The sequence below is a fragment of the Hoplias malabaricus genome, chromosome 12 (assembly GCF_029633855.1).
Source record: "Hoplias malabaricus isolate fHopMal1 chromosome 12, fHopMal1.hap1, whole genome shotgun sequence".
NCBI lineage: Eukaryota > Metazoa > Chordata > Actinopteri > Characiformes > Erythrinidae > Hoplias > Hoplias malabaricus.
In genome coordinates, this window is record NC_089811.1 from 27,813,764 (window position 1) to 28,102,121 (window position 288,358).

General features: G+C 38.5%; 14 protein-coding genes and 1 long non-coding RNA gene across 21 annotated transcripts; 5 read left to right on the plus strand and 10 right to left on the minus strand.

Moving 5' to 3' along the window:
* Positions 1 to 10,653: 10,653 nt before the first annotated feature.
* Positions 10,654 to 14,506, minus strand: tmem182a (transmembrane protein 182a). The gene is made up of 5 exons (XM_066685844.1): positions 14,369 to 14,506; positions 13,179 to 13,275; positions 11,831 to 11,929; positions 11,574 to 11,711; positions 10,654 to 10,877 (listed from the first exon to the last, which is right to left on the minus strand). The coding sequence occupies exons 1-5, from the start codon at positions 14,504 to 14,506 to the stop codon at positions 10,654 to 10,656; spliced, it is 696 nt and encodes a 231-aa protein (XP_066541941.1).
* Positions 14,507 to 19,236: 4,730 nt separating this feature from the next.
* mfsd9 (major facilitator superfamily domain containing 9) lies at positions 19,237 to 25,936 on the plus strand. Its single transcript, XM_066640938.1, has 6 exons — positions 19,237 to 19,374; positions 20,798 to 20,885; positions 21,869 to 21,912; positions 23,060 to 23,189; positions 23,368 to 23,577; positions 23,765 to 25,936. The coding sequence occupies exons 1-6, from the start codon at positions 19,294 to 19,296 to the stop codon at positions 24,592 to 24,594; spliced, it is 1,383 nt and encodes a 460-aa protein (XP_066497035.1). The 5' UTR covers positions 19,237 to 19,293; the 3' UTR covers positions 24,595 to 25,936.
* Positions 25,937 to 26,271: 335 nt separating this feature from the next.
* Positions 26,272 to 33,821, minus strand: slc9a2 (solute carrier family 9 member 2). The gene is made up of 12 exons (XM_066686559.1): positions 33,548 to 33,821; positions 32,154 to 32,617; positions 30,636 to 30,886; positions 30,252 to 30,469; positions 29,853 to 30,052; positions 29,499 to 29,588; positions 29,278 to 29,348; positions 28,686 to 28,853; positions 28,474 to 28,588; positions 27,935 to 28,051; positions 27,751 to 27,838; positions 26,272 to 27,168 (listed from the first exon to the last, which is right to left on the minus strand). Exons 1-12 carry the CDS (start codon positions 33,819 to 33,821, stop codon positions 26,783 to 26,785), a joined length of 2,442 nt encoding a protein of 813 aa, XP_066542656.1. The 3' UTR covers positions 26,272 to 26,782.
* A 2,142-nt stretch (positions 33,822 to 35,963) lies between these two features.
* Positions 35,964 to 61,818, plus strand: inpp4aa (inositol polyphosphate-4-phosphatase type I Aa). Of its 2 annotated transcripts, XM_066686078.1 has the most exons (24): positions 35,964 to 36,094; positions 44,400 to 44,638; positions 44,960 to 45,004; positions 45,367 to 45,485; positions 46,824 to 46,940; positions 47,394 to 47,473; positions 47,754 to 47,862; positions 48,183 to 48,273; positions 51,211 to 51,358; positions 51,465 to 51,595; positions 52,339 to 52,443; positions 52,846 to 52,954; positions 53,327 to 53,344; positions 53,695 to 53,881; positions 54,977 to 55,195; positions 55,576 to 55,717; positions 56,132 to 56,164; positions 56,271 to 56,443; positions 56,913 to 57,036; positions 57,845 to 58,112; positions 58,269 to 58,366; positions 58,489 to 58,601; positions 58,736 to 58,890; positions 59,858 to 61,818. In XM_066686078.1, exons 2-24 carry the CDS (start codon positions 44,539 to 44,541, stop codon positions 59,988 to 59,990), a joined length of 2,817 nt encoding a protein of 938 aa, XP_066542175.1. In that variant the 5' UTR covers positions 35,964 to 36,094; positions 44,400 to 44,538; the 3' UTR covers positions 59,991 to 61,818. The 2 variants fall into 2 exon arrangements, with proteins under 2 accessions (XP_066542175.1, XP_066542176.1); XM_066686079.1 differs by lacking the exon at positions 53,327 to 53,344.
* Positions 61,819 to 68,380: 6,562 nt separating this feature from the next.
* Positions 68,381 to 72,482, plus strand: si:dkey-4e7.3 (uncharacterized protein LOC402865 homolog). Of its 2 annotated transcripts, none has more exons than XM_066641375.1 (7): positions 68,381 to 68,716; positions 68,844 to 68,929; positions 69,879 to 70,066; positions 70,301 to 70,480; positions 70,646 to 70,757; positions 70,931 to 71,067; positions 71,859 to 72,482. In XM_066641375.1, the coding sequence occupies exons 3-7, from the start codon at positions 69,887 to 69,889 to the stop codon at positions 72,204 to 72,206; spliced, it is 957 nt and encodes a 318-aa protein (XP_066497472.1). In that variant the 5' UTR covers positions 68,381 to 68,716; positions 68,844 to 68,929; positions 69,879 to 69,886; the 3' UTR covers positions 72,207 to 72,482. The 2 variants fall into 2 exon arrangements, with proteins under 2 accessions (XP_066497472.1, XP_066497473.1); XM_066641376.1 differs by having other exon boundaries at positions 68,381 to 68,583.
* A 28-nt stretch (positions 72,483 to 72,510) lies between these two features.
* On the minus strand, positions 72,511 to 79,558 carry coa5 (cytochrome C oxidase assembly factor 5). Its single transcript, XM_066641377.1, has 3 exons — positions 79,282 to 79,558; positions 73,538 to 73,621; positions 72,511 to 73,371 (listed from the first exon to the last, which is right to left on the minus strand). Exons 1-3 carry the CDS (start codon positions 79,381 to 79,383, stop codon positions 73,330 to 73,332), a joined length of 228 nt encoding a protein of 75 aa, XP_066497474.1. The 5' UTR covers positions 79,384 to 79,558; the 3' UTR covers positions 72,511 to 73,329.
* Positions 79,559 to 81,582: 2,024 nt separating this feature from the next.
* Positions 81,583 to 130,745, minus strand: mgat4a (alpha-1,3-mannosyl-glycoprotein 4-beta-N-acetylglucosaminyltransferase A). 2 transcript variants are annotated; one of them, XM_066686996.1, is made up of 16 exons: positions 130,619 to 130,745; positions 129,096 to 129,495; positions 110,099 to 110,266; positions 107,680 to 107,820; positions 100,852 to 100,985; positions 100,144 to 100,190; positions 99,394 to 99,507; positions 95,993 to 96,068; positions 95,366 to 95,480; positions 92,937 to 93,067; positions 90,340 to 90,447; positions 86,845 to 87,038; positions 85,980 to 86,058; positions 85,542 to 85,602; positions 85,145 to 85,257; positions 81,583 to 84,995 (listed from the first exon to the last, which is right to left on the minus strand). In XM_066686996.1, exons 2-16 carry the CDS (start codon positions 129,187 to 129,189, stop codon positions 84,969 to 84,971), a joined length of 1,602 nt encoding a protein of 533 aa, XP_066543093.1. In that variant the 5' UTR covers positions 129,190 to 129,495; positions 130,619 to 130,745; the 3' UTR covers positions 81,583 to 84,968. The 2 variants fall into 2 exon arrangements, with proteins under 2 accessions (XP_066543093.1, XP_066543094.1); XM_066686997.1 differs by having other exon boundaries at positions 129,096 to 129,500; positions 130,619 to 130,738.
* A 2,582-nt stretch (positions 130,746 to 133,327) lies between these two features.
* cracdla (cracd like a) lies at positions 133,328 to 142,431 on the minus strand. Its single transcript, XM_066685921.1, has 10 exons — positions 142,383 to 142,431; positions 141,438 to 141,573; positions 140,832 to 140,961; positions 140,592 to 140,744; positions 140,286 to 140,354; positions 139,730 to 139,942; positions 138,098 to 139,553; positions 136,337 to 137,391; positions 134,103 to 134,193; positions 133,328 to 133,989 (listed from the first exon to the last, which is right to left on the minus strand). Exons 1-10 carry the CDS (start codon positions 142,429 to 142,431, stop codon positions 133,799 to 133,801), a joined length of 3,543 nt encoding a protein of 1,180 aa, XP_066542018.1. The 3' UTR covers positions 133,328 to 133,798.
* Positions 142,432 to 142,435: 4 nt separating this feature from the next.
* Positions 142,436 to 146,648, minus strand: LOC136710816 (uncharacterized). Its single transcript, XR_010804666.1, has 3 exons — positions 146,502 to 146,648; positions 145,322 to 145,478; positions 142,436 to 144,171 (listed from the first exon to the last, which is right to left on the minus strand). It is a non-coding gene; the product is annotated as an uncharacterized lncRNA (long non-coding RNA).
* A 1,147-nt stretch (positions 146,649 to 147,795) lies between these two features.
* On the minus strand, positions 147,796 to 151,647 carry mitd1 (MIT, microtubule interacting and transport, domain containing 1). 3 transcript variants are annotated; one of them, XM_066687010.1, is made up of 9 exons: positions 151,416 to 151,647; positions 151,207 to 151,250; positions 150,690 to 150,848; positions 150,270 to 150,368; positions 150,054 to 150,190; positions 149,823 to 149,909; positions 149,556 to 149,665; positions 148,385 to 148,445; positions 147,796 to 148,283 (listed from the first exon to the last, which is right to left on the minus strand). In XM_066687010.1, the coding sequence occupies exons 1-9, from the start codon at positions 151,487 to 151,489 to the stop codon at positions 148,188 to 148,190; spliced, it is 867 nt and encodes a 288-aa protein (XP_066543107.1). In that variant the 5' UTR covers positions 151,490 to 151,647; the 3' UTR covers positions 147,796 to 148,187. The 3 variants fall into 3 exon arrangements, with proteins under 3 accessions (XP_066543107.1, XP_066543106.1, XP_066543108.1); XM_066687009.1 differs by having other exon boundaries at positions 150,270 to 150,371; XM_066687011.1 differs by lacking the exons at positions 151,207 to 151,250; positions 151,416 to 151,647 and adding an exon at positions 151,103 to 151,120 and having other exon boundaries at positions 150,270 to 150,371.
* Positions 151,648 to 151,679: 32 nt separating this feature from the next.
* Positions 151,680 to 155,237, plus strand: mrpl30 (mitochondrial ribosomal protein L30). Its single transcript, XM_066687014.1, has 5 exons — positions 151,680 to 151,940; positions 152,133 to 152,213; positions 153,722 to 153,868; positions 154,049 to 154,122; positions 155,047 to 155,237. Exons 1-5 carry the CDS (start codon positions 151,890 to 151,892, stop codon positions 155,177 to 155,179), a joined length of 486 nt encoding a protein of 161 aa, XP_066543111.1. The 5' UTR covers positions 151,680 to 151,889; the 3' UTR covers positions 155,180 to 155,237.
* A 120-nt stretch (positions 155,238 to 155,357) lies between these two features.
* Positions 155,358 to 160,799, minus strand: txndc9 (thioredoxin domain containing 9). Of its 2 annotated transcripts, none has more exons than XM_066687012.1 (5): positions 160,665 to 160,799; positions 157,847 to 158,041; positions 157,140 to 157,258; positions 156,713 to 156,967; positions 155,358 to 156,622 (listed from the first exon to the last, which is right to left on the minus strand). In XM_066687012.1, the coding sequence occupies exons 2-5, from the start codon at positions 158,030 to 158,032 to the stop codon at positions 156,502 to 156,504; spliced, it is 681 nt and encodes a 226-aa protein (XP_066543109.1). In that variant the 5' UTR covers positions 158,033 to 158,041; positions 160,665 to 160,799; the 3' UTR covers positions 155,358 to 156,501. The 2 variants fall into 2 exon arrangements, with proteins under 2 accessions (XP_066543109.1, XP_066543110.1); XM_066687013.1 differs by lacking the exon at positions 160,665 to 160,799 and adding an exon at positions 159,812 to 159,833.
* Positions 160,800 to 163,068: 2,269 nt separating this feature from the next.
* Positions 163,069 to 187,588, minus strand: rev1 (REV1 DNA directed polymerase). Its single transcript, XM_066686668.1, has 22 exons — positions 187,133 to 187,588; positions 179,727 to 179,793; positions 178,660 to 178,792; positions 177,806 to 177,974; positions 173,599 to 173,853; positions 172,781 to 173,505; positions 172,377 to 172,484; positions 171,313 to 171,429; positions 170,319 to 170,445; positions 169,778 to 169,906; positions 169,515 to 169,669; positions 168,198 to 168,317; positions 167,862 to 168,082; positions 167,529 to 167,701; positions 166,879 to 167,111; positions 166,525 to 166,685; positions 166,163 to 166,396; positions 165,928 to 166,027; positions 165,625 to 165,830; positions 165,126 to 165,276; positions 164,895 to 164,997; positions 163,069 to 164,809 (listed from the first exon to the last, which is right to left on the minus strand). The coding sequence occupies exons 2-22, from the start codon at positions 179,781 to 179,783 to the stop codon at positions 164,698 to 164,700; spliced, it is 3,789 nt and encodes a 1,262-aa protein (XP_066542765.1). The 5' UTR covers positions 179,784 to 179,793; positions 187,133 to 187,588; the 3' UTR covers positions 163,069 to 164,697.
* Positions 187,589 to 232,828: 45,240 nt separating this feature from the next.
* Positions 232,829 to 234,280, minus strand: sox1a (SRY-box transcription factor 1a). The gene has a single exon (XM_066686320.1). It carries the CDS (start codon positions 233,950 to 233,952, stop codon positions 232,912 to 232,914), a length of 1,041 nt encoding a protein of 346 aa, XP_066542417.1. The 5' UTR covers positions 233,953 to 234,280; the 3' UTR covers positions 232,829 to 232,911.
* A 20,183-nt stretch (positions 234,281 to 254,463) lies between these two features.
* On the plus strand, positions 254,464 to 254,934 carry LOC136710424 (octapeptide-repeat protein T2-like). Its single transcript, XM_066685922.1, has one exon. The coding sequence runs from the start codon at positions 254,464 to 254,466 to the stop codon at positions 254,932 to 254,934; it is 471 nt and encodes a 156-aa protein (XP_066542019.1).
* Positions 254,935 to 288,358: the final 33,424 nt, after the last annotated feature.

The following is a 288,358-nucleotide window of genomic DNA, read 5'->3' on the forward strand; positions in this document are numbered from 1 at the left end:
AGGACCACCACAGAACAGGTACCATTTTGGTGGTGGATCATTCTTAGCGCTGCAGTGACACTTATGTGGTGGCAATGTGTTAATGTGTGTTGTGCTGGTGAGTGGATCAGACACAGCAGTGCTGCTGGAGTTCTCAAACACAGGTGTCCACACCCTAAACACTCTGTTAGACACACTTACCTTGTTGGTCCATCTTCTATATCAGAGACATCATCCTCTAGTCCATCATCATTGGACCCAGGACACTATTGGCTGGATATTCTTGGTTGGTGCGCTATTCCTAGGGCAACAGCGACACTGGGAGTTTTCAAAACTGCAGAAGCACTGCTGTGTCTAATCCACTCATACCAGCACCACACATACTAAAACGCTACTACGTCAGGGTCACTAAAGTGCTGAGAATGATCCACCAACAAATTCATACCTACTCTGTAGTGGCCCTGTGGGGGTACTCTGAAGACCATTGAAGACCAGGGTGAAGGGGGTCAAACAAAGGATACAGAGAAACAGAAGGACAACAGTCTGGAACTATAGAACTACAAAGAACTATATGGACAAAGGAGCTGAGAGAAACAGAAATAGACAGAGTGTAGAAACAAGGTGTTCATAATTTTATGTTTGATAAATGTATTTTTATCTCAGGACTTAACTGACCATTTGCAAATAATGCCTCTCAAGCAATTACTCTCTCTCTCAGAACTACTTCCTCAAAATAAAATTAGGTCCATACATTTTCCAGAGTTTTTCTTTCACACATTTTCTGTGCCAGACACATTCTCACAGCTGGCAATGTTCTTTATGTGCTTTAGGAATGGGGTGGCGCCTACGTAAGGGATTCTCCAGATCACCACCAGGTCTATTCACACATGCACTCATTCAGACATTATTAGACAAGTATATACTCATGGTAATATCCCATAAAAATGATACTGACATTTGTGCTCACACTTACCACTCCTCTGCAAACAAGTAAACAGAATCAGCCAGACATGAGAGGCCAACAGCAGGTGAGCAGCCAGGAAAGAGAAACTGCAGAAATTCAAACAGAGTTACAGTGGAGGTACGTTGTTGTGCACTAAAAGGTAGTTGTAGATTCAATGTACCTTTAAAAGTTCAACAAAGGTTAAAAGTCCAATTGTGTTCCATAAACGTACATAAAGTTTTCATTAAAGATCTGTGTACAAGAAAAGAACTTAAGCTCTGGAGATGATATGGGTATATGAAATCAACATAACTAAATTAAATCCTTATCTAAAGGTACTCAATATGTACCTTTGAGGGTAACACCACAGTGACAACAAAAGTTACCACCGCAGTGACAATGTTTCTGACAGTGTATGATGGCAGAGGAAAATCACCAAGATTCACCTGGGATTTTTGTTGGTGTAGGTATGATTGGGAGCAATCAAAGCTCAGGCTGCTGCTCCGGCACTAAGCACCTGACACTACAGATCATGGCCAAAGGGACAAACTAGCCTCACACATACAGTACAAACACAACCTGTAATTTCACTTGGCGCAGCTGAAAAGGACTGTTTACGGTAACCTTGTAATCAACCTGCCTGGCAGCTCCGCCATTAACCACTATAACAAGCCCAGCACAATCTGGGAGTGAAAGAGGGAGGCCCGCCTCGCAGGCTCTCTGATGGAGCACGACGCTGGCCCTGCCATCTTCCTCTCATCATTTGTTTTCAAGAAGCGCAATTTCCATTTCAGTCGGATTACACCTTTTAATGTATCACAAGCGTTAAGTGGAGGGGAGAAGGAGGGGGGAGAGAGAGGAGGAGAGAGAGATGGAAAAAAAAAATCAGCGTCTCACACGCTAGATTTCAAACGGGGCATTTGAGCCTTTGAGTGAAGAGGAGTAGATGAGTGCCACCGCAATTAAAATCAAAAGCCTGGCACAGCAGAGCAACAGTCCACAATAACCCTTTGTGTGCCACTGAACAGATGGGATGACACGGACAGCTGAAACTGGCTCACATGATGAGACATTACCTACATTCTTACTGCAGAGCCCAACAGCACGAGTAGGCCATCACTTCACCACGAGGAGATCCCTCTCTAATTGCAGCGTACAGGCACATTAACAAAATATGAAAAGACCCTGTAATCTTATTAAACCATGGCTGGTGATTAAATAAAAATGGTTCAATAATGAGGTGCCATCATATGTTTGAAGAGTCAGAGCACCACATAAACCTTTCTCTTTTTCTTCCCTTTTAATCACATTAAAGTGCTGCTTATTTTCCCTTAAATCTCGATGGCAAAGTGCACTGAGCCACATAACACGTCCTCACGGTTGTAGGCATCAAATCCAAACAGCACTGGTTCAGAAAGCATGCAGGTTTGGGCCTACTGTTTGTTCTCCATGAGCACACCTCTACCAGCTCACTTCATCTGGAATTACGAGGCTTAATTATACGCTCGTGCTCTGCATTAATGCACCTATTTACATAACCCATTGTTTATTCATTATTTCGGAGCCGTTTCTGAAATTATGTTAAACCATTTCTAAACAAAACCCAGTCTTTAATAAGACTTGCCACTTTTTTGTTCATGCAATTCAAATACTAGCAACTTTCCGAGGGGCAAGCCTAACAAAATCAAAATCAAACGTCAAACGAGATTACAAGTGGGTTTTTTTTTAATAGAAATAAGGCCTTAGGAAGAGAAATGAATAAGTTTCTCTCTTTTCTCAGGCTTAAGCTGCAGGCCTAAAGCTAGCCTCAAGTTGCCTATTAACCTACTTTCCCAAAAGTTACAAATTAAACTTTTACAAAGTGACCAAATCACAGTCCACTTGAGCCAAGTGCCTTCAGTCACACAGACATATGTGTCATTTCCAGTGTGAGTTGGGCATATAATTGTATTATTATTTTTACTGATAACAAATAACACAATAGGCAGCTGTATTGGTATTTATTTTTTTTTTACAGACACCATTATAAATACTGGTTTAAATTATGTTTGCCCCCTCACCCTTATATACTTTCCTATACAGCATCAGAGTAGTTTCTGTATCTGTTTTATCCACCACTAAAAATGGAGCATTCTGGGCTCTGAACGTATGATGGGATTAGATTGTTATATATCTGGAGTCTTTCAAAAGTTATCCGATAGCTTTTACCATTCTCTTCCTGAGCCCTTGGCCCTCTACTCAACATCCTGTTCAATCCCTCTGACATTCAACCCAAAGTTATGCCATATCGGTTTAAAAAAAATAACCCTGCCTGTACGTAGTAAGTGCAAGAGGAAAATTAAGAGCACACACATGCAGATACAGACAATAATTAAACACATCATTTGATTTAGGCTTTGGTGTAGTCATGGTTTTACTTTTAAATTCATTCTCTAAGGCAGATTGCTAATAGCCACCCCATTTAGCCTATAAGTACCCTTTCTCTTTTTATATTTACTCCACAGTTAGTGCCCTCAGAACAGGCTGCTCCATATAATAGAGTTATCCGTTTACACTGAATTAAGCATTTGATAATAATTTCTACATCATTTTTTACATTCATTTATTATATTACACAGTGCACACAGTATCATTTTATTCACCTTTTAGCAATAACTATTTAAATCTGCCAAAGATGGTAGCAAGCCCGGCTGAAAAAGAAGGAGGGTTGGGCGTGGGGTTAGCTACCCCATCCCGTGAAACAAATGTAGCTACAGAAATGCCAAGAGGAGCTCAGGATAATGTTAAAATAGAAAAAGAAAGAGAGACAGAGAGTTTTTTTTTTATTACTAATATTATTTAACCCAGTTATCCAGTTATTAAACTGGGTTACTATGGGATTATTTATTTATTTTTTTACTGTATAAATCAGGGGTCACCGATCTTAACTTGTTAGAGTTAACTCTAACTAGTTGATTAAACAAGTAGAAGCAGGTGTGCTCTGCTTAACTGGAATGAAAACCTGCAGCCACACTGGCCCTTTGTGAATAAGATTGGTGACCCAGGGTATACATTTTTATATTGAGAAAAAAAATATGAAGAAATTAAACACCTGTTTATAAATATGTTGACAGTGATGTAACTGATGGCAAATGGAGCTGCCACCTTGTTATTTGCTGTTGAAGTATTTTTTTCTAGGAATATATATATATATCTTTTTAAAAGCTTTTTTTGGGGTAATTCAGTACATTGTTTAACCTCTACTTAACTACATATTCCAAAACTGGAACCTGTGTATCAATGCTATTAACCTCCATTTAATCTGTGTCTACTGTTATTTATAATATGCATTTTCTCAGTTTCTTTTTCTTCTCTATTCATGTGACATTTAGGGAAAAAAATCCAAAAATGCAAAACAAAATAAAAAATACAGTCTAGGACATTAATATAATATTTCTATTTAGAAGAAATCTATTTTTTCAACTGTTTCATCAAAACAATCAAAATGTGTCACAAATAATTTACATTTCAAATTACACTAATAACTTTTATGGTTTAAAGCAAATAACGTTTCCTTCTGGTAAAATGGCTCCCTCTAGTGTTTCATGTTTCATTTTTTTGACAGTATTTTAGATGTTTAGATATTAGGCTTGTTATTCTGTTGACTGTTATCAGAATTACTATTTTGTACCTACACCATCATAACTGGTATATATTTGCTTAAATAGAACATCAAGTAAAAACTGTGTTCTCTGCAGGCAAAGATGTATTTGAATGTACATTTGTTTTCAAAAGTAAAGCACCAAAATTTAATATTAACTACTCCTATAACTATTTTTGTTCATCAGTAATTTTTAAGCAATGTTCACATGAAATATGGCAAGCTTTTGTGAGAATATAAGATTTTAACATCAGCTTTCCAATAAGTACCATTCTGGAAAGCAATTTCATTGTAAATGCAATCTCAGTGTTATAAAGCTTCTCTTCTAATTTTAAATATCTACAGCTAATGCCAAACAGTTAAACTTAAAAAAAAAGGGGGGGGGGGTGAATTGTAGCTTGGCAAATGCCAATATAACAAGATGATCTGTGTTATTCACTTGACCTGGCAGCTAATAAACCATTCATTTAACATTTAATGTTGTTTTCTTGCATGTAATCCAACTGAACAGGTGTAAGTTTCTGAGGAATTTAAACCAGGGCCAAACTGTGATTGATGGTCATAATGTTTAGGTGAGAGCTTCTCTAAAATGGCATGTCTTGTGTGATTTTCCCTGGTATGTGGTGGCTAGTACCTACCAAAAATTGTCTACCAGTGAACAGGTGACAGGTCGACCTGCAGTTCTGGAAATGTTCTGACCAAAATATTATGACCATCACAGTTTAGCCATTGTCAAAGTTGGTCAGATCCTAACATTTGACTGTTTTTCCTGTTTCCAATGCATCGACTTCCCAAACTGACTCACTGCCTAATATATCCGACACCTTAAAAACGTGCCATTCTAATGAGAAAATCAATATTATTCACTTGTCAGTGGTTTTAATCTTGTGGCTTATCTGTTTATGGTTGTGTCCAAAATAACCTGAAACTGCACAGCTGCAACGTGTTGTGAATCTGTAGAGACGCTGGGTTGTTCTACACTAAAGGGTCAGGTCATGGTCTCTGAGCTCCACCTCTTCTAATCAGAGTCTTTACCCTCCAGCTCTGCCGCCACCTTAATCTGAGCCTTTAGCCTCCAGCTCTGCCCTCATGGAGTCTATGGGAAGCTCGCCATGGAAGAAATGTATTCCTCCAGGCCCTGTGAACACTGCTGCTATCAACACACAATTATCTGACTTAATCGTGTGGAACTGCGCAACAATCACCTGAGACTCAGCAACTAATGACATTCTCACCAAGACCAGCACCTGCAACAGCACACACATACATAGCAGAGGCATATACTCCACAGCAAGAGAATATCTGTTTTTTCCCTCTTTCAATCATCATTCTTTTTTTATTTCATCTTTATTTCCTTTTTCCTTTCTCTATTTTTCTTCTTTATTTCACTCTCGCCTTTGTTTTTTTTTTCTTTTGACTTACATTTTGCTTTCTCACTCTCACTTTTTACTTTTTCATTTTTATCTTTCTTTCATTCTCTCTTCATTTCTCTCTTTATCTTTTTCCACCACACTCTTTCATTTTTTCCTGGCTTCCTACTTTTTTCTTTCTCTCTCAACTTGTCTTGTATTTTGTCTGTTCTTTCTCTTTTAATCGTTCCTTCCTTATTTCCTTCTTTCACTTCATTTTTCTCACTTTCTTTTCCTGTACATCATTCTGTCTCTTTTCCACCTTCCCATTTTCTTCTATTTATTTCATTTTGCTGTCTCTACACACAAACACCCAAATTCTGGCATGATCAGTATATTTCTCTGCAATCAATTAATGTGCAGTATTTTCCATGGCTGCTTTTCCATCTGCACATTCCCACAGACGAATGTAAACAATGATACAAAAAAGTAATTACGGATGTGCGTGTGCTACTGAGATTACTCGCCACAACTTCTGATAAGCCCTCCATAAGCCACCTGCAGAAAATGATCATGTTGTTCCGCAAAGACTGAATAGACTGAAAGTTAATTCACACCTCCAGATCACATACACAACGACCTGATCCAAATAACCTTTCCAAACACTGCACATATTACCGCCTTCACATTATTTCACAGCTATCCACAGAGTGAGAATGGCCTTGTGCAGACCAGAGTCGAGGCCTACGATAGGAAGAGTGAAAAAACAGGGAGTACACCACACAACTTAACTTCGACGGCATCGCTTGTACTTTTTGTGGTTATATGTTGTACACAATGCATTTTTATACAACATTAATGCGTTAGTTTATTGCCAATATCGGGAGCACACTAGGCAGAAAATAAAAAAACAAAAACCGAAAGCCTCACATACGTTTACAGAAACAAGCACGACCCCACAGACCTACCGTCTCTGGACTCACTATATTCGTGGACAGGTTAGTCCTGTTTACATAGCCAAGTTAGAAAGAAGCTGCTTCAAATTATTTAACATTTCAGTGCATGTTTTACACCTCCAACGCAGCGTACATTTATTCATTCATGCATTTCATTCATTCATTCATTGCAAAGTTTTTGAATAATAACTCATGACTTTGTAAAACGCTTATAGTTTTATAGCGCAACACTGCCCTCTGGCGGCTGTTATACCCTGGCTTTGAGCCATAGTTCTCTAGTGTACTGCTGCTTCTGAAACTGTGGCCGTGTAGCAATTTGCGGTTGTGTTCACACCGAGTTCAGAGGTCAGCTCTCTCTGGCTCGGTGTTACGGATACTATGCTTTTGTCCAGATCTTTAAATAGGCATTACCAGCATTACCCAGTGACTGAAGAAAACCAAAATGTCATGTAATACACAAACACATATACTTAAATGTTCGAGAACCCTGTAGAATGTTCCTCATAAAAAAGGTGAAATTAGGGTCAGGTGTTTTAAATCATCACACAGGATACCGATGGGTTATGCATGAGCACCCAGTTGTATAAAGAACAAAAATCTAACAGAGTCTGCTCTTTATGACACATTTGTCAATATGTATCATTAAAAAAAAAAAAAAAAGATGTCCAAGAAGTTACCAATGATTTCCAGTCTGGAACAGATTACAAAACCATCTCTACACTGATGGAATTCCAGCTGTCCAGTGTCAGACATATTGTGTAAAAATGGGTGTAATTCAAGGCCATTTTTACCCTCCCCAGAAGTAGTCAACCAACAAAAATCAAATTGTGCAATAATTCACAAGGTTATATAAACAAACAAACAAACAAATATAGAAATAAATTCATTCATTATCTGTAACCACTTATCCAGTTCAGGGTCGCGGTGGGTCCAGAGCCTACCTGGAATCATTGGGCGCAAGGCAGGAATACACCCTGGAGGGTGCGCCAGTCCTTCACAGGGCAACACAGACACACACACCTATGGACACTTTTGAGTCGCCAACGTGTGTTTTTGGACTGTGGGAGGAAACCGGAGCACCCGGAGGAAACCCACGCGGACACGGGGAGAACACACCAACTCCTCACAGACAGTCACCCCGAGTGGGAATTGAACTCACAACCTCCAGGCCCCTGGAGCTGTGTGACTGCGACACTACCTGCTGCGCCACAGTGCCGTCTGCCTAAATAAATAAATAAATAAACAGTAAATTAGGAACAAATAAAGGCCCCTCTCACTTTGGCTATGGTAAATGTTCAAGAGTCTACCATCAGGAGAACACTAAACAACAATGGTTGCAAGGCAGTGTTGCAAGCAGAGATCAGTGTGATCATCCAGATTCTTTAATAAAATTTAAATAATGAAAAAAATATATACTTTAATTAAAAAATTAGGATTTCTTTATTCAAGTAAATGTTGTGATTTGACAATTCTTCTTAAAATACATATCCATCAATATTCCACTTAATTACATGTATTTGAGTACATTTATGTACCACCCACCACTGCAAACACATTTAATGACAAACCTGGAAGTTTTCTATCTTTTTTCTTTTACGGATTTCAGTATTGAAAATGTAATCTCACAAACTCATTCTCACTCAGAGACATGCACTTGTGCACATTCACACAGAACAGCTGTCACCCGCCATGTGCTTGAGTCATATTTCTTAAAGCTACAGTATTAAATGGAATCACCTGCCAGTGTCTCGTCTCTTGACAATGTATCTCTGACAGCAGATCTAAATTCATCATGAGCCCTGTGCAAACACTGCTCACACATATAGCCTCCCCCCTTTCCTCTGGGCACAAGGAGCTAAAATTATTACTGCATAATGTTTTAAATGGGTTTTTTAGAAAGGCATGGAATATAAGCAGGAACATGAATCAGCCATAACAGTAACACTAATATAACACTATATAACACTTGTTACAGACAAGAGTCCATGTCTTATTCTGCATACTTTCTTTGCTTTCACTGTGCCCTTCAGTGCACAGGACCACCACAGCAGATATTATTTGGGTTGTGAATCATTCTAAGTGCAGCAGTGACACTGATATAGTGGTGCATTTTAGTGTGAGCTGCACTGGTACAGCACCTAGAACCAGAACTATGCAGCTAATAGTGTCTTGTGAGGAGCATCCTGTGACAACTGATGAAGGAGTAAAGGATGACAAGCACAAAATGTGTAGCAACAGATGAGGAACATCTACAAGGTTGACCAACACAGCAGGTGTCTACTGTGAACAGTTAATGGGCACAGAGTTTAAAGACTCTTGTCTCTCTCTCTCTCTCTCTCTCTCTCTCTCTCTCTCTCTCTCTATATATATATATATATATATATATATATATATATATGCACTCCTTTTGAATATGGCCAATATGCTCAACCTGGCTCTCATCAGATCAAAACACCACAACAAATATTTCCACATTCTTTTGATGTAGGACTCTGCTTGTACATTTTCTGTGTAATAATAGTCTTCCATCCTGCCACTCTACCCAACAGCTCAGATATATAAATATATATATAAGTATATATATAAGTATATAAGAGATTGATGTTGCATGTGTGTGTGTGTGTGTGTGTGTGTGTGTGTGTGTGTGTGTGGTCTCTGCCATGAATGGGTTAAATGCAAATGAAATATTTAATTGTACATTGTAAAATGACAAATGAACACATGTTGTTTTATTAATGCCTTTACTCCTACTAAAGCATATTTGCAAGTAGTTATACTTTTCATATGTCACATTTTTGTTATGAGTGTAGGATATTACACTCATAACATGTTAGGAGTGTAAGATGATGATGATGATATTATATGCCTCTGGTTGTTGCTCTGTAATGCTCCTCCTGGATTTAAAGCTTAAGAGCACATATGATCTTTTGCACTAAAAATGTTGTTAGTATTCAGTGTTGTGCTGTTGAGAACTGACACTGATGTGTGTTTTGAGAAAGAATTAGAAGAAATGGAATTCTAATTTAAAAGTTTATTAATTACAATTTTCCACAGCATTTTTTTAAAGCAAGATTACATATTATTTACAAAGTCAAAACTAATTTTTTGCAAGTTTTTGCATATAATGAAAAGGTTACACTCATTTGGGCACAGGAACACTTGCTAAATATAGAAAAATAAGATGTAAATGTTATATAATATTAATAAATGTCATATTATAACCCTTTAAAACAGATATAAAAATAACCCTTTGTTGCAGAGAAACATGCAAGAAAACAAATGATTCACGATAAACTTCCAAAACCGGTTTTGTAAACCTATGTCACACATCAGTTTGCCATATTCAGGCATAATTACTGTGAAGTAAATGTACATGAATGTGACTCAAGCAAATTTCTTGCTTTTTATGTATACCATATAAAATAATTAATCACACTGATCAAAATAACATATATATAATAAAAATTAAAACATGGGCACTCACACTCATACACACTCACACACACACACACACACACACACACACAAACACATACACACACACTTGTGACCCAAACCATCCTTCGTCCAGCCACACAGTTTCACAATGTAATAAAATACCAGTTGGTAGCACAAACACCTTTAACTGCTTTCTTCACAAACTCATTATTTTCACTCTCTTTCCTTTATCCCTCAGCTAAAATAAAATAAAAATAGCCATCTACCAAAATATTAGAATGAGCGTTCCTTATTTCTCAACATCAAGTCATAAACATTGACATTAGCCATATATTTCCTTTAAGGTTTTTAGTGGCAATGCAGTTGCACTGTCCGACCAATTAGGAGGAAGAGCAGACCGGCCAGCAGGCAGAAGAACACGCCCACTGGGGCAAACATGAAGGACAGGCCATAGGTTATACTCATCTGAAAGCCTGAACACTGAGTGTTTTTGTAAATCTCATACAAATCCACCACATTCATCACCTCCAACCAGATCACAAACATCACTGTGGCAGCAAGGAGGAAGAAACCTAAAGAGATGGAAGGGGAGTGAGAAGATGAATCAGAGAGGGTTGCTGGAAGGAACAGATACAGAAGCCAGAATAAATGAAAAGAGAAGTTGTCAAACAAACTTATCTAAAAAGGGTTAGCGTGTTTCACATTTTAAGTGGAGCAATTTCAACAGAACTTCTGAATGTAACTGAGGAAATATTTATTGAAAATACTGAAAATACTATAGTCAACAAACAAATAAAATTCACTTTCAGCAGTTACAAACTGTGTGGATATGTTGTGCCACCAAACACACCTATTCAAACATTTTTCAAACACAGTATTTCTATCAGTAGCCTATTGAAGATTGGGAGCAGGCTATACAATCTTCCAACACTTTCTGCAAGGGTACTTAAAAGTTTAGTACATTTAGCTTTGCATACAGTTTCAGAAGACAAAAACGTAATTAATCTATCCTTGCACTATACCCTTTATGCATTATTTTAATTAAAACTGAGGTTGGCCCATACTGTGTGGTTTCTACAGAAAATTACACTCCCACAATCCCTTTACATTTCATGCTCATGCCCATCCATATAACAGTGCAGTAAATTTCTGAAAATTAAGTTAAGTTAAGTAAAATAAATAAGTTATGAATTAAAGTTTGTTTTTGAGCATATTAAACATACTTTTCATACAGAAATATATGAACAAAATATTATGTTGCAGCTCACCAGATACGAGAAAGAGTCCACCACCTGCCTTATAGAGGCAGTGACTTGCAAATGGAGCAGCGCAGATGATGATAAAACCAGCCAGAATGACTGCAGTTACACCCAGTAACACAAAGACACTCCAAAAGCCCCTGTAAACTACACAATAAAACCAAATATGATTCATAAATATTAAACTCTGGTGCAGAATTTAAGGATTTGTTTGACAGGTGATAATGAGCAGACATGCGTAAAGGTGCATAAGGGAATTTTCTTACTGATGGCAGAATCGTAGACAGTTGCATTGTGTGTTTGATCAGATACGGGGAATGGGAATAGATAAGCAGGAACACACTCCTTTAAATATGGTTGATTTGCTGTTGGAGCAAAAAGAGTTGCTATTAGTCTAAATCAAGGATGAAATTAAATTTTAACAAACAGTAATATGCTAAGTTCTCCCTTCCACCTCTAGGTGCTCCGGTTTCCTCCCACGGTCCAAAACCCACATTGGTCAGTGGATTGGCAACTCAAAAAATGTCCATAGATGTGAGTGTGTGATTGAATGTGTGTATGTTTGTGTGTGTGTGTGTGTGTGTGTGTGTGTGTGTGTGGGGCTGGCGCCCCCTTCGGGGTGTGTTCCTGCCTTGCGCCCAGTGGTTCCGGGTAGGCTCCGGACCCGCCACAGCCCTGAACTGGATAGGCAATATACAATGTCTAATAGATAGACAATGAATGAATGAAGAATACTGGAGCATATTTACAATACAAGCCTCATCACTGAACTATGAGGGTCAAAAATACAATAAAAAATAATCGTTCATTAATCGTTATCATGGTAAAATGTACAATTAATTGTGATATTGATTTACACTCATATCGACCAGCACTAGCTTGAGGGGTATAAAACATTGAACATCAGTGGCACTGCATTCCTTGGAACCACTGAAGATTTGGGATGAGCCGAAGTGTCATGGGATGAGTGATTCAGAGCCATAAAGCATCAGAACCTTAACTAACTAAAGCTTTTATAGCTAAATGCAATCACTTCCTCACACCAATGGTCCAGCATCTAATATTAAATATGATATGGAGCACTGAGCATATGACATACCGTATAATGTAGGTCAGAATATCAGAATGACATGAATATAACAGTACTGACACTATAACAGAATTGGTAGGTGGATTGGCTACTCAAAAAGTGTCCATAGGTGTGAGTGATTGTGTGTGTGTTGCCCTGTGAAAGACTGGCGCCCCTTCCAGGGTATGTTCCTGCCCTGCACCCAATGGCTCCGGACCCACTGTAACCCAGAACTGGATAAGCACTTACAGACAATAAATGAATGGATGAGTAATATGCTAATACTTCTGTGTAATTAAATTATTACCTGCATACTGCAAACTACATTATATGGCCAAAAGTGTGTTGACTCTCCTCCTTATAAATGCTAACAGTATATATAAACAAACACAGAGCCACACAATGCTCATAAACAAAAGCTGGCAGTAGATTGTGTTATACTGAAGATTTAAGTAACTATAAAACCTGGAAAATTCATTACAACTGGCATAACAAACTGTCTGTGTCTATAAATCTATTACATTCAACCAAAACATTTTTCTTACTGATCCAGAACTTCCAAATGCTGTCTTCCCCGTCTCCACCTCCAAAAGAGCAGCGCCAGAAAAAGCCCTCATGATAAAATATGGAACTGTTCCCTGGCTGTGGAAGAGGAGAGAGGTCAAAAGGCATCTGGGTCATAGGTGGACATGATGGGACACTTTTTAAAGATGGATATTAGATGCCTTAAAAACCTCCTTTGAGAGTCAATTTTTGAAACTTAATAGCATGTCAGCATGGTGTTGTTAATACCCTGGAACATGTATCATGAGCAAAATAAGCAATTGGTACCAAGGCTGCACATTTCTGATTTGAAACTGCACTATTCCATAGACAATCTCAAAAGGCCGGATTTAAACAGCCAGTGTTTCTACCATCACAATCCTAAAGAACAAATCATTTCAGCTTGTGGGAATTAAAAATAAAATAAATATTTCAACAACAAATAATAATAATAATAATTTTCTGATTTTTATGAGTAGAGATGAATGTTTAGAGCTTTAACAAATGACTGGAAGAGGACCAAAAGTCCAATATTTAGACGTAAAAATAAGTATTAATAATAAAGAGCAAACTCACAAAATAATATCCACAGGGCATTATTAAAATTCACAATGTTGTTACCAGAATTAAAGAAACAAGAGCCATACTCTTTCCTGATCTCAGTAGATATGGGTTGTGATTTGGAGGCACTTCCGCTAACACATTTACAGAGGCAAAGGTTGGCCCCATGGAAATTACTGCAATGTGTGTGACAGCCGCAAATAGATCTGGCACACTACTGCAGACATTGCACTAAGATTCCAGTTTCATTGCTGACTATTAAGTGGGGTATCATGCTCTAGCATGTGACATTTTGGTGTCTGAGCTTCACTTGGACTGTAAAAAGTGATGTCTGATAAAGGTCTCAATCACAACCTGATCCAACCACAAACATATAAATTTATGCAATCCTGGACCCAGAACTACATTTAGAAAAAGCTATTGAATTCCATGTGTTTGGAATATTTCATTTTAATGTTAAGATTCTTCTTTTATGACCCAGACAGGTTGTGTAATGTGTGTAATTCGGATCTGTATAGCATAATGATATTCTGATATCTCTGAATTTAGCCCTGTTTATATAGATAAGTGAAATGTCCTTGCCTGTTGCTCTATCATAAAAACATTAATCAAAAAAAGCTCTGCCACTTACAGTTTTATTATCAGGAGTATCCATTTGGCAGGACTCTGAGGCCAAAAGCCAATAATCCGTACCAAAAGACACGAGGATGAACACTGCAGCCAAGGCTCCAAAAAGTCCGGCAAAAAACAATGCCACACTCAACTTCATGGCTGGAAATCTGCTCTTCTTTCCTATGCAAGAACAAACTACTAACACAGTGTCAGTGCTCAGTATATGTAGGTTAAAATCCTTGGCTTGATTCTTTAGTTATGACTCAGCCTCAACTCCACTTTTGGGCAGTGCTGGTGTCTTCACAGCCTTCTTCACTTTGTTTTTGTGGACTCAGAGTCCTCTCCCTTTCCCAGAGTGTTAGTGTGAGAATGAAACTGGGTTGGGGATGGGAGATGGGACAGGGCTCCAAAAACACTTTCTAGTTTAGAGCCATCCCCCTTGTGTTATTTTGGACCACTGATTGAAGGTGCCTGCTGGCTCTCCAAGAGGTGTGGCCTGGGAATGGGAAATTATTGAGGGCGGGGAGATGGTATAGACCAAAATATCCTGTGCCAACTGAAGACCACCCCTTGGGACTAGATAGTTGGCAAAGGGAGGAGAAAAAATACGCCAGTGCTGGCATTCCTCACACTGACTCACACCCGGACAACTTATGAGAACAGTGTACAACTCAGCAGGAGATTACAAATCTAAGGATACTATTGTGTGCCACCATTTTGGATCCATGATTGTCAGTAAGTCACTATTGCCTGAGAAGCTTGAGGTGGATATAAGCATTTAAAAAATGAACTTCTATAAACTTCTAATATAACTCTTCTTACTTGACATGGAAAAGCAATAGTCATTGCCTTAAAAAGTTGAATAACCAACATTCTATTTTTCTACTTTCTACTTCTAGTTCCAAAAGGTGTAACAGCAATTTAAAATAAAAGTTCATTATCTGCTGAGTGGGACATTAAGCTGAGAGCAGAGAAAGTCACTGTCAATTAGCACTGTGCTGGGAGATCACAGGAGACCAAATGTCCAATTGTCTTCATATACATTTCCCTATAGTTTACTACTGCCTCTGCTGTGAGCTTCAGGAGAGTGTAGTTTTGTTGGTATGCTTGTAGGAAACAAATGAATTAAGCAAGTATACATGTCAAACATGCTGATGTAGATAAGGCCTCTCTGGACAAGTTGTACCTCTATCATGACAGTCATTAGTAGTTGTCAGAGGCCGTTTTTTCCAGTACTGGTGATCTGGTGGGTCAGATATACTGCTGTGTTGTTTTCTATGCAGTAGTTAGGTTTCAATTCTCTGTCTGGGTAGCCAAACAAAAAAGAGTCCCTGGGCAATCTAAATCTACATCAGACCTTTGATGAGCCATCAGTGTTCAAGATTACGTGCCCCAAAACACCAAATGTAACTCACAGGCTAATTATATAGCTATAAATCTCATGGACCAGATGAGGTCATTTAGGGACAAAGAATAGTGAAAAAAGGACATGAGGCCCCCTGCACCAATGCCTAGTATAGCATTATCAATCAATCAATCAAACAGTTGCAAGGAAAAGGGCTAGAGGAAGAAACATTGGGAGGAACCAAGACGCACAAGGTGGACCCATCCTCCTCTGATCAAAACAAACAGTATAACCAGTTAAGTCTGTTGTTATGCTACAGTGTAGTTAGTGGAGTATTGATGTAAGAATGATGGATGTAATGTGGATTAAGGCAGTAGTGATAATAAAAATAATATTATTATTATTAATTATTGATTGATCTGACTGGGTCATGTGATGCTGCTGAGGCGTTATTTTTGTTTGTTATTTTTTAGTCACTACAAATGAAGAGAATAGGCCTGGAGTGGACTGCGGTGTTATGTGTGTTTATGAATGAGTCATGTGATACTGCTGTTTTTTTTTTTTTTTTTTTTTTTTTTTGACTCACCATGAATGAAGAGACTACATATCTGACGTTCTATATAAGATACAGAATGCAGATAATCACCACAGGTCTTCCTTTGGGTTACAGTACATAGTAGATTTACACAAAGCACAAGTGGTTTATTTTTTTGTTTGTTTTGTTTTTTTTTGTCACTATGAGTGAAGAGGCTAGAAATCTGATATTGTATTTGGTTCCCAGAGGTTGCCCACCAGTCTGGAGTGGGTGGTATGTTTATGGGTTATGGGTGTGTCTGAATAAGTCATGTGATATTGTAGAGTTGTATTGAGAGAGAGAAAAAAAGAGAAACTAATGTCCATTGAACTTAATAAAAGTAAGTTCCCTACATTCTATCATGTCCAGTGCTATGTTTGCAGGGTAATTATAAAAAAGAATCCACAATGAAAGTTCTTCATATTCAGGATATTAATAGTCTTATATATTGTTCCTTCAGTGAGCCTTTCATATTTTTGAGACACTTTGAAAATTTTGAGATAATGCCCAAGGAATTAAGCCAAATAAGCAATTTCCCTACACTCTATTACATCTAATTCTATATATACAGGGCCATTACAAAATAATTCCACAGTAAAATTTCTTCATCTTCAGGATATTTATAGTCTGCGATAGTGTATCTTCAGTGAGCCTTTTGATTTTTGAGACACTTTGCAAATAAAGACATAATGTCCAATGAATTAAACCAAATGTGCAATTTCCCCATTCGATTATGTCTAATGCTATGTTCACAGGACATTTACAAAAAAAAAATCCACAGTAGAATTTCTTCAGCTTCAGGATATCAGTAGTCTTCAGTGAGCCTTTCAGGTTTCTGAGACACTTTGAAAATAAAGTGATATCCACGGAATTAAGCTAAAAGTGTAATTTTTCTACGGGGTGGAAGTTGTGTTCGTATTTCGCCATCTAGCGGCAACAGAATACAACTACAGTACTGCACCATTTAAGGTGGAGCAGAAAATCCAAATGAATCGATAGCTTATCCTTTGTTTCCTGGATGTGTAATCTGAATTTTTTAACTCGTATTTTGGCATTTGAATTTGGTCTATTGAATTTGAGCAACTTTATATTGTTTGATTTTTTTCAGCTTATTTTTTTTTTATCTGAATGTATTAAACTTGAATAATAACAGTGAAAACGTGTTCTTGAAAATTCACGAGTTCAATTTGTCACGCCCTGGTTCTGTCCTGTCTGTTTTCTCTGTCATGTACTCTTGCACATGGTTCTGTTTAGCTTTGACTTCATTCTGTCTGTATTACCCGTGTTTATTTTGATTCTGTCTTTGTTAATAAAATTCCTTGGGTGAATAAGAATAAGAAACCTATTAAGCAACCAATTTCAGCGTCGTTGGATATTAGGCATTTTGGATGACAGACTGGTCATCAATGATTAGAACAGGCAATTCATTCTGAACAGGTATTTCCACACATTCAACAGCCTCCTGGAGTTATTGTGGCCAGTGTGTTTCTATGCTGTGATCTGCTGGAGGAACAATGTTGCTCAGAAAGCCAGCTTTTTCACAGGACTGATATTAGAAGTAGCAGTAAAACTAAAATTGACAGATTACAATGCAGAGAACCTATTAATCAATTCTCTTCACTAGATGGAGCTTTCTGAGGAGCTTTCTGCAGCTGTCAACTTGCCTCTTCCCATTTTGTTATCCTATGCACGTTATCTCACACAGAATGTTGACATACAGTTCATATATTATTATTATTATTATTATAACTTAAAGTACTCTGTTTCCGTCACATGCTTACATTACTGATATTAACCCTAATAACCTTGCATCCACACTGTATAACTGATTGAACACATTTTTGGGACATTAGGAAGACACATATGTCACCAATATGCAGCATCCAAATTAATTATGCAATGTCAGGCCACTTGAGAAAGCCACATTAGCTATTAAAGAGAAAGAGTCATTTTTGAAGATCAGGATTATTTGGAGGCCAGAACTAGCCACAGCAGCAGATTTAGCCCAGACATTAGTGCACACAGGCAGTGGGGATCCACACTGACCACCGGAATTGCCTCCTCTGTTGGTCCCAGCAGCGCCACCCGCGAACATCCAAGCTTAAGTGGTCTCCTACCCAGACTGACCAGCCTAAACTTGCTTCAGGGGATTTTGCATGTTCTGATGTTTGGGGGCTATGACTGTTGGAAATGTAAATATTTCACTTAATAGTGTGTCTCTCTGTGTCAGTGGTTCTCAATCCTGGTCCTGGTGGGCCTCTTCCCTGCACATTTTAGGGATTCCTCTATCAGCATACCAGTGAATCTGTCTGTACATTTGGTATGAAACAATGTATGTACTGTGTTTGGACGAATATGTCTGTCACATATGAATGAACTATATGCCCCTGTATGTTTTCTGTGTGGTATATTAAATGGAAAAACCTGTATCAGTATAACTGCTTTACTTAAAGTACTTTGATTCTTTTTAACGTTTAGAATTTTTATTAGAGAGTGACGTCAATGAAGATCAAATGAACTGTAAACCTTGTCCTCAGACGTATGGAGCTATATTAGGGTCAAAAGTTTTGTTCATTTGAAAAAAAAATGCTGAAGATTGGAACTTTCAATTTCAGATTTTTTTTTCAAATGAACAAAACTTTTGACCCTAATGTAGCTCCATACTGAAGCCGTTTAAATATAGCGCGTGTAAACTCATAAAATGACGCATATTTCCGGCGAAACCATAAGAGGAGGTGGGGGGTACTTAATTATCATTGTTGGATGGAGGGTAACATATATACATGTTTTATATCTTTTGTAATATGTACTTTTGTTAAATGCTTGCACACGTGTATTTTAAGGAGACTCATGTCTAGTGTAGTGTAGGTTCGGCTCATTCTGAGACACTAATCCCCGCCCCCCCTCCCCCTGTTCCGCATTGGTCTTGGCCGGTGATGACGCGGGGCTGTTTAGTGACCGTGTGTGCGGAGGATTAGAGCAGTGCGGCGGATCTTCCGCGTAGGTATCATTGTGGTAAGGGAGAATGAACGCAAAATGTAGTATTCCGCAGAAAGCGCACAGAAACAGCAGTATCATACGATGTATTTACGTGGTCGGGTTCATGGTGAGTTTGCCTTTTATCTGTATTTTCCACTAAACAAATCGTCGGAGCCTGTGTTCGCTAATGATTCTTCTGTTGTAACTTTGAATAAGAGTCGATATTGTGGATTCAGAATATTCTCTTTCAGAGGCTGCCTTCAGTGCATTCATTGTAGTTAACAGTCGTGGCCTCTTTCTGTCGGTAAACCGTGTTCCGGACAATTCAGAAGGAAGTTCTTCACTGTCACCTGCTTTCACCAACCGCAACCTCTTCCCAAAACATAACACGCCCTTCAGAAACACAATGGAAACGTGATTACATTCGTATCAATGAAATACAGTTTCAATGAAAATCAGTGCTAGTGTGAACACTGCAAATGCCCTCCAAAGCCTAAAAAATGCATGCTATTGTGTTAATATAATGTTTTATTTTTTTATTCAGTGCAGTAATGAGAGGATTACTAATTAATTTTATACTGCTTGCTAGCTTTTACATTTATTTATTTTGAATAATAATTTGAGAAACCTTATCTTTGTTTTTTATCAATACAGTCTCCTGCATCAGAAATACCCTTTTTTTACTTCAGTGTTCATTCTCTCTCTCTCTCTCTCTCTCTCTCTCTCTCTCTCTCTCTCTCTCTCTCTCTCTCTCTCTCTTCATTCATTCATTCACACAGTATTTCTTAGTCTGAAGCAGTTAGTGTAATAGAAAGTGCCGTGACACTGAAGAAGTATGGTGTGACTTCAATCATGTCCTTGGCTGGTTTAACCACCAAACCTTTTGCTTGAGTTCTTTAGAGAATGCTGCTAAACAGGCTCTGGGGGTTCATTGTAAGCTCATAAGCAGGGTTTTTATGAAACTAAGTGCACGGCTTCACAACTGAGAAGTTTGGGTTCACACACTTCAATACATAATAATACATAATTTCCCAAATTTTCTGCTATTATATATTTTGGTTCTATAAGTACAGAACAATTCAAAACAGTGAATAGTCTTAAGGTAATAACTGAATAATAAGGGTTTAATCTATGAAGAATATTTAGCTGCATGTTACATGTGTGAGTTGGGTATTAATTAATTCATTCATTCATTCATAGGTTCATCCATAATCCGTAACCACTTCGCTCTTATCTGGATAGTTGCTTGTGTAAGCAGTGGGTGCAAGGAAGAAGCACACTCCGGACAAAGCACCAATCCATGGCCATGTTTTACCCACTCACCCAATCACACAGGAAAGATATTAACAAATTTAGCATAGCCAATCCACCTACCAAGTGTTTTTGAGTTGTGGGTGGAAACTGGAACACTAAGAGGAAACCCATTCAGATGACTGACCTTACTCACTGAATTGTTTCACTAGCTGTTCTGCCTCTTTATGCTTATAAGTCAGTGTTCATAATATAGTATTGCATTGATTCTGTCATTCACTGGTGTTTGGTTTGTATAGGACCTGTTTGGGGTCAGTATGATCATCCCTCTGCTCAGTCATCACGTAAAGGCATTAGGAGCAAGTCCTACAGTAGCTGGAATAGTGGGTAAGACTGTTTAACTATACAAAGGTCACAAAGCAATACATTTAACAGTTAATAATACAGTTAACACACTAAATAAACAAGTATTATTATTTGTTAGAGAAGATGCTGTTCTCTCTGGTTAGTTTACTTTCAGAAGTGCTGTGCCTTTTAAGGTGGAATGGCATGTTTGAGAAAGGAAGTCACTGTTGTTTGTATGTGTCTGAAGTTCAAATTGTTTACGTTTTTACTTACTGTTTGAACTAACACAGAAAATAATTTCTAAATCAAGTTGTTTAGTATTGTAACACTATGGGTCTGTTTACTTTCATGAAGTTAGTGCTCTCCTATATTTTTAGTCAGTTCCACCTTAAGTAATACAAAAGAACAAAAATAAGTCAATATTACCCACCTATGAAGCAGGGATCTTCTCGGTTCATGCTTTTCAATATTTGGAGTTCTCTCCATTGTCTAAATCACCCCAGATGCCATTTCTGTGCTGTGACCAGAGAGATGGAAAGCCTAGCATACAAAACTGAGACACTTTTTTTCTTTTACCCATTTACAAACACACTAGACTGGTTTAGAGCACACAAACAAATTGGAGAGCAGCAGATGGTAAAGAAACATACTCACAATTTTATAAAATGTGTTTTTTGATTAAAATCATGGACATTGCCTTTAACATAACACAGATTTTAAATCTTTGAACAAAAACATTCTGTTTAGACTTGATAGTTTTTTAATAGCAAATCTCAGAATGTTGCTTTTTAAGTGAACTAGTATATATCCATTCATCGAGATTCCAAGGGAGTATTCCAATAATGTATGTTTTAATTTTTGTTTCTTAAAATGTATAGTAACTCTCTAGCTTGCTATGATCAGGTCTGCTATAGCTCAGCCAATCACACATTCCAAAACATGCTAGGCTGGTGACCATCTGAATAACACAGAAATCTCAGAGGTTTATAAATGATTTATACTTCTCTCTTATTTTGACATTGCAGGTTCCACCTATGGGGTTTTGCAACTTTTCTCCAGCACTATAGTTGTAAGTAATGTGTTATTACTGTCTAAGAATTTGCTATGTATATATTACAAGTGCTGTTAAAGCCATTGTGTTTACAGTGATGCAAATGATCAGTTTTGGAATGCTGCTTATGGGCGATTTTATACTGTAAGACAGTTATTCACCATCGGAGCAGATGAGTCCACTTGCCTTTAGAAACCTCGTCCCCACTTTAAATTGATTTAAAACTGCAGGGTCATGAGGCAAATTAATAAGAGAAGGAAGCATTTGTTTTCCGTTGGATGCTAAGCATGGACATGGAGGACAGGAACAGCCATGGCTGTGTGATACGCCTAAAGACGACAGGCAGAACATAGCAAATTCAATTGGGGCCTGATTGCATAATGTCAGCATGTTTTGTGTGTGTGTGTGTGTGTGTGTGTGTGTGTGTGTCCCTATCTAATATAGTATAGTGTGTGCATGTGTATAATATCTTACACTAATGATAGCTGGTATGAAGGTGCATTCATGCACACAGATAACACACTGGGCTCCAGTTAAAACCAATTTAAGTAACCAAATCAAACCCCTTTTACATGATACACAACATTTTTCATTATCTTCCACTATGCTGTATTAAGTAAATGCACTTTTTCCTCAATGCCACATTTTACTAACAACAGACAGCCTTTGGATGTCTCATATATTCTGTAATCCTGTGTTAAAAATATGAATCTATTGGGTCTGGTGTAAATTGAGACTAAAATGTTAGATGATTGGGTCTGGCGTAAATTGTCAAACTGAGTAAAAATTATTCCAGATTCTAGGCCTCATCATTTAATGTTTTATTGAGAAGCAAGAAATGCAACAAACTTCCAAGACTGAAATTTGGAGGCAGGGAAAGACATCACTTAAGTTTCCTCGAAAATAGTGAAAAGATCTATAAAATTTAAGGGTGAATACACTAAACTCTATACATTTGATTTAGAGTTAGTGTTTGAGGCTTTTATTTAAGCCTGAGTATAAACTGTTTATGAAGTATATATTAGTTTACCTAATTATTGCCTATGGTAGCAAACCAATGATTTGTACTTAATGGACTTTCTGAACAGATAATAGTGTGGTTTCTGATATTTGCAGAGTAGTGTATATTGATTTTGCCCTGTCCCTCTGAACCTTGTTATTGTAGGGCAGCTGGAGTGATGTAGTGGGAAGACGCTATTCGTTGCTGACATGTCTACTACTCAGTGCCTTTGGATATGGCCTTTTGGGGCTGTCCACTAGTATTACCTTGTTTGTACTCGCTCGAATACCAGTGGGTAAGTTATTTCATGTTTTACCTATATTATCTCTCAGATAAAAATATTAATTTTATTTTAATTTTGGACATTCTGTATACATGCACCAGTTATTGTGAATCGTGCCGTTTCACTAGCAAGATGTTTAGATTGCATTATAAATTTTATTAAAAATAAACTATTACTTTCCTTTCCACAGGATTATTTAAACATTCCCTGTCCATCTGTCGAGCTCTCCTGTCAGATCTTGTGACAGAGACAGAGCGCCCTCTAGTGATGGGTTACTTTAATGCAGCCTCCAGTGTAGGATTCATTCTGGGTCCTGTGGTAGGAGGTTACCTCACTGAACATGAAGGAGGGTTCTACTTGTCCTCGTTTGTTTGTGCATCCATCTTCATCCTTAATGCAGGTAATAGAGAGAAAATACAGGTTTGTTATAGAAAGCATAGACATCCAAAATATTTACATGTATAATATGTTCAGAGGTTTCCTTTGTTGCCAAAAAGACATTACTACCTTAATATGAAACAGACAGGTGTGACGAGAAAGTGATCTATTCTGTGGATTGACTCATCTCATTTTGTGCATTTCTTCAGGTTTGGTCTGGATGTTGCCATGGAATGAGACACTAAGTCACAGTATAGATGCTAACAGTAATACTAATAGCAGCAAAGCCTATGACAGGCTAAAGAACGGTGCTGCTGGGAACCACCATGACCCCTCCTCTTCCAGCAAATCTCATGGTTCTGCTGGAGCTTCCTGCTGGGACCGGAGGGATACGAATCTTCTCCAGTCTGCCTGGAGACAGCTGAGCTCAGTGTGGGTGCGTATCCACATTGTGGCCTCCTCAGACATGTGGGATGTCTTCCTAGTGCGCCTGTTAATGGCTGTGGCTATAATGCTGTACTACAGTAACTTCTCACTGGCTATGGAAGAGCGCTTTGACCTCAAGCCCAAAGTGACTGGCTACTTGATCAGCTACAGCAGCATGCTGGGAGCCCTTGCTGGCTGCCTAGTGGGACCTGTCACTCATCTCTATGGTAATAACATGTCTGCTCTCCTTCTGCACTCAACTATGCTCACAAGCTCATTGATTTTCCTGTATGCCATGGCACCCAACGTGTGGCACGTGCTTCTTAGCTCTACCTTCTTTGCCATCTCTACCACCATTGGCCGCACATGCATCACTGACCTGGAGCTGCAGCGAGGTGGGGTACAAGCCAGTGGAACCTTAATAGGGGCTGGGCAATCAGTAACAGCAGTGGGACGAGTTCTGGCCCCACTGCTGTCTGGTCTGGCCCAAGAGTTCAGTCCCTGTGGTCCACCCAGCCTTGGAGCAGTGCTGGGCCTTGTAGCTGTAGGTGTGCTGCTGTTTAGGACTCCAAATTGGGAGAGTAATGTCAAAGTGAAAGACAAGACCCACTAACTGTGACAGCCACACACACAAAAGAATGGGACAATGTGGTGAGCTGAAGATGGCAGTGACTTTCTGATCTGTCTGAATGAAGGTTGAAATTAGAGCTCTCACTGATCTGGTTGGTTTGGTCTTGGAGCAGTCACGACCGTGAGTGTCAGCAGAGGAGGACCTGCCACAGAGGTGAAATTTTAACAGCACTGCCTTTATACCAAGGCAAAAAACTTCCTGTGCCACATACTTTCATATTTTAAGACAAACAGTAGAAAGCGGATATTAATTAGGTGAACACCTATAATCAGTATCATCAACCAGTCACCAGCTTAGGTGGTTTAAGAGATGTAGTCATCTATGTATTACAGGGAAACACCACTTTCTGTACTGTTTGGTTTTGTTTTTTGTTACCTCAGTGAGGCATTAATGGGACAAAAACACTACATTTCTTGCACTTCATTATATGCACTTCCTCTTTTGTGTTTTTAAATATATAATGTACACAAAAATACACTTGGTCCAAAGCAAATAATATTATGCCCCTACAGTCCATATCAGCTGTGAAAGTCTGTACATTCCTCTTCTTTTTCTAAGAACAATCTTAGAAAATCTAATCTAATTTAATAATTAAATAAAAATCTTTTAGTGCATAATTTACGTTAATCTGTTTAGTTTTACATATGGATTGTTTTTCAGATAATGTTCTTGTGTGTGTGTGTACACGTCCATGCAGAACATATCCTCTCATTTGACCAGGGGTGTCCATTCATTCATTCATTATCTGTAACTGCTTATCCAATTCAGGGTTGCGGTGTGTCTGGAGCCTACCCAGAATCACTGGGTGCAAGGCAGGAACACACCCTGGAGGGGGCACCAGTTTTTCACAAGGCGACACACACTCACACATTCACTCACACCTCTAGACACCAATCCACCTAACAGTGTGTGTTTTTGGACCCTGGGAGGGAACCTAAGCACTCGGAGGAAACCCACGCGGATACAGGGAGAACTCCTCACAGACAGTCACCCGGAGCGGGACTTGATTCCACAACCTTCAGGTCCCTGCAGCTGTGTGACTGCGACACTACTGTGCTGCGGGATTTCCATACTTTTCCCAATAGTTTATTTTGTTTGTTACATCAAGCATTATTGCAAAGTGAGAATGGGCAGGTAGTCCAGTTTAACTTATCAGTTCAAAACTGATATGTGTGACAATATTTATTGCATTCATTTTTATTCTTGTATGTTTTATTCTTGTATGTAATTATATGAAATGAAAATGTAACAATTTTCTTGTTCTGCTTTCAAAAATGAGGAATAATTCTCATGGTCCCTGGCTGTAATTACAGATTAATTTTAAAAATGCTCCTTTAAAAATAAAATAAATACACAACCTCAATAAAATCTGTGTTTAAACAACATATGACATAAATATAGTAGCAAATACTACAGATACATCAAGTGCATGCACCTCACTGGGTAATGAGGCACTCTTCCATTGCAGTGACAAAAGAAGGTTGGATTTATGTGAAAACGTAATCATCAACTGGAAAGCTTAAGTTGTAACAAAAAGCATATGTGAAATCACAGCTGTGACATTCTCTTTTTCAAGCACAACACAACTTAAAATGAAAAAAGTAGCAGCTAAAATTCAATGTATATCTCAGTTTTTTTTTATTATATTTGGGAGTACAACAAAACACAAGACACACAAATCAACTTCCTGTGGTTCATGTGGTCTATTGCAAATATTTTATAGCAATATCAGTTTCCAGCAGAATATAAAAAACAAACCAAAACAAACAGAAGCAAACAAGATGAGCAATTTTATTTTAAATTATTGTATTCAAAATTAATGCAGATCAACAGTTAACAAGGAAAATCAAACTAGCTGTAAAATGTTGTCTTCCAAAACATTTTAACCCAGCTTCTTCTAGGTCCTGGATACTAAGAATTTGTAATAAGAGTAATTTCTGATGTCTGATTACTTTTATTTATTTATTTTTAAATTATTTATTTATTTATTTTTAACTTTAATGATTGATGGGTAGAATTTATAAAGGATCTCACTGATTTGTAAACAGCAAAAAACAAACAGATGCATGCAAATGTATAAACCCTTGGTCAGAGTGAGGCATATTAACCCTGGAGTGTATCATTTTCCTTATTTACCTTTTATCAAATCATGCAGTCTGCAGTGTAGAATTTACTGGTCCTGCGATTTGCAATGAGCCCTTGGTAAGAGAGGCTTCCGTGGCCCACCACTACTGCGGTCAGGGGGCTCTGGAGTCCATAATGTTGGGGGAGAGACAGGCTGCTCTTCACCTTCTAGTTCACTGTCCACGATACTGGGCTTCCCAGATGAACTGCTATGCTGCTGTGGAGCTCGTCGTCTATAGTCAATGGAGCTGGAGCTCTGGTGAGTCTCTGCATGTCCTCTCTGCTCCTTAGGCACCTCATCATCCATATTCACCACAGAGTGCAGCTCCCTGAGAGGGTCTAGCCTAAGCGCCCTGGACGAGTAGGGCCGAGGCTGTTTAGACCTGGGCCGGGCTGACCGGGTGCTGAGTTCTAATGCAGTATCAGCATCACCTGAAAAATACAGTATCTAAGTCAGTGTTTCCCAATCCTACTCATGGATTAACCTTGACTTGCATTTTATAGTGTACCCCTGCTGTAAGACACCCACATTAACAAAGGCTACTTATTTTTTTAAACTTGATCATATAAATATTGGGCCCACATGCCGATTTAATAATGTGCATATTACCAGTAAAGTCCAGAGAGTTAAAAGTCATTTTGATTGTGCCATCCAGCTAGAACACAAGTAGCTTATGAATTTTCAACAACAAGAGAGACTTGTGAAGTTATCAGAAATAATCTAAAATCTGTGATTAGGTAGACAAACAATGGAAAATGGAAGAATTAAAAAATAATAATGTGTGAAGACTTAATTTGAAAATATAAACCCAGGTGACACTGTCTGTACAGGAAGTATCACTGTAGTAAAGGACATTTGGAGATATCCTTGGAGGATAAAGAGTAAGTTAGTCCTGAACCCTAGAGCACTTCTCCAAAGCTCCATATCCTCTACCATACCATTTAACATTTGAGATTCAAAAAGACAAATAAAGAGTACAAAGTATGGTTTATAGCAGTAGATGTGTGCCCCACCATTGTGATTGGGTCTTTCTGTAGCTAATCTATAGTCCAGACTCTGACCCACGGGCAGAGAAAAGTACTTCTGTGATCTGGTTGCTTCCTGAAAAGTGCAAAGTGAAAAAAAGAGCTTAGATCTTACTCAGAAAAATATGGTATTATATTGCTCTGAGAGACTGCTGCAATTAATATTTCATACTGAGCGCTGGAAGCTTCTAGCCCTGAGGCTGCGTCGAATGCTGGTGTGACGCCTTATCAGGATCTCTCTCGCTTTGCTGTCATTGGGCAATGCATGCTTATTGGTGTAGGACACCGTCTGAGAGTAAAAGATCAAATCAAAATGTCACAAAATTCACCTAATACTTCAGACTTAAACGGTGGTGAAATCTAGACAGGTTAAAATATAGCATACACACAGCATTTTTAGTTTTACTAACAATCCTTCAAAAGTAAACAATGAAAAATCATTATGATCCAGTATACATTCAAATCATGAAGGGTTCCATATGTAGACTATTCAGAGCATGCTAGATATTTCTATTTCTGTGCTACTGGTAGTGCTGTTATTGCTTTGATAAAGTTTTCTTATTTATTGTGCTGTGTGTGTTTCAGGAACAAAAAGGAACTTAATGTAATTAATATCTAAGCTCAAAATGAATACAGTTCTATCAAGATTTGACACATTGAATAACAACTACAAATAAACTAATGTTAACTTTGACAACGTGACAAACTCACCCTCTCTCTGATCTTGTACATGTTCTTTGACAGGATTTCATGCATTGCCACCAGATCAGATGCCAAGAATGTTTTCTTAGGTTTATAAGAACTCTTATCAGAAGTCTTCTCCTCACTGAAAAACAAACAATACATGGGAACACCAGCCCTTTGTAGCCTTTGCTACAATTAAGTCTTTATTAAAGTTGTGATTTGTAGAGAAGTAGACATACTGCAGTGAGATGAGTGAGGGTGCTGCACTAATGTCACCAGATATGGTGTCCAGGACCTCCATGGCATTCTGCAGCTCCAGCTTCTTGTACAGCGCCACAATGCTTGATTCAGGCCGGTCATCACGAATCAGAATCTTACGGATGAAACGGTTATTAAACCGCATAAACCTAACAACAAACAAGATACAGACAACTAGAAAGTTATTAGAACATTTAAGAGTGTATATACAGTGTCATATTTATTAATACTACATTTGTACACCAATATGCAAAAGGTCTGCTCAGGGTACATTGGTAAATAACCTTCCTAATAGTTTTAATTTAGTTAATTAAAAGTGTCCTCTTTGTGGACACTGAAGTTCATCAGGTGTACACACCTGTGTACCCTTTCTAAAAAGCATAAATTTAAGCATAAGGTTTAAATGATTTGAACATCATTACATTCTGCATTCATTTACATTTTGAAGAGCACTTTTCTGGAAATGGGCCTTGAAAATTTTTAAAATTTATTGTGAATAATAAGTCGGTGTTTCATCATTATGTGTTTCTGTTACTTCAATCTCCTCTTCTTTGTCAGGGACCTAATACTTACTTATCCTTCAAGGAGTGATGACTCCATTGTCCACATAGATCCTCTACACCCGCAATGATATGTTCCATCAACTGAAAGTCAGGGCAACTTGATTATCACGAGTGCAAGATTTCTTTTTATATTGTAGAATAATTTATATTTCTTTTTTTAAACCTCTATACTCAAATCTCAGCCACCATTTACTTAAATAATACAGACCATGCCCATCACCAGTTACCTACCCTTTTGTGAATCTCAACATTGATGGTGTCAAGATTTCGGTTGGTTTTACGTACGTTCATCAGCTCAATAATTGGCCTTATACTGATACCCTACAAATAAAAGTGATAATGTTTATTTGTTCTTCTTACTGCATGATTGTATTTAAATTCTGTCAGAGAAATAATTAGAGGGAAACATTTAAAGGTTTTTAACTGCATGGCCTAATACTTTCATTTCTGTAAATATTATAAACATGCCTATTAGGCCTGAAGTGACAGAAGAATCACTGATCATTTATTAAGATTGAGTGGACAAAATCAGATCAAAGGTGTTGTTCTAAGATGAGATTATTTGACTTTAAATGGAAGAAATACCTGGATGAAAACTGTGAAGAGGATGATGACAATTGTGGCTGTTACAAAGAGATTTTTACGAATGATAGTATTTGGAAGTGTGTAGACCAAGGCAAATGATATGGCCCCTCTAAGGCCACCATACGCAAGACCAAACTGGTCCTTAAAGTTGAATGGAATAGTGCGGAAGGGGTTAATGATCTGCGTTAGAACCAGGATACCTGAAAGACAACAGCAGTTAATGAGGTTTCATTGGTAATTATTTTGGAGCTGGTCTGATCTCGACAGACCTTGAAATTGATGTATTAATACATTTCAAATAAATACTGCTTGGAATGAAATACATTTCCATTCTATATTAATCTTCTATAGAACCATACTATGCCATCAATAGTTATACTCATACATTTGGGTCATTACCTAGGCTTCTCCAGATCTGGGTGAAGAGCAGAGTGAAGAGGATGTAACCCCAGTTCCACTCATGATCGGTTGTTATGGTAACAACCCCCAGGAAGAAGAATATGAGTGTCTCTGACACAGCACCAAGCATTTTTATGACATGACGAATAGTGGTGCATGAACGCTGGGACACATTCTCCTCCACATAATACTTCATGGTCAAGGCACAGGTCACAATGCTGATGATATTAAAAAATAAACTTCAGTGATGACATGAAGATGCATAATCTATATGTTCTGTGTTCATTGTTGTTCATTGAATTTAAAGGCTTTTTCTGACCAAGTACCAAGGATCAATGTGTGAGTGTATGTGTGTGTGTGTGTATGTTGCATTACTTCACTCACGCCATGATGCTGGAGATGGATAAAAGCTCAGCTAGCAGATAGGCCAGGTAGCTGTACATGAAGATGAAGAGAGGCTCTATCTCTCTCACTTTCCTTGTGAAACGAGTGGTAAAGGCTGCCACAAAACCAAACACAAAGCCAAAGAGCATTCCACCTATGCCCACCAGAAAAAAGCGCACCACACCCAAAAACACATCTGCAGCGTCCACCACAGGCAACTCTGCCACATGATTGAAGAGATTATACAAAACCTGTGCAAAACAAGGGATAAAAAAATAATAAATTAATCAGGCAGGTCAAACATAAGTCAGCATATCTGTATTACGAAACACAAACAGCTTCACATATTGCCATTCAAGTGCTGCAAAACTAGAATTAATATGGGTAAGGTTAATTACTAAAACACTCATGGGAGAGATTTATCAACAAGGTGTAAGAGCTAACATTCGAGTAATGTGCTAAACCAGCAATCTACCTCTAGATGTGGTATTACTAAGTACTATGCAAGTATTTCCTTGTGGTCCTGATTGTGAGGACAGATACTGGGAAAGGTAAACAATGTTCAAACAACATGAAAAACTAAATAATTCACAAATTAGTCATAGTTTGCCTTATAAGCTTTTTAAACATTTCTAAAGTAAATATGTCTGTATCTTCAGGCATTGTCCTGGCATGACTAAAGGCCTTTTCTTGTCAATATGACACCGAAACTCTGTTTCTAGGTGGCAACCACGCCTGCTCCTGCATGGTCAAATGTTTGCCCTTGTACACAGTTACAGGGCACAAAACAAAAGCCTTGCTCACAAAGCCAAGTAAAGATATGCTTCCAAGGTCCATAATCAAAGGCACAGGCAAAGACTTTAAGACAGACATGGTTCACACAAAAATACTCCCTCATTTCTTGCTTCAAAGTTTTGAAAAACAAAAAATATGTGAGGGTGAAAAATATATGACACCCATTTATGTCGATTTAAAACCAAGCTTATGACATAAAGCCGATAGTGATGAGTGACGTATGACTTGAAATCCAAATAATATGTGCACAGAAGACCTGTTAAACACATAACATTATTAGTAACTGAAAAAATGGAAAGTTTCCAATCACTCTTATAGTGCAAGACACTTTTAAAATTTTTAAAAATATTCATTAGAAAATGAATGTACTTTCACAGTTCTCTGAATTTTTGGGCAGATGATTTTAACATTATCATCACATGCGCTCAAATCAGACAATGTAAAGTAAAGTGTCATCCACTGGAATAAGAGCTAAAAGAGATTCTACTGCTACATCATTCAAAAGAATCAGGCACCTTGATATTTAAAAGTGTTGGGGAGCAGCAACTCAAGAGACCAAAGAAACTCAAGAAATTAGACATCAGAAATTAATAAGTTAATCAGAAAATAAATAAATAAATAAATGCATAAATAAATAAGATTATCAATAACTCTCTAACTTTACATCTGGGTAGATTTTACCTGCTCATGTGCTTGAAAATCAATCTCAATAAATTTACTCACCACAGTAACTGCGTCATTAAACATGGACTCGCCAAACACCACGATGTAAAGCTGCTCATTGATGTTCACATCCTCAAACACAGTGAGCACAGCCACTGGGTCCACAGCTGATATGATGGAGGCGAAGAGCAGGTTCTCCTGAAGGTTAATGTCCTCAACACCAAAGGCCTGGATCTGACATACACCATAAAGAGAGATACCAACACCAATGGAGTTCCACAAAGTGCCCACAATGGAAAACCACAGCACTGTGCCAACGTTCTCAAAAAAGGGCCGAGTGGGCATGAAGTAGGCTGAATCCAGGACGATAGGAGGCAGCATGTACAGGAAGAAGACACTGGAGGTCAGGACGGCTGGGGGCTGCTCATGAACTGCGTGCATAATTGCTCCCACTATAAGACCAATTGCAATCAACAAGCAGGTCTCTGGAACCCAAATTGTGATCTTATGGTACACATGGAAACCTGATTATAGAAGTAAAAGAAATGGTCACATCTGCAGTCCAAAAACTATACATGCTAAAAATGTTAAGAAACATATAATATTTCTCATTTTTTATTTATTTTAAGAATATTAGTAGTTTGTTATTAAGATTGTTATTTTTACACAGTTTTATATGCTTCATGTTATTAATGTAGCAAAAATTCTATACATCTCTGGCAGATAATAACATTCCCTTAAATATACAAAATGTAAAATTTAGAAATCACTAAAATAAGCATAAGCTTTTTAAAACAATAACAGAAAGATAAATATCAGATAAATAGACTAGATTTAAGAGGCTGTATTTTATTTATGTGCCATTTATTCTTTTCATTGTGCTATATTTACTAGAGATATGAGACATGGCAAAATATCTTTCCTCTCCAAATAAGTCCTTCTACAGTCATCAATTAAACTCATAAAAACATATTAAGAAGTTGTTTTCAAGACTGAGTTACCTAATAACTTAAAAGCAGCTTTGAACTTTCATTCAGCATGTGCAGATCTGTGAATATGCAATTAGTCCCCACATCCATCTCCCTCTCTCCAAATGAACAGGACTGGTTCCCTAGACTTATGACCTAAGAAACCCTGTTTGTCTGTGTTTGCTGTTTGGGACTGTCATAGTTAAATTGTGGTTTGAACGCAGAAATGCTCACCCATGTTTTTGAAAACTTTTCTCTCATGATACATATTAATGTATGTTTGCTCATGATACCAGTATATAACACAACACCAATGTGTTTACAAAACACAACAAAAAGTCAAAACATGATTTTCGATAAAGATATTTTTGATGTTTTATGAGACGGATAATGTGTAAGTTATAAAATCTGTAAAGAAAACAAGAATGTTCACTGAGAGCTTGTGACTGAAACTACTTATCAGTTTATGGCAGTGTGTTTGCTTACCTATTTTTGCAAATGAAGCCAGTAACACCCATAGTGTAATCTCAAAGGGAATCTGAACTCGTGGGTAGTTGACGGTGAAGAGGGGGAGATAGCTTTTCTCTGCTTCAGGAAACACCTGAGGAGATTTATCTGCTGCCCCATGTTCTGTGGTTTTAACCAGTGGTGTAGCAGTTGTGGATTGTGTTGAAACCTCCTCGCTGGCTCCAAAGAAGACCAATCCTGGCACAGCCAAGGAAATGACAATGATAAAAACAGGCCTTTTTAAAAAGGCCATTTTCTCCTCCAAGGTGTAAGCTCTTGAGGAAAGTCTTAAAGAAAAACTGCTGTTCTCCTGCCACAGCCAAGTACTACAAGCAATTCAAAAGACGATTCAAGAAGAAAAACATGCTGTAAAAAAATTAAACCAAGAAATGAACTCAACTGTTGCTCCATTCTTATCCATAACTTGTCCCACTAAGTGTTTTTAAACTGTAAAATCCTCTCTTCAGCTCCCTTCGTACTGCGTTCACCTGCTTTTCTTCTACCTGAGAGAGTCTGTGGTGGGTGTGGCCTCGTGCACACACCTCATAGGAGTACATGCTCCCTTTGTGCTCTAGATCAGACTGAAGCAGTACATCACCTCCAGAAGAATTCATCAGCCTGGGATCAGACTCAGTTAAATGGTACTGATACTCTGCCAAATAATAAAACACAATTTACCAAAGCCTATGTCTGAGCAAGAGAAGTCCAAACAAATCCCCATTTCACTGATTTCTCTATAACACTGTTTCTCAATCCTAGGCATGGAGACTCCTGCACTGCACATTTGTGCTTTCCCAGTTCTAACATGTTCACTTCAGCTAAAGCATTTGGACTTTTTTTTAGCTGGAGCATGAAACACTATGGGGGCGACACAGGGGCGCAGCGGGTAGTGTCGCAGTCACTCTGCTCCAGGGACATGGAGGTTGTGGGTTCAAGTCCAGCTCTGGGTGACTGTCTGTGAGGAGTTTGGTGGGTTTCCTCTGGGTGCTCCGGTTTCCTCTCATGGTCCAAAAACACGTTGGTAGGTGGATTGGCGACTCAGAAGTGTCCGTAAGTGTGAGTGTGTGTTTGTGTGTGTTGTCCTATTAAGGACTGGCGCCCTCTCCAGGGTGTATTCCAGCCTTGCGCCCAATGATTCCGGGTAGGCTCCAGACCTACCGTGACCCTGAACTGGAAAAGTGGTTACATATAATGAATGAATGAATGAATGAAACACTATGGCTGAAAAATCAAAGGGCTCCTTATGCCCGGTATAGTGCACCACAGGTCATCATGTCTCCTGTACACAAAACATTGCACTGTCAACTGGAGGCCAGTATGTCTACATATTTTGTGTAGAACCTCTTATTGCATGACTTAGTGTACTACACCAGGAGTAGAGAGCAATTTGAACACATGTTTACATGGAAACTGGATATTTTTAGGTAGTATTCTGTTTTCTGGGAAGTGAGAGATGCACAAATATAGACATGCAGGTGTTGCTCCCTAGAATGCAAAATAGGAACTAAATGACAGACAAAACGAAAATGATCAATTCCTTTTGAAACTGGAAGTGGCATGTATCTTCTAAAATACTTAGAATGGTAAAAATACTTTACAAGTTGTACTTAAATGTGCACTAGTCACTTACATTAGAGGCCCTGTCTGTGTTGTTGCAGTTCACTCTCCTAATCACAATATCCCAACCAATCCCAACCAATGCACTAGTGCATTTGTCAAGGCACATTTGTGCAGTTGCCAAGCAAGTGAACTCAGCAACAAAGACAGCCATTTAAGGCAGGTGTACCATTTTTCAAACAGGTTTTCTCAGGAACAGAATGCGCTTGTGCTAATGACATTGCTAAAATAACTATTATTTAACATGTTTTTAATATTTAACACTTAACATGTAGTAGTCAGAAACCAACTAAAGTGGACTAGTGCACATTTTACTGCACTTTTTAATACTTTTTAAATTACACACCATTTTGAGTGCCTGCAGCGCTGAATGCTGACCACTAGCAAGCACTGCTACCGCACCTCTACACTTTTTCTATACGGCCAGTAATAGTGGATGATGATGATGATGATGATGATGAGGATGATGATGATAATGATGATGATGTGTAAAATACAGCATGTATTTATGCTCGTGTGGCTGAATGCCATTCAGTTCAATGTAATGATCCAAGATCTCGTGAAAAGCTTTCCCAGATGATTGACTGGTTCATGCAAGGAAGAATGCAGATTCTTTCAGAAAATCATTGACCGAGAAAGTATTTTCAAATATTTGGACGTATGTCGTTCATTCATTCATTTCCTGGCATCGCGTTTTGAGCTGGACCTGCTCCGACGCAGTAATGTCTTTGAAGTCGTGCCTGACGGAGGCGGGGCGAAGTCTGACGACATCGAGCTGGATGACGGTAACAGGGCGAGTCTAGGGCTCTATACATTACACAGCAAGTGGAGGAGAGCGCTGCAGATAGGCGGTCAAGCCCCAAAAAAGGTCTATATCGTGAGAAAATGCGACTTAAACGTGACTGAAGCGTAAGTCTATTTTTCTGCATTTTCATCACAGCCGCTCAGTTTTCCGTTGATGTATGTCTGAATGGGATCACCAGTGGAAAAAAGCAGTAAATAACCACGCCAGCTGTGTCAGCCATGTAATACAGGGTGATGTAAATGGAGTCTTTTCTCGGTGGGTTTGTAATGTTATGGTTATGGAGGTGGTTATTTTATTAGTGGAACTGGGCAGAAGAGGAGTTCTGACTAGCGGTACATAAAAAAGCCAATTCCTGGCCGACAGCCGCTGACGTTGTTTTAAATGACTTAGCGAGAGTAAAGGTGATAAAAATATCGAGATGCTGTAGTGGCTCACAGGGGCTTACAATTGTTAAATGAATTTAGTTCTCACAGGCTGTCTACTGTTGTGTGAATAGTCACTAAACGGGAGCTGCATCTCACATTTCCTCTTTCACAGAGCGTTATTTGCTTTGGATTCTGTTTGCTGCAGGCGAGCTGCATATTTTTATTCAAACGGGCAAGGCCCCTTTTTCTTTTCCTGTTTGTTTTCGAAGGAACTGCTCCTTTAGGTCTCAGCTCATTGCTGTAGCCTAGTGCATCTTCAGTATCATTAACACAACCCAGGCAGGTCCATTATCAGAGGCACAGGCCAACTCTGTGAAAAGTGTGTTGTTATTGTTGTTGTTGTTGTGAACACTAGCTCTTACTCTTTTAGAATTTCATTCATATATATATATATATATATATATACACACATACACACACACATTTTTTTAGCTTATTTTTGTGTGAAACTGTCTTTTTGTTGTGAGCCATGCCTTAAAATAACCACCACTTTTGGTCCCTAAAACCATGTTTGAAATTTGAGTGTTTCCAAATATTTAACAACTTAAACAACCTTTACATAGCCTACATATATTCTTTTTCAATTTAAGGGTTCTTTGTACAATGTTTAGTTACGTGATACCAAAGGTCTGAAAACCTTAAAATGTTTTTCTTCTTTATTCTTCACACATGTCATTTACAAAGTGTGTTCTCTGCAGATCCATTCATTAAAATGTTCTTCAAGGAGGAACCAAAAGTGGTTCGGCAAACAACCCTGACACTTTAATTTTCACTTTAACTTTTTAAAACAGGTTTGTTAATGGTTCTTTAGTAAAGATATTGTTCTATTTAGAACTAATTGTTCTACATAACCATCTGCATGGTGAAATGGGACTTACCAAACAAGTGCACCTCACAAAAAAACTGGACTTATATGTGAGTTTATTCAATTTTAAAAATTGAACCTAATTATGTCCAGAATTGAAAATCTTAGCAGTCTCAAAGATATGTCCATCTATACACCCCTAATATAACACTGTTATATTCCTCAGTTCCTCAGTGGGGGAGGAATGCTCTCTCTGTCTCACAGCTGTGGGTGCAAAGGGTGAAGTGGACGCCATGTAGTGCCACAGCAGGCCTGACAGTTCCATCTATACAGCATCCATCCCCATAGTGAAAGCACTGTCACAACCGGCTGCACTGCGGCTCCTCATGCTGTTTCAGGCTTTTGCTTATTGAGCTTTTTTTTTCTCCTTTCTTCTTTCAATCCTCTTGAATGTTTCTCTCAGTCAGTTCTCATATCTCAAAGTCTCAATAATACACATTCTCTGTCACCCTCACTTTCATGACATATACTCCCTAAACACCTTTATGAAGTTGGCAAAGCTTCTCTTTTGAGATCACAACCTAAAATCATACCCCAAAACTGATTTTCATCACAGAACATAAATCTTACTTAATAAAACATAGTGAGAGGCATAACTTGTTAGGTTGTTGATTAAAATATTAAAGGTGAGAATTCTTTCACACAGCATATTCTACTTGTAAAATGCTCTTATTCCATGTTTTCCTCTTTGATACTAAATTTTCTTAAATTAGAATGTGAGAACCACTTATTTGAATACAGAAGCTTTCATTTGCCTGATCCCACATGGAGAGGTCAGTGTGCAGCCTATAACACTGGGCAATGACCTAGAAGTCAGTTTGCTTACATTCCTGTGCATGAGTTGGACTGTGTGATTCACTGTGTTTTTCCTATCTCTATTTAAAAAGATTTCTCTGGTGTGTATAATAAATTCGTATTCAACTCTCATACTCAGGGCCATAAACTGACTATGTTTAAGGGGCTTTTAAAAAGTGGACCAAAGATACTGAGAGATGCTCAGAGCAAGAGCAGCAAATATATTGCATTAATGAGTTATAACATTAGACATTGCAGAAAAGTTATTATTACACATGTGGTGTGACTATTAGTAACAGAATCTGAGTTCTGTGATGTTTTCAATGATTCAAGGTATTCATTTAGTTTACTAAAAAGAAATATATTTTCTTCATAATAATCTAGAATCCGGTTAGTCCCCATTACTCAATAGAACTGGGCATTCTGTGTTCAGTGTGTTGACCTGTTCACTGATGTTATGTTAATGTCAGTTCAAAAAATAAGCATTGGATGGCCGCACATGTCTCAGGGGAAATTTGTGTTCACCTGCACTGATGGTAGCACTGTGATTGAATGAGTCCTAAGTAACTGGTCGAACTGGCAATGACCAACTTGCAGTGCATTTTATTATATGTTATATATATTGCAAAATCAGATTTACAGCCAAATTACTTTTTTTTTAGATTTTAAAACACATATTTACATATTCTCCCTTGCATTCAACCTCCCAGTGCCATACTTTTTTGGTTCCCATGTTGTCTTTGTTATATTCCCTGTTATATTTTCTGTCTGTTGCAACATTACCTGTTGTGTGTAAGTGTCTTTGGGTTCTTGAAATGTGCTTTTTAAATGTGATGTATTATTATTATTATTATTATTATTATTATTATTATTATTATTATTATTATTATCCATCCATCCATTATCTGTAACCGCTTATCCAATTTAGGGTCGCGGGGGGTCCAGAGCCTACCTGGAATCATTGGGCGCAAGGCGGGAATACACCCTGGAGGGGACTATTATTATTATTATTATTATTATTATTATTATTATTATTATTATTATCATTTTGCAGCACATTCCCAGAGAATATTAGTGGTCATTGCAACTAATTGGCAGTAACCAGGATTGTTTTTAACATTAAACCTTTTTTTCATCTACATTGATTAAATACTGGTAAACAATGCATGGGAGGCACAGTGGCAGTCGCAGTCACACAGCTCCAGGGACCTGGACGTTGTGGGTTGAAGTCCTGCTCCGGGTGACTGTCTGTGACTCTGTGTGCTCCGGTTTCCTTCCATGGTCCAAAAACACACATTGGTAGGTGGATTGGCAACTCAAAAGTGTCTGTAAGTGTGAGTGTGTGAGTGAATGTGTGTGTGTGTATCGCCCTGTAAAGGACCCCCTCCAGGGTGTGTTCCTGCCTTGCGCCCAGTGCTTCCGGGTAGGCTCCGGACCCACTGTGGCCCTGAACTGGATAAGCGGTTACAAACAATGAATGAATGAATGAATGAATTAACCATGCATGAACTACAAACATGCTCACAGGGCAAACCCCATAATTTCTAAAGTTAAACTGCCAGTCTCTACTTAAATAGCAGATCATAATCTGTTTTATTCTTAATAAAATATCATTAATATTCATATCTCAACAAGTGCTGGTTCACAATGGACACACTTGCAGACGTACTGAGAAGGCTGTGAACAGGATTCTGCTGAGGGAAGATTTTCATTCATGTTGTATAAAATAATGGCAAACACAAGATGAAAGGAAAGCATAGAGAATCATGTTCTTACACACAATGAATCATCTGTAAGTGTAGCTGGCTGTGTTTTATGGATATGGCTAAATATGTTTTGATATGAATCCGGCAAAAAAGGGATTTGAGGCATTTCTTTGGTTTGTGATTCAAGCACATTAGTGTGCTATATATATATTTTTTTTTTCATTAATGCATCCCCTCACATATTTTACAAGCTTTTTGTAGTGAGATATTGAGATTTTGTAGTAGATATTCACACGTTAGATACACACTGCATATAATTAAATGAATGAAAAAGAGGAATACAATCTCTTTGTAGAATATCTCTGCCAAAAATAAGGCCAAAAATACTTCTTCACTATTTTTAACATGCTTTTGCCAACTTTGCCTCAACCCACTTTACATATGACCATTTACAGCACTGGAGGAGGAGAATAAGGCAAATAAAGAGTGGTGAAATAAGTCAGACTGCATACTTGCAATAAATCCAGAAAACGTTTGAACATTTGAGCTATGCAAAGGCAAAGTCAACAGAGGTCATTAAGTCATAAACCGTTTGGAGTGAACAGAAATAACAGGGAGTAAGCAAATACAGTAACTAGGTGAGCCAGGACCATAACCATTAATACTAAATCCAAAATGGGCGAATACAAATGCAGAAAACAGACACATGCAAACAAGGGCATACACAGAAAGAAGATGGTAATGGAAAAAAACGGAGTATGCTCTGACACAACTGTGGAAAAGGGAAAGATAAACATACAAGCTTAAATACATGTATGTAGATTTTTAATACTTGGGTGATGAAGATCTCAAAAAGCAAACGGAATTGGTTGGATGAACCGAGAGTTTGACAGGTGCATTTTGGGGATTGGTGTTCAGAGTCCAAATGCATGATGGGTAAAAGGCTTTTTGAGCCAATAAGTAATAGACTGGCCCTTACAATTGAGCCTGTAATTCCCCTGAGGGGAAATGATGAGGCCAAATGAACAAGAGCATGTTAAGGGTTTGATACGGGCACAATGTCACACGCACTGACATTTTAGCTGTTTACAGTGTCCATATGACCCATGGGGTGAATACTCCATCCAGGTAGTCAACCCAGACAAGATTGTAAGGAAGGCTGTGTAGGATCTTCGTGTCAAAAGCATATTTGTTTTTGCAAGGCTCTTGTGTCAGAGAGTGATTGTGAAAGGAAAGTAAAGTTTCACTTCAACAAACATTAGAAGCTACTTTTCATTAGATATTGCTTGGATTTTAGAAACAGCTGCAAAGTGCAATCCACTGTTTAAACCATTCAATATGTTCACCTAATATTTACAGTATGTTAAAGCCATTGACTGTTAAGTTTAGTGTAGTATAGTGATTAACACTGTGTATTGATTATAAACAAGAAGCTTCACCAATTCAGTGCACACATCAGTTGCTTAATAACATAGCTCACACACCAGCTACATCACCATACAGTGCAACAGAAATAAAAATGAAATTCAGTCATGTTTTTGCTTGTTTCATATTACATGTTTCATGTTTCATACATACATATCCGTAAACCCTCTGATTTGAATGAATAGTAGTCACTGCTGACGATAACTAAATGGTACAGATCATTTTGTTTATTCATAATGGCTCTAATAACTAAAACAAGTGATTACCTACAGTCTCCAATATGCACAGCTGTTAAAATAAATAAAAAGTCTGCCTTTCTTATTACTTGGTTTTAGGCAGAGAAACTTGAGCTTTGTTTGTTTTAGCGCTCCAAATTTATATCCACCTGGTAACCGAGTCGCACGGAGAGCTGTGAGGAGCTAGGAGATTTGTTCAGACATGTTACAGTTTTACCCACACATAAACATTCATAATGTAGTGGAGTAAAAAGTAAGATATTTGACTCTGAAATGTAGTGGAGTTAAAGTACAAATTCACCTAAAATGGACATACTTACGTAAAGTACAGATACATGGAAGAACTTAAAAGTACAGTAATTAATTACATTTACTTCATGTCCACCACTGCTGACAAGAGTAAGAAATTGAGTCACATTTCAGTACAGAGCACTGCAGGTCATGTTTTAACTAAAGTGTTTCAGAATGTGAAAATTGCTCTAACTGAACTACAGCAGTTCTACTCATGGTTAGAATTTGCTACTCTTCTTTACTGTTTTATTTTTTTTTTGTTTGTTTTGGGTTTTTTTTTTTATATATAGTTTTGTCCATTGTAGTCTTTGAAGCAATGATCAGTATGTGTTTAACTGCATCTGTAATGAATCCTTATTTAATTTAATTTCATTTCATTGAAGGGGAATCTGGTTAATGGTTAAGAATAATTATTACACCTTGCATTTATTATTGCTCATAAACATAATGTAATTATAAACAGTACCTTTCAGAGTACAAGCTCCATCACTGAGGGTAAATGTTCAGTACATTAAAGTAAGGAAAGAAATTGTATCTCATTTCTGTTGTAGTGTGTAACCTCTGGGGTACCTGCTCTTGAAATCTCCCATGTAGGATTCACTGAATTCCAATTCCTGCTTTGATCTACCCACTCACTACCAACATAACCTGCACTTAACCCCACATTTATTTAACCACAAAATTACATGCAAACTCACAAATATATTCACATTTAGATACATACATTAGATTTGCCGCAGGAAACTGCATCTGCACCCTGCCTTGCAGTACATTTTTAGGTTGAATTTACTCCAGTGTTTTAACATTTTTTTTCTGCCTGAAAAAGTAAATTTACAAAAGATTTAACTATGCATCTTTCTGAGGTCTTTGAGATGAATGAGTTAGACTGAGTACAGTAAATGCAAATGAACAGCCAGTGGGTTGTTGGGTGATTATTATCCTGTGGGTTGCAGTAAAGCCAGCCAAATCACTCAGTACTAGTTCACAGCCCACTACCTGCTGCTCTACGCTTTCTCCTAATGCCAAGCTCAGATCTCTTCAATAACATGCATAAGCATGTATATATATAAAGGTACTGTCAAGTTCTTTTGGCTTGTTTTCCTTTTTTTGTGCAGTTTCACTAGATTTGATGACATTCATCTGAAGTAAAACATTGTTATAAATAGACTGGTTTGTATAAAGGTTTATTTACTTTAAGTTTACAGTTCACAGCTTTGGATATTTCTATTTTTGTTAAGCCTTTGGCATTTGATGAACCAGGCACTATATTCTGATACTGATATCTTCATTACATTCATATTGATGCCATGATAAACACAAAATTCTTTTCTTTTATAAGTCTCTAATCACATGTACTGTCAAACACCTTGATTGGTTGATTCATTACATTTTGTTGATTTTAGAGCACAATATATGTTTTTACTTTACTGAGTATAAAATATCATATTTTATGTATGTAAAATTATGCCAAACATCTGCTTTAAGCACTGCAGAAGTTTAATGTGTATTATTTTTACTTAGGAAACAAGAAACCAACAAAAGATTTTTTTTTGACCAGGGGCATCCGGGGCAATGTCAGATGTTATGTTCAGCATGTATTGTTGCTATAGCATTTAAAGATATAGCCTGCAAGATTTAAAAAATAATATATGAATTGTGTGAAAAACATGGCCATAAATCCTGACCCAGATTCATCACAGTGTGTTGCCCTGTATGATAAAAAAACTGAGGGGTTCCTTCAAGGGGGGACGTTGCATCCTGAGATCCTGTGATCCTAGCATGGTGTGAGACTGCATGCTAGTCAGAGTAAATAATCCTGTAGCTGTATTATCACCTCAAGCAGTAGGAGTGAGATGTTGTTGCAGTGTTCAGAGGAACTCCTAGTCCACTACACTAGCAAAAATTCATTCATAAAAGTCACCTCAGCTATTGGTTTAGATTAGATTTCCCCCAAGAAATTTAAATTTGTGCTGACTATAGACATAGAAACCCATTTTCAAAGTCCATTACTAGGAGTGTGACAGTGCACTGTAAAATTGTGATATTGTAATATAAAACAATGAATCTTGAAATATTGATTTTCTATTTATTATGTTATTATCAAATTTATCTTCATGGTTTCAATACCAAAAATTAGCTTCACATCTAACATCACTCTCCTCCAATTGCTCTTATCATTAGTAAACAGTGCAGCAACCTAAGTTGAGTCATAATTTTGCTTCAATCATATGCTAAAAATAATGTGAACGCACAATCAAATTCAGTTAGTGGATGACTGTATTGTTATAGACCTACCTACATCTGTGGACTCATAAATGGGATCTGATAGCAAAATAACTGAGTGGGCTATTCTAAAAGGAGTTGACATTTGTTATGGATAAAACACTTCCTCATCTTCATGAATTATCAAATCTTGCAGACAGGAAAATAAGCTAAGGCTCCTCTCTTTTTCAGTCCCTTGTTTCAGTGTCATCCGGTTTTTAATATTAATGGCTTCCTTTGAACTTCAATTAATAATGAACTGGTTTGTTTAGCAGCATAAAATATATTCTGCTGTCTCACACTGAAGCCGATCCTTAAGATTTCATGCTCAGTTTGCCTCACAGCTGGTCTTAAACATGTGGCATTTGTTTTTAATTCCTTACCCTCTCTTTCTGTCTCACTAGTTTCCTAGATAAGAAGCCAGTTTATGGAGTAGCAGGCCTGGATTTTAAAGGATCTTACTACCAATACAGCAGTGCAAGGGGTTTGGCTACGGCTCTGCTGTTCTGATTCCCAGAGGTCTTTAGCGTAATTGGAGGCAAGATGGCGGGGAGAGAGCGCAGCCCTCGCCACAGGCCCTGGTCTGTGTATCGCGCAAATACATTTGACCTGTCCTCGGAAATGATGGGCCTCACACTCACAGGTGAGAGATATCTTGATTGTTGATATTTTTACCACATTGCAAATGTTAAAGTATTTTTAATCTAGTCAATTTCTCTTATTTGTTTCAAGCTATTACATATTTATAGTATTTATACTGTTTAATTCAGGTCAAAGTAAAATATTCAGAATGTGAAAATCATTTCACATGAAATAATGCTAGATTAAATATTGTTTTTGATTATTTCTACTGGCAAAATATTTAGTTATTGTCAACAATGCATGCAACTTGTTAGGTTTATATGTTTGCATATAATATGAGTGAAAATACTGAATATTTTACCTGTGCTTTGATGATATTTAGGAAACAGTCAGGATCCTGATGAGCCTGTCTTGGAGTTCAGTTTGGGTGAGTAGAAGATAGATTCTATTTGATCTGAAGATCTAAGCTTGGCAGAGGAACAACCAGTGCAGTCAGAACTGATATACACATCCTTTGTATCTATGCAGTTTCTGGCATTATAAAATCTCTTGTATTCATTCAGGTACCGGTTAAATTCAGAGTCTGTAGTCTTTACCTTTTATTTGATGCTGATGATAGGACGCAGTCATAATCTGGCAGTGACATCACTCTTGCTCAGTCAAAGTGTTTAAGTTTCTCAAACACTGACAATATGATAGTGAGCTTGTGTGTGTCCTATCTACCCTTTCAAATCTTTCATCTGAAGACGTTTGTGCTTAGCTAACTTTTTCTTGTTTTTTCTCTCTCAGCTTGCAGTGAACTAGTGACTCCATCGTTGGAGCGAAAGCCCAGTAGCTTTGTAGCAGTGAGCTGTACAACCCCTCCTCAAGCTTTCTGGACAAAACATGCTCAAACTGAGATTATAGAGGTGAGCATGGACCTCCCCCGCCCCCATAATGATATAATGTTATACCATGTTCATTTGACGCCGTTGACTATCGGTCTGTATACAGAAACACGCAGCTCTCTCTGAGCCAGAGCGAGGGGGGAATTCTCCACGGCTCCTAAAGAGAGAATGCGCTTTAAATTGGTCACCTTTATTTAGCCAATCAGCAGCCAGAGTTATCTGTCTATCACTCAGTTCTGCAGCCAATGAAGTCACAGTCCCTCCTAAAGGGGGTTGTTTTGCAGCAGCGCTGAGCGCAGCAGGTCAGTGCTGAAAAAATGGGAACTCTGCTCTGCTTTCAAATAGAACTCATGTTGGCGCTGTGTCTTCATCCTCTCTCAATGCATCACAGATATATTTTTGTATCAAAGTCATTTTTTATACGCATTCAATAATTTTAAACAGATGGACAATAATTTTAACAAACAATTATTAGAGTGTAAGACAAGTATGAGTCCTAAATAAGCAATTAATTATATGACATTTTGACTGGAAATCTGATAATGTAATGAAGATGAGACTGTCTTTTAGACTCTTAGACCCATAAGATTCTTTCACTTCAGATCTTAATGTAATTAATGAATAATTTCAAATAATACAGTTACATAAATATGGTATTACAGTATTTGCAAAATACATGGACAGATCCTGCTTTGCCATTTACAATTGCATACTTGTCCCCCGGACAACTGCATTCCTTATTTTGATTTCCGAAAGATGGCAACCCTATGCACATGGTGTATGTGGGTAGAAGGTGTAGGGAGTTTCCAGACGGCAAATGTCATTTCAAGACAAAGATAAAGAGAAAAAATTAAATGCCTGTTACAATCTTTAATTAACCAAATTGAAAAGCCACTGATGCACTAGTTCAAATGTCATTATGCTAGAGGAAACCTGATTATTGATTAACATAAAATAAGCCTGCTGAAAAAGCCAGTCAAAATGTTCATGCATTAAACACTGCAGTATTTAGACCAAACTGAATTGATGTATATTGATGTTAATTCCTTGCTTAATCTGTACCTCGTCAAAGAAATTTGCTGCTTTGAAGCAATTACAGCAGACCTCCCTGGTTAAAGCTTAGCCCCTCCTAATTATTCATCTAATGACGGCCCTGGAAAAGGGGGTGTGCGTGGACATACAACTGAGATTCTATGATCTGTTATATGTAACTATGCTTAGACAGACATATATTTGTCTCAATATGAAAAAAAGCTTTTAAGTACTAAGACTAAAAACTCAAACTCTGTTATAAACTGAATTATGTGATTTTGATAATGATTAAATGCATTCTGGAAAGGATTTTATTTCTCTTCTCAGGGCACCAGTAACCCAATATTCCTCCGAAGCATTGCTTTCTTTCAAGAATCCCTGATCACCCAGCAGACTCAAGTCAAACTTTCTGTGTATGATGTCAAAGATCGTTCACAGGGAACAGTAAGAGGCCTCAGATTTTGTATATAAATCATAATTGCAACACTTGAAATTACATTTACAGCATTTTGGTGATTAGATTAGATTAGATTAGATTAGATTCAACTTTATTTTCATTGTGCAGAGTACAAGTACAGGGCCAATGAAATGTAGTTAGCATCTAACCAGAAGTGCAATATATAACATTATTAACATAAAGTGCAGTTGTGTATGACATATATACATAGTATAAACACATTGAAGTGAAATACGAAATTTACAGGATATATATATATATAAAGATTATCTAGGATTATATAGATATAAGATTATATATAGAATGTATATATATTGAATATGTTATATAAACATTAGAATCTACATATATATAAGTGAGATTACCATTTCAACATATTTTATCTAGTATGTTTTTTTTAATCAAGGAATGATATTTTTATCTTTTTTTGTTTGCAACAGATGTATCTGCTTGGTTCTGCAATGTTCACAGTCAAGGAACTGCTGCAGGACAAATATCATAGGTTACATCTCACACTGCGGTAAGTAAAAACAATTCTGTACAAGTCACAAAGAACCTTTATATTGTCACTGTACAAAGAAAAACTTAGAACTACATTATTACCAGTTTTACATTTTCTTCATCATTTAAACATACAACCTGCTTTATATACTGTGTGGAAATGATAAACTCTTTTGGTGTTTTTTGGACATTGACAACATATAAGCCCTTACAAACTATAAAATCCACTCCAATTAATCAGTCTGGGAACTGTTTGGAGCATAACTGATTAGATTTGTTTATTTTTTTAAATATCTCAGATCAGCTGAGAATGAGAGGATAGGCAACATCACCATTATTGCCTGGCAAATGGAGGAGAAGAAAGATCAGAGAGCTCCGCTGACTCGGACAGACACAGTAAATGGCAGAGTGAGTCCCTGTCCATTTAAAACGAATTATTTAAAAAAGATCAATTGTAAACAGTGATGTGTTAATAGAGTTTCTGTTTAGTCCAGTCACAATCATCATGTTAAAATACACTGTGCACCAATACGGGATTCATAAGTCGATGTAGGTACATGATATTTTTCACCAACATCCATAATGCACAAAAGTTTGTCGACACCCCTAATAAGGAGTGAGTTCAGGATAAATCCACTCTGGACCCACGTGTTCAACAGCTAACTAATCATGCAATTTTAGCATCAGCAAGCATCAGTTGTGGCTGAATATGCTTCTGTGCATCACAGATGGTGCTACCTGTTGATGAGAGCCTGACAGAATCCATGGGGATAAGAGCAAAATCTGCTTCTCTAATCAAAGACCCACTATTAAAAGCAGGTTAGTATCATAAGATTGTAACCATTTTCTTGAATATCTACTGGTTTTTGGGCTGTGAGATGCTGCTCTAACATTTTCAGCTGCCTCAAAACTTTGGCACATAAACTTGAAACAGCTGTTATTTTAAGTTCTTCAATGGGTAAAAAAGCCATTACGCATACGGCCCCTTATTTGTAACTTAATGAGGCATAGTGGGGTGGGTGAGGCTGTATGAGTTGCACATCCCCAAATACTCTACAGTTTCATGCTTTGGAAAATCAGAACTGCAATCATCAAGGCACAAGAGCAGGAATTGTTAGAAATAGTAAGCATTCTAAGTAATTATTTTTTAAGAATTAAAATTTACTAGTGCTATTTTAAAAAAAATACCTTCAATTATATTTATTAACACACAACATCTTTGTTGCAAAGCACTGAATAACACCCCCCTTGTGGAGCAGTTCCTAAAGGTAAGTGAGAAAGTAATGTACAAGTTCCTTGAGGAGCTTCACAACCAAAAACGAAAAAAAAAGATGCCATTCTATGGAAGCAAATCTGTCTCATCAGACTTTAAAATATTACCACCTTTGAATTTGTAGCACTGAATTTTTTTGCACTGAAATTATGCATCTGAATTTTGTTGCTTTTAAATTTAAGTCTTCAGCTTTCACCTCTGATTAGTTTGCTTTGCAATTATGCATCTGAATATAATTGCTCTTAAATTGTGTCACAGCTGGGAAGGACACACAAGGGAGGCGGACGTACACGCAAGGAATTTTATTAACAAAGACAGAATGAAAATAAACACGGGTAATGCAGACAGAATGAAGTCAAGTCTAAACAGAACCATGTGCAAGAGTACATGGCGGAGAAAACAGACAGGACAGAACCAGGGCGTGAAACTGAACTCGTGAATTTTCAAGAACGTTTTCACTGTTATTATTCAAGGTTAATAAATTCAGAAAAAAAAATCAAGCTTAAAAAAATTCAAACAATATATTTCGAAGTTGCTCAAATTCGATAGACCAAATTCAAATGTCAAAATACGAGTTAAAAAATTCAGATTACACATCCGGGAAACAAAGGATAAGCAATCGATTCATTTGGATTTTCTCTTTCACCTTAAATGCTGCACTAGTTGCATTCTGTCGCAGCTAGATGGCGAAATACGAACACAACATCCACACCGTGGAAAAACTACACGTTTAGCTTCCTTCCGCGGATATTATCTCTTTATTTTCAAAGTGTCTCATAAATCTGAATGGCTCACTTAAGACACAATATAATAGACTAATGATATCCTGAAGATGAAGAAATTTTACTGTGGAATTTTTATATAATTGCCCTATAAACATAGTGTTAGACATGATAGAATGTATGGGGAAATTGTGCATTTGGCTAAATTCATTGGGCATTTTCTCTTTATTTTCAAAGTGTCTCAAAAATCTGAAAGGCTCACTGAAAACACAATATAACAGACTATTGATATCCTGAATATGAAGAAATGTCATTGTCGAATTTTTATCATGGCCCTGTGAATATAGCAAGTGACATGATGAATATGTGGAAACATGAACATTGGAGTATATGTCCTATGGCAGTTTTATTTTTTAATTGTCAGATTAAAAGAATCTGAAAATTGATATTACAGAAGGTGTAGTACACATATAATATCCCAAAGTGCAGAGTTTAATTGATAAAGTTGTGTTTGTTTAAACACTGAATGTCGGTGTGTATATTCACAATGTCTGGTTATTTCTAATATTATTATAAATATTTATATAGAAATTTGTGTGTTTGTAGATTATTTATTTGTTGTAACAATGCTTCTTGGCAATAAATTTTATACCAGTAAAAAGCCTGTTAATTTCCCTTTTCAATGGTGCCACATTTGTAAGGAACATGCTTTTGTGGGATGAGCAGTAGAGCTGAGTATGTGGGTTGCACCCATGAAAAATTTGCCAGATCGTCTCTGCCAAAGCCAATTACATTGTACAACCAATGTTTATAAGTAATTTCTTCAGTTTTATTTGTATAAGCTCCATTTCTTACGGCTGTTCAAATGAAAATAAAATGTACATATGTTTAAATATGTTTAAAAAGACAAAGGGTGTTCTAATTTTCACACCACTGTATCTTCACAGTTCATGTTTCCACATTCTGTCATATCACATCCTATGTTCACAGGGCCATTACAAAAAATTGTAAAATTTCTTCATCTTCAGGATATCAATAGTCTGTTATATTGTGTCTTCAGTGAGTCTTTCAGATTTTTGAGACACTTTGAAAATAAAGAGATAATGCCCAATTAATTTAGCCAAATGCACAATTTCCCCACACATATCCTTTGTATCCCGGATGTGTACTCTGGATTTTTAACTCGTATTTTGGCATCAGAATTTTTTTTAAGCTTGGTTTTTTTTTATCTGAATGTATTAACCTTGAATAATAACAGTGAAAACGTGTTCTTGAAAATTCATGAGTTCAATTTAAGAGCAATTATATTCAGATGCACAGTTGCGAAGCAAAATAATCAGAGGTGGAAATCTGAAGTCTTAAATTCAAAAGAAACAAAATTCAGATGCATAATTTCAGTGCAAAACAATTCAGTGCTACCAATTCAAAGGTGGTAATATTTCAAAGTCTGATGAGACAGATTTGCTTCCATACCATATTTGCTTCATATATGATATGATTATTCATTAGCTGATATGAAGATTGACCTGACTGATGTATTTTTCTAATATTTGATTATTATTATTATTATTATTATTATTTTAATTATTATTATTATTAGTAATGATGTTGTTGTTAATTCAGTCTAGCCAGGGACAGCAGTTAATTAGCCATTTGTCTAGGTATGATAGGTTGACATTATGGAATAATAATGTTGATTAATATATACTTCGTGGGTAAATAAACAGATACAAAAAGTGATTCAGTTCTGACATTCTGCAGTATTTGGAGGAACAATATCACGAATGTACCGCCTCCCCACGACTGATGGCAACCACCTCCGTGTTCTGGAGCAGATGGCAGAGAGCGTGCTGTCGCTCCACATTCCCAGACAGTTTGTAAAACTGCTACTGGAGGAGGATGCTGCCAGGTATGTTAATAATGTGCCAGAGTGTCAGTACAAGTGTTCAAATATGCAATTCTGTTTTTAAGGAAATGATGAATTTTCACATTTAAACCTGTGTGTCTTTGTAAAGGGTTTGTGAGCTGGAGGAGCTGGGGGAGTTATCTCCATGTTGGGAGAATCTGAGGAGGCAGATAATCACTCAGTACCAGACCATCATACTGACCTACCAGGAAACACTCAGTGACCTTCATGAGTACAAGGGTAAGAGGTGTTTACTTTTACTTGATGTACATACATTTCTGTTGCGCAATACGGGGAGTATATTAGCTCAACGGTACCCTGGCTTACAGTTGTGCAATTTGCTGTGAGCTAGGTGTGTGCAGAAATAGTAGTGTAACACATCTGAAACACCCCTGTCCAGCAGAAACAGAAAGTTTATTAATCCATGCTCATGGAGGTTTTTGCTTCTGTGGCAACATTAGATGCTGGAACATTGCTGTGTGGATTTAATTGTCATCCACAACAGCCATAGAGGGGTTATTAGTTCTGGATAAAAAACATCACTCCAACTCATCTAGGCAATGCACCTCCACTGCTCCACAGCCCAGTGTAAAAATGTCAAGATATTTTGCTGCATACAGTGTATTTGTTTTTTCAAACACTCAAACAAGCCAATCAGATTATTAACCCTTTAATAATCTATATAAAATATGTTTTTTCTCTTTAAACAACACCTATACTGACAAAGGACTGATGGGATATTCTGCTAGTACAAGGAATATTTAAAAAAAATTGTAAGAACTTCCAACAAGGCATTAGGTTAAGATAATGTTACCAAGCTAGTCCTTGTTGTGGTGTGGTTGGTGTGTAAGAGCAGGGAATTCATCTGTATACAGAGGGTTGGTGATAGCGTTAGATGATAAATTCAAAGCTGACATTTTCCAGTTATAACATTATGTGCTTTTAAAACAGATATTCTGTCCTCTGTTTTCCCCTCTGATCAGGTCCCTCTTTCAAATCCAGTACTTTGAAAGCAGACAAAAAATTAGAATTTGTGCCCACCAACCTCCACATTCAGAGAATGAGAGTCCAGGGCGAGTCAGGCTATGGTAAGATTTGCTGAATCTTTACTGATTACTGATACTTATATAACTGATACTTATATTTGGCTATCTCATGTCATAAGAGGTGGGTCTGAATAAGTCAGTAACAGAAAGCTCTAATTATCTTATTTTCATTTGATATTGGTATAAGAAAAATCTGTAAATATTCTCAAATAACTCACATATTTATAATATAAATGCTGGCTAATAACACACTATTCAATCTGAGTTTTGCCAGGATCACTAACAATTCTGTGTTTATTTATTCATTTATTTATTTACTTATTTTATTTATTTATTTTTTAACCCTAGTGAAGGCAAGGGAATACAGAAACTGCCATAACCCTGTCTTTAACTTTAAGTTCCTATTTGCATGAAGTGTTGGTTGAAGCAATTTATTTCCTACAGACAGAACCTATGATGTGGTCACTATTGGAGCCCCAGCAGCACACCATCAAGGTTTTAAAGGCAGTGGCTTGAGGAAACTAATTCAGAAGTTTGAAGAGACCAAGAAACAGTAAGCTATAAACCTGCCTATAATGTTTCTTCATACACTATTTCAGCCCATATTATTAAAAAAAATCCTGCAAGGGACAGCTTGAAAAGCGTTAGAGGAAGAAAGATCTAAATTTTAAATGCTGGATATAGAAATTTCTAGCATTCAAATTATAGATTGCTGCGTGCCAAGGTCAGTGGTATGTGATTATAGAGCTTGTGTAAATAAAAAAAGTGAAAGTCTGGATAGTTCACGGTCATTATTGCTTTCTCTGGAAAATTTTGCTGCTTTTTGCATCTGTTTCTCTAACAATTTGTAATATAAATTAATGCTTTTAATTTTTCTGACTAATCTATTTGCAATCATTTGCTTTTATGCTTGCTTTCTAATCAGTGCATTTGAAGATGAAGGGTGAGTCTTGGGGATGCAGAATTTCAAATGTTACATTCATTGACGCCAGTGCTCCATCTTGTTTTATCTTTGGCCATAGTTTCTCCACTTTAATTTCATGCCTATAAATCACTTGCCTTAGACTTCTATCTAAGTTTCTGCAAGTATTTATGTTCAGGGAATGTCTTTCAGAATCATTGTACCTTGCCCCTGTGTGCAGTTCTCACTTGTCCACAGTGTATTTTTACATATATGTGTTTATATCTCACTGAGTGAATGTTTCAGTCACACAATATTACCATCTACAATGAAAGAGACAGGGTTCAAACAAAAAAGAGTTTATCTCCTATCTTGTCTCTCTGTTCTTCTAGTGCTGGAGAGTCACGCCCACATTCCATGGTGTATCAGCCACGGGATGTGGTACGAGCAAAAGAGATAATCTCCCATATTAACACGCTGAAGACACAGGTCAGCTACTACACTGAGCGTTTGTCCCGTGCTGCTAAAGAGCGGTCACCTAATGCACTGGAGAGGACACTTGCTATCCTCACAGACAAGGTCAGACTTTTCCCTTTTTTTGGCTTCTTCTTATGTATAAATAGTATTATGGTTACAAAATACTCATTCCAATTACACAGTCACAAACAATATATTTAATATTAATACAGTACATATATTAATACAGTGGAACTTCTATTTATGAACGCCTATACTAACGAACTTTCCAAGATACGAACCGGGCATTTGAATATTTTTTGCCTCCACCAACGAACCATAACTCTAGAAACGAACCCGAGCCTCCGTCGAGCCGGTGGCTGGAAATGGCCACTGACTCCAATCGGCGAGTCTCCCAGCGCGCCCAGACTTGAGTGAGCTTTTAAGATTAGCAAATTGTAGTTTTAGCATTTTAGCATTAGTGTAAATAGCAGACATCGAAATTCGTGCTAAGTTAAGTCGTATCTACGCTTCATCTCCCCACATTCACCCGCCTACTCTCCGTTATTCAACCCACCCCCACCTCCCGTCATACAGCCTAGTGCCTGTGTTACTCCTCCAGCCAGTCGTCACGTCTTCAAGGAAGCGATGTGTAACCACTTCAAACTTTATTTCTTTTTTATTATTGTTACCACTGTATTTCTTTTTTATTTTTAGTAATGCTACATGTATTTTTTTTTTACTAATTAGTGCAAAAACTAAAAAGTGCAAAAAGGGTGCTTTCAGGCTTTTCCATTATTTTAAATGGGGAAAATTGACTCGAGAAACGAACTTTTCCATTTACGATCCGAAGTTCCTAGGTAGAGGTTCCACTGTATATGTAATTAGCAACTATGAAAAGCAAGTTAATCCCAACCTGCTCTCAGTCTCAAGCTTTGTACTCTGGAAGCATTTTATTATACTTTTTAAATTCATGGTCATCCTCTTGAGTCTTTGATAAACAATGCTTATTTGTATGCCTATGACCATATTGTTCCTCTTTATATTTTGCTTTGTCCATAAATATGCACCTTTCTAAACCGTTGTGCTATAAATAAAATGGTATGTTTCCGTGTCAGTTTTACTTAATTTATAACATCATGTCGTGAAATATCTCTCCGTATTGCTTTTTTTTGTCATACACACTGCTGTTGTAAGGAAAGACTCTATTCCTTTCAGACAAGGCAACTGGTAACAGTGTGTGACAATAAACTGCTGGCCTCAGCCATCCAGGCTCTGAATGCAGCACGACCAGAGTTTATCGCCTCCAAAGCCTCTCCTTCTGCCCTGGATAATGAGCGTGTGGTCCTCCGCAATGACCAAGGCTCTCCACAGGCCAAATGGAGTGGGAAAGGGAACAGAACATCCCTGAACACGGACTGGTATGAAGAAGAGTGGGTAAGCACTCCAAACACAGCACAAATTATATATATATATATATATATATATATATATATATATATATATATATATATAGAGAGAGAGAGAGAGAGAGAGAGAGAGAGAGATATTTTGGTGTACTAAATAAACATTGTCCAAGCTTGTAACACGTCTTGCAAAATTCAAAGAGTTTCTGGATGATTAAATGAGTTTTGTTTCTGGCTGTTGGAAAGCGATTAAAATAAATCTCGAAAGAAGAGATGTTGGAAACTGGAACAATGAATTACTGTTCTGAAACATTGTATGAGGACTTTAGACAAAAATGAAAACATGTTCCAACAAGTGTCTAAAACTATCATCTCCTCCTTCTGGTCCCCTTTCTCCCCTCCCTGTTGCAGGAGAAGGTGTGGTTAAATGTGGATAAGAGTCTGGAGTGTGTGATCTGCTGTGTGGACAGGCTGCTGACGAGAGAGAGGCTACAAAGTGACAGCAGCGAGGATGTTTTCCTCTCAGACCAGCAGCCCAACACCAGCAAAAGAGGTAGCCATGGCGAAGCATTCTGGATCAACCCAGACTTCCAGTTCTCCTCATCCTCTCTCTCCAACCCCTTTAATTCAACACTTCCCCACTCTGAATCATCTTTAATGTTAGCATCCTCCTCCTCCCTGACCTCTGCATGTGCCCTGGGTTTTCACAGGTCCTCCTGTAGGTCTAGACACTTTTTTGTCTTTATTCAGAAAAACTGCTTTTTCTACTGCTTTCAGTTCTTCATGCCTTCCTACTCTGTGCACAATCTTAAAATTTCATGATTTATAAATGGTGTTGACTTTCCCTTCACTTGATTTTCTTTACTGTACTGCTAATTATGACCATACGTTAAATATATATTCATCTTCTAACAATGAGAAAACAATTCTGTAATTTTTTTCTAACACAAACTACACCCCCCTACAGATGGAAGCCCCAGTGTAGAAGGCAGTTCGCTAGGTAAGAGTGATTTGGTGGATTTTTGTTAGAATAGAGCACTTCCCTTCCATTTCATTTCGTTGACTTCATGCACAGTGTCAGTACTGTTACTTGTGTGATTCTGCAGGTGAATGGAGTGATGCTCTGTATCCACTCTTGACTACACTTAATGAGTGTGTTTCCATGATGAGCGATAAGGCAAAGAAGTCCATGGTGTTTGTCCTGATGCAGGACTGTGCTCCCACCATCGCCATGAGCCTGACACTACAGTACCGCAGGGATGTGGTCTTTTGCCAAACAGTAAGTACACACAAAAACACAAGAAATATAGCTTCAAACTGAAAAGATATCAGTATGAGTAAGAAGTCAACAACAGACAATTATAGATAAATAGAACAATTCACAGTGAACAAAATGCATTAATGTACTTGATTCAAATGGTTTCCATATAATTATTACTGATACATTTTGTGTAGTTTAATTGTTAAGACATTGAATATTAAAGCTGTTAGAACAAAACTTTTTATCTCTTTGTAATAAACATAAACAAAAATAAAATGCACATAATGTACACAAGCTAATAAATTAATTAAAAACATACATTGCAAATTATTTAAAAAATAATAATAATAATACTGGTCTCTGTTGGTTCTGATTCTGCATCACTATATACATATACTGTACCTAACCTTTAAATATTTATTAATATATTATACAATTTATTTGTAATAATAAACCTTATTTGTGATGTATGTGTCTCTCTCCTCAGCTGACTGCTGTGATCTGTGGGTTTGTAGCAAAGCTGAGGAACTGTCTGTGTGAGAATGGCTTTCTTCGACAGCTCCACACTATTGGCTTACTGGTCCAGTTTGAGGGTCTGCTGAGTACTTATGGTAAATTATATTGTCTTTATGTTTTTGCGTATTTGCTTACTTGCTGCATTTAGCAGATGATCAACTAGAGCGGCTATAAATAATATGCAAAGAAAAGAATTCACACAAAGTACAAATAGTCTTGGGATTGTTATGCTTTACCATGGCTTGGTCTAGTTAAAAAACAAAGACAGTCTATACTGTGATAACAATCCTTTAGATTCTCTAATCCTTTATAAAAGTGTCATATTTGTTGTTTTACCACATTACAATAATATTGAAAGCTTCCAGGTAATTTGGGTCAAGTCTATCGCACTTTTGGCACTTACAGATCTTTTAGGCCACTGACAACTCTTATGTGTGCCAGACGTTTGCCTAGATTAGATTGCCTAGACCTGTAACACACCTAGACATCTGATAATATGGTCCATATAAAGTGGACCTGTGGCTGAATTGAGGCATCTACATTCACCTTGAGTCAACACACTTCATTCAAGGCCAAATGTGGGTCATAAGAGAGCTGCATTTGGAACACATTTGGGCCAAACCTTTATTGTTATCTGGATAGTCTGCAATATTAAGTAAACACCAGTGTGCATATTCTAAATCTCATGTATTTTGTCAGTTCTTTTATATGTTGTTTTTATATACCTTCTTTTTCCTATTTCTAAATGCAATTTCACAAATAAGAGCCTATAAAATAAATATTTGCATATAAAGCCCTCGAGAGTAGACTTTGAGGAAAAGATGCTACAAGTTGTTCTTTTTTGGATAGATATTTCTATAATAAATAATGTTAATAAAACTCAAATCTGTTGTTGCTTTTAAGGGGAGGAACTGGCAATGCTGGAAGATATGAGCACTGGTATCATGGACCTTAGGAACGTCACCTTTAAGGTCACCCAGGCGACCTCCAGCTTTGGTCCTGATATGCTCCCCGTTATCACAGGGAACAGAGATGGGTTTAATGTGCGTGTCCCACTGCCTGGGAACATGTTTGATGTGTTACCAAGGGAGATCCAAAACGGGATGCTACTGCGTGTTCAACCAGTGCTGTTCAACATTGGAATCAATGAACAACAGACACTTGCAGAAAAGTAAGCAGAGCATATTTTTTAAAAATTCACATTTTAATGATGTTTACTCTCACTAACCATTTGCAAACCAAACTAATCAAAATGTCCATATTGTGACACTATATAATAATACATGGTAATCTTTCTCTCATTGCTGTATTTATTATTAAACCTAAGGTTTGGTGACACATCGCTACAAGATATAGTTAATATGGAGAGTTTGACCAGGCTCAACTCTTACTATGACCAGTTCAAGGAAGTGCTTCCAGAGGACTGTAAGTAAACAAGTTCATACATTTACTATTTTCATCTGATTTACAACTTCAGACATAGATGTTTAATTTATCTTTTGATTAATATTTTATTTTTGTGTTCACTGCTTTGTATCCTCCCACAGGTCTTCCTCGATCTCGCAGTCAGAACTGTGTACCAGAGTTACTGAAATATCTCAGTCAGAATATAAACACCAGAAAAAGCAAGAATGTGGACATCCTGTGGCAGGCAGCAGAGGTATTGTAATTTAAAATTAGTTAAGAAATTGGAAAGTCTGATGACTGTGTCCTTGTCACTAAAGGAAGCTTCTGTTGGCAACTTAAATACCTGAATGTCTGTTTCCATCCTCTGTTTAACTGTTTTACTGCCAGGTGTGTCGCCGTTTGAATGGTGTGCGGGTGACCAGCTGTAAAAGTGCAAAGGATCGCACAGCCATGTCAGTCACTCTGGAGCAGTGTCTGATCCTTCAGCAGGAGCACGGCATGGCCCCACAGGTTTTCACTCAGGCCCTGGACTGCATGCGGAGGTGAGACTATCCTGCCAATGCCAGAGAAACAAAGATCAGTGACAGAAAGTGGTACGCAGTGCTTAGGCTCTCTCAGGCAGGTGATATAACATGTTGGAGAGTAACAATATTATGGCTGTGGAGCAAATTAAATCTTCCCTTTTTTGCATTAAAATAAGTATTTCAATGGCACTATGTCAAATGAAATTATGAATTTTATTAATTGTTGCACATTCGTGGTACAGTGGGTGCGTGTCTGAGCTAGCCCAGTTATTATGAGGTAATATTACTTAGTTTAGGAGTGGCACGGTGGTGCAGCATGTAGTGTCGCAGTCACACAGCTCCAGGGACCTGGAGGTTGTGGGTTTGATTCCCGCTCCGGGTGACTGTCTGTGAGGAGTTGGTGTGTTCTCCCTGTGTCTGCGTGGGTTTCCTCCAGGTGCTCCGGTTTCCTCCCACAGTCCAAAAACACACATTAGTAGGTGGATTGGCAACTCAAAAGTGTCCATAGGTGTGTGTGTGTGTGTTGCCCTGTGAAGGACTGGTGCCCCCTCCAGGGTGTATTCCTGCCTTGCGCCCAATGATTCCAGGTAGGCTCTGGACCCACCGCGGCCCTGAATTGGATTAGCGGTTACAGATAATGAATTAATTAATTATTTGGTTTATTCTCTATATTTATTTGCCAACTGCATATATGAAAATAAAATAGATTTGTGAATTGTATCAGCGGACATCATAAACACAAGCAACATTTATGACACCTGAAACATGAACCATGCATGACACTTGCCATGAAAAATAAAGTGTAACCAATGTTTTGGAGACAGGCAAATAAATTAAGTTTTGATGGAAGATTAAGTTATCTAAAACATTTGCCTTTTAAATACAATTAATTTGACCAAAGCTATGAAAAACAAGAATTTCAGGTTACTAATTCTTGCCTACTATGCCTCACTGAGTCTTGCCTTTCAATCCTCTTTATCAACAGTGAGGGCTGCAGGAGAGAGAACACCATGAAAAATGTGGGCAGCAGAAAATACGCGTTCAATTCTCTCCAGCTGAAAGCTTTCCCTAAACAGTACAGACCACCAGAAGGCACTTTCGGGAAAGTTGAGACTTGATGTGAAAATGTCACCTATAATTCCTGTGCTTCACCAGGCTGTTCCCCATCCGTTTTACTTTGTCAAAACTTGTCTGAATTGAATTCTGCTGTGAGTCATGCAAAAAGCCACTGTTGTTTTCTGATATATTGTTAGTGGTTACTTGAACAAATTTGATGAATGAAGTGACTACCCAGATAGCAGTAAATATTTGGCCCAAATGTGGTCCAAATGCAGCACATCTGCAGTTTTCTTGTGGCCCACGTTTGGCTTTGAATGGCAGTGTGGATGATTTTGACTGTCTCAACTCAACCACTGGTCCACTTAATATGGGCCAGATGTCAAGTGTGTTGTGGAAGAAATCCGGGCCAAATCTCAGTGACTGGCCCACACAACACCTGATGTAACACATTCAAGTCCTGTTCATGACATTTGGCCCATGTCAGGCCCACACAACAGTTAGCAGTGCTGTAAGTGCCAAAATAGAGACAAATTTAGCCAAATGCATCTGCTATCTGGGTAATGGTAGTTGGGCAGACTTTTTCTGAGCTGTACTAAAGGCTAATAGCATCTCTGTGAATGACTGAAATAATGTATTGAAATTCCCCACCTTTAAGGACGCAGTTAGTTAAACGTGTATCTGATCAACATGGAACTTTATTTTTACACGCCTAATTACTGTAGAATGACTAAGCTAAGCTACTCTTCCTGAGCATCAGGCTTATTTTGTGAAATGTAAAAATATATCTGCACTACAACAGCTTTTTTCTTTCTGCATCCCTTATGTTATTATTTGCGCATGTTCTTAAATAATTAAAAAATGTGTTTAAGCCTGTAATTTCAGTTTGATAATTAACTACTAAATATGTGAAGCTACTGAATCCTTAAACCACCTAACAACACATAACATACAGCTTTGTACTGTAGCTGCCTTAAGAGTGTCTACTGCTGTCTTCTATCACCTTTACTTAAACAGTTACAAACATATTCACTATTCCAAACACCACACCTGTTAGTGATGTGGCAGAGTGTGTCCTTTCAAGTACGTCCATATCACAAGGGTTTATATACAATGTTTTAAATGATCCCATTATCTTATTAAAAGCATCTATAACTTATAGCCTTTTACGGGTTGTAAATTCTTATAGAAAAGGCCTTTCTCATATTGTTAAGAACAGGTGATGTTGTACAGCAAAATAAATTGTTGTGAATAAACAATTCCATTGTTTTAGCAGAGTTATACAAGAGAATTACTAATCTGCAGGTTGTTAGTTTATGTTTGTATATTGTGGGGGGTTGGTGGTGGTGGGGTGATATTACAGTGTGGTACCAGAGACCATTAGTCTTGCTAACAGAGAAGCTGCATACTTCAGTCATTTACATATGGACAGACACACACACACATACAACTGAGCCAGTATATGTGACAGTAACTGATTTGGCAAGAACACCTTAATGTTTATAGCTGTAAAACACAGGACAAGTAGAAGCACCTTGCACATGTCTCCGTGCAGCAAAACCTGATAAACAACTAGATGATGCACATTTAATAAAAATATATATTTTATTTTATTTTACTTTTTAGTTTTTTCACAATACATAACACTGTAATGTGACTGTTTTATATATATATATATATTTTTATGTCTTCTGTTTATGATTTTATTTAACGGTTTAATGTCACAAGTTTATTTTTAATGTCCTGCTGATGAATATGCTTATTGGTGCCCCTGTTACCTGTTTTTACTTTATTAAATATTTAATTCATTTGACTTTTGTTTCTTACATCACTCTGTATGCAGACACCTGCACTTAAGCTGTACATAATGCAAAGCTAAAAATTCATCCAGAGATCAAATTAAAAGCTGACAAACTTATGAGTGCTGAGTTTTCTTTGCTACAAAAAATATATATATATATTTATGTAAAAGTGATTTATATATATATAATCACTTTTACATAAAGCATTTTTAATTTTTAAATTGGTTAAAAAAGTTTCAAAAGACTATGAAATCCAGTTGAGATGAGAATTTGAGAACAATTAGTGACAATATTATATAATTAAATGAATAAAGAAAAAATTGAAAAAGATAATTAGATAATGTTTCATTTTATTAAATATTTTAAAATAACAAATAATTTTATGTGATTTAATCATTATTTAAATGTGCATTATAAATATTTTATTAATTGTATTATTTAAATAATGTAATTAATAATTTAACTATATATTTATTTCATGTGCCTTGCAGCTTTGCGCTATGTAATAAATAAACCTGTCAACGTCATCCATCATCCGTCAGTGGGCGGGCCTAACTCTGATCCAGTCAGATTGATTGGCTAAATTGCACAGTAAGTTACTACTAAAAATTACTACTACTAATTAAAACTACTAATGGTTTTACGATAATGATAAAACTACCAATTATAGTTTTAAAATTATAGAAAAGCTGCCTTTATCTCTTAAGGTAGGCTGCAAATTTAATTGAAAAGGCAATAAGAAACACCCCTGCTGCTCCGTTATCTTCCACTCCATCAGGTTCTACCTCAGCGCACGACAGACTGTACAATATAAGTAAGTTAGCGCTAACTAGGTAGAAAAAGATCCTAGTGTTAGCCAACAGCAGGCTATCAATCTAACTGGATTGGAGTTAGGCCTGCCCACTGACAGATGATGATGGTAGACATTCTTACTCATTTTACCACCAAAATCTCTATATCCACAGCTCTTCAGTACTATTTGTTTAGGTTGTGCAACAACCTAGAATTTCCCTCACAAACCAGATATGGGGCTGCCGGTAACATCTTGTGGAAACACGTCAGAGACCTTTTGTGCATAGAGCCAATTTAAGGCAAGCTGCAATACAGATAATGTGCATTTTTAATATTCTTGCAAATGCCACCATATTAGGAGCGGCATCCGTCAAAAGACATCTCCACCTTTTTCTGAATGCCCCATTCTACCATCAAAGCTGTCTTTACTTCAGTTCTCTGCAGAAGACGACTTTGGAAAAATGTCCCCAATCCCAACAGAACCGTCTACTCATTCTTCTCATATATAAAGTGGCAAGTGACATTTAAATATGTATCCATATCCATATGTATAGATGTCCACATGTCAGACGTAAAAGCGCTCTCTTTCTCTCTCTCTCTCTCTAGAGATACTGGTGCTGCTGAAAGCCTAAGAATAAAGAGTAAAGAATAAAAATTATTTTGAAAATTTAGCTTGAAGATAGAGGCCATAGAACGAGGGTGGTTTCTAATGTTTAATCAGATGGATGTACCGACATCCTATTTCTTCGGACTACAGAAAAAGACTGGGGAGAAAAGGGTTCTCAACTGCTTATGGCTTCCTGATGGTAGGAAGGCACTGGACAATCAGGAAATTATGAGACACTCACAGCAGTTTTACCAAGGCCTGTACAGTGCAGAGCCCTGTTATCAGATAGCAGTGGAATGTGGCTGCTGTGTGACCTGCCTCACCTGTCTGAGCAACAAAGGGCAGACTTAGACAGACTACTGACTTTCGAGGAGCTCAAGGCTGCTGCGCATGGGCAGTCAGTCAGAGGGCAGGGCCCCCCCGGGGTTAGATGGCCTGACAGCAGAGTTCTATAAGACGTTCTGACCTCTTATTGGGCCAGGCGTGCATGATATTTTTCTAGACTGTATAGACCAGGGACTAATGCTGCTCAGCTACAGAAGGGCAGTGGTGACCCTGCTGCCAAAAAAGGTGACCTCTGCTTTTTGAAGAATTGGTGTCCGGTTTCACTTCATTAAATTGACTATAAGATACTGTCCAAAGCCTTAACCAATCACTTGAAGAGATGCATAGCATCCGTCACTGAAGACAGATGTAGTTATCAGTACTTTTGTGTTCCAAACCTCTCTATTTTTGATAATCTGTTTTCATTCAGAGATCTGCTCACTCACACTGAGCTAGAAGGGCTGGACATGTGGCTCATTTCTCTGGATCAGGAGAAGGCGTTTTAAAGTGTCAATCATCTCTACTTCCTAAAGACTCTTGAGGCATTTGGGTTTGGTCCTAAGTTCCTTTCATATATCATGAAGTATACTGAAGTGTTTAGTTTATTGAAGATAAATGGATGTCTTTCGAGACCTTTTCCTGAGACCAGAGGAATATGACAGGGCTGTGGGTTCTCAGGGCTGCTGTACACACTGGTGGTTGAGCACATGAGGAAATGGCTATGTGGAATTTCAGCCCAGGGACCCAGTACCAGAAAGGTGAAACTGACTGCGTATGCAGATGACATCGCAGAACTTGTGAAATGACATTGCTTGGGTGGATGAGTGCCTTGCTAAATGTCAAAAGGCCACTTCAGGACGAGTTAACTGGAGTAAAAGTTCAGCACTGTTAGTGGGCTAGTGTATGGGTAGGGCCCCACCTTGGCTTTCCCAGCTATGTTCCTGGACCTTGGAAGGGTTAAAAATACTTGGTGTTTTCTTTGGGATAAGTTTTTATATGCGAAGGTACTGAGATGGATTGGAAGACCAGATCCATGGCTGACTTCAGCACTGGAAGTGGGTCAATGGGAATCGGGAGTCCAGCCCTGTCTGCATTGGTCAAGGTTTTTCTCTGGACTTTTAGAATAAGTTTGCAAAATTCTTCATGCAGGACTTCATTGGGATGCTTGTCGCTTCTAGTGTAGTCAAGATGACTGAGTGGACCCCAGACTTCACTACCGTAGAACGCAATGGGCAGGATTACACTGTCAAAGATCTTTAACCAGATTTGAATTGGGATGTAAGTTTCGTGGAACTGTTTCTTGATTGAATAGACGGATCTGCAGGCCTTTTCCTTCAGTGCATCCACCGTCAGGCTCAGGGCTCCTGAGGCACTGATTTTGAGCCCCAGGTAATTATAGGAATGGATGTGATCTAGGGCAGTGTCTCCTAGATTGAAAACATATCTGCCATCCTGAAATCGGACTTTCTTTTGGAAGATCATGACTTTAGATTTATCAGGGTTTACTGTAAGGGCCCAGATCTGAACCCCTCCAGTAGGTCCAGGTGCTGCTGGAGACCTGTTTCAGTGGACGACAGCAGCACCAGATCATCTGCGTAGAAAAGGAACTTAACTTTTGTTAAGTTTAGTGTCAGGCCGGGGGATGCAGAATGCTCTAGTAACATGCTAACTCATTGATATATATGTTAAAGAAAGTAAGGAGACAAGTTGCAGCCCTGTCTGACACCACATCCCTGAGAGAGTGAAGACCAATCTTTACTCCACACTTATTACTGACATACATTGATTTAATGATGTCATAGACTTTACCCCCCTACACCATTCTTGAGAGTTTTATAATATAAACGTTCATGCGAAATAGAATTGAACGTTTTTTTAAAGTCTATAAAACATGCAAAAACTTTTGTTTTGTTTTGTTGGTGGACATGCTGGTGGATGTGTGTAGGGTGTGAATATGGTCAGTCGTGCAATGATTTGGAAGAAAGCCAATCTGTCCTTTACTCAGGACACTGTGCTCAGTAAGGAAGGCCTGTATCCGAGCGCTAATGATACAGCAGAATACCTTCGCCAGGTTACTGCTCACACACACGCCCCTTTAGTTGTTTGGGTTGATTTTGTCTCCACTTTTATAAATCGGGGGAAATAAGCCCATGGCACCAGATCTCAGGAAAGCAGCCAGTCTGAAGAACAATTTTGAACAACCTGAGCAGAACCTGCTGCAGCTGAGGACTGCTGCACTTTAGCATCTCAGTCCTGATGCTGTCAGGTCCACAGCCTTTTCTCAATTTAAGATTCTTAATTTGGGTATTTAATTCTTCTTGAACAATTTGGTAATCCAGTGGGATTTGAAAGTGTTTGATTATAGCTTCTAGGGTTACCAGCTTAACAGTATGTAAACTTCCCTAAATAGTCCCCTTGGATCCTACAGACCTGAGAATCGACAGAGGTGCATTAGTTCTCGCCCGTTCCTATTCAGGACATGGTCAAGACAATTTCTTTGAGAAGTGAAAGTGTTGAGGGGAATAGAGGTTTGGTTGAAAATATATTTGTTATCAGCAGAATTGACAATATCATTGTCTTGTCCTGTCCTGGCATTTAAATCTCCGATCAGAATGACATTACCCTGGGCCTGGAAATGTCTCACTTCATAATGAAGATTCTTAAAGAAATGCTCTTTGTAGTATTGTGATTCTAGCGGAGGGGCATATGCTGCACATATGTACAGTTCTTTTTCACATTCAATAATAATTTTCTTTAATGTAAGCCAAATGTGTGTGGATTCTCTTAATTTCTGATAAACAGGATGATAAATCTCCCAGGTATCATATCGTAACCCCTCCTGAATGTCTGCTGTGTTTGATGTTTTTGTGTTTTAGAAAGGGTAACGGAATTTCTTTTTAATTTGGGAGACAGTGAGTGTTACTACCATTTTTACACCATGTTTCTAAAAGTATTATTATGTATTATTATTATGACCTGAAATACTGGCTAAAATGTCTAGTTTTTTTTGTTTTTAAAACCAAATGTTGAGCTCTGGCTCTCTCTGTGGAAGGTCGGAGGGGCAGTATTTCGTAGTCACATTTCGGAGCTGCTCTGTCTAGAGGTGGGCAATACTAGGAATTTTGGTATCGATCCGATACCAAGTAAATACAGGTCCAGTATTGCCGATATCGATACCGCTAGTCTTCGCCACGTGCCGGTGCAGAAGCAAAAGACGATTTTTACACAAGTATTGATCAATACCAATACCAACGCTGGTATTGATATTATCGATATTTGGATCGATCCGCAAACCTCTAGATCTGGTTTAAGTTCTTCTTGTATTCTTGACAGATCGGCTTTCAGAGTCTGTTCTTCTTTCCAGAGTGTGTTAATTTTTTCTTCAATTTGTCCAATTTGAAACTGTGTTTCTTCTCTGTGTTCTGTTAGTTCAGTTTTTAGTTGTTGTAACATGCGATTCTCAAAAACATTATTTTATTTTATCTCCATTAATTAGCTCTACCTCCAGCAGGGGCAAGGCAGTCCTGAATGCATTTCACTGTTGAAGGAGTTCTGGGTGTCATAGGGCTGATGGAGGGGTATGGATTTATTTTTTTCCACAAGTGACTTTAGTCTTGTTCAAAATGTTCCAGTTTTGTTTGAGATCCCTGAATCATGATGGTTCCATTGTTATAAACATTTATATGAAAGTTGGAGGTGGTGTAGGGGTAGAGTTGTCTCATAGCTTTGTTTCCACACATTTTAAAAAGCTGATTATCAGAAAGAAGAGTCGAGTGACAGATGTCTGGGTGATCTGTATAGAATAGTAGATCAGATTTAATACTTCTTCTGTGTGTAAGTGTAAAGTCTGCCTTTAGTGTTTCTGGGTGTTTTCTTAATATATCTGCCTTATATTTTTTATTTTTGTTATCACTGGAGACTTATTCATGATAGCTGATGGCTAGGGCACTCAGGCCCCTCCCACTGTGCTGCATTAGGAGTGTGTGGGTTAGTAACTGACAGGGGTTCTGTTTGAACATGCAGTCTTCTATCAGAGCTCAATATGGTGTAACAGCACTAAAACTGTTACACAGAGATGAGCTTACCCCCTTCTAGGTTTAGTCCAGTCAGTCTGCCTTGTTCTTTTCTTCCACCTGTACCCTTCCTTTCTGATGTTGTTCACCTCTCCTGTGCTCTCCTCACTGCTCAGCTTCTGTTGGCTGTTGTTTAGATTTGATTTTGCTGTATAGGCTATAGGGCTCAGAAGACACCTTAATCTACTATGTTTTTTACCTCTTTAATTTGCTGAAAGGTCTTTTAAAATTAATCTGAATATTCCTGACACATTTAAGTACAATTTGGATTACAATCTGCTGCTGTACATATCCAAAAAATCAACACGAAAGGTTTAGATGTTAGGAGCTCATATTCTTTGCTGCTGTTCAGTTAAATTAGAATTCATAGCACGATCTCTCTCTCGCCCTAGGCTTTTCTGCTTTTGAATCTATTCCCGAAGCAGTCACGTGGTTGTGCCGAAATAATGCTTCGGACGTCATTGGTCACACGATCGTTGTAGACCGAATCAAGCACCGACACAGTGATTCGAGGCAACGGGTGTCATTTTTTTGACACACGCCTCGAAGCTTCAGATTCAAGGGTGCCATCACTACGAGTAAATTAGTGATGGGATGTTCGGCTCTTTCGGCTCCAAAACAGCTCTTTGCTTGTTATAATTTGTAACCTCGTATTATAGCCTAAATAAGCAAAAATTAATGTGCTGAGAAGCACATTTGCCTTCAGTCTTTTTAACTGCTAAACTTTATAATTGCTTTATTTGGTGCATTTGTCCTGTTAGAAAAAAAACCATTCTTACTTTTTTTATCATTCAAGAAAATAAGATGACTGGACTACGGGCCATGGGATTATACTGTTGCGTTAAAGCAGAGTGGGAATAGATTTATGTCCCCCTCTCCTTTAGCTCAATGGTATAATCCCATGGCTGCATGGGGTACCTGTTAGTTCTGCCCGTCCTCAGGTTTGTGAGCAGAGCTAATGAGAAATAGGGGAGTCGGCTCTTCTGATTCACTACCAAGCATCGGCTCTTTTGCGAACGACACATCACCAGAGGTGTTCAGAACTCTGCTAGCTGAGGTGTGCTAGGACTTCTGCAAACATCAGGGAATACCTTATTCATCGAGTTCTTACATTTACAGTTCTCTGCTTATACCCGAGGACACTTTTTAACCTTCATTACTGTCGCAGGAGTGTTCTCAGAGCTCATACAGTAAAGAGATATGCTTTAAATCAAACCATATTCTCCAGCATGTGTGGCAAGTTTTGTTGTTTGTACTAAATTATTTTTTTTCATTTGTGTATTTTCTGGCTCCTTCCCACTGAAACCCTGGCTTCAGGAGGAGAGCGGCTAACCCTCAGCACTGCCACTGACAGCAAGAGGAGAGACTTGCGAACTTCTGCAGATATCAGAACTTCATCACAGGTCAGTAGGAAACGATGTGGACGATGTTAGACCTGTTTAGGGCGCCCCCTTCCCTCAAAAAAGGCGGTTTTCCATCCACCGAGTTTTTGCGAACTATGAAAAAACCTGTATGGCCAAAATTGACCAAAATATAAAACACCCAAATATCACAACAAGAGTTTTACGCTGGGAGGGGGTGGAAATGTTAAAATATCGCTAAAACGCAAATGCGCACAATGGCGATGAAAAAGGGTTTTTCGAATAAATAGTGCCGTTTCAGCTAGTTTATAAATACCGCGCATGCGACGCAGCGCGCGCCGGAGCCCCGGACTGATCCCGTGACCATGGGATTTTAATGGACTCCCCCACTCTCCTTCCTCTTCTGTCTTCGAATATTACCACTGTTTTCACACCAGCACCCGAGCTTCTTATTTTAGTGCATGTGTGGAATACAGTAGACACACAGCAGCACTGAGCAAAAGTCAGAGACTACACAACATTTTACTTTCCGCTCAAAATTTCAAGACCATCTCTATAACACAGAAATGAAACAAAAAATATAAAATCAAGCTTTTTATTATAACGTTTGTTTTTGATATAATCGACTCACTCGGATCTCTCACACACTCTTTTCGATGCCGCCCCTGATCGCGGGGTCCTGGTCATCTGAACATCGCAAAAGTTCATTACACAAAACATATGCGAACGTTTTGGATGGAAACCCACCTACAGTGGTATCCAGAAAACAGGTTTTTTTATGTTAAATTGGCTTGAGGGAATTAGTGAATTTAAAGCCACTCAAGTAAACTAATTTTATTAAACTTTTTGTTTCTTTTTATTGAATTGCATAATTGTTGACTGATCCATTTTCTGTGTATTGTTATAAGTCACTAAACACTTGTAAACCAGAGGGTTTATTTTTTCTCATTTCAACGTTTGGATGCCTCTGAATGGCCTCATCACCTATCAGCGACCACCATGGTGAAGAAATTAATCGTTGATGTGGACTGTGGAGTGGACGATGCCCAGGCCATCATGATGGCTTTGGCTGTGCCTGATGTCCAGATCCTGGGCATCACCTGTGTTTATGGCAACACCAGTGTAGAAAATGTGTGCAAAAATGTCTTACGTGTCCTGAAAGTATGTGGCCGACTGGAGGTACATCTCATTTCAGTAATGTGCTGTTTTAATCTAAAATGTTTTCACACAAATATGAGGTTCGTTTTGTTCATGTGCTATTAACTTGCATGCAATCTTCCCAGAATTAAGACATTTGATTCGTATAATGATTTTTATCAAAATGCTTGTGAACTTTAGTAATTGTCTCAAAAGCCTTGGATTCATGTCAGACATTGTTTCTCTGATCATCACATGTTTGGATGTATGCTCCAGATTCCTGTGTTCAAAGGAGTCTCAAAATCAATTCTGGGGAATGTACTAAGTGCTGGTCACTTTCATGGAATAGATGGGCTTGGTGATGCTCCAGACCCTGATGCTCCTGGCCTGGAGCTATTGCAAAAGGAGGGAGCAGTTTCAGCCATTATCCGATTAGCCAGCGAGAATCCTGGTGAGGTATGTAGGTTTTGTAGTAAGGGAACAAGTTCTTGCAGGTGCTTCCTAAAAGTATCTGTATGCTTTTACCCTTTGCTGTAAGGTTTTCTCCAGTAAGCAGTTGTGTGGTATATTTGTATGAACAACTCCTGAATATTAGTTAAGGAATGTTTTTGGTTCTTTCAGGTGTCTGTAGTGTCTACAGCTCCACTGACAAACTTGGCAGTGGCAGTAAAATTGGATCCTACCTTACCGCAGAAACTGAAAAATCTGTACATCATGGGGGGCAACACAGACGGTAGGTACATTTTATCTGTTTTGTTGATTGAACAGGGTTACCTTTTGTACTTATTTTTGATATATAACCTGTTTCTACCAGTTTATCAAATTTCATTCTTGTCTATTTTATAGAGAATTATTACTGGCTTGTTATTGAATTTTAAAAATGACTATATACATCTCTATCTTCAGCTAGAGGAAACACTACTATATGTGGAGAGTTCAACTTTGCAGCTGACCCTGAAGCAGCGTACATTGTGCTGAATGAATGTGTGTGCCCCACTTACCTTGCCTGCTGGGAGTTCACATGTCACAGTAAATTATCCTGGGTAAAGTTCACCTTTTCTAACTACATGGTACATTTTATCTTTAATGTTATCAGCAGACGTTCATGAAATGTTCAGTTACAGACCTTCATGGAAATCCTAAAAAGCATGTAATGTTGGAACAAGTCCTTGGAAAGTTAACATGTGTTTCTGGAACCAACATTTTAAAGCAGTGGTTTTCGGAGTTCTGAAAGAAACAAAAATGAGGCGATTTCAAAGTGATAGGTGCTTTAGGTGAAAACAGCACGGTGCTTAGAGCATGTGCCCACAGTGGTTCTCGGAGCTTGTGTAATAGGTTAAGGATGTGTGTCATTTCTACTGTTAAACAGTATTTCAGGGCTCTAACGGTATGAAGATTGACCACATTTTCCTTCAGCCAACTTATTTATTTATTGCCTGTGGATGTTGCCCTTTTCGGTTCAGGAGTATTTGGGGGAAAAAATGTGGGGGCATAGCCCCATTTTCTTACAGATATTGAACTGTGTGTTTATGCATAGCTCATTTTGTATTTTTTTTTTAACACAAATTTTATTAAAGCCTAATTATGAATAATAATTAGCATTATGTAATGTACACATGAACAGTTAGATTCTTCTGTTTGATCCAAAGTTCTGAAACGTGGACTCATCTATCCATAACACAGTTTAGATTTTCAATCAAGTAGTAAGTAAATTTTTTGAGGTCATACCACGTGCTGCTTCTGTTACGATGCTCAAAGACTAAAGTAGATCTTCATTCATTAAAATATCATGGAGCTGTAGGAAAATATTTAAGTTATACATTGCCTTTTATAGGAGTTTTGTGATGACTGGCTGGCTCAGGACACACATAAAGCTCGATTCATGAAGAAGATATTCAAACATAGTATGGACGCCTGCTACAGCGAGAGGATGGAAAAGGAATTGGTGGCAGGACAGGGATTCATCTCCTGTGATTCTTATGCTATGGCAGCTGCCATTGATGACACATTCATCCTTGAGAGTGACTATAAGGCTGTCAGTGTGGAGCTCACAGGTACATACTCCAGAGGAATGATGATTGTAGATCACCTTGAGATTCTACAGAAAAATCACAAAGCTTGCATTATGAAGAAGGTGGACTTAGAGAAGTTTAAGGAATTAATGATGAATTCTTTGAAGTAAATATTTTCACAGAAACATGATTCCTGCTACTGTGAATATGATTGTGTCCTGGGAACAAATCAAGTCTATTTTTAAAAGAAGGGAAAATACCTTCAACATAATCATGCTTTGTATTACTAATTTGGAATGTGTTGATGGTTTTGTGTTTATTTCATTTTTAAAAACTTTTTTTAAATAAAAAATAAAGCTACAGTGCAAAGCTAATGTAAAGATTTTTTTTTAATTATTTATGTTTCATAAAATGAAAAAGAACAATGATCCTGATTTGTAGGGAATTTCATGATGAATGTTTACATGCACTTAATATCCTAGGAGAACAAGTTAATTTTGTTGTTATGGCGATCTGAAACATACTACCACCTTATTTTGAAGGTCGGTGCTTTTTGCACTTTCTTTTGACTTTCTGGATAAAGTTGTGGAAACCTACCAGTACTGCAGTTTTAATTTCCTGCTTATTCCACTAAAAACCCTGAAAAACATGCACAGTTCAGGTCTGCAAGACTGGATAACCATAAAATGAGCCAGTAAATTATTTACACAGCCTCCAAACCACCCTGCAACTGTGAAGTTCATGATTGTAATAAAAACACCTTGTTATAAAATCCAGATGTTTCTCTAATCCTTGTCCATCGGTGGAGTCAGAAATATTGAGATATTTTTACTGTTTTGGATCACTTACGGTGGAAATGTTTCCAAATTCACTGCATTACTGAAAGTGCTACAAAACATAACAAATGAGTTTGTGGTCATTCAAACAGTGAATAAAAACTTAGACACGTTAAAACTTCAGCCACATACAAAAAAACACATTATTTTCCCTCAAACATACTGTTCCATCTTAAAAGATGCAGAGCTTAGAACTTTGTTTCGCCACAAATCGAAGACGTTCCCTTTAACAAATCCTTTTTCTTCACAGTACAAAGAGCCCATTTCCAATCCTAATCTATTTAATAACTGATGTCTTGTAAAGCACTGTTCATATACAGTGTGCACATCTACCATCCCATATTTAATGTATAATACAAATATTCAGATGACATCCATGGCTTATTGATCAAAGTTAATATACAAGTTCAAATTGATGTCCTTTTCCTTGGCCCAACAACGATATGCCAAAATTTAGTCAGTAGCCTTTTCTGCCCCTGAATCGAGATCGTGTGTCCAGCTGTAAGAAAGAAAAAGACAGCTTATATATTATAACAACATAAAGTCACATTTTACACATCTATTTACCTGAATCCACTGCATTTTAAGTACAAACAACCTCCAGATGCTGGCATTATACAGTGCTTGTGAATGAAAATATTACAAATTAAGATTAGACTACTCACCAATGACCTTTTGCATTCGAAGAAAGTCAACTGCAAGTGTTTGCAATAGCCCTCCTTTAAACACTCACTCGGCTTCTTTCCTTCCTGAAATCATAAAAGACGATTTCATTGCAGAGTATCAAAAGCTAACCGACATAAGCTCTTCATAAATGAAATTAGAAGGACATTGAGCAGGGAAATTACTTTCTTCTTTCACGACTGGAACTGAGTGTAAAGCAGTGTACACATGATGCCAGATTACCGCGGTAAAGTTGGCTCAGCGTTCGATATTCGCCAGACATTCACCCACGAATATCCTGGTTATTAAAAAAAACAAAATGTACACGCCAAATGACTATTTCAGTGAAATTACTACATATTGTGAACTAATTCACACACACTGGCGTTCAATGTTTTTACTGCTGTAAGATGTGAAAATATCATTATGTGATTTACAGATGAGTTCTTTCTGGCGGAGAAGCGCTTTAGCGACGCAACTTCTTTTCAAAATAAAAGTCTTGGATATGAGCCATTTAAATATGTAAACCCTGTAACACACTTTTGAAAGCTGATTGAACATCAGCTTCCCTATGTGTTGTATGTAAACCTTGTAACAACTTTGTGAAAACAGATTCTATGTCAGATTTTCTATATTTTCTGTTTCTGAACTAGGAAAAATGGGTTTCACAATTAAACGACATGACCCACGGACCCAATTTCAGTCCTATGATGTAGTACACCCAAGGACCAATACATTTCATGCTCATTTGGACATGTGAACCTTTTAAAAAATTTGTGAAATCAAATTCTATGTCAGATTTCCTATATTTTCTATGGGTTGATGGGTGTCACAATTCAATGACATGACCCACGGACCCAATTTCAGTCCTGTGATGAAGTACACCCAAGGACCAATAAATTTCATACTCATTTGGACTTGTGAACCTTGTAACAAATTTGTGAAAACACAATCTATCCGAGATTTCCTATATTTTCTGTTTCTGGACTAGGAAAGACGGGTTTCACAAATAAATGACATGACTCACAGCCCAAATTTCGGGCCTATGATGAAGTACACCCAAGGACCAATAAATTTCATACTCATTTGGACATGTGAACCTTGTAACAAATTTGTGAAATCAGATTTTATATGAGATTTTCTATATTTTCTGTTTTCGGACTAGGAAAGATGGGTTTCACAATTAAATGACATGACTCACAGCCCAAATTTCAGGCCTATGATGAAGTACACCCAAGGACCAATAAATTTCATACTCATTTGGACATGTGAACCTTGTAACAAATTTGTGAAAACAAATTCTATGTCAGATTTTCTATATTTTCTGTTTCTGAACTAGGAAAAATGGGTTTCACAATTTAACGACATGACCCACGGATCCAATTTCAGTCCTATGATGTAGTACACCCAAGGACCAATACATTTCATGCTCATTTGGACATGTGAACCTTTTAAAAAATTTGTGAAATCAAATTCTATGTCAGATTTCCTATATTTTCTCTGGGTTGATGGGTGTCACAATTCAATGACATGACCCACGGACCCAATTTCAGTCCTGTGATGAAGTACACCCAAGGACCAATAAATTTCATACTCATTTGGACTTGTGAACCTTGTAACAAATTTGTGAAAACAGATACAATATGAGATTTCCTATATTTTCTGTTTCTGAACTAGGAAAGATGGGTTTCACAATTAAATGACATGACCCACAGACCCAATTTCGGGCCTATGATGTAGTACACCCAAGGACCAATAAATTTCATACTCATTTGGACTTGTGAACCTTGTAACAAATTTGTGAAAACACAATCTATCCGAGATTTCCTATATTTTCTGTTTCTGGACTAGGAAAGACGGGTTTCACAATTAAATGACATGACCCACAGACCCAATTTCGGGCCTATGATGTAGTACACCCAAGGACCAATAAATTTCATACTCATTTGGACTTGTGAACCTTGTAACAAACTTGTGAAAACAGATTTTATATGAGATTTTCTATATTTTCTGTTTTCGGACTAGGAAAGATAGGTTTCACAATTAAATGACATGACCCACAGACCCAATTTCGGGCCTATGATGTAGTACACCCAAGGACCAATAAATTTCATACTCATTTGGACTTGTGAACCTTGTAACAAATTTGTGAAAACACAATCTATCCGAGATTTCCTATATTTTCTGTTTCTGGACTAGGAAAGACGGGTTTCACAATTAAATGACATGACTCACAGCCCAAATTTCGGGCCTATGATGTAGTACACCCAAGGACCAATACATTTCATACTCATTTGGACATGTGAACCTTGTAACAAATTTGTGAAAACACATTTTATATGAGATTTTCTATATTTTCTGTTTTCGGACTAGGAAAGATGGGGATCACAATTAAGTCTTCGAACTGCACATTTTATTTAGGTTGGTTGTAGATGCTCTAAAATATATATTTTTGAACATAAAATTATGCACTATCCTGCTGAACTACAGGAACTGTTATTTAACTATTTACATCAACACACACAGGGACATATTACACATCAGTGCAGTGTGGACAGTGCAGGTCCTGTCCAGTTTGAGAGAATGTCTCCCATTCTTCTGGTGTCATTGCCAGATGCCAATTTGTGTTGGAACCAGAAATTGCACACATTACACTGTATCAGCAGAGTAAATATAAAAAAAAAAAAAAAGAGAGAAAAAGAAACATGTAATTGACTGTTATTTAGAGACTGACAAACCTTGATCTATTACAACAAACTGGAATACTGACCCACTGTGTATAACAGGGATAATACCTCCGTGCGCACATGTGGCATAATTCATCCAGATTATCTGAAATAGGTAATTTTGGAGAGAAATCAATTAATATGACATTTTAACTGATTTCTATATCTTTATCCTGAGTTTTTATTTTAATATATATTATAAATTGCTGTTCACTCCCAGTGTTTTTGATTATTTGTAGGATTCAAGCAAATTATTTTGTACATTTGCAAACATCACACTAACCTTGGGTTTCCCAAATTGTATATTTATTTTTAAATCAAATATTTCAAATAACATTTTTTATAACATGAAGAACTTTGCAAGTAAGTACCTTTCCTCCTATTCCTAATGTAACACATTGTGCAGCAATGAATGTAAGTTATTGGAACCTCTACTTGCAAAGTTCATCACAAACTGAAGCAGCTGTATTACAACAGGATCATTAGAGTTGGGAATTTATGGAAACTATTCATCAAGAGAAAAATGTTATTTGAAATATTTGATTTAAAAATAAATATACAGTTTGGGAAACCCAAGGTTAGTGTGATGTTTGCAAATGTACAAAATAATTTGCTTGAATCCTACAAATAATCAAAAACACTGGGAGTGAACAGCAATTTATAATATTAATTAAAATAAAAACTCAGGATAAAGATATAGAAATCAGTTAAAATGTCATATTAATTGATTTCTCTCCAAAATTACCTATTTCAGATAATCTGGATGAATTATGCCACATGTGCGCACGGAGGTATTATCCCTGTTATACACAGTGGGTCAGTATTCCAGTTTGTTGTAATAGATCAAGGTTTGTCAGTCTCTAAATAACAGTCAATTACATGTTTCTTTTTCTCTCTTTTTTTTTTTTATATTTACTCTGCTGATACAGTGTAATGTGTGCAATTTCTGGTTCCAACACAAATTGGCATCTGGCAATGACACCAGAAGAATGGGAGACATTCTCTCAAACTGGACAGGACCTGCACTGTCCACACTGCACTGATGTGTAATATGTCCCTGTGTGTGTTGATGTAAATAGTTAAATAACAGTTCCTGTAGTTCAGCAGGATAGTGCATAATTTTATGTTCAAAAATATATATTTTAGAGCATCTACAACCAACCTAAATAAAATGTGCAGTTCGAAGACTTAATTGTGATCCCCATCTTTCCTAGTCCGAAAACAGAAAATATAGAAAATCTCATATAAAATGTGTTTTCACAAATTTGTTACAAGGTTCACATGTCCAAATGAGTATGAAATGTATTGGTCCTTGGGTGTACTACATCATAGGCCCGAAATTTGGGCTGTGAGTCATGTCATTTAATTGTGAAACCCGTCTTTCCTAGTTCAGAAACAGAAAATATAGAAAATCTGACATAGAATTTGTTTTCACAAATTTGTTACAAGGTTCACATGTCCAAATGAGTATGAAATTTATTGGTCCTTGGGTGTACTTCATCATAGGCCCGAAATTTGGGCTGTGAGTCATGTCATTTATTTGTGAAACCCGTCTTTCCTAGTCCAGAAACAGAAAATATAGGAAATCTCGGATAGATTGTGTTTTCACAAATTTGTTACAAGGTTCACATGTCCAAATGAGTATGAAATTTATTGGTCCTTGGGTGTACTTCATCATAGGCCTGAAATTTGGGCTGTGAGTCATGTCATTTAATTGTGAAACCCATCTTTCCTAGTCCGAAAACAGAAAATATAGAAAATCTCATATAAAATCTGATTTCACAAATTTGTTACAAGGTTCACATGTCCAAATGAGTATGAAATTTATTGGTCCTTGGGTGTACTTCATCATAGGCCCGAAATTTGGGCTGTGAGTCATGTCATTTATTTGTGAAACCCGTCTTTCCTAGTCCAGAAACAGAAAATATAGGAAATCTCGGATAGATTGTGTTTTCACAAATTTGTTACAAGGTTCACAAGTCCAAATGAGTATGAAATTTATTGGTCCTTGGGTGTACTTCATCACAGGACTGAAATTGGGTCCGTGGGTCATGTCATTGAATTGTGACACCCATCAACCCATAGAAAATATAGGAAATCTGACATAGAATTTGATTTCACAAATTTTTTAAAAGGTTCACATGTCCAAATGAGCATGAAATGTATTGGTCCTTGGGTGTACTACATCATAGGACTGAAATTGGGTCCGTGGGTCATGTCGTTTAATTGTGAAACCCATTTTTCCTAGTTCAGAAACAGAAAATATAGAAAATCTGACATAGAATCTGTTTTCACAAAGTTGTTACAAGGTTTACATACAACACATAGGGAAGCTGATGTTCAATCAGCTTTCAAAAGTGTGTTACAGGGTTTACATATTTAAATGGCTCATATCCAAGACTTTTATTTTGAAAAGAAGTTGCGTCGCTAAAGCGCTTCTCCGCCAGAAAGAACTCATCTGTAAATCACATAATGATATTTTCACATCTTACAGCAGTAAAAACATTGAACGCCAGTGTGTGTGAATAAGTTCACAATATGTAGTAATTGCACTGAAATAGTCATTTGGCGTGTACATTTTGTTTTTTTTAATAACCAGGATATTCGTGGGTGAATGTCTGGCGAATATCGAACGCTGAGCCAACTTTACCGCGGTTGCCAGATTTTGGGTACGAATCAAACGGCACTGCATATTAAACTGATCCTACACCCAGTAGAGTAAATGTCAGACAGTGAGTCGTGCAATTTTACAGAGGGTTTTTAAGGGTTTTTATTAGACATAATACGTGTGTGGAGACGCCTTTATTTCATGACTTACAAAGTGCACTACATTTGGGATTTGGCCTCTGAAAGGTTTGGTTTTTCTGAAAGTCATAAGAGCAGTGCTCCACGACTGGACAACAGATTTAAGATTTTGCAATGAATAACTGATTAAATAAATGTTTACTTTACAAAAACAAAAATGAACCAGAGGAAGACGGACTGTAGTCAGTTTAAATATGCTATGATAGTTACTCTACCTTCACAACGCAATCGTGTTGGAGCAGACATGCTTTAAAATCCTCTCTGACTCCAGCACAAGCACCGCCTTCTTCCTCTTTATCCTCGTAGTATTTTGGCATTGTTTTCAGTTTGCATTAATTTATAAGACGCTGCTGTGAGGATAAAACTAAAGCCATAACACAGGCTAAAGCACATTAAAAAGGGCTACGAAGACGGCCATGATTTCTGCGCGGTGCTTTCTGGGAGTGTTGCACCGAATTCTGTGACCGCCGAGTTGTGTGACCTTAGAGGGCGCTACTTCATAGCCATGGCATACGGGGTTACAGTTTCTGACAGCTGCCTTGAGAATATGTGACCTCTAGAGTTACAGAACTCGACCGTTACAGAATTCTCACGGCAGCTGTTCTGTTCTGACGGGTTGTTCTGCCTTGGGGGCATATCTTCTGCTTGTACTTCTGTAGGCAGCATTTTCTGATACAATACCTTTAGCTTATCAGTCTCTTACTGTTTTATTTAAGCAACTCTACGTATAAAAGTACTCTATGGCAGCACATTGTACCGAGGTCTATCAGGCTGTAGCCGAATATTAAAATTCTGATGTTTTTTTAAGAGACCGAATGGTTTTATTGTTTTGTAATTTCATAATTTTAACAAGCACGATTTTTATTTTACAGAGATGTAAATGGTATCATTCAGAGTCAGACTGAATTTCCACTCTCGACCACAAGAGTGCGCCATCTCCGCACAATTATCCTACTGTAAAACTCGATCTGATACAAGATGATCCAATGGTTAATACATTCACCGACTCACAATAAAAGAGATTTAATTCACACATTAAGGCTCAAAAGTTTAGGGTCACTGTGAAATGTTCTTGTTTGCAGTCAGAATTTTAGCTGACAATTTTTGGCTGAATATTTTTAAAGATATTTTGGAGGTGTGTTTTGGGTCATTATCCTGTTGTACGATAATATTGGCCCCAATCAAGCGTTGTTTGGTAGCCTTCCTTCTTCAAGGTTCATTTAACTCTATATAGACCTCCTGTTTTACCACTTCCAACGCATCCCCATTGATAAATGGCATTAATTGGTCTTGCATCTTTTCATTGTTTCTGCACCTCACAGATTCTTCTGTTTGATCCAAAGTTCTGAAACGTAGACTCATCTATCCATAACACATTCTTCCAGTGTCCAGTGCCTTTTCTCTTTGGCCCATCATGGCCTTTCCTTTTTATAGGGCAGTCTGAGGCATGGCTTTTTCTTGACTATTTTGCCATGAAGTCCAGCATCCTGAAGTCGCCTCTTCACTGACAGTTACTGACACTGGTGTTTGATGGGTAGCATTTCTAAAATTGCACACACTAAGATATTTATCTTCTTGCAAAGTTGTGGATCGGGGCCTCCCACTCCTTTTTCTGTCCTTGTTAGAGCCAGCCTGTGCTAATCTCTGAAGGGAGTAGTTAAGAGCATGGTAAGATATTTTCAGTTCCTTTGCAATATCTCCCATTGAGTAGCCCTCCTTTCTTAACACAACACATGACTAATGGATCTCTAAAGAAAGTTGTTCCTTTTAGGCAATTTTGAGTCAGTAAGCAAACCAACAATGGCTGATGCTGCAGATACTAAACTAACCTAGAATATTGTGCTCCCTTATTAGTATACGTTTTTTCAGCTGTGCAACAAAATTGACAATGGACTATCAAACAGAAACTCCAGGAATTATTGATCCACCACCTAACCTTTAATGCATGTTGTGCAGTAACTTACATGTGTCTTTGTATGGTGTTCATAGCAGTCTCCCCACGTCATCAGATCTCATTTAAAATAGTTTTTCTAATCAATTGCAACAAAAGATCTGCAGGATAACGGTAGCTTTTTAAAAACCTTAATATCTTAAATCTCAAGAGAATCTAACTCAATCCAGGGGCTAGCTTTTCTGTCTTTAAGTGAAAACACTCAGGATAGCCCTCATTGCCCTCTAATTTAAAAGTATGAAAGAGCAGGGTTAATCTGATGTAGGCTCAATAGGTGAATATTAATTGGTAGAATATTAAAGTTCAAACAACTGATTTTAGATGCGAGCAGCAAATTGAGCTGCCTTGTGACTTACGTTTACCAAGATGCTCCACAGGGGGCCCTATTATTATTATTGTTTTGCATCACTGACAGGGTCTTAGTTGAATATTAAACAAAATTGATATTTTTTTGCAAAGTTTTACAATGGTAGTCTCAAAACGTGTCTGAAATGTCTGTGACGATGGACAAAACAAAATGATTCATGTACAGACAGAAAAACTGAAAAAGACAAAAAATGACATGTCAAGTTTGATTTATTTCTGTACTCTCTCCATTCAAAAAATGTCAGTTGAAATCAGATGCACAGATGAAGGCACATTAAAGACTGGGATGCACCAGACAAGGGGAATCTTATTATGATAATGTGGACCAAAAATGTATTATTTTAAATATAAAAAAAAAAATACAAATAAAAAAATAAATAAAAATAAAAATAAAAGGGGGCGGGTGCTCAGATGTTTCAGACCAGGTATAATGAGCCTTCTGAAGATTTAATTTGTTCTCACTCATCTAATCATACTGCACAATTGTTCAAGGATCAGGGAAGATAAATTAATAATGACCCCTAACCTGGGCTAGTTGTAGATAAACTTCATACTACAGGGCCTTCCCTAATCCAGTTTATTCAAAACAAAACTTTGTTCAAAAGGAAACAAGATTAGACATTACACAGCACATTGTCTGAGTACAGTTACAGGCGCTCTTTTGCGCATTTGCTTGTCTTAAAATCCAGAAAAATAATGCTTCAAATTTGTAAACATACATATTTTGACTTCTACACAACAGCATGTTTAAAGACTTCCCCTGATCAAATTCATCCCCACACAAATGATATGTACTTGAAAGTGATACACATTAAAAAGCTAAATGTGCGTACAGTAAATGGTCATATAATGGCATGAATTTGCAAGGTCAACTCACATTTCTAGGACAGCTCTAAAAGATATTTACAATCAAATGAGATGAGAGCACTTGGGGAATTTGTACAGTAGATACCCAAACTCCTCCTCAGCCAGTTGCATTGACAGTGCTGAAATTCAAAAACCACAGAATTCAACTGAACTATTTCTGCAGATAATGTCAATAAAACGTAACAACTGTTGTACTACAGTTCTCAGTTAAAATTTGTCAGTCAGTTCTCATAAACATTAGAGCTTGTCTTTAATTGTGAAGTAACGATTTATCAGCTACATTAATGATCTATCAATTATAATTCTAAGAATTTAGTTTTTTTTTTCTGATCATATCTATTATAACGGTCTACATCTGAAAGCGAGTCACACCTAGAGCCAGCTATTGTACAGCACTGAACATGGTAAGGAGACATCAAGTAGCAATGATTCAAGGGTATTTGACAGACAACATGACAGTAGACCCCTTGAAATGAAAAATGTATAGTAAAAATATGTCTATATATGTCAACAGACAACTTCTGGAGTAAAAGGACGTATGTAATCATTTGATGCGTTTGGCCTTGGACATATTAAATGGGAATTCTAAGGAATTTTACAGAAAAATTGCTAAATGAAATAGTTAAGATATTTAAAAAGATAATTCAGGCTGGTTTGATGTGAAACTTTCTGCTTTAGAAATACAAACAGCTAGAAATGTTGACATCTTTAATGACAGGAAGCACTTATGAAATGTATAAATGCCTGTACTACAATAATTAGTTACCAATATACTGCTTGTTGCCTGAGAAATTGTCTTTCAACAGTTTGGAAAGAATCTTTTGGCCTTGAACATATTTTTAATCCATTAACAGAGAATTTTACGCAGTGTGTTGCCAAGCAAAATATAACCCAATGAACTTAAAAAAGGTCTTACTATTATCAACATTACATATAAAAACGTGGGAAAATACACAAAAATCTTACTGTTTTTAGGAAAAAAATGGCTGTATTTTTGCTATTACATAGCAAACACTGTAAATTAATGAGCATCATTTCACATCATACCGCGCTGAATAATTCACTATGAAATGCCAACATCCCAACAACTACATTTTTGTATATATTTTAATAAAACAGGCCATGTTCTGAATAGGAATTTGTGGAAAAAAAATTGTCAATTTTAGCGTCTAATTCCAGTCTGTGCGTGTTACTGATCTACAAACTTAGTTATTACTCCAATACACTTATTTCATCTTCTTTCAGATTGAATAAGCTTGTGTTTTTGTCAGGAACAGCTGAGGTACATCTAGATAAAGTTCTAAATTCACCTTTTCTGGGACTGAGAACTACTGTGTCTAACTCATATCTGAGTCTTTGGGAACCCTCAGCTCCTTTATATCTTTATTCTTTTCAAATCATAATAAACCTGGGACCAATGTTCAGCTTTTCTACAACCTTTTTACCTGGTTGAGTTATAATGGAGGGAAAAAATACAAACAAAGCATGGACTAGCAGTGAATCTTCAAAGACTGGCCTGGAAATCTTATCTTTAAACAGTCCTGTGTCACACCAGGACTAGGACATGTGGAGGCAGTCCCTTTCCAGTCGTCTAGGGGACACTGGACGTTAAGGCACAAATGTGGGGGACCTGTACCCATTGGAACTACACAGAAAGAAAAGGGGAAAAAAAGAAAGAAAAAAAACAAAAAAAAAAAAACAAACAAACAACACAAATATGAACCAGAATCTTCACTTGAAGCCACAATTAATAAAATGCAAATATTTACTCCAAATATTTACCAAATCAAATATTTACTTCTGCACATTTCTAGGATTCACAGCATAAAAAATAAAAATTTTCCTCTTGTACAAATTAAAGATTTATTTCAAATAAGTTAAAGTCACCTTCATAGATCGTCTAAATAATAATATTAATATATATCCCTTCTGCTGAAAGGCCATAGTTGATTGGTTTACGTCAAAGGACACTGAGGGGTAGAAAGGCCTTTCCTGTTACACAGGTAGGGGTTCTGAAATCAGTTTTTTTTTTTGTTCTGTAGAAATTTGTTTCAAGAAATATTTTGGCAAAGTAGTCATTACAACAAATTTCATGGTCATAAATATGTTTAAACATTGTATCAGGCTCTGACAATTAAATGTGAGAGGTGAAACCAACAAAAAACATCTCTTTAACACAAAATATCGCAATTGATTTCTCTTCTCACAAATTTTTGTTAAGTATAAAGCACTTATTTGACACACGGTCAAAGTCATATGGTCCATGGTAATACAGTACTGAAAACATTCTCCTTCGGTATGGGCAGTCACTATCTTCAACCTATCGTCAAACCTTCATGATAGCACTGATCGCAAACCTTCAAGGCATAACTTCAGTCTCTGGTAACATGCCTTCAGAAAGCATCCTTTTTATACAGTAGTATTCACACTGGCAAACACAAAAGAAGAAAAATGACTTGACAACATGAGATCCTCCAAGAGAAAAGTAAACAGTAGAAATCAACAAAGGAAAACTTGCAAGCAAGAAACAAAGGGGGACGGAAAGAAAAATAGAAAGACAAAGGGATAAAGAGTTTGTAAAAGTCAGCAATCCTTGAAGTGACATCATGATTGGTAGCGTCCATGTGCTCTGTTGATGTCACTGTATTTTGGAACGCTGAAGAGCTTGTACAGCAGAGCTGGGCCCTGTGGGGACCACCAGTGGAGACCTACAAACAGTTATCCAGCAACTCTCTTTATGTGGATCTGAGTGGAGAAATAATAGCAGAATACAAAGGCATCACTAGAACATTCTGCATCATTCCTTACATTAATCAAAATATTTCCACAGAATTGGAATCAAGGAATCCATTTTTCTTTATATCTACTGAATGGAAAATGCACAACAGGCTTACCTCACTAATAATAGCCCACACAGCAGAGTCCTTCAAGACAGTTAAACGTACAGCAGCCACTGGGTTAAAGACAGGTTCAACTGTGCTTTCAGCCACTCCTTTCTCAAACTCAGCTGCAGATGTAAAGAGAGAAAAAGCAAAAGAGAGAGAAAGAGAGAAGAAAACAGTAGCATTTATTCTGTAAACACACATCTTAAACTAAAACATCTGTATTCCTGGGTTGCAGTCACAATTTATCATTAATTTTTTTGTTTTTTTTTTTGTTTTTTTTTATGGGCACCATATTGGGGACCGAGTGTCTGGTTTCAAAGCACAGCACATTGTGTTTTAGTAATGTGTATGGTGAATACCACAGTAGTGCAGTGACATCACCTGCAACACATGAAAAGCAACTTACCAATTCTGTAGAAATGGTCATCTGTACGTTTATATTTCTCTTTGGTCTTCAGTGTTTTGTCCTGCAACCAATCAGTCAGAAAAGCAACAACATAATTAACTTAGAATTCTGCTAATGCAATAAAATAGATGAAATATCTCAACATCCACAAGCTTTGTTATGCACTAATAAAACTAACATTAAGCTTCACCTACGGCAGTCCTTTGACAGTATCAAAGGCTCTAATGGATTCACTAAGCTCTTTTTACACAGCAGGGCTGTGGGCTGCAACCTCATTACCAGAGCAGCACAACCTACTGTTGGCTAAAATTAGATGCAGTGATAACATTCAGTAGAGCACAGAAAAATATGAAACTTGTAACAGAACCCAAACTGCTGTCAACATATAAGTCAACAAGCTATATCATAAAAACATATGTGTTTTATTTTTTGACTCACCGAGAAGGGCAAAATCTCAACTGTAGTGTTTTCAATTTTGTCTCCTGGGTGCTCCTGGTTACCACTGCGGAACAGGAACCTGCCAATTAAACTAACTGTTAACAATAACACATTAGTTCACTAATGTATCTACAGTACATAAACACACAGCACAAGTTAATATAAAGGTTCACCAAACAGATCCCAACATGAGTTACTAATTAGGCATTGTCACACATTAATAAACTGAGATCTCCTCTTATTAGTGAGAGGGAGAGGGAGTGAGAGAGAGAGAGAATATGAAAACAGAACAAATGTGAAGGATACAAAGATGAGTGAAAATAAAAATGAATAATGGCCCTTTTCACAATCTCTAAGCCAGTAATTCTGTCTGCCTCTCTTTCAACCTGCTGTGTCTTACTGCTAGAGCCAAAATAATTCATTTTAATTTACCTTTCAATGTAAAGTATTGCAATTCTTCAATCAACTTGCTCACATTTGCTGTCTTTCTCTTTTCCACTGTGCTGAACACGTGGGAGGCACAGGTTCTTATTTTTAGCAAATTCTGATTAGCTGGGCCTATTTCCCAATGAGGGCACAGAAGCATGGTAGATAATTCTGTGCATGCCTCTGTGTATTTGCACATGTGCAGCATTCACAATGTGAGAAAGAAGGAAAATACAGAACGTATGGAATGAACAATGAAAAAGAAAAGAGAAACTAAATTAGGGAATATAAAAAGAAAGAAAAGAAATGCAAACAAAGGAAGAGCAAGAGAAGAAAGGTGAAGCAAGACAGAGAAAAGAAAGACGGAATGAAACAGAGCTAAGAAAGTTAGGGAGACAAAGAAGAGAAAGGAAGAGATAGAGAGAAAGAGAGAACAAACTTCTCAATGTTGACTGGTCGGTCAAATTTGAAGAGCACATAATCTCCTGCCATGGGGGTAATGGCCCAGAAGAAATCTTCTCCCATGTAAGTTTTCTCCAGTGTGTGACCCTGGTAGACCTTAAGGGACGTAGACACCTCTGCAGGTGGGTTCACATGGATTTTATGCAGTAGTGGCTTCAGGAAGTCCTTATCCTGACAAAGAAAACAGAGCTTCCAGTAAAAATAAGGTCACAATATCACACTGTGTAAATGAAAAGTCACAGTTAATGGAAATCTGTGGCTCTGAAAAAAAGTGACATAACTATATACTGTCTTACAGGAAGGGAACAAGAAAACTCTGGCATGTAAAAAAAAAAAAAAAAAAAAAAAAAAAAAAAAAAAAAAAAAAAATCTCTGGATCTCTGGATTAAGGCATTACACTGACTGAACAATCTAGACTGGAAAAGATCCTTAGGTGTTGTTTCCAACAAATGCTCTCTGATTTTCCAACAGTGTCAGTAATGTGGGCATCTGTTACCTTAATATAATTACATTAGACATTGTAGGGAGTTTAACAGTTCACTGATATGAACGCTTATGTATAATTAATGTGCTTGACAACCACTGTGTTTTTGTTCGTAATAGTACTTTTTATATCTTGTTATTTTCTGACAAGACACTCCCATAGGAATGCACAGAAATATGCTTGTAAACAAAGATCACATGGTCAGACCTAGGCAACACTGAGACCCATCACAGTCTGAGATAGTCCCTTCATAACCTTTAATCCCACATTTTTGTCCTTCTTTAATTTCTATGAGAGGCTCCAGAGTGGGTGATGTCATCACCATTCTGGCTGTTGGACTGCCTGAACTGACATTTTCAGCAAAATAATTTGTCCTTAATAAAAGTCCTTATACTTTCAACTAGAAACTTAATTTAAACTTTAAATCAAACAGAATATTCCCTTCCTAACTACAGCTGTATACTTTACACTTTCACTGTTGTTCCAAGTAATTGTGTGTACATTTTTCATACAGTATTTTACTGAAATATACTGAAAAATGAGTGGCTGAATGGCTGAATATTTGATTTAATTCAAATTAAGTGACACAAATGTGTTTTCACAAAGAGTTACAGACATGTAGGCCTGGCACAGCCAATTTTTCTGGTCAATATATATGGCACTGATCTAATGATAATGAACTTTTAGCAAAAACCTAATTATTAAGAATATTCATTGGAATTGGAATATACTTTTTTTAATGTCCTAAATAAATTATACATAAATAAAAAACAACTGATTTCAACAAATTAACGTAACGGAGCCAGAATAGAGAGAGTAGGTGACGAGAAATGAGTGTTAGTGAGTGACAACACCATTAAGCAAGAGGAACCACTAACCAAACATCACCATGAAAACCAAGAAGAGCTTCAAAACGTTGTTGACAAATCTAAGTCAGGGTTGGGTTTTTAAAAAATATCCAAATCTCTGATGATCACTCAGAGCACCATCAAATGGAAAGAATGAAGTACCACAACAAACCAGCCAAGACAGGGCCGAAGGTAATCCTGAAGGAGCTGCAGAGTTCCCAAGCAGAGGCCGGAATATCTGTCCATATGACCACAAAACGCCATAAGTTTGCCAAAAGTTATACTCCACAAATGTATGGAGGAAGATGCTCTGGTAAGATGAGATCAAAATGGCCACCACTGGCATGGCCTAGTCAAAGCTCAGACCTTAATCCTATTGAGAAGGTACTGACTTTAGGGGTGTGACTTATTATGAACACTCAAGTTTTCTGTTATTTTGTCCTATTCATTGCTTGCTTCTCAATAAAAAATAAAATCAAATGTTCAAAGTTGTAGGTATTTTCTGTAAATGAAATGATGCAAACACTTAAATAATTCAATTAATTCCAAGTTGTGAAGTAGCAAAATACAAAAAAATGCCAAGGGGATGAACACTTTCACAAGGCACTGTATTGTACAATAAGTTGAGATAAAGTAATTATTGTGACACACACATGCAGATTTACTATCATAATTAGAAACACCCTTGGAAAAAGCAAGTACTCCTACAGCATTAAAGCTGGAACCACCCAATTTTGCAGACTAGTAGACACTAAGTCTGAATGGCATGGTTCTGCTTCTCTTTGTCTGTGTATCCACAAAAATCTGTGCTACAGGTTTGCAGGTGCAATAGGCCACTCAGTCTCTCAGACATATATCTACACAAATCAAGTTTAGAACTATCAGGAGCATGAATATGGTATCAGCGCAAATTTAGATGAAATCTATGATTTCAGAATTAAAATAGCTAGTCTTTTGAAAATATCTAAAATTCAGGTAGTATTGATGTGAAAAGTAGCACCAGTAGCGTTAAGGCCCAGTCACATTGGGTTTTTGCATTTCACTTAGGGTTTGGGTTTTGCATTTCATTTCACTTTCACTTCTCAATGTTTTAAATTCAAACTGCCATACTTGGTTGTACAAACTTTGCGAGTTCGACGGCAACATACTTGATGAGTAACTGTCTCCATGGCGGGGAAAACTCATCACGCTGAGGTTGGTGTGAAATGCATTTTGAGATAAGTGACTCTCTCAAGTCTAAATAAGTCTTGTCCCAGTGCTTCATCAATAATATGGGCAGAGGAAGAACACATCCAGGTATTGTAATTGTACTTGGCTAGATGTGGACCTTTAAACAGAACAGGACTTGGGCTGCAAATGTTGATTGTTTCCCCAAGAACATGAGAAAGTAAGAACACACAAGAATGCATACTGAGAAACAGCTTTAGCCTGGTGAAATGGGTGTGGCTACGTGTAAGGCCAGCAATCAGCGCTGTAAACCCTTCTGCATTTTCACATCTGATGAGTGCTGGTGTTCTAACAGTAGCTGCAAAAAAAATTAAGAATTTCATGTGCAAAAATTCAAGGACACAAACCCAACGTGACTGTGGCTGTGTTAGCGGTGGGCCAAAGGTTTAGCTCGAGGGTGGTATTACTTAGGCCTGTGGGCCATCTATTGGGGAACCCTGCCTTAGACACTGCTTTGTAATAAACATGGCATTATTTTTTTATTTTTTTTTTTTTAAACCTAAAGTGTGCAGTGTAAAGAATTACCTGTAAGGTGTTTTAAACAAAATTACTCCCAAAAAAAATCCCTTTGCAGATTTGCCACTACTTAAATAATTATACAATTCGATATAGTGATATAACAATTCCGTGACCCTGAACTAGATACACAGTTACAGACAACGAATGAATGAATGATATAACTATTTTCAGTCCTGGTCACAACTATCATAAGATTCTCTACAATGTATCATTTAGCATAATCCCATTCTAAATGGATTTGTTTACACCTCAAATGCATTGCTTTAAAGAGGAATAGAACTAACAAAAATAAATAAATAAATAATAATAAAAAAAAAAACATTATTTACATATTTTGTCTTATCTCAAGCTTAGATTTGTTGTTTATATATGTATCAGTGTGTGGAAATATTACCGTCAGTTTCTGGATTTTTCCTGCCAGGGATGAATGTAGGCCCACGTGCTGAAATAAAGAGGGTCTGAAGCGGATCCGAAGACTGGACTTTTGTCTCTCACAGTGTTTCTACAGGAAAAAAAGGAACAACAAATGAACACAAAAGAGGGACCTTTAATATAAGTATCTGCTGCTTTTCAACCTACTGGTAACAATCCACAGGGATATTTGTCCACACTTCCAAAGTCCAGCCTTTGTTCTTAGTTAAGCATTTGTTTCTCACAATCAAAGTAATCAAAAACACATATTACTGCTGAGGCCTGGGCCCTCAGGTAAACAGTCCTTTATTCTGAGAACACTGTAATTAGAGGAATTTGCAAACACAATTTTGTCCAATCAGTATTATAATAACAGTTTCTTGATAATAATGTATTCTTTTAGAAGCCCAGTGTAGCATTGTATTCTCACTGCAGAATCACAGGTTTAGTTCAGCTTAATATTTTCTCCCAACTTCTCCCTGGATCACCACCTTAACGTGGTGGAGGGGTTTGCGTGCCTGCATGAGCTATGTTGTCGGGGGCAATGTCCCTGGTAGGGTTTATCAAGGCAAATTGGTCCTAGGTGATGGGCCATAAAGGTGAGTGATCCATAAAGTTAAAGACCCAGATGAAAAGAAGAACAACAGAGACACAGCTTCCCCTGCCTGGAGTAAGGTTACTGGGGCCCCACCCTGGAGCCAGGCCTGGGGGAGGGGCTCCTCGGTGAGTGCCTGGTGGTCGGACTTTTATTCGTGAGGTCCGGCCGGGCTCAGCCCGAAGGAGCAACATGTGTCCACTCTCCTATGGGCCCACCACTTGTGGGAGAGGTAGTAAACTGGGTCTGGTGCATTGTGGATTGGGTGGCAGCTGAGGGCGGGGACCCTGGCGTTCTGATCCTCGGTTACTGAAATTGGCTCTTGGAATGTAACCTCTCTGGTGGGAAAAGAGCCTGAGCTGGTGCACGAGGTTGAGAGATACCGGCTAAATATAGTTGGGCTCACCTCGACACACAGTATGGGCTCTGGGACCAATCTCCTTGAGAGGGGCTGGATGCTCTTTCACTCTGGAGTTGCCCAGGGTGAGAGGCGTAAGGCAGATGGGGCTTACTCATAGCCCCCCGGCTTAGCGCTTGTACGTTGTGGTGCACCCCAGTGGAAGAGAGGGTAATTTCCCTGTACCTTCCGGTTGGGGAAAGGGTTCTGACGGTTGTTTGTGCTTATGCACGGAACAGCAGTTCAGAGTACCTGGCCTTCTTGGGGACCCTAGAGGGGGTGCTGAAGAGTACTCATTCTGGGGACTCCATTGTTCTGCTGGGGGACTTCAACGGTCACGTGGGTAATGACAGTGAGGAGGGGCATGATTAGGAGGAACAACCCCGCTGAGCTGAACCTGAGTGGTGTTCTATGTCTGTCACAGTTTATTTATTACAAACACTATGTTCAAGCATAAGGGTGTCCACAAGTACACCTGGCATCAGGATACCCTACGCCGCATTTTGATGATTGACTTTATACTTGTATCATCGGACCTGCGGCCACATGTTCTGGACACTCAGGTGAAGAGAGGTGCTGAGCTGTCAACTGATCACCACCTAGTGGTGAGTTGGATCAGATGGCGGGGGGAGGATGCCGGACAGACCTGGCAGGCCCAAACGTGTGTTGAGGGTTTGCTGGGAACGTTTGGCAGAGGAACATGTCAGAAATATCTTCAGCTCCCACATCCAGCAGAGCCTCGACTGCATCCCAGGGGAGACCGCTGACATTGAGCCCGAATGGGCCATATTCCCGACCTCCATTATTGAGGCGGCTAAACGGAGCTGTGGCTGCAAGGTTGTCCACAATGCCCGAACTCATGGAGGACACCCCGGGTAAGCTGAAGAAAGAGAAAGAGCATGGTTGGCTCAAGGGACTCTGGAGGCAGCTGACAGGTACCAAAGAGCCAAGCAGAGCTTGCGGCTCTGGCTGTCGCTGAGGCAGAAGATATGCAGCCTCTATTGTACACTTGAACAAGTGAGTGCACATTTACTCTGCTGTAGTAAAAAAATTAGAAGCCTGGCAACAAGGAGAGCAGATAAATCAGTAGTGAAAAAGAATGAAGTGCCAAGGTCAGTAAGGTGACAGTTTCACCTTACAAAATATTCCATAATTACTGACGGGTGGCCTGGATGTTCTGACCTTAATTTAAATCACAGTACTACTCAGTACTATTGCAGCAGGCCTTGGAGCCCCTAACCATGACCTTTGTGTTGTATCCATGATGAAGCCTTGAACATGGGGCTATATACATTGACCTTTTTTTCAGCAAACCATTCAGCCATAAACTCAAGTAGATAGGCATAGAAGAGCATGCATTACAGGAAGGATTGGTTGTGGGGAGAGGCTTGCTGAGCCTGAGTGCAGGGATAGTAGGAAGGTAAAGGTCAGAACAGTCTCTCAATCTGTCATTCTTTGAGGTGTGAAAAGCTTCTGCTGAATTGCCCTTAGGAGCTCAGAACACTTAACAGCACAGAAAAGGGATTTGGGAGGTGTGGGGCAAACAGAAGTCACAAAAGACAGATTAGACCTTTATATAAAAACTTACAGCATCTTTCTCTGGATTGCAAACTTTCACCCACAGAATGTGGTCCAACAACCAGTCTATAGGCTTCTCCTTGTAGAACATAAATATGAACTCCACTATCAGATTCAGATCAGGAGCCTGGAACATCTTACCTAAGAGAGAAAGAGAAATAAAAGAGAGAAAGGGAGACAGACAGAGACAAGTTAATCAACAATTTTTAGACTTGGCCTACTTTATTGTCATTACAGTAAGTAGTGATATTCTGTGTGTAAATGGAGTTTAAGCCAATTCAAATCTCTCCTTGTGGAATTATTTGAGGTTATCATCAAAGACCTTTTTACAGGTTGATAAATACTGCATTATGATAAATGAAGTATGCCATTGGTTTAATAAATCCATTGGATTAAGGAGAAAATTTGGAAACAAACACTGTTTATATATATATATATATATATATATATATATATATATATATATATATATATATATATATATATATATATATATATATATATAGTCACAAACCACGCGCACACAAACCACGCGCACACACACACATATATATAGAATATACATTATTTTAAATAATAATATCATGTGCCTAAGACTTGGCTATGATATGGTCTGCACATTCATTGCTGTTTGTATCTCAGCTAAAGCATTTAAACATTTCCACGGTCATCTCTATGATCTATCATAGAGGGATTCATCCCAGTGGATTTACTCCTGCTTTGTAAGAGCTCCTTCAACTGTTTTTGTTTTGTATAAAGCAAGTTGAAACATCAGAGGTTCACAAAAACACACAGCAACAAAGTGTGGTGCAAATACACAAGGCACAGCGATTGCCTCATTTTGGCGTGCAAATCCTTGCGCCAGTTGCAGTGTGTGACCTGTAACATAGTTTAAATTGCTGGGATGATGCTTGGATGATTGAAGGCTTAGAAATTCCTGTCTGTTACGTTCCATTGTTCAAGGCTTAGCACCTGCACAGGTTCGGGAACTGCACTGGAACTGTTGGGGTCCCTTTAATAAGCTGGCTTTGAGATGTTGAACAAATACAAAACAATAGATCTAGATAGTGAATGGCAGCTAGCCAGTCAGACATCACATTTAGCTAATAAATTTGCATCATCTCTACAGATGCTAAAGTTCTCTCTGAAGGTCTGTTAAATCCGTCAACAGGGCAAAGTCAGCTATTTACACAGGTGGATATTACAGACCCCAAAGTCTTTTATATTGAAATGAAGTAAGCAATAGACCACATAATTAACAAAATAATTTAGCAGATTATTGTCATTTATCTACTTTAGGAAGACAACTGTTTGCTTGCTGAGTGAAATTTTGTTTGGATTTTTAAATGACTGATTATTTCATTGTTTAGTACATACATTTTAAATAAATTTTCATTTTTACAGAAAAATTATTTATGCAAAATTTTTGTACCAATTATTTCTGCTCAGGTTTCATGGCCCATTGTCTCTTGTAGTAAATATACAGAGACATGTGGACAATTACATTCTATTGTCAACACTACAGAGATAGAGTGAGTTATAGTTGTAATTTTATAGCAACATATGTGACAACTCGGCTGAAGCAAAAGGCAGGACTCCAAGTTTATCGTGCCTTATAATTTTACACTTCATTTAAATTATTTTTTTCATAGTAATTTTTACTAAGTAATTTTTTTACTAGTAATTTTTTATTAAATTAAGTGAAGTAATTGTCTCAGCTTAGAAATATAGGACACCTGGTACCCTACACACCCCTGACAAAAGGAATTTGTGATTTAAAAAATAAAGGTCTCTGCTAAAAAGCTGAAGACGATTTCATCTTTTAGCCTGACGATGACCCAAATCATACCTCCACAGCAACAAAATAATGGCTTCACCAGAAGACCACCCACGATTTGGAAATTTGGAAGGGCCCAGACAAAGCACAGACTAGAATCCAATTTAAAATATGCTGGGTGACCTGGAGAGGGCTGTGCACAGGAAATGCCCTTGTAATCTGACAGATTTGGAGCACTTCTGCAAGGAACAATGAGCAAAGATTGCCATGGAAAGATGTACTGATAAACTCCTATATAAAAATACTGAAGGATGTCATAAAATCAAACAGGTGCTTCAATAAAGTATTACAGTAAATTATGCATATTTATGCAACCATGACATTTTAGGTTTTATATTTTAAACACTAAAAGGTTTTTGTTTTGTTTTCAATTGAGTTGTACAGATTTTATGTTACATTAAAGGTAAATATTATTCTGAAATGATTCATCTTGTTCTCTTTTTTTTTCCATTACAAAGCCATGGCATTTGAAAAAGGGATGTTTTTAATCCACTGTACATGGGCAATATGTATGCCATTCTAACTGCACTTTCCTGTCAAAGAAACATTACACTGAAAGACATTATCCACTGGGCTCTATGAGGAAATTTATAGGGTCGTACCAATGAATCCTAGTTGGGAAAATTCCAGGATCATCCAGTCTTCAGAGGCAAGCTGTAGGGCAAAGTTCTTCATAGTAGCAAAGTAGTTGGGCTTTGCCACAATATCATCCTCCAACTATGAGATAAACAGAAATGTGAAACGTCCTAACTTTTGCAACTCTCTCTCTCACCACACACACACACACACACCTAGTACTTACTATGCTAGTGCCTAAAATGACCTTGTATTACATGAAAATGATACCTTTCCCCTCTCCTAAGTGATCATGGCATGGAAGAAAAATGGAACAGAAAAGGAAAAGCTATACAAATTTACTGATACACAAATAAGAAAAATATGAAAAACTATGTGACTGAAAACAAAATCATATTTTACAGATCGAAAGTTGATTGCCTGGATGCTATTTCTAGAGAAGTGAAGGGATGAGAATGTGAAGGGTGTTGAAATGATTGAGAAGAAGCTTTTGTTCAGATTCAGGGCTGAACATGAGTTAGTAAATTTGGGCAACAGTGCCCTTTAAAAACAACTGTGGATAAAAATTATTTCATCCCCGGTGCAACCCTGTGTTCCACTGACAATGAAAAATTAAGAGAATGTGTTCATAATACTCAAAATACTGTCCTCACCTGCACATAATAAACCCCTTTAGCGACTGCATACATCATGAGAAAGGAATAATCCAAGTTCTGCTTTGTTCGCCACCTGTAAAATCACAAATAATTGTCAAATATACACACACAAACACATATATATATATATGTGAAACAAACAAGTACCCATCTCTTTCCCCTCTGTCTGAGCCAAGGGATATTCACATTGGTCACAACTGGCTCTTGTGCTTTTAGTAATAAATACACTTGGGGCACTGTGGCGATAAACACACTCACACTTATTACCAGAATCTATAATCAACTCTAAAAAGTGAGCTAATCCGGCTAAACCAGTTAGCCAGTGCTAGCACGCAACCTAGTTCTTCAGTAACTCTCAAAAACCTCATTCTAACAATGCTCTCAACAAAGCCTGGGTTCCACCGACACAAAATATAACCAGTATAACCACATAACTGCACTTATAACCAAAATTAATGTCTAACACTAAAAAGTGAGCTAATCCAGCAAGCATCCACAAACCCTGGCACACTGCTCAGTAACTCTCAAAAACCTGGTTATAACACTTTTAATCAACAAAACTTATCACTACCACAGCAACACATCAAGAAAGCGCAACGATATAGTATTACTAACTAATTAAACACAGAAGAAAGTATTTTCAAATCTTTACAAAATCATCACAGAAGAGCAGTGAGAGTGGTGTTTTCTTTTCCTATTACAAGTTGGAGGAGCATCACAATCATTTTGAATGTGTCATTTTAAGGTAAAAACACTAAACAGTATTCCTTTAAAACCTAATGAAACAAAATTATGAAAAAAGAGCTTTGAAGACAAAAAGAGGTGTGAGAAATTAAGACAAATTAATATAACTCTTTAATACATTATTTTGCTGGTGAGTTCTCACAGGCTGCAATATCAATCATATTAACATTATAACCAACAAGATAATGATTAATGGCAGGTGTTATGGCATTTGTCTAAGTGCCACCAGGTAGGAAGACAGAGTTCCCAAATTATTCTCAGGCATGAAGAGAAATCAGAGGAATAAAAACACAGAGTCAAGTATTCACTCCATTCTCTAGTTTATTCAAACATTTGTTGCAGTATATATAAGACCTTTGTCACGTACACCAATGGTCATGTGTACCACTCAGTCATTATTACATCATGTCTCACTGCTGAGACTGCATTTTCCCAGCACAGCAGGGTTGCATCATAATAATTAACAGAGAGAGAGAGAGAGAGAGAGAGAGAGAGAGAGAGAGAGAGAGAGATCCAATATGTCAGACTATAGGAAGTAAAAGCAACTACAGAGCTCTTTGTCTAAATGCAAAGAGCAGAAGATGAAACTAATTTAGAAAAGGAAGTGAATGAGTGAGGAGCTTTTAAAGACAATGTCATGGAGAAAGATGAAGGAAAGATAAAGGGAAAAAAATTAAATGATTAGGTCACATATCGAAGTGAACTTTTTCTCAGTTTGTGAGTGTGTGATGAATATAGAATGCGACTGTCTCATTCTCAGCTTATTCTCCTCAATGTTCGGGCCATCGAAGTTACATTTTTAAGGATCTACCAATATCTCAACAATTGAGTAATCTTTAAAAATGGTCAAATAATTATTGATTTCACTGATAATTGAGAAGCATTCCACAGCATTCTATGTATTCCAAAAAAATTTTGGGTACAAAATATACTAGGAAGACTAAGTAATAAAATAGTATACTGCATTTCATAAAACGCATATAAAAAACATGTCAAAAATGTCTGTAAGAGACAAATGATTTCAAATGCATTATCATCATGTACACCACTAACATACAGGTGCATCAACAAATTAGAATATTGTCAAAAGTATTTTTTTTTTTTAGTAATTCAATTAAAAAATGTAAATTCATTATACAGGTTCATTACAAACAGAGTGATCAGTTTCAAGCGTTTTTTCCTTTTAATGTTGATGATTATGACTTACAGCCAAAGAAAACACAAAAGTTATTATCTCAGAAAATTTAAGGCCAATTTTAAAAACAATTTTTAATACAGAAATCTTGGCCTACTGAAATGAATGTACAGCATATGCACTCAATAAGCGATCAGCCTGTGGCACTGCTGAGGTGTTATGGAAGCCCAGGTTGCTTTGATAGCAGTCTTCAGCTCATCTGCATTGTTGGGTCTGGTGTCTCTCATCATCCTCTTGACAATACCCCGTAGATTCTCTATGGGGTTTAGGTCAGGCTGACCAATTAAGCACAGTGATAGTGTGGTTATTAAATCAGGTATTGGTACTTTTGGCAATGTGGACAGGTGGAAAATGTAATCTGCATCTCCATAAAGCTTGTCAGCAGAGGGAAGCATGAAGTGTTCTAAAATTTCCTGGTAGATGGCTGCGCTGACTTTTGACTTGATATAACACAGTAAACCAACACCAGCAGATGACATGGCTCTCCAAACCATCACTGATTGTGAAAACTTCACACTAGACTCAAACAGTTTGGATTGTGTGCCTCTCCACTCTTCCTCCAGACTCTGGGATCTTGATTTCCAAATGAAATGCAAAATTTACTTTCGTCTGAAAATAAGACTTTGGACCACTGAACAACAGTCCAGTCTTTTTTCTCCTTGGCCCAGGTAAGACACACGAACAACTCCCATCCATTCCGCTTTTCTCTCAGAGCAAAAATAATAAAAATTGTGATAAAAACAGGAAGAGTAAAATCCACGGCACTAAAACTGAGGCAACATTAGCTACTGAGGTTAAAAACACTGGTTGGCTGCGGTGGGCAGGAACAAGCCTCATGATGACAGATGACCGTTGTCAACTTAAACAGTTGTCTATGCAGTCAGTGCCTACCGAGGCAGCTCATTAGGTTTTGGGACAGACCTTGTGTGTGGTGGCTCGTAAAGCACCGACTAGCAGCAGTCCACTCCTTGTGAATCTCCCCCAAATTGTCCAGTTTAAAAGCATAGGAAACCTGTGCATGTTTCTTGTGTTGATTATTCTAAATTTCTGAGGTAATGAATTTTGGGTTTTCATTTGCTGTAAGCCATAATCAACATTAAAGAAATAAACGCTGGTAATAGATTACTCTGTTTGTAATGAATTTATATGAGTTTCACTTTTTTAATTTTATTCCAGATATAAATTAACTTTTTGATGATATTCTAATTTATTGAGATGCACCTGTATAACTGCTGATTCATCCAGATTTAAACTTTATATTAATCAATAAAATTTACTTGTAATTACATAGCATATACCATCACCATTACTTCACCTGGGACTTTCTCTCTTCAACTAAACTGTGCACACTGCTTAAGCAACCAAAGCCTGAATTACACTCTAAAATGAGGTAAGCAGCACCAATAATCTCTCAGTTATTGTGTTGAAAAGTATCAGGAGAGTAGATTGATATACTCACTTCACTCTCTCTTTAGAGTCTCCAAAAGTCTCCTTCAGATTATTGAGGTCTGGATAGTAACTGGCAGGAGGAGAGATAATCTCCAACAGTCCTGAATTCAGTTCTGTGGAAAATCTGAGAAAACCAGGGTTGGAAAAGGGGGGAGGGGCGTACAGACATGAATCTAAGCTTCAACAAAATGGGAAAAAACATTTGTGCATACTTAATTGTCTGAATCTCCTTAACTGATAATAAATAATGACAGTAACATATCATTATTAAACCAAAAGGTATTAAATGTTAGAAGAACAAGAAACCTTGTAATTGACAACATGAGGAGTTTATTTTACACTTCTCATCCATGAGATTTGTTCTTTAGCTCATGATTATTCATTGTGTCAGATAAGTTTTATTTTTTCTTCTTTTGGAAAACCAGTTCAGGTCTCCTTTGAATGTTCTGGTGTTCTGAGTTTTTGCTGTAAAATATTTATATGTAATTTACATATCTGCGATATACTGTGACACAGTCTCCGTTCACTTTTAAAATAACTAAAGCACTAAATACAACCCAAATGTACATTTCATTTAAAGAGTTTTTCAACTACACACAGCAATCTAACATGCATTAGTTTACTATGAGCCTTAATTTATCCCTCTAACAGACAATGAAAAAATTAAAATATTTTAGTCAGAAGCCAAAAGAGATTTTAATTAGCAATAAATCACTAACAAAAATTAGCAACAAAGCATAACAAAAAAGTTGTCACTCACTCTTTCTCAAGGCTTGTGACCACACTATGTACATAATCAATATCTGTCTGTTGGAAAGAATACATTTTATCTGGTTAGAACACTCAAAATGGATACAAAACTGATACTATATAAATAGTACAGAAAAAAAGACAGAAACTCTGATTTTCTCTGTTTGTCTTGTGCTCTTGCATGCTACTGACACACACACACACCGTATTGTTAATGAAGCAACTGTCTGTTGTTCTGTATAGAATACTACAGTAAGAATCTGTGACGGTACACAACCTAATAAACCTTTCCAAAGTCATTAAACTAAACCAAATGCTTTTAATTAATACAACACAGATATCAGTGTAGATACTACAGCCCTCTCCTTATGCCTTATCATAAGTAGCATTAACAGAAAGCAATAACAGGGTTTTCTGAAGATTATTCAACTTCATGTTATTTAGAATGTTTTATAATTGCTGTTCAAAATGTATACAAAATAAATAATATGTTCTTTTTAGAAATCTGGATCTATAGGTTTAAATAAGCACAATGTTAAATTATCTTTGGCATAAATGTAAAATGGGGAACATACCTAAATAATACAAACAAAACAAGCTATATAAATGTTGTATGGGTTCTTTTTTAAACTTTTTTTAAAATAATGAATATAATCTTAAATCAGGATAAGGTAATATATTTCACAAATATAACCCCATACTTCTTATGAACACTCACCTCCCCTATGAAGACAATAATCACACAGTCAAGCTTCTCTTCAGGTGAAAGTTTATCAATTAGAGAATGCAATGTCTCAGACAGGTACGATTTTACTTTCCGTTTCACAGTAGGAATTCCCATTACCATGGTAACTGAACAGTAGGAAGAAAAAACATAATATTAACTTTTCATATTCACTGCATCAATCTGGTACACATTTTTATAATAATCAAAATGTTGAGAGATCTCTGAAATGTTTAAAGTGGAAAACTTTTGGGCCTTATATTGGGTCCTGGGCTGCTTTAGAATATGTCTGTTTTCTAAGGGCTAAATGGCATTGTCTGATTAATGCCCAGATTAATAAAAGCACAAGATACTAAACATTCTTTCAGGAAGTGGGGGCAGAGTCCCTGAGGCTAATGCATTACACAGGTCAATTATATAGAACCATTCTGAAGATGGAAGGGAAGAAGAGCAGTGTAATGGGCAGACACACTGTAGCATAGTAAGAGGTATGAGAGAGACAAATGCATGAAGAGTGCATAGTATCAGGAGAGTCAGCCAAAATAAGAGCAAATTTCTCCTCTAACCTGGCAGAGTAAATTATGACCTAGCCACATAATTGCACACATTAACAAGCACACAGGACTCAAGAGAGGAACAATCATGTGATGGGACCTGAGATGTTGGAAAAGAACTTGTTGCTGGATGTTACATAAGCAGGCATTATATCATAGAGCATCTGTCATAATATCATCACAGCTAATGACCTTTTATGAAATGTTTATGGCACTGTTGTGTCAGTGTCAATATCCACTTGTTAAGTTGTGACGTTACAACCTTGTGAAACATCCGAATCCAAATCGCTGCTCAGTATGGTCAACTTAGCAGTTTTGCCCCTAGCTTTAGCGACTTTTCAGACCTTCTGCTGAGTTAATTTAAAAAAAAAAAGACTAGCACAAAATCTTCTTATAGTAGATTACCGCTGGTAGCAGCACTCGGGGAGACATGGGAAACGCAGGCATAGCTTCACACTTAACTAGTGGATAGCACAGTTAAAGTCTTCATAGTGTGAAGGGGTAGGTTTGTTGTTACTTTGTTACTTTACACACATCAAACACTTTTACAGTATGTAGAATTTAACATTATGTTTAATAACAGGTGAAAAGAGAAATATTACACACACACACACACACACACACACACACACACATATATATTAGCAATGTCTTTGTTCTCATGACACAAGTTCTAATGACTCAATGTGTATGTGTGCATGTGTGCCCAGACAAAAAGCTGTGTGTGTGTTCTGTGAAATACTCAAGGCTAACAGAAAAGCCTTTATATTTCAAACACTAAAATCACTGCAGGGAAATATCAGGCAAGAAACAAAGATGACAAAGATGAAAAGATCAGAAGGAGCAACATTTGGAATTGTGAATCCAGATTATCAGTGAGTTTCTAAAAGGCATATTCCAGTCTGGGTCTCTTGAAAACAAAACCCCTTCGCCAAGTTCAGTCCCCCCACACCCCCTGATCCTGTTCCTACTGCACTAGATCGCCAGCTTCACTGCAGCAAACAGGAAGTTTAGAAGGACCAAAAAAAAAACAAAAAAACGTCTCGTCGTTCCTGAGACCCGAGACATGGTCGGGAGGGAGGGGTTGAAAAACAGAGGTTGTTTGAAAATCCAGGTCAACGGAGGTAGTTCTTCCCTTGATAAGGACAAGAGCCGCCATGCCTCCATCACTGAGCAATAGAACAGAGTCAGGCTTCCAAGATCCAAAGTATCAAGCAAAAGACAGAACCAATGTCTGTCCAGGCCCATGCGACCGGCTGACCAGAGGAGGGTGCAAGCCACATCCATCCAGCTGTGGTGTTGGTAATACAGCAGTCGCTGCACAGCTTGCAAGCGTAAAGCAGCAACTCTTGAATGGACATGAAATAGTTGATGCTATGAGGTTATTGGCTATCAGAACTTGACGCCTATAGGATAACTGTGGGAGCAACCAAGACCATTTAGAAAATCATGTACAAACTTTCTCCACTAAGCCTTCCAAGTTCTTCGCCTTGATATCATATGTCCCTAACCAAATTCCTAAGACCTTCAACCCCACCCTGCCCCACTGCATGCTGCCTGGAAGTGGTGATGGAAAAGCATCCCTAGCTCTGGTACCACACCATACAGCCTCCGTCTTTCCCCAATTCATCCACGTGGAAGAGGAATTATGACTGTGATATCATCTGCATAAGCTGAAAGTTTAATGAAACTGTTCTCAAACCGCAGTCCAATAATTTTTTTTCCCTCAAAAGACAGAGAAGGGGTTCAACGGCCATGGAATATAATTGTCCTGAGAGTGGACAACGTTGTCTGATGCTTCTTCTGACAGGGACTGGTAGGCTTAACCCCCCACCCACTTTGATCATGCAGGAAGCATCAATATACAGCAACCTCATCCTTGAGAAAAAACATCCCCAAAACCAAAATTCTTTATGATATTGAATAAATATTCATGATCTACATGGTCAAAGCTTTTTCTTGGTTGAGTGTCAATAAACCAAACTCTGTACCAGACAGTACAGCAAAGTCCATCAAGTCTCTGATCAAGAATAAATTATCATATATGGACCTTGTGGGTACGCAGTAGGATTGATCCATGTGTATGAGTTTATCCAGAACACTTTTCAGTCTGTTAGCAATGTAGCGATTCAGGATTTTGTAATCAGTGCAGAGAAGTGATACAGGCCTCCAGGTTTGAAAAGGCAGAGGTCCCCATTCTTGGGGAGGAGAGAAAGCACAGCATTCTGGCAGCTCACTGGAAGTCTTGTAGCAACAACAAACACTGAACAGGTTCTCTCCCATCACTCCCCAAAAGGCCTTAAAAAAGTCCACTGGCAGCCCGTCGATCCCTGGCACTCTACCAGATGTGAGCTGACCGACTGCCTCTGTGACCTCCTCAAAGGTCAAATGGGCATCCAGTGCCTGACTCTGCTCTCCATCTAGCAGAGGAAGGCCTGTGGACAGCTCTTTATGACAAGATGCATCCACGCCTTCAGTTGCAAACAGGTTGGTGTAAAACTCCACAGCTATTCGTCTCAGTTCCACAGGGTCCCTGGTGACGGAGTCATCAGGCTTACGTAATGTCACCAGCGACTGATGTTCAGCCGAGGACCACTCCAGGTCAAAAAAGAAAACAGTGGGAGCATCCATATTGTTCACTGACAAATATTTTGATCTCACTAAAGCACCTTTTGCCTTCTCATGTAAAATAGTACCTAGTTCCTTCCGCTTAACAGCCAAGTCCATCTGAAAACTGGCAGTGTTCTGAGTAATCATGACGGCATGTATCCGTACAATGTCCCGTTCTAAAATCTGGATTGCTCTTCTCAGTTTAGTTGTGGAGCAAGAAGTATAATCCAAACAAAACTTCTTAATCTGGATTTTTCCTACCTCCCACCACTGCATTAAATTCTCAAAACCTCTTTTCTTTTTCAAACTTGTTTAAATCAGGTAAAAAAAAATAAAATCACCAACCTCTACAGGTCTGCCTTTGGTCTCATCTAAATACAAGTTAATCTGTTCTACTGTGTACAAACTTTCCCTGCTTGACTGACTGCCACCAACATCCGACACCTCAGACAGCCTGTCCTCCTCCTCCATAGACACAGCTGAGACTGACTGGGACTCACATTCAGCTACAGACTCCCTAGCTACCATATTGGTGCTTTCACCACTCGGCCCAGCTGCTACATCACTATCGGTCACTTCACTAACCTCCCCACTGCCTCCACTATGCTGACATCACACACTGTGCCTGTCTCTGGTTGAAATTCAAAGAGCTGTCTCTCTTAAAGAGGTATTATGGCCCCTACTGGGCTGGCAAGATAATGCAGCTGTTTTCATATTTGTCTTGACAGGGATATTTTCAAAAATGAAGAGAGGAAAATCTCAATTTTTAATAATAAACGACTCCATGTAGACGGAACCTTTAATAGCTTAATAGCTAGGTCCTTCCTGGAACAAAAGTGATCCATGCATCAAGGTCATGTGTAGGGTGGTCATCAAAAGTACACTAAATCAATATGGAAAAGTTATACTCTTAATACTTTCATAATTCACTCATTGCAAGAACAGGCTTTGGGCAACCTGTGAACGTTATTCAATCATCAAACGATTAAAACCTGAGCACTGTGTCATGTAACCACATTTATCGAGTGGCTGGTGAATATATTTACTTTGCAGAAATTAAAGCCCAGCCTGTTATAAAAGGGATAATATGGGGCAGGAGTTGTTTTAGAGTGCTAAAAATATTTAAGATTTAAGCAATTGTCATTGCTTTCCAAGGTTCATTGATGTGCACGGGGAACCTATTTTTTACTCCATACACAGACAGTGCTGATTAAAACTGTTCCAGTGGCATTTCCACATGGACAGGTTTTGGCGCTGAATGCTTACAAACCATGCTCAGTCAAAGAGTGTTTCTGGTGGGTTGTCTTGCTGATACAGCAATTTGCGTATTGTTTCTTCATTTATGGAACAGTGCAATGTGGTTATAAAAGCTGTTTAGCCATGCAGTAGATCAGAGACTACTGTCTGTAGAGCAAATACACTCATTAATTGCAACAGTGTTTTTTGAGACACCTTTCAGCAGAATAAACCACCCACCGCACTGCAAAATTTTTCACAGGTGATTTGAGGAAGGAGACAGAGGTCCAGATATAGACTTGGCCTTCAATTTCTCCTGATCTCAATCCAACTGGGAATCTGTGGCATGTTCTAGAAAAAAAAGGTATTCCATGAGGCCCACATAGAAACTTACAGGCATTAAATGGGACATATTATATATATATATATATAAAAAAAATCACTTCGAGTGCATTTGCACATTTATTGTGCATTGGGATGTGATTCTCCTACTAAACTACACATTCTGAAAAATGACTACAGAATCAGTTTTCTGTGATTTAAAATCTGAAAATATGGAACAAAAAGCTGTTCTGGGTATTTGGAAGCATCTTATGTAGACAAACACATTCAGGGCCTTGTGAAGTACATGTCTAAATGAGTAAGAGCTATTTTTTGTGTTAAGAGGTGTATCTATAAAAAAAATAAATAAATAAATAAAATACTAGGCATGTGGCTGAAATTAAATAATGAACTGGCTGATCAATACATTTTTGTTTACAATCTTGTCCTTCATAGTTATATAATTTTAATTTTATTTAACTTTCACCCAGTCGGTCATTTCCCTTCCATTTGCTGTGGAATGGCATTCAGTGTGGGGAAATGGAGTCTCTTGAGCCTGTACAAGTGAAGATGTTCCAATTTATGTGACTAAAAATAGCCCCTTTCAGCCCTTACCAGAGAATCCAAAAGGAGTGAGGAACATACACTCTTACTGAGAGAAAGAGGGAAAAGAGAAGACAGCATGGAGCAGCCCATGATGAGAAACCATAGGGAATATTACAATAAAGGGGCAGAGTGGTTCACATTTGTGAAGGGGGAAGTCACTATTAGGCCTTTTCCATCAACATGGAACAGATGCAGTTACTGTTTGAACCTAATTTTGAAGTGGTTGTCTCATTTCCATCAACAACCGGAAACCCAGGTTCATTTCCATATGTGGGCATGTCAAGCTAAAGAAAGAGCACAAAAGATATATGGTGTAGTGCACCCGTTATCCACATTCTCATTTGAAACTTTTCTGACTAGTAATTGGGTAAACAACAGTGTCTCTGTGTGGTATACTAGGCTTTCTCTCTCTGTTAACAGCAGAGAAAAGGCATCTGGATTTTATTTATTTATTTATTTTTAAGATAACTAACACATCTCCAAACACGGATAGACACAAAGTGAGACGAGGATACTGCTCTATTCCTGCTCCATATATAGGTAATATTGACTTAATTTTGCTGGTTCGATTTAAGGAGCAAATGTCTCCAAATTTGGGAGACTGCTAACTGCATAAAGCCAATGCAGACCAAATGTGCTACAAAAATTAACAACTCGAGATACAACTTATTTTCTGAGGAAGGTCAGTTAGTAAATAAATGTCCCCAAAATACACGTACACTCACACAGAAAAAAAGAAAACGGCAGGATATTTCAATGCTAATACAGTTTGAGTCTGGTAATGAAGAACAACAACAACACCATGGAAAGAGCATGTAGAAAGAGATGGAGCAGTATCTGACAGATACAACTAAAGTCATGGAATGATGGAAGTGCTACAAGGCCGCTAGCCAGAAACTGATATTTTGCTGTCAAATAATGCCTTTTTTTGGTGAAAGACTGAAACTCATACAAATGTGTGTTGTGCTGCAATTATAACGTTACTAAACTGCAAAACCTTGATAAAATCTTTCAGTTCTTTGTACTATACATGAGGTAATTTGTATGTTTTATATTTAAATTATTAGTTTTTTTAAAATGCCTGCCATGCTGCTCTTATAATAATACTAACTGCATTGCAATGGCATAATTGCATTGTACAGTCAATTTTATTGTATATAAGATCCTTAAATCCTTTCAACTAATTTTCCATTGTTTCATTCTCTTTTGCTTCCCTGGATTCCATAACAACTTCTGAGTGATCTGTAATTACAAACAAGCTAAAATCGCAGTGTATGCCTGGCTTAAGACATGAAGATGCTTTGCAAAGCAACTGCTCTAGCAAAGACAGTTGGGGGCGGAGTTCTCTCTTCCTGCATATTCTAGATAGTTCTCCCTCTAGAGAATGGTTCAGATTCAAATAGTTTTTTTGTTTTTCAGACCTGTCCTTAAAAAAGCTAAAATTCTTAGTCAAATGTTTGTAGAATGTATTTGGAATATGAGAGTTTCTGTTCACCTCCAGTGCGTCCCTGGCCAACCTGAACAGCAGGGTGAAGGCTGCCCTCATTATTGAGCAGATGTGGTAAGTGGTGGTAGATATTTGGCACTTGGAGAGGCTTCCTGTGAGCCAGCTCCTTCAACAGCTTCTGGGTCTCATCTGTAGGAAAACAATGCAACTTAGCATTAAGAAAAAAGACACATAAGAATCACCATACCACAACAGAGTACATAGTGTTCAAAGTCACAGTACAGTAAATGAAACCCAACAAGCATTAGCCTTACTAGAGACAAATCAGGGACATCCGTTAAGGATTACATCAATTACCGACATATTAACACACAGTATACTGTTCCAGTGACAGAATATTTTGCCTAAAGACAAATATCACATCTAAATATTGTACTTCAAGCAAAAGGGAGCAAAAGGGAGATATAAATAAAGAAAAGGTATATCATATAATACAAAAAAATGTTAACAAGACTGCATTGCAATGAAAGAAACAAATGTCCTTGCACTTATCTCAATTTTTCCGTAACCCACTACTTAAGCATTTGATTAAGATAAGATTTTGGCTCACCATATATTTCTATAAACACAAGCAGATTTTATTATTGCAAGCACCTCTAAAATTAGTAAGTGAGGGAGCTGCATTATTGTGTATTATCGTAGTTCAAAATTAAAAAAAAGAAACTAAGTATTTATAAAATATTTACACAAATTCACTGACCACTAACATGAACCATAACCATTAGACAAAAGAATTTATATAGAATAGTATATCGAATATATAGAATTTATATACAATTTATATAGAATTCCCACTGCATAAACATAATACATTGATATAAAATTCATTCATTATCTGTAACCGCTTATCCAGTTCAGGGTTGCGGTGGGTCCAGAGCCTACCTGGAATCATTGGGCACAAGGCAGGAATACACCCTGGAAGGGGCGCCAGTCCTTCACAGGGCCACAGGGCCACAGGGCCCCCCCCACACACACACACACACACACACACACACACACACACACACACACACACACACACACACACACACACACACACACACACACACACACACACACACACACACACACACACACACACACTTTTGAATCACCAATCCACTTACCAACGTGTGTTTTTTGGACTGTGGGAGGAAACCATAGCACCCGGAGGAAACCCACGCGGAGATGGGGAGAACACACCCAACTCCTCACAGACAGTCACCCGGAGCGGGAATCAAACCCACAACCTCCAGGCCCCTGGAGCTGTGTGACTGCGACACTACCTGCTGCGCCACAGTGCAGCCCATTGATATAAAATGATAATCTAAATAAAAGATTCTATACATTCCTGTTATGATGTAGCATTTGCAAACTGTATAGAGTATAAATTCAGCTAATTAAAGATGTTTAAAAAAACATGATTAAGAGTATTGATATTTCTTAAGTTAAACCTGAGCAAAAACATGTTTTTTCCATATATTGTTTCATGAGTAACAGAACAGAGACTTTTTATCATTTATTCATAACTTAATATGTTACTTTTACTACTTCAAATAGACACAGACAAAAAATATATATTGGTTAAGTTCTGTGTGTATCACGAACTGAGACTTCTACACTTACTGACTAGTAGCTTGGCCTGCTGTTCCAGCAGAAAATGCCATAGTAATCAAGTTAATTAAGAGGAAAACAGCAGTGTTTTTCCTCTCCATTTGAATGACACAATATACATCTCAATACACAGTTCATAATACGATAAAAAAAAAAAAAAAAAAAAAAAAAAAAAAAAAAAAAAAAAAAAAAAAAAAAAAACCCACATTAACAGGCAACAAATCAATACACTTTGACTCATTACTGATCTGTTACGATTTAGATCCCAACAGGGTGTTTTAGCTCTTTTCATATGAAATATCTATGCATGTTCACTATCTGATTCCACTCAAAATATACTTTGTTTCCTGAAAATGTCTCTCTATATTTCCACTGGTGTGAACACAGTTTATCCTCTGTAAGTAATAACATTTTCCCCCTTCTCCCTCATGTCTGAATGCCTCTTTACAGATCTACTGTAGTGTTATGAAGACTTCTATATAGGTCATCACTTATGAATCATTCACAGTAATGTAATTAACTATGCATACACATTTTATTGTCTTACATGCAAATTCACAAGTGAGTAAAATGGGCTACATGTAAAGACAGCTGGAACGCAGCTCTTATTATGCTGTTATGGTTAAAACCTTGCCTTTCTCTATTTGATAAAAACTGGAATTAGAATATTGCCATTTAGAGTACAAAGCTTTGCTTTATTGTTTGTTTAAGCCTATTTGGCTTAAAACCTTATTTTTAACCCAAGAAAATTTATGGCTAATCATAATACAATGCCAAAATGCAATGTAAATAACGGCTTGCAAAGTGTATTAACCTGAGAAGTTTGAGAGAGCATCTTTGCTGCTGTTGGTTTCTGCGATGGCACGGCGGAACTGTTCAAGGATGTTGTTCAGCTCAGAGGAGCGTTGCAGGGTGCGGTGCTCTGCCACACGCAGCCGCTCCTGCAGAGCATGAAACTCCCGCTGATAAGCTACCAACTTCTCTACAGAAAGGGGGAAATTGGGAAAGGGGGAGAGAGAAAGGGGAGAGAGAGAGCATATTATTCATTTATAGTTACACAAAATTTTGTTTACGTAAGTTAACAAAAGATTATGGCATGACAAATATGAAAACTGTGTCCACTACGAATTTACAGGCACTACAATTTCTGAATAACCAAAAGGCAACTGGCTGACACATACGAAAGTTTTAAGATTTTCTATTCAAGCATTTTCAGTTAAATAGCATGCTGCTGACAGATAATATCTCAAATATTTAGCAACAGCAACAGAAATGGAGATTAATATCTAAAACCAAAGTAATGTTTAAATGCTGTAGTTCTGGGGGTGAAGCTACTTACATATGTTTGCAACTTTTAGTTTCTGTTAATCATCCATTTGTTGTTTTTCTGAAGAGAACTGAAGTGTTAAGATTTAAATGGTGTCTAATAGGACAAAATACCCATATCAAGATAAAGATGCACAAAATTATTTTGACATATTATTGCCACTATTATCATTTCCTCAAATTGGCTGACTGAGAGTTAAGTAATGAGACAGAAAGATGGACATTATGTTGTTTGAGACAACTTTCAGGATGTAGCCAAATATATTTCACAGCTTTCGCTATGATACCAGTTTTTCTCAAACCACATTTTCACAAGCAGGTCCAGTCCATTTTAGCTTTTGAGAATCACATGTATTTTGAGTATCTATTCATAGTCTAAACCTGTTAATGCCTATTGTGCCTGCTTTACAATCAAAAATGAGAAATCGTTACAAGGAATAACCTAATTTCATTCACAGAATAACTTTACTTTGAAATATACCATAAAATGTGTAGCAGGTAATACTAAATACTGAAATTCTTGCTGAACGAGGTGTGTTAGATTTGAGTTGTAGGCAAAACCTGCAATGAAGGTAGACCACAGAATGCAGGTTAAGTAATTTTTCTGGAAAGAAGAGCCAGGCAAATATCATATATTTCACAAAGACAGACACACACAAAGATGCTATATGATGTGGACCAAGAACATCACTGAGGGGCAAGGCAAAGTACTTCTTGAGAAGTAAATGTGGGGTGATGGGGGGAATAAGCAGCAGCTGCTGCCATTTGCTTACATGTTTTCCTACCACAAACCCCAAAAGGGGTGATGTTTCAGTTCTCAGTTACACCTGCCTCCCACAAACAAACAACAATGAGAAGCTAACATCAAATTTGGAGTTTTTTTATTATTATTTTATTTTTATTAATGTCTGTCTCACCAATAAACACAAATAATTTTCAGTTTATTACTTTTTAGATTTATTTTGCATGATTTGTATGTCTTTTGATATGTTCTATATATAGAGTTTCAATATTTCATCACCACAAATCAGTGCACAGCATGACAGCAGCACTAAAGCATAACAGGTGCCATCCTGTCCAGTCTATTTATTTATATATTTATTTATTTTTGCACATTTTGCGTAATACTGTAGTTCAGCTATTTGGGATAAAAGTTGTAAAATTGTGCATACCATATAAATTCTGACTCACATATCCCCAATCTTATTTGTCTTTATGAACAGCCTTTAGGCTTCTGAATGTAGTCTTTATATAGAAAATCAATCCCACCTCTGTGAGATGTTGCAAAACTGACTAGTCATGCATAAGAGTCTGTCTGTTTATCCACCTTTAGTTAAGCCAAAACTCCTCTCTACTATTCTGAGTTTTTCCACATTGACAAGCATTCATTAAAGGCAACCAGCTCTAAAACAATCATAACCTCAACGCAAGTTTTCCTGAGGTACATGCATTCAATATCTGAACAGAGTAAAATTCTGTAGAATGACTATCGAGAAACTTTTGTTCTTGCAATTAGTGCTGTGCGCACACAAAAAAAAATCTCAGTTTGTTTCTCAATAATTATTTGCTTGATAATGATAAGATTTGGGTAACAGAGCTCAATAATCACCCACCCCACATCAAACAAAGTAGTTTTTCCTCATTTATGGCAGAATGAGTCACTTTCATGAGCTCAGTGAATCCCAGTCCAGTTTTGAATCTTACTTGCTACTAAATATTCCACAGTCAACTGTCAGTGGTATTATAACAAAATGCAAACCATTGGGAATGACAGCAACGGTACGTCATGTAAAATGACAGAGCAGGGTCAGCAGATGCTGACGCGCACATTGCACAGATGTCAACCAACTGTCTACAGATTCAATCATTACAAACTATCATGCTTCCAACCTTTTGAGAAAAGCTTGGAGATTTCCCCCTCCTGTTCAAAAATGACTGCAAACCAGTGCATAAAGCAAGGAGAGAGTGTTGGTGAGTTGCAAGACACAGAAGTGTTTAATGAACTTAACAGTGTAAAGAACTGCAAGGCTGTCACAGGTGGAAGTATGTTGGAATTTTCAAAATAGAGATGACAACAGTCTGGAAACCTTCCACTCATATTAATATCCCTTTCTCTCCATGCTGTGCTGTGGCTCACAGCGCGTCTTCACTCTCTACCTATGCTCGGTAACCTGCTAAGGGCATAGATTATACCCAATTTAACCAGTTAGAGTCGAGGTGCTCTAATTTCAGACCCAAAGCTGACCAAATTAACTGTGGCATCACCTCGCTTTATTGCAAGTGTTTTGTTTTAGCATGTTAGGTTGTTTTATGAGTGTTGCCTTTATCAATAAGCAAATTTATCCAAATAACTGAATAAGAAATGGAATACATACTCAACGAACAAATATCTTAATACATGAAAATTAAAATTAAGGCTGCACTGCGGCTCCCAACATGGCTCCGTTCGCTAAGGACACTGAGTGTACACGAATGAACCAAGCTTCAGGGAGGCAATCTAATTTGAGCTGTAAGGCTGACAAAATTAATCGTAGCTTTGCCATACTTCTTTGTAAGTAGGTTGCTGTAGCGTGTTAGGCTGTTTTAGGCTTCACTCACAATTTTATGTTGACAAGTCTGAATATGTGAGTGGAACCTTTATCACCACATTTATAAAAGAATATAAAATTCCTACCCAACGAGCAAATATCTGAATAGCCTAATATTCTGGGCCAGACCTAGTACCAACCCTAATTAATTCCACAGTTTTACCATGCTCAGCTGATGTTGTAAGTAACAAATCATAGAGCAATTCATAGAACAAACGTATTAGGCAGATAAGCCTAATGTAAATGAAAGTACTGCGTGTGCACAACCTCAAACACCCCCGCACGCATGCATGTAGCTGAATAATCTTGTCAGTTATCTTCAATTTTAGACCAAACTAAAGATCAAATACTTATTTGGTGGAAGTTTACAGAAACCTTATGTTTAATTGTTACAAATCAAACCTGTCAAATGTTTGTGTGTCTGTAAGAGAGAGAGAGAGAGAGAGAGAGAGAGAGAGAGAGCGCTCTGTGGATAATTCTTTTTTTTTTTTTAGGGTCTCCAAGTGCAGAAAGAGAGAAAGACACACACACACACAGGTGTCAAAATACACATTGGCACTTGTTTAATGAGTGGAACTAAACACATGCAGAGGTCTTTGAGTCGGGTTAATCAAGAATTTTTTTTAGTTAGACCGCTGTTGATCGTGGTTGTTTAAGTAGTCTCTGAACAAACAAAGACGTTGCAGTTTAAAAACTGAATTTAAAATTGATTTTTTTTGGTTAGAGTTTATTTATTTATTTATTTTTAATTTTTTTTGGTGAACTACTAGACATGCAGAAAAGAGGAGAAGCCCATTGTCATGTGATGTTATTTCTTGTATTTTGTTAGGCAGTTTAATAATAGAAAAAAACAAAAGTTTAGAGAAATTGGAAAATAATTTCTTAATACACATGCTGCAGTAGTTAAAAATATATGTATATATTATTGAAATCACACACACACACACACACACAGCTATGTCATTTAATAAACTAAATACCTACCTCTTTTTTCAAATAGAAGGTATGTGACTATTTAAAACAAAAAAAAATATGCCCAGATTTTCCACTTATTTACAATCCTGTTATTCTGTCCTAGAATGAAACAAGCTGTTTATAACTTTGTATAGGGATCATGATTGATTTGAAAACCTAATTAGTGTGAGACACCTTAATGGCTCACACAGACTCAAAATATGCACATAAAAATGCTACAACTATGAGCATTTAAGTATCCAATTTTTTTGACCATCACTGTCCAATGAAAGAAACATGGGGGAAAAAAAAATATGAAAATGTTTAATTTTTTTCCTTTTCTGAGGATAACAGCAAAAATGAACCTAAAACAATGTAAGATAGTCATAGTTCAGTTAAGGAGTTAAATAATGACCTTTTTAAAATGGAATGAATAAAAATGCACAAGGAAACCTAGCTATAAAAACAAAAAGGCACAATTTGTATGGAAGCAAATCTGTCTCATCAGACTTTGAAATATTACCACCATTAAATTTGTAGCACTGAATTTTTTTGCACTTAAAATTATGCATCTGAATAAAATTTCTCTTGAATAGAACTTGTCAATTATCAAGAACACGTTTTCACTGTTACTATTCAAGGTTAATTAATTCAGATTAAAAATGTATATGTTCACAGGGCCATTACAAAAAATTCCCACAGTAAAATTTCTTCATCTTCAGGATATCAATAGTCTGTTATATTGTGTCTTTAATGAGCCTTTCAGATTTTTGAGATTCTTTTTTTTTTTTTTTTTATTATTATTAAAGTGAGAGAGAATATCCACGGAAGGAAGCTAAACGTGTAGTTTTTCCACGGTATGGAAGTTGTGTTCATATTTCGCCATCTAGCGGCTAGTGCACCATTTAATGTGAAAGAGAAAATCCTAATGAATCGATTGCTCATCCTTTGTATCCCGGATGTGTATCTGAATTTTTTGTAACTCGTATTCTGGTATCTGAATTTCGTCTACCGAATTTGAGTAACTTCAAAATATATAGTTTGAATTTTTTTGAGCTTTAATTATTTTATCTGAATTTATTAACCTTGAATAGTAACAGTGAAAACATGTTCTTGAAAATTCACGAGTTCTATTCAAGAGCAATTATATTCAGATGCATAATTTCAGTGCAAAAAAAATCCAGTGCTACAAATTCAAAGGTGGTAATATTTCAAAGTCTGATGAGACAGATTTGCTTTCATAATTTTATTTTTTTTTTTTAGAATACAATATTAGCAAACTTAATAACAACAACATACAAATACATGTATAACAAAAATGTGTTAAAATAAATAAAGAAAATATAAACTGATATACAAATTAGCTTGTGGTTCACATTCATTTTATGAAGTTACTATAAATTAGCTAAATGTAGAAATGTTCTTTATTATTTATGCATATCCTGTTCTTTTATGCTCTGTGTTCCAGAGGTTTTGAAGATACTCATGACGTACACAGAGACTACATTGTGATACAATTTATCCCAAAACCCTATGGTTATATTGTCCATCCCACCCTTTTTAATGAGATTGTTCTTTACTAAAAAGCACAGACACACATGCTAACTAAAAACTAGCGTCTTGTTTTCCTGCTCTGTTACTTCCTGCTCTGCAACACAACCTAGCTCAGAACGTCAGAACAGAGTGCAGTGTTAAGCACTTTGTGGTCTATGGAGTGCTTCCCTCTTTCTTCTTTTCCAACGGCATTAAGAAGACTACACCCTCCTCCCCCTGCTTCTTATCTTGTCTTCTATGTGCAGGATAATGATGCCTTTCACCAGTCAGCTATTTTTGGCCTATTGTGTGCCCCAAACACCCTCTAGATGGAGATTCAGTGCAGGAGAAATTCACTGGCAAAGGAAGAAGGAACAAACAAACTGGGGTGGAGCTTATATTTACAGTTTCTGCTGCAGCACAGCATGAGAATATATACTATCAAAACAGAAGGTGGAGCTTCATACAAGGTGTGAGAGACTGCTGCTGTAAATCCCTGCTAAACCTGGCCAAAATGAACCACTGTATTCACTGTCTGAACACTCCATAAAGCATAACTGGCAGTAACCCTGATTTAAATTATAATGATAATATTCCATTACTTGTCATTGTACAATGTATAACGAAATGTGTCTTCCACATTTAAACAAACCTGTGTTTGTGAACACACACCCATAGTGGTGGGCAGTCATCCCCAGCACCCAGGGAGCAGTGGGTTCTGTGCCTTTCTCGAGGGCACATTAGCCATGTCTAGGGGATTAAACCATCAACCTTCTGGTACCAAGCTCAGTCCTCTAAATATTAGGCCAAGGCTGCCCTAGAAATACAGTTTCCCCAATGAGAGGGCATGATGAGTTGACATTTCAAATAGGTGTTGTGAACATGTGTTGCATTTCACCATTTTAACCTTGAACTATCAAAATTAACTAATTCATGTCAAAGATATGACTGAATAAACTAAATAAAGTGAACAAGTGCATACCGGTTATATTGAAAAAGCCACAGTTAGGTCTGATGAGAAGCTTAAGTGACAGTACCAATATAAACAGAACTGGTGTCAACAGTAGTGCAAATACGGAGCTATGAAGCCTGGAGGCTGGTTAAAGTGGTTGATCCAAGGTTAGATCCAAGATGGCGGCGTGTGCACACGCAGCGGCTTCTCTCTCTCTCAAGTTTACAGCATTTAAAAAGTGTTTGTCTTGAAAGTTTCAGTGTTTTTGTACGTCTCTGTCGTGCGTTCACGTCCCAGAACACTCATACAGCCGTGAATCCCTGCTTGATGTTGGCAGAAGCTCGCGTTTGGAACTGAGCCCCGAACTCCGCGGCTTGCTCAGGATACCGGCACCATCACCAACCCACAACGCTGCGTCTCGCCCACAATGGAAGCGCCACAAGCGGAGCGAAAGGCTTCAGAAGAGGGGGAAGAGCCAGCCATCCCCACCATGATACTGGCCAATGTACGTTCGTTGGCTACTAAACTGGACTATCAAACCAGGTCATCAAACCAGTTCTAAAGCAGGTACGGGTGTGGCGGGGTGGCTCATCAGAGGAACTTCAGGACAGTTTTAACACCACAGACTGGAATGTATTTAAAGTGGTTGTGACTTACAACAACTCCACAGACATTCAGGAGTACACAGAAACTGTCTCTGCTTACATCACCAAGTGCGTCGATGATGTAACTGTCCTTAAGACCATCGCCATTCATGCCAATCCGAAGCCATGGCTGACAGGCGAGGTCCAAAAGCTGCTGAAGGTTAGAAATGCTGCCTTCAAAACTGGAGACCAGGCAGACCTGAAGAAAGCTAGAGCCAACCTGTCCCGTGGCATCAGAAAGACAAAAAGGCAGCACACCAAGAGGATAGCCTAACGCTTTAGCGATAGAAGAGACACTCGGAGCATGTGGCAGGGAATTCAGTCCATTACGGATTACAAACCCCTGCCACAGACTTGTGACAGCACCTCCTCTCTGCTGAACGACCTGAATGTGTCCTTCGCTAGGTTTGAGGCACTAAACTAGGGCTGCAACTAATGATTATTTTGATAACTGATTAATCTGTTGATTTTTTTTTCGATTAATCGATTATTAATCGGATAAAAAGGAAGACAAGCCAAATTTGGTTTCCTGTCTGTTACTAGCATATTCAGGATACCATCAGTGAGAACAACTGTTTGCTGTGGTGTGTAGATCTTCTTCAAAACATAGTCAGCAATACTGAGCTGTTTTTATCTGAGGTGAGAGAGAAAGTGTAGATATGAACATACACCTTTTTTTTAAGTTGTTAACTACTGATCTAAAATGCAGACAACAATGCAGGCAAATTGAAATTACATAAATGGATATTGGGTGATGCTGTCATGTGCTGAGAATAAAAGGGAAATTCAACTAACATATGATCAGATATTGTTACGATATTTCAGATTTAAGAACTAATGTTGTAATTGTATAAGGAACTCACAACCTACCACTATTAAAAATTAGCGTTTACATGAAGAATTAACCCAACCGTTACATTAATTTTATATTTATCAATATTTCAGTGTTTGTAATGTAATATACACTTGGCAGCGATACACAAACACTAACACGCAATGCCAGTCAGAAAAGACCTTGAAAAAGGCTTTAAATATATTATTTAAAAAAAATGTTTGGATTGATTTTTTTTTAAACTCTCAATGTAACTGCCGCCACATTTAAGGTGGAACGGAAAACTCGCTAAGTACAAAAGTGCTATATATTTACTAAAAATGAGACATCTTGTTTAACTACTCTAGCAGGCTCTAGTGACATTGAGTTAAAAAAAAAATTAACATTGCTAACGTTAGCTTGACTAAAACTAAGGTTTGTTTTGGAACTGCTGGTCGACCTGACACATTTAAGGTCGAAGAGAAAACTCGGGGGGTTGCTAAGGCTTGTTCGCTAAACGCGAGTGTAATATCAATGTACTAAGAAAAACAAATGTTTAACTACTCTAGCAGGCTCTAGTAACATTTTAGTGAGAGAAAAAGTAGAATTAACTTACTATACTTAATCTCTCCACACATAGCTCCAACAGGCTTCCTTTTCAGATGCTCATGCAGTGATGTTGTGCTGCTGTGCCATGCGAGATCAGCTGTGCACATTTTGCACCTAACGCTGTTCTTTGAAGGCTTTAATGTACTTTTGATGACTTGGGTCGTACATTTTTCTCTCAGCTTGTGCTAACATTATCCCCTGCTGTGACCGCCTCCGCCATTTTTCAAACCCTTCTTCCAGAGTTCATCAAGTGTAGCAACTGTACCTGTGTGTATAATAACTTAGACCCAACTAATCGACTATTAAATTAGTTGCCAACTATTTTAACAACCGATTTTAATCGATTAGTTGTTGCAGCCCTACACTAAACCACACCCCGGCACATAAATCCACCCCCCACTCTTGGAGACCAGGTGCTCACACTGTCCTCAGACAAGGTGAGGAGTGTATTCAGCAGGATCAACGCTTGGAAAGCTCCTGGACCTGACAACATACCTGGTCATGTGCTGAAGGACTGCGCTGGCGAACTTGCAGAGGTGTATTCTGACATGTTCAACACCTCACTGAGTCAGGCTGTGGTCCCTGTATGCTTCAAAGCCCCCACTATAATCCCTGCCAAAGAAGTCATCAACCTCCTGTTTCAATGACTGCTGTTTCACTTACCTCCATCCTCAGGAAGTGCTTCAAGCAACTAGTCATGCAACACATCAGGTCTTCCCTACCCCCTCTCCTTGGACCCCTACCAGTTTGCATATCATTCAAATCGTTCGACTGATGATGCTGTCTCCACTGCTCTCAATTCAGCCCTTACTCATCTGGACCCATATCACAATGCTTTTTATTGATTTCAGTTCTGCATTCAACACAATCATCCCCCAACAGCTCATTCAGAAACTGGACAAACTGGGACTGAACACCTCACTGTGCAACTGGCTGCTTGACTTCCTGACTGGAAGACCACAGGCAGTACAGGTTGGCAGTAACTCGTCCAGCACCATCACTCTGAACACGAGGGCACCCCAAGGATGTGTGCTGAGCCCCCTTCTGTTCACTCTGCTAACCCACGACTGCTCTCCATCACACACCTCCAACCTCTTCATCAAGTTTGCAGATGACACGACTGTGGTAGGCCTCATCAGCAACGAGTCACACTACAGGAGCGAGGTGAGCCACCTGGCCTCTTGGTGCAAACACAACAGTCTCTCACTGAACACAGAGAAGACCAAGGAGATTGTTGTGGACTTCAGGAGAACCCACACACAACATGCCCCTCTATCCATCAACGGGGCTGCTGTGGAGAGGGTGACCAGCACCAAGTTCCTGGGTGTGCACGTCACAGAGGACCTCTCCTGGATCATCAACACAGCATCACTGGCCAAGAAGGCTCACCAACGGCTCTTTCTCCACAAGCTAAGAAGAGCAAGAGCTCCCACCCCTATCAAGATCACCTTCTACAGTGGGGCCATCGAGAGTATCCTGACTAGCTGTTTCACTGCGTGGTACGGGGCCTGCACAGTATCCTGGATGAGTTACTGCCAACCCATACTGCCTGTGGTCTTCCAGTCAGGAAGTCAAGCAGCCAGTTGCACAGTAATGTGTTCAGTCCCAGTCTGTCCAGTTTCTGAATGAGCTGTTGGGGAATGATTGTGTTGAATGCAGAACTGAAATCAATGAAAAGCATTCTGACATAGGTGTCTTTCTTGTCCAGATGAGTAAGGGCTGAATGGAGAGCAGTGGAGACAGCATCATCAGTCGAACGATTTGATAGATATAGTTTCTGTGAACACAAACACAACAGTCTCTCACAGTCTTCTGAGTTGACTGAAGTAAGCAGATATAGTCCAGTTTATTATCCAACAAAAGTACATTGCCCAGTATCATTATGGGGATGGCTAGCTTATGTGGGCTAGCTGCTAGCTTCGCTGTGATACCTCTCTTGCTCCGCTTGTGGCACTTACATTGTGGGCGAGGCGCAGCATTGGGGGTTGGTGATGGTGCCAGTATCCTGAGCAAGCCACGGATTTGCAGCTCCTCGCGAAGTTTGGGGTTAAGTTCCAAACGCGAGCTTCTGCCAACATCAAGCAGGGACGTGAGTGTATGAGTGTTCCGAGACGTGAACGCACGACGGAGACGTACAAAAACACTGCAACTTGCAAGACAAACACATTTTAAACGCTGTAAACTGTATACTCTGGAGAGAGAGAAGCCGCTGCGTGTGCACGCTCCACCATCTTGAAGGCTAATAATTATATATATTTATTAACTATAGAATTAGTTAATTATTACAGTTATGCCAAGGACAAATGTAAATGTATGAGCATAACTCAAACTAATAACTCAGCATAACTGCAAGAAATCTTGTTGCAAAACAATATGGGATTAAAATATTTTAAAAAATTCAAATAAACTAACATCACTAAAAACTAATCAGAAGGAACAAGGTCACAGAGGACAAAAAAGAAGCAATCATGGAGTGTGGGTTGTTGAATAAAAATGATATTTAGTAATGAGTCATGAAGCATCACTGGCCAAAAATGAGGCTCTGGAATTTGTCTTGTACAATTTCTTGCACCACTCGAAAGTAACATATACTGCTTTGCCAAGTAAAAGTCTCTGTGTGAATTTTAATAAGCAAATACTTAAGAGTATGTGGTTGGACAATTACTAAAAACTTAACCTGATGCAGTAGATTTTCGTTCCTTACTTAAACATTTCAATCAAGCAAAGAATATAATTGAAATGACTGCTGGGTGTTAAGAAATGCCCAATGTATTGCTAAAATCAGAACGTGGTTAACTTTGGAAGTGATAGTGGTGAATTAATCATATTCAAGGAACAAACATGGTCAGAAAATAAAATAAAAAATGTTTTGATGAAATTTTGAATGATGGTGATTGTAGGGATGGACAGTATCCACATTTTTCATATTGGCATACCATCTCAGAATATTATCCTGGTACACGTTATTACAGTGGGGAGGGGTGCTCTGTCAGGCTGTGCTGAGCCTTACATCTGTGAGCACAGCGCACTAGACACACGTTTACAATAAAAATCAGTTTCTGAGAAAGAGCAAATTTCAGCAACTGGTGCTGAAGGAACAGAAATGTTAGAAAATAAGTGAAAGGATGCCCTGTGAAGGAGTGGCGCCCCCTCCAGGGTGTATTCCCACCTTGCGCTCAATGATTCCAGGTAGGCTCTGGGCCCACCTCGACCCTGAACTGGATGAGCGGTTACAGATAATGAATGAATGAAATAAGACAGTGTACACTGTTTAGAAGCACAGCTGGCACTAACAGGCACTTGTGGTTTAGCACATCACAGCAGATTTTTCACCGAAATGAGGCTCAAAGCACATATTTAGAGGATAAAGCCATATACATGTGAGCACAAAGTTGAGTGAAGGATTTTCTGATAATTTTGTCTGTTTACAGCTTTCTTCCTTTCTCTTTTTAACCGAAATTCAATGCTAAACTTTCAATTGTGGTGGGTTATTGTGCTTGTGTTTTTCTCCCCCCCCGTTTTAGATGACTTTTAAAAGACTCAGAACAGAAATATGACACACCACACACACACCATAATCACTGCCCTCATTTTGAGATACCTTCCACATATTTAAATATTGCGGTACATGTTATTATAATTATACCGTCCAACACTAGGCAATTGGAGATCACTTATACTCTTAGTAAACTTGAAAAAAGATAACCAAAAAAACAGAAAAAAAAAAAACAGAAAGTATATTGATTGCCACATACAATGCAACAAGAACTCAAAAAAGCCACTAAAAACATAAAAAAAAGCATGAAGATTCACAAATTGTGTTCCCAGCACAGAGTTTTGACCTTAAACTGAATGAAAATCTTTGCTTTGCAAAAGAGTTCACAAAGTGGTTCGACTGTGCAAAAAAAATGAACGCAATGATAGCAAACGTTCAATGTAATCAGACCCAAAAGCAAGCCAAACATATATTAGTGTAAGCATTTATTTGGTCAGGCAGTGTACCAATCTATGGTGGAAGTTATATGACAAAGCTGATCTGCCCACCAATTTCAACTACTGTCCAGTTCCTGCCTCAAAGAATTCAAGCCTGAAGAACAGCAACAAAGAACTAACTGTGGTTTATTTTTTGTTGCGGATCCCACAGAATTTTTTTTTCTTGAGTAATTACATACATTTATTTGGTAAATCACAAAAAATTGAATGGCATATTTTACCTAAATCTATTCATTTCAATAATTTAAAAGTTAATGTGTTATGTTTCACAAAGTCAGAACCGTTTGGTGTCATATCCGTGATTTGTTTTTTATTAGCTATGAGGTATGAATCTGGCTGAACATCTTCCAAGTATTGTTACTTTATAATATTTGCAACCTAATGCATGTCAGGCACTATATTGCACCACATAGTATTTTATCACCATGTATTGACAATACAATATAGCTTCTGGGATGTTTAATCACTCTTCAAACTTCAGAGAGGAATTATCTCTGTGATAATGCAAAATTGTGTGCAATTGGATACAAAGTTTATATAATATTATAAAGTTAAGTAAATAATATACCATATGTCCAGGTTACAAGATGCCTGAGACCAATCAATGCTCAAATGCAGAAGTACTTATTCCTGACACACCCTTGTTCATATTTCCAAGAAAAGATATGTAGCAATGAATGGCAATGGTGGGTGCCGCCCAAGACCAATGGGAACATCCACAGCTGAAGTGCCCTTAAGCAAGGCACTGAACACATAACTGCTCCCCCCGTGATAGGGATGGCTGCCCAGCGCTCTGGGTGTGTGTTCACAGCCCCTAGTGCAGTAGTGTGCGTGTGTTCACTGCCACAGATGGGATAAATATGGAAGACACATTTCGTTGTACATCGTACAATGACAAATAATTGCTAGCAAATTTGTTAGCAAATGTTTCAAATGTGTCCCAATAGGGTAGTGATCTCCTTTAGGTCATTCCACACAACAACTGTTTAACTTACATTAGATTAGATTAGCTGTTAATAGTTGCATTTTTTCTGATTAGTTCAAAGGTTTTAAAGCTTCATAACACATTTGTTAACCTGTTAAAGAACAGCATCTTCCAATTATGTCAGAATAAGGAATTTTTTTAAAGGCCCATTAAAAGATAATCTGTAGCTTTTTTTACAGATTAATTTATAAATAATAATATATATTATACATTTAACTTTTATAATAATATATAATAACAATATATAATTATAATATAAAATTTAACCTGTAATTGCAATAAACTCTTAATAAGCCTTGCAGTATAAAGGCTGCTTATGTCAATCCCTTTCTACTAGATCTCAAATTTAATTAGAGGCCTGCTATAGGAAAAAAAATACTTGGGATGTTAAAAGTAATGCTTTTTTGTAACAAAACAACTGAGAACTCTTTATACAGGCAAACTGAAATTTAAATCGAAATCAGTATCAGTGTGACTCATGGCACATAACCCGCAAAAGCCTTGCTTGACTTCTATTTCCTCCAATGGAACACAAAACAAAACAGAAATAAACAGGTGGCACTTCTTAAAAGTATAATATTTTCCATGGTGAATTTTTAGGGAGCAAATTAAAAATGAAAACTTACATTTGCATTATTCACATTAACTGTGTCTTATATGATTGCTGTCCAATGTTTTTGTAATTGTAACTGAATTTTATGAAAAAAATTTTACAACATGGGAAAACAGCAGCTTTAGGCAGGAATGCACTTTGCTATAGAACAGTAAGTTCACAATCAATCCCTTAAAGCTCCTGGGAGGCCATTTTGAAATTTTGTGAGGTTTTTATTTTGGATTTTTCCAAACTTGGAACTGCAGTTGTCATTTTACACAAGACAACATTACACAATAAAATGGCACAGGCGTTTAGAATTGGTATTATACAGCTGTTCATGTACAAACCTAGACGTCTCATCTTTTATGTGTCTGTGGTGTGGTTTCGTGTGAATATTTATATACGTTAACACAACTGTACGAACTGGATACCTTATTGAGTGTCTCCAAATTGGTGCTTCACCCGCTGCTACTCTGCTGGACTGCCAACCGGTCAACAGGTGTATATCAATAAATTACAATCATCAAAAAATTAATTCAGTGTTTCCACAACGTGTATTTTGCAGTGGTGGCCCACCACTGCTTAATTATTGCCACCGCTCTATCAGTATTTAAATAATTACATGAAACTGCTATTACAAAAGTAGAGCGGGGAAAAATTATGCCTACCGTGCTGCTTCGCAACACATCGGACAAGCAAGGGAGAGAGAGCGAGAGAGAGAGAGGGGATAGGAAAGAAAGTTAGATTAAAATAGCTAATGTTAGAATAGGTATTAAAGTTCAAAACATTTAGAATGCTACTTTCGGTTTGTCACATATTGCCTAATGAATGGAGCACGTTTAGATTCTACAAATAAGCTTTAAAATGGTGTTGTCAAGGCTAATGTGTTCATTTTTAACACAGAGTAGTCATACGACCAAGTTTGACACCATTTGTTTAGTAAAGTAAGAGATTTTAGTTCAGAAATGATCAAAACTACACTGAGATAATTATAATGAAGAAAAAAGATTTCTCTATCCAGTTTGTAATGTATACTACACTAACTTACACATGTATGTTTTATTCCTCCCCATACAATGAATTACTATTCGATTACGATTAATATTTTATCTTGTAAAATATCAATGACCTATTACAAGCAGAGTTTCTTGCCATGGAGCTCTTTTTTTTTAAAAAAAAAAAGAAATCTTGGAAAACTAAGCACTCTAAGCCAAGCAGCAGTTTACGCAACTGAATTTATGAAAATAAATGGTTTGTAAAATTTGTGTAGTGTATGTATTCTTGGGGGCGGGGGCCTGACACAGCAGCTTTAATAAATAAATAAATAAATCTAGAGGAAACATTCAAACAGTGATCTATTTCATGTTGTGATGCACAAGATATCGGCAGCCGATATATTATTTGCCGATATGTGGATTTTATTAGTTAGTGCTATTGGTCCGATATTGAAATTTAAGCTGATATTACAACAAGAGATTAAACAATATAAAATTTTTATATCACGATTATCATGACCAAAATTATCACAATTATCAGTATTATTGTGATATTGTTCATGTGTTGAAAAGTTAAATAAATAAATAAATACTGATGCACAAACTAGGGCGGCACGGTTTCGCAATCACACAGCTCCAGGGACCTGGAGGTTGTGGGTTTGAGTTCCGCTCCAGGTGACTGCCTGTGAGGAGTTTGGTGTGTCCTCCACATGTCTGCATGGGTTTCCTCTGTGTGCTGCAGTTTCCTCCCACGGTCCAAAAACACACGTTGGTAGGTGGATTGGCAACCAAAAAAAAAAAAAAAATGTCCATATGTGTGAGTGAATATGTGAACATGTTTGTCACCCCTGTGAAGGACTGGCGCCCCCTTAGGGTGTGTTCCCGCCCAATGATTCCGGGTAGGCTCCGGACCCATTGTGACCCTGTACTGGACAAGCGGTTTCCATTAAGAACCACCTCATAGTTGTTTGAGATTTAATTCTCAATGCAAGGAAATCCCTGAATGAATGATTGATACATACACAAACTGAAACACGTTTCACCAACCTTTATATTAACACAAATAGAATTGGCACTTTCTGTTTGCATAAACATTAAAAAGATAGTGTCAATACATTTATAGCATTATTACTGTTGTCATTATTATTATTATTATTATTATTAACAACAATATAGGGATTTCCTTGCATAGAGAATTAAATCTTGAACAACTATGAGGTGGGTCTTAATGGAAAATTACTACTTCTTGATATCCCCAGAGTGTGTTGCACTTGGGAGATATCTGTCCTAACTGCAGTTGCAGAATTATTGTGTCGTTGTGGCGTTGTTCCCATTAATCAATACAGCGCACCAGGAAAAACAGGCAAAACTGAACTTTTGCAGTGTCTCGTTCCAGGGCTTGTCTGACTGCTAACTCGAAGCTCATTTTGGAGACACTCCACAGAAATATATGTACGAACTGGATACCTTATTGAGTGTCTCCAAATTGGTGCTTCACCCGCTGCTACTCTGCTGGACTGCCAACCGGTCAACAGGTGCATATCAATAAATTACAATCATCAAAAAATTAATTCAGTGCTTCCACAATGTGTATTTTGCGGTGGTGGCCCACCACTGCTTAATTATTGCCACCGCTCTATCAGTATTTAAATAATTACATGAAACTGCTATTACAAAAGTAGAAGGGGGTTTCACCAATTGCATTATTTATTTATTTTAATGCTAAACTTCAGTTTATATTATTAAAAAAAAAAAAAAAAAAAAAAACAAGCATAAGTTAAACCACACCAATCATGGCATTTCTTGCATACAGGATGGTTATCTTCAATTAACTATCCTTCTGTATGCTTATAAATTATAAAATATGACCAAACATCAGACTTGTTCTCCCTTGCCCTCTCGGTATCTCCCCCTTCAACCACACACACACACACACACACCTGCATCTGAGAGAATGATTCAGGCTTTGACTCTGAAGCAAGACTCCACAGCGAGCTTTTCATGCCGTAGTTATCGACCGTGGTTTTAATAATACTTTAAAGTTCAAACGCTACTATTAATCGTCATTTACATTTTACTGCGATTTAGAGTGAAACCGGTAATCATTTCATCTCTAAATACAACCGATAACTTGACGCCTTTTTTGTGCTTACACACATGCACTGACGCCTGTAAATTGTGGAAGTTTTTCACAGTTTCTGCACACAACAGTTTCTGGGATTAAATCTCTCTGTGGTGAAAACTAAATTAAAATATCAGCGACGCTCAATGCATGCACACACAGATATCGGTGTACAAACACACACGCACCCCAGGTTAAACGACAGAAAAATACTCAACCACTACAGGAGTCCTTCTTATATAAAACACATGAAAATAAGAGTCATTCAGCATCTGAATTTATTACTGAAACATGATAAAAGATTACATACACTCACTCAAACACACACTCTCCCTCACTCTCTCTGAGACTCTTTATGCTGCTCACTCCCTCGCTCTTCAAACCAGGTGCTGCACCAATTAGCACCCCTCAATAAACCATTCATGTGGAACCAGCAGTAAATCTTTGATAACAAGACTAGGCAAGCCTAGTTTGGCCGGACTGCCATTAACCATATAGCCATTTTCACAACAGTATTTCTGGCATTTCAAAAACAGGAAAGCCCAAAATACAGACAGTTGTCATTGGAACGTCTGGAGAAGCTTTGGTGCTTCATATCAATGTGTTGTACAGAAAATATGGAGGGCAGGACTAATAAATGCAGAAATGAAAAAAGGAGCACAAAGTTTTGTTCACACACACACACACATATATATATATATACACATACACACACATATATATATATATCCCTACAAGATTCAGTTCAGACAGAAGCTGAAATCAGCAGATCATGCAAAACGGCAAAGATTCGCCGATCGGATTTTGACTAGACAACGAGAGGATGATAAAAAGAGTTATTGTTAATTTCAACGATCGGATGACTGCCTGCAGAGAAAGTGGAGGTGGTCATATGCTCAATATCATTTTTAGTTATTAAAATTGAAGCACATGTAGAATGAAATTAAATTTAAAAAAATCGAATTTTGCTTTGATTTTGGCTGATTTATTGCATTTTTAAAAACTGCATATTTTATACACCCTTTATAATATTTACATTTTCTGAGATAAGGACTTTTGGGTTTTCTTCGGCTGTAATCATCATAATCATCAACATTAAAAGGAATAAACACTGATAATAGATCATTCTGTATGTAATGAATCTATATGAGTTTCAAATTTTGAATTGAATTACTGAAAAAATATTTTTATAATCTAATTTATTCAGACGCACCTGTACATACAAGTTCAACACTTTAAGCTACAAACCTCTGTACTTAACTGGCCATAAACTGTCTAGTGCTCTCTGCACATTTTCCTGGTGAAAATCGTATCATTTTGTTTTCTGATAATGATGCATTGTCACAATCAAGCTATCATAGGTGACTGATACAAAACAGTATATTCAAATTTATAGAATGATGTTCATCCATTTTTTTCATATACAAGTGTTTGCCCGCCCTTAGATATTGGACACTGACAGAGGAGCTATCATAGTCTGACAGCAGACACTTGGCATTAAGTATTGTGACTTTAGCATCATGTGTAGCTGCTCCAGATCATGCCATTCTATTGACAATGCATTTCTATGGAGACTAAACAAGCAGTGTGTACACAACTGAAGGTCTGATTCAGCAAAAAGTGAATATACTAAAGCAGATGAGTTCATTAAAGAGATGTCTGGATATTTTTGTTTAAACTTTACTTTTTAGCCAGTGTACTTACCCTTTCCATTCTGCCAGGCTGTGTACCAAGACAGACTGAGTAAAGAAGTGAAGAATATAACAGCAGTGGCAACAGTTCCATTTCTGAGCCTCATCTCATTTCAGCGCTCTGTTGCTTGGCTTCTCTCGCTGGAGGAGAGGCTCACACTCGGGGAAGGAACTTGCTCCCTCCTTCCCTCCGTGAGGCTTCTCTCTATATCCCACCTCTGCTTTCCTCTGCACTTATATTACTCTATATCCCTGTTTAGCAGTAGGAAATCAGTCAGAAGAGTTCCACTTTTTCAGATAGTCTTCCATGACCAAGTCGTGCCTTCATCCTGACTGCACAAAGTGTAAAGAGATGATCCAGCTTTAAGTAAATGGAACTTGTGCACTCCAAACAATGGGTTTGTCTGCAACTCCTGCACTAGGCAAAAAAAATAATAACAAAATTACTACCACACCTTGAACAGGTGAGTTATGCTTGATAACACTTCAATAATGTCAATATTTGAACTTTCAAATGACCTTGTCAGTCAACATCAAAACATCACAGAAAGTAAAGAACAAAGAATGAGAAAATCAACTTTATTATTTCTATGACGTTTGGGCAACTCAGATGAGGGAATTTCTTGCTGAAAATGGGATGTGTGTGATTGTCCAGACATTTCATTGCTATAAACGTGTTCAGTTAACTATTGTATACATATATTAATGTATCAGCTAATACATTTTCCAATACCTAGTAGCACATTACTCATAATGAAGATTGTGTTAGGCATGAGGAGTTAAATGGATACACGTATTACGGGTAAGATTTTATAAAATATTTTAATGATTGTATTTATTTCATCATAAGGACCAAGACCATCCAACACACTGAATTCTGGTTGTTGTATTCGGTCTTTATTGATATAAACCCAGCATACAAGTTGTTATAAAATGACATTTTACCTATGTTTAACACGACTCACCATTATTTAACATATATTTTAATATAATATAATTTCAACGGAACACAAACAGCTCCTAACAGTGCAGTCACAGTCAGGTGCTAGCGGGCTAACTGAGCTAACGTTTAGCTAGAGCTAGTTCTCCAGAGGAGCTTCCCATAATCAGAATTTTACCAGAGCCCAGATAAACAATCAGGACCGGGTTATACACTACAGCGCGGAGCTAAACACGGAAAACTGGTATATAGCACGGCGTTATACATTTAAAACGTTTAAAAGATAAATTCAATCATTGTGTGCTTAACAAACAGGTCGCCAAATCAGCGTGTTTGTCGGACGAATATGAAGTTGTCTTATTCACCAGTTTCTCATTCGAATTTTCCGTCCCACGTTAAATTGGTATAAGCGCCAAAATAAAATATCTGCACCATTTAAGGTGGACCGGATCATTTAAATCAGCCGCTGGCGAATAGGAAGGAAACTTTAGTCTCGTAGATATATAATTGAGCCAAATTCAGACACAACAGGCTCGTCTAGCTTCACGTCACAGCAAATTAGTATATAATATTATAAAAATAATTTAAATACTCACAGTTAACGGTTAATATCCGAACAAACCGCAGAGACGAACTCACGACTTCTGTATTACCACCAGCCACTGCTGATTACACTGTGCCGTGTTTCTGTCTGTAAAATACAGCACTGAAGACTAGAACCTCGCAGTTACTAATGGTGAGCTCTCAATCAACCTTAAAACGCACCAAAAAAAAAAAAAAAAAAAAAAAAAAACACGCCCTCCATTGGCTGCGCTCAGTCATAAAGCAGCCCAGTGAACCCAGCTGCAGAAACAGGAATATTACGCCATACAGGAACCTCTGCTCTCATTTTATACATTCATTTTATATCTGTTTATTTTATAGACTCTCGCCATTCTTTTCTTATATCATTTTAAATTTCTAGAAATTGTTGTATTGTTTCTGTTTTGTGTTTTCACTTATTTGTTTTTATCTTTAAGAAGGGATTTTTTTTTAAAATCTACTTTATTTTTTATATTGTAGACGTTCTATGCAATCACGCATCCCTTATTTTTATTTATTTATTTATTTATATTGATTTCTTTCTTTTTCCCAGAACTGCTGTATTTTTAAATGTGGACGCTAGAGGGCACGCTGGTTCATTAAATGATTGTTAAATATGTTTTACAATGATTAATCAGGTTCTAGCCCCAAACCCAACTGAAAAATCTAGTGAAAAAAACGAAAAAATTATATATTTATTATGTGTTTTATAAATGTTATATATAGAATTTTAGGATTTGTCAGCATATGTAAAGCTTATTGAACTGAAAATTATAATATATGTGTGTGTTTTTATAATGAATTATAAAAATATGTATAAAGTAATTAAAAACACAATTTGTAAGCATAATTGATATTAGTGCAGTGACACTGATGTGGTGGTGGTATGTTTAGTGTGTGTCTGGTACAGCAGTGCTTTTGGAGTTTTAAACCCCTCGGTGGTTTAAAGCCCACATTTTTTTAGTTAGTTTACCATTCTCAGTCAAGCAGTGACATTGAGAAGTTTGAAAACTCCCACAGCACTACTGTCTAATCTACTTGTACCAGCACAATATATACTTAACATACAACCATGTCAGTGTTGTTGCAGTACTGACAAATATCCTTACAAATATACTTTGTGTTTTAGTTTTACAATTAAAATGTTATAATTTGTTAGCTCCCTTTCACGTTATTCTAAATTGGACAGGATTTTGGGTGCAGAATATTTGTCAGTATTGCTGACAATACTGTATAGTTTTTTCAATTAGTTTTCTGGTAACCACCAACCAGACTGCATCCTCTCTCTCCTGCATGTCTGTAGCTGGGTTCTCTTGGCTGGCCCCTGGATGTTTTTACAGAGTAATTCCTCCCCTGCTTTAGTGTAAACCTGTTAACCTTATCTCCCATTGTCTGGTTTTCTTTCTCCTGTCTCTCTCATGCTTGATACTCTCCCTGGTGATGCCCTGACCCAGCCGATGCATCCTGTACCAGATCTTGGCATTGTCTCACCTACAGCTCCACGCTTGGCCATGCAATGATGCTGTCTTAGCTCAAGTGGACTCTGCACCTGCTTTTACCTTCCCACAAAATCACTGACCACCACCTGCTTCCTTATACATCTTCATTATTAACATTTTACCTATACCTCATTAACATTACCTATAACTCATCTCTATCAATTCACTTTTACTTATGTTCTGTTATTGGTTATTTCTAGTGTCAAACAGAGGAGGATGGGTTCCCTCTTATGAGTCCTGGGTCCTTCCACGATTTCTTCCTCTTGTGATGAGGGACTTTTTCTGAAATACTCTTGAGCCATCATGGCTATATTTATCACACTAGTGTGACTGTTTCTCATGCAGTGCTGTCTGAGGTCTCGTAGGTCACACACAATGAAAAGTGTTTTCTGGCTTTGTCCTATGAAAACTGAGATTTCCCTGGATTACATTAATCTTTGTACAATATTACCTACAGATTGAGAAAGACAATTCTTTGCAGTCTTGCACTACGAAATGTTTTTATGAACTGTTTGCTCAATTGACAATGAGCCTTTGATGGATGCTCTATTTGTACATTATATAATTGCCTTCATGTGTTATGTTTAAAACAGTGTAACTTGAATGTTGAATAATCTTTTCACTCTTAATTAATCATATCCTAATTTTTAACCATTCATAAAATGCAGTAATGTTGTTCAATGAAAATATTTTGAACTATTGACATTCATTCATTGTCTGTAACACTTCAGGGTTGCAGAGCCTACCCGGAATTACTGGGAGCAAGGCAGGAACACACCCTGGATGGGGCACCAGACCTTCACAAGGTGACACACACTCACACCTAAGGACAGTTTTGAGTCACCAATTCATCATGTGGTTTTTGGACCACATGACGAAACTCACGCGGACACAGGGAGAATACACCAAACTCCTCACAGACAGTCACCCAGAGCAGGACTTGAACCCACAACCCCAGGATCCTGAAACTGTGTGACTGCAACACTATAAGCTGCGCCACTGTGCCGCCCAGAACTATTGTCAATTAAATTTAATCCCACCTTTTCCACAATCAGGGTCTTTAGAACAATGAAACAGCACAGATTGCCAGCGGAAACAAAAACATTGTTCAAATTAAATTCTTAATGTTTGTATTTTTGGATATGTGAAATTTATTAAACAATATATTCTTAATGCTGTTATATAAAGCCATTGCATATTTCTTTGATATGTTTATTTTATATTACTGAATATACATTTCATAGACCATCTGATCATCATCCTGCAATTTCTGATCTATAGATTCTTATAACTCTTAACTCTTCTCAAGATTGCTTAAATAAAACAGAATTCTTTATAAATAGATATAAACAGTGTGCATGACATTTCTACTTAATCAATGTGCAGTTTCATGATCAAATCAACATTTATGGTAGGGTAAACCTGAGAAGATAACCTATAATAAAAAGGGAAAGGACCATCTGTGTGTGATGGATATATAGGCAAAAATTACACCTGTGTTGACTCTGTCCTCTTTTACATATAATCTATTTCTTTCATTCTTTATTTCATTCTCTCTCTCTCTCTCTCTCTCTCTCTCACCTACCTACACAAAAAGCATTCATCATTTACCTGCCAATCAAAACAAAACAAATCTCCAAATACTTCCAGCGTTTCCTGAAATATGATCATCTATTATGATTTCCTGACCGGCTCTCAGTCCATAGCCTTGTCACTCCATGCCAAAGACTTCCTTTTTGCCAACTCCATCCAGGAAGGTTGTCCACTATCACTGATGGGATGGAGGGGTGATGATGATAATGAAGGTGGTGATGCTGATGGCACTGTTTTCTTCTGCCACTTATCCTCTCTGTCCAGTCTCATGGAAACAGAGGAAGCTGCTGATTCTGTGGTAGTTATATATAAAAATAAACAAACTGAATCATTATATGGTTTTTGCTTTATGGACATATTTTTTACACACAAATATATGCATGCACACACTATAATTTATGTCTACCTGTGAAGTTCTTTGGACTGGATGTGGTTCTAAATGAGGCCAGAGACTGAAGAGGGGGTTGGGACTCTGCTGTAGCTTTCTGGTCTTCTCCCTAATTAAATATAATAGATATAAATGTCATGATCTATGAGGAAAATGTACATGATCATTCTTTATGATACCCTAACCAAATAAAAGTATGTTTGTTTAAATTGTTAACTAATGTTGGATGGCTTGGTATAATTATGTATACAGATTTTTGTGTAAATTGTGTTACCATATCAGAGAATTCACATATCTTTCATTGAAAGCACAGGCTGAATCTCAAATAACTCCCTACCTACCAATTTAGTGCACTGTGCATAATGAGATTTTGCTTCCTCACCCACACAGCGTACTATAGGTGCAGTAGGGAGTTGTGTCTTCATGAATGCCTCTCTGTTAGACATCTACTGGTTGGATGCAGGAGCTATAGTACAATAGCATTTTATATTCAGCCAATGCCTTTCTTAGTATCAGAAGAAAATTATGTTATTCTTAATTTATCTAAGAAGCCAGTGCGTGTTTCAAGTGACAGATTTTTATGTAGCTTAAACGTTTTAAAAGAATAATGGGAAAACGGAAAGAGCAACAAACTGCCACTTAAGGTACAAAATAAGAATCCAAACAATAAGAAACTAATGTCATATTTTCATTAGTTTATTTCCTAATTATGGTACAGGGCTTTTTTGTGTGTTGTCTTATCTGCTCAGTTTATGGTTCATAAACAGAAATCAAGTGTGGTACCAGAATGGAAGACACATGGGTAATGCAGCTTTCAAGTTCTCTTTAGAAGTTCCCACTAATGAGTTCTAAGGTCACAGTTATGATAAGCAATCAGGTGACTTTTGTTTGGGGAACAATGAACAGCATGAAAAATATAGGTGACAGGTACACTGTCCATTAACACCTACTGACTGCAGCTTTCCCCTTCATTCTGTGATTAAGCAGTCTGATGTTTTGTTTTGGGCGCCACGGTGGCGCAGCAGGTAGTGTCGCAGTCACACAGCTCCAGGGGCCTGCGGGTTGGTTCGATTCCCGCTCCGTGTGACTGTCTGTGAGGAGTTGGTGTGTTCTCCCCGTGTCCGCGTGGGTTTCCTCCGGGTGCTCCGGTTTCCTCCCACAGTCCAAAAACACACGTTGCGGGTGGATTGGCGACTCGAAAGTGTCCGGGTGTGGGTGTGTGAGTGAGTGTGTGTGTGTCTGTGTTGCCCTGTGAAGGACTGGCGTCCCCTCCAGGGTGTGTTCCCGCCTTGCGCCCGATGGTCCCAGGTGGGCTCTGGACCCCCGCGACCCTGGGTTGGATAAGCGGTTACAGATAATGGATGGATGGATGGATGTTTTGTTTTTAAAGGGAAGGCCTTGCCTTGATTTCAGCACAGAGCCTTAAATGTCAAATACTCTCTGCAACTGTAGTGTGTACCCAGGAGCAAAAATACCACTCACCTAGTGTTCCTTTAAAAGTGCACAAACTCAAAATTTCCCATTATTATATACGACACTGTGATGACATTCATTCAATCAATAATTTAATAATTTCAATTTAATCATTTAATAATTTCAATTTTTGTGATGGGACATAATCACAGCATTATTTGTGCATATTTATATATACTTATAAATCATTGTTAAGTTATAGGGCATAATAATAATAATAATCCATACATCCATTCATTCATTTTCTGTAACCACCCATCCAGTTCAAGTTCACAGTGGGTCCGGAGCATACCCTGAATCACTGGACCCAAGTTGGGAACACACCCCGGAGGGGATGCCAGTCCCCACTCACAAATTCACTCACACCCATGGACACGTTTGAGTCGCCAATCCACCTACCAACGTGTGTTTTTGGAACGTGGGAGCAAACCGGAGCTACCCGGAAGAAACCCATGCAGACACAGAACACATCAAACTCCTTATAGGGGTTTGCTGGAGCGGGGCTCAAACCCACAACCCCAGGATTGCTGTGTGACAGTGACACTAACTGCTGCACCACCGTGTCACCTATAATGCGTAAAATATTTGTCAGAACGTTATCCAACATAAAATAATTCGCTTTGGTTGACTGATCCACTCATCATGAAATGATCACAGAATGTTCCCTGGCATTTTCAAAAAGTGGTGTTTGGAAATTCTGATATAAAAAAAATACATTTACTTCATGTTAATTTAAAAGACATCCCAACAAAAAAACAAAACAAAACAAAAGGTTTCACCTTGCAATCAGTTGTTCGTTTCTCCCATCGTTCTGCAAATAAAGCTTTGCTTCCTGGACCTCCTGCCCACTGCGATGTAGCTTCTCCTGGGCTTTTTCCTTGGAGCACCATTGTCTGATTTGCTTTTCCTAAACATGGGGAGGATACTTCCTCAGCCCTCTGAGGCCTGGGCTGTGAGACTAGAGGGACTGGATCCTGAAATATTTGAGTAGGTGAAAAATTTGGGGTTGATGATAAATGAAGGCAGGTACTTTGAGTTGAGCGCAATTTAGATTGTGTGGAAACTTGTGTTTGGGTTTCTGGTAGAGATGCTTTTTGAGTGTTGGACTCGGGGCCAGATGTGTATGCTGTTATTGACTGCCCAGGCTTTACAGTGGCTGATGAACTGACTACAGGCAATTGTCCTGTTCTAACACTAAACTGTGTTGTTTGCGCTTGACTGGTGGTTGTAAGAGTTTGCTTTATGGGGAATGCCACTCCTGCTGATTGACCTGTACTTGGCATACATGGTCTGATAGAAGACTGCATGCTTGGTGATTGAGATGAAAATGTTGCCCTTTCAGATGCTGGTGAAGCAGCTGGCTGAATAGAAGTAGTGTGTTGTGGCCTGACAGAAGTTTGTGTAGCTGACAACTGATATCTTAGATTTGTAGAGCCTTCACTGAACTGTGTAGATGATGTCTGTTTTTGGGGCAATGGAACACCCATGTTTGTTGATCGTGTGGTTGTTTGCAGGCTAACAAATTCAGGCAATCTGCTTGTAAACAGCTGCTGCAGGCTTCGAGTCTTTTCTCTGGCCATGCTCATCCAGGACAGCTCAAAAGAAGCATCCTGAGGTTGTTTGACAGCTGTAGGAATAGGTATATTCTCTTCTGAACATACTTGTGCGAGTTCCTTAGTGGACAAGGTCACTGTTGTGCTCTCTTTAGAGGCCAAGGACACTGATCTGCTGTCTATAGGAGTCAGGGACACAGCTGTGTTCTCTTTCGGGGGCGAACCTCCAAGCCTAGTTCCTTTAATAAGCGAAGGTGAGGGCTGAGCTGAGGTTCTCAAACCTGTAATAAACAGCAGTTAGGCATACATTTAGTGCATTATAAGTTACATAAATTAAAGTATTTGCTGGAAACTGTTTGGAAATATCCATTAGTTTGTATGTTAACTTAGCCCGTTTAAATGTGTCAGGATTTATATTAAAAAAACACCAATCTGACACAAATTTGGATCAGTCCTAAAAATTTTAGATTGGTGCATTCATAATTAAAGTCAGCCGTCATGAACACGTGGGTATGTTTCTTTTAAGGAAGAAACATGTCTTGTGATACACTAATTTCTTTACCTTCCTTATTATCCTAATAGTACACAGTACACAGGAGAACACAGCAATAAAGCGTATGTCACTTCAGGGAAGAGAATTTATAATTACACAGTAAAAGCACAGAAAGGGCAGTATTGATAAACTCTCCACTATCAACGGCTTCTTTGCTTTGAGACCTAACAGTGAGATAGTAAACAATGAATGGGCAAAGTTTAACATGTGAACTGAAGTACGCACATCAGAAGGGACCAATAGCTTTTTGAAAGATCTAGCTCATAACGTAATAGTAGCTTTCTGGAATGTCTAATATAGTACATCTCATTATTTTGACATAGTATAATTTGACAGTAGTTCTCTTTAGATAATATGGTCTCTTTAGTCTGAGATTTCAGCTAGTGACAAATACCTTCACATGTGTTTAAGAGAATTAAAAAAAGAAAACTCACACTCCAGTTTAATGGGAGCAATGTTTTTCTCTTTGTCTCTGCTGACACTCTGAGGTGGAGAGCTAGAGTCCTGGGCTGAGATCAGGGCCTCAGCACTGTGAATCTGAGACTCTTTGGACACTGTACTAGCCATATTGCCTCCTATAGGACCCACACCATTATCCTTCTGTCCTTCTGGGGATGCTGACAAAGGTGAGCCCTGGGTGGCCACTTCAGCACTGTGATGCTTGACTTTAAGCTCTGACTGAGCCTTGTCTGCCTGAAACTTAAGGGAAAGAGATGTGGTGCGTAGTTTTACACCAAATGCATTCCGTTCTTCTTGCTCTTTACCCTCTTCATTAGCTTCATTTACTTTCAGGTCCTCCCTTGCCTCATCTGCCTCCTCCACGGCCTCTTGAACGTCCTCCTCTGTAGCCTCCACCCCCGTCTCCTGTGCTTCACTTGCCCAACTGTCTCCTTGTCTTCTGGCAGCAGTGAGGGTCAGCATTTCATCTTTTAGCTTACGTGGTACTGCTAGATTGCTGCTTTTACTCTCATTTCTCTGTGACTCTATGAGAGACAATGGGTCCTGTCCTGCTGTCTTTACCTGTACACTCCTTGGCTGATCCTGTGTTTTGAGGTTTATTGAAGCTATGAATGCAGGTGCAGGCTCTGCTTTTGTCCCTGATTTATCCACCCCTCCAGTAAAACTTACAGCTCTCTGTCTCTCATGACTTTTGGCTGAAGAAGCAGGAAAGCGGAAAGAGCCATACAAGGGCCTTTGGCAATCTGCAGACTGTAGTGAATCCTCCTTCCCTGGGTATTGTGCTGTTATGTTTTGTTGTAGATTTCTGCTCACAGTCTTGTTATCTATGGGATATGTATTTCTTTGCAGTGATGGTGGCCTCTGAGCCACTCCAACATCTGAAGACTGTGGAAATACTTTCTTTTTAATCTGAGGAAGGTTCTGCTCAGATTCCACGGAAGAGATGGTTGAACTTGTAGATGACACTGTGCTATCTTGAGCACTCTTTGGCTTGGAGTTCAATGGACTTTCTTTCAGGTCTCCACCCCACTTTTTAATGGCTGGCACAGCTGAGCTAGGAGCATGTCTAAATCCTAAAGATGTAGTGGCAGACTCATGTTTCTGGATAGATGCTGCCTCCCTGGTTGGTGTCTGCTGCTTCAGGACATGTTGTTGCAGGGAGGTGTTAGTTGGTGAAATTCTTCCCTCAGATTGAATCATAACAGGGGTAGGATAGACCTCTGTAGCACCGATAAGTGGTTTTATAGGTGAAGCATATAGAGGGCTTTTGATTGGAGGAGCACTCAGCACCTCCCCTGGTCTAATAATCTGTGAGGAGTAGGAACGGACGCGGGTCATTTCCTTGGTAAGGGCAGCCTCTTCTTCTTTTTCACTTTCAGTGAGAGGCCGCTCCAAGTTGTTCATGCTCTCTGAACGAGGTCTGCATCCAGCCTGGACAGTGAGAGAATGATGTTATCACTGATATATCAACTTTAAATGTTGCACATTTAAATTAATGCAAAAAATATAAAACCAGGAAATTGATTTAATGACTTGGTTCTACATGTTTCCCATCAGAACTTTTGCCATTGCAATACAAAGGTCTTTGAAGGAAAAGTCTGACTAACCGAGATGGGCAGTCTTCTACCCTTCCTACTGGCTCTCTGATTCCGAGGCTTAACAGACATCCGGTGGCGTGCAGCAGAGTTGTCCAAGCAGGGGATAAACTGAGGAGGTGTACTGAAGTCCACCCCAGATCCAGGTGCAGAAGGGGAGACATGAGCCAGATTGGAATTGATGGGACAAGGTGACAATGGTTGGGATGAAGACTGCAAGGGGGACTGGATTAAGAAAAGAAAATTATGTGAGGCAATTCAATTTCAAGGCAGTAGAGTGAAGGAAAAACCAGTATGAATATAATTTTGTTAATCAATCCAATTTTATTTGTATAGTACTTTTTACAACTGTAAATGACAAGACTGTATATATGACTTTAAATTTAAAGGAAAGTGATATTATACATAATAAAACGACAAGTGTCAAGGTATGTTAGAATGTGTGCTGTTTATTAACATCACAAAAAACAAGCTTAGGTGAACTTGCAGGGAACCTAAGACTGAAGGAACAATGTGTATACAATGGATTTAAAATGAATTTGGGAGTTTGTACAAAAATGGATTGTACCTGTTCTTCTTCTTCACTTCCTGTTCCACCTAAACTCAATGAGCTGTGGTTCCTGAGAGGAATGAGAAACTACAAGGGTAATGGGGAGGAGGATTCAGATACATATATTACAGGATGAATGTAACAATAGTTACACATTATGGAGACACGTGAGATGGAGACACTGAGGAACACACTGACGAGGCTTGGAAATAAAAAACGTTTAGGGAAAAAATATGGACCTATAAAGATGATAAAGACATGTTTTTTATGTAAGTGTTGTTTTTTGTGTCTACAATTTGGAATCGGGTCTGTGAAGCTGGTCACCTTTTGTGGCATATTCTTGGGCATTCCCAATATTTCAGGGGGACTGTGAGGCAGTCCATCATCTTCTGAGCTTCCTCCAGGGTCTTCAGTGCGTTTAATGGGCAATAACAAAGGTGGAGGGCCCAGATGTATGTTCTGCTTTTGCAGTTTTATCTAATCAAACACAAAAAGGATCAGATATTTTCAGGTTTAAAACTTACAGCACAAGAAACCAGAGTCTGAGTGTTTAAAAGTACTGACCTGCAATGCTCGAATTTTTCCATGCATATTCTCCTGAGAGAGAATTCTTGGTGGTTCGGTATATTTCTGTTCTTCAAGAAATATACTGTCATGTGACAAGGCCCTGAATCCCAACCTTTTCTGTGAACAGCTGAAAAGAGGAAACGCAATGAGTGAAAAATGTTTAATAGGTATAAATAATTATATATTACAATACACTTAAAACTCATTTTATCTTTATTATATTTTATTTTATAACAAACCATATTTCCTTCCAGAAGAGGGAAAATATTATATATATGGCATGGTATTTTTCTTGAAAATGAATTGAAATTACCAAAGTACAAACAAGTTTGGCTTTTTTTTTTTTTTTTTTTTAGTCTTTTTTAGGCATCCAATGTAAATATGTTCATATTTACAAAATATTATCACATTGATCAATACAAACACTGGAGATTTTTTATTTGCACTTTGGTTAGTTCAACCAACTCTATACCATTTTTCAGAAAGATCCCAACTTTCCAGAAAACAGAATTTTATCTTGTTTTTATGTTTAAAGAACACCACAGGACAAAAAAACTCCTAAAACGTAATATAAACATATTTGGAAGAGAGAAAGTTCCTCGCCTAAAATCATCATTTACATCCCGAATGCCCTCTATGATGTCACTGGCTGACTGACTCTGCTTCATCATTCCCACACTTGTATTCTTCATCTTCTCAAGCTTTGATTTCTTTATCTGCAGCTTAGGCTTTTTTGTCCCTAAAGACAGAAGCAGAATTACTTAATAATTATCATGGTTGCTTCATATTTGTAAATGTGGAAAACAAAAATTCAAGTGTGGATTGAAAAAAAAAAAGAAGACATAACAAAAAAGTTAATTGTTAATAATTTTATATATTTAATATGCTTAAAATATTTAATATATATTAATACTATATATCAAATATATATTTTTGTTTCTATGTAATACAATGTTTAATATAACAATTGAACTAAATTTAATGAGGTCTAGATTATTTCACTGTTCTTGCCATTTAAAACTGAATTTTAATCTTGATATTTACTAGCTGGAAATACAAACTGGAACACCAATTAGTATAATTAAATCTGTACATCCATACCATGGAATCTATATTATTACATAATTATACTTTACAGATTATATATAGTTAAACTGGTCTTTATAATAATTACACAAGGATTCACAAATAATATTCCATTAATAAATATAATGTTAGTATAATGTTAGTATTCCTGCTGCAGATTTGTAGATCATAAGCTGATATCAGTTCATCAGTTCTGTCATTTACCAAAACTTGACTTCTAAGATCAGTATTCCATGTGAAGCTGACACTTCCATGTTAACTGCAGCATTGGCCTAATGTGATGACACGTTCAATAACAGTCAATGCAATTAAATTATTATTTAGGAAATGTAAAAGGTAAAGTAAAACCAAAACCAAGCAACACATTACGGACAAAAATATATTAATATTATATTATAATTGTATAATTATTATAAGTTATAATACTGCTCTGAGTAAGAAACATTCCAGGGACATTCTGACCTGTTAAGTCTTCACTGTTCCCTCCCTCCCGGTCCCCTGAGGACTCCATAGCACGCTTCTTCACTGCAGGCAAAATTAAAAAGTATAAAATTAGAGAGTTGAGTAAGATTAGAGACACAGTCATGAGCTGAAGACCAAAAGAATAAGAAAGACACAGACATAATAGTTAACTTACAGCCTTGTTAAATGCTTATGGCTCATACACAGCTGCCTGATAAGACAAAGCTGGGCATTTCCACAAGCAATGAAAGCTCAAAGGTTGTTTCTTATTTGTGTTATTTCCAACTTCTATCTAGATCGGAATGCTATAAATGTAATGACTGCTATTGTAGTGTGACGCAATCCAAGATTCTTTTATTATATTGTCATCAATCCATGCAATCAATCTATTGTCTCTTGTGCAAAACTTTTAGTTACAAGTGTGTTGTGAAACACACAGTAGTGACACTATCTCTCTTTATGTGTGCCACTCAGACTCAAAATTAACTAATGTTTTTTTTTCCAGATGAAGTTGTAAATTGTCTGACTCCTCTATGTTTTGTGTAACTAAGATCTCTTAAAATGACAGCTGGACTTTTTTTTAATCACTGACCTCACCTTGACGAGGATAGTGTGTAATGGTAAAGAATAAACATGCATGTGCTCTGTGTCCGTGTCCATTAAGTAATGCCAGTGTTTACATTGCATGTAGTTAACCCATTTAAGCTCTATGATAAGTAGCTATACAGTAAGTAAAATTGTCTGTTCTTCTACATTTTGTATATTTGTCTGTGCATATGGAACAAATCAGCTGTTATTTCACAAAGTGGGTCAGCACTCTAGGAGCAACATTTAAAGAGAACCCTTGGGCAATTTCACCTTATGTTTGTGTACACGAACATTTGTGCATGTTTCAATGTGTGTTTATGTAAAATGTATAATTTGATGTGAAGATCAGACCTGCTGATTGCTGCCACGGGCCTTTTACTCCACAGACAGATATGCAAATTTAAACAGGCTAAGTGGAACCAACCCTCTTTTGTCCGAATATCTGACAGAGTAGTACTTTACATAATGATAAACTGAGGTAAGTGTGTTTTCAAAAAAGACATATGTAGTAGGTAAATGGGGAATGTAGTGGGGAATATCCTGATTTATTTGAATTTAGCTGGTCCTGATATATGACTTATATCTGTGTTACACCCACATTTTTAAATAAGCATTAGTTCTACAGGGACAGATTAAGCAGAAATGACCAAAAAGTGACTAACATGACACATTAATTTGTAATGATATGGGAGGCACGAGTCAAAACACAATACATCATGCCATGCTAATATCCACCATTGAAAAAGCCTACAATGGGTCTGAATGCATCGGAATGGGACATGGGAGCAATAGAAGGATGACCGATCTGATGAAAACCTTTTCCTTTCACATCACCTGGATGGCTGGGTGTATGTACAGTGTCTCCCAAGGAAATGATGGCACTGTGGGAAATAGATAAGCCAGTGGGAGGAATATAAAGCTATGGTCAAATTTCTGTTGTTTAACATGTGGCACGTTATTAAAAAGCATGTTGTGCAAATGAAGTTAATGTTCTGGTCCAGTTGTGTAGATTGGCTCATTTTAACTCTTATCCTGCAAAACAAATCATGCTCATTTCAACACTTCACTTACCTTGACCAAGAAAATTCTTAACACTACCTTTAGAAATCTTGTCCACACTCGGCCTGTGCCTTACGTAGTTGAAGATGTTTCCCCTTTAAAATGGATTTTGTCACTGAGGCATTGTCTTCATCATAGAACGCTGCTGAGAGACAGAGGGTGTGCATGACACAATCATTGAAATAGAAACAGAGCAAAAGAAAACTACAAGGCAGTGGGGATAAAGGCCAGTAGTAGAATTACAGCATTGTGGTTGATGTTTTGACAGCTGAATCCTGGGTTCCACACATACACACACACACACACACACACACACACACACACACACACACACACACACTATTACATTATTGACACACACTGACCAGCACGCGTAAGCTTCTTATGAAATGCTAAACTGATTTAGAGTGCAGGAATGAACACAGAGGCTGCAGTGTGCTGGCTGTGGCAATGGCATCGTTCACACATCACCACATGACACCACACCACACAGTACTCTCCTACTCCCTTCTCGGAGTGGGATAGAGAGGGATACCAGCAGCTAGCCTAATTAATCATTGAAATTAGCACTGGTATTATTTTTGTGGTGGGCAGATTCATCCTGCAAGAACACAGAGTTATTCAATGTCGTAATCATTTGGCTAAGTTTAGCTTCGACCTGAGGGACATTTTCAGCCTGATTTCTGATTTAATAGTCTCGTGTTTGTGATTACTCTGATTTTGCCAAAATGAAGGTAAATCCTGATGAAAGCCTAATGACAATCTGACTGTTATGGTGACTACAAAGTTTGAAATGTTACAGAGTTTCACTGTCACACTCCAGGACAATTTCTATTTTATATGCAAAGCATCTGTCTGCAGTCATTGAGTACTGATAAGGTTTCCACGTCTATGTAAAGCACCTTAGGTCATATGTCCAACATTTATTGTGGCTTTGTGCCTACCCATGAATCTAAACGAGCAAGTGAGGGTTTAACTACCAGTGACATTATAAGAGAAAATTAAAAATACAAGTCCTGCATATTTATATTTTAGTCTAAAAACCTTTAGCATTTTAGCTCCACATATTTACATTAAAGTTTTGAATAATTATGACTACTTTTGGAACTACACCTACTAAGAGGCAACCAATCAGGACAAAGACTATTTACAAATATTTGATTAAAAATACAGTGTGTGTGTGTGTGTGTGGGGGGGGGGGGTGCACACTATTCCAAGAGCTCATGCTACCCACAGTAAAATGCAGTGCCTACTGTTAGCCCTGCATCACAATAAAAAAGGCATTCACTTACTCATCCATTCATCTCTGTCTCCTATTATGTGACTCTGGATGGAACATTTCATATCCAGCATAGCACAAAGCACAGAGCAGCTTTGCCCCAGATACACAGCACAAATCTGTGCCAGGATCAGGAGTTGTCCGCAAATCCCCCTCCTTTCCTCCTCCTACTGAACAAAAAGTCAACACGACATCTGGGTGACTTTCAGCTACCCTACATTATGTGTCTGGGCTTCAAGACTAATCCAAGCTGCCATTTCTCTATATCTCACACAGATGTGGAGACTAATGAAAGCTCACAACCAGCAATGATCTATTTTAATCTCCTCAGTTAATAAGGGAACACCCTCCTCATCATTAACACTCATGTGAAGTTAAGTAGGCTGCTCTGCTGGTACAACACAAGTTTAAGATATAAGTGTGATCCAATTCACGTAATAATTATAATAATACATTATATTTGTAATGCACTTTACATTTAAAAGAAATTTCAAAGTGCTAGAGCACAGTCAGAAGCAAACATTAAAAAAATCGATCAGATTCACATGGTCTACACTTGTACCTGATTATCAGTGTTATTTCTGTCAGAATGGTACATGTAACCTACATTTAATCCATCTATTTCTATATTCTTATTTCATAATGACTCTTTAAATGTGACTATTCATCATGAATATTATTTACACGATTAAGTTGTTATTTAGAATCATGCTCCATTTTTCGTGTTTTTTTTTCTCTTTCTGGACGAAAAAATGCGATGAGGAGCGCATATCGAGATTAAAGGAGATTACTGATGGATTAAATCCCTTCCCGCGGGGCATTCGGGCGGTGATTTCAGTGAAATAAGCGTTTCCTAATAGTAGAGGTAAAGGGCAAGAGGACTGGCATCACTCCTTTAAGATATGGAGTGGGTTGTTCTAGTCCTTACTACAGTACTTGGCATTAATTATATTACTGGGGAAACACAGGATGGAGACGTATTTGACGGTCACTTTAAATTCCAAGTTCCAGCAGCAATAATCTATACAAAGTACTTGCGCTAATACCGTAGCCTTGTTCAGCTTAGTACAAACTAAACAGTGTGTTTCGTAAAGCTATACACATATCTGGAAAGGACCACATCCGAAGCCTGAACTAGAAACGAAATACGACGTTAAACAGTCTGAAATAGTGACTTTATTAAAGCTACTCACCTCTGACAGCCCCAACAGTGCCAGTCTCCACTTATCGGTCAGTGGCTAAAAGTCGTGTCCAGACGCTACTTTATCTCGGACACCGCTCTCCGCCAGGTGCTGAGAACCGCTGCTTTCCTCCAAACACGGCGCCGTGCCGTTTATCGCCTCCTGCTTCAGCCACAGAACAGATGCCACATTCATACACTGACCGCTAGATGGCACATGTGGCTACATAAACAACACCTGCTAAGGCTGAGGCGCACACACTCCCTTTCTCTCTCTCTCTCTCTCTCTCTCTCTCTCTCTCTCTCTCTCTCTCTCAACACAATAAGATATTCCTTTCTATTAATAATATCACAGGATAGTCTGGCGTCCACATTTCCCGTTATCAAGGTTTTTTTTATGAATATTGCTAGCAAAACCTACAAGCCATTTTCTCTACTACAGGGGTTGGACAATGAGACTGAAACACCTGGTTTTAGACCACAATAATTTATTAGTATGGTGTAGGGCCTTCTTTTGAGGCCAATACAGGGTCAATTCATCTTGGGAATGACATATACAAGTCCTGCACAGTGGTCAGAGGGATTTTAAGCCATTCTTCTTGCAGGATAGTGGCCAGGTCACTACGTGATGCTGGTGGAGGAAAATGTTTCCTGACTCGCTCCTCCAAAACACCCCAAAGTGTCTCAATAATATTTAGATCTGGTGACTGTGCCGGCCATGGGAGATGTTCAACTTCACTTTCATGTTCATCAAACCAATCTTTCACCAGTCTTGCTGTGTGTATTGGTGCATTGTCGTCCTGATAAACGGCACCGCCTTCAGGACACATTGTTTGAACTATTGGATGCACATGGTCTTACTGGTGCAATGTGCAATTAATGAAGATTGGCTACGAGGCTGGTCCAATTTAGCCACGAAACCTCCCACACTAAAATGACAGGTGTTTCAGTTTCATTGTTGAACCCCTGTACTATTTGGTTGTAGTGATTAATTAACTTTACCATTTCCACTATTAAATAAAAACAACATGTATAAATGTCTCTAATCATTTGAATCATGCCACTTACTTTTCCAAAACAGGTATCTTTTTATGGACACATTAAATAATAATAAATATGTTCTTATATTGTATTATAGAAAATATTTTGGCTAGTGAAATACACTAAATTACTAACATTTAAAATGTACATTGTTACATTTAAACACTAAAAAAACCTTAATAGCACTAATTTGTCTCTTAAAGAACATGACAGTTTGTTGACCCAGTTTTATTCATTTAAATGGAATGAATCAAGAATGTGTCATATATGTTTTATTAATTATTAAAATAGCATTAAACGTCATATAAAAGTCCACTCAGTGCAAATTGTCCCAATCTCATGAGGTTAAAGGCATTATGAGATCAATAAATACATACATCAGTGCAACAATCCTGGAGACACTGTGCTTATGTTTTTGGCTTCATAAATATTCCAACTCATTTTGATTATTAGGAATCAAATCAGATGGCTAAAATAATAATAATAATAAAAAGTTACCTGATAACTATAAAACAGCCATAAAAGGCACATTTTATTTTAAAGTACGTAGCAGAAACACTTCTTACATTAGAGCTTAAAGAGCTAATTAAAAAAGACTCTAAACAACCCAAACGTCCATAAACATGATACAAAAGGATAACGATGGTGCCTTTTTTGGTCACATCTTCTTGGTGTGCTTTGTATGAAAAACATCCACAGTGGTCTCATGACACTCTCTCAAGTCATAATCACAATAGCCAATGGAGAAGCGACCCTATGGAAGAAGAGCATTTAAATACCTGGACCCAAAATATTCTTTAAAAAAAAAAGAAAATAAAGACAGAATTTCAGATTTAAGTTCCTTAAAGCTCTTACCTTAGGTTTCTTAAAGTAATCAAGCCCTCTGCCAATCTTAATGATCCAACCATTATCAAACCTGAGAGAACAAGAATTTTTTTAATATACTTAAGGTTTTCACAAAAAGCTGAGTTTCACAGCCATGGCTGCCATATTAATGACTTAGTTTAGCAGCAGATAACAAAAAGCTCACTAGGTAACACTGCTACCCTCCACATGGCAGACTAGGGTCAACTTCACACTTTGTGCAGTGGCACCTCATTTAAAAAATTAGAGAGTCACTTGAGAAAACTCCTAATGCTTCTTGCTTTATTGTTTGAATATGGTTAGAGTAATGCTGATAAGAATACTGCATGTGCTTATGCAGTCATGTATCCTAAGTCAAGAACTCCTGATAATACATAGCATTTGCCTGATAAGTCCAGTTAAAAAAAACGCCAAGCAATATGCATAGATATACAATTATCAGCCATAACATTATGACCACCTCCTTGTTTCTACACTCCCTGTCCATTCAATCAGCTCCACTGACCATACAAGAGAACTTTGCAGTTCTAAAATTAAAGAATGTGACCCATGTGGTGCTCGGCATACGTTGTTTGCCAACCTTCACCTTGATCCTCAATGGCCAGAGCTACCACAGGGCAGGTATAATCTGGGTGGTGGATCGTTCTCTGCGCTGCATTGACACTGATGTTTTTGTGAAATGTTTTCGTGGGCCACCCAATAAACGGCATTACATACACATAATGGCACACTTTACTAAAACCAATGAAAAAAATGCTCACTAATACCTAATAGATGTAGGAAGCGTAATAGATGTGGGCACAAATGAATTCTTAAACCTGTTTAATCTACACATTGGGATTCTAAATCTCTTTCCTGATGGGAGAAGCTGATACTCTGGGAAAAAATACATGATCCAGTTCAGAGATAATTATTCTTGCTGACCTAACAACAGACTGCATTGAGAGAGGAGTGCTGGCTCTCACCAATGATCTTCCAAGCAGTTCTGACAACACCAACTAATTTTGCAATAATGGCAAAATACAAATTAGTATACAGTCTACGACTTTGAAACAAAGGTACATTTTTCCAGCAGAGGATCTCAAATAGGGTGAGATACTCTATAATACCATGACATGGAACTGATGGGTACCAAAATCATTCTTCATCTGGCGATCATTACCTGATCTCCCGATCATGAATAGTGGAGGAGTACTGAATATCCAGACAAACATTCTGACTTTGCAAAGACTGCTGTATTTCTGCCAATGCACACTGCTGAGAGGCACTGTCCTATGGAACAATAGAGAAGACAAAGGATAAGAAAAATTATGAAGTTAAATTCTCCTTAAACTTTCAGACAGAACATTTTAAAATGTCTGCACCATGTGCAAGATTTGAATCATGACCATGTGCAACATTTATACTTTTTTTTAAGCAAAGAACTTACTTCATCTTGTGAGGTCAGCAGATGAATCTTTTTAACGTTACAATCTGATTTCAGTAGCATCTCACAGAAGCGAAGGAAGTTATACAACTGTAAGATAAAAATAATACACCATCTAAATTATCCCTGCTTTAACCATTTTAGTTGAATGCAAAATTTACAACGTCCTCTCATTTTGTACTATAAACTGAACTGCTAGGTTTTCTGATCTAATCCTGAAAGTGCCACTCTTACCTGGTGAATATGGCGAATATAAGGGTCCTCAACCCAGACCTCAGTGAGCCCTTCCCTTATGTACGGCTTGAAAAGGATCTCATAACTGAATCCAGTGGCATCTTCTGTGATTTTAATTTGCTCATGGTATTTGCCTTCTGGATGAAGAGAATAAAATGATCAGAAAATAAATCATAACAGATTCTGTTATACATTCCCCATCTGTGCATCTTTTACCTTCTTTTGCTTTGTTGAGGTGCACTTTGATCTGCTCAGCTCGATCCATGTAACCCTTGATCTTCTCTCTGTAGTGGACCTTTTTTGACTCATCTTTAGCTGCTGAGAAAAGACAAGTCATAGCCAGCAAATATAAATCTATTGCTGTGCGAACAGATTAGGATGGTATTTGGTTCCCACAAGATCAGGTTTATGTCTCAGACAAACATCTAGCATAATGTATATAGAAAAACACTGTACAGCACTCTAAAAGAGGCCTTTTAATTTACAGTTCCACGGGGCCAGTGTTCCGGACATTTTGGTGATTTCCCTGCACACAGGTACCAAACCTGGCAATTAACTAATGAGTTGAATTAGTGAGTGTGTATATTGTACTTGCAGTTAAAATGTCTAGTTACTAATCATATCCTGGTTTGTTACCTTTCAGCACATCCAGCAGTAACTGAATGCCCTCCTGGTAGCACACAAGAGATTCCTGAAAGCGTGAACTCTGGTCGAGCTCCACAGCTCTCTTCAGGACAGAGATGGCTGATGTTTCCATACCAGGGATGCAGTTCAGGGCCATAGCGTTTACGTTCACTAAGAGACAAACAGGTTCAGATTCACACTGTAGAGAGCAGCGCTGAAATTCCTAAACCTGCTATGAATCTACAATGCACACATCATTGTCTCCAAATCATTTAAAAAATTGTTTATCTTCTGGTGTAACCATAGCTTAGGTTCAATCTCAAACCGACCATTGTTCCCTACGTAGTGAACTACAAAGGTTTCAATGTAATGACACCTCAAAATCAACAACAAATAATATTCAACAGAAAGAGCCGCAAACGCACAGTTCTTTTCCGAACAAAGAGTGCACTGATTGTGGGTGTAAACACAAAAATGTACGACTTAAAATGCGCCCTATATAGGGAAACATGAGAAATACGGGACGTACCCTTGATGACGTCTGAGGTGTTTGCGCTAATATCTTCCTCCAGACTTTAAACAGGAAGAAAATTACATCGATAATAAATGTAAACCAGAAATAACTGTTCAGTAAACAATGATTATAATCACAATATTTCTGTTCAGATTTATACAGAAGAGTATTAGAGAGGAAGATAAATCATATGAATTTCTGAAAGAAGGAACCCAAGTACTCACTCAAGTTTCATGTGGAGTATTCTATTAATCGCTCGGTTCTCCCTATGTAGTGCACAAGGGGGACTTATAGTCATGTCTCCAAGACAAAAACCGAATTATTTATATAATGGTTTGAGATTCAGACATCTTTTTACAGAACACTGTTAGGCATATATTGCAGAATTTGTATGCAGAAGCTAATAATATTGTTCATAATGTAGGGAGCTCAGAGACGTTTGAGACGGACCCCAAATGTATTATTCTGAAGGACTCATTTCCGCCTCCGTGACGGATACTAACGTGATTTGAGTGTGCGCCGGTAATTTATGAAACAAACTCTTTTTGACGAACTACACAGTTTTATTATGTCAGCACAGTGGATGCTGTGAAGATACGGTAGTCGCGCGCGTGTTCGTGCAAACCTGTTCGTCCTAAGTGTGCCCCCCCCCGTTATATGAGGGTTCAGTAACCTTGGTTTACCCGGTGATTTCGGCCATGGCCGCTGTGTGTCGGGCTCTGTATCTGTGCGCTCCAGTCTGGGTTAAGGTAGGGGTGCGGACATATTTATCCTTTACTTCTCAGTGATCCTCAGTGTGCACAAGACTGCACCACTGAAGGTGAAAAGGATAATATTAAAAACAACATTTGTTTATTACAGGGAGTAAAAATTACTTGGTTATATGGTGTTTTGATGAAACCCTAAATTTGTCTGAATTATCAGTTTTTTTTGTTTTGCAGAATCTTCCGGAAGCCGCTGCGTCGTGGCCGCAGTTGACGGTTTGTCGAAGCAAGTTCACAAGGTCTCGTATTCCTCCAGAGGTGAGAACATTACACACAAACTCATTTCACAGCCAGAGCTGTCAGTGCCAACTCCTCCTGCATTTGTTCAAGGCCCCGCCATGATTTGATTTATACACGAATTCTTGTCAAAATGTATATATATATATAATGTATGTATGTGTGTGTAATTACAATTAAAACAAAAACATAAATACCGTTAAAAATAAGTATATGGTTTGTGAGTATTTGTTTCCAAATTTTCTCCTTGATCCTATGGATTTGTTAAATCAATGGCACACTTGATTTATCATAACGAAGTATTTATTAACCTGTAAAATTAGGTCTTGGATGATAACCAACTCCATTTAGGGGTGGCATGGTGGCGCAGCAGGTAGTGTCGAAGTCTCACACCACCAGGGACCTGGAGTCCTGCTCTGGGAGACTGACTTTGTGGAGTTGCCCACATGTCCTCCAGGCCAAAAAACACATTGGTAGTTGGATTGATGACTCAAAAAGTGTCCGTAGGTGTGAGAGAATGTGTGTGTGTGTTGCCCTGTGAAGGACTGGTGCCCCCTTCAGGGTGTATTCCCACCTTGTGCCCAATGATTCCAGGTAGGCTCTGGACCCACCGCGACCCTGAACTGGATAAGCGCTTACAGATTATGAATGAATATATTTCCATAAGGCGAATATTGTCCTGCTCTAACACGACAGATACAAATCCCATATGAACCTATGGGCTTAAAGTGTGTGCAGGAGTGCTGGAGTTACTAGACTGTGCTGAACACCAGTCCCCCAAGAGCTAAACACACCTGTTTAAGAGTCATTAAATTCTTCAGATGTCTGATGTCTCTCACTATTGCTGTAAACATGTTCTTTATTAAAGGCAGAAGTTCTGCGTAGCGTCTTGTGTTCAATGAACCATTTTCATGTAATGAACTGTTTCCTCTGATCGATGGAGAATGTGTTGTATATGGTTTATAGAACCTCTGTAAAAAGGACCACAAAGTGTTTTGCTATTGTAACGAGCTACACACTGCAAGTTTTAGAAAGCTACTATAGAAGATACATTCTCCATCAATTTTTGGAACCATTTCATCAAGCCAATGGTTCTATATTCTACACTTTTAGTAAAGAACAAATAAATAACCCTGTTTTTGTAGAATAGATTTTATATCAATGACACCTCTGTCATATAAATAACAGAGGATATATTTTCAGAAGAAACTTTGGATGAGTAATGCAAACAAAAACGGGTATATTTGCATTTATTGTATTTCCAGTGGATAATTAAAAAATTCTGCAGTACTTTGCTTAAAAATGTTTTTAGAAAAAGATATTTCTATAAGGTGTGAATTCTGAAGTGTCAGTACATATCACATCGGAAATCATGGTGGGGTTAAATTGGATTGTTACGAGTTTATTTTAAAATAATTATATTCTTCATCGTATACACTGAGGCAAAACAACAGGCTTGTTATTATTCAGGTTGTTTTGCTTTGCTCAGTTAAAAATATTCAATATGTCATATTCCCTCTGCCACGTAGGTCTTTGAAGAGCGTTCAAAGGAACATGAAAAGTATGGTGGCAATCCTGATGAGCCACATAAACTACATATTGTGACCCGGGTCAAGAGCACAATGAGACGACCTTACTGGGAGAAGAAAGTGGTGAAGAGTTTAGGGTTAATGAAGGTGAACTGGGGTCCTACATTCAGGAATAAAACAAAATAAATCCCCACTCTTATGTATTACAAACTACCAGCTAGGTTACAAAGAACCAAAGGCACTTTGATTGTGTATAAAAGCACTATGTAGGTGTAGGTTAGAAGGTTGGCTCATTATTATTATTATTTTTTTATTTTTATATTACAGGCACACGAGCCAAGAGTCCACAAGAACACACCATCAGTGAATAACCAACTGAAAATCATTAAGCACCTTGTCAGGTAAGTGTCCTGCTCTTTTAAAATATTCCCCGCAGATGTTTGAATTTTGTTGCAGAGTTTAGATCTTGGTAATATAGCATTTAGTCTAAAGAATCCATGTTAAAATTATTCATATCTGGTTAGGGAGGCTCCATCATCTAAACAATGCAATTTTAATATTCAGATACAGTGGAACCTCTACTAACGAACGCCTATACTAACGAACTTTCCAAGATACAAACCGGGCATTTGAATATTTTTGCCTCCACCAAAGAACCATGACTCTAGAAACGAACCCAAGCTTCCGTCGAGCCGGCAGCTGGAAATGACCACTGACCCCAATAGGTGAGTCTCCCAGCGCGCCCAGACTTGAGTGAGCTTTTAAGATTAGCAAATTGAAGTTTTAGCAATTTAGCATTAGTGTAAATAGCAGACATTGAAATTTGTGCTAAGTTAAGCCGTATCTACGCTTCGTCTCCCCACCTTCACCCGTCTCACCTCCCGTCACACAGCCAGTGCCTGTGTTACTCCTCCAGTCGTCCCGTCTTCAAGGTAGCGATGTGTAACCACTTAACTTTTTTCTTTTTTTTATTATTTTTAGTAATGCTATATGTATTTTTTTTTTTTACTGATTTGAGAGTTTTGTAAACCTATATCAGTGCAAAAAGGTTGACTTTCAGGGTGGGCTGGAACACAAATTGCTTTTCCATTATTTTACATGGGGAAAATTGACTCGAGAAACGAACTTTTCCACTTACGAACCGGGTCACGGAACGGATCAAGTTCATAGGTAGCGGTTCCATTGTACTTCCAAATATCATTGATTAAACGACTAAGTTAAATTGCTGTTGAGTGTAATAGCTGATAAAGTCTGCATGATGCCATATCTGCATGTGGATCAGGCATCTATGTATGATCCTCTGCTTAATTTATTTTTATCTCTAGAATTGAACCCTTGAAGCTTCCTCATGGACTACCATCTGAAGAAGAAATGGCAGATTCTTATCTAAACAGCAGAGGGGAACTTGTGGTGAGACGTCCCCAGAATCATGTGGAACAGAAAACTCTTGAATCGTAGCTGATTTCCTGTCAATGTGTTCATAAGTCTGTTTATTAAATATTTCAAATGACTTGAAGTGAATCATGTTTTTCCTTTTGTTGTGGCATGAACATTTTTGACTGGTTCTGATTCTTTGCAGTAAAACTGTCCCATTACAAATATTCAGGGGGACAGTAATATACCATTAGCTACCCATGGAATGCTGTTTTTTTTCTCCTTTTTATAAATAGTACTTTTTATCAAAAGAAAAATGCACGTCCATACACACAGAACAGAAACAGAAAATTACCCCATTATCTTCCTTGGCACTTGTTAGACAGGTAACCACCAGCCCTGGTCCTGTAGATCGAAGTATGTTTTTTTTTTTTTTTTTTTTTAAAAAGCGAAACATGAGGACCCAATGATGGCCATTTTATATAATGTCTGATGTTTAGGGACAGTTGTGTAAGAGTAGGATAAAACACAAAAGGGACAGAGTGGGATCCTTTGGACAGACACTCAGAACAATTGCTGTAAGTAAAACTTACTGCGATCTGCCACACCTTCTCCAGCTTATTAACTTGTTAGGAAATCCTTGATTTGCTGGGTCGGATGTTGGTGAGGGGATTTGAGGGTAGCATGCAAGTCAAAACATAAACTACAGTAAAACAGATCTGCAGGAGGGTTAGTGGTCAGTATGTTAGATCACGAACTTCTGGAGCTGAGCATTAAAGGGTATCAACATGATCTTATGTCCAAGGCCATTCACTCTACATCAGGCTAATGTATGAGACATGGCCAATTAAGCATTAATACAAGACATAGAAAAGAATGGGTCTTGATTTCTAAGTAATGCAGTGTAAGGGACCTGCTACTGCATCTGGCATTAGCACTCCTGTTTCAAAGCAGAACACCAATTCAAATACTTGCTGTTTTTGCCCTAACCCTAGCAAACTAAGACACATGCTGTATTTGATGCAGAGCACTGTACAGCACTCCATTATGGTGCAGTTCCTAAATGGGAGTGGGTATGTATGTTTTACAAACTTAACACTATAAAAGGAATTCTGTCAGTCAGACGTAAAAATTTATTGCATGAGCGCCCTCATCAAAATCATCTAATTAGTAAACTCCACGTCCAGTGAAGTCCACAGTCAAACTCAACAAATCAAAGGTAACTTAATGCTTAAAAACATTATAAATGAATGTGCACCTCCAGACTTTAGTATTTAATTAGTTTATCAAAGGAAAACAAAAACGTTTTAAATATGAATATTAAATCAAAATGAGACAAGTAACGCAATTAATTTCTACAAGACTTTTTAAAGAAGCCCTGAGAAAAAGGCAGATGTTCATCTTCTTTAATCATCATCTGATTCGGAGTCTGAGTCGTAGCCTTTCCCTCTGATTGTTTTTTTCTCCACCTTTGTAAATTTTGACCCTGGTTTCTGGCTAATCGTTGGTGGTTCCAAAAGATTTCCACTGAACATGCAAAAGAGAGAAATGAAAAGGATTTTAGCTGTAACATAAATGTGTGATAAAGATAAAACATTCAATTTTTAGAAAACCTACCTATAGTTGATGATGTCTGAACAGCCCAGTCTCCACCCCAACATTTCAGTGGAGAATTCATCTGTGTTACCTAGATCAGTGAAGCCTACTACATAGTCCTTGGTTTTCCCATCTTTCACCAATGCCAGTGTTGGAATGGCTTTAATCCTAAGTCTTTCTGTAAGGAATGGAGCCTTTTCCACATTCAGCTTGATGAATTTTGTCTCCAGATGTTTCTTTGCCAGAATGTTTAGGTGCTTGTCCAGAATTTTGCATCTTAATTAAGAGATTTAAAGATTAACTGGTCATACTGCGCATGTACATTCACAATTCTAATTAAATTGCAGTAGAAGCACAGCAATGCGTAGTATGTGGTAATTTCTAAACAAATGAATTCTCATCACAAAATTGTGTGAGACATATCTTACAGAGGTTTAAACCAACATACCTAAAAGTGGAGTCCCTGTAGAAATGGCAAACGACATTCTTGCTTTCTTTGACTTCAGCAAAAAAATCTTTCTCACTTGGGATCTCTCTGTATTCACCATGGCCTTTGGAAATCCACTCCTTAATACAAGACACATTTCTGTGAGCTTTTTAAAAAAAATTTTTTTTTTTACATTCCTGTTTAGAAATTTTTACTTAAGCGTATGAATCGGTTATATTATCATTTTGTTAATCAGCCAAATATCTATAGAAAACACTGATACAGTTCCTCAGATGTGTATGTATCTATTTAAAGTGCACTTTCTGGACCCTGTCAAAGGGAGGAGGGTGTTAAAGGCATTAAATGAAAACACCACTGAGACCAAAGACCAAAAGGTTCACTTTGATTAAACAAGTTAACATTATTAATGCAAAATACTGCTTCTGTTCCCCATTCTTTAGTATTTTCAAAATATGAAAAAAATAAATAAATAGGAAAACGAATAAATAAATAACATTTTTCTAGGAATATTTTCTTAAAGAATACCTTTAAAAAATGTCCTATGATTCTGGGTAACAGTTTTCATGAATGTGATTGCGTATGTCCTTGTAAATGGTACATTAAGTGCTCACAGGGGGCAGTTTCAAACTCCTAAATGAGTACAGTGTGAGTAATGGGATAGTGCCACAGTACACTAATAGTTTACATTTAAAAAGTACTGTGCTCACCTGCTTCTGTTTCTGGGCTTTCTTGAGGGCCTCCATCCTCCTCTCCTTGAGGCGCTCCAGTTCATCCTCATCCATTCGCTCCAGCTTCTCCAGCTCAGCATCTAGCTGCTCCTCAACCAGCCGTGCAGAGTTGAGCACCTGCTGCTCCAGCACCTTTGTTACAATTTCCATTGACTGACTGGCCATTTCCTTTGTCTGCATGATACATAAGACATAGCTCAGTTACATGACACCTTGGCTGGATTAAAAACTTCACTTAAATTAAGTAAGAATATTCACACATTATGTTTACTCAGAAGTGTATGGACTGGATAATAATAATACATTTTATGAAAATCTCTTTATATTTTGGGTAATATTTCTACACAGCAGACTCAGAAGCATGTTTCGAGTCCCTGCTCAAACTGTCACGTCACACAACACCAGTAAATATCCTTAGACAAGACTCTGAAGACAATAATCCCCTACCACTGTAACATGATTAGAACGGCAAGTTTCTGGATAGAAACTTCTGCCAAATTTTGTAAAGGGATTATGATCAGGATCAAGAGTTGTATGTCACTCCAGTATAACTAACTTTACACTAATCAACTGTGTACAATGAAAGCACAGAGAGAGCAAAAGTCATGAAGCACCATAGCGTGTTACAGTTATTATAAATTAGTAGACATTTAAGCTCATATTTATCTTGCAGAATACCCATTCTTCTTTGTTTGATCACATAATTTAATAAAAAAAAATATTTCATATATAGTTACAATTTTATAGCACCTTTCTAGGTACCCAAGGATACTTTTACAATCAGCACTGCAAAAGACTTCATTCCATTCCATGTTCAATCCACACATGCTGGTGAGAAGCAGCGGTGAAATTCACAGTATACTCTCAATCAAGAACAGCCATCCACTGAGCACTGTATCAGGCACTAGGGGGTTTACCCGCGAAAGAGGTCCAATCCATATCTCGGCATGCACACATACAGACATTCATTCACACACACCAGGAGTAGTAGTAGCCAACACACCTAACCTCCATGTTTTTGGACAGTGGGAGGAAACCAGAGAAAACCCACACAGACGCGCTGAGAACATGAAAACTCCACCCAGCAGGGACTTGAACCCAAGATGCCATCATTGGCAAATGTGCTAACCACCAAGCCACCCATATGTTATTTACCAGCTCCTTGTTAAAATTTTACATTACACCTTAAAGGCAATGTTCATGATTTAAAATTTAGAGGTTGTTTCTTCACTGTTTGTGTGCTCAAAACTGGGTCTACGAACCTCCAGTGCCTGTAAATGGGTGGGATTTAAAAGTGTCCCAGTCTGGTATGCTAGGCTTTCTTTCTGCTCACAGCAGAGAAATGGCATCTGTAGTATTTTAGACAATGGACAGTACCCCAAACCTTGAAAAACACAAACCAAAATAAAGATATTGCTCTATTCTTTTGGTCATCCTTTAGTCTTTCCGTGCTCATTGAACATTGCCCACAGGAAGCTGTTGGCTGGATATTTTTGGTGTCAAGAGAGAGCACACAGCGAGTGGACAGTGTTTAAAACCTCCAGCAGCACTGCTGTGTCTGATCCTCTTGCAGCAGCACAACATACACCAATACATTGTCAGTATCACTGCAGCATTGAGCATGATCCACTACCCAAATCATACATGATGTGTAGGGCTCCAAACCATGGAGCGTGAGTGGGTGAGCAAAGTATACAGAGCAATAGATGGACTACACTCTATAATTGTAGAAACACAAAGCGCTCCTGCATGGTCAGTGGAACTGAGGAAATGGACAGTGAGTGTAAAAATATGGTGATGTCCATAACGTTATGGCTGTGTATTTTTAGTGCATATTACAGGGACTAACAGAATAACAGTATAATCATAGTGTGAATAGTGTGATTACTCATCAAACGGTTTAACTGCGCATTTATTTAGTGATTTGGAATTTTCAAAACTTACACGTTATATTGCCTAAATATATCGCGATATTTACAGGCCATATCGAACCCTCCTAGTCGCAAGGCTCGACTCTGAAACCTCGTGTGTCCAGTCTGTCTAGGAGCGTCCATGGAAACCAACCAACCACAACCAGAGCTGACGAGCGCTAATAAAAGACGCAGTGAAATACGGTCTCTTTTTTCATAGCCCAATTACTCCGGTACATCTCCAATAGTATGGGGACCCTTTGTTTCATGATGGAGGAGACCCCATTTAAAACGCAGGGTCTTACAGTTAACGTTAACTAACAACAACTCGCCAGCTTTAAGGAACATACTGCATTTAGATATAACACTGTGTTATCAAATTAACGTTACAGCTTCGACCAGCTACAACCACGCATTCGACTAAATGAAGTGGGTCGCACAGAGTGACGAGCTTCCCGGGTAAAAATCATTGAATGCGCGACAGCAGCAAATGACCGACCGGGGCCATGTTTCTGTGATCAAGTGCCGCCTCAGCTGAACACAGACACAGCTACACAGCGGAGAAAAAGATTAACGACCGCATACAGACGCTAACACTAAGAGGGCCAGGCCTAAATCAGTCCAAAAATATATCGTTAGCTAACCGAGTATGTCACTCTAACAAAATAAATCTATGTTGTGATTTCAGATCATAGCTAGCTATGTTAGCAATGAGCTTCTAGAATAATTTCATAACATAAGAGGAAACCCCGAAAAGCTGACGAACACTCCGACATAATTAACACATGCAGTGTATTAAAGAGCAAATATCTTTAAGAAGGCGACACTACGTAAGTCATAATATTTATAGTAAAATATATCCAAGGAATCAAGATAGTTGAACTTACCGGCGCGGCTTTGTGAAGGCGGCACTATGACGCACACTGGCTTTGCAAAGAGTCGATTCATTAACTCAGACACGCCTAGGAATCAGAATCGACTCTTGGCTAACGCCTCTGAGAGTCGAAAGACACGAATCCGTGTGGACTCTTATTGATTCAAGGGGCGTTCTGCCTGATCGTACGTAAGAGGGTGTTCAATCTGTCATTGGCCGCAGGCAAAGGAAGGTGCATCAGTGGCAGCCAGAAAGAGCAGTTGGTGGTAGCTCACAATAGCTGAATGGAGCTGCCAATGTCAGCCTTCAGTTGTGAATCGCAACTGATAATGAAGCACCTCCTGTCTGGGAGCACACATTTGGTGTTATTCGCATAACTGGGGTTATGATGCGTGGTATTTGTGTGTGTATTTGGTCGTTTGACACGTGCAGGGCAGTATGCACTCTCAAGGGGCTTTGGATGGCTGTGGAAACATCCCAAATACTGGTGACTTCTGCCTACAATGCCTTTGTGACATCACATAACATTTTTAAAATGTACATACTTTACACATAATTAAATTTATTAAGTTACAGTGAAAATATGTTAAATATGATAATATGATAGACCAATAGTATTGACACATGGTGAATGGAGGTAAATTGTCAGCAGGTAATACTATTAGATCTCACTGCTAACTGGCTAACCAGTTACAGTTTCATCAGAGCTGACTGAAATTATAAAATGTACTGACTATGATGAGAATACATGTAACAGGCAGCACCCACTGCCTGAATGGTGGTTGCCCTCGTTGACTGTCGGCTACTTTGACCAACAGGCAGCTGCCTCTGACTGACTGACAGCAGTATTTATTTACTGGTGGCTGTATTTACCAACTGGCAGTTGATTGACTGGTGCTTCCTGCTGCCAGCTGCCAATAAGAGATTAAGGAGGAGGTGTTTTTGACTTGAATCAAAACAGAGGGGTAATTTAATGTAGGTGTACTGCAGAGCATATGCCATACAATGTAGGGTACAGTAATCAGTCTTTGAAGACAGGAACTTTGCTGCCATTTTCAAGGTATTCTGTGACTGAAGCTGTACTATCATTCAACTCAGAGCCTGTTTTTTAAACTTCGCTTTCTTTTACTAGTGAAATTATAAGATGGTGTAGTGGTGAAAGACTGCAGTAATAGGTACCATGATGTCCAAAATAAAAACATTTCTCATGGTGCAATATTTTACATCCTGTAAAACCTTGGTCAAATTTTGCTTCAGCCATAATGCTATAACAAGGAATTCAACATGCTACAATAAAAATGAGGAATACTCTTTTTAATTCCTTTAGCACTGTGTCAAATTCTGTTTTTATGAAGATTGCATGCTTTATATCTTTCTTTGGGTTGATCAAAGCCCGTAGTCAAGCCCTGTTTATACAAATTATAACTACAAATTATAAATACTAACTATAGAGACAATACATCCTCTTTTCCCAATGCCTTCTTTTTTTGGGACATAAAAAGTTCTGGTCAGGATTTCTAAATCAACCAAAAATGTCCAGGATTCAGCTTTTGCAGTCTGTACACTAATATTTGAAGTTGCTAAATATATCAGTCATGGCTGTGAATTATGTTATATACAGCACAGTTTTATCTGTCAGACATATAGATATGTCAGCAATTCTATACTGGTTCCCACTGATGCGCTGTTGCTTTATCAAGTATTTGTTACTTCTGGTTAATTAAATGTAGCTGCTTGCTTTTATGGATGTTAAAAATGTCACAGTTAAAATGTAATCCTTTCAATTCCTGTCATGGTCATGAATTCCAGGTGTAAATTAGTTGTTTCAATGTCATTACAAGAGAGCTATTCCATTTTGTAGATGTGGTTTGAGCTTAACATTACAGGCTTTCCATGATCATAAACTGTCAGGAACTCACAAGTGGAACTATTATTTGTAGCTTATTTGTCATAATTTATTTGTTATATTTGTTTAGGGGTGGCACGGTGGTGCAGCATGTAGTGGCGCAGTCACTATTCGCAGGATGTTGTGGGTTTAAATCCCGCTCCGGGTAACTGTGAGGAGTTAGATGTGTCCTCCCCATGCCCATGTGAGTTTCTTCCATGTGCTCCAGTGTCCTCCCCATTCCAAAAACACGTTGGTAGGTGGATTGGCGACTCAAAAGTGTCCATAGGTGTGAGTGGATGTGTGTGTGTGTGTATGTGTTGCCCATTGAAGGACTGGCACCTCCTCCAGGGTGTGTTCCCTCCTTGCGCCCAGTGATTCCTGGTAGGCTCCAAACCCACCGCGCCCCTGAACTGGATAAATGGTTGCAGAAAATGAATGAATGACAAACATGCAATATGATGAGGCAGCAGTCAATAAAATAAAGAAACACACCTTGCATAAATTTGCATCCAAAATTTGAACAAGAGCAATTTATTAGCAAGTTTAGAAAACATACAAATGATGTCACAGCTTCAGGTCTTCAGGCACAGGTCAGTCATTTGAAAGAGATTTTGCTGACCAAAATATTTCCAGGCCTTCCCTTACGTATGGTCATGGCAGAATAAAAGTATGTAAGAGATGTATCATGAGCAGCTTAATAAACTTCATCATATGCTCATGATTCTTTTGCAACCGTACATTCATTTGGACACAACCGAATCTGCTTTAATTATGTACTGGTTTAAATGTTGGTCAATAAACATGGTCTTCTTGTATAGACACATGATATCAGAGTAGGACTTTGGCTACTGTTGATTTACAATTATATTATTCTTCATCTATTTCGTAACCAACTCTCACACACACTTTCTCCCAAACACACACAGAACAGAACAGCACAAAAAGTCTTGTAAACATTATGCACACATAAAAAAATCTTTAAAAATCTTGCCACTTATATAGACATTAACTGTTATCTACATGCTGTACTTAAAAAATCTGGCACTTGAGAATTACATATAAAAAGGCTAGTTTTTTAGGTTTACTGCTAAACCTTAGTGCTAACCTCTAGATGACAAATTTGGGATGACTCTGCACTTTGCTACCATGTTTGCCACTTATTCAGAGGGAACAGGTCAAGAACAGATCAAATAAAAAAGAATGAGGAGTTTTGAAGGAGGACCACATTTTCTTTAGATCTTAAAATGTCTATGGCTTAGATTACCTCAGAAAAGGTATGTTTGAAGCCATGATGACACAAAGCCAACACAGAACATAACGTGCCTGTAGATGAAGACCTCTCTTTAGTCAATAAGTGCATAAAATTCAGCTTGTTAACTATCTAAAGTAGCATGTTGACATCATAATTTTAACACTTCTGCTGATTGCATTTAAATGAAGGTTGAACAAAATGCTAAAGTGTTCCAATCAGCTCCAGAATGGCTTAGCAGGCAAAGCATTGGCCCTATCATTGGGATATCACCAATTTGATACCTTAGACATCCGACGTCAGGAGTCCAACAGTGCACAACTGGCTTTATTCTCTCTGAGTGAGTAGGATGGCCCCTCGCCTCCCCATCACACAAGCACAGTGCTAGTCAGTGAGGGCATCTGCTGAATGATGTAACCAATCTGGAAAGTTAATTTGAAAAGAGCAGCATGTACTTTCCTGCACCTTTCATGGGTGGCATTGTGTGTCACAGGGGAGTAGTAGCAATCAAAATGAAACCAGTGAAAACTAATTATGGAGAGATTAGGGTTAAAAATATTCAAATTAAATGGTCTATGAAATGGCTGTGATCTGACACAAAGTGATGCTGTTATATCCTTTTGATACAATTGTGTGGTCATGCTACAAAATGAATCCATTGCTGTAAGTTGCTGCGGAAGATTAAAAAATGCGCTGGTTTGGTGGCATGGTTGCAGTTGTTTTATGTGTCCTTTGAGAAAAGTTTGGTCCAGTAAAACAGTGCAGCCATGCTACAGTCGTATGTTTATAGACAGAAGCAACTGCTAAAGTTGAACCATCTTCAGTCTTCTTTGTACTGTTTCACGATGAGAGGGCAGCATTTAGCTGATATCACAGTGACAGAGGTAATAATATACCTCAAAAATGCTTCTATGTGATTTTCAGGGTGCTGCCATAAGTCTGTTGCACCACAACTTGCACATTGTCCAGGATAAAATCAAAGGCCATGCTCCATACCGACTCCACAGATTGCTGCATCAACCTGGAAAAATATTAGAGATTAGTAAGAGAAATCATTTCCATCTTAAACAGGGTAAAATAAAAAAAATAAATAAAAATAACTCTACCTCTTCATGTATTTGATGACAAGGTCAAGTTTCTCCAGGTCTTTGTCCTCTATTAGCTCTGTGCAATACTTCACCACCTGCAGAATGTCCTCTTCCATTGGCTCTACAGGGACACACCACCACCATACGTGAGCCCAAGCAGCTTTAGTTCATCTAGTAATACTACTAATAGGGCCAGACAATATTCTGTCTGGGAATAAAGATCTCCATAAAGCATAGCCCCTGCATTACCTGAGATTGTGGTAACCCACTCCCGCAAAAGTGCTTTGATGTCATTGAGTTCACAAGCTCCAGCTAGGTCTGGGGTAGAACGAGGGGTGAATTTGGACAGCACTTCTGACACTTGATGGTTCAAAGTAGATGAAGCTGGTTCAGTTTCAATCTGAAGAGAAAATGACATCAATATTATGGAACACAGATGTAGTCATGTAGTCTAATAAAGAGGTAATATTTCACTGTCTGATGATAAACCAGCCTATTTAAATGAGAACTAAAGTTTACTGTCAATCTAATAAAAATGAAAAATTTAAAACCAACATCATTGGTGGAACAAATATTTACGTGTCAGTTAATTATTAAACAATAAATGACAGCCCTAGTCTCATACTGTTAGTTGAGATGAGAGAATCAATAATCAAATGACAAATAAACAGATTTCTGGTCTAAACACATAAGATTTAACATTAAATCATTGTAATGCAAAGTAAGAAGAAAAGTGAAACAGGCTTGCCTTCAAATCCGCTGGAGTGTCTTTACATTTCAGTAATAATGGGATGACTTTGGAGGGACTGGATTTTGCAGGGCTATTTCCTGGGACAAGTCGTTTTAATGGACTAGTGCCTTTCTTGGCAGGACTGGCATTCCTTCTCTTGTAGCGTTTCTTCGCTCTACCCACAGTGGGCTGCTTTAGCTGAAGCAGGGGATTTCTCTGCTCCACTACCAGTGTAAAGAAGGTGTAGACAATGAGTGTGATTTTCTTTGCTCCTTATTAATGCTGTCATTCAAGCTATACACTCTCATTCATTTTCCTCACCTGAAGTGCTTTGAGCCTGAGTATTTTCCTTGCATCTGTAAGCGGAGCGTATCTCCTCTTGTAATTCCCTGGGTAGTGCTGCAAACACTTCAGGGTCAACCTGGGCAATACAAAGGTTAAAATAAATAAATATTTTTTTCTATTTACTTTTATCTATCATTTGTATTTCATTATGTATGTTGGGAAGATTTTTAGTTTTATGTGGTTGAAAGAAAAAAATAAAAATACAAGATACCTGCGAATATTCTGGGAGCTCTAGTACAATTCCTGTGCTCCCAGTTTGTTCAGAATGGCCTGGGAGGTGTACCAGCAGGGTTCCGGCTGCTGCTACTGACAGAGAAGAAGAAGGGGTACGGTGGGGAGTGGTTGGATAAGATGAGGTACTTGCTTTCTCCTCCCTGTGGCTCCAGGATTGCTCCACTTGCTCTCTTAGCTCCAATGGTAAAGCCTCCAAAACAGAGCGATCAACCTGAACAAATTAAAGTGCAAAAATTAATTAAAGATGCAAAGTATAACTACAAACTTCTTGGTGTCTGGAATACATAGCCTGAGCAAATTAAGAGTGGTACAAACTGAAACCAGAAAATACTTTCTAACCTGAGAGGGAGATGGCACCTCTATGCTGAGGTTTAGCCATGTTCGGGAGTGGCTGGGGGTACAAGGTTCTCCTCTACTTGTACCAGGCATTGATTCTGTGTTGTGCAAGACTGAAGAAGAGGCAATCTCCCCTTGTTTGGAAGACATGTTAGAGAAGCCATCTGGGTAAATGCAAAAATAAAAATTAATTGTAGCGATTCTTTTACCTGTGTATCATGAACTGTAACAGTGTTTGGGGAATGAGAGGAATTCTATCTCTCTGTTGATATCAGACTCCCACCTCCTTCCCAAAAGAATAAATCTATGCATTGTTCAAAACACAAAATTCTGGCAAAAACTGATAAGCACACTGACCTGCTTTCTGATCTTCTTTTCTCTGGCTATATGCAGGCACTTTACTTTTGAACAAATCTCTGATGGAACGAGAGCGTGAAGGACCTGTATCAGAATGTGAGCTCTCCAGCAGCTGCACCTGTAGACCCACCCCTCTCATGTCTGTGACTGTCAGCTTCATGACATGGAAGAGCTTAATGACTTCTGCTGATATAAGCTGACCACTGTCTGTGGGTTGAGCAAGCAGCACAGATCTACAGGAAGGAATGAAAGCAAAAGAGACGCAATCACAATGCATTTTCTCAGAACATATATAAAGGGCAATCGATAAGGTATAGGTATGGAGTAAAACATGTGAAATGCATTAAATTATTATTTTTCAATGCAAGAAATATTTTATACATTTTTTTTTCAAATCTAGCAGTTAGCTTTTCAATTAAAAAAAACAAACAAACACTAGTTTCCGTATTGGCACATTAACGTACATGTACAACACACTTTTGTAGATGAGCATATTTTTGAGCTAAGCAAATTGTTTACACCACAAGATAATACAATATAAGAGTTGAAAAAGATTTTTTTTATTGCATATTCATAAGATTCTTTGGTTTAAGGACACAAAGCAATATACTGTACCAACTTAATTATTAGTGTACGTAAAGTTACATTACCTGGCAAGGCTGTCACATATACCATGTCCCCCATACTTAGCGGGCTCCACTGGAGCACCTGCTTTGCGCATCATCACTTTCAAAGTTATGCGGCGACCTCTGAGCCCAGATGCTTGTAGTCTCTTCTGCACCTCCATGGAAAGGTTGGTCAGAAAACTCTCTGCTTCCTCAACCTAAACCAGGCAAATAGTAGGGCACTGGATAAATGTTTTGAGTGCCAAGAGATGAACAAATGTAAGCTTATGCTAAAATATAAATAGCTAAAAATAAAATTACACAGACTTTAAAGGGAGAATTAAAAGCAGATTTGTACCATGTCTGAGAGGATCTAACCTGTGTGAAGCGGATATTGTAGTTCATCTCAGCAGACACAGATTTTCTCTCCTTCTCACTGCGAACAGGCCTGTCGTCCAACCCTCTGCAGAAGCGAAAGAGTGTCTGCCCTGTCCGTGGCCCAAATTCCTTCTGCAGACGCACCATGGACACCTGCTGCAAGTCACCACATGTACTGACACCAAGAGATGCCAGCTTACTACTCATGGAGCGTCCCACACCTACACATACACACACACACACACACACACAATTATTAAAATCAAACATTTGTACAGAATGTTTATAGAACATAAAGTGATTTCAAAGGTTAGGGATGGATGTGTTAATACATACCAGGCAGACTGGTAACAGATTGGTCTCTGATGAAGTCATCAATTTCCTCTGGTCTGAGTAAATACTGGCCATTGGGCTTCGCTTTCCGGGTCGCCATCCTTGCCAGCAGGATGTTTGTACCTGAAGAGAAAGATGAGGGAAGTTACAAATAACAGAAACAAATACTATTATAGTACTATTTCCATAAATATCGCTGAAATGAATGAAGATTTGAATGATCATTTTAAACTCATCACAATTTGTCACTGTCTAGTTAAAACATGTATCTCCCAAAATAGTAACTTTACAGGGGAAGGGAAAAAAAACGTCTTTAATTTTCTATGGAAGTGAATATAAAAATATCTTATTCCAAGTAATTCTTTTTAGCATTTCTATTGGTTCAAAATCAACAAATGTGTATATGTATACACACATATACATGCATATGTGTGTGGTGTGTATAACACACATACACACACTATTTGTATCTGGCCAAAAACATTTCACTCGTCTGCCTTCCCACCCATATGAACTTGAATGACATTCAATTCTTAATCCAAAAGCTTTAATATGACATCGGTCAACCCTTTGCTGCTATAACAGCTTCAGCTCTTCTGTGAAGGCTTTCCACAAGGTTTAGGAGGTGCGTTTATGGGACCATTCTTCAAGAAGTGAATTTGTGAGGTTGTATACCGATGTTGGACGGGAAGGCCTGGCTCACAGTCTTTGCCAGACAGAGAAGCATGACTCATCACTCCAGAGAACACGTCTGCATGGCTCTACAGTCCAGTCAGTGGTGGCATGCTTTACACCACTGCATCTGATGCTTTGCATTGCGCTTGGTGATGTAAGGCTTGGATGCAGTAGTTCAGCCAGACAAACCCATTCCATTAAACTCTATACGCGATGCAGAAATATGGTGAAATTAACACACTATGCACCTCAGCGTCCTCTTTGTCATCTTACGTGGTCTACCAGTTTGTGGCTGAATTTCTGCTTCCAATTGCTTCCAATTTGTTACAATATTTGGTAACGAGGCAATTTCATGACTGGACTTGTTGCACAGGTGGCATCCTATCACACTGGAATTCACTGAGCTCCTGAGCCATTCTTTCACAAATGTTTCTAGAAGCCGCCTGTAAGCCTAGGGACTTGGTTTTATACACCTGTGGCAATGGAAGTGATTAAAACATCTGAATTCAATGAGAGTACATATAGAATACATGGCAAATTCAAGTTAATCACTAAAAATATTAATACAGTAATATTAAAAGATGAATAATTAAACATTTCAAAGGGTTAATCAGCAAAATTAGCAAAGAAGTGCAAGTCAATCACCCATTCCAATGGAGGCAGAACAACCAGTTTTCTCCCTCACATCAGCACGAATGGCACTTGCTAGCTCATTAGGTGTGACACCCACATCTGCAAGAAGGGCTGTAGCATCCACCAAGGCCTCATCACAACTTAGAGCTTCAATGTTATGTGTATAACTGCAATAAACCGAATGAGAATTTATTTAACCCAAATACATTCTTCATTATTGTCTTCTATTATTGGCCAAATCAAATATTAATATGGATTAGGCCAGCATCCCGTACCTGGCAAGAGTTTCATACATGGCCAGTGCGACCTCTTTGTATGCATGGAAATCGTAGGGCACTGACTGCAGCTCAGGACACAGTTGTTTAGCCTGGCCAAAAAACATGCCATTCCTCACACCAGCCTTCCTGTAAAAACCACACACAACACTAAATTCAGAGCTAGTTCCTCATGTATAACTCCCAGTAGCATTACAAGGTTTTCAGACATGATACTGCCCATGGATCCCAATTAGTTTGTTTGTGAACTAGACGAAATAAGTAAACAAGCAAACTTGAAACAACTCAAGAAAAAACCCAAAAATGTTAATAATAATAAAAAAAAATAATAATAAATCACAGCTGCCATCCAAGTAGGTACTTTATATAGTTAATATACATTATATAATATAGCAGTTACAGTAAATGCTTTACATTTGTACATTTATTTGTTCAGTTTTCCAGAAGTCACCCCAGATTTACTCCGATCCATAATTTATCACCATTTTGCAAATGCTTAATGTGCAATATTTGAAGAATAGACAACCAGATCTTTTAGTACCTGGCCTCATAACTGCAGGAAGCAATCTCTGCCATGGAAAGAGCAGCCTGGTCCTCCTCTGCTCCATTACTGTAGGCTTCTTCACTCTCAGGAGAAGGACTCATCTCCATATCGTTGCCTGTTCTCCCTAAGAGAGCCCACAGTAAATGCGCAAAAACATGTTCATATCAAACAATAGGGTTCCTTTCACTTCAGTGCCTATTTAAGTTATGGACTACATACTAAATATTATTTATTGCACAAAATATATTAAGTATCTAAATGACAGAAACCACAGGATGCAGTGAGGCAAATTAATTAGACACAATGCGTATCACTTGTAATAATTCCACTGTAAATTGATTAGTCACTTTATTATATTTTGTTCAATAAGTTGTAGTTATGTATGGATTAAAATGCTCAAAATAAATTAATAATGGAATCTGAAAGCAAATTAATCAGCTAAAATTGATCCAAAAAGTAGATCCATCTGATCTAGTGTTTTAAGTTTATTGTTGTGATTTTATTTTTATATCAATAAACACTACTCAAATATAATTCCAATGTGTTGATCTTACATTGATTTTATTTTACATTTAAATATCCTTTATTAAATGTGTCTGTCCTAAAAAAGGGACAATGCAATTAATCCCTATTATTCATTCATTCATTGTCTGTAATCGATTATCCAGTTCAGGGTCGTGGTGGTGGGTTCATAGCCTACCCATAATCACTGGGTGCAAGGCGGGAACACACCCTGGAAGGTGCAGCAGTCCTTCTAAGGGTGACACACACTCACATTTTGAGTAGCCAATCCACCAACAAACATGCGTTTTTGAATATTGGGAGGAAACTGGAGCACTCGGAGGAAACCCATGCAGACATGGGGAGAACACACCAATCTCCTCACAGTCAGTCACTTGGGGCGGGGCTCAAACCCACAACCCCAGGACCTGGAGCTGTGTGATTGTGACACTACCTGTTTGCACTTTACCTGTTTGAACTTTGCACTCACCTGCTCTGTGCTGGTTCAGTTTCTTCTGGTAGTACTGCATCTCCAGTTGGGGGTTGGCACCAGCCCGCTGAGCTATAACTCCACGTCCACGGTTACTCGTCACAGCAACAGGTTTCCCTGGAATGACAAAAATATAAAAGTGTTGTGTTCCCTGAATGTAGGGCTACAACAATTAATTGACAAATGAATATATTGGTAGTTGGCAACAAATTTCATTATCGACTCATTGGTCTATTTCTTACTCCGTAGTAACGCTGATAAATATTCAACCCGTTTGTCATTCTGGGCATGTGAAGCTATTTAGAGCTATTCCTCTAAATATTGAAGTCTAGTCTGTGCTTCTAATGCTTTCATATCTGGACTAATACTAGACACTGAAATGGCACAATTGTTAGTGCTCACAAAACAGGTTAAAATCTGAATTTCTGTGCTTGTTTTAATAATGAAAGACAAAACCTTCTCTTGTTATATATGACCACTATTTTGTGTATTTTGGGTTGATTCTAAAACTCCTGCTGGTCCTATTAATGCATCCATGGCACCTCAACACAATTCTAAAAATCAAAGCCCATGTTAAGATATTTGTTCTTTAATGAGAATTTTTGTAGAAAGAGGAAGAAGAGGTGCCTGAGGAATGGTGTCAGGGTTGGAAGTATTCATCTGTCTCACCAGTGCAGTTCTCCCTACATAATTTGTCCAATGTGAATCAATTACAGTTCAAATTTTATGATGACAATTATTGCAACATTATAAAAACTGCTAAAATAATTCAATATCTTGTTTGATTACAAAATTATGTGACATTCCTAAAGCAAACAACCTCAAAAGTAAAAAAAAGAAAAAAAAAATCTCTGTCCAAAAATATATTATATATATTGTTGTCCTCTAAAAACCTCTGGTTTTTGTTTTAACCTGGCCTTACACTTATGTGACCATTACAAAATACACCTAAAATAATTTTCATATCAACCATTATCTTCTCAGTCCAAAAAACACAATACAAACTGTATTGCCAAGGTCATTGTAATGGGTTCTAACTGTGCACGTGTAATTATTATAGTCACCTTTAAGTTCAGGTCGGTGTCTGATCCCCACTGACACAAAGAAGCAGTCCATGTCCACATGTAGAATACAGGACTGTCGTACCTGAGGAGCAGGCATGGACGAGGAACCTGTGAGGAAAACAAAGCTGTTCGCTCACAAATCCCAAAACGTTTGCAAGATACTTACTCCTTGCATAACTTTCATTACACATCAGAACCTACAATCTACTGAAGTATAGCACATTGTTACATACACTCATATCCATTTATTAAACCTTGAAAACATGTCGTACAGCAATATTTAAACTAAGAGTTATGTTTTATTAATGAAACTTGTGTGCGTGTGTGAATAAATAAGAGATGAATTTATCAGTCCTTGTGAATGTCCAAAAACTAATAGGGCATAACCAAAGTGATAACATTACCTCCACAGTGACTTGCTCTGAGTTTCTTTAACTTCTCTTTCCCAGAGAACACAGCACCCCCTGCTGCACGACGCCGGCTCTGCAGGGTGTTAACATACTCCGAGAATTCGTTTCGCCATGTAGAGATATGATGGAGACGTGAATGAGAGAAAAACTCTGAGATAATTCCACTCTCTGAGTGTTTGATTGTTTGGTTGGTTGAGCCACTTGAGGAGGATTTAGAATTGATATGGTGACTACCATTCAGTCTTACTTGGCTATTCAGATCTTGGGCAAGATACTTCGTTGAGCTTCCTGGGTTTTCCTGAATAATACTGACAGCTGCTGAAGGGGGTCCTGATAGGACGGATGAATCAGAGTCCTGTTCATTATGAGTGACACGCTGAGGACTGAGTGCCAATGAGGCGCTGGCTGTCAAGGCTAAAGGCTGTGATGTAGGACGGGCGGAATGTAGGAAGCTGACTTCCCCCGTTTCTTTAGCCTCTGACTTTGGGGATTGAGGCTGAGGACATTTGGATTCTACACCTTGGAGTGCACGCTTTGAACAAGGAACAGAGTCTTTCAGTTTTAAGGCACCATTCAGAGGATGAGCATGGCCATTAGTTTGCAGATAGTCCTTTGATTCTTTTAAATATAGGACAGGGGTTTTATCAACAGTGTCCCCTTCAGAAAATCCATTAACACTAGGGTAGCCAAGCTCAGAAAAACTTGTGTGAGAGCCATTCCTATTTGAGGAAAAAAAAAACAGATCAGGCAAAATAGTTCATATTAATGTATAAGCATAGCATAACAAACTATACACAATTCAATGAACTTACAGTTTGATGTCCAACTGACTATGGGTTTTATCAGCAGGTCTGGAGGGTGCTGGCTGTGTAATGATGATAGCTGGGTTTGAGTGGATAGGCTCAAGGATGCTTGGTGGGGGAAGGTTCAAGTTGTGTTTTGATGGACCATGACCATACCCATCCTCTTCTGGAACTGTTCGGACATGCACACTGGTAAAGTGTAAGCCCTTCTGCTTTGCATAAAGCTGATATTGCAGGTATGAGAGCTGCCGTCCTGCCTTTATACTGGGAGAGAAGAGGGGGAAAAAACAGCATGACTGTGTTTTAGTATTGACCACAGGCCAAGAAATTGCACTAAGGTAGACATTGCACCAGAAATATTAGTCCAAAACAGAACACTGCACAGAGAAATCACAGCATTTAGTGATGCAAGTCAACTTCACAATACAATAAGTATCTCAATACAAAGGGACATTCCAGACAATGACAGATATTTGGGTGAATGTTTACCTTAATGTTTAGGAAAACAATAATGATTCATGAATGTGTGTACCTGTTTTTTAAGTTAAAATTACAAGTATTAGCCTGGGGGAGTTACAGTGAAATGCTGTACCAAGCAGTTATGATCAGTAAACAAAATATATGTCTGGTTTCGGATTGACCAGTTTATTTATTTATTTATTTTATCCTTTCCATCTCAAATAATGTAGTAGGTATTTTCTGGCAGTTATGTTTAGCCCCATACAAAATGGGCAGTGTTACAATTAAAAAATATATATATTATACTTGACTTAAAAATGAATAAAAAGAATGTTATTAAATTACAAATAAAACCACACAAAATAAACTAAAGGATGCATTCTGTGTTCTGAACTGGCGTACGTGCCTGCCTTGTACGTTAGTCTGTTTCCATTTGTGTATCTCAATCCACAATTAGGATTTCCACATTTTTTACACTTGTTTTAACTGTGAATGTGATCCGAGCACCGCCAAATATGGTCTGAGTGATCCAATCATAATCCAGTCACAATGGGCCTTATTCACGAAACGCAAGCAGAACAAACTTGCAGGTAAATCACTTGTAAATATCCGGATAAATCAAAATGTTTGCAGTCTCAAAATGTTCACAGGTACGAATTCAATTTACACGTGTTACTGGAAACGCGTAAAGTGTGCGTGATGTCTGAAAGTATCTGACCTGGCTGAACTTTAAATGAAAGTTAATAAAAATATTACAAATGCACAAATTAAATAAATAAACAATAATTTAAATAATAATCAAAAGATATTTCACAAAACAGCTTTTAATTCAAAGTAATATCCAGTAGCTAAAGGGCAATTGCTTGCTCAATTATTTTGTTACTCGTGCAGTCAGACAGTTAGTAAATGTGGATCATTGCAATAAGAGTTTAAAATCTGTAACCTATGTAATCGGCTGATGTTGCATTGCTACTAGATTTAAGTGACAGCTCTGCACAGAGACCTTTAATGTCTTTGGAGATGATACAGGTTTATGTTTATTAGCCGAGTGATGTCTCTCTGGTCAATTCACTATTGAGATCCAACATTGCAACATTTTAGAATCCTGCACTGTTCCTGAACCTGTGCAGAAGCTGCCCGTTTGGCTCCTTGGACATTGGAATGTTTAAAACATGATTTTTTTAAGCCCTCAATTATCCAAGCATCATCTCAGGAATTCTAAGCTAGGTTATACTTGACACTGTAACTGGCGTGAAGGTGTGCACGCCAAACGGATAAAATCATAGTATTTGAGTCTCATACTCTGCAGTATGTTTTTTAACAAGCTTCATAAAAACAAACACTTTTAAAGGAACTCTTGCAAATCAGAAACAAATTTGCAGGCATTTATCCCTCTATGAGAGACCACAGAGACAGTCAAATGAGCCAAATCTCATAGAAAAAACTTGTGTCAAGGATAAAACCCCATTTGCTTTCGGGCAGCTTCCCCCAAACCAACGTGCAGTAGTGTTTGTACAACATGCACACTACTCTTATTTAGAAGATACATTATTTTAAATAATGTATCAACACACCAAACTCCTCACTGACTCCTCACCTGGAGCAGGACTCGAACCCACAACCTCCAGGTGCGGTGTGCCTCCAATTACAAATATAAAATATTATTTTCTAAAAAAATGTTCCGTGAGCGACTGTGATGAAGAAAAGTTCCAGATGATTTTCTTGATCATATGAATTTGTGAAATAAACAGCACACTTTATTTAGCATAATGAAGTATAAAAACCTCAAATAAAACTACACTTCCACAAGGAGAGGTGTTAAAGGTTAAACCAATACACATGTATTTGTTTTTATTTTTATTTAAGCACAGTCTCTTACTGCTCAGGTAATAGCTTCTTAAGTCAAATTTTCTCATGTTCCTAAAAAGGTTTGCACAATACTATGTAACTCAGCTTAATCCATCAAATGCCTCACTATACTTTCCCATAAGTGAGCAAAAATATACATGGCATGGAACTAAAAATTATAGATTTGAAAATAAACAAACATTTGTTTTCTTTTGCTTTTGTGCCTATATTTTTAAGGCTTTTTGCTGCAGCTCCTTGGTCCGAGCACTTCCTTATAAGGCAGTCATTTGAAATTTATGGGGGGGGATTATGGTAAAGGCATGTTAAATGCAAAGACACGTGCACCTGAAATCTGATATAAAAAAAAAAAAAAAAAAAAAAAAAAATATAATAATAATAATAATAATAATAATAACAATAAAATAAAATGAGCAATTTCAAATTTGGCCACTAAAATGCAATAACTGTACAATTTCCCAAAACTACTGGAGACTTCCATGCGTTCACAATCATACACAATTAATAACAAATCAGACTTTCACTACGATCCTGCATGAGATCAACTGTCATTTTTATTGGATTGTGCCTGCTGTGATTGATAACATATATAGATCTTTATGGTCAGTTGTAGTGCTGACAAAACTAACTGAATAACAATGTTGACTACAAAAGAATAATTCAAATATGTAGAATGGAAGAAATAACCTGTGGTTGAACAAGAACAAGGTTGACCAAGGTTTAAGAAGAATTATGAGGTTGTGTCAAGCAAGCCGCCTGTTTGAACAACAGCGCTATGATCTTCATCAATCCAAACACAGATAGTGTGCTGACTGATCAAATCCTTTTAAAAATGGAGGTGGGTTAACAGCATTGAATGTTACAAATCTTCAGTCTGCCTTACCTCACTGAGAAATAGAAACTTCACCATTTTTGGTAATTAAGCATGTTTGTTCATTGTAAACTGAACATATATAATGATCATATTTCAATATTAGTATACTTGAAGACAAGATCAGATGATCAAACATAAGGAAATAATCCATTACTCTTTGAAAGTGTAACATAAAAGGTTTGGTATAATAATCAAGGCTCTGATACTCTACTTAAATAAGGGGCAGTTAAGAGCAGTTAGCAAGGGAGGGGAAAAGTGTTTTGCATTTATTAAAAAGATGTATAAGTATTCAGCAATGGACCCATTGCATTTATTAAAAAGATGTACAAGTATTCAGCAATGAACCCATTTATACTGCAATTAGATATATTTATTCATATACATTTATTCAGTTATTCAACTTAATCATAATGTTGATCGTTTTACAGCAATATAAGGATATTCAACATTCATTCAATTCATTATCTGTAACCACTTATCCAGTTCAGGGTCGCGGTGGGTCCAGAGCCTACCTGGAATCATTGGGCGCAAGGCGGGAATACACCTTGGAGGGGGCGCGAGTCCTTCACAGGGCAACACACACACTCACATCCACGGACACTTTTTGAGTCGCCAATCCACCTACCAACGTGTGTTTTTGGACTGTGGGAGGAAGCTGGAGTACCCAGAGGAAGCCCACGCAGACACGGGGAGAACACACAAAACTCCTCACAGACAGTCACCTGGAGCGGGAATTGAACCCACATCTTCCAGGTCCCTGGAGCTGTGTGACTGCGACACTACCTGCTGTGCCACCGTGCCGCCCGGATATTCAACAATGTTTACTAAACTTAATTTGACCACACTTATCATCGCTGCTGGTCATTATAAATGCCTATAAAGATAATATTAGTCTAAGCATCATTTGTGATGATTACACAAATACCAGGTTGTCAGAGCTTTTGCAGGGAATTTAAAGTGTCCTCAGTGGATTTTCCATTGTTAACAAAAAGTTAAATAGCACAAACGCACACATACCTATCAGTAATCCACTCTGGTCGTACCACTTTCTCCCCTTTTAGCTCCTGTATTTTGCAGTTGGGCAGGTTGGTAGCGATGATGTGTGTAGTTTTGGAACGCGAGTAATACAAATGGAACTGACCTCCATGAAGCATCATTAGTCTACGCAATTCATCTGCACTGGGATCTACACAGAACACAGAGAAAGCACAGAAGCATAAATTCTACATTACAGTTTAACTGTAATATTTATTTACTGAACATGCATTTTGTGTATTTACTGTCTATGCCCCTAGTGTCTTTGTTCTTGCACTGCTGATTTTGTCAATGCACCAGAGAAGTATCCCATCGGTGTTTCAATACACTGTACAACCATGCACTGGTATAATGACAATCAGCTGAACTGAATTACAGGATTTAGAAATAGTCCAACATTTCATTGCTTATTCACATGATTCCAATAAAGCTTGCTTTATTATTAAGTGGAAGCCTTATATAATAAAAAAAAGAAAAAGAAATAAACAAAAACAAATAAACAAAACATATAACAGCAGCAAAAATCTGTAATTATTGTTTTTGTAATACTTTTTTTATAATAAGCAAGATTCTAAACTGAAAAACACTGGGGGTAATTTATATATTAACAATTCTGTCTAAAAATAAAAAAAATCTCTCTTTAAATATATGACCAATTATTAGAAATTAAGTAATTTTAAATCTAAACAAATAAAAACAAAACAAATCAAACACTTCAGGAAGTATGTGTAATAGAACTTAAAAGTTAGAATTAAATGTGACATTAAGTGAAAATATTAATAAAACACTCTCGCTGACTGGGATTTATATGCAAGAAATAAAGTAGTCTCTCTGACCTGTGTATCCATTCACATAGATAGCCACTCCAGTGAAGATGCTGGATGAGGTTCCTTGTTTCTGTTTTTCTTTAGGAGCATCCTTTTGAAACTGCTCCTCCAGCTTAGAGACCTTAGCAGCCATGTAGCCCCCCTGCACCCACACAAACAGTCATTCATTTATTCATTCACCCATTCACATGAAGCAAACCAACAGACAAAACAGGTTTCATCTGCACACAGCCAATAACACTGCTTTGTGCATGAAGGGCAGAAATTGCAGAGCAATTCAAAGCTCCTAAAATGAGCTGGTAGAAACATACAGGCAAACACACAAAGAACGAACTGGGCAGTGTCTGGCTGACAAGCGTCTGATTACGCCTCAGACATTCAATGAGACTGGAGGTGTGAGCCTGTTGGCACAGCGACTCTCTGTCTCCATGGCAACGGAGAGAACGCTGGGATTCAGGAGTTGAGTCTGAACCAATAAACAGACAAAAGAGGGAAAAGCCCAGCATAGAGGCACTCTCCGCTTCTACATCTATACCAAAATCCTGAAATGACTCTGGTCCTGAGGTAGCCAGTAATGGATACACAACATCAAATACGTCTCGAAACATACCAAATATGCATGTGTACAAAATGCATAGTAGCCATAAACAACAAGCATTCTAATATATCCTCACGTTTCAACATCAACCGAAACATGATTTGCTTAGGCCCTTAAGAAATTGCTGACAATACAAAAAGCTTATAACCTTTTCAAAATTAATGCTATTTAAAGCACAAATACATGAAGCTAGATATTTTTACACTGCTGCTGCATCAAAGTTTTGGCCTGAAAAAAAAAAACTCACTGATTCTGATCAATAAAATTTCTAGACAGATTTACTGCTCTCCACAGAACACAGTATGGGAGAAGCAGTGAGCAACAAATGGGGAGAATTGCAATTACTCACCAACAAAAAGAAAAAAAAAATCATCTAGAATACTCCAGCAACACAGCAAGCTACTGTTGGATAAATTGGAAGAAAAAAATAAAGCTGAAAAATAAAAAAAAATTAAAAAAAAAGAGAGTTTTTTCTTACCCTTCCACCCCAACCATCATCTTCACTAGCTTTTTTTCTCCATCCATCTCGACTCATACTGAGGAACCTGAATGCAAAATAAGACAGGTACTTGAAAGCATATTTAACTTTAGTGATTTTCTTTTGCCCCGATCTCTATTTGAGTCTTTTAATATTGAATATCTGCTGATACTGAGTCCCAATCTGATATTTAGATCTTCCTAGATACAGTGGTTGGACAATGAAACTGAAACACCTGGTTTTAGACCACAATCATTTATTAGTATGGTGTAGGGCCTCCTTTTGCAGCCAATACAATGTCAATTCATCTTGGGAATGACATATACAAGTCCTGCACAGTGGTCAGAGGGATTTTAAGCTATTCTTCTTGCAGGATAGTGGCCAGGTCACTATGTGATGCTGGTGGAGGAAAACGTTTCCTGACACGCTCCTCCAAAACATCCCAAAATGGCTCAATATTATTTAGATCTGGTGACTGGGCAGGCCATGGGAGATGTTCAACTTCACTTTCATGTTCATCAAACCAATCTTTCACCAGTCTTGCTGTGTGTATTGGTGCATTGTCGTCCTGATAAACGGCACCGCCTTCAGGATACAATGTTTGAACCATTGGATGCACATGGTCTTACTGGTGCAATGTGCAACAGACTAAAATGACAGGTGTTTCAGTTTCATTGTCTAACCCCTGTAGATCTTCCTAGATCTTCCAAGGCCGTGGCCTTGAGGTTAGAGAATCAAGCTTGAGGTCGGAGAGTTGGCAGTTCAATTCCTGGGACTGGCAAGGAAAAATATATTCATGGCTGAAGTTCCCTTGAGCCAGGCACCTAACCCCCAAACAGATCCCAAAGTGCTGAGGTGGTTGGCAACCACCTGCTCCAGTTGTGTGTGGGTTCACTGCCCCTAGTGTTTTTGAAGAATCGTTCACTAGTGTGTGTTTGTGTGTAATTAAGCCCAGTGCTTGACACTGATTATCTCGCATTAAGACATTGCCTGCAACCAACTGCTGCAAACTTTTGTTTTGTTATTAAAAAAATAAACAAATGGTGTCTCCACAAACAGTATAATTTTTATCCTTATGTGAAATCATCTACTGTTATTTTTAGGTATCAGGAATTCCAAATGTCAGTCAGATTTATTGTCATCACAAATGTGATAAAGGAGTAATTAAATATAGTTTGTTAGACATGGTGCTAAAATATATATATATTTTGAAGCACTGATCTGTATCTCTCAGCATTGCCACAAAACAAACCAAAACAAACCCCTGTAGGTGGGACTGTGACTCCATTGGCTGCATAAAAAGTAACGACCAATGAGAAGCATATTGTCTGTTTAGCAGCCGTGGAGTATCTGCATGGGAATGTGTATTTGTACGGAACAGTCAGAAAGAAGTGTGTCCGCTATTGTGGCCAGCAGAGTCAGATCACAACAACATTTACAAAACGTGCTACAGGAGGAGGAGGGAGTGTGAGCTTAAGCTTAGTGGAAACGTAGGGTCAGACTTAAGATTGAACTCAATAAAGTCAATACAGATCAGTAGAATAATGCTGTGATCTGCATTTTTTTTTTTTACATTGCAGTACCTAACCAGACTATTGATCACGTTGAGCCAAAATGACCATCTGTTTACAAGTTTCAGTAATAAACAAGTGTTGCAAGACACATCTTCCATCAAATTGTCTCTAGCAAACTGGACTGAAATTGTTTCCTGCAAAGGAACTTCTGCATGTATATATAAACTAATTAGCAATATCAATAGTGCAGCCCACTCAGAAGCTTTAGGCTTACTCTCGGAAAAGGCCCCAAATACATACACTAAATATTATTCACTAAAACTATACTATACATTATATGTACTATAATGAATTTTAAACACCTTGAGACAGTGATTCTCAAAAGTTTTTCTATTATTCCCCACCTCAGAAGAAAAGGAATTTCTATGCAGTACCTGTCCATTATCGTCCCAAAATGGTAATAAAATACACGTAAGTTTCCAATTTTCCAATTTATTGAAGTTACATCAACTTCTATCTCTAAATCAGTAGCTTAACATTATAACACCAGATGCAACATTAACACCAATGTTCAAAAATGGAATTCAGAAAATTGGCCTACTAATTAAATTGTGCTTCAGTTCCTCAATTTCCAATCTGTGCAAAAATGAGCAAAGGCAGGTGAACACATGACTATGCCTTATCACAGCATCCGTGACTGTAATCAGCATGTTTTGCACTACACATCTTTTCAAAATGGGGTTGCATACTTGATACTGTCACTCTCAACTCATAAACATTAAACATACATCTACAGCCCTATTGTACGGTTCTGCCGCAATTAGCATGCTGACATCAATTATTATTTTTCGCACTATGGTTCCAGCCAAGCTACATTCTTCTGGTCTCCTATGTAATAGTCTTTTAACATGTTTAAGTGCTATTAAAGAATCCTTTGTGAGTGGGTGCTTTTTATTCAGTAATATTTATTGGCAAAACACAAAGGCATTAATAAAGATGAGGTTAATAAATAATAATTAATAAATAACGCCCCACCTGCAATAACTCACACTTTAAGAAATGCTGCCTTAAGATATGTAGGGTCAGTTTTCTGTTTTCAGATAACCTTCAATGCCAATGGTGCATTACACTGTAAATTATTTAACCTGGACCTAGAAAACAAACCTTTATTATATCCTTATTATATAATTTTAGATTTTCTCTCAAATTTGAATTAAACAAAGAGCTCTTTGTTCTGCTTCTCTTGCTCAGCTGCTGAAACACAAAAATATCTTCAGGGCAGGTTTTTAATCTTTACATTTCTGAAATTTTGATTTTGCACCAAAAAAATCTGATTTTGCATTTAAAAACTAGGGAATAGTACAACAAAAAGGTATGAGAGACCTAGTGAAAAGAGAAAGACAGCAAGAGGAAAAAGGAGAGAGAGAGCTCTCCCAGATTTTACTGTAGACTCTTATCTTCTTCCCTCTATGGTATGGAATGATCCATTCACTAATGCAGGGGAGTTTAACACTGGTGCTTGCAGCTCATTAACAGCACACTGATGCAGAAAGCAGTTTGTTAGAAGAGAAGTCCCCCCCATCTCCTCTAGCCCGCCCCTAGTCAGCCTGCTCTGTTATGCTGGATGCGTCCTCACTGCCACATGTCACACAGAAACAGAACGACACAGCCACACACAAACACACACGATCGCTCAATCCACAGGGAACCATATCGACCAAATCTCCAAGTCTCTGTCTCTCACAGACATGGTGCAGACACTACTGTCTTCATCAGTCAAATACTCTCTTCAGCAAAGTCAAACATCCCTCAGTGTGTCTAACTCCCTTTCTTTCCCCTGTATTTCTGTGGGAGGTTAAACACTGAAGCTTGGAGCACCCTGTAACATGCTGGGCAAAGTTGAGCATCACAGTGTCCTCTTCAGAACAGTTTCAAGGGAGATCAAACAACCTGGATGGGATAAAATTGACAAAGAGAGAAACCCATGGTTTTTTTAATCTATAACAATGGACAAACGCATGTTGAAGAGCTAAAACATTAGCAGCAGTTAACTTGGAGCACAAATGTTCTCTGTGCACACAACCAGTGAATATTTTTTGATTACTGACTATATTGACAATACAATACATAATGCATATTTTACCCTAGTGTATTTATCATGAAAACACATTTTTGAAATTGCCCATCATGCAGCACATTCCAAGCTGACTGTGAGATACTTTAGAGATGCAGTTTGGATGTTGAAAGGTACAGTAAAGCTTCCATTACTTATTAGGTACATTAGCTTTGTAGCTCCACTAAACACTTAGGAGAAGCAAGCAATGGGAATCCAAATCTGTTTTGGATGATTGACTACATTTAGTTCAGAGGTAGAAAATGTAAATTTAATTTTACATCACATGAAAGATCATCTAAAAAACCTTATTATAAAAAAAATCAGGAAATAAATTATATTTGTGTGATCACCAGTGTGATCAGTACAGCTGCAGCCCTTACTTAGGAAATACTGCATGCTTAAGAATATTCTTACCGCCCCCCGCAGACCCCAGCAATGTTAATCCCACTACAGATTCATGAGACCCTCTACATCCCAACACATGCAGTTAGCTAAAAACGTGTCAAGATTAATTACAGTATGGGCTTCTTACAATATATGGAAGTTTTCATAATACCTTTTGCTGAACTCAATAACATCTGATGTATTTAATGCCATATTTGTTTACATAAGAATGAATCTCATCCGTATTTTTGCCACTTGCTGCTTTGTTCTCTCTAATTTGTCTGAAAATAATGGTCTTATTATATTTATGTTTTAGTATATTTAAACATATTTTCATATTCCAATTCCAACTTTTGATAGTAAGTTTTTGCTAAAAGTTGACTGATATTTGACGGAATCTAATTGCATTATTATATACATTGCATTATTATTATAATTGGCATATACTGGTCATAAAATGACAATATTATCATTTAACACTTATTTTCTTTTTATATTTTTTTTTCTGGGAAAATATATAGACCACAAAGAAATGGCTATTGTGACAGGCCTAGTTTGCTATGATGAATCTGGCATGACACTGGGTTGGGCAGCCCTGTGTACATATCGCAATCTCCAATGCAAATTAATTCCATATACAGACAAAAGAAAAGAAGTGAAGCTGACTTGTTTCTAAACTCTTAGAAAAACAAAGGCATAGTACAGTTACATTTTTGGTCACTAAAAGGTACGAACAATGTAAATGCACCTTTAAAAGATAGAAAAAGCTATTTTAAAGTCTAGTTGTGTTCCCTAAAATACATTAAATTCTCCTCTCCAGAAATTCATGATGTTCATTATAGAACATTGTACAATTAAACAACATATGAACCGGAAATGAAATGGGAATATTAAATAATACATCACTGGGTGCAAAGCGGGAACACACCCTGGATCGGCGCGCCAGTCCTTTGCAAGGCGACACACACTCACACATTCACATCTATGGCCATTTTGAGTAACCAGCTCACCTACAAACGTATATTTTTGAACTGTGGGAGAAAGCAGGACTACCTGAAGGAAACCCAGACGGACATGGGGAGAACACAGCAAACTCCTCAGTCAGTCACCCACAGTGGGACTCCATCTGAAATCAACATAGCTCTAAAACCTACAATTATAATATAATAAGGTACAATTATGTTCCTTAATTAAAGGTACTGAATATGTAACCTTCAGGGTACCAAAACAGTGACAGAAAAATAGTACCACCACAGTTACTCTGACAGTGTATAATGTTAAATTAATGATGTTTACTTTTACAGGTAACGGTGTAAACCGCAATGAAAAATCACACTAAGGGATTATTTGGTGTGAATTCAAAATATGAAACTATATTTAAAGCACGACAAATGAGGGAACCCACTAATAGGACATTTGTGTACTCTAAGGTTCTGATGTTGGAAGATACTGGTCATATTCTCTAATTGCAAGATGCTTCTGATTCAGCAATAAAATGGTATTTCCACAAAAGGGCTTAGCAAGTGTATCCTGCAGCCAATGAGCCTATATGTGTTCTTCACTTCTGGTCATGGAAGATGGACATCCAGCAGAATTTGGTGATTTTCTTGTTAAAAAAAACACCTTCTTATTCTAACTAATAAGAAATATGTTAAACAAGGTGTGTTAAACCTGAGAAACTGTGCTAGAGACCTGTCACACATGACTTTTTCAGGCAAAATTTTTCAGTTCCAGGCTAGTTTTCGGTCCTGCATTTTGTAACCATGATTAGTTAACTGAAATGATGTAGTAACTAATAGGTAAACTAATGTAATACCTACAAGTGATTACCAAATCTAAACTAGACTCGAAGAAACTGGACATGAAGAAAGCTGCAAAGAAATGTATACAAGAAGAAACTGTTGGGACACAGGCCATGGAATAAGACTAACACTGCATTTACATTAACAGCAAATTTTGGCATGTGTACTCAAGCTGACCTTGGGTTACCATTGTTTTACTGATGTATAATGGCAAGTTGGTAACCACATACCATGTTACTCCAATCCCTATGGTAATAGCCACATCAGCTCATACGTAATATGCATAAAGTTAAACTTTGCTCAATAAGCATGTAAACGTTCGTGATGCTTCCTGTCACCAGAAATCATCAGCTCCCTGAAATTGAAGGACATCTGCCTCACTGCACATCACTGCTTCTGTAAACACATGTAAAAAGACTATCATCAATAATAACACGTTTGTTGAAATTGGAGTTTTCCCAAGCCTGCATATTTTGATGTTTTCTTGCTCAGACACAAACACTTCAGCTGAGCAAGGTCTTTTATTATGAAATGATTAGTTGGATGAAGTGCGCTGGGAGCAGAGGCACAGGCAGGACAATGAGTAGTTCTGTATTATTAAAAGTATGCTCTGAAAGTGAAAAAGATAACTGTAAACTTAAGAAAAGGAAAATACTTTCACACCATGGGTGAACACCTGTCAACTTATCTTCAGTTTGGGATGCACTGTGTTAATGCATTAACAGGCATTCTCATTTCACTGTATGTTTGTACCTGTCACAAATTATATGTGACAAATAAAAATCTTGAATCTTGAACTTTGGATGTAAGTAAATTGAGGGCATAGATAATAAATTTACATTGAATCCGTAGGGGATTTTAATATAAACAGATTGCACCCTTCTACATGAGCATGCAGTCCTCCGGTAACATTAGCAATAAAAAGGGGCCTGTTGATCCTCGCAGCTCTGCTGCACTGCCATGCTGAATACAGCACATGTTGAAGGGGTCAGTGGGGTCGCCGGTTTACCCACATACGTTCCAAGTGCTAGTTCTTAAACAAACTGTCACACGGTTCTCATTATTTAGGACTAACTTTCATTGTCGGTCCCAACCGGACATGCATACATAAATAACGACAGACACATTGGGTTAATGCGAGGTGAAGTGGGACAAGCCTGAGCATGTTAACTACTGACCAGCAGGAGTCCTGCACAGCGCTTAGGACCGTGTACTACTCCTGGACCGAGTCATGTAAACACATTTACTCTGCCAGGGGCTCTTCACTGGCGACAACAGTAGAGCTCGCTGCAGTGAGGCAGAATTGCTAACGAAATTAAACAGCACAAAAGCGGATTAGATTAGGGCTGTGTTAGCCAGGTCTCGGTCAAATAATAAAGGCTAGTTGCATCGTGTACAGGATTGCAATGAAAGCTTTAAACGACATGTCCAGCATTAGGAGCAGAACAAATACAACGAAGTCAACGAATCGTTACATAACAGTGGGCAGTAAAAACAGAAACGGCGTCCATAAGCGTGTGGCTGGACTGGGAGCAACGCTAACCGCTTGAAAACGTGTGAAACCCAAATAAAATATTCTGCTCTTCTCACCTATTCTCCTACTCCTCGCTGATAATCGTGTCCAGAGCCGCACGCCGTTGTTTGAGCCGCGTCGTCCACTTTCAGTTTAACCCTTTAACTGCGCTTCAAAACAACACTAGCACAACTGACGGGGAAAGTCTGGACTCTCGATATCGACAACATGATCTCTGAGCTCCAGAAAGACCCCTCTCCTCCCCTCAGTCCATTACCAGCCGCTCATATCTCTCTCTCTCTCTCTCGCTCTCTCTCTCGGCTGTATCTCAAATTGCTTTATACTCCCTATGTAGTGCACTATGTAGGCCATGGAATTCTAGAGAACTAGTGTATCATATTTATAATGCAAAGACATTTGGGATTCATCCACAGAGCGCAGTACTTCCTCTTGAACACACTCCAGTTTTCGGGTGTAGAAGCCGTATTTTATTGAATGAAACATGCGCTGTACAAGGGAGTATGGAGCCTTTAAGTAGTCTCTCTTTCTCTCTCTGTCCCTCTCTCTCTGTCCCTATCGTTGTTTTCCTCCTAAACTCCTCCTCCTGCGCGCCAGGTCATCTGTCTCGCTTTCTCTTTCTCCCGCTGTTCTCACAGCGCCACGTAGAGGCGTGCGGCACACGTTACACTTGTCGCAGTGGCATTAAACGCTCAGTCACAGAATTACGCTGTTTATAGAAAGCATTGCATCTGTTTCTGTTGTCTCAATGAAACTAAAGGACAATGCAGTAGTCAAGGTCATCTCTCCACTCGTTTTATTTTTGGTACTTTTAATTTTAACAACATAGTGTTGTTTCCACACAGCTTCAGGGTTCTGGTGTTGTGGGTTCTAACACGCCTGAGGTGACTGTGAGGAGCTAAGTGTGCCCTCTCCCTGTGACTCCCCCAGGTGCTCTGGTTTCCTTCCAAAGTCTAAAAACACGCGTTTGTAGGTGGATTGACCATGAAAAAGTGTCCATAGGTGTGAGTGTGTGATGCCCTGCTGGACAGAAGCCCTATGCAGGGTGTATTTCTGCCGTGAGCCGCAATTCTGAACAAGTATTAATTAATGACTTCTATCAATTAATTTGTTCATTTAATATAATATTTTTCTATTTTAGATTATTGCGATATAAAATGCATATTATATATATATAAACGATTAAAAAATAAAGGCAAATATTAATGTGAATTATATATATATATATATATATATATATATATATATATATATATATATGAAGAAAAAATGAATAATTCTGCCATATTTAATATCTAATTGTTTAAAGCCTATACGTTTTAAGAGAAGTTTAGTCTTCAAGTATTTATTTTTTCTTCCCAGGATAAACGGTTATAACAGTCTGTTGTTTTTCTGCCTGAAATGTACCTAAGTGATTGACAGGAGACTGCATTAATGCTGTACTCTGCTGCCCCCAAGTGTGGAAATCACACACTCGCAGCTTTATGTTGCTTTCGTGTGGTTTCATTTTGACTAAATACAATTAGTTTGCAACTAGTAGACTCCAGGTAAATGCTCTCTATTGGATTGTGAATTAATTCATGGGCTAACAGGTAGTGTCACTGTCACACAACTCCACGGTTCTGTGGTTGCAAGTTCAAACCCTGCCCAAATTTGCTGGGAGGAGGTTGGTGTGTTCTCTCCGTGTTTGTGTGGTTTTCTTCTTGTTGCTCTAGAAACATATGCTGGCTGGTGAACATTCTATTCAAAATTGTTCATAGGTGTGAGTGTGTAATGCCCTGTGATGGAGTGGGGCTCTCTCCATGGTGTGTTTCTGCTTTGTGCCCAATAACTCCAGGGCTCAGGACCCACACCTATCTTGAGCAGATGGAAAAGTCATTAATTGATTCATTCATTTTTCTGTAACCGAAAATTACTCAGGGTTGTGGAGGGTCCAGTGCCCATTTGGCATCAGTGGGTGCAAGGCAGGAACACACTGGACAAGGTGCCAGTCCTTCACAGGGCACAACACACTCACTCAAACCTGTTAGACACATTTGTATAGCTAATTATATGGAGGTGGGGGTGGGATTGTGAAGCTGTGTAGCAGTGCCACTGTGTCACCCATGATGAAGCCAGGTTCAGTGAAATTTTTAGTGTAGTATCTACATTCCAACAACAATGTTTACATTATAGCAGAGACAGAAGTGAGCATTATTAGAAATTCATCTAATTCAACTAATATTATAATTAAAGGTTATGATACAGTACAATATCACACAGAGACAGAGAATTGCTGGACCATTGTCAGTACTGGCACACTGCATGTTAATCAAAACTGAAACAAATTAAAAATGCTCATTTGGCCCACGTGTCACAAGATCTGGCTTTTTACAGATAAAACTATGGCTGTATTGCCAATGCTGTATGTGAACCAAAGTGGCCCAAAAATACTGCAGCTATAGCTCTTTGAAAATGCCAAGCACCAGCAGGACCATGATATACACTCAGAACCTGGTACTAAAATATCACAATATCAATAGCTACCACACTGGCCTACCATGTGTTGCTGCCTCCCAGATGCAGTACAACAGTCTATTACAGGCCTTGATATTGTCCTAGGGAGAGTGGTAGGCCTTTACATTTGGCCCATGGCGGGTATACCTTCAGCCAATTCAGCCTCCTCCAATCTTATCCAGTAAAGCACTCAGACCTTCTCACTGCCCTCTGCCTGGGCATGATGAAGCGCCTACTGGCTACCCAGGGTCTCATGCTGGAAGTGGCAGCACTCTATTCAGTCTGCTTGGCTCTCTACTTTAGGTACTTGCAGTAGTGGCAGCTCTCTTGGAGGCAGAGGCAGGGACACATGATCAATCCACAGTGTGAATGGGATTTGATACAAGTAGGTGCTGAAATGTCAGAGCCCTGTTACTTCTGTCAGCAGTTTGCAAAGTGTCACACAGTAGTTGTACTCCACCTACTGTAATGCCGTCAGCAAGTTCACCATTTGCACAAACCTGTCTTGGATTTGGGACTACACGTCTCCAATATTGCTACTGCTAGCATCCATGTCTACTGTGAAAGCGTGATCAGTCTCCTTGATTCAGCCAAACAAGAGAGAAGCCTTGTATGAAGCAGTAGTGGCACAAGGTGAGAACCAGGAAGCTCAGTATCTCTGTGATATCCCACAACATCAGGAATTCCTGCACTGTCCATGCTTTCTCAAGGTCATTTGTTACACTGGGGCTCCTGAACCTCTTGGCTGAGGAACTGGAGATATAATGCCTTTGTAATGGGGAAGTCAGACCTTCACCTGCAGTGCTGTCACTGCTAGAACTTTGCTCTATGTAGTCATGTTGTGGACACTACTAGTGCCACCACATTTGACCCTAGAGCTTGATGGTGCCTATATCATACTTGGACCAGTGTGAAATGAAGGCTTTGCCACTGTCACTGTCCTCGGCCTGCCTATTATCAAGCTGCTGTTCTCAGCTTGCTGTTGAACCTCCAGTTAGTTGTTGACATCAGATTGGGAGCAGGCTAAATGCTTTGTACTCTAATCCTCTCTTTGATTAGTTTTGATTTAGGGACAAAAAGATATCAAGCTATTTCAAGCTTCTTGTACTACTCAGGATGAAAGTATTTGGATGGTGAATTACCAAAATTCCTTATGTTTCACACACACACACACACACACACACACACACACACACACAAACAAACAGAAAAAACCCACAATAAACTAAACTACACCACACACTAATCTATGCAACAACAAAAGTAGGGCATGGTGGGAGCTGCTCTACATGCCCACATACTCTCAAGGCTTCTAACAGGACAGAGCCAACACAAAACGAATTCAATATTTTACTATGAATCCATTTGTAGGAGTTAATTACCTATGCAAGGAATCATGATAATATTCAACCTATTAAAAATATTGAATAGCCAATTAGACCACCGCATTCAAGTGTAAAAGTTTTCAGAAGAAAAAAGAGGGATTCATGAAGCAAAGGGACATACCAAAATATCTGTGAGGGGAAAAAAATTTGCAAAATAAGAAAAAAAGAAATGTGCAAAATATCTGAACAAATGAGTAGTAAAAGGGTCCAATATCTTTTGAAAAATATATTTGATGTAATACTTCACAGATTCTAACATTTTTTTTTTAATTTGAGAATTTCAGAAAATTACTGTTTATAACTTTTGCTACACTTTACCCACCTGTTTCCATAATGTGCAGCAGAACCTGACCTTAAACCATGACTACATATGTCTTAAGACCTGCTGCACTCAAAGATGAATTATCTGCGTTTGCATGACTTATGTGAATATATAAATAATAAATGTGTTTATTCTCAGTACTGTTACATCAGTTAGAAGGTTATATACATAACTTATATTGGTATAATATACGGTGCCAAAATTATATTCCATATGCAGTAAATCCAAATTATTGCCAGAATAAATTTAGCACAGGTGAGTGATTGATTTCAGAACATTAATCCTCATTCATTATCTGTTACCGCTTATCCAGTTCAGGGTCGCGGTGGGTCCAGAGCTTAACCAGAATCACTGGGTGCAAGGCAGGAACACACCCTGGAGGGGGCACCAGTCCTTCACAGGGCGACACACCCTCACACATTCACTCACACCTATGGACACTTTTGAGTCACCTGTCAACGTGTGTTTTTGGACTGTGGGAGGAAACCAGAGCACCCGGAAGAAACCCACACAGACACGGGGAGAACACACCAACTCCCCACAGATAGTCACCCGGAGGAAACCCACATGGACATGGGGAGAACACACCACACTCCTCACAGACAGTCACCCGGAGGAAACCCACGCGGACACGGGGAGAACACACCACACTCCTCACAGACAGTCACCCGGAGGAAACCCACGCGGACACGGGGAGAACACACCACACTCCTCACAGACAGTCACCTGGAGGAAACCCACACGGACACGGGGAGAACACACCACACTCCTCACAGACAGTCACCTGGAGGAAACCCACACGGACACGGGGAGAACACACCACACTCCTCAAAGACAGTCACCCGGAGGAAACCCGGACACGGGGAGAACACACAAAATTCCTCACATTCCTGAATTACTCTTAGAAATGTCACATTTTAGCACTTTACCATTCAGAGTCCCATTTACTCATTTTTCATTCATTAGGTTCTTTTGTTATTCTTTATTAATTATATTAGTAAATACTTTTTAATCCAGCACTGTGTCAACATTTTCAGCATCATTTTATATCAGGCATACTCATTATTATGGTTCTCATAGTTTTTGATAATATTTATATTAATTTGTTTTCCTGAATAAAAGTTTCTGTGAATTTAAAATCTGTTTGAGGAGATTAAAAATTATTCTACAGTCGGCGGTGTGCCAACCTTGTTATGCCATTGGATGGATGTTTTCTGTGTGAGTGCAACTGTAGTGGGAGTTCAGGAGCAAAAATATAAATCTTATAGTGTATATTGTAGGCAACATGCAGAATATGAATTACATTCATAATTCTTATGGAATATAAGGCTTAGTGTTTCCTGTTCACATTTTGTAGATTCTTAAATATAAGAACACATGAAAATATATTTCAATGTATTTTGTGTTTATATATTTTAATGATGATTTTAGAGGTATTTTAAAGGAATTTCTAACATCACATAACAATCAACAACAGCTTGACTGATTAGCTTCACTGAAAGGAGTTTATGATTAGCATGATTGAGTTGATTAGCAGTGTTACTGAGATTGTTCAGCTCCCATTAAGTTTCACCATTTGGTCACTAAATTTTTTGTTCATAAAGAGACATTACAGCTCATTTAAATAATTTCATTTAATCAGTTTCCATTTCTTACTGTAGTTTCTTGGAAAATAACACATGATTTCACATCAGCAACAACCATACTACTTAATGTTATTATTATTATTATTATTATTATTATTATTATTATTATTATTATTATTATTATTTGTAATAGTAGTAGTAGTAGTAGTAGTAGTAGTTCCAAAAATATTTTCTGTGATTTAGAATGTATAAACGATCTTAAAATGTGCTATTATATGATATAACCAGTAGATGGCACTATCGTCTTTAACCGGGATCACGCCAGCATTCCCCTCCCTCCCACCAAAAGGAAAAATAAGCTTTTAGGCTGTTTGTGTGAATAGAAGGAAAACATATGTTAATGGATTTTGTGCATCACAAAACACAACACTATATTTCTGAAAATGGTTTTTCAGCCCTCAGTCACTAGACTATTGAAAGCTGTTTTGCACTGACCCTTTCTTGGAAATTTGAGAGCTCATTATATGATTTATCTGTTTAGCTCTTATTTAAGCTATATCTATAGCCTAAAGTGTCAGCATTGTTTTAATTTTGTATGAGTAGGTTTGTCTGGGTGCAAAAGAAAGCAAAGGGTAGTTTAGAGATGTGATTGCATTGACAGCAAGGAGCCAGGAATTAGTATTAATATGCAAGCAGGAAAAACGCTGATGAGATGGTGAGGAACCCCAAGCTGGCAGTACTAAGTAGGATTTACACCAAGCTGATAGAGGGAGTAAAACAGAGGGTGGGGTGGGGGGTGTTTGGGAAGGGTAGAGGCTGAGAGAGAAAGACAGAGGGATAGCAGTAGGTGCCAAGGATTCAAACCCTCTCTATTGTGATTCTGCACAGCTGGAGAGAGAACTACAGCTATATTGAGAGGAGCAGAGTTTGGCTGAGCTTTGACTTAAAACCTGAGCTTTCCTGTCCAACTCAAGTTGTAACAACAGTAATCCTAGCACTTTCACATAGGTAAGCACAGGATGGGTTCTATCTGCATTGCCACTAATGTAGGTCTCTTTTTCAACAGTTGCCGTGTTGCACTCTTTATCACACAGTCAATAACACACTTCCCTGAGTTTTGAAGACTAAAACACTATAAAGTTTGTGTTCTGTTTTTACAATTCCTTCTTTCACCAATTGTAGCATAAAGAATTCAGTTTTTGTACATTGTCTCTTTAAAATTATCTGGGAACTTTTAGAACTGGATGTCTATAATCCAGAACAAACCTGATCTCACTGTTACATGTGTTGCCTAAACACAACCTTGGCAGTGCAGCAGAGACTATTAATGGCAAACTTTTTATTCATATATTTGATTTCTAAAGTACTGCCTTATGAATTATTCTCACACATATAGACAAACACTGGAATAACATTATATTGACCTCCTTGTTTCTACACCTATTTATCAACAGCATATACCCAATAAGCACACTTTGAATGCTGATGGATGACTGGTGGATAGCTAAGACAGCAACATGTGAGCTTCTATCTCTGACATCAGTTGGACAGAGTGTTTAAAAACGCTATTAGCACTGCAGTGTCTGATACTAGCACAATACTATTATGTTACTACCATGTCAGTGTTACTGCAGTGCTGGAAACACCACTAAATATATCTTCCCTGTGGTGGTCTTGACTATTATAAGTATACAGAGCAACTACAATCAATTGTGGAACTACAAAGTGGGCCTATATGATAAGACCTGATAAAATAAACCATGAATGTATAAATAAGGATAATGGTGATGTTTCTGAGTTTGTTGAATGGAGTAAATCAACAATCATCTTTAAAGGCTTTGTAAGCTTATAGATTGACTATTATTTATTGCTGAAATTATTTTGATGAATCCTGCAGTATTCTTGAATTATTTGCAGTCATTTCCCTTACGACTCAGTAAACATAGTTCTGTGGAGCTTGTTAGACCTCAAGCAGTAATTATATATCATTACTGAAAAAAGGCTTTATTTTCTGTTTTCCTTGCAGCGGTGAAATACAAGATTAATTGCTTAATGAAAAACTTCATATGGTATTGACATCAGGTCAAATACGGTTTATCTTTTATGAAGCAAAGCAGGACAAGCGGATGAAGAGCATAAGGGTGATGTTGGGAGGATTGGAAATGGCATTTAGGATGTTACAGTAGCTGGTGCAGTTCTATTAAATATAAGACTGCACTGATGGTCATAGAGTTCTGTGGCACAAATCCCTTTCATTCCCATCAATAGGTGTCTGAGTAATGGGTGAATGGACAACTTTAACATCATTAACCGCAACGCTGATTGAGCAAATTGCCCAGAAATTCCATCAGAGAGGTTTGTGTTCTATTCATACAGTCTTGCAAAATATAATGACACCTCAGGATTTCTCATTGAGGTGAAGATATTATTAACTTTATGAACCTTGACACTAAATCAAATAAAAACATAGAAAAAACACACACACACACACGCACACACACACACACAAAACACACATTCACACAGATGCTCCTTAATTACTGTGTATTAGAAGGAATTATGATAATAGTAATAATAGCTTTTATTTATAAATCACTTTTCATAGCTGCTATAAGTGCCTTAAATACAGCCAATAATGAATGAATGAATGAATGAATGAACGAATGAATGAATGAATGAATGAACGAACCAAATACTTGGAGATGAAACTGTGGCTCAACTAATAGATAAATCATTTAGATCAAAGTTTAGTACAAAGTAAGTAGTATTTAATTAAAAGCAATATTAAGAAATTTGTTTTTGAATGTTTATTTTAAAAGTGTGTACCAAGGTTGACCGTCTAATTAAAAACAGAATAAGGCCTCTCCATATTTTCTGTATTTTACAGAGAGAAGGCCAGGGTCTACAGATCTAAGATCTGGAACATGAAAACGTTCTGGGAGGTAAACAGGAGCTAGATCATTTAGAATCTAAAAACAAGTCAAAAGAGCTTTAAATCTATCCTAAAAATACAGACCGCCTTTGAAGGTCATTCAATACAAAAGTGTTGGGATTTCAGATTTTTATTTTTGTTTGGATTCCTGCTACTGCTTTTGTATGAGTTTTAAAGGGTATAAGAGTGCCCGAACTTGCTAGTAACATAGGCATGAATTTTTTTTTATTTGTTGTGGAATAGAAAATGTTTTATGCAATGTTCTTGCTAATTCATAAATGTGATTATAGGCTAATATAAAAAAAGGCTCAAAATCTAATGTTACTCCAAGGTTTCAAATTTGGTGAAGGAAGCAAGGGAGCATAGTTTATCTCATTCTTCTTCTGAAATGTAGTACCAAAAGTTAATATTTCATGTGTTTCGTTTAATATTTATTTGTAGAATATTTTGAGACATCTTGTGCGAGATATTTTACTCAGAACTGACACAGTGTCCTGACTTTCAGAAGGAACTCAAGTGTGTAATTGTCATCAGCATAGCTATGGAAATGTATTATATGCTTCCTGATGACATCACATTTAGGGGTAATGTAATTGAGGTAGAGGACATAAAGAGGGCTGGTGAGACGTAGACCACTGGAGATGGCAGAGAGAATAAACAAAAACATGAAAAATGCTCTGAAAGTAGACTGAGTGATAGAAAGGAATGAGAGAGAGAGCGAGAGAGCTGTAGATGGAAGGAATGGGTGAAGAGGGCCTCTGCCAGGGATTGCCCTCTTGTCACTCTCTCAGCGTCTAATGGAGGTGATTGATTTTTCCGCTTGCTCTTATCAAGGGGAGCAGCCAGCATCAATAACAAACGCAGCATCAGACGCACAACGTCTCCCACCATAAAAAGAGGGGGACAGAGAGAAAGAGAGAGAGAGAAAGAGAGAGAGAGAGAGAGAGAGAGAGAGAGGCCTGAGTCTCAGCCGCAAAGCTGACTTGGACACAGAACGGCAGGGTTGAGTATGTCACTGTGGAACACTTGTGTGTGTTTATGTATATATTTCTTAAGCCTGAGTCTTCGCACCACTACTTTAGCAAAGCATTGAGAGCAAGACAGTGTTTGGCTCTTCTGCTGCGTGGAATCCTCTTCTGCTTCTTTATCTTTAAGTCATCCTCACACTCAGATAAGTTCAGTGCTGTGCTGCGGAAAAGAACTGAAGGGAAAATCTTTAAGAGTGCCGCCATGAACTGGAGTGTGTTTCATTCATTTCTGTGTAATAATAATCCATGATTGGTGTAGCCTCTGTTCTCTGCATGAGAGGCGGTGAGAAAAGCGGAAATTACCATGTTTCAGAAATGTGGCCGAGCGCAGAAAAAGGATCGCTGTAATTGAATACTTTCACCAGACAGATTTCCCATTTTCCAATTTCCTGCCAAGCACGCTGGTAATTTTGCCATTTCATCTGTGATTCTGTTATTCCAGCCAGCCACAGATCCTGAGACTTAGTGCAATACTCAGGAAGGTAATTGGACAGTACAGGTGCGGGATTCATTTACATTCTGAATTTCTGCATAACAGCAGCAGCAGGGCTGCACAGGCTGACAGAGCCACACTGAAACAAACACAGATCAGATGTGGAGAGGGGACGTGGACCCCAAATGAACTGAGTTATAAAGAAACATGCATAGCTCTTTAGTGCTAAATGTTTGGACTCCTTTCTCCATTAACTCTACCCCAGATTGCACACACACAAACACACACACACACACACACACACACACACACACACACACACACACACACACACACACACACACACATAACTTTGTATTAGTTTTAGTGTTAGGCAGGACATCTTTGTCCTATAAGTACAGTACTGTGCCAAGTCAATACATAAAATATACAGTATCAATCTCTGTATCAAAAAATGCCCTTTAGTGCCAGAGCTCCTTGTCAAAGATATTGTAGGGAAGCCTTTATTTTCTAGGTTTTTCCTACAAATTTAGGATGTTTAGGTCCTAAAAATGTGTACACACACAGATATACACAGATCATTCATTCATTCATTCATTGTCTGTAACTGATTATCCATTTCAGGGTTGAGGTGTATCTACCCGGAATCACTGGGCACAAGGTGGGAACACACCCTCGGGGGGGGGGGGGGTGCCAGTCCTTCACAGGGTGACACAAACACACACACACACACACACGCAGATACACACACTCACACCTACGGACACTTCTGACGTGTGTTTTTGGACTGTGGGAGGAAACCAGAGCACCCGGAAGAAACACACGCAGACATGGGGAGAACACACCAAACTCCTCACAGACAGTCTACCGGAGCAAGGCTTAAACCCACAACCTTCAGGTCCCTGGAGATGTATATACACAGATCAGTATGATGAATAATACATTACCAAATAAAAAGCCAGGAGTGTAATGGGAATGTTCCTGATCAGTATGCAAAAAGGGTGCTGTGACGTTTGGGTCTGGAGACCTTTCTTGAAAATCATGTTTATATGCCTTTCAACATCTACCTACTTAGGAATATCGCTAACATGACATTGCAGTTTCTGAATTTGCATGCATTGAAACTTTTCTACCTCATATAATATAAGAAGAAAACCAGTCAAAAGTTTTCAAGCACTTCCGTGTGTAGACTAAAGGTTAGGTTGCAGAAAGGCAAGAAGCATAGATGTAAGAGGCATTCCCTTGGCCTGACAATAACCTGCTATCCATCACAGACTTTACTTTCTTTCTTTTTTTTTACATTTTTACTCTCAGCCTAGCCTGGAAGAGTAAGTATCAACAAAACGGCCTATATTCTATTGATAAATCATGACACATGGTTCTCCATTTTTCTCTCTCCTAACCTTGCTTACCTCTCCTCATTGTCTTGTTTTGATTACTCCAGGCTTTGTTCTGGGCGAAGGCCATTTTTCCTGGCCTGGGCCCTTAGACAAAAGAGAGCGCTGAATCCAGTCTCCGCTTTTGCCCGAAACAAAAGAAGACAGACTCTCCAGTTCGTCTGCTCAAGGCCCGATCACGCCACTCCACAGAGTAGAACATTTCTTTTTCTGTAAGTCTGAAAGACACACACACACAAACACAGACACGCAAAACACACACTTTTTTCTTTCCCTTCCCTCTCTCTTACTCTTACTCTATCTCTTCCAAACACATAAACCAACAACCATTGATCTACTAAACCTTGGACAGTGTATTCAGTATCCACCCATTGATGGTGAGGTTCAGCTCTTTGGTCTGATAGGCCTCTTGAATGAATGAAAAACCCATACCCATGTTTTCAGCTTTAACCTTATCACACAGTAATTTTATATTGCATCATTCCATTCACTTAGAGCTGTCAAAATCAGTACTTAGAATGGCCTCTAACATACCAGATTTTGTAAAACCTCCAAGAGCTATTCCCTAAAACCTTAAATGTTTTCACTCTGTACATGACGACTTAGCAAGAGTAAGATATACAAATGGACATTTTAATGGTCATTACAACACCACAAAAAAGAGTATTTGATCCTTTATTAGTTTTTACTTTTCTTTAAAGTGTAATTTGGTCAGTAATAATATGACACACGCTGAACACAATAGTTTGAATGTAATTAAACAGGACTATATTTAAACAATGGTTAGAGACTTAAAAGCAACAAACAGGTAACATTGTATATATTTAAATTCACAGATATCTAAAGTTTTGTAAAAGTATTGTTGTCAAAAAAATAATTCACAGACAAATGTTTAAACCATTTACAGTTAGGACAAACATTAAAGTGGAATTCAATAGGTATAAAATGCTTAATAGTTTAAAAGTAAATAGAATAGAATTCAACTTTATTGTCATTGCACATGTTGCAAGTACAAAGCAAAAAAATGCAGTTTGCATCCACCCAGAAGTGCTTAGTAGTAAAAAATAAAATTATAAATGTATATTACAAATGTACAGTAAATTGTTTGAGTATGGTGTGAATAAATAAAAGTATGTACAGGTTATGAATATGCAGACTATGAAAAGGTTATAAATATGAATGTGAAGGTGAATAAACAGAGTATAATAAATAATATACAATATATATAATATATAAGGGTGTACTTATGAACAATGTAGGTTGTTTATACAGTATGTACAATAGTGGGCAATATATAAAACAGACGAGAGAGTCAGTAAGTGGTGTTTAAGTTCACATGTTATTAGCGTGTGTTAGGATACAGTTTATCATTATTGTTCGGGTATCGAGGGGCAGAGTTCAGGAGTGTGACAGCTGTGGGAAAATAGCTTTAGTAGTTAAGAATGTTGTCATTCAGAAAAGTTGAATGGTTAATTGAAATGAAACTCACAGATTTCTTTGCGGTGCTGGTGATGGAAACCAGGTGTTTTGTTGTCTATGCAAATATAGCTACAGTATATCATTGAGTATTTTATTGATCTAAATGGCCAATTAAGTGTCATAGTATCAGTGGGATGGGTCCTTCACGGTACTGGGGTGATGTCCTCAAGAGTCAAAACTTTTAGCTTGGCAACCTTACTATACCATATTCCATTATTATTATTATTATTATTATTATTATTATTATTATTATTATTATTATTATTATTATTATTAAAATTACAATGATTTCATACAACTTACCTTGCTTTCAATTTTCCTATTTATTTTATGTTACAAAGTACATAAAAATGGATACTAAGACAGTTGTTGTACTTTTGAGGGTACATTTAAAAAATGTCCTTTGGTGAAGAAAAAATATATCTCTAAAGTACTTTTTCTCTGACACTATTTCTTAAATTTGTCTCCTGAGGTTTTACACATAATGGTGACAGCTGTTAAACAGACTTTAATCCAGGAAAAGATGTTTTTGTGGTAATTTTTTGGAGTAAAATTTCTCAAAACTTTAGTAAAACATTATCTCTCTACTTCAGATTTCATGTTAATTCATTGCCCAGTTACCCAAAAGCCTTAGAATATTAAGATAATCTTAACTGTGAAAGAGAGTGATTCTATTCTTCAGGTGGTATTTCTGAAGAAATTCAAATACAAAAGATAATACATTTGCATGAGAAAAGTAGACAAGTGTTTCTGTTCATTTTTCCACCGCAAGAAAACAAATCAGTTCTGTGGGTCTGAAAGAAAGTGTAGCTGTTTTTGGAAACATTATTTACACAATGGCCAATTTCACTGGAAATTTAAACAAATGTGAACAATGATGTTTAACTTTTGCACAAGACTGTGTAACCCATTGCATAATAATTGTACTATACAGCATGAAAAGCAGCAAATATTAACATGTTTTAAATCTAATAAAATACAGAGAATACAGAGTGTTTTACTAAGCTATATTTAAATGTTAGATGTATAATAGAAATTATACTGATTGCACTGAATTTCAGTTCAGCTGGGAATATATTATTGTGTACAACAACAGATGATTTTTACAATAGGCATAAATCTGATCGGGTCTGAACTACCAATTAGATGTTCAATTAACTGGTGCACTTAAATCAGACGCCATTAACTAGAGAACCATTGTAAAACTAACCCAACTCATAGGTGCTACTCTCTACAGACCTTTATAGCATAAACCATAACTTGCTGCCTTACAGATTCAGCTTCAAATACACTCTAAAACAGCTATAGCACTTCACACAACAACCTGCTGATTTCATTGATTTCTATTTTGTAAGCCATCCAAGTTAAACAAAAGTACTTCATTTGCATTATTTGACTCTTTTATTATGCTTAATGTATTACAGTGATACATAACCCTTAAAGCCTCTTAAAGTGCTACATGTTTTATGTTAATACATTTAAAAATATTTTTTGGCTTGTATCCACTCTAGAATATTTCGTTATTTTAACGGAACAGCAGATACGTAAGAATAAAGACGTCATTGCAAAATACAATAACATACTTTAAGAAAACATATTACTGTAAATATATACTGTATAATAACAGTATTTATAGTGTAGGATGCATGGAAAGGTGGTGCCAAATTATACACCCTGTGAACTGATGGAACCTTCTCTTCTACCAAAAGCGTTAAAAAAAAAAAAAAAAAACACTGCTAGAACCCCTGGAGCGTATGCATAGTGAAATACTCACCCTTCCAGACTTGCTAAAGGGTGCACACTCTCTCACACTCAGACACACACACCCACACACACACACACACACACACAAAGGCCATCTTTGTTCACCCTGCTGTGCTCCATGTCTTTTGAGATGGGCTGAAACTGCTCGTTAAAGTCTGTGACATCCATTGGGGAGATCGACCCCCTACTGCTGCTGGTTTACAGCTTTTTTCCCCCCTCAGAAAAGAAGAGCACAGTCTGTCTCATAAAAAAAGGGGGCCAAGAATTCCGCCGAGAACAAGATGACTTTTTGAATGAGAGAGCTTTATTAACAGTCAGATTTGGAGCAGACCTCCCTGATGTGAGTTGACAGTCGTAACAGCCTTCCTCCAGTGCAATGTGTGCAGAGGCGTTCTCACTGCTATCGTCCATCAGCAGAGAGACTGAGAACCACAGCAAAGGCCCATTCCCATGCCGGAACACATAGTCAATCAATGCATCAATCACTCAATCAAACCCTTAACCAGCACCATCAAAGCCCGGTGACCATTAATACAGTGGCTCGTTAGGCATGTGGCCAGATGGTTATCAGGATCAATGACGAGAACTGTTTGACCAAAGCTGATTAACTCAACAATCAACTGCTAATGAGAAACACAAAGATCGCTCCTTATATTGATTTCAGGTCCTACACTGAAAATGCAGATGAACTTCCAGAAGGAAAGACTTCTGATTTCTCTATGCTGGTTTCCTTCTGTTATCATCTGACTTGCTGTGATCTGAAAGTGGATTGTTAGATTTGAATGCAACCTCATTTAAAAGAATTGTTGGGAAATTTTATGAAATGAAATAAAAACAAGAATCTGTGATTTGGTAATTCTCTTGAACATTTATATAACTGAAAAAAGTCAAATTAAAATTTTGTAGTATATTCATTGACTATCTATATTGTTTTAAATTGGAATTTGATGTTTGCAACGCTCTGAAAAAATTTGGACACTTTACATCACCTATCTTTTTAATTACTTGTTTTATTCATTTGGGAACTGAATACACAAATCGTAGCAAGCAAATTGTGCAAGTAGGAATTTTGTCAAAAATAAACATGTTACTCAACAGTTTGTGGTCATTAGTGTCTGACTAAATAAGACTTAAATAAAAAATAGCCATGCTGTTTTACTACATGCAGAGTGAAGTCTGGTATTGCCTGCTGAAATAACCAGGGACTTCCTGGGCAAAAACATCATATTGATACCAGCATATGTCTCTCGAAAATTATAATGTTGGACTCATCTAACACCAGCACAAATTTCTTTCATTTCTTTCAGACAATCTGAAATGAGCTATGACCCAGAGAAAGCAGCAGCATTTGGCAAAGAAGTGATATTTCACTCTCTTCTTGAAAGATTGAGATTTTGGAAATAGACATGATTTATCAGAGTAGCATTGAATAGCACTGTTTCTTGTGCAGTGCTGTCTGAGGGCTTGTAGGTCATGCTTATTTGTTAGTTTCTGAATGTGACCTATACACTGCTTGAGATTACCCTTGATTTCCTTATTGTTTTCATAATAGTTTGTTCAGTAGATGGTACAAGGTTTCAAAACACTGTCCATTTTCATCTGTCCAGATTTTTTTTATTGTGCTGCATCAAATTTGTTTATATTTTCAAAATACAGTCAAGTTGGTCAGAGAAAATATTGGAGAATATTTATTTGTACATTTGTGAGTTTAAAAAAAAACATTTAAAGTGAAATTAACATATGGCAGAAGATTGTTTATATTTCATTTATACAAACTGTTCTAACTTTTCGGGAAACGTGTTTTCATAAGCAGATTCCACTGGAATGGCTTTAGGTTAGTGAGAGATATCAGGCAGTGGTGGGTATTGGAGATGGTGGGGGTGTTGGTGTTTAAGTGACAGACACCATGTAATTGATGTTCAAGGTCTTTTTCCTTGTCATTCAAATATTACCATCAAAGTATTGTGTGTTTCCTGAAGGCAAAAGATGATGGAGCTCTCAACTTTGGGGCCCATAGCTTTCATTAAGAAGAATTTGGTTCAACTGAAAAAGGAGCATGCGGAAAAGAATAAGTCACCTCATGGCTATCAGGAAGAGCAGAAGCAGAGTGAGGGAAGGAGAGAGTGAAAGAGGGAGGAGAAGTGTGGCAGTTGTCTCAAGGGAGCTTTACTGCCCAGGGCACATGTACCTGGCTGACCACACCTTACCCGCTTCCTCCCCTCTGTCCCCTTCATGGTCACCGGATCCAAGATTAAAGTCTGCACCTTGTCCCCAACGAGCGGGAAGAAAGAAAACACTTCCAGAACTGGGAGGATAGACAGCTGCATGTTAGAGGGAGAGTGAGACTCAATTACAAACAGCCTGCCCTCCTACATACACACAGGTGAAACACACATTTTTTTAAACATAGGAAGTGGGCTTGTATATATATCCCATATGTTCATTCCACTAAATATGTGTCATATAAATAACTAAACAATGTCGTTGCTACATTTAATTTTAATTATTACCTCAGCAGATCAACAGAAATTATCATTAAAACATTTGCAGTTCTGTGCACAATGTCAATATGATCACGAGACAAGGAAAGTTTGCTGATCCTTAAAAAGACAGCTGGCGTGCTCAGAGAAATGGACTGTCCAACTCTTTTAAATCTCTTGATTTATGTATTATTTAAAGAAAAGAGTTTGTATTGGTATAGAACATTTACATTGTCTAAACCTGGTTCTTATACGGCATCAGATTATTTTAGGATAGCAACAATATTTTTAATATATTTAATATAGAGCAACATATAATGGGTGCCATGATGAATCTTTATTCGACACAGTGGAAGCCACCACTTAAAGGTTTAACTGAGTCTGTTTACTGCTGTAAATATATATATATATTTAAATACACAAATGTCCTCTGACTTGGGTAATCTCAGGGGAAGGCTGTAATGGGCAGTTGTGTGTTGACTCTGGTGATGGGGGATTATTAGAAGATTAAGGGTGTTGTTTCCACTGTGAGCTTTTAATCGGGATGTTCATGCTTTAATCCATTTACAGTCAGTTAAACTATTAAAGTGTAAACAGAGCAGGTATTGTGAGTGCAACGATGTTGAGGGGAGTGGGCTTGAATGGCAAACAGAAACAAATAAATAAGGAGAACTCTTAAATACGTAGCGAGATGGTGGTGTATTTGTGCTTAAAATCTCCTTGTGAAGGTGTATTTGCAAGTATGTGTTTGTTTCAGACACAGGTGGATTTACGTTAAAGCAGCAACAGGAGAGTGGTGGCTCGGTTTTCCAGATGGTTCCTCCCCAGGCAGATTATCTGCTACATCGCGGCAGGCTGAACCTGAGACTGTTGAAGTGTGTGTGTGTTGGGGGGCTGTAAATACTGTGGGCACTTTGGTGCCACGCTGATGGTCCCACCCTGCAGCCTGTAAGTGATCTGGCCTGTCCCAGCTGTGAGGTAGACTTTCTGGCCCCCCCTTCTCAAGCCCGGAGTCATGGGATAGGCCTGCTGCCTCCAACCCCCCAAACTTCTCCATCCCACCACAGGATAGGCTTACTGCCTAACTGACAGACCTGGCCTAATCCCCTCCTCACTGCGGCGCTGGAATGCTCCAACAGGTGAGCTCAGTGCCGTAAGCGTGTACATGCGTGACACATTATATGTGCCTTTAACCGTACGTGCATGGGTGCGTCTATGGAAAAAAAATCTGAAGTTGCACTCCTTGATTGCTCTATAGAACTGCACAATAGAACAGAATAAATCCAGCAGCTTGAAGTATGTGTGTGGGTGTGTGGGTGTGTGTGTAGTTTTTAAGGAATTCATTTCAATGCCCTTATAAATGAATAACTAGTGTGGACAGGCTCCTTCCCTTTTTGATTTGCAGTCTTGGATGCCTTATCTGTCTCCCTGGAGTTCACTAATTACACAGCGTCTACGGTTACAGCGGCCATGTTTGATATGAGTTTATCTGAGCTGTCCGTCAGGCAATTAAGGTCAGCGTTCAGCACTCTCTCAATGGCACGGTCACAGCCCCAGCAAGCAGGGAACGGATCAAGACCAACACAGATCAAATTAGAGCATTGAGGCTCAGTTTCCACCTTCAGCCCCCCCACCATGACAGCACACAATGCCTCTGATCAACCTTTTCCTATATGACTTTTCACCTCGTGTGACCTGTCCTTTTAACGCTTCCATAATATTCAAGCAGGTCTGAACCTGATCAGGGCTGGGAGAACGAAGCACAAGAAAAGAGTAATTATATCACAGAGTGAATATCCACAGTACTGTGCAAGAAACAGAGACGTTGAGTCATATTTTTCATTCAGGGGGGAAACAATTAGCAGAACTAAAAATAATATATAAATATATTCTCAAATAATTCAGAATTTACCGTTTCCACTTTTTTAATGTATCTACTGTATACTTTTTCACTTTTTCTTGCTGGCGGTTTTTCAATAATGTCTCCTAGGTCTTTCAAAGTTAAGCCTTGGAGATTTTTTGGGGGCATTTTCTACTTCTCATATTTAGATATTTTGACTGGACTCCAGTTTCTTTTACTCCATAATGATTTCTTGACAAATACACATCCATTTAATCTCAATACTTGAGATGTCTTCTCTCTGTGGTAGGATGGACAGGGACACTTCAGGATTTTTAAATAAAAAGCACTTCAAAAACTTGTACCTCACTCAAACACATTCAGACACTCTCTCACTCTCTCACATATTTTACAATATGCTTTAGTGGAGCAATTCAGTATTTTACACCAGTGGATCCAGAGAGGGGCTTACTTTCTCAGATCTCACAAAGAACAAAGTTTAAGTACTGACGGTAACAGTTCCTGCTTTCCATTTTTTTAACTTACCCTTATGCAAATAGATTATCTTATATCTAATCTCATTAGAAATATCTCCTGCATGAATGGATAACTTGTGCTTAAGGGCTGTTTTGACTTGACACAAAATGAAGAGTGGCTACTGTCTTTTGCACAGCACTGGTCTTACACTGTTTCAAGGTATTTGCATAACCCTGAGTGAAATTTGCATATAAAGTGCATAGTTGTTTTTTAGGGATTTATCCATTAGAAGTGTTATTATTCACTCAACTGTACAAAACAGAACCTCGGTGATTCACAGGCCTTTGTGCTTCGTGTGAATAACACCACCAGTCTGGAGTTAGTATTATATATATATATGAAGTGAAATTAAGAGGGAAGTAAAATAAAAAGTAATATAAAATAGCAGAAATATTTGTCCTTCATTGGCAGGTACTAAACATAAATAAACAAAATAAATCAAGTATTTTTCTTATGTAAGTTCACCCAGGCAGCAGACTTAGTCACACCTGATACTGTGTATACACGTGTTTGTTTGTTTGTGTCTGTTTGTCTGTTTGACTCTGTAAGTCATGTGTGGTGTGTGACACTATGCTGAACATCAGATTAACTGGGTGACACCGGGATCGCCAGACAAATGCACTGGAGTCCTCTTTCAAAACAAGACTTCTCTCTCTCTCTCTCTCTCTCTCTCTCTCTCTCTCTCTTCTCTCTCTCTCTCTCTCTCTTTCTCTCTCTCTTTCTCTCCTTTCAGTTTTGCAAACACTGCTGTGGCACTGGACTCTCAGTATACTTACTCAATACTACAGTCACTTCACTTCAGATATACTGGTACTTTCAGCACCATAATACAGGACCAATTTAAAATACATGCCTCTATTGGAAACTTAAATTTACACTGATAGGCTAACAGGGCACTAAGGATTGTATTATAGGGAGTGTATGGCTTATGTAAAAATTGCAAAGCTATTCTTCTTGGTAGAATGAGAAGAGTAATCACACGTTATGATCTTTGCTATTTATATTTGTATAAATCTTGTATATGCGATAAAAGTTATCATAAGTATAGATCATTTTAGTCTGATGTGAAGATCTCTTTGGTCAATACACATTCAGTCTATGTAGAAATATTCAAATATTATTCAGCTTATTTCTAGACTTGTTTGCTATTAAGTAATTTTCTTTATTACAGTTGCATTTTATCCCATTGAAGTTAGGGTTAAGCCAATAGACTTAGATTTAATCCCTTGATATATATACGGTAAAATCAAGATGTGACTTTGATGTGGTTTTACACTGTTGTTTGATGTCCCTGATATTTATCATATTACATCATCCTACCTATTATGAAGCAAGAACACTGAGCTATTTCTAAGGCCTTCTCTCATACTACTGTTTAGTCTGAAATATGCAATGGAAGAACATAAGATAGATTGACAATAGTGGAGAAGATTGTTTTTGCCAAGGCATTTTATTATTGTGTTACATTATTATAAAGAACCTGAGGTTTCATTCTATTTGACATCTTAATGCTTAAACATCCCATTGTTCTGTGAAACACACCCTTAGTGTGGACAGACCTCAAACTTTTAAAACTCTGTGTGGATTAGAAATTAATCAGGAACAGATTAGCGGATGAGGATGAACAATCACCCCCCATGCCCCCATCTCCACACATACAGTGTTCTGCTAAAATAGAGAAAAGTGAGGCCTGCAAAAACAGCAACCTGAATTGTAGTGTATTAAATAGGGGAACGTGCAGGGGGCATGTTGAAAGCAAAGTTAATATTCAGCAAACAATAGATTAAAAAGGAAATGTCACATCATGGGCTATGAGCGCATGGTGTGACGCTTAAATGAGCCTTGATTGCACAAGGCAATTTGCGTCTCAGCATAGTGCTCAATTAAGCCGAGCGATTAGCAGTGCCTCTGACTTGTCCGGCTCCGTGTGATGTCACAGGTCTTGGAGTGTGGCCTCATAGCGGGAGTCTGATTTGACCAAAGCTTTGGGCAGCAGCTTATATCACTAATGAGGCCTTCCACATTCAGTGCTCCTCTGAAAACTGCAGGCAAGTACTGAGAGCCGCACCGAACACAAGCTGTCAACACTGCAGCTCACGCCACTTTACACCATTTACACTGCATGAGCTTTTCCCGCTCCGCTTTTAAATATGGACTTAAAAGGACATTTTTTAATGAGGGTCCATGCCTGGAAGCACCAAGTCACCTGAAAGAATACTTTTGTAGATATTTCTGTGCCTCTTAATGGTAGTGTAGATTTGACCTCCTTGTTGACTACTCCTTTTTTGTTGACTAAAAAATTATTTAAAAAAGCACCGTCCATGTTTGAAGAGGTTTAGCAGTTTGACATTTTGAAGATGATTCTTTGTCTAATCTTTCACAATAGTCAAGAGATCTGACCATTAGTAATGTATTGTAAATGACACATGCAATTCTCTGTAAAATTCAGAAACATCATCAGTCACTGCACCCAGTCAGTGCAAGTTCTTCTTTTTTAATGTTGCCAGTATCATAACAACGTACAGTATTTAGTGTGTTCACTCTTTGCCTTAATACAGCATACATTCTTTTATGAAACTTCCATGAGGTTTTCAAAGAAAGGATATTCTCTCCCTTTCCTGTTTTTCACAAATCAAGTGATTCACTTGAACATTCACTAAAACATTCACTTTTGTGCCTAAGGATGTCTAGACCTCTGCTTTGAGAACAAATGCAGATTCTTTTCTTTTTTTGTAACAGCTTCTTGACTACTACACATCCTTTCAGATTCAAGAAAAATGGGGAGAAACATGCATATCGGTGGATCAGGTGGTGGTGGTTTTGGCGTTTCTTTCCTCTTCCATTTCTAAGTGGAAGGCCTAATAACTAATCTAATCAGAAATATCTCGAGAGGAATGAATAACCTGTAATTAATGGGTTTGTTTGATTGAAAAATAAATGAATGAAGGATGGTCTCTGACTTTTGCACAGTAACAGAGGATATTGACTTAAGTCAAATGTCAGATTTATTTTATAACACATTTAAAATTATTCTCAACACACACTAAGTCAATAAATTCTGCGGGAGTTGCTCATGCACACCCAGTGCTACTCACTTTGTGCTGCACTTTGTGTGTGTGTGCCCATATTTGTGTGAGCAAACGGCCCCTTGTGTGTGTGTGTATATGTGTGTGTGTGTGTGTGTGTGTGTGTCTGTGTGCACGTCGCTAAGAGTGAAGCAGTGCGCACTCACTGCATCTCCTTCAAACGTCTTCCCAGTCAATGGCAAAAACAAAGGTCAGGACTTTGGAAATGTCACTCAGTCTCTGGCTTGGCACTTAGAGGGCCAAGCGAGCCCGGGGGGGTTCTGGCCTGGCTGTAGGTTCCGAGGGGACAGAATAATGTGTCGCACGGAGGCTGCTGCTTCCTCTTCCCCTGGTGGCTAGGGGCAGGCAGAGAGGCTCGGTGGGGGCTCATTGTTCCGCTGCCTTTTCCATCAGCTGCCAGAAGGGCAGGGGGCCTGACTAAATGGGCACTCTAAAATAGAGCACGCCCGGGAGGGAGCCCTCTCAAATATATACAGTATACCTAGCAAAGTGAAGAGAGAGATTTACAGCCCACATATTTAACCATACAAATGACACGTATATAGCATGTGAAGTGGTGTTCTTTTATTCCTCATCTGATGCCGCCATATACATTTGTTTGTCAACAGGTGTGGTGGTGCCATGTAAAAATAGAGGGGTAGAGTATGTATAGTGTGAGGCCCAGGAGGGAAAAAAATAATGCCAGCTAAACGAGAGTCTGGAAAACAAGTGGTAAAGAATGTCATTGCTGATGGTTTGTTATAACACGAAGTTAACTGCAGAAATGTACACCCAAAGGGAAAGAACAGTTTGACAAAGCACTGAACTGCACAGAAAAGAACAAAAACAACTATTTAATAACAAGTACAGCAATACCCAACAGCTATTCTTCTGTCTCTATAGTTTTCTTGGCACTGGATTTGTATCCAAGAACTGTCCACTGGTCACTGCTGCTGGCATATCCCATAAACTTTGAATTAACAGTTGTTTTGCTTCTGATGTTCAGTGTTGTCCATCTAAGCTTAGCTTAAAATTATTTAAAGGTTGTTGCTTAATGATTTTCTTCAGGTGACTATATATCTGGTTGTTGTTGTTGTTACATGCTATTAATATTATTGTTAATATATTTATTAAACATAGCCTTTAAAAACAACAACAACAACAAACAAACAAACCAAAAAAACACAAACACTTTTTCCATGTACACTTCCATTTCTACAAAGTAAAGTGAAGAGTTTATAGATGAAGGATTGAAAGAAAGTCAAGCCTCAGCTTTCACCTGACATTCTGTAAACATTCAAAGCCTTTGGCTTCTAGTAGGTTCTTCATTGTGGTCAAGGTGACCTGACATGGTACTTTCAGCCTTCTTTTGTCATTTTGAATTTCAAATACCTTAAGCAGGCTAAAAGCCCATTTTAATGCCAAAGTTCTGAAGCTGAAAGGATGTGAGAAACATAAGAAAAAAAAAACACAATACAGGACTGCAAAATGGAGGCATAAATATTGAGGAGGGTTGGGGGGTGGGGGCAGTGGTGAATGGCTGATCAGATGATTATTTCAGTGGTGGAGGACAAGTGGCTGAAACAGAGCCATGCTTGTCACTGGCCTTGGGGTGATGAAGGCAAGGAGGGGAAAAGGAGGAGCCACGCCCCCGAGCACACCTGAGCTAGCATTACCTGCCATCTCTCAAGCAGCATACTGAGAGCGTGGAAACCTGAGTGCGGCCGTGAGAGGAAATCTGGCTGTCTGTCAAGTGCTTTTGTGTGCAGTTCTGTGAACAGGCCGGATCTGGTTTCCACTGTGCCTGAAACAGGGCACCTTACCAGAGCCACAGCAGAGCAGCCCAGACAAACCTTACAGTATCTGTCAATACAACATCAATAACAACATCCACAATTAGTGCTGGGTACTAATACAGTATCCTAATGCAAAAAGGTTTGGGATATTACAACAGCTGATACTGTAAGAACTGACCTGGACATTTCCTCCACTTTAGATAATCATCTTGATAAGCACAGAGACATGGTCTGCCTTTCTGTAAGGATCTGGACGTCACATACACCTTTCATTTTTAATAGACTAAAGTAATTAAGCCTGGTCAAATCCCAGCTGAGCCATGCAAGGCCTGGGAGAGCACATTTGGCAGAGAAAAATAGGACGGGCCTTCATTCCCAAGGTCATCTGTGTGGTTTTGGGACAGTCCAGTGTCTCTTCCCTCCTTCAGCCAATGAAACAGCTGTTGATACTGCTGCCAGTTCATACATTTGAAGTCGTTGGTCCAGGCTTCATGTGGTTTAGTGAAGGCCTCCTGAATTCGCAGTGATGACATTCTGCAATGTGAAATATAATGATAATCTTTAGACTTGATAGAAATATAAAATACTACAAAACAAAACTATTAATAAGATGTAAAATGGTTATATTTCAAACTTCTTGTTTGCTTTTTAATACATGTGAAATAAATGAGCCCTAGTGGAAACAATCCAAGATATTAGCTTATTAACTCTTAATAGAAAAGGTGAAGATGTGAATTCCTGAAAAAGTAATAACAGGCAAATATAAAAATGTTATATCTATTGCATAAGAAGTCCAATGAGAAATGCACACTGGCAGAAAAGAAGTATAAATGTATAAACACATGTCATATGCATATTCAAACATAACTGAACTGTACATACTGAAAAGTACAAGCAGTAATATATCATGGTCTCATACATTGTGGCACATATTAGTCACCGAGTTCATGGACATGCCGACTTCAAAGTGTGTCTCACTTATTCAGAGAAGGTAAAACTATATTTAGTCTTTAAAAAAAACAAAGACGTAGGAAGATTTCTTGATTTGAGACTTGTGTCGCATAAGTTATTAAAAGCAGACTTCTTCTTGCATTCTTACAAGTCACTCAGGTGTAATTGGTTTTATTCACAAATATTACTTACGAAATGAAAGTATCAAAGAGCATTCCCATGATGTGTCTGAGTGAGTGGATAATTGGTTGTAGGGGTCCTTTGCCCCTCGCTGTTCTAATTAAAAAATGACACAACAGAAGAGAGATCATTAGGGAGTGCCACCAAGGACATAACTGGAAAATCGAGCAGCGAGAGCAGGAGAGAGAGAGAGACGCAGAGCTTCAGCGTGTCCAAAAGCTCCCCTGTCTGAGGTCGTGACTGATCTACACAAAGAGTGTAACTCAACAGTGACTGGAGGGGAATAGGAGCACTAAACGAGAACCCAGGGGGATGGGGGGGGGGCAAGTGGCAAGAGAAAGATACACAGAGAGATACGGAGGGGGAAAAAGAAGCAAAAGACAATAGAGAGAAAGACAGTATAGGAAGAAGAGAGAGTGAGGAAGAAAAATTGAAAAAGTAAGGAAAGGGAATGAGAAAAGAGAGAAGAGAGAGAGCATCTGAAGTAATAGGCAGGAAAGTGAAAGCCTACTCCAGTGCTCCTTTAGGAATAATAGTTGTCTCGCTACACCTTTGCCTGTCTCTCACTCTCTCAGGTCTTGTTTATACAACTTGTTATTGTGGTTTCCCTTTGCCTTTTCTGCCTCTTTTTCTTCTCCTCTTTCCCTCTCTTCTTTGTCTTTTCTTGCTTGAGGGAAATCTGCGAGGCTTGCTCGTTGGTGCCAGCAACAGTTAATCCTCTTCTAAAGCACCTTAACTATGCTGGGAATTCTGCAGATGCTAAATAAAACAACGGGAACAACCATGCACTTAACACTGCCGCACTCTGGCACGAGTGCATCCGTCTTCAGACGCTGGTTTTTTTTTTTCATATAAGTAGTTCAAAACAATCTGCTGTTGTGTGATAACTGTGCGTCTCTCTGGAGTGAGCGGGGAGAGGGCCGAGCCGGGTTCAACGGCAGCATCCCCATAATCCCATTATAACAGTTCACCTGAGATTACACAGCTCTGAAAGCAAATAACACCTTACTTTACAGTCTGTGCAGAAAGCACAATTGAACTCCAAATAGTCCACCCTTACTTTTATCACCAAATAGTGTCATCTGAGATGGCAATAATTTCTCAAATGACTGTTAGCTGCTCTCTCCTCTATTAAAATGTTACTGCGCTCTCAGTTGACATGCCTTTCAGTGATCACACTTTTCAGTTGACATTAAAAGAATTACACAGGAAGATAAACAGAGAAAATTACAGGCGAGGAAAAGGCTGCTGGATTCATAGCAATCATTTAAGCATGTTATTACAATATGAGGATGGTAAGACGTCATTAGAATATCAGCCGTAATCCCAATGCAAATCATGCACAAATTAATCACTCTCTTTTGGGATCACTGTTCACAATTACACTGTATTTACTGACATTCCTCCGATGTAAATAATCATACAAGGGTTGCAAATAGATGCTTGAGCCAGAAAATGACAGTAAATTCATCGGAGTAAACAGGGCTACATTTTCATCTTAAATTGATAGTGTAATTTAGTTCCAGCTTACTCTATGAACAGAAAATTGGTCCACAAGAAATGTTCAACCCATTTGAATGGCTTTAAGGACTTGAATGATACAGGGATGAGGGCTTTGTAAACTTTAAAAAAAAAAAAAAAAAAAAGAAGAAAAGGAAAAAAAAGTATTGCAACGCTATAAAAACAAGGTCTCTCCAGCAGCCAAGCAATTAGCAAAATCAATCAAATAAGAAAATACTGACATGAGTTATTTTAATGTGATTAAATGCTCTTTAAAGAGACCCATCCATGCTATATCAGATGCAGCTCCTCACTGATATTTCACTATTCCAATTATCTTTTGCTTTTAAAAGGACGCACAACTATTTTCTCCCTCTAAAATATAACGATCAGACAGGACAATTATTCTGAGATCAATAAGTTTTCATAAACACCCAAATGTGAGCTCAGGTGGAGTTTCAATGTGCTGTTTATTATGCTTGAATGGTGACCTTCAGGGGTGTACATCTCTGTAATCATCCTTCACTCGCTGTCTGTCTTGCTAAATGCTAACTGGAGCTTTTCAAAGCAGCCATTGAAAGGCAAAACTGTGCTATTGAAGAAGTTTATTAGAAATTGATCTACTCCTTTCAAGCAATGCTGGAGAAAGAAGACTTCAAACCCATGGACATGACACAATCTTAGCTTGGCGGTGTTCATGCCCATGGACATATTTCAAGATGGAGTCACTTTTCGAGCTCACTGAATGGAAAACTGGGGTCAGTGGACTGAGGTGTGGAAAAGGTGGATTAGTAATGCCTTAGTGACGCATGTGCTCTGCTGTGAATTTGTGTGTGATTTCCAGCTGCTTTTGGTATGGTAGGAGTGATAGTGATGAAACAGAAGGGCAATAGGAGCTCTGCGTTTTACAACTGTGACTGTATCAAGACCCAGAAGACTGTGACCACATCAAAACCATTCTGTCATATTTAAATTTCCTGGAAACATTTATGATATATCTATCACATGAATTTTATGGACATATGCTTGATGTATGTTTACTGATATGCCATGGGCCAGCTTCCCGGACAGGGATTATACCTACTCTTGGACTCCACAGCATTTTGATGGATCTTCGACTTAAGGGAAAATATAGCCCATGACTAGACTTATTTTCTGTCCAAGGAACAGGCCTCGATGTCCAAAAGTACACAAGTACTTTTTCCAATGCCTGAATGCAGCTTCTTTAAAATGCATCCATCACTGACACAGTTGTTTTCAGCTTGTCCTGTATAATCTAAATGAAAAGGCATCAGCAATAGAACATATAATGTTCTGAAGTAGCTGCAGGTGAGCCTAAAGTCTTCTGTTTAACAAGAGACCTTGGATTGGGTGGCTACATCTCTACTTTCAGAAATGGAAAAAAAATTAGAGGCAGAAAAATCAGGCTGAAAAATGAATGACTTGCACTTATTTTATATTGACAAAATATAAAATAAATATAAAAAGTGATCTCTGACTTCTGCACTAGAACTGTATGAATATAACAATTGCTTTTACTAAAGAACCCCTGAACAAATACTTCTAAAGCTCGTATAACAAGAAAATAAAAATAGAGATCAAACTAGCTTTATATCAAGAGCCCCTATAGTCCAGCTTTACATGGGGCTCTTTAAATGGAGAGCAACATTACAGAAAGAAAGAGCAGATCTTGGGCATTTACAACAAAAAGGAAGCCAAGTGTGGGTCAAAAGGTAAAAGTGTTTCAATACTGGTACTGGAAAGATCAGTCTTACACACATTGACCATGCTAGTGCAGTCTCATCAAATTTATTCGTATATAAAGACCACTGTTACAAATGGGTCCTCTTTAGCTTTATCAGTACGAGATATATTTCTGCTATTCATTACAAAACCAATGGCTACAAATCAGGTTTGTAATTTAGCCAGCTTAGGGCATGTGTGTGTGTGTGTGTGTGTGTGTTACTGATTTCTCAGTGTAGGTTAGTTCAAAGGTCAGCAGTAGCAAGAGCTATCAGTGACAAACAGAGGAAACACATTCGCTGTTTTTTATCGTCACCCCTTGACCTCTCATTAACCTAATCTCTTCTACTTAGAATAATCACATACTGCGATGATATCACCGAACCTGTGTGTGTGTGTGTGTGTGTGTGTGTGTGTGATAGAGAGAGCCAGACAGAGAGAGAGAGAGAGAGAGAGAGAGAGAGAGAAGAGAAGAGAGAGAGAGAGAGAGAGAGAGAGACAGAGAGACAGAGAGAGACAGAGAGAGAGAGAGAGAGAGAGAGAGAGAGAGAGAGAGAGAGAGAGAGAGAGCTTATACATCTTGAATTGTGTGTTTATTTTTGTTTGCATAAGACGTATAGTGTATACGTAAAAGATTTCTCTGCTGGCTCTCTAAAGGGATTAGCTGTTTTGGCATGTGTGTGTCAGCTGTTGGCTGGGTGCCTCAGTGAGGATTGACAGTTTGTCTTTAACCCTGCTGAGAAACGATGCCACATTAGCAGCTCAGGAAGCAGAGGAGCAGTGCAGCTTTAACCCAGCTGCCGTGTTCACTGAGCTGCCCATATCTCAACCATCTACCTGTTTATCTAGGGTCAGCCTCAAGGCCAGTAACATCACTCTCTCTTTGTTCTGGCCACATTAAAGCTGCTGGGTCAGTGCGATACGTTTGGGCTGATTCCTAAGAAGCCAACAATGAGACCATAAAGAGCAGAAGGTGCATGATTCAACACTGGTAATGGGCCATAATAAGTAGCATTTTCACTCCAAAATAATGGAGATGCATTTGTGCGTGCGTGTGTGTGCGTGTGTGCATGTGTGTGTGTGTGTGTGTGTGTGTGTGTGTGTGTGTGAGTGTGTGTGTGCGTGCGTGCATGTGTGTGTGTGTGTGTGTGTGTGTGTGTGTGTGTGTGTGTGTGTGTGTGCATGTAAGAGAGAGAGAACTGTGAGTTTGCTCACATATACTTCCTGGCTTTGCAGAAAACCCAGAGTCAAAACATCAATATATCTGGATATATTTACAATATGATTAATCTGTTTAAAACTTAAAGGACAATACAAGGTTTAGGAATTGAGGATTATATAAAACACTGGAATAAATGATTAAATCTGCAGTATATAGGATCAGTTGGTAAAAACTGAAAAATTTAACAAACTGAAAATGCTGCAGTTGTTAGGTGTTTTTAAGACCATAATGTCTTTATGTATTCAGATCACACACATAAGCTCCAAACATGGCTCCCAGTGAGGATATATACAGCAATGAAAGTCAGCGAATGGAAAGAGGAATATATCACAGAATAAGGAATAGTGGTACGGCAAACCCAGTTGTCCTCTGTAACATCACCAGTGGTCAAAGCAATGTTGATGTGGAGAGCAGGCGAGATAAAAGGGAGAGTGACAGAGCTGAAGGTAAGAACAGATTAAACATCAGAGTATCTTTCCAGAGGTGGTAACAGCTCCATGACCTGAAGTCATCATGCAATAAATCCAGGGGAAATAGAACGCAGTACAACTCACATTCTTTTACATGTTTTGTGCAATTAAATAAATCCATCAAACCGGTCACCAATTCTCCAAACTGGCCCAACGTACATAGTGCAGCCATAAGTAAAGGCATTGCATATATACAATACAAATGAGGATACATTATATATGATGTTTACATACATACATACAATATAACTACATATTAGATCATATTGATATTATATCTGGATAGTTGTATTAAGTACTGTGCATCCAGTATGAAGTATATAATAAAAAGTGTTATTTATCTGGACGGTAAGCATATTTATGTTATTTAAAAGTAATGTCGGACTAAACACAATCTAGTTTTAATTATTTTCAACATAGTTTATAATGTCCCTTCATGATCGATAGATCTAATTCTTTGTTATGTGTTGCAACCTACTATTGCACAGTAATGGGTTCACCTGTCTTTATTTCTGAAATCATTCACAAACAAAAGGTTTTCTATTGTAGCGTATATTGGATATAGGACACAGTTTTGGACACAACTATTGAATTTTGGTTTGAATTCTGGGGGCTGGCATTAATTCTATTTAGTTTTTTTAAATTTCTTGTGTAATTTAAAAACAATCTAGCCTAAAATTCCCTGTTCCCTCTGCAGTGAAACTAGAAAAAAAATTAGTTTTACGCTCTACAACATTAAACACATACAAGATTTCATTAGATACATTAGAAAACTGAGATATAAACAATGAGCTATGAGGATCAGTCCTTTATACAATTGTTCCATTCATTTCATCAGTTCCTTTATACAGCAGGGCTCTCTGACCAAACACACACACACACACACACACACACACACACACACACACACACACACATCCCTCAGTAAACATCCCTATATAGCTGAATCCAACGAAGTATGTGCAACCGAGCTGACCTTCACAAAAATTGTCATTTGTTAAAAAGGAAACGCTTGAATGAAATTCAATGAAATTTACTTTGGTATTTTTTGTAACCTTTAGCTCTGAAATATATCCAGAATAATATTCAGGAATATCCCATATACGATACATTCACAATAGGTACTATTAACTCTTTTCTGTGCTGTGATTTAATTTACAGTTAAATTATTGTAAAAATCTGTACACTATAATACAATGTAATGATGATATTTTATTGATAGATAAGGTGCAATTTATTTACTGTAAATTACACAGTATTTTTACAGTGTGTGTGTGTGTGTGTGTGTGTGTGTGTGTGTGTATGTGTGTTTGAGAGAAAGTGACAGACAGAGTGAAAGAGAGAATAGGATCGAAATAAAGGCTAAAATGTTTATAGGAAATTCATTTATAAAAAATTGGTTAATAGAAAACACTTCTGAGGCATTATACTACACATAGGTGAATATAAAAGATAAAAGGAGCATTCACCAAAGGCTCAGTCTTTAAGAGCAACAACAGCTTGTTGCTCATCACTTTATATCAGACTCATTAGAAATTGATTAACAGTTCAAACAGAACATAATTCAGTGCAAGATTCATGAAAGATGATCTTTCATCATCTATCGTTCCATGAAGAGCTTCAAGGAATCACTGGAGAAACCGTTTTGATGCCGTGATGGACACTGGCACATGGACTCGGGAGACTTCAGAAAATCATTCTCACTTAACACAGTCCACAACTGCATCAAAACATGCAGCTGAAACGGTATTATTCAAAGCAGAAACCATATATTAATTTGTTAAAAAACAAAACAAAACAAAACAAAAAAGTGAGTTCCCTGGGCACTGAGTCATCTGAGACTGACAGAAAGACCATGGAAAAGTGTTCTGTGATCAGATGAGTCCAGTTTCAGTTTGATTTTGAGAAAAATTGCCCACAGCATGGGTTATCTGCATATATGTGATGGTATCATTATATTGCTATTTTGGAGAGACATATGTTGTCATCATGATCATGTTTATTTCCCAGGATTAAAGAGTTAAAACAGTGTTTTATTAACAGAAATAGAGTGTGTGTGCTTGACTGACCTGTCTGCAGTCCAGATCGGTCTCCTATTGAAAATGTTTGGCACATCATAGAAGAATCTGATGACGGTGACCACAGACTTTGGAACAGCTTAATTCCTATATACTGCAAGAATGGGCAAAACATTTCACCTGCAAAACTGTAACAATTAGTATCTTCAGTTCCCAAATGATTCAAAGAAAAGGTAATGGTTCCAGCCTTTTTATAATGTATACACTGACCAGTCATAACACTATGAACATCTCATTGCCTCTACACTCACTGTTCATTCTCTCAACTCCACTGTCCGTATAGGAACACTTAGTGATACTATAAAATTATGGACCCCACAGTTTTTAAACACTGTGTCCATGCACTGTTCACTCGGTTACACCTCCCTACCTTGCTTGCCTACTTTATAGATGGAAAGTCAGAGACAGTAGCTAAGCTGTTGTTGCACATTCTGCATTTGCTATTGTTTGGTCCTTCACCACTGGTCACTGGTTGTTTCCCACACTGAGATCATCCCACATCATCCAAATCAAACCTGCTCAGTAGTGGTCCTGTAAGGGTCCTGACCATTAAACAACAGGTTGAAAATGGGCAAACAAAGTTAGCAGAGCAACAGATTAATGGCCGTCTTGCGCCTGTATGGTCAGTGGAGCTGAGAGAATGTACAATGAATGTAGAAGCAAGTAGGAGGTCATAATATTTTGTCAGTGGACAAGGTGGGGAGTAAATTGTCATTTTCTGTGAAGCCAAATCAAACATTCTGACAGACCAACAATTTGCCACTTTTTGAATGAGTGATACCTTTTTTTTTTTACTTCTAATTCAGTATATTATATAGTACATAACAACATAAATATTTATAATTATTTTCATAAAATAAATATTTATAATAGATTTTATCACACTGTAGAAGATGTCAGCAAATTTCTTTTTGACTTTGGGTTGCACTAGAGAGATTATTTGGTGTACTTTGTGTATGTGTGTGTTTGTTTTTTTAAAACAGTTAAGCTATACTTTGTGTTATAATGAGTAAACCTGGAAAAGTCTCTCTCTCTCTCTCTCTCTCTCTCTAAATGATTGCTGGTCAGTCTGATTTGCTTGAGGGTAGTGCTGTCTCTCAAAGCATTTTTAAGTCCAAGAGGAAAATGACCAGCAGAGCTAACGAGCCTTTGTGTGTGAACCCAGGGAGTCCTACCATATGTAAGACTAGGAACAATTAGGCAGGAAACTACTTATTACACACACTATGAGCGCGGACTTACACTCACTAGGAGGTGATCACTGCAAACCAGAGACTACTCACTCACACACTGACATTAGAGCTGCACTGATCAGAAACTTTTATAATCAATTCTGATTCCTTTAAAGCCATATTTTCTAATGGCTAATAGTTAAAAAAAAACCTCATAACCAAATATAACTCACATATATTTTGTGAGTTTACATTTTACTAACTATATATTAGACAAAGTTGCACATTATTAAGATTGCTTAAGATGTGTATCATTCTGATTGCAAGTGCAATTACATTGTTGGGGTTTTTTTTGCACTTTCTTTTTGAAAATATTCTATTCTCTTAAAATTCATAAGATTTACATGGGGTTTAAATGACAAACTGGTATTTTTTGTTGTGTCAAATTTAATTTAAAACTGAAAAGTATTCATTTAAAATTGCTCCCTTCTGTGCATTGTGCCTGGTCTTTCATATTTATTGTACTTACTGTATGTTTTTATGCTCCTGAATTTGCACTTTTGCAATTTATGAGTATTGTGTAGTGTTGTGTCACACCATTGCAGAGTATTTTTTATCTCGCCTTCACAATACTTGTATGTGGCTGAAATGACAACAAAGCCACTTGATTTCATTTAATTAAAGCAGTTATGTTTTTTTTCATGAAAAAGCACATTTATTAGTGTAAGTACAACTGGTCAGTCTCATATTAAAACTGAAGGACAGATGGATGGTGTAAAATCTACAGAGATACTTCTAGACAACCTGCTTTGATTTGCTAGAAAACTGAGAATGTGAGAAAACTTCAGCAGGACAAAGATCCCAAGCACAAGGCCAAGCAACACAAGAGCAGTTGGTCAATAATAGCTGAGTGTTTAACAGTTTCCTGATCAAAGCTGCAGTACACAATGGTACACAATGGGCCAACACAACTCCCAGTTTTCCAAACATAGCTGGTAGTAACTTACATCAGCTCACTTGACGTGTCATTGCAGCAGATGGTGGATCTGCCCAGAACTAGTCTGAAATTAATTGACTAATCATGCACAACACATTTCAGTTATTTTTGTTCTGTTGATAAATACAGAATTTTTGAAAACATACTTTAAGAGCATAATGCTTTGCAGTAAATATACTGAAAATATATGAATTTCAATGGTATTTGTAATCCAGATTAATTTGATGATTGATCTAATAATCCAGGAGGGTTGAATACTTCTACATGATACTCTGTATATGGGTGAGTGGCTGATAGATGGTTTGAAACATTTGAGAGGTGTACACACAGCTTGCTGATATGCAGTGAAACAATATTTTCCTGATAACACATGTACCATAGATACCAAAGCCATGACACTTTCCACTGGTTTCAGTACACACACGTTCAGAAAATTCAATTCAAAATCCCAGTGGAGGAATATACATTACGGAACAAGTTTTGCTCCGTGTGTGTCGGTGTGCCTGTACCTGTGCAGCCGACTCAGAGCCAGGCAGGAAGTGTATGTTTGAGGCTGAGAGGAGAGGGAGCACTGAGTGTCGGAAGGTGCCGTAACACACAGACACACTCAGTCTCATTTAATCATCACCAACAGAACAAAAATGATTCTTTGGATTTCTCTGAAGTGAGCCAGAAACCTGTGCACCGTGCGCGCATGAAAGACTCTCTGGTGTATGTACTCAGACAAAAGAACGAACAGAAAAATAGAGAGAAATAGTGGGAGAGAGGGGAGAGGAGTAAATGAGAAAAAGAGAAACAAAGAAAGAGGGAATGAGAGAGGGACAAATTGGCATAGGTAAAGGAAGAATGATAGAATGAGAGGACAAGAAAGAACGAGAGGAAGGCTAGATAGAAACTGCAGCATGAAAAGATGGAAAAAACAGAAATGAATGATAGTGGGTAAAAGTGAGTGAGTGAAAGAGGAAAGAAGAGAGAGAAAGAGAGAGAGAGAGAGAGAGAGAGAGAGAGAGAGAGAGAGAGAGAGAGAGAGAAAGAAAGAAAAGAGCCTGAGGTAAGGTGAAAAAGCAAGAGTACCCAGTCAGTGCCTTGAAAATCGGGGCGTAAAATACCCTCCCATTACAATGTCATTTCATCCCAGCACAGTCTTTAAGTAATAACACTCAGTGGGGTGTGTGATTATCATCCCCAACTCCTCTGCCCTCAGGGGCCAAGCGGCCTCGGGGCAGGAGCTCCTGCTGTCAGCCACTGTCCACGTGGACTCCAACACCCTCTGCTCGACTCCACTCCTCCACTAACCACCCTCCTCCCCCTTTTGGCAGTGAACCCAAAAAAGATGGACACCACAAAATCAATGACCAATCCATAAACATCAACTTCTTTTATTGTTGTTTCTCTCCATCTCTCTCCTTCTTTCAGATGTAAAAGCACAACACAATCAGACACAACTAAAGTTTACCCCCTATCAGAAAATACACAGACGCAGTGGGGCCCTAACACAACAAACAATTCAAAAACCCATTTGCTGACCCCCGCTGAGCCGAAGTTTACCTTGTGAGATGGGTCAGACGAGATATGAGGAAAAAGTCATTTACAGTTGTCATTCGTTCTGTTTATAGGCTACAGCGTTTTTGTTTATTCTTGTTTGATTCAAACTGAAATGGTGTGAAATGGCAGAGAGCCACAACATGTTTTTGTATCATTACATATTAAAGTGCTACAGCTCTCTTTTAGCTATATATCAGAGACAAAGGGAAATAAGCTTTTTATCTGAGCTTACACAGTGATCATTCATTTAGCGGCAAGGTAGATTCAGGCACATTGGGATATCAGACCACATGGAAAAGGGTTTATCGTATAGCTTGAACTATATGGTTCTAGCACATTTAATTTGCGTAGAACCTTCTCAACATGTGGAGATTCACAACTCACACAATGATCCATTACTCTCACATATCTTATTCACAAAAAGACAGTTCTTTAAGGAGTAATCCATTGGAGGTCCTCCAGGAAACCAAACATTGTTCATTTACAGCATCTCTCCAAAATTTTCCCTTAAGGAAGGTACACAAAGTGTGACTTGCAGAAGACAAATGATAAAGCCCAATGTAACCCCACTGGAACGAATGCTATACACAGATCAGCCGTAACTTCAAGAAGCTCACTGTTTCTACACTCATTGTCCATTTAACCAGCTAAACTGACCGTACAGATGCACTTGGTAGTTCCACAACTACGGCCTGCGGTTGATCAGTTGCTCTGCATACTTTGTTAGCCCTCTTTCACATATGTCAATAGTCAGGTTCCCTAAAGTATCACCACAGAGCAGGTATGATTTTAGGTGGAGGATCATTCACAGCGCTGTGGTGGCTCTGACATGGTAGTGATGTGTTAGTGTATGTTGCACAGGTAAGAGTGGATCAGACACGGACACAGCAGTGCTGCTGGAGTTCTTAAACACTGTGTCCACTCACTGTCCACTCTGATAGACACCCCTACCTCATTAGTCTACCTTGTAGATGTAAAATCAGAGACAGCAGCTCATCTGTCTCTGCTGTCTGTCTGTCAAAATTCACTCTGCATCGGATGGTTTTGCCTGGTTATTTTTGGTTGGTAGACTTTTCTCAGTCCATCAGTGACACTGCAAGGTGAAATACTCCAGCAGCCCTGATGTGTGTGATCCAGTCCTGTCTGTATTTGCATAACTATGAAACGCACCTATATGTTGTGGAGTTGATAAATTACAATGAGTGGCAAAACAAGAATGTGGCTTTAATATTATGGCTGGTATATATATATATTATAAATGCTAGAACAGCTAAAGAGGGACCTCTGTCTAAAACATCCTGTCTCTTTGGAAATTAAAATTAGATATAATATATTTTTTTTAATACACAAATTGAAACAACATGTTCATTCATTCATTATCTGTAACCGCTTATCCAGTTCAGGGTCACGGTGGATCCAGAGCCTACCTGGAATCATTGGGCACAAGGCAGGAATACACCCTGGAGGGGGCGCCAGTCCTTCACAGGGCAACACACACACACCTACGGACACTTTTTGAGTCGCCAATCCACCTACCAACTTGTGTTTTTGGACTGTGGGAGGAAACCGGAGCACCCGGAGGAAACCCACGCAGACAAGGGGAGAACACACCAACTCCTCACAGACAGTCACCCGGAGCGGGAATCGAACCCACAACCTCCAGGTCCCTGGAGCTGTGTGACTGCGACACTGTGACCCCTGGTATTTATAGTAATTGGTCTTTTCAGGGTGCACCGAGTAGAAGACACCAACTAAAACTGGAACTAAAAAATAATTAAAAACAAGTTTGTGAAAGTGCTCTGTATTATCTTTAGACCCACGGCACCTAGCCGAGGCCACGATCTGATAATAGATGCATGTGTAATAAAAACGATTGTCCAATTCTAAAATGAGAGAAAGGAAAGAAAGACTGGAATGGAATTTCAAGCACGTGCACCAGGAATGTCTAGTGCTTCGTGTACTTCCTCAGTACAGTGATATCGGACGTGAAAATGGGGGAAGTGTTTTTTTGGTGGGTGAGTTCAGCACCTGGACAGCTCCTCAAACGCTGGAGCAGCTAAGCTGCATAGTCTACATTCCTTAAGGTCACGTGTCAGGAATGACAGCAGTGCTGGAGTGAGGGAGTGAGTGTGTGTGTGTGGGAGAGAGAGAGAGAGAGAGAGAGAGAGAGAGAGAGAGAGAGAGAGAGAGAGAGAGAGAGAGAGAGACCGACCAGACAGAGAATGAGTGAATATAAGTTTGTGTGAGTTTAATAGTGTATCCGTGTTTTAGGTATATATCACACTTTGGGGACCAACACCTGTTTACTAAGTCAAATTGAGGATATTTCACAATCTGCTCTCCAAAGTGTAATAATTATAATTTATGCTTAAGACATGTTTTAGTCTAAGGGCAAGGTTAGAGTTTTGGGTTTAGGTTGTGATATGGTAAGGGTTAAGGCTGGAATTAAGGTCACGATTAGGGTTAAGGGTATCGTTAGGGTTAAGCTATTACAGCTAATGTCAGGGTAAGTCTCCCCAAAAATAAATTAAATGGCCCCACAATTCATAGAATCAAACGTGCGTGTGTGTGGTTGTGTGTGTGTGTGTGTGTGTGTGTGTGTGTGTGTGTGTGTGAGAGAGAGAGAGAGAGAGAGAGAGAGAGAGAGAAAGAGAGAGAGAGTGCCCTGCAGCTGCGCTGAGCTGTGAAATTTGTCGAACAATCGAGATCACTGTTCTCCATCCTCTCGCCTTTCCCCTCAATTAGCATAGTCCGCTGCGGTTGATTGACTACCGTGGCCGGACTGGGAGCGCGCTTTTGTGCCCTAATCACACCAGGATGGCGGGGGTGACAGGACCCAGGTGAGGCCAGAGCTAAACCGGATTAACCGAGAGGTTTATTATTATTATTAGTATTATTATTATCATTATTATTAGGGTTATTACTATAGGGCAAGCCTCAGAACGGAAACACGCACTGCAGCTCAAGATCTCCCAATATCTCCATGTTTATTAGAGCCACGAACAGAAACAAACTCTCTGAATGTGCGATCTGCAGTGGGACAGTCCTAAACTGATTGAAATTCCCTGCGCTATACGTTCAGTCGTGACCTCCATTACCCCCTGCTGGTTCTGGGGAATTAAATTAGCCGGACAAATTGGGATATTGTGCCCGTATTTAAACAGAACCTGGGCGCCCCAGATGCTCGCCTGACCACAATGGACCCAAACGTGTGGAAAAGTGAAAAGTGGCGCTCAAAGCGGAGTATATTACAGAGAGAGAGAGAGAGAGAGAGAGAGAGAGAGAGAGAGAGAGAGGCGCGATTCATAGTGTTGGAGCTTCACGTGTATTTTCTTTCTTTTCTCTTTTTGCATCACTGCCCTTTTCTTCGCGCCTTGCGTCGCTCAACAACAGGAGCTTATAGCTACATTGGAGCGCTCAATATTGTAAATACAGAGCGACAAAAGCGACTAATAGAGCAATCTGCGCGCACATTAGGAGTTAGTAAACTTGTGAGTGACAACAGCTCGGCTCCAGTGAAGGAGGGAGGCGAGGAGCGAGGCAGATGCGCGGTGATTATTATTCCAGGCTGCGGTTCGCTGTAATGAGCGCACGGCGGACTGTTGCTGTGCTGATTACCGCTCCTAGGGGACCCTCTGTTTTTCCTCAGTAATTGATAGTTATACTCCGCTTTAATTAAATACGCTGTCTGCTCCATTGATGTATATTTTGCGGACCAGAGAGAATGGATTAGTGGCGCCTTTACGGCTATAGCTGTTAACCTACAGCCCACGACACAAGTTAACCGCAGTGTATCTCTGAATTACAAAGTCTATGACTGAAATACACCTCAGTAGCCTCCGCACCGACAGACTGTACAGGTGCAGTCATGATCACCAAGGTACAGTGTTGCTATACCCTCCAGTGCACACTGTCAGACAAAATGTACTGTGCACGGTTCCACAGTTGTGTTCCCTGAAGTTACATTAAATTGTCTTCTCCAGAAGGAGAGGTGAAAGTTTGTAGCTGTGTAAAATAAAGACAAATCGCCTTGGAGATGAAGAGCCGCGATGAAAATGAACACAATTTAAAAATCCACAGTTACCCTGCCAAAGGTATCGCTACAATGATGCATCTTCTGACATGGTCTTAAAGTACTCTACAAACTTTAAAGATTTAATGAGTCTCAAGGCCGTTCGCTCTCAGCAGAATGTTACGGTAGAGGTACATTATTAGTCACTAAAGCTACGACGGTGGCTTTAAAGTCCAGACGTGTTCATTAAAGGTACATTATATTCTCTTCTCCAGAATTAATGAGAGAACATTAGCCCTGGAGATGAACTTGGGCGTATAAAATCAATACAATTACAATAGAATAAGGTACAATTACATTCCCCAAATAAAGGTAAAGAAATGAAGCCATGAGGGTGCCACCAGTGACAGCAAAACGTACCACAACAGTGACAATGCTGAAGTGTATAAAACACAGTAATGGAATGAATAGAACTGGACACAACTTCTCCTCGTGTGGTTACCACCCTAGCGGCGTAAAGGCAGTGAGAGTTTAGTGCACAGCATACATTTTCTATTCAAACAGTGTACAATCTGCAGTCTCCAGAGGGACAGGTGCGGTTATAATGCTTTACTGAAGGGGTTCTCTTCAAGGAAGAGAATCTGAGGCGTCAATACGTGCTATTTTCCTCCATCTCACACTTTTTCCCACCAAAAACCCCTGGCCACTTCCCCGGACAGTTTTTCTATTTGTGTGGTCCCACCCTCCAACCCCCCCACAGACCCCCTCCCGCCCTCCATGTGAAGGGTTGCCCCTGGTTCCCGCACACCTGTGTGTCTGTCCGTTCCCTTCAGGAATTCGCTGGGGCTTGTAATCAGCTTTGTGGAGCTATTGAGAGCACGGCACGGCTCAGTGAAACTTCCCCACCGCACAGCGCGCTGGACGCCTGAATGGGAGTCAGCGTGGGGCGCCTCTCCAAACCCTGAGCTCAGGACCTGCCAAATTCCTGCAGAGTCTCTCACAATCATCCCTACACACAGCAGCACAGAGAGGGATGGGGGGAGGAGGAGGAGGTGGAGGAGGGGGAGAGACGGAGGAGGAGGAGGAGAAGAAGAACAAGGACGAGAAACAGAAAAAGAACACTTAGAACCGATTTCATCAACAGTTTTACTTCACTAATTCATGGCAGTAAAAAGCACCATATCATCATTGATATAAAACCCAGGTTTGTCCAGAATGGCAGTTTTACTGAAGGCCAAACAGGTCCGAATTGAATGCGAATCAGTGTGAAAATAAATAAACCCGAATCCCTTTGGAGCATTTCTTTTGATATATTCTCCGCGAAACTGTTAGAGCGTAAAGAGCAGCTCCAGGGTCCACGTGATGCACAGAAAAGGGTGGACACATCGGTGGGGTCTAATTCATTCGAGAATTAATTTATGTATCATGTTTTTAAAAGGTGTACGTCAGAGGAGTACAGTTTGAGTTCTGTGATCGTCGGGGGTGTGGGTCAACCAGATTTGGAGCAGGTGTTCCTTCAAACAGACAGTTTCCATAAATCTGCACGAGAACCCACACCAGTACACGACGTTGTCTTTTATATGGTAAATATGCAATCTATTCAAATCCAGTCCCTAAACAACAAACCCCGCATCCACAAGCGCGCGCAGGCGAACGCCGGGCCAGGAGCGCATACAGCGAGGGCAAGGCTGTGGAATAAAAGTTTGAAGCAAGTTGGGGGCTCTCTCTCTTTAAGGGCCCTGCGCAGGCGAAGCCACATTAGCGCTGCTCAAAGGCCCGCTGCAGAGTGGAGGGCTGCTGCTGCAGAAATTGCGGTGCAGCATCTTCTCCTCTTGGAAGGGCGCAGGATTAAGAGGCAGCAAGATTGTTAAACATGTCAACGTGTAATTGCACGATAAGGCCCTCGCGAGGAATTTATTGGCCCAGTTGCTATTTCTATTCCCCCCTAATCTCGTTCAGCACATTCGTTCCGTGCAATCTGTCTCCGTAATCTTCTGTGACAGAGCGGCGACCAATAGCAGCGAGCTGGCTCTTTTGGAGAAGGGAGAAAATATGCAGAGGCGTGATAAAGTGATGCTAATTATCCCCATTTAGGACAGCGGGTGCAAGAGATCGGGAGTTTACGAGCGAGCCAGCAGCACTGATGGCTTCCCAACGCAGAATATATCGGTGGTTACAAGATAAGGGCATCGCGCCCCTGAGACGATTTATTGGTTGGGGTTCACCAGCATCCCTCCCACCTCCACCCGCCCCCCAAAAACCCCGTCCCGTCGCCCCCTACCCCCCCCCCCCCCCACACACACACACACCAACACACTCCCTTCCCGCCCCTCTGTGCTGGAGTGGTAAATTATTTTGGTTAAATTTACCAGAACGATTTCCCTTTAACCTGGCAACGTGCCGTGACTCGTACTCCGCCTTCTCTGTTTTCAGCGCTAATCCGTGTAGCTTTTCATGGGCTGATAAAAATACAGAATAGCTGCCGAGTGGGCAATCCCTCACCTCGGCTGATAAGAGGAGGGAAAGTGTGTGTGTGTGTGTGTGTGTTTGTATGTATATATAAATATATATATACACACACACCCCAATTACAGAATGGTTACTTGGTCATCCTTTTCCTTTAAACTTTAAAAACAACAACAAACACCAGGATATAGTTTTCAGAATAAAATTTCAAAATGGACCAAAACTTAAACGGCTTTACGTCATGTGGAGGTTCTAGGCGCGTGTGAATCTTTTAAAAAAATATTCATTTAAAACTTTAAAAATTATTTAATGAAAAAAAATTGTCCAAACAAAAAACAAAACAAAAAATATATAAAACAGCAACAACAAAAAACAGTGGATATTGAATTCTGCGCAGAAAAAAGGTATATGATTAAAACTGTCGAGTGGTTGTAAACAAATAAATCAAGCCCCAGCAACAGCACCATAATAACACATAATACACAATCTTTTCTGACAATACCTCTGTGGATGTAAGGTGATTAAAATCATGTCAATTTACACCACGGGTTTTCTCAGAGAACACTGCGCCTGTCACTAATAAACCCTATAAATGAGGGTTAAATAAATGGATGATGGACAAACACATCAACTATTCAAAAGCTGGGAAGTAATTGTGTATGATTGTTTCAAGAATCGGCTCGGATTTCTCAGAGTAATTTCTAATGTGTGTGTGTGTGTGTGTGTTTGGTCAGAGAGCCCTGCTGTATAAAGGAGCTGATGAAATGCAGCTTGGTTCTGACACTTGTTGCTGAAGCGGCTCCACTGTGGCAGGATAATGATGATGATGATGATGATGACGATGTGGATGATGAAGATGATACAGTTCGCCCTGAGGGTGACCCTCAGGCCACAGTCTGCAGCTTTTTACCGCGTGCCTTTGTGTCTAACTTTTCTTCTGTCTCTCTCTCTCTCTCTCTCTCTCTCTCTCTCTCTCTCTCTCTCTTATTCAGCAGAGCACAGCTCTTAAAAAAAAAACAGAGATGAACATCAGGGAACAGAAATCAGACTGGAGCACAGTTAGCCTCAGGTGGAGACAGCAGCAAAGCTGTAGGACAGGGCTGCACTTAGTTATTATACAATTTAAAGCCATAGTCATAACTGCAATAAATGCAACTGCGTCTGTAATATCCCTTTACTCTCAGTCTGTCCATGACGCGTTACAATTAAACCGCTCTCTTAAAATGCTCTCTGAATATTTCTTTGGAAACAAGCAAAGCTCGTTTAAAAAAAGCATACTCTCGTGTTTAAGTTAAACTACGTGTTAAAGAGTTTTAAATAATGAACTGTAGTTTAAACCCAGTCAGTTGAAGGCCTATAAAAATTTAGATTGAGGGAAATCAGGAATGCGGCAGGGTTCCACTGCTACTGACGCCTGTCTGACCTTGAGAAACTGTCAGTGAAAGGGCAGCGTGGATTCCGTGTCCTCTGTTCAGCGAGCATCTTCTGAATTTCTGTAAAACGCCGACTTCAACGGCAGAAAATGAGAGAAACTGATATAATCCAAACCCACAGAGCTGCTGTCACCGCGCGTCAGGTTTTTAAAACGCGGCTTGAAAAAAGCAAGTCTCAGTTTTGTTGCTGTTTTTGTTGTTGTTTTATTCCCTTCCTCGAAAGCTTCCTAGAATTAAGACAATGTTAACAGGGAGAGTGAGTGATTAATGCAATCGCTCGCTCCACCATTTAATGAAGATTTTAATTGTGCCAAGTCTGGAAAACCCAGCCCAGGTGGATAATGGCTTCCAACAAAACGTTACTTTAATAAATGTTATTTTTATAGAGAAAAAATAAACAGACTGCATTAATGTATAGATCCGTCGGGCTCTATGTTAAAACAATCTAATCTAAAAGTGTGATTTAAAATACAGGGGAAACGGATTGTATGATATTTTCTATATTGCAATTAAAAAAGAAAACACATTTTTAAAGCTAATATATTAATCAAATAATGTACAATTTTCAGAGCCATGAAATTGATTGTACCCATCAGTATACGTATTTATATATATTTTTAAATACTATAATAATACTTTAAAAAAACGCTTCATAGTGAGTTTTGTTGAATAATGTAGATATGTTTACTCCAGCCCTGAATTAGAGAGTTTAACTGAATACTTTCAAACAGAGGAGTGGTTATTGTCAGTACATCATTCCGCCAAACAGGAGCAGATATTAATAACAGTGTGTTCGGGACAAAATAACAGCACTAACACCTTTTAGAAGCAGAGTACCATTCTTCCAAATTTTATTTAGACAATGAATCAGCGCAAAGTCAGGATGCGAGCTGGCAGGAATGCATTTGATAAATTATATACAGCAGCAGTTACGTGCCAGTCTTCTGAAATATTAAAACTTATTCACAATTTACAAGAAATATTACAGCATCATTCAGGTACATAGACTCACGTATACAAATGTTTTGGTAAATGTACTATGCAGGAAACTCTTTATAAACTCTCAGAAACATTTTGCGTTAGATGCGATCTTAGGAACGTACTTTAAAAAATGAACTTGCACAAAGGGTATCAGTGTCTGAAAGGAAATATCAATCAAGTCAGTGGCGGGATTCCTTTTTTCTTGTGAGGTGGAGGGTCATGTTCAGAAAGAGTGTCAATCTGAACTGAAGATGGAGAGCAAGAAAAGAAGATAGTTTTCTTTAAAAAAAAAGTTTACGTAAAAGAGACAGATATGAGCAGTTGTGTTTTCCTCTAAACTGCAACTGAAACAGCATTCTTACCTTCAGTTACAGCGGAAAAGCCTGTTTTTCTTTCTTTTTTATACAAAAAGGTAAATAAATGGCCATCTAAAAAGAGGTACATATTTGGTGTGTGTGTGTGTGTGTGTGTGTGTGTGTGTGTTTGTGGACGCGTGTTTGTTTTAAAGTTTGTTTGTCTTGCTGTAGTTGGTTTACCCGCAGCGAGTCTCAGATGTGCGTGAGCGGCACAGTTCCGTTAACGGCGGCGGCGGCGCTGCTCTGGTAGTGCTGCGGTAAGCCCGCGTGCAGTCTGCTCTCCGCCGACTCTCCGCTCGGTAAGTACATGCTGATCATCTCGCGCAGGTCTCCAGGGCACGGGCCGCGCGCGGGGCCGCTAGCCGGGGGGCTGCCACCGCCGCCGCCAGGCTCGGATTTGACGAGCGAGCCGAGCGTGCTGATGGACGCCACGCTGGAGCTCTGGTGCTGCGAGTAGGAGAGACCGCCGTAACCGGGTGGAGACGCGCTCATGTAGCTCTGCGAGCTGGAGATGGGGCTGTACTGCAGCGCGCTCATGTCGTAGCGGTGCATGGGCTGCGGGTTGTGCGGGTGCGGGTGCCCACCGTGGTGATGGTGGTGATGGTGATGGTGCGCGTTCCCGCTGCTCGGGTGCTGTCCGTACGCCAGCTGCGCCTCCTGCATCATTGCGGCTGCAGCGGCGGCGGCCGCGTGCACCTGGCCCGAGTACGCGCCGTTCGCCCAGCCGTTCATGTGCGCGTAACCCGCGCCCGCGGAGCCGCCGTGGCCACCGCCGGGACTCTCCAGCCGCTGACCCACGCCCACGCTGGTGGGGCCCACGCCCACACCGAGGCCCCCGCCCGCGCCGCCCAGCAGCCCGCCGGCCAGAGAGTACTTGTCCTTCTTCAGCAGCGTCTTGGTCTTCCTCCTGGGTCTGTATTTGTAATCCGGGTGCTCCTTCATGTGCATGGCGCGCAGGCGCTTGGCCTCGTCGATGAAGGGCCGCTTCTCGGCCTCGGACATCACCTTCCACTCGGCGCCCAGCCGTTTGCTGATCTCCGAGTTGTGCATCTTCGGATTCTCCTGCGCCATTTTACGCCGTTGGCCGCGCGACCACACCATGAAGGCGTTCATGGGCCGTTTAACGCGCTCCTGGTTCGCCTTGCCGCCAGCGCCGGGGCCCGTCTGAGCCGTGGGCGCAGCGCTTTGCGCTCCCGGCGAGTGCAAGTCCGTCTCCATCATCATGCTATACATTCACGAAGCTGGGGGAGGCTGCTCAGGCAACGCAGAAAGAGAGCATGAACTTTTTTCCACCGCCGCTTATAGTCCCAGCTCCAGCAGGTGCGCAGTGAAACAACACCCGGCACAAGCGAGGACAGCCCCGGAGGGACCCACAACAACGACAGCGAAAAAGACGTGGAGAAAAAGAAGCGCAGGGGGTGTAATTTAATCCAGACCGATGGGCTGTGAGTTCTAAACTTGCTGCTTTTTGTTCCTCCCGCAGTTCTCGGTGCTGTTTTCTTCGCGCCGCTGCGGCTTCACGTCCACGTTAATTGAAAGCGCATTGGAGCTCCTTTCCCTGGCGGAGTTGTGGAGCTCGTTAAAAGCGGCGGCCATATGATGCGCTTTGACAGCGATTAAAAATGAGCGGGCGGCCAATGGCGCTCCAGAAAAGAGACTCGATTTGCATGGTGCTCGGCGCGCTGACGTAGCCAGCGAGGAAAGAGCTGGTAGGAGGGGTGGGGGGCAACAGGGGTCAACACCGCCCCTCCAACGGAAACTAAATAGCGGGATAGCCTGCCAGTTTAGGGCTGCTCCATCAGTTTCACACTGGAAAAACGCTGCTTTATTTTTCTGATATAAATGTGTACACGGCTTCCACCGGAATGAAACATTTCACATCCACAGAGTCACTGCATGCTGTTTATTTGTCATTGTCCACACAAGTGGTTTCAAGCCCACTGCACTTTCAGTGAATATTAGGACACCCCTGACCAAGGTGTGCTCTCAGAAATAAAGCAAAACTCGTCGTGGTTAATTACAATAAGATCGTGTCCAGTTTCTAACACGGAAATAGTAAACAGCGAAGCAGTGTCACCTCGAGCTCTACACACTATAGTGTGTATTATTCCCAAACGGCACAGGTGTGGATCAAAACAGAAGTTGGGGGCAACAGGGCTCTGTGGACACTTCACTCTCTAAAGAAACTTGCTCACGTCTCCACAGTATAAACAGCGATGTCCGCCATTTTAAGCCATTCCGTGAGTTTTAGTAAACTAATACCAGGACAGATACACAACCTTTATCCTCCAGAAAGACACGTTCTGTAACTATGAACGGGAATCAAGACATGCTCAGATATTTAGAGCCACTTCAAGCACTACAGGCATAACCCTCAATAACAGCAAATTACACAGGCTTAGTTCCTAATGGCAGCTCGCAGGGACAGCACGGCACTCTTCTCTTTATTACTTTAATCTCCGAGGCACTGTGCCAGCTCTCCAACCAAACAGCACCCACGTGCGCTTACCTGCAGCTCCCGCGAGCCACTGCCTGCCAGGGTTTAATGCGCAGGTCCCCGCAACTGACCACATCAAAGCTACATTTACGAGATGTCATTTACTCGATCGTGATATACATTGCGTTAAAACATATACGCGGAGTGTTAGGAGACGCTCCTAAAGGAGAGAGCTGAAAGGAGTGGTACCGCCGTCTGCTGGCAGTTAAATGCAGAGAGCCCAGGATCGCTCATAAAGCCACATAGCGTTAAAACAGCACCCGAGACGAGCTGAATGCACTTTGTATTAACGCGCTATAACACAGATTACACAGCACAGACTGGAGCCTACATTAAGATAAAGTTCAGGTCGCCATTCACTGGCAGCGCAGGATCTCACACTGAGCGCAACGCAGCACAGTGTAATTGGGATTTCACAGCTGACCTGCCCTGAAAACCCCAATCAGTCGCTAAATGAAGACAAAACAAAAATATTGCTACCCTGCTGAGCAGCCGCCGGCGCCGAGCTGTGGAGCTGTGTGAAGCTGTGTGGAGCTTGGAGAGGTTTGTAGAGATGTAGAGAGAGGTGTGGATGTTTACATAGCTGTGTGGAGCTGTATGGAGTTGTACTGAGTGGTGTGGAATTTGTGTGCAAAAATATAGTGATGCATGAGGATGTTTTAAGCTGTTTGGAGTTTGAAGTGTATAAGGATATATAGGTCTGTATGGATTTGAGTAGAGCTCTGTACAGGTGTATGGAGTTGTGCAGAACTGTGTGGAGCTGTATAGAATTGTTAAAGTATATTTGTATGAAGTTGCCATATGAAAGTGCATGGATCTGTACGAAGTTGTGTAGAGTTGTATGAAGCTATCTTCATGGCGTTATGAAGAACTGTTTACAAGTGTAAAGAGATGCATGAAGCCATAAGGATCTGTATGGAGTTGTACTGCTCTGCATGAATGTGTATGGATCTATATAGAGTTGTACAGACCTGATTGAAGGTCTGGGGATCTGTATGGAGTTGAGTAGAGCTATAGAGTTTTTCTGAATTTTGCAGTGCTGTACAGCTGTGTGGAGCTGTGTGGAGGTGTCTATAGCTGTGTGAAGCTTCCATTAGGTTAATAGCCATGTGTATGAGAAATAAAGGCACTGAATGAGGATCCCACATGAAATTGTGTAATTGGGCTTAAACATATGACAGAGGTAAATATCATATCTGCCAACAGCTCTGTGCGAGGTGAGAGGATCCAAATTACAGGTGTGAAAAAGAAATTATGAGGATAAAAATGCCTACATAAATAACCATTGTTCTGCCTTTTTATTATTAAATCAGGAAAAACAAACATGGAATGACACATGTAAAGCTGAAAACACTCGTGTTTCAATGTATTATGTACAAAACATTACAGCTTTTAAACATTAAAGACATTAGTTATACACAATACAACACAGGACACTGCTTAGGATTTTAATCACTGACTGAAACCTTAAAAATAGTTTAAATAAAGAATATGTATATGATTATGCAGTATTTGTTCATAGTGTATAAAAATATATGTTTCAATTACATTGCCTGTGAATGTTATTTCCCAATATTTAACCAGTCAGTGGCATATTAAAAAAATGTTTAATTACAATTTGCAATTCATATGAGAAATGACCAATACCAGTAATTAGAATACAATTATACATTACGTTAATTTATCATTTTAATTTTAAAGTGTATAAAATTACATTCAAATATTTATTTAATGTGTTTTAAAAAAGCACATATTACTATTAATTAGGTCATTTAATCATCTGAGATTATAATAATAAACGCAACAGCTACTATACTACTACTAATACTACCACTAATAATAATAATAACAATAATAATAATAAAAAAGGCAACCACATCAACAATATATAATGATAATAATAAAGATAATAATAATAATAATAATAATAATAATAATAATAATAATAATAATAATATGTCCAGTCGTTGGTGAGTTGCTGTTACTGATGTTTGAGGTGGTTTAGAGGAGCGCTGTGGGGGATTAAGCAAATTTTGTTAGGTTTCCTCGGACTTAAAATCCACCGAAACACACCGCGACCCTCGCTGGACGCACGTCCTCTGAGCTCGTGGTCTTTATGAGGAGCTCGTGCGGAGGGGACAGGGCGCTGTCGGTGCACGTGCGAGACCAGGGGTCACGGTTCTCCGCTAAACAAACACTGACCCGTGCGCTGCTCGAGGACTCTCCCCCACACTGTCTTCTCTGTGGCTCTCTCTCGGATTACAATTGATGCGCCTCTCCAAACACCTAACAATCTCTGTCCTCTGAGACGGTATTTCACACGTGTTGAATTCGATCTCTGAGGCGAGATCATCACTAGGCTTGTTTTTTTTTTTTAACTGAGAGCAGATTATGATTAAACTGGCTACAAGTCATGCCCCTGTGTGTTTCGGGCTTGTAAGACTCTCAAGCCTCTTGAACTTGTGAGGAGGCATAAACACAGCCATCTGACAGGTGTTAGCGGCCCCCTAACCGTAATGAGGCTCCTGAGAGTGTGAAAAGAAGAGGGGAAATGGGTTTGTTTGAAAGAGGGGGCTCGGGAACACTGAAGATATCACTGAAACTCCACGGCACAAACACTTACAATGAGAACAAATCCCAAACACAAACACAGCTACAGCACATCTCTGTCGTTGTCAGTCAGCCCGGAGAACTGCTCAGCACGGTCTATAGATTTGAAAAACTAGTCTTAAATGTTTAAATAAATGTCCCACTTTAATTAAATGAACAAACAACAAATCTAGATATGTCAAGAAAACTCTTCAGCATTTCCCTGTTCAAATATCGAGATAATAGCAGCAGCAGCAGCAGCAACAACAACAACAAAAACCACCGAGCAGCGCGTTATTTTGTGTTCTAGATTAAAAATGTGCTCTGTGTCATTTACACATTTCATATAACTTTATATCCGTCGGGGCCGATTCTGGAAAACGAAGCTTGTAACACCTCCAGTAATATGTTCTCAGCCTATAACAGCGAGCAGGACGCTTTGTCCATGAGGTAAACGGAGTGTCTCGTCCGGATGATAGAGTTTAATCTGCTCTTCTTCAACCGAATGGAATCTAGATTTTGAGCAATTGCAAACAGCTCTCTCCATCTCTCTCCTCTTTCCCCTCTCCCTCTCTGTGTTTGATGATGTAAAATGCGCCTCGTCCTGTTGGACTTTGTTTAGATTTTGTAAAAGTCATCACGAAGCAATCAGAGTTTTTTAAAAACATGGAAATTCGAAATTCAAACGGCGAACGCGGAGCTCTTTGTCAAACGTTTCTAAAGCCATTTTACGCGCCCCGCTAGGATTATAACGCCGTGAAATGTTACCGCAGACACTCGCATTGTTGACAGGTTCAGTTCTCGAGATGACGACCGGCTCTGATAAGAACACCCGAAGAACACACCGCATTCGGAAGCACAAAACTTCAGAATCCCCCTCAGTTATCGACTGCTCTCTATTTGTCGGAAATAGTCTAAGCCATTGCATTTTAGGTGAAGCAAACTTACGCGAGCTCCATCGTCCCGCCTCGGCAGCGGTGGAACTGTTCTTCCTTCCCCCGTTTCTATCGCTCTGTCCTAACCCAGACACAGTGAGCCTTCAGACGGCCATCCCTCCTAAACCCACCGGCTCCCAGTCCCACCACTTCACCACACACTGAGGAGAGAGACAAGAAAATGAAATTTATTACAGACTCCAAAAGACAATTTTCAAGTTATTGTTTCTCCCGGAGAAAGGCTCCCTTCTTACATAATGAAGCGCCTTTTGTGTGGCGCGGAACAATAGAAAACAAGTATTCTAATAAATAGCCACTTTTTTTTGGTTCCCTCTCGAGGATGAATGGAATTGAGCGGCTGGGTTTGAAAGCAGCTGCCGCGTATCGGCGTTGGGTTTTCCCGCCTGTATTCTGACAAAGCCCCGCCTGCTGATCCTTGATTGGACAGCGGCGCCACGAGTCCTTCGCTGGGATTGACTAGCAGTTTACAATCACGAGCAGAGTATGAACTTTTAGCCATTCATGTCACAGGAGGCGGGGCTTTTCGGAAAACGGGTAGAAATGAAAAACTAAAGCCACGCGTTGAGGAGACGGTGGGCGGGGCCCCGGCACCAGGACCTTCTCCTTATTGGAAACGGACTTGGAGAGCAGCGGCACCCAATAGCTGCCGTACAGCCTTCACCCCCGTCGCCTCTGAAGTCTCCCAGACCACTCACCACTGCACGGTTCCCATAGACACACATTCAACCCCGTTAATGTGAGTATAAAGAAAAACACTTTTCTTAAACAGACATTCTTTCATTTACCTGGCGTCTCAGAAATATAGCAAAATCCTGTCAATTAAAAAGGAAAATCTCAGGATATGTCTGTAATATAGTTCTGTAATGTCCTCTCTAAAATTACACAATAATATCTCCCTTTTTCCTGCTAAAGATATTGAGTCTCATGCAGACAGACCACAAAAAGGCTTTTGAGGCTTTAAAAAATTACCAAAAGCTGCAGAGGTTTCCAGAAATCACTGAGCATCGTTACATAAAGACACTGAGAATATATCCTCTCCAAACAAGGCCAAGTCTACACATAAATACATAGTAACAGTGCTGCACATCAATGGAGAGAGAGAACTGATTTTGTTCATACAGATGATTCTTCTCTGTGCTTTGCTCAGCTCTTACTGCATGTGATTGGGTGTTAAATCCTCTGTCCCCCCTGTGTTCTGTAAGCCTTCCAGCAGCACAGCTTGTCACCATATGTCTTTGACAGTCTGTCAGAGTATATAAAGTGTTATACTGCAGCTAAAACAGGCTCACTGGGAGTTACACCATCTCCATCTGATGGTAGATGTTTACAGTATGTTGCCAATACACCCCACCATCTCTTTTACAGTCATTCTGTCTCTATTTATCCACACAGTGAGGACTGCAGATGGTTCATCTTGGCAACCACTAGATTACGGTTTAAAGTAGTTATTATTACAGTGCAAACAGCTGTGGTTACCCCACATCAGAAGGAGACACTTATCTTCTCGAACAAATAACAAAATTATATTGGATTGTGCTTTTCAGATCAAGATCAGAATTAACTCTAGGAGAATGACTGACTGCTGATGAAAGTCATTGCTTTCCCATGAGAAAAGGAAACATACAATCTAAAGAGTTCAAATAAAAATATTACGCAAATATGATCAGCTGTCTTTCAGTAGTTCCCTACAGAAATATATTGTTCTGCATGTATTTCCCAGTTACAGGAAAAAGAAGAGAAAATCTGCAAATTAAACAAGAAAACTGCAGGTGTTCTCAGAAAAACAGACTGCCCCACAGAGCCCAGGCCTCAGCATCACTGAATGCATAAAAGCACTGAAAAACATACTGAACTTGGGAAGTAAGGAAAAAGTCCTTGTATTTTTCCTTTTAAAACTGAAAGTAAGTCTCCTGAAATAAACAGAAGCTTTATAATGTCTCTAAGTGACCCAGCGAACACTGAACATTTTAATATTACAAATTGTTCTTACAGCAACTCTGCCATTTTATGTTACATATAAGTTCTCTTTTTCTTGATGCTGAAAGATAAATCAATGGCTGGTTTTACTTGAAATTAAATAATAAATGTGTCATTTATGGTTTTGCACTGTACTGTATACCTGTAGATATACTCAGATATACTGCAAGAGTTAAATAGCTTCCATGGAAGATGTCATACAACAAGATGATTGGAAAGTCTAGACATTATCAAACGTCTCATCATAATAAAAGAAAAGGAAGGGCTCTCACGCATGAATAATATTCTGCAGCAACACTGCCTTCATTTTGAGAGCCTTACAAACCAAACCATCTTGCTGATCCATTATGAGGATTCACTGAGTGCTTCATCTTGCCCTTTTTTTTTACAGACTCAGAATTCTTCACTAAGTTTTTCCTTTGTGATTACACATAGTCAAAGTATTGATTCTGTATCCTCAATGAAATTAATTTTGGCTTCAGCTATATTACGCAAAATCCAACAAGTCAAAGTGTCTATACATTGGCGAGAATCAAATTAAACTAGCAAAGGCTATGTAATTAAAGACTGATAAATTATGAAAAATTCCATAAAATGTGTAATTACAAGCTATACTGGCAGAGTAAATGTCCAGCCTCAGCACCAAGGTTGAATTTTTTAACAAAACACACAAATTACTTAAACATTGTATGAATAGGTGCAAGCTCAAATAGATGGATTTTAGAAAGAAATTGTCTTTTGCACCCAATGTATTTCATGGTCTTGTGCAATTCAGCGGCTATTTAACTGAAGTAAATATGACCTGACTTCAGTTGGTTACTGATTTGAACAGTGGAACACAGCACATTGAAAAAAGTAGCTTTATGTTTTCTTGATTTAAATGTGTACATTATTTCCAAATATTTTAATTATATTGCATTTTAACAATCAGTCATTCATTGTACAGACTGCACTGTTAAATTCTTTTTTTATATATTTTGTAATGATGTACATTTGTATTAATTAAATATTAAATATGACAAATGTACAAATGTATTAAGTAAATTCCCAGCAAAATGTTTCAGTTTTGTTTGTTATCACAATAAAGTTTGTATCTCCTTAAACACTATTTAACAGCATATTTGTCGTGTTAACTTTGCAACAAATTTGACTAAGCCAAAATAATAGATCTGCACAACATTTTAATGATATGTTTTAAGACGGGGGACAATCTAAGCTCTAAATGAAGCTCAGGATTTTTATAGCAATATAATTGAAGTTTTCTGTCATAGTGTTTCTATACTGCAGATTTTTGTAGCCCATTAGTTGTGGTTTGAGTTATTTAATGCACAATGTTTCTGATGATGTGTACCACAAAGAAAATGTTCAGTTGCCAGTACTTTACTGTACACAATTACAGGTGACATTTACGGCTGGCATGAAACTCCCTGCTGAAACCAATGCACTTACATCAGGGCCTGCCACCTAGGGAAGCCTGAAATACCGAGACAACTCATGGGGTTGTAAATAACTACACTCAGCAGACAACTAAAGCACTATAACACCACAATACCACAATATTTAATAACAAATAAAGCAGATCTTGAAGTTAAAAGGTGTTAAGAAAGGGTTGATCCTCTTTTTCACTGCAGTAACAACCAGATTTAGACGTTGGAGCATCTCTGAATTTGTGAGAATGTGTTTGAATTCATCCACAAGAGCAGAGAGGTCAGATACAGATGTTGGATGATTAGTTCTGTCTTACAAACCCCACTCCAACTCATCTCAGAGGTATTCAAAAACTACATTCCGATGTTGGTCTTATTATACCTTGTATGGCTGGCATTTGGCATGGTGATATCAGGCAGATTTGTGATCTCACTCTATCGAAAATGTTTGCTAGGAAAGATCTATAAACTGTGTGTGCGAATCAAGTGAATAATGCTATAGTAACAGCCTAAAGATGTACGGATTCTGTTTAGACCATCAGCGCAAACAAACCTTTTTCATGATTTTTTTACATCACTACCCCGCAAAAATGTATATTAATATAGTGGAAACCCAGTCCCGATTTGTTTTTGTACCAACTTCCTGAACAGAAATGTTCTTCCAAGACAAATCCATAAAAGAAAAAAAAAGTAAACTGTGAAGAATCAAAATCACGGTCATAAAAGAAAGTCACATAACAAAAATGCTTCTAATATCCCTAGTTAATCTGCCCTACAAAGCCTTCTGCCCACTATGCAGTCTCTCCTGTTCAGCTTGGAGAACAGGCCTTCATGTTAATCCATGCCTCAGTGGTGTTTAATGCAGACAGATAGAGATACTCACAAAGCAACAGTGTGTACAGTTCATCATGGGATCATTATTCCCAACAGAGTCTTGTTGAACCCCATCATCAGCAGGACACTGAGCCTGATCAGTGCACAGTTCATTAATCTCTTACCACGGCTGTTGGGGCTGCCAGTGGTTAAACATCCCTCTCTGGGTATGGCTCTCCTTCAACAGAATACCGCTGTGTTAATTTTCTCACTCTATTAGCACAGCACAGCTAATCAAGTCCCCTCTCTCGCGGCGCTGGTGGGAACTGAGGAGACACGAGCAGGTGTCAAGCCTGTCTTTGCCGTTTACCACCACAATCTGTCTCCCAACTTCACCTCAGTGGGATAACCCAGGAGCCACGTGAGGCTTATTCTCACACTGCTATTGTGACCAATCTGTTTCATTAAGCTCTTGGCAGATATAATTACAAATATTCTCACTGCTTTTCCCACCCCTTCCCACAGCTCATCCCATGCAGTAAACAAGCAGTAACCTTTCCCTAGCAGGCCTCATTAGCAGCCTGCTACACGGCAGGGCCAGATCAAATTACTAATCTTTTAAAGTCATTTCAGTTCTGTACAACCTCATTACTGTGATTAGACTGAATGTTTGTTAAGTCATAGATTATTGTCGAAATTGACTGATAACACAATTAGTCAAACAGTTTCACATTCATATTGAGTGCCATAATACAGTTTATCACTGTCTATGGTTGCAAAATAAATAAATATATATATTTTAAATAAATTTAAATAAAACAATAATAATAATAAATAATTGGGTTTACTTTTTCAATGGCCAGGATTTGCTGGCAGATTATATGTGAAGCATAAACTTGCAATGTTTTCCATGTAATTACAAAATAATAGATAATAATAAACAGCAGTATATTGATTTTACATAAGAGCATATGTTAGTAGTCACCACTCCTAGTGCCGAAGAAGATTTTCATGTTCCCATTCACAGAGATATATCTCTTATGTCTGTTTACAGATTCGCATGGCAGCACAGTTCTCCCTGCGATCTGTTGATTTATGCATCATTAGCATAAATGCAAAACGTACTGAAAGGCTGAACACATTTCCGTGTCGCTCTTTGTACTCAGATGAAACAGCAGTCACAACACGGCTTTGAAGGCTCCCCATATCTCTGTCCAGAGCTGTCTGCAGCCTCATATGTTTTAAAGATGCAGACAAGGGAGAGAGAGAGAAGATGGGACCGAATGAGAAGTGTGGGGTCAAGTCTAAAAGCACTGTGTGAAAGATGGACTCAAAGGCTTAAAAGCCCAAAGGCTTCTCCCCCTCCCACAAAGCCTGGTTTCAAACATATAAACTTTGGCAGCCTTAGGTCTAATAAGACTTACCAAATCCCTCAAAAGACACAGGGAATGTCGGGGAGGGGCTGGTGTAATAAATCAGAACCACAATTGTGCCTCCCTACACCATCCTCCCTTCGCATGTAGGAAAATGTCTTCCTGTAAAACACATAATGATTAAAGAAGAAAGATGGAAAGATGGTGCCGTTTGAGTAGTGATGTCTAAGATGTTTACCAGACTGTGCTGCATTAACTGTGGGTATATGTGTAAGCTGGCACACAAACAAAAGAGTAAGGCACACATACAATTATAAACTGAGTAGACAGGTATGTTTCTCTGAGTTCACAGCTCTCGAACAGATATCACCAGTCATCTGCCAACATTACACCAACAAAATATATCAGTCAGTTTTTTTTCTGTGACTGGTTATATTTTAAATATACACTGTTCAGCCATAACATTAAAGACATCTCATGTTTTTTAACTCAGTCTTCATTCCAGTATGTGTACACTTTTGAGTTCTACAACTACAGACTCTAGTCTCATCTGCATGTCGCTCTGCATAATTTGTTAGCCCTCTTTCACACTGTTCTTCAGTAAAAGACCCACACAGGATCCCCACAGAGCAGAGAAGATTTGGGTGATGGATCATTCTCAGTCACACAGCTGCAGGGACCTGGAGGTTGTGGGTTCGATTCCCGCTCCGGGTGACTGTCTGTGAGGAGTTGGTGTGTTCTCCCCGTGTCTGCATGGGTTTCCTCCGGGTGCTCCCATTTCCTCCCACAGTCCAAAAACACACGTTAGTAGGTGGATTGGCGACTCAAAAAGTGTCCTTAGGTGTGAGTGAGTGAATGTGTGTGTGTGTGTGTCTGTGTTGCCCTGTGAAGGACTGACGCCCCCTCCAGGGTGTATTCCCGCCTTGCGCCCAATGATTCCAGGTAGGCTCTGGACCCCCGCGACCCTGAACTGGATAAGGGTTACAGATCATGAATGAATGAATGAATCATTCTTAGTGCTGCAGTGACACTGACGTGGTGCTGGTATATTAGTATGTGTTATGTTGGCATGGTTGGATCAGACATAGCAGTACATTCACTGTCCACTCTATTAGACACCTTGAAGATCTAAAGTCAGCTCATCTGTTGCTGCACAGTTTACGCTGGTCATCCTCTAGTCTTTCATCAGTGGTCACGGTACACTTTTTTGCTGATGGGTTATTCTCAGCATATCAGTGAAAATGTGGTATGAGGTCTTGAAAGACTCCAGCAGAACTGCTTTGTCTGATCCAATCGTACCAGCACAACACACACTACCACACCACCACGTCAATGTCACTGAAGCGCTTAGAAAAATACAAAATAAAACCTGCTCTGTGGTGGTACTGGCCCTGACCCATTGAAGAACTGGGTAAAAGGAGGTTTACAAGGTGTGTAGAACAACAGATGAGCTACAGTCTATACATTTAGAGCTACATTCTGCAAATATATGGTAAACGGAAAAATACATGTACAAAATGTGCTGAAACTATGAGGTTTTATTAATGTTATGGCTGACCAGTGTATAGGCATGTGCATCATTTCCATAACTTCTGGGTTAATTAGGTATTTGTGGATAAGTGTTACCTTATTACTTTGGAAAATATAAATGATTAATTTTGTATTGATAAGTTACTGGAATATACAAAGTGTGCAATTTACCATCTTTTCATAGACCACATATTATGTTTTATTATTCTCCAATATGCTAAATTCCAACAAAATAAACAAAATAAACAAAATAAACCGTCTATAAAAAGTGTGATATTTGTTAAAGAATGTTTTCAACTTATTTCCACTTAAGAAATCTTCACACATAGACTTTTACCAAGAGCACCCAAAAGATTGTATACAATGGTACAAATAAGAACAGGGAGAAGACCTCTCAGATAAGGTTTTATTTTAAATGAAAATCTTAAGCACTAAGAAAAATGTACTTGCATTTTTTGCCAAATGAGGATTTGATACTTTAGTTAATCTTACAATCTCTTCGTCTCTTCATCGTATTGCTAAAGATAATTTCATTAAAAGACACAGTATGTTCACTCAGACATAAATCATCCATTATGCAAGAAAATCTATCCATCACATGGAGAGCACATATGACCATTATCCAGACATCGATGGGGTGTTTTTCTTATTTTCCTTTTTTTACCCATCAATTATGGCAAGATTTTAAGCATTGTTCCACTCCTCAATTAGCAGCAACACCTTTCCTTTGATTGATATATAATGAATGTAATGGTTTTAACAGTCCACAGACAGATCACTTAGAGCAGCTCTGTTAATGGCTGTGGCGGCTCCGGGGCTGGAATAATGTCAGCTTCTCCAGGCCCCAGCTAATTAGAGACTGTGTAGCTCATTACCCAGGTAATAAGCCCTAACGCTAATGGGTATCAGACAAGACCCCCAAACACTAGAGAAAGAGAAAGAGAGTGAGAGAGAGAGAGAGAGAGAGAGAGAGAGAGAGAGAGAGAGAGAGGGCAAGAGGAAGGGGGGAGTCAGAGAGAGTGAGAGAGTAGAAAGGAGCGTTGAGAGAGTGAAGAGAGAAACAGACAGAAAGAGAGAGTGAAAAAGGAGTGTAATGAACAATTGTAAAAGAAGGTTGAGAGAAAGATGGTGTGAAGAAACAGAGAGAGAGAGAGAGAGAGAGAGAGAGAGAGAGAGAGGGCAAGAGGAAGGGGGGAAACAGAGAGAGTGAGAGAGCAGAAAGGAGCATTGAGGGAGAGTGAAGAGAGAAACAGACAGAAAGAGAGAGTGAAAAAGGAGTGTAATGAACAATAGTAAAAGAAGGTTGAGAGAAAGATGGTGAGAAGAAACAGAGAGAGAGAGAGAGAGAGAGAGAGAGAGAGTAGAGCAATATATTTGGGTAGAAATAAAAAGCAGAAGAGGAAAGAGAAAAGATTTCTTATTGTTTTAAAATCATAGCATTTTGTTATTTAATGTAGCAACCCAGATTCCCTGTATACGAAAAAGCTGGGTTTTTTTCACTTGACTATAGATTCACAATGGTTGCTATGCACAGGAAGAAGCAAGGGAGGGAAGGAGCAGTGAAAGAGGGGGAGGATGGAGGAGAGGGGGGGTGGCGTGAGAGGGACTGAAAGAGAGAGAGTGAGAGAGAGTGAGAGAGAGGGAGAGCGATGGCCTCCTTGTTAACCACTTTCCCACTTAGGCCTTGTTAGCACCAGAGCTTCCAGCTGCACCTATTATTGGGTCTGGACGCTATGCTTGAATTTGCAAGGTTCACACAAATGCTTCAAGCTCAGGAGAGAGAGCCCTGCAGCTTGAGAGTCCTGCATCAGAGACAGACAGCTGGGTGACATGTCATATTTCACCTCATTAAGAGTTTTATACACTGCCAGTCCACACTAAAAGAAAAACACATTGGGTTACACTTTCTATGAAGCCTGTATATATGTGCTGTTATAACTCCTTGTAACTTTGTAATGATGCTTTATAAACACACACATTCCAATAATCCCCCATAAGGCTCTTATAATGAGCTTTTAATGAGTATTTTGTAACTTATAAACATAGAGTAACACAAATGTAACTATTAATTATTATTTCTTTGAAATGTACAATTACCAGTGCATAATTATAAAGCACCTATCCATGTTAATTGTCTTTGAACACATTATAAATGTTTAGAATGCCATTGTTTCAAAGTTATTGCTAATTGCTTTATAATAAATATAATGCAACTGTCAGTCATTTGTCTTAATGGAGTTTAAAACATTTACAATGCATTTATAATTTTAATCTATATTATAAGAATTTTATAATTATGCACAAGTCATTTACCATTAAAACTGCATTAAAATGACTAGTGACACGTGTGTTAAAGTTAAAAATCAATAACCATAGCTCATTATAAGAGTCTCATGAGGCATTATTAGACTTTATAAGTGTCAAATCAAATTTTTATATTCATTTGTATAGCGCTGAGCTTTTTACAACTGATGTTGTCACAAAGCAGCTTCACAGAACTCCAGTAAAGACGTATTAACATGAAATGTAAAAACCCCCAGGAGAGCAAGCCAGGGGTGACAGTGGCAAGGAAAAACTCCATCAGAGCTGAGGAAGAAACCTTGGGAGGAACCAAGGCTCACAAGGGAGGGACCTCTGGTCAATCTACCTACAATTTATTGAATAAAAGGACCCTATACATCACATAGGTCTGCTCTTATGCTCATGTGTACTGATATGATCATAGTATATATAATGTAAGCAATGATGATGATGATATTATTATTACTCTTATTAATATTATTAGTATGCTTACAAAGCATTATTACCAAGTTACAAAGAGCTATAACCTCATTTATAAAGGCTTATGAGCTGCATAGAAAGTGTTTTCACACATTTATACTCACCTGATTCTGTATTTCCCCTCATAAGATTAGCACCTAGATATAAACAATTCCCCAACACACTTCTTTAAAAGGAAAAGAAATTAAATTTGGGGGAGAGAGAGCGGAGCATAATCTGCCTCTCATCTCCTCATGGGGTCATGTCTCACTCCTCTTCTAATAACCTTAATCTTATTACAAGCAAAAAAAAAAAAAAACAGAGGACTTAACATGAGAGTATGTTGAGCAGAAACCTAATGCGGCTTAACACATTAATTGAAATAAAATAGAATAAAAAACAGACATAAACGATAAAAAAGGATAAGCCATAAGCATTAATAGGAACCAGAGACAAACAGAACTTAAACTATTGTGCTGTTCTGAGAGAGAAGTATTAATAAGAAAATTGTTACCCTATAATAATATGACAATATGAAGAATTATGTCTTACCAGCCAAACAAAATTCTTTGGATGGAGAGCACGTCTTGCCTTGTGTCAAGTTTTGTTCACTATACCACTTTGAGAGCTTATAATCAATGAATGAAGGAGGCAGTGAAAGCTACGTAGCAGCATCTTTCTGAGAACCGTTTTGACACATTCATGGATGACAGAGGAAATCTGAGTTGACTATCATTCGCTTTGTCAACATATACCAAAGGCAAGCGTCCAAGCCAAGCCAAGAGTCAGCTTTACTGACATTTTTCTTATCTTTAATAGTAATAAAAATAATACCCAACCATGAAATGGGAGAGTAGACAGTATCATTATACTTAATAAATAAATAAATGGTAGACAAACAGGCCTGTTGACTGACGTTTTTTTTTTTCATTTTCTAAACTGGTAACTTGTGTTTGCTGTTAATAAACCTTTAAAGGCATGATTTCATGATAAAAACAATTGAATTAAGGTATAGGACAATTACAAGCAGACTGAGGGAATCCAAACTGTTGCTGTCACGCTGAGAGCAGCTACAGAGCTAGAAAACTGTTTGTGTGTGTGTGTGTGTGTGTGTGTGTGTGTGTGTGAAATGGCTGTTTAACATGCCCATGAGCTGAGCAGCAAGGTCTGGAGACTGTGTAATCTCATTTAACCCTCACTGCACAGCACTAATTAGAGCTGACATGGTTACAACACACAGGAAAAAAAAAGCTTCTCAGTGTAAAAAGTCAACAGCAGCCTCTGACCCAAAACACAGTTGCTTACTGAGCACCAGCCGCTGGTCATCCCCAGGGAGAAGATGGAGCTTTAGCCTGAGGCTAACAGAGACTAGCATCACCACAAGAAAGCAGCCTCCCCAGAGCCAAATTAGAGTAAAAGCTTCTTTGGTCCTTCTGTCCTTTCCCCCCCTTTTTGGGGTAAAGAAGGGTCAATGAGGTATCCTGCTGATTAGTATGTGTGTGTGTGTGTGTGTGTGTGTGTGTGTGTGTGTGTGTGTGTGTGTGTGTGTGTGTGTAAAAAAACGTCTTGGTCGGTGGGCACTGGGCACCCCCTCTCTTGGCTCCCAGCATTCTAAATGAGGTCATGCTTCTAAAAGAGGTCTGAGTGGATCAAAGTCCCCTACCTACACCTGCCCTTTTCTTTCCTCTCTCTTCTCTCCTCTCTCATTTATGTCCTGAAGTTTCCTATTGACTAGCAGCTTCTAAGACGCCCCCCCCACCCAATGCCTCAAGATGCCCAGTCCTCAAAAGCCCCCTCTGAATTTTGCTTACCACAGTATTTCCTTCCCTATTGGTTAAAGCCGAAATTGTGAGGGGGAAAATTCCACTAATTCACTTATATTCGATTACCCTCTCCCCGATTTTTTTAAATGCATCTTTTTTAAATGAAGCAGCCATTGACAGAAGTGATGAGATGGTCCGTGTTGCCAGATAAGGCCTCTAATCAGCATATTTAACTTTGCACTGCGTTTTAAAATCACAAGGGCTCAGAGCAACAGAAATGCACATCCAATATCAGTCTGCATTCAGGACAATAACACATCATTGTGATGCAAATCAAGGGGCCCATTAATGTTTAAATTCATTTCAGCCCTTTCCAGAATAAAAAAAATATCTACGCCTATTTCCTGCAAACCCAAATAATTACTTCTCTCCAAAATGCATATTCCATTAACTCAGGTGAATATCGTTCATCATATTCTGGCTTATTTCTTTATGATAATGCAATTTAAAGGTAAATGGTGTTCTGACCATTACACGAGGGGAAAATGAATGTTAAACAATCACCTAATGTACAAATTACTAATAAAAGCAAACAAAAAGTAATGTTTTGCCTTTTTGAGGATGCAATTACCTGGGCATAGTTTTATAAGTAGTTCCCAAACATAAGCCTTTTTCATGTCTTGCTTGTCCACATAATTTACTTGAATGGCTTATAGAAGCTTAGTGCAGACACCTGGCTTTAGCCTTCCATCCTCTACACCTTTTAACTCTAAAGCAAAAGTAACATGACAGGTCAAAGGCAAGCTAATCTATTTAGCTTAAATCAACATATGGGGCCATGACAGAAACTGTAATCAAGAGTCCATGTCGGATGTCATAAATATGAAAGGATTCCCTAATTTAATGCATTCTTAGTTCAGACTAACAGTTCAGACTAACAAATAACTGTCATGTATTACTGTGTGCTTAAACTCACAAAAGAAACATACAAGAAAAGAGAATTCCTAAAAGAGTTACAAATGACTACAGTGCTCTTAAAGGAATAGTGAAGTAATGACTAAGACAGGGTCTGGGACTGGGTGTCTGAAATTTAGTCTGATCTTTTAGTTCAGTGCTGGAGCTAGAATTAACTTTAAATCCTTAAATACAGTTTAAATATAGGCTCAAAACTTCTCTCAGCCCACTCCAGCTTCACCCAGATCTTCATTAAGGTCATGCAAATTAATTAAAATGAATAGCACTTCACTTTGTAGCTAAAAGCTGGGGGCAGACATTTTAGACAAGTGTTGTTCTGAATTCCTGTTCCTCTTCACAGGCACACACTCACGTCACACAGGCAGAATGATTTTACAGATTATTTTTACTATCACTGTACTTGTATATAAATGTAAATCTACAGTTTAAAAAAAAAGTATATGTTCTACATGTTTAGAAACTGAAGCAACAGAAACTACAACTGCTATCTTTAGCATTCGTGTGTATTCCTTTGTGACATGCATTCACACAAAATGGAGGCAGATTCTGTGGGGGAGTCAAGTTTTGGCACAATATCTTTGTCTAATATGTCTACACGCTGCACCCAAATACACTGTAAAACTGCAATACTGTATTTATATATTCAACAAAAAAGTCTTATTGTTCTCATAACCACAACAGCAAATATGAATACTGAGTAATTTATCAGTGTGAAGTTTATATGAGGTATTTACAAAAAAGATCTGAACATTGGCTAATGCACTATTCCTGGCATATGTTTAAAACAAACTAGATTCCTTACTTTGTTTTAACACATGTAACATATTAATAGGGCTCGCTAAATTAGTTTTAACAGATACATGTGTATATTCATACAGAAACATATGAGAGAGGGAAAGAAATGAAAAGAGAGTGTGAGTGGTATAATGGTTTTAAAAGGAATTTTGGAGAGTCAAGATTTTGGAGATTGTCAATATTTCAAATTCTCTGGCACAGAGAGATGAATATAAAGGTCACACAGTGAGAAACGCACATTCCCACAGTAGCCCAGTCCCACAAACACACACAGAGTATATACACAACATATACACACAAACTGTGGTCATCATGATGGTAAATGCACTCATCACTGAGACTTGCAGCCCTATTATTTGGAGGCAAAACCAGCAATCGAGCAATCATCAATGTAGAGCTCTCTAGCCTCTCTCTCTCTCTCTCTCTCTCTCTCTCTCTCTCAATTTTCCTCTCTCCCTCCCTCACACACTCACACACACACACACACAGGCACAATGTCTTCTGTGTTGTCTCAATGTTGACAAAGAGCTACTGCAACAAGACACTTGGCAGTTACCCCTCAGTCACCCGGGCAACACGTCTCAGATATAAACAAACAGCCCCCATATTTACAATATACACTATTACATCACCCATAATGCCTTGTAAACACTAAAGAACATTCAGTCCATTCTGAAGCCAATTCTCCTCTCTCCATATTTGCAAATGTCAAGATTTCAAGCTGATGTTAAACCATTATGTCCATTTGGCCTCAAAGTTATTATCCCTCCAGTTTATTCACTCTCTATTCAAGTCTGCTCTGACTGTGAATGATATAAACATTAAAAATGTTAAACCTTTTTGACTCAGCACCTAGTAGTATGGGTATACAGTCACATTCTCACAGATTCTCTCACGTGAAACACAGTGTTGAGGCAGGAATGAAATTTATCACAGGACGAGCAGCAATGAGAAGGATTAAATCAGTTCAGTGTGGTATAAAACAAGTTTTTTGTTGCTAAATTTATGCAGCTAGGCTATCACAATTAGCACAGTAATATGTGCCAGTGATGCCCTGTTTGTTTTGATGTAAAGTTGTGTTAATTCACTACACGTTCTGAGAGACGGTATGGTTGGTGAAAAGTGTTGGTAAAAGTGTGAAGTGTTGCACTACGAGCCAGATTTGCAGAGTGTGGGCTCTGACAACTGAAGGACAACTAAAAACAAAAAGCGGTGGAATCTGTTATTAACAAAATATGTTTTCTTCTTCTACAGACAACAAAGGCTACAAGAACCAACAAACTTGAATTGGACATATACAGCGTAGGTTCTTTCATGTTTTTGGCATGAGTTAAAGTGTGAAAAATTCAATAGCCAGGCCAGGCATAAGTCAAAGCACCTCTGTAACAGCTCACTAATTCATAAGCAGTCACCTTTTCCCTCTCACACACACAAACACAAACCGTACACTGCACACAAAAGCACACATGCACAAAAAAACCCCACACTCATTACAATAACACAAAAGGTCCAGGACTAGGTCATTTGACAACAAATGACAGCCAGGAGGATCATCCAGAATAGTTTTGGCTGCATCAGCAATCCAGTGCCTGCACCCCCTTCACCTACTGACACAATGCACCACAGGCATAGACCAGTACACACAGGCACCGAAAGAGCGAGCGAAAGAGAGTGAGACAGGTAGAGAGAGACAGAGAGCTAGAGAGAGAGAAAGAGGTGTCACCCAGTCCAGAAATATACAATCTACTCTCCTCCAGGCCACACACTCATTCAGTCCACAGCTCCACAGCACCCCGCAGAACCCATTACATGCAACATCTCCATATTTCCCCGCAGCCCTGCACTACTTCTGTATCATCCTGTAATTATGAAAGGAGAGAGCAGTTTAATTAGCCGCTCTGCCTCTGCCTCTAACAGGGATTTAATTAACAAGGAGGCTGGCATAATTAGCTGGAGATGGGCCGCTGATTCTCACGCAACACCTTATGTTGACACCATGCCCCTGAAAACACACACACGTGCACACACACACGCGCACATACACACACACACACACACACATCAACCAAACAAACAGATACATTATCATCTGTGTACTCTGTGTTTTAATCCTCTCTCTCCCACATATACATTGACAAACATATAGAAATGTGCATGTGCATACACACTCAGACACACACACACACACACACACACTACCCCTGGTGACAGCGTAATGGATAGGATCTCTGTGGAGGCGACTGTCAAACCCGACCACCCTAATCAGAGAGGAAGATAAAGGAGAAAATAATGAGTGTCGGGTCGGGCTTTTCAAAGAGCAACAAAAGAGCCCAGGATCAGATAGGCCAGCACAATGTGGTGAGAAGAGGGGAGGGCAAGGGAGAGGAGAGGAGAGGAGAGGAGAGGAGAGGAGAGGAGAGGAGAGGAGAGGAGACAGGAAGAGAAGAGGTGAGGAGAGCAGAGGAGAGGAAACAGGAAGAAGAGAGGAGAGGAAACGGAGAGGAGAAGAGACAGGAAGAAAAGAGGAAACAGGAAAAGGAGAGGAGAGGAAACAGGGAAAGAAGAGGAGAAGAGACAGGAAGAAGAGAGGAAGTAGGAAGAGGAGAGGAGATGAGACAGGAAGAAGAGAGGAAACGGGACAAGGAGAGCAGAGAAAACACTAAGAGAGAAATAGAGGAAATAAGAGAGGAGCAGAGAGGAGCAGAAGGGGAAAGACATGAGACACATGGACAGGAAAGGAAAAGAAAGGGGAAAATATGAGAGGAAAGTATAGGAGAGGTGGTAAGAGGAAATGCAGAAGGAAGAGGGGAAAATGAAGAGAGTAGAAAATAGGAAATAATAGGAAAATAGGAGAGGCAGAGGAGAGGAACAGAAAGAGTGAATTGCGGGGTGAGAGCAAAAGAATGAATAAAAGAGAAAAAGTTGGGGAAAAATGAGACGGAGAAAGGACACAATAAATGTCTTTTTAAAAGATACTGTATATAAACTAAATGGCTCTAATGTGCACTGGAAGTGTGGACGTGTTAACTAGAGTGAGCTCAGCATGAGAGAATCCAAAAATACAGACTTCACAAACAAAGCAAATGCACGCTTTATCACACTGAGCTGTTCCTTGTTAACACTGAATGCTGCATTTGCCATCAAATAAATCTGTTACCACACAATTCTGTTCAAGAGTGGTGTAATGGTACAAACTGTTTGAGATCGTTCTATAACCCCTTGTTTCCAATTTCCAATTGTCTTTATCACACAGGAGAAAACAGATGCAGTGTCAGACTCGCAGTTGGTTTCCAAGAAAATTAGGGAGAGGGTTTGATGCAGAATGTGGCTGGTAATTTTATTACAAATAAATAAAAGTACAAAAATAGTGATCCAGTGAAAGCATAAAATCCATAAATATTGTATTAATAGCTGTTTGGCATTGGCAGACAGGCCCCATTGGCAGCAGGCCTTGTAACGAGCTCCAGGAATGAAGTTAGTTCTGCATGACTTAGGGAAATGATACAGACTTAAAGGTCTTAAAAGTTTAACTCTCACAATGTACAACAGTTTCAGTTGTTGATAAACAATTTGTAGTATTCACAGAACAATCAATCTTAAGACTAGTAAGTGCCAATGGTTCCCACCTTTCGGTCCTAATCTCACACCTTTAACCACTGTGGGTCAACAGAGTTTGTTACTAATATGAGCATTTCCAGATTAGATGATTGGCACCATAAAAATATGGCCTAGCCATTTTAATAATTTTGTTTATGAGGATCTGAACCAACACAAATCTTCTTTGAATGGCAGCTTCATTTTTCAAGACTACAGCATCAGTTATAAACCCACTCTACAAAAACTCTGGTGTCACGCTGAGTTCAGTTATATCTGATGAGTTAACTGAATTCCTGTGAAATCTGGAGTTGTGAAACATTTGATCAACCTCTTTTAGAGCTCTGTAGAACAGAATTAGCCTCCACATACTAATTATTCTGCCTCATTTACCCATATAACAATAATTAGAAACACCCCAAGCTGAGCCGTAAACAGTCTGGGAGGCCCATAACATAACCTGATCAGCTTCAGCTGTTGTGTCGAAAGCAAGTATTTAAGCAAGAAACACGCCTACATCATCACAGGGCCAGATACAACACACAAACAAATAGTGAGGCAGCCAAGTAAAACAGAGCATCTTAAAAGTAAATAAGTATCATTACTTATCACAGTTATGAATAGATATTCAATAACAAGAAGCTTAATTCCATAATAATGTCTTTGATGTTATTTCAATCCAGAGCTCAAAAATAACAAAAACAAAACAAATCAGTTTGCTTTGAGCACTTAAATCAAATCTAAAATGTCTATGTTCCAAACCTAAAGTAACATCCTAAACTGGGTTGAAAAGATTTGCCTAATTTCAGTGCTTTCATTATTAGGCCACATTTAATAAAATGTTTTGTACTGACAGTATTTTACTGATTAGATCTCATAATGATTTCTTTAAAAAAAACTTTAGCATGAGATTGTGAAAATTATTGAAGTCACTTATCTTCATTTCATAACAATTGCATAAAAATTATGGTAAGCCAAAATAGAAATAACCAGTGTTAACATAGAAACCTCCATCAGTCGTTATCCATTATCAGTCTATTCTGGGGATGTAAATGGATATATACAAGACTAAAGAAAACAGAGAAATCATAAACAAAAAACACGTAACAAACTTGTTCAAATGTGTGTTCAAAGTTCTGGTCTACAGACAGAAATTAGCACTTGTAAATAGAGTTCAAACAATCGGAAACAGATCAGCATGATTACCTTGAGAGATTTTTCCCAACGAAATATTGTTTATTTCAATTCATCACTTTGCTACGCTGCACCAGTCTGAAGCTCTGAAGCAAACAAACAATGCATACTTTGGGCACCAAATTGTCACCGTAAGATATTTTATAAGTAAAATATTAAGAAAAACAGCAAATACTAAAAAACTTTACTATGTTGATATGAATACATACTATGTGTGTGAGCAAGAGCTGCTAGGACTGGACTGAATGCCAGGGGTGAGCAGCGGCCAGTGGCTGTGTGAACCCCAGATGAACAGCAGAGTGGCACTGTAAGCTGAGCTGACGGAAAATAGCCTCTAATTAAAGACATGACAGCCAGCACTATCATATTCAGCCACCTGCTTAATAATACACAAAAAATTAAAAGGAATATGTACCTCCCCTTGCCTTCTCCCATTCATATTTAATAACCCAATTGCTTCCCCTGGGAGGCTCAGCAGAAATGAAGAGCTGAGAGGGCAAAAGGGACAGCTAGCACCATAAACTACTGTACACCACACATTTCCCATGTTCCAGAAAGACAACAGGAGAAGAGAAGAGAAGAGAAGAGAAGAGAAGAGAAGAGAAACTGGACTGGGCACACAAAAGCATTTAAACTCCTTGGCTTTCTTTTCTGAGACAGACAGGTCATTATCTGATAGATTTCAGAGCCAGGCCCCGCGTTATTGTTCAGAAAGACAGTAACAACCCCAGAACAGCCTGGGAATGGGACACTCAACACCACCACCATCATCCATGAGAAAACATTCAGAATCTCAGACAACACTCCTAATCTCCCTCTTTCAGGCCCTGAATCAGGTACAAACAGCCATTCACACAAAAACTAGGCATATGAGATCACTACAATATCATTACTGTATCAACAAAAGTGATTATTATGAAATTCCATATTCAAAATTGTGCTTACTACCCTGCCATAAAGGTATATAAACCAATTAAATAGTTCTAAATTAGGAATATCAATTACCAACCGTATATATTTTAGAATGGATATAAAATGTGGGTGTATGAAAGTCTTACGTATTTATATAGGCATAAGAATATTCTTTTTCTATGGATTTCAGTTGCCTCCAGACTCGGGAAGCTTTCTATCAGGGATGGAATTCTTTCGTTTTTGTGTTTTAAGACCTGTCATATCCTTTGTCAAAATCCCATGTGCTCAAACAAACAGAGAGAGAGCAAGAGAAATCCTGGGGAGGCCGGAGTCCACCCCCTCCTGGATCCTAAATCCTTTCAAATCCCATTAAATCTTGTATTCACACCCCCAGCCTACTTTGAGAGGTGAAGAAAACATTCGTTTTCCTCCTAATTCTTTCTTTTTTCCTTCCTGTCTTCACCCATCCAGATTTGCGAGAGCGTGGGCAGTGGAGAAAACAACAACCGACACCTGATCGGCCTGATGGCCAAAAGGTGACACTCAATACTAACGTTAGCCTGTTGACCCTTAGCACTCACCTCACTAATACAATTTAAATACTTAATGAACACTCGTATACACATATCTTATATAACTCATGCGCAGCTGCCCAGTATATCTTGAGAGCAAATGGGTCTAAGCGTAAGATGGCTGAGCCTTTGCATTTGTCATTTAGGCCTTGAACAACTTTATAGGAATTTCTGTACTTTTACGCACTTGTTTTACTTATTGACAAGGACATCTGCGACCACTCTGTAATGCCTGAGGACCAACACAAACCATTAGGGCTCACAGTAGGCCGCAGCCCATTCCTTTTTCCCTGGCCTCACGCTCACTCACCCCTGAACGGCTTTATTAGCTGCCTACTGTGGGCGAATGATTCCGCCTGTGCTCTGATGACTAATTGATTGCTGTTAATCTGCAGCTGAATAAAATATTCAGATGATTCAGGGAAAGGCAGACAGGGTCTGGTGGGTCACGTGACCCTGCGGATCATGTGATAGGGCAGCGTGAGAGGACTCATTAGCCGGCCTGATGAGCAATGTGCTGCGGTCTCGTTAACCCTACATGGGCTTGGTTTCACTGCCAACCTGACCTGGACATGATCCTGAGAACAGGTTTTCCCAATGGTAGCAAAACAGGGGCATCAAATTCCACTAAAAACTCATTTTGTACAAACAAACCACACTTGCTTTCATCTTTTCATCTACCAAAAACCTTAATTAAAAGTGTCGCTCTACCTCCATTCAAAATGTCTATGTCCCTAATAACTGCATGCCCTGTGCCCCCCCTCCAGCACTTCAACACACACACACATACACATGTACACACAAATACACACACAGACACACACTGCTCCTCATCTCATCTACACAAATGGCTCTGTGCTCAGTAGCAGGGGTAGAAGTGCACTCTGGTCTTTCAAAACACCTTCATTCCGCTCTCCATGGCAAAGCCTTTGAACTGCTGCTTTCAGAAATGCTGCCCTTGTGACCATGAATAATATTTGGCACGTGTCAGTGAGAGCAACTGAAATGGTGTGGTAGAGGAGAGAGAGAGAGAGAGAGAGAACCATGTCTCAGGTCTCTGTGCTTGTGGTGAAGAGGGCACGGCAAGTCCTGCTTATTAGTCCACATTTATTAGCTTCCCACAACACACATGTACACACACACACACACACACACACACACACACACACACACACACACACACACACACACACTGATTTCCTGAAGATGAAAGGATTGGCTTTTCCCCATACCTTTAATTTTGAGTTGAAAAGGAAGGCTTAAGGGGCAGGTGAATCACATTTATAAATATTGAGGGAACAGGGTGCTGGCTCTCTCCAGGCATAAATAAATGCATTACTGTTTAAACGATTTGTAATCATTGGATTACTGTATTTCATTAAAAAATGAAATTTTCCTCTTCCAACATTACCAGATGTTATAGGCAAAAGATGGCCTTGCAGTGGTAGAAGAAACTTTATATGAATGTAAAAATCAAATGATAATTATTGTCAACAACAATATATTAAAAATGTATTGATATTTGAAAAAGATTTGTCCATTTCAAATTTCATGCCAGCAAACAGGTTCCAAAACCTTTGGACAGGATTAGGAAAATATCTGGTGAAAAATCATACACTTTATTTAACTAACTGACATCAGATCAGTGACATGATTATAAAGAATGCTATAAAAAAGAGCACCCCAGAGAGGTTGAGTCTTTCAGAAGTTTAAATGGGAGAAGATGCATCAACCTGTTAAAGTCTGTGACTTACAACAATCTCAACATTTCACATTGACTTTGGAGATCATGAAGGTCACGTCCTCTGGGCTAAAGAGGAGAGAGAACATCTGGCTTATTATCAGCACAATGTTCAATAGCCAGCATCTGTGATAGCAAGCGGGTGGAATTGTAGGTGACTTGCACACCTGGGAAGGCACCATTACTGTTGAATAATATGTACAGGTTTTGAAGCAGCATGCTTCCAATCAAATTATTCCAAATCGAATTATCTTTTTTGTACAGGAAAGACTTTTTTATTTCGGCAGGACAATGTCAAAAGACATTCAGTATATTCTGCAGTAATCCAGGTGCTAAAACTGACGTGCTTGCAGTCCAGATCTGTTGTACATGAATAGATACTTGGCACATTTTGAAATGGAAATATATAAAGGCAGACCCTGAACTCTTGAACAGCTGAAATCCTACATCAAGGAATAATGGGAAAACATTTCAGATTCAGAAGTACAGCAATTTGTCTCCTCTGTTCCCAAACACAGGTTAAAGAAAAGGCAATGTTGCACATGGTAAACCTGCCCATGTGCCAAATATTTTAAAATGTTTGCTCACATCAAAATAAATATTAAGGAATATTTTTCAAAAAACAATAACATTTATCATTTTCACCATTTTATATTTTGTGTTTATACTTTGCACAGCATACTAGCTTTTTTGAAAATGGACTAGTATATATTACTATATATACTATATATAATAGTATATATTTCCATGTGGTCAATATTTAAATATAAAGATAAATGAATTCCTGCACATGGAAATTTCCATTATTGAAAGACAACAAGTATATTCATTCACTGTTCACTGAACCTAAATGATACCAGTGTGTGTGTCTGTATTTAGATTTATATATAATATACACAAAAGACAATGACTTTGAACAGCAACAGATACAGTGCTGAGGGAATTTTAAACTTCAGCCATAGGTTCATCTTCCCTTGTTAGATCCAGCGCGCCCTGCCTGTCTATTGTGTGTTAGGCCTGCATTGAAACCCACCTCTCCTCTCACAGGGGCTCAAGGTGGCTCTCATGAGCTAAACACTAATTGAAAGCTCAGGCGGTTTGAATGTGGATTCTGAGAGAGATGTCTGAATGACGCTTGTCCTTGGGCCCAGGCTTGCGAAGAGCGAGCAAAGGGCCATGGAAGGCTACGCCTGTGTGTCCCCTCAGGTTGACGGTTTCAACCCACACACACTTGTAGTCATGTAGCCTTGACTAATTCTCCATTATACAGCAGCATGACCCCATAATGAGTTTGAAGCCCTGGCCTTGTGTAGAATATTCACCACAGCTAAGATGACCATGGCTAAAGAATGCTCCTGCTTCAGTGCATCCTTTTCACCCCCCACCCCCTCTGTACTGCTTATCCATACCCCTTGGCACCAGAACCTATGGCAACTGCCATTTTTCTCAGCATAATCCTTCCTGGAAAATTAAAGCTCATCTTTTGAGAGTTTGAAAACTGGAGTAAAGGTGTTGGCCTCCTCTCACATAGACATGTACACCTCACTTAAGCTACGGTAACACGGCCAACCTCAGGAAAGTGAAGCCACTATCAGCTATGCTGAACTTGCCTTGAATTAAGCAGCACAATAATAGAAAAGGCAAATTAATAGGTTGCATACCTACATCACTATAAGCAGAACAACTTCATCCCTTCTCCTTGACACATGCATAGAGTTTCCTTTAAATGAAGACATTGATCTCTACCGTGATTTAGTAACATAGTGATTCAAGCCTGATGCAGACATACCTTTCTTGCCCTCCTGCAGCTCATACCTATACAACCCCACTTTGGTATTGAATTCTCAAAGGTGGCCATACTGATGTTTAAGGTAAAGCTGCTATTGTGAACAGTCATAATGACAATGTTTATTAGAGATGGAAGCGTATGTATTGACTATGACACTGTAGAAAATTGAGTGACAGACTTTGGTCAAAAAAATAAAAATAAATAAATAAATAAATTAAATAAATAAATAAATGCTATCCAACAATTGCATGCACATGATGTGTATCAATAGGTTAAAAAACAGAAATGTGAACATTTAAAAGCAGTGCACAAAGCAAAGCTACATTTTATGTCACATTGGTTGAATATACAGTACTTACATATGTAAAAAGATAAACTATTAAAACACATTACATAGTACCATGGCTCCATAAAACTGTTGACTTCAATTAGTACCCAGTATTGCTTTCTGTTTGTAGTGGTTTTACTGTAACATTGTGGTCAAAAGAAATAGCCTTTTGAACAAGGCAAAGAAACAGCACTAAATAATAAAAAAATATATAATGTTCATTTCTGTCCTAGCCAGTGGCCAAATAAAATAGGCATCCTAATTCTATTGCATTAAAGCTCCAGCTTGTAAATCACTTAAATAGGGGGGACCGTATGAGCTGTGCACTTGATCTTATGTAGCAAATAGCACTCAGGGACCTACACATTCACACACACAGCCAAAAAAGGCCAGTAATGGAAATATGAGTGTGAGGGCTTTCAATGGGACCTCAACGACCTTGATTTAAGATGGGAATACAATGCGACTAAAATTTCTGTTAGAGAACGTGTTGTTATTCCACCCCCCCCCCACCCCCCCCCACACACCACTCACTTCCACCACCCTCCCCCTACTTTTTCTCTTTTCCCTCCTAGATTCTGAATCATAACAGCATATGTTCTTTAGATTTGCATTAGCTCTTAGACACTTAGTATCTTGTGGACCCTGAATACACCCTTAATGGAACCTCTTCTCAGCACTGCATGCCTTGTTCTGCTACGCTAATTAAGGCCCAACAATTAGCCATGTAGGATTCAGCACTGCCGCTCCCTGAATGACATTTGCAACTGATAAAGCCTATGAGAAAGGCCATGTCACAGTGATGCAGATGAACAAAATACTCTCATTAGAAGCGCAACTACGGAAACCTTGCCGCACTCACAGTGTTGTGTTTTCTTGTTTTTGTAGACATGGCTGAACTTTGGCCATCACCTTCCAGCTCTCAAAGAGACACCTAATAAGCATGTGATCAGATAAACTAGAGAGCGAGAGGGGACACAAGTGAGGCTGTTGAGCTGAAGTGAACAGGACAGATGTCTTACTCAGCTGATTCAAAGGCGCGCTAAAGAACACACAGCCGCTAATGTGATTTGGATAGAATACGTCCAGGTTAAAGGTCACAGCTAGACTGCTGGGCAATAGCAAAACAGATGACAACTGTGAAACTAACCATGACAGATGGGAATTCAGTTGACTGGCTGAACTCAGACAGACCTCATGTCAGCAGTCATTTCATGCAACTTCACCAGCACCCATCAGAAATCCACTGTGTTAAAAAAATGGTGTAATACAAAGCTTGTAAAGCAGAGATTAAGTTAATTTCCTCTATGTTTCTAGGTGAGTTAAAATACAAAAGTACTGTGATACTTTCTTAGGTTCATCTATTTTCTTATCATTTATTTTCATTATAGCTGAAGACTTTCATATAAGCTTTAGCAGTAGAATCAGCTAAAATGGTTTCTTAACTAGAAATAACAAACAGCCAAATAAATTTCTCTTTGTAACCAACCTAATCATCATATGCTGTTAGACTTTGTGGTGTAATGATGTAATCCAATCTGTTTTTATTCTTTATTCATTTGATGATAACATCAACATGTGCAGTTCTTAATTAAATGAATCTAGTTACGATTAGAATTACAATCAGTATTTAAGAAAAAGATTAGATATATGTCATAACCCAACCAGATCAAATTTTATTCAAAAAAGTCTTTTGGTTTTGACAGAGCAGAGAAGATATTACGTGGAATCCTATCATATCAATAAATGTTCATTTATCATAGCACAAAATATTTAACAGCTGTTATTTTGCTGCTTGTTGATGATGAATATCATCATGTTGGTACATGATGGAATTACATATTCAGACTGAACAATTAGAAAAGCAATGTCCTCCAAACCCTAGATGCCTCATACAAAGTCAGAGCCGAAGGTATGTGAAGAGAATGAAAATAGGAAGCATACTGAGATCTGAAGAGTTTTTTTTTTCTTCTATACATTTTTTTGTCAGCCCACTGTCTGAAATCACTCAAGATGAGCATGCTTAGGTATTGTGTTCAAGGCCACATAACTGTGCTGTGCTGTGTGTTGTTCCAAAATTGTTCCAAATGGAAACTGAACACATGCGAATTTGTCTTTTCAATAGGCATCTGCTGGAGAAAGACATTTTTGTGCATTCAGTCGCTCGCTATGTTCTATAATGGCTGGTTTTGATGCTAGGTTATTGAATACGTACTTTCTGTAAGTGGTAGGAAATTGCGGTTTAGTAGTGTCTCTTTTTCTAATTTACCCATGTTGTAGATTTGTAGAATATAACCTAAATCAAAACTAAAAAGAGGCAGCAAAAGTGGGCATTTTCTACATAATATACTGCCAGCAATTTAGGCATGCTGGGAGAGGGTTAACAGAATGTGAGTGAGACAGAGAGAGAGAAGGAGGGGACCTCTCTAAGGGTTAAATGTGAGTCTCAGGCTATTATGCTATCATCCTTAGTTAGAGTGAAAGAGAAATTAACAGAGGAATTAGCAAAGCAATTACCACCATAAATTGGAGTAATTCCTCTGCTCTTGTCACAGCTGTATTCCAAAATATGCATTTTTTTCTTCATCCAGCACACTGTTATTAATTTTTCTAATTTGAATCGTCCCTTTTTCACCAAGTGACACCTGGGGCTGCTGAGGGTGTGCTTCTGTCAGATTCCACTCATATTCACCCCCTCTGCTCCCCCTCTTTTAATATCTCTCTCTCTCTCATTCTGCAGGCACAGAATTTCTCTCACCGTTTTCATTCCCCAAGCTCTTCTTGTCTATCTCGGCTGTGCTGCCTTGTTCTTGCATTCTTTTTTCTTCACAACCTTATTCTCTCCTGCTCCCTTCAATAAACATGTCGATAAGCTGATAAGAAAATTTAGTACAGTGAGTCAAAAGACTAAAATGATGATTAATTATTCCACAGTGCACTGTAATCAGTAAGAGAGTACAGTGAAATATTTCACATTTAAAACATGTATTTGCTCTATATAGATTATTGTGCACAGCTATGCTACTTGCTTCAGTTGACAGCATGACTTTAATATGCAAATATGAGCAGCACAGTTTGAGCATTGGAGAAAACTAGACAACTGCAGGCTTGACAAGAACTCATCTAAAATATCTAAGCATGCTAGTATGAAGCCAGTGGATTACAAACACACATAGAAGAAGTAATAACCTTAATCTCACCTAAGCAGAGCAGACATCATTCTCATTTAAATGTTGCATTTGATCATTTCTAGGTTTATTCCAGAGCAATTTCTGATGGTACAGATGTGTATGAGTTTTAGAGAATAATGCAGAATTATTAAATGTGCAAAGAATTTATTTTACTAATAAAGTTTAAATGATACTGGATTTTTTAAAGAACACTACACTGTTATTCAGGGACTAAACATTTTAAAAACTGTATAAGTCAACTAATCTTCCACAGTTGTTATTGTACATATAATATGTTCTGTCTTAGTGTATAAATATACTCATAAATACAATGCAGTTTCAACTTGTGTAGTGACTGAACTCCCAGTAATACATTTCTGAGATGTCTACTATATATAATTTGTTCCAAAAGCAAATAAAAATGCATTTTTAGAATGGATTTTGACACAATGTTAATGTAAGCATATTGTCATTATCTTCATATGCACTGATTGACTTTTCTATGGCTGCCTCTAGGCCTGGTCCCCTGGCTCTGATACCTTTTGTCCAAAAACCAGTGTTATGGGATTAGGACTGACAGCTTATTCTGTTTGCTGACTGAGTCTAGATACATTCTCTGTGTCCTGTTGTTCCTCTGTATGTAACTGAATCAATCAAATTGATTAAGAGCGGTTTAGCCTGAGCAAAGTAGGGACAGAGCATCTGTCACTTCTCTTATACTTAAAGTATATCCAACACTGTGAACAGGGAGTGAGCTTTAGATGTACACTGATCATTGATTCCTCACTGGATTTAGGAGTGTAATTAGCCTTTGATTAGAATAACTTACAATCAATCACCAATAATAGACCTCTGTTCATCAGTCCTGCCAATGGGGCTAACTGCACCGAGGTAACATACTGCACAAGTCTAAATTAAATTTATTCATTTATTCTCTCATTACTTTCAGGCTTTATGGGTCTATTCAGTACAGCGCAATCAACCTACAGAGAGCACTGGTGCATGTTTGTGGCAAAGGTGTTAACGTTTGTAACAAAATAAAAGAAAACCAGTCAGCACTTACAACATATATTCAATCTTTTTAGATTACCAAAAGTAAAAGTTATGGTTAAAAAAAACTGATTGAGAGTAATTTACTAATTACTCTCTGGAACTCTACATGTGACAATAAATAGATATTAAAGATTAGATATACTGTGCTGATAGATCTATGGGTAACACTATACTATAAGTGTACATTAATTAACAGTATTTAAGACAGCTGAGTAATAAGACAGTAATAAGCATTATTAAACGATTATATAATGTTATAATTAATCACTAGGTAATGGTAGACACAAGAACTAATACTGTTTTAAAATCCTAAAAGAATGCTAGTTAATGCTACTTCTTATTTCCTATCATTATTTAATGACTAATTGTGACATTACTGTCTTAAGTATCATGTATTAAAGAGCACTTATTGTAAAGTGTTACTGTTCAATATATTCCCACAACAACATAGCGATGCAAGAGGAATTTTAAGTTGTCGTATTTTACTCAAAGTAGAGAAAGCCCTTGTTGAGGTAGGTAAGTTGAAAGAGAGTTTTCTAGAAAAATAAATAAGTACATTTAAAAAAAATTCTGCCATCTTGGTTTCTCCAGAGGCAATTCAGGAGACAACTATTACTTATAATTAAACAGTGATAGATACAATGGAAAAAAAGTAAAGCACTGTAAGTAGCTGATTGAAACATATATATTATATATAAGTGATTCAAAGCAAAAATTATTTTAGTGTGTTCTATACATTGTGCAAATAATGTCAATAATCAGGTGAATTAAATGTGCCATATATTTCAGTGTATAAGAAAAACATTATATAAAAAGATATAATATTGCAGGCTCTGAGAATGTCTGAGACTTTCCTGAAAATTAAAAATTATCCCAAACGGAAGTGTGAATTAAGTGCATTCATGTGTTTGTTTACACCTTAACAGTCACATAATCACCTTAACTCTTAGAGAGTAGCTAAACAACAGTTTTACAAATCAATCATGGGCTTAGCACTATGATGCATATTTTTTAGAAACAAGCATTTAATTTGTTTAGCATTAAGATCACTTGTATTTGACCTGTGCACTGCTTGAAAATTAAAGCAAAGACAAAGGCTAATATTAAATTTTGTTCACAACAATTTAATATATTACCAGCAACATTTATGCCAAGACACTGATTGACAGTAGAATGTACTAATTACAGCAGAAACTTGTGCCTCCTAACAGGTCACTGCATAATTACAAAAACATAGAGATGTGGGAGGTAAACTCACACAACATTCACTCTAAAGAAGTGCCTTTTATACAAACCCAATTTCCAATTGGGACATTCTGTAAATTGCAGTTAAAAACATAAATCGATGATTTGTTCATTCTTTAAAATGTATTTAATGGACACAAGCGCAAAGATAATATTTAATATTTTCACTAAATAACTTGATTGAGTTTTGTAAATAAAAACAAATGTTTAATTTGATGCCTGCAACATGTTGCAAAAAAGTTGGGACAGAATAGAGTGACAAGAAAAAAAATAGTTGGGACAGACAAAATAAGAGTGACAAGTTTGTAGATAATTTATGTCACAAAGTTTTGAAGCATTACACTATAAGCAGGTAAATAAAGAAGGCTCAGCCTTTGCAAGCAAAACTAGGCCATCGCTCATCACTTTATGCCAGCCATCATGAGAGAATTGCCAAAAACAAAAAACATTTTTCAATTCAATATGCAAAAATTAATTCTGATGCCATCTATCCTCCTTAATATTTCAGGAAATCACCAGTTCATGTAGGGTAAGACTGGAGGCAAATGTTGAATGAGCGTGACCTTCATGCCCTTAGATGGAACTGTATAAGAAATACGCGGAAAAGCTAACAGGTTTCTTGGGCCTAATCTCATCTCAGATGGTCTAAAAGATATTAAAAACATGCGTTGTGATCAGAGGAGACCAAGTTTAAGCTTTTTTCATGAAAAATTAAAGTTGTATTTTCCATGTTAATAACGATATGGACCTTCCAGACTGATATCAGCGAAAATCTCTTAATGTTTAGGGGTGCATCACTGGCCACAGCATGGCCAACTTGCATATGTGAGAATTCCATTGATGTGGACGTGAAAATTGGGTTTTTATAGACATATGCTACCATCCAGGCCATGTCTTTACCTGCGAATTCCGTGGTTATTTCAGCAAGATAATGCAAGACCTGATAGATACACATTGTGTGTTCTTGACTTACCAAATCTGTCTCCTAGGCCACATCATGAAGAAGAGGATCAGGCAATGATAACCACGGACTGTTGAGTAGCTGCAGCCTTGTATTAAGTCAAAATGGGCAAAAATTGCACTTGTACATCTGTAAAAATTGGTATCCTCATTTCCCAGATGATTAAACTGTGTAATTAAAAGGAAAACTGATGCAACGTCATAGTAAACATGCCTTTGTCCCATTGTTTTTGGAGTGTGCTGCGTGTAGGTTCATATTTTTCATATCAAAAAATACAATCAAAACATAAGTAATCATTTTTGTGTGTTTTGTGGTTAAATAAAAAAATCTAGAAATATGTAGAAACATAATCAAGAAGCCCTCAAGATCCACAGTGACAAACTCAATAAACTTCAATAATTTTACTTCAATAATAAATATATTGCCTTATACATTATATGCAAAAACCGAGATGGAATGTACTGACAAAAAATGAAAAGAGAGCTATGTGCGCTTGTCCATTGTACCCTTTTTATGCTGTCCCTTAGATATTCATTCCTAATTCTTAATCACTACTATATACCCTCCCCACACTGGATGCCTACCTTGCTTTGCTAAGCAGTCTTTTTCAGCATGAAGTCTCTGAATCTACAGAATTCAAACTGAATCTCCGAGCACATGTGTAGGCAAGCAACAGGGCTGATGAAATTCATTTTAAGATATGGATTACATTATACTCAATTAATCACTTCTATTATGCTAATATCATTAGTGGTATAAAGATGCTTACATGACATTACAATTCATAGATGTTTCCCCATAAGGTGGTGCCTTAGCTGATGAGTGTATTGTGTCAGCCATAGCAGGGTATCTGGACTTTCCAAAAGTCTTAATTAAATTCATGGTCTGAACAAAAAGGTTGCCAATGCAACAAGGGGGACCTTTAATTAAATTACTTTTATATGCTTTTACAGACTCAACTTTAATCTTTCAGGTTAATGATGATATGTTTTGGATAAAGGCACTCTCATAAGATCCAAATAAGCTACACGGGCAGTTCAGTAAAATAACAAAAAAAGACTAAACACTTTCAGTCAGTCTATGGCTGTAAACTGAAATGACATGGGGGATTCCATGTAAAATGTAATTTCATCAAAGCTTGCCTAAAATATAATCAAAATCCTGAACTACAACAAAATATAATGTCCTGTTTCCTCATTACCCATGCACATCCATTTGAGCTCTCCCAAAAAGCATTGGAAAATAGGCAAGTTTGATGTGTCAGCACACACGTACACACACACACACTCTCTCTCTCTCTCTCTCTCTCTCTCTCTCTCTCTCTCTCTTGTAGAACATGTCACATTTAGAGAACCCCCCAAAAAATCCGTAATGTCATTACATATTTTCATTCACAAGAACAGATAAGATTGGCAAAATGCAAAGTGCCATGGTTTAGTGAAAGAGGTAATTTCTCATATATATATATTAGTTATTACTGAGAGCCCTTGCTGTGGCCTTTCTTGGGTGGGAATCTATGGTATTGTATGAAAGATTCAAGCTTTTGGCAACAGTATTAAAGCAGTAATTTCCTACAGAATCCAACTGAATGTTTCGTTTTATCACTTCACAATTTCTCGCCCCGTTACACTGTAATTAAGTTTCTTGAACCCTGTTTGCAACCTTAAACAGGCATTTAAAAATGTACTACAACTGCGGATTTGCTCAGCTGCAGTCTCCTATAAAACACACACACAAACACACACACACACACACACACACACACACACACACACCACCTCCTCCTTCACTCTCATTCTCTGTATCACCGTAATAGAATAAAAATTATTAATCCTATAATTGTTGGAAGAGCATTAGTTTGCATTGGATTTGACCAATTTTCAATTTTTAGAGGTGTGATTACACCCCAACATAACTGACCCCTTATACCATCACACACACACACATTTTCCCTGTCTCACTCTCTGTGAATCTTCCCGTCACTTCTAATGGGAAACACCCCTAGGCACTGTTTGAAAAAGTGAGCGAGACAGCAATGAGGACCTAAAGCCTATAACTAAAATGTACTGAAATAGACATCGCCAGTTAAAGCTACCACACTGCCTTTTAAATCAATATTAATATAAAAATCAGATAATATTATTGACAACAAAAATGTAGTGTATTTCTGAAAAAATACTATGCAGCATTTGAATTTCTTGACTTTTAGTGTGGCAGGTTTTACCTTATTTGCCACAGGAATGCACTGAAATACAGAACATTCTTCGTGTGATCTGCATTCACAATAAATATTTTAATACTGAAATTCTTTGTAGTATTATGGAAATACTTTAGAAAGCTAGGCAGGAAGAATGCTTCAATAACAAATAAAAGATTTAATTTGATGAATTTCATAACTGTGGAAAACAGCACGGGGGCAACTAATAATCAGACAGACAATGAAAATAACAAGCAAAATTCTAGATGCATTATATGTTCAGAAGTTTCTAACCATCCCTTATAATTAGTGCACCCATCTATTTAAACAATTGACTAAAATTGTGCCTTCACATAAGATAAGCATAATCTCCACAGAAACTGATGAAAAAAAATGTTTTGTGTGTTTAAGATCACCCTACTCAATGTCAACAAGGGCTAGATGCAACGGGCTGTGGAACAATGAAGCTGTATCTTTTGGATTAATGGAGCTACAACCTATAACACTGAAATGACTTGGAGTGGTGTTTGTGATCCATTGCTAGTAATCCAACATCAGGACCTGACCCTCACTTATGGTCTTGTGGCTAAAGGGCTTCATATCTTCACAGACATCATCCAACATTTAGTAGAAACCCTACCTTTCATTTTTGCTTAGATGAAATTCACTGGTTTGCTTAGGTGAAATACACAGAACTTTCTGATGTCTCCTAAAAATGTTCTTGTATTTTAGAAAAAAATTATTTAATGCAAACAGATGTTTGTGAAGGGTGCCTTCATTCATGCAGTCACTCTGAGATCACTGATGTGGGATAATTTATGGAAAGATTTTATGGAGATTTTATAATATAAAATGAGAAGAACATGTTGCCATCTCTGCCCCTCCTGTTTTCCAGTGTGTGAATACTGTCCAGTTTTAGTAGCTCACTGTTATAAAACTGAAAGAATTTCAATATGTAAATGCAAACACAACAAGAGTAGTTGAGACATCCTAAATTATTTTGTAGTTTGATTCATGTGTTCACATGCGACCATTCCAAGGCCCTGAGTCAGCTGCTGTGTGTGTGTATGTGTGTGTGTGTGCATGCTTGTGTGTGTGCCTGTATGTGTGTGAGAGAGAGAGAGGAGAGTGTTGGTGCGGAAGACTGAACTAAGGGCATTTACTGTCAGATGGAGCATGGGAAGGGGCTGGACACAGTGTTGTCCTTTTAACCTTTGATCCTGCCTAAGACAAGATTTGAAGTACAGGAAATGGGAATAACCTCTGACACACACACACACACACACACGCACACACACACACACACACGCACACGCACACACACACACACACACACACACACACACACACACACACTAAGCACACTCAGTGTGGAGGGGCTGAGACAAAAAAATTGAAATTTTAAAGAGAGGAGGGGGAAAATATAGAGCTCCCACCCTCTCATACTGCCTGAGTGATGTAATCAAGCCCTGAGCGAAATTCTCTCTGCCTCAGGAAGCTTATCAATTACAGAAGAGCATCTTAAAAGCCCACACGGCTCAGATGTGCCCACAGCCATGATCAAACACACCATCATACAACAAAAGGAAAATAAAAGATGGATTACTTTTCCCGGCTTTTCCTAATTCCCTGTCAGCTTTCACTAAAGGTCCTCCAATGCTAATCTCTTTAGCTACAGAGGGAATATGTCAGTTCTGTATCCTCTTTATCTGGAATTACACAGAAATGCTGGGGAAAAAAACTTCCCATCAGATAAAGGTCCATCTTTTCCTGTTGGGAAGAAGTTGCAGCAGCCTGTTTCTATATCCAAGTCGAAGATAGTGTGGTGTCTAGACCTGCAATCAGAAATGGTGCCCTACTCATTACAACATATTACTGAGGCCTTTCTTCCCCACTAACCTCTCAATCTCTCTTTTCCTCTGCTTCCTTTTCTTTCCTAATTCCCATCCTGTCCCTTGTCAGAGAGGAGGCTCCTGTCAGATAGCAGAAACTCGCTGGACGTGTTATCAGATGTGGCGGCCGATTCGGGACAGTTTCATTCAGTCGCCCGGTATAAAAACAGAAAAAAAACCAACACTGGTCATGCGCAGACAGTAAAATGATGATGGTGCAACACTGAAAATCACTCACAGACTCTCTCGCCTCTACTACCTCTTGCACCAAAACAGCACTCTGGGGTAGGATTTTTGTTATTTATTTATTTATTTTTTATTTTTTTGGCCTGCTCTTCTTTCTTTATCATAGCCACATCTTAATTTATAGCCGAGTCGTCATTATCACGTCTGTCAGCCTTGTTTAACCTCTCCTGATCTCTCATGATTCCCGGCTGGCTGACAGGCGTGATTGCTCGCCTTCTGTCGGCCAGCTGATAGGAGCTGAGTGATTAGCCTTCCTCCTACAGCTAGACAATGATGCATAGGAGTCAGCAGTCTGGACTACATATTAATGAGAGTGGTTGTGGGACTTTGATAAGAACGCGCAATGATACATTTTGGAAAATTTTTGAGCAAAGGAAAGCCATTGGTATTTATATTATGGACACAACCAACAATGCCAGCAGGCCAAAAAAAAAAAAACATTCTTATATGGTTTGGCAAACCTTAAAGAGTTAAAAATTACGGAAAGAAATTTTTAAAAAGATGCATGTATGCAAAGATACAGCGTAAACACACTGGTTAATCATGAAACTGGCATTGTTTACTTACTTTGCATTTTGTAGTGTCCCTTTATATGTGCACTACTTTTACCAACTCTGTCTCTAATACATCCTAGTGTATGTTGCAATTTACAGCGTACAACTGCCCACAAATGTTCTAAACACATTGAAACACGTCCATTTGAAGTCACATTAGGTCACATTAGGTCTATAAATCTATAAGAAGCTCCTTCTATTTTCTGAACCTTTCTAAAATTTTCTGAGCTATTATAAGGTGCATCAACTGCCAACATGTGGTCAAATACACATACACAGCCTACTGTACAGGGACTCTGAGCACACTGGGCTGTGGAGCAGAGGCGCAGTGAAACTGTGTTGTCAGGAGTGATGGAGCCCCACTGAATAATTCTGCGATCAGTCAAAGTGCGGTTTGTGATCCAGAGTTAACTATCCAACATTATCCACTTCACTAATGCTCTTGTGGAGGAATGCCATCCAATCAATACAGCAATTTTATGCCATCTTGTGTAAAGACTTTCCAGAAATGTATAAGCTGTTACTGCATCAACGAGGCAGTAACCTCATTGATGCACTTCCTATTAATGACTGATCTGAGAAGAAATTCTGAATGAAAAGATTCTAGGAGTCCAGGGGTAAATAACATCTACATAAGCTTTTTAGACAGTTTATGTAAAACTGAATACACATTTTTAAAGGCTTATTCAAAAGGGATCATCTGTCACAAAGGCTTTTGTCATCTATGATATTAAGTGATATTTCATCTATGTCAGCTGAAACTCTTTTTACCTAAGGGTTACAAAAATACTTTTGTTCAATAAGTCCAACTTGGCGGGCTGTGTCATATTATTAGCATTATGTCACTCTGGCAAACACTGAGCTACAAAGCATGACATTTCACCTGAGAAAGTGTCAAGGGACAAGCTATTGTGAGAAAAAATATATAATTGTCCCCTGATATAAATATGTCAACCAACCACTATGCCACATTTATATAAAAGTATGCTTATGCTATTGATCCTTATGTATTATAATTGCTGTTGAAACATGTTCACATAGATCTATGTTGGCTGCCATGAGGGGCTTATGTAGGTGTCCAGTAGTCTTATACATAGTACACTACAGTGAATTGATACCCTGGGGCATATTATGTTAAGGCTAGAGAGAGTGAATCACAAAATCCTCTATCCTCCACTAGTGGAAAGTAGCTCATCTCTTCTCTCAAAAGGCCTCTATAACATATGAGCATCGAATAATAGTCAGTGACAAGACAGTTTGCTGGAGATTATGACACTCTTGCTGGGCTGAATACTGTGTTTTTACAGGTATAACTCGAAATTATATGCTATGTGATAGGGGAGGGCATGAAAGCAAAAAGAGTAGACACGTGGATATGAGAGAGAGAGAGAGAGAGAGAGAGAGAGAGAGAGAGAGAGAGAGAGAGAGAGAGAGAGAGAGAGAGAGAGAGAGACCGAGAGAGAAAGAGATTGTGCTAACAATTATGTCAAATGTCACATCAGTCCAAAGCTTGAGAGAGGGAAGGTTGTGGCATTTAAGCAAGGGGGTCAGTAAGTTCCTGTGGGGGATTTGGAAAGAGGTCGATATCTCTTCTCCACGGTCACTTGACTTACCCCTCTCCTTCGCTGCCTCCGTCTATTCCTACTTCTTCGTGTCTTTATCGGAAGTCTGTAGAGAACTGGGAGGCACAGATCAATAGGAGTTCAATCCATGATACAAACAATCCGGATCATCCCTGTCTCTGTTTCTCCAATACAGCCACAGGTTCCTGCAGATCAGTTTCATGGACTGAAAGGGAAAAAAGAAGTTAGGCTTGTATTTGACCATGGTACAAGTGGAAAATGCCATCAGACTTGTCATATCTAAAAGTATGCAGAAACAGTTTTTTTTTTACTGTGTTTGTAATAAGTATGTCTGCTTTTTCTATTTTAAATGCATATTGACAGTGGTAGGTCAATGAATACCATGATCAAAAAGAGTTTCACAGAATAATAGACTTGAGCCAGAACTAATGGCAAAGAAAAAAATGAAACTGGGCTTAATTCTTCAAGGACAATAATGGCATGTTTGAAGCATAGTCATCAGGCTAATGCCATTTCCATAGGACTATTTATTGAAAAGAAGTAACCTGCATGTTTATTTACATCTCTGGTTTACAGAAGGGACAGCAAGGGGTAGGAGACTACCACACACACATACACAGACACACACCCCTCAGCAGCCCCCTCACCCCCACCCCATCAGTGGGGCTGCATGGCAATGATTTCTCCTTACTTTTGTGTGGGCTCTAGTTAAACCCAGGCACTAATGGGCTTTTTTTCCAGATAAGAAATTACCAGCGCAGGCCGCTCTTTTGTCTCTCCGTGGGAGCTCAATAGCCTTCGCCGCGGAGAAAGGCCTCGGTTACCAGAGAAACGGAGAGTGTGCTACCCTTGTCTCCATGGTAAACAGCAGAGCATTTTGTCACAGCCCCTTTTCAGACCATGAACAGGCTTTAACAGTTTGGCTACAATCACGACAAATGTATACCATTATTTTTTTTACAGGATAAATCATCTTAAACACTCAAGCACGTGTACACCAACTCAAAGAAAACTCATAAGTTGAGAGCATATTGTAATGGAGTGTGATTATACTAATCTCTGAGGATACAATATTTATGAGCCATGTGAAGAATTTTTTTAAACAGATAATTCAAGCCTAATACATCAGCAGACAAAAAGACAACAGACAAATCATTCTCTCTCTCTCTCTCTCTCTCTCTCTCTCTCTCTCTCTCTGTCTCACACACACACAGACACACAGACACACACTCATAAACAAACACACATGTGCTCAACATTTGTGTCTGAATAACGCAACTAATACTAAAACTGTAACCAAATTAAAGCTATAGCCCAAAATTAAAAAAAAAACAGACTGGAATAATAGATATAGTAATAAGTAATAAACGAATTTTTATATTATTTTTTAATCCTATTAAGCCACTATTATTATAAAGTGTACTAATACGTGAGTGGAAATTTATTACATTAATTATTTTGTTAAAATCATCATTTATTTTCAGCATCGTCAGAATATTTATGTAATTTATTAATATATGTATCATATGTCTATTTTTGCATTTACCTTTATTCACATGTACAGTGCCCCTTTTTGAGAGAGAGAGAGAGAGAGAGAGAGAGAGAGGAGAGAGAGAGAGAGAGAGAGAGAGAGAGAGAGAGAGAGAGACTGATCTTTCTGTTAAAGGGTAAAACCCACGAGCCACTAGCCTCCATTTCATTTCAATCAGCGCGAGAGGAAAAGCGCGAGGGAAATCACAGAGAGGCAGCCGCAGTAATTTGAGGAAAGACAAAACCTGCAATAAAATTACACACATTACACAAAACCTGCAATAAAATCACACACATTACCGCCACCGCCACCAGGCGCGAAGTTCACTTTCTGCAGCGGCGTTCAGGCGCCGAACTCAGCACGGAGAGCATTGTACTGTCAGACACTGCCCTAAGAAAAAAAACTGCACCAACGCTGAAAACCTGACCACACACCTGTAGAGACCAGGCTATTTACCAGGATCTACTTTGACTCTGAGGGAGTAACAGAGCAACACTAGAGTAGCGTGTTTAATAACGGGTAATCTGGGCTTTTTAAAATAAATCCAGTCATTTCAGAAAGACGATCTATATTTCAAACAACATGCTCAGAAATACAAATGAAATTAAACAAATGATTAAAATAAATAAATAAATAAAATATTTAAAACAATGCAACAAACAAACAAATTATTATTATTATTATTATTATTATTATTATTATTATTATTATCCAAAAATAAAGAACAAAATACTTAAACCATTTTATAAAAATAGGCTTTATCTAAATTCATAAAAGCTTCATCACTAAAAAAAAATCAACTGGTCTGCACCCTCAGTACAGATTTACTGCTATAATCAGTCAAATGTATTAATAAACATTTTTAACAAACTGAAATTCAAAGTTAAATTCAGCTTTGGCACTAAATGAAGTACATTCAAAGTGTGTATTTCCAAATACTGTAATTCCTAACAGAAATGTAAATGTAAGGGCATAAGTTAAGGCTTCATTTCAACTGACTGATATAAACCTGTCTTTCTTGTCATCTTCATAAACACTTATGTGAGCTTTGCCCAATGTAGACATCCTCCTGCACTGCTTCAGAATCTACAGAGATAGAGATCAGCCAAGAACAAAAGAAGATCCTCTTCCCTGAAATGTTATTTGGTAAGATGGCACCAGAGCAAGCGTGGGAATGCTCGCCCCAGGTTCTGATTACTATATGGATTTCAGCTCCAGTAGCCAACAAAAACAGCTACATTCAAAACTGTTTTCTACCAGGAATTACAGAGCAGATCACATGCATATTCAGACTATGCCCCCCCCCCCCCCCCCCCCATAAAAAAAAATTTGATAGTCTGTAGTTAAAAAAGGCAGTTTTATGCCCACAATGCCACCTTTAATACTATATTTGTGATAAGTTATTTACAATTGGAAGCTTTAAAACAATTAAGAAGACCACTAAAATGTTACTTCAATTCCAATGGTTTAAATCTCTTTCAGTGTTCCTTCATGCTTCCCCTTTCTGAAACGTTTAGGTAAAGTTGATCACTTCTTCCATCTTTGAGGTGGGCTCTGGAAAATTAAGAACAAGCTAAAGACTGAATGCAAGTTTGTGAAAGATGAAGCAAAAATTATTAAAGTGATAATTTTCAAAAAAACACATGAGTAAAGCACAAATGCTCAGCACAACATTGCAGCCATAAGGGATTCATCTCAAGAAATGCTTTGTTTGTATGTATAATTGCATTGCATATTATAATTGTATGTATAATATATATATGGTAAATTAACCTTATTCTTTAATGAATGAATAGACAATTCAATTCATTTTGTGAATTCATTTATCGTAGATATGGTAAGTAGGAGTAGTATTTAAATTGAGTTTTTTATACCTAAAATTATTACATGCATTTTCTATTTTACTATGAAACAACAAGAGGACAAAGGAAGTACAAGATCAAGACTGGTTTCTTCCATCACATCCTCCACATCCATCACCTTCTCAGAAAGAATGGCTTCTTTCCACCCACCCTCAGCCCTGATTCAGCGGGACACGTTCAGTGTTTCTGTTGTTTCTTCTCTTCCTGCTAAGGTCCAGGATACGTTCCAGTCGCCTACAGCGAGAGTGTACAGTAAAGTTTCAATGACAAACTGCACAAAGGAGCAAGCTACAGAAACAGGTTCAACTGACACCATCTACACCCCAGTATCTCATCCAGCTGTCCCATGGAAACACAACTACACAAGACTCCAGTAGCTCCAGCACATACTGAGAGAAGACTAAGCTCAGATTAGAGGGATGAAGGTTGTACAGTACATGTATTTGCCTTATTGTAAAGCAGTCAAAACAGAAATGTAGCTCATTGCCATGTGTTGCTAGCATGCCAGTAGATAAAGCCTTCTTTAAAGGTGTAATAAATATACATTTCTATAAGCACATCATACATTTTGTAGGTCTTTAAACTGCAGTGTTCAAGCCAGTGCTGGTGGCCTAGCACATGAGCAGATATGCTCAACAGAAAAGAAACATACACATTTACTTACTGTATCACTCACTGAGTGAATACAACAGATAAAGAAATGTCACATCCACTACGTTCTTTATATTCTTTATGACCGGCATAAAAAGAACATTTTTTTACAATTCCACATTGTTTTGACCAGTGAATTAAAAAAAAAATAATTTATTGTTTTATGCCTTCTTTCTTGAAGAAAAACACTGCATTACACATTTTGCATGCTGTTTTGTTCAACCTGCATAATAAACAATATATGGATTGGGTTTTCATTTTGCCTTCAATTCTTTAAGTACATACTACTGGGCATGCTCCCAGAATATGAGCTTGCCTACATGGTCTGAGCTGTCTTATATTTGCAATGTCTCTTTCAGCAGACATATACTACCCCTTTCACAATGTGCGTTTACTGTAACAGCTTGAACATTATACAGAGATGTCAGATTTAGTAAGTATCTTACAATATACAGTAGTCATCTGTTGCTCTGCATATTTTGTTTGACCCCTTTCACTCTGTTCTTTAACGTCAGGTGCCCCAGAGGACCACTACAGAGCAGTTATTATTTGGATGGTGGATCATTCTCAGTGCTGCAGTGGTGGTGGTGTGTTAGCGTGGGTTGCGCTGGTACATGTGGATTAGACACAGCAGTGCTGCTGGAGTTTTTTGTTTTTGTCCATTCTATTATGGTAACTCTTCTGTTGCTGCACAGTTTGTGTTGGACCTCCTCATCAGTGGACACAGGACGCTGCCTACAGGACACTGGGATACGGTTGTCCAGCAACACTGCAGCATCGAGAATGACCTACCAGTCAAATCATACATCTGGGGGTCCTAACCATTAGAGGACAGGGTGGAAGGGGGCAAACAAAGAAAGCAGTGTGACAAATGGACTACAATCTTTAACTGCAGAACAACAAAATGCTACTTTTGTTGCTACACAAACACAGATGAATACACACACTCATATATAGGTTTGTATGTGTGTGTTTATATAAAAAACAGGGGCCAACTTTCATTCATTTAATTTTAATCTTCAGTCAAAATAAAGGACAAGTTATTATGTTTCTGAGACATTAGTGAGGAGATAGATGATTGTTTCTGTCCATCCTTCTCCTATGTGAAAATACTGTAGGTTTGGAAGGGTGTATTTTCATCGACAAGCAGAAAGTGTTGCCAGGACAATTGTCCATCCTACAGCACATTTCTCAACATCATTAAATGTAATAGAAAGTAAGCTGATAGATTTGCTTTGTTTTGAAAAATATACCCAGGGATTTATTTCCAATAATGTAGTCGTAGATATTGGTTGAAATTTCTGCTATTTACAATACAATTTGTGTAAATGTGAGCACATTAAATACATTGCATTATATTTACTTCTCTGTAGTTTTCTGTTAAATTTGCATTGTCTGATTTATACTTACACACTCAAACACATATACACAAATGTATATATGCATGCCAAATTATATTCAATCTATTAGGAATATCATAATAATTGAAAGCCACTGAATTTCAAAAAGTTCTGTCTTATATACATTGATATGTAGTATGCATATACTAAACCTTTAATGCAATATTTTCTATCGGCATATCACCATAGCAGTAGCTCACAGTAATATCTTTTATAGCACAGTTAGTGTGTTGTATAGCGTTAGCTGGGTGTGACAAAGGGGCTGAGTAATTGGATTGTGTGTATGTGAGTGTGTGTGTGTGTGTGTGTGTGTGTGTGTGTGTGTTTGTGTGTGTCTGTGTGTGTGTGTGAACTCATGCCCAAGGCCTCAGCGGCTGGCTGCAGGCTGGGTTTATTTGTTGGGGAGATACTGCAGAGCTGCACCAAGAGAGCTAATCACCAGGAGGGGGAGAGACCATGACACACACTGTGATTGACACACAATAGCTGCGGATTCTCTCGCTCTGCTCATCTCCTCTAGCTCTTTCTAAAGAAAAAGGAGAATGAAGAGACAGCGCAGGGAGGGAGGGAAGGAGGGAGGGAGGGATGGTGTGATGGAGGGAGGGTGGAAACGATGGAGGGCAGAAGGGTGGAAGACAGGGAGGAAGAGTTGAGATCAGCCAAGCCTGTAACTTAACCATGGTATGATACTGATGATCGCGATGTAGTTAGTAAACACACACTCACACATGCACGGGCACACACACACACACACACACACACACACACACACACACACACACACACACACAGGCTTTGAATATTAGAGGATTACTTTCAATTTATATATTCAATTTAACTGAACTCAAACAACTGCTCTTTACACTCACACCAACAAAGCAATATCACAAGAACACAGATATGGACTTCAGGCAGACCATTCACATGCACACACACACACACACACACACACACACACACACACACACACACACACACACTGTATTTACACAGTTAGGCTTTTGTAAGTTGTGCAGAAAGAGGCCTAGAATCGTTTTGCTGAAACAACCATGGACTTCCCAGAATTGTCTCGATGCTAATGTCTCACTAGAGTCCTATTACACAATTCCACATCAATCGTAACTTGACATATAGCCAAGCTACTCATACCATGGGAGCTGATAAACCCCATACATTGACACAAGGGTTTTTGTACCTTTCGTTGGGATGGTCTTTTGCCATTTTTTCTGTAAACAAGCTTAAACTGACCCACATGACCACAGCACACATTTCCACTGCCCTTGGACTGCCTGAAATGAGTTTGGGCCTAGAGAACTCGGCCATGTTTCTATGAATCGGTGTATGGCTTCCTCATAGTGTTATAAAGTTCCAGGTTGCATTTCTTGATGCATTGGCAAACTTTGTTAACTCACAACAGATTTCTAAATTAGGCCCAATGTGGTAGATAATGAAAATGGTATGTTAAATTGTTTGAAATCTTAAGAAATCTGTGTTAAGAAATTATCTTTTTCAACAGTTTAACAATTCACTCATGAAGTCCGGCTCAAAGTGATAAGCCATGACTCATCTCTGCATCAAAAACTAAGGCTATAGTGGATTCTAACTTCTACATTCACTTACTTATTGTAGCATATATTTCCCTTGTCCAAATTTGTTTTAATTTGTTGCAGGCATCATGTTCTAAATAAGTTAATATTGATAAAATAGAATTGATAAAGTGAAAAACACTGAAAATTATTTATTTGGTTTTGTTTAATTAAATAAAAGGTTATATGAATGAACAATTATACACATTTTTTTTAACAATCTCTAAGATGGAAGCTGTCACTCTGTGAAGGACTGGTGCCCAGTGAATCCGGGTAGGCTCCAGACTCACTGCAACCCTGAACTCGATAAGCAGTTACAGACAATACATTTTAATGATAAAAAATCAATTGAAAGTCAATGTAAATGAAAGCTGAAACCTTTTGTTTTTTTAATATTATGATGTAATGCCTCTGTCTTGGGGCATTTTAAGAATTTTGGACTGGTGGTTACGGAAGCTAATGGTTTATAAAAGCTTGAAATTAGAGAACCGCAATGTGATTTCTCCTCCTCTATCTTCTTTCCATCTACAGTGGCTCCCACTCCACGTCAGATCTCTAGCTGAGCTTAAGAAGATCACAGGCCCATCAGAAATGAGCCGGTAATGATATAGGAGAACTCCTCTGGATCTCTCTCATCTTGATCACACTGTATGAGAGAGGGAGGCTAGAGTCAATCTGATGAAGATTACAGAGTACTTGAACAGGTGCCCTTCATGGTGCCATATTTCAGAGATGTACTCTAATGCAGGCTAAAAGGTGACTGGACTGAAAGGGGCCCTTCCCACTGTGACCTGAATGACAAGGCTAAAGACTCGCAGGAACCAGTGCACTGTGAAAATGCTGAAATTTTGCAGAGCTAATATCAAGCTCACATTAAATACGGAAAAGAAAATAAGTGTGCATGAATGCTTGTACATGCATGCACACACACACACACACACACACACACACACACACACTCACACACATTTGTCCAGACGCCTTCAGCCAGAGTGTAAAGTTTCAGTGGTAAACCGCAGTAAAGGATGAGCTACGGAAACAGGTTTGATTGTCATCTTCTCCACCCCAGCATCACTTTCAGCTGTCTTACAAAATAGCTACTGAAGACAAGCAGCCCTCAGAACACAGCTGCTTCAACAACACACAGCAGGCATGACAGTACTTCTGTTCCTTATAACAAAACATGAATCACTGTTCTGTAGGAGGACATGGACTACCATAAATAACACTTTTCAGTCAAACCACAGCTGAAACTACAATTAACATGAGCACAAACATCTAAGCCCAACGTGTACTTCATTTAATACAATCACACAGCTACAGCACAGTGCTACTAAGCATCATGTAATGTGGTTTCCAATAAAATCAATCATTGCCCTGGGAACAGAGAGTTGCAGGGTTGTAGAGCGCCCCCTGTTGATCAGTTTGACCAACATAAATTACAACTTTCTACAGGGTCATTTCCTTAGGAAATGAATTTTTTGTGCCAATACACATTTTCATATTCAATAAGGTTTTCTATTAGGATTCTTTTTTTTTAATAAATCACTTATTACTTATTAGACAAGGTATAGGTCGGCTCACTGCAAAGTAGATTACCTTTGTGACAAACTGGTTTTAATGCAGATTATATGAACTAGATCACTGACAGTAATTCACACAAAAATGGACAAAGAAGGGAGCGAGGAGAATACTGGACATACAGTTTAAAAATGTTTTAATTTTGTATTTAACTGTTTCCCTCAACTGTTGTGAATAGCAATGCCATGGATGGAGCTGGATCTGTAATAAAGATGAGCGCTCTGTAGGAGAAAGCAGGTTTTCTCCTCCTCATCAACCGTCAGGAAAGCCATTAAAAAAACTTAGTCTGGAAAAAATACAGATGTCGATCTTCTCCTCTAAGATTTTGTCCCTCTCTCTCTCTCTCTCTCTCTCTCTCTCTCTCTCTCTCTCTCTCTCTCTCTCAGCTAATTAACCTGGTTGCTCTGTAGTAATGAGTTCTCTCTGGTGGCAGGCTAGCTCTGAAAGGGGAAGGCGCAGGCTAGCGATCCTCTCTGGCCATATCATCAGGACATTGTCAGGCCAAACAATGGCCTTATCTGCCTGCTTTTCAGACCCCCCTGATTAACGGGGAGGAATGGGGGAGACGGAGAAAAGGGCATGTCCTTGCACAGGCCCAATAAATGTCAGCGAAAAGGCCATGGGACCAGCCATACCTTTATATACATTAGAATTTAGAACAAAGAATCCGGGTCAGGACCAACGAGGGCAACAGAGGGACGAAACATGGCCACAGACGTACTCTGTCCGTTATCACAGAGAATACAGGTTAGGGCACTGGAAATATAGGATCCAGATTTTACATCACTGCTGCTTAGTAATAAAATGAAAACGTCACGTACTGGTTAGGCCCCAAACATAAAAGTACACATTGTATCAAATACAAATACTTTATACAGCAAGAGCCTTCATGATAGACCATATTTCCAATCTTGTTTATCTTAAATATTCACTACATATTAGATACCAAATAATTTAATGTAACTGAATAATCCTTAAGTAATAACAGAAATACATGGGGATAACAACCAATTCATTTGTAATAAAGCTGAAGTCCTTAAGTCAAATTGAAGAAAACTTGAGTGGAGTTCAACAATGTAGAAACATTTACAAACTTTATTCTCAGGAGAAGAACACAGCCTCAGAATCTCATAACATCCCTCATTTTGTAGAAACTGGGGGAAAGGAAATAAGGGTGGCTTTTGAACCAAAAAAGCAGCGGGTACATTAAGTTTTGGTCTTGAATTCATTCTGAATATCTCTGTCTCTCTCTCTCTCTCTCTCTCTCTCTCTCTCTCTCTCTAAATATCTTTCCCTCATTTTTACTGGAGTAAGAATAGAGTAATGAGAGGGCAGGTCAGTGTAAAGAGCTAGAGCTCACCTCACTTCCTCTCTTCCCTGCATGAGAGGCCACTTAGCACTGCAATGGGCAGAGGGACAGAGGAGGGAGGGAGAGGGGGTGACACGGGGAGGGAGCGAGCGAGGACGCAGGCATAAGAAAAAATAGAGGTGGGAAGGAGTGTGTAAGTAAAGTGGAGCTGACAAGCAGGAGAGGGAAAAAAAGAGATGAGTGGAAAAAGTACGAAGAGAAATTGTTTATGGACAGATGCATTTCTGTTTTGTGACAGCAATTTAGATAAACCCACATAACCCACCGTTAGGTCTATTAACAGAAGACAGATTGCAGGGGGCACGGGGTGTTGTGGGGTTAGAGTCGATGAGGGCATGAGAGGTAGGACAGTCTGTTTAATAGGTTCTGTTTATTTCATTATCTTTAGCGAAACAAATGTGTTTTTCCTTGCAGTGGGGCCACCCACAGAACAACAAACCCAACAAGATGCTTCTGTCTGGACCCACAGAGACCCCCTTGAGTGGCTTAAAGTCTGTAGGAAACCTATAGAAACCATTCAGTCATTCATTCATTCGCTCTCTCATACACACACACACACACACACACACACACACACACAGAGAGAGAGAGAGAGAGAGAGAGAGAGAGAGAGAGAGAGAGAGAGAGAGAGATTCAGTGCATAGAACCACTAATTAATCCTGAGATTACCAAGCCAATTACTATCACACTTGTTCTAATTAGAAATTATTTAAAGCATTTTCCAATTAGCCTGCACATGCTCGTTTGGTTAGACCACCATGCATAACATACCATGGGAGTGTGTGTGTTTGTGTGTGTGTGTGTGTGTGTGTGTGTGTGTGTGTGTGTGTGTGTGTGTTTACAATCATAGAGGAGGTCATAATCAAGTTGGTTGCAAGTGTTTTATTGAAATCCAATTTCATGCTTGCATTGGCCAGCCCTCTTAAATCCACCAGCCTAAATAAAAAATAAATAAAAAGAATATTTCCATAAACAGGCATAGCAACAAGTATAAACAAATAACCTCTCACAGAGAACTAGGTTAGTTACAAAGGTGTGTGTGTACATTTCTTGAACTAAAATACTTTAACTTTGTAGACATAAACTTTAATAGAATCAATAAGAAATGTATACCTGTTTCTTTCTTTAAATCATTTCAAATTACTGAGCTTAGGTTTTGAATTCAGTATTGGATCAGAATGAGTAAACAATTTTTCCATGTATATGTGGTAAATTACTACAGAATACTATAGTAGTTAGTAGTTGCATAGTAGAGTAGTTGCATACAGTACTCTGCATAAGTCCAAGACTAAACTATTTCAAATCACTGCTATGAATACATTTATAATTTCATTAGTCATCATCATATTTGCACATTTCCAGAGTAATGTATACAATACACATATTATAGCTAATTACACTTATTAATAATAATTATATTATTATTATTACAAATACTAGGTGTATAGTTTTCCATACAATAAACACATAACTACATGCAAAATTATACATTAAGCAGAAAGCATTGTCATGATTTGTCTTTGTGTGACTGTGTCTGTGTGTGTGTGTGAGTGGGTGCAGACACAATACTAACATTGCAACAGTGCCACAGCAAGGCACAAGTAAGACAAATGTATTTCAATGGGTTATAATCTTGAGGCTCTGTATTCCCATCCCTGTCCTTGCCTCTTTTCCACCCTGCCTCTCCATGACACACTCTCTGCATGCGCTCTCTCTCTCTTCACCTATTCGAAATTGAGTGTGCCTCTGAGGGATTGCTGTTCAGCGCTTGTCAGGCTAAATTGAAAAGATGATCCACTGAGCCATGGGGTAAACACTGAAGCCTTTTAATCTGAAGAGTCCACAGTTAAATAAATAGCGGCATGTTCGCTCGCCGCCACCCAGCCCCTCTGGGCTTCATTAGGCTCCAATTACAGGTTCATTCAGCTGTGAAACGCAGAAATGCAACAGCTGTATAAACCGCTTATGGAGTAGCAATTTGCCCGCTATCCATAAAGCTGATGGTATCAGGCCCTAATATGACATTGCATTTATCATTACATAATGCTAACTGTGCTATCTACAACAATTCAGGTAATTAATTTCAATTCTTTTTTAAGCTGTGCTGCAGAGATGCCAATTCCTCTCTTCCTGTGAGCAACGTGGATTTAGAAATTCAACAATGTGTCACGCCTTCGTCCTGTCAAGTCTGTTGTCCCTGGTCATGTGCTCTTTTTAGCACATGGCTATGTTTGTTTATGTTCGAGTCTCCGCCTTTGTTCCGCCTCCTCGTCCGTGTCATGTGTTAACCCGTCCTCCTTGTTATCTGTCCAGGTGTGTCTCATTTGTGTCCTGTATTTAAGTTCCCTTGTGTCTCTCCAGTTTGTTGAACATTTCACCTATGTGTTGTACTCTCTGGTATGTCTGTCTTACTATTTTCTTTTACCCTCTAAGTCAGTTTTTGTCTCTTTGTCTGTTGGTGAGTTTACTCAGTTTATGTCTATGTTCAAGTTTAGTCTGTGTTGCTTTCTGTGTCTGTTTAGTTCTAGCTGTTCAAATGTCTATTTAATTCTGTCTAAGATTAGTCTGTTTCTCTCTTTGTGTGTTTAGCTCTCTCTTTCTAGGTTTCTATGTCCAGTTCCCTTTCTCTGTCCAAGTCATTGTTTCCAAGTTTCTCAGTCTCAGTATTTCTTTGTTTATGTCTTCTCACTAGTTATCTTAGTCTGTCTTTGTTTGGTTGTCTTGTAAATAAAAAGTATGTGTTTTAGCAAGTGTGGCTGCCTCTGTCAGTCCGCCTCGTGATCCGTGACACAATGTACATATTTTCTTCACACATGTCCTCTCAAAGGTTGTCACTATCAATTACTGTGGTCACAAAAAAGTATTTGGACATTTGTGGAATACTTTGCAATGTATAAAATTAATTCATTCATTCAGTCAGTGTCTGTAACCTCTTATCCAATTCAGGGTCACAGTGGGTCCGGGGCCTATCCGGAATCACTGGGAGCAAGGCGGGAACACATCCTGGAGGGTGCGCCAGTCCTTCGCATGTTAACACACTGACACATTCACTCACATACTCACACTCGTCAATCCACCACCTACCAATGTGTGTTTTTGGACTGTGAGAGGAAACCGGAGCACCTGGAGTAAACACACACAGACACAGGAAGAACACCTCACAGGAAGAACTC

Excerpts from the sequence above, each read along its gene's own strand:
- mrpl30 (XM_066687014.1), top strand. The coding sequence starts at position 151,890 with ATGGCCGCTGTGTGTCGGGCTCTGTATCTGTGCGCTCCAGTCTGGGTT. Across the intron at positions 153,869-154,048 it reads AGAGTTTAGGGTTAATGAAG|GCACACGAGCCAAGAGTCCA; the intron begins GTGAACTGGGGT and ends TTTATATTACAG. Across the intron at positions 154,123-155,046 it reads ATCATTAAGCACCTTGTCAG|AATTGAACCCTTGAAGCTTC; the intron begins GTAAGTGTCCTG and ends TTTTATCTCTAG.
- coa5 (XM_066641377.1), bottom strand. The coding sequence starts at position 79,383 with ATGCCAAAATACTACGAGGATAAAGAGGAAGAAGGCGGTGCTTGTGCT. Across the intron at positions 73,622-79,281 it reads AACACGATTGCGTTGTGAAG|GAAGGAAAGAAGCCGAGTGA; the intron begins GTAGAGTAACTA and ends TTATGATTTCAG. Across the intron at positions 73,372-73,537 it reads TCGAATGCAAAAGGTCATTG|CTGGACACACGATCTCGATT; the intron begins GTGAGTAGTCTA and ends TCTTTCTTACAG.
- inpp4aa (XM_066686078.1), top strand. The coding sequence starts at position 44,539 with ATGGCGGGGAGAGAGCGCAGCCCTCGCCACAGGCCCTGGTCTGTGTAT. Across the intron at positions 45,486-46,823 it reads CTCAAACTGAGATTATAGAG|GGCACCAGTAACCCAATATT; the intron begins GTGAGCATGGAC and ends TTCTCTTCTCAG. Across the intron at positions 58,113-58,268 it reads CAACAGACACTTGCAGAAAA|GTTTGGTGACACATCGCTAC; the intron begins GTAAGCAGAGCA and ends ATTAAACCTAAG.
- cracdla (XM_066685921.1), bottom strand. The coding sequence starts at position 142,431 with ATGGAGTCCTCAGGGGACCGGGAGGGAGGGAACAGTGAAGACTTAACA. Across the intron at positions 141,574-142,382 it reads GAACAGTGAAGACTTAACAG|GGACAAAAAAGCCTAAGCTG; the intron begins GTCAGAATGTCC and ends TTCTGTCTTTAG. Across the intron at positions 140,355-140,591 it reads CCAAGAATATGCCACAAAAG|TTTCTCATTCCTCTCAGGAA; the intron begins GTGACCAGCTTC and ends TTACCCTTGTAG.
- slc9a2 (XM_066686559.1), bottom strand. The coding sequence starts at position 33,821 with ATGGCCTTTTTAAAAAGGCCTGTTTTTATCATTGTCATTTCCTTGGCT. Across the intron at positions 30,053-30,251 it reads CCAGATCTGGAGAAGCCTAG|GTATCCTGGTTCTAACGCAG; the intron begins GTAATGACCCAA and ends GTTGTCTTTCAG. Across the intron at positions 28,854-29,277 it reads CATCACTCCTTGAAGGATAA|GTTTATGCGGTTTAATAACC; the intron begins GTAAGTATTAGG and ends GTTTGTTGTTAG.
- sox1a (XM_066686320.1), bottom strand. The coding sequence starts at position 233,952 with ATGTATAGCATGATGATGGAGACGGACTTGCACTCGCCGGGAGCGCAA.
- tmem182a (XM_066685844.1), bottom strand. The coding sequence starts at position 14,506 with ATGAAGTTGAGTGTGGCATTGTTTTTTGCCGGACTTTTTGGAGCCTTG. Across the intron at positions 13,276-14,368 it reads ATACTCCTGATAATAAAACT|CCAGGGAACAGTTCCATATT; the intron begins GTAAGTGGCAGA and ends CCTCTTCCACAG. Across the intron at positions 11,930-13,178 it reads CATTTGGAAGTTCTGGATCA|CAAATCAACCATATTTAAAG; the intron begins GTAAGAAAAATG and ends TTGCTCCAACAG.
- LOC136710424 (XM_066685922.1), top strand. The coding sequence starts at position 254,464 with ATGAGTGTCGGGTCGGGCTTTTCAAAGAGCAACAAAAGAGCCCAGGAT.
- si:dkey-4e7.3 (XM_066641375.1), top strand. The coding sequence starts at position 69,887 with ATGGTGAAGAAATTAATCGTTGATGTGGACTGTGGAGTGGACGATGCC. Across the intron at positions 70,758-70,930 it reads CATGGGGGGCAACACAGACG|CTAGAGGAAACACTACTATA; the intron begins GTAGGTACATTT and ends CTCTATCTTCAG. Across the intron at positions 71,068-71,858 it reads GTCACAGTAAATTATCCTGG|GAGTTTTGTGATGACTGGCT; the intron begins GTAAAGTTCACC and ends TGCCTTTTATAG.
- mitd1 (XM_066687009.1), bottom strand. The coding sequence starts at position 151,489 with ATGACTATAAGTCCCCCTTGTGCACTACATAGGGAGAACCGAGCGATT. Across the intron at positions 150,372-150,689 it reads ACTGCTGGATGTGCTGAAAG|CAGCTAAAGATGAGTCAAAA; the intron begins GTAACAAACCAG and ends GTCTTTTCTCAG. Across the intron at positions 148,284-148,384 it reads ATTACTTTAAGAAACCTAAG|GGTCGCTTCTCCATTGGCTA; the intron begins GTAAGAGCTTTA and ends CTTCTTCCATAG.
- mgat4a (XM_066686996.1), bottom strand. The coding sequence starts at position 129,189 with ATGAGGCTCAGAAATGGAACTGTTGCCACTGCTGTTATATTCTTCACT. Across the intron at positions 99,508-100,143 it reads GTCACAAGCCTTGAGAAAGA|ATTTTCCACAGAACTGAATT; the intron begins GTGAGTGACAAC and ends TGGTTTTCTCAG. Across the intron at positions 86,059-86,844 it reads CGACCAGTCAACATTGAGAA|GTTCCTGTTCCGCAGTGGTA; the intron begins GTTTGTTCTCTC and ends TTTAATTGGCAG.
- rev1 (XM_066686668.1), bottom strand. The coding sequence starts at position 179,783 with ATGAGTCGAGATGGATGGAGAAAAAAAGCTAGTGAAGATGATGGTTGG. Across the intron at positions 178,793-179,726 it reads ATGATGGTTGGGGTGGAAGG|GGGGGCTACATGGCTGCTAA; the intron begins GTAAGAAAAAAC and ends GTGTGGGTGCAG. Across the intron at positions 173,506-173,598 it reads AGTCAGTTGGACATCAAACT|GAATGGCTCTCACACAAGTT; the intron begins GTAAGTTCATTG and ends TTCCTCAAATAG.
- mfsd9 (XM_066640938.1), top strand. The coding sequence starts at position 19,294 with ATGAACGCAAAATGTAGTATTCCGCAGAAAGCGCACAGAAACAGCAGT. Across the intron at positions 20,886-21,868 it reads TACAGTAGCTGGAATAGTGG|GTTCCACCTATGGGGTTTTG; the intron begins GTAAGACTGTTT and ends TTGACATTGCAG. Across the intron at positions 23,578-23,764 it reads CATCTTCATCCTTAATGCAG|GTTTGGTCTGGATGTTGCCA; the intron begins GTAATAGAGAGA and ends GCATTTCTTCAG.
- txndc9 (XM_066687012.1), bottom strand. The coding sequence starts at position 158,032 with ATGGCCAGTCAGTCAATGGAAATTGTAACAAAGGTGCTGGAGCAGCAG. Across the intron at positions 156,968-157,139 it reads TACAGGGACTCCACTTTTAG|ATGCAAAATTCTGGACAAGC; the intron begins GTATGTTGGTTT and ends CTCTTAATTAAG. Across the intron at positions 156,623-156,712 it reads TCAGACATCATCAACTATAG|TGGAAATCTTTTGGAACCAC; the intron begins GTAGGTTTTCTA and ends TTGCATGTTCAG.